Here is a 262,061-nt window from a genome sequence, read left to right on the forward strand (position 1 = left end):
TTCATCCCCCTTGGCCTGCAGCGTGTCAGGGAGATGGAGGCGAGGCAGCGAAGAAGAGGACAAGCTGTTCGCAGAGGGAGGAGGAGGAGTGGGAGGAGGGCTCTCAGCAGGAGGCCTTACCCACCTGGGGTCTTCCGAGAACAATTCTCTTACCTCAACCTGAGCCAGGAGCAGTGTGTGAGGTGTCTGCTTTACAAAGAATGTGCTCACAGAACTCTGCCACTCCTTGCAACCAGACCTGCAGCCCCACTCCAGGGCAAGGATTGCACTGCCAGAGGCTGCGAAGGTAACTGTGGCCCTGAGTTTCGTCACGTCAGGATCCTGCGAGGCTGGAGCAGGCGACATCTGTAACATCCCAATGCTGAGATGTACCGCACAGATGTTACCACTCGTTGAATGTGCGACCATGATGGTGATGCCCGGTATCCTGGCAGCAGGAATGATGGTTTAATTCTGTACCGGCCCACGCTTCCCTCAATCTTTGAGACACCAAGACAAGCCAGAGTGTGGCTACTGGGCAACAAGGGCAAGCAGGGCTGCCTACCTGGCTCATGACCCTGCTTCACAACCCAACCACACCTGGCCAGCATGGATACAACGAAAGCCATGCTGCCACATGAAACATTATAGAGCAGACCATCGGAGTGCTGAAGCAATGGTTCCTCTGGAGGAGCCCTACAGTATTCACTGGAGCATGTATCCCGAAGAGGAGGAAGCTGAAGAGGAGGAATGGAAGAGGAGGAGGAAGAAGAGGATGAAGAGGTAGAGAAGGAAGCAGAGAGGAGGAAGTGGAAGAGAAGGAGGAAGTGCAGACAAACCCTTTCTGGCCGGGATATCTGGGATTGAATCATCCGACTGTGGTACCAGTGACCACAAGCCCAATTCCTCTTTCAACATTAGTCCCACACCTTCCCTTCCCTCTGTTACTGACCATCACAGTGTCATCTTGGCCACAAGGTTGAAATAAAATCCACCCCAAAGCTACCCTTGCCCCCTGCCCTGGCAGCAGCCCAATCTTATCTCTCACCACATGCAGCTCCCGTGTTTAACTTATCCTCTTTACACGGAGTGTCGGTATCTGAACTGGGAGTGTTAAATCGAGTGATAAATCGAGTGACAGTGTTTCTTCTTCCTCACTCTCCTCTCTCTGTTCTTGTTGAAGCACTCGTTGGATAGGATGATTTCTTGGGTGTCTGAAACGAGAAACCCTCTGGGTTGTGGTGACAGAAATGGGGGGGTTGGGGGTCCCTCTGGGTTGTGGTGACAGAGATGGGGGGTTGGGGGTGGGGGGTAAAGCAGCAGGTGCATGCTTGTAAATCAGAAGAGATTGAGCAATGAGGAGGAAGTGGGATGTGAGAAGGAGGATAATGTATGAGGATACCGGCATTTTGTATCCAGCCCCACCGCTGACCATGGGCTCAACCGTGCCCCTGCCAAGAATGACCTGCACCATCTCCTCCATGGGGGTCATGCATTGGAGCCTGTCCCCTGTGGTTAAGTTCTGTTGGTGCCAGTTATGTGACATGTTATCCTGCTAGAAGAAGAGAAGTGTGTTAGTGAGTGTGGTGCAATGTGTTTGGGTGATGTCTGTCATGGCTGAATAGCTGACAGTGTGTTCAGGCTGTGAGATGTGGGTGTGAGGCTTGCAGCAGTGGTAAGTGTGTGCGGGTGAGGAGAAGCTATGGATGTGAGGTGTGAATCATGTTGGGTAGAGATTATTGGTCGGTGAGTGATGGGGGTGTGATGCATTGAGCAGTGGCTGAGGCAAGTGGTGCAGTTTGTGAGATATGGCATTTAGTAGATGAATTCACAGACCTTGACCGCTCGTATGAGGTCATTAAACTTATTCCTGCACTGAGTCCAGATCCTCGGGGCTACACTGCTGGCATTGACCACAGTGGTTATCTGCTCCCACTGCAGTCTGATCTGCTGCCCTGTGGAAAGAGGACCTCTTTCCTGGCCTTGACCTCCAGGATCAAAGTCTCCAGTGCTCCATTGGAGAAACTAGGAGTATGCACTCTATCCTATTGTCCATCGTTACAACTTTTTTGTCCACAAACTTCCCAATCACTTCAATCACCTGTTGCTTTAAAAGGTGCAGACTGCCTTTAAGTAGTGCAGGCTGCCTTTAATTGGAGCTGGTTTCACACAAACTTGCCAATGAGTTTACATTTTAAGACTAGAATCATGACTACAATCATCTTAATGAAGAGTTAGCACAATTTTTTGTGAATCCTAGATGATTTTCAGGCGGCACAGTTTAAACATCTTTAGTAAAAACACTAGCCATTACTGGGCTATAACAGATTTCGAGCCCAGAGTCTGTTTGGTTACAATTAAGGAACAATAGAGGAGCTATTACACTGTGGGGTGTACATTACAGGACATCAGATCGTGGGAAGGAGATCGAGGAGAAAATTTGCAGGCAAATTACAGAAAGGTGCTAGAGCTATAGACTAATGATAATGGGAACTTCAATTATCCTAATATAGACTGGGAAAATAACTGTGTTACGGGAAAGAGGGGGAGGAATTCCTGAGAACTTTCTTGAGCCCAATGAGGAAGGAAACAGAGCTGGATCTAGTCCTGGAGAATGAAATGGGGCAAGTGGAGCATTTTTCAGCGGGGGAGCATTTGGGGAACAGCGATCACAATATCATTAGGTTTAGATTAGTTATGGAAAAGGAAAAGATGCAAACAAGCATAAAAATACTAACTGGAGGAAGGCTAGTTTCAGTGAGTTGTCCCCGGTGGATTAGAAGCAAAAGTTGGGAGGCAAAGCAGTAGTTGAACAATGGGAGGCTGCGTGGTGGTCCCGGGGTGTGTTTGGGTGGTCCCGGGGTGTGTGTGGGTGGTCCCGGGGCGTGTGTGGGTGGTCCCAGGGTGTGTGTGTGTGGGTGGTCCCAGGGTGTGTGTGGGTGGTCCCGGGGTGTGTGTGGGTGGTCCCGGGGTGTGTGTGGGTGGTCCCGGGGTGGTGTGTGTGGGTGGTCCCGGGGTCTGTGTGGATGGTCCCAGGGTGTGTGTGGGTGGTCCCGGGGTGTGTGTGGGTGGTCCCAGGGTGTGTGTGGGTGGTCCCGGGGTGGTGTGTGTGAGTGGTCCCGGGGTCTGTGTGGGTGGTCCCGGGGTGTGTGTGGGTGGTCCCAGGGTGTGTGTGGGTGGTCCCGGGGTGTGTGTGGGTGGTCCCGGGGGTGTGAGTGGTCCTGGGGGGCTGTGGGTGGTCCCGGGGGTGTGAGTGGTCCTGGGGGGCTGCGGGTGGTCCCGGGGTCTGTGTGGGTGGTCCCGGGGTGTGTGTGGATGGTCTCGAGGGCTGTGGGTGGTCCCGGGGGTGTGAGTGGTCCTGGGGGGCTGTGGGTGGTCCCGGGGTGGTGTGTGAGTGGTCCTGGGGGGCTGTGGGTGGTCCCGGGGTGTGTGCGGGTGGTCCCGGGGTGTGCGTGGGTGGTACCGAGGGCTGTGGGTGGTCCCGGGGGTGTGAGTGGTCCTGGGGGTGTGAGTGGTCCTGGGGGGCTGTGAGTGGTCTCAGAGGCTGTGGGTGGTCCTGGGGGTGTGAGTGGTCCTGGGGGGCTGTGAGTGGTCTCAGAGGCTGTGGGTGGTCCCGGGGGTGTGAGTGGTCCTGGGAGGCTATGGGTGGTCCTGGAGGTGTGAGTGGTCCTGGGGGGCTGTGGGTGGTCTCAGAGGCTGTAGGTAGTCCTGGCCACTGCATGGCTGCACAGTTTAAAGAGAACATTGATGTGCACACACAGCAAACTTGTGCACACACACGCACACACATACATGACATACACGTACAAACTCAGGCACACACATACAGACATGTACACACATGCACTTACAGACATACATGTATACACACACACATGTACATACACCTAGACATACACACACAAGCACCTGCAAACAGTCATGTACACACTGCTTTGCTTTACACTTATTATTAGTTTAGTTCTAGAACTTCGATGAAACCCTCCACACAACTTAATCAGGATTTCGTTTTAATAATGAGATTCCACAATAATATAACTCATATACTAAATAAGTACAAATTATTCATTATATAAGAGATGCTACAAAGGAATACTTATTGCAATACTTATACAATATTATAGCTATACAATAGGTTTCTTCACCTGACCAGCTGTGACGGATCAATAAGCACCAAATCTGGGAGGCAGTGGAAGATGGTGCATGTTGGCTGCAGCGGTCAGAGTCCTTTCCCTGGGGCCATACTCTCTGAGCTGCTGACCAGCTCTGTATTTAAGGGCATGGCAGCACAGTCTGTGTGGCTCTTCTTACATCTGTGAACCAGAGAATTAGGTTTGTCAGAGCATTTGTGTGTCAGCCGTGGCTCAGTGGGCAGCACACTCGTCCTTGGAGTCAGGAAGCTGTGGGTTCAAGTCGCACAAAAAATTAAGTTGACATTCCAGTGCAGTGCTGAGGGAGCGCTGCACTGTGGGAGGTGCTGTCTTTCGGATGAGACGTTAAACTGCAGCTCTGTCTGCCCTCTCCGATAGGTGGACGTAAAAGATCCCATGGCACTATTTTGAAGAAAAGCAGGGGAGTTATCCCCGGTTCCTGGCCAATATTTATCCTTCAATCAACATCACTAAAACAGATTATCTGGTTATTATTGTTATAAACGTATACTTGTATTTACTCTGTACAGCCACCAGAGGGCTCATTTCCCGGAGTCCCAAGGGATCCCATAATCCCTTGGGAGCACAGGTGTTTAAGAAGGCTTCACGGGTTGGAGAGGCACTCTGGAGATCTGCAATAATAGACTAAGGTCACACTTTACTTTGAGCTTACAGTGTTCAGTCTGACTCTTTCTCCATACACTACAACTGGTGATGAGATACAGACAGCGAACCCAAAGATTCAGAGAAAAGTGGGCACCCTAGAGAAATTTTCGGACAGAGATGATTGGGAAACGTTTGTGGAGCGACTCGACCAATACTTCATGGCCAAGGAGCTAGATGGAGAAGAGCTACCAAACGTAGAGCGATCATCCTCACCGTCTGTGGGGCACCATCTTATGGCCTCATGAAGAATCTGCTCACTCCAGCGAAACCCACGGAGACAACGTACGACGATTTGTGCACACTGGTCCGAAGGAAAGCGTTCTGATGGTGAGGTACCGGTTCTAACCTACAAAAGGTCTGAAGGCCAGGAAGTGGCGAGTTATGTCGCAGAGCTGAGACACCTTGCAGGACATTGTGAATTTGAAGGACATTTGGAGCACATGCTCAGAGACTTTTTCGTACTTGGTATTGGACATGAAACCATACTTCGCAAGCTTTTGACTGTAGAGACCCTAACCTTGAGTGAGGCCATAGCGATAGCCCAGGCGTTCATTGCCACCAGTGACAATACTAAGCAAATCTCACAGCACACAAGTGCTGCTACAAGTACTGTGAACAAAGTGATGTTGTTTTCGAATCGTAATGTACAGGGCAAGTCAAACATACTTGCAGCTACACGTTCGCACATGTCTCAGAGTCCACCATCAAGTGTGATGAATGCAAGGCCATTAACAATTTGTTGGCGCTGCGGGAGTGATCATTGTTTCCATTCATGCCGATTCAAAGGATATGTTTGTAAGGGCTGTGGAACAATGGGATACCTCCAACGAGTGTGCAGGTGAGCTGCAAAGCCTGTTAAACCTGCAAACCACCACGTTGCAGAGGACAAATCCACAGAGGATCACGACGAACCAGAGCCTCAGATCGAGGAGGCAGAGGTACATGGGGTGCACACATTCACCATGAATTGTCCTCCGTTAATGCTGAATATTGAACAAAATGGACTCCCGGTGTCAATGGAGCTGGACACGGGCGCGAGCCAGTCCATCATGGGCAAAAAGACTTTCGAAAGGTTGTGGTGCAATAAGGCCTCAAGGCCAGTCTTGCACGAGACTAAGAACTTACACTAAAGAACTGATTCCTGTAATCGGCAGTGCTACCGTAAAGGTCTCCTACGAGGGAGCGGTGCACAAGCTACCACTCTGGGTGGTACCGGGCGATGGTCCCATGCTGCTCGGCAGGAACTGGCTGGGAAAGATACGCTGGAACTGGGATGACGTATAAGTGCTCTCGCCCGCTGATGACACTTCGTGTGCCCAGGTCTTAAACAAATTTCCTTCGCTGTTCGAACCAGGCATCGGGAAATTCCAAGGAGCAAAAGTGCAGATCCACCTAATTTCGGGGGCGCGACCCATCCATCACAAGGCGAGAGCAGTACCGAACATGACGAGAGAAAGGGTAGAGATTGAGCTAGACCGGCTGCAAAGAGAGGGCATCATTTCCCCGATCGAGTTCAACGAGTGGGCTAGTCCTATGTCCCAGTCCTCAAGGGAGACGGCACCATCAGAATCTGTGGCGATTACAAAGTAACTATCAATCGTTTCTCCCTGCAGGACCAATACCCACTACCAAAGGCCGATGACCTCTTTGCAACGCTGGCGGGAGGAAAGACGTTCACAAAGCTAGATCTGACTTCAGCCTACATGACGCAGGAACAGGAGGAATCATCGAAGGCCCTCACCTGCATCAACACACACAAAGGTCTTTTTGTTTATAACAGATGCCCGTTTGGAATCCGATCAGAGGCAGCAAAATTCCAGAGAAACATGGAAAGTTTACTGAAGTCGGTCCCGCACACCGTGGTCTTCCAGGGCGACATCTTGGTCACAGGTCGGAACACAGTCGAGCATCTGCAGAACCTGGAGGAGGTTCTTAGTCGACTCAACTGCGTGGGGCTCAGGTTAAAACACTCGAAGTGGAGTTCCTGGGAAGGAGGATTGCGGCGGACGGCATCAGGCCCACCAATGCGAAAACGGAGGCAATCGAGAACGCACCGAGGCCACAGAACGTGACGGAGCTGCGGTCATTTCTGGGACTCTTGAACTACTTTGGTAACTTCATACTGGGTCTCAGCACCCTGCTAGAACCATTACATGTCTTACTACGAAAAGGGGGTGAATGGGTTTGGGGCAAAAGCCAAGAAAATGCCTTTGTAAAAACGAGAAAATTGTTATGCTCAAACAAATTGCTTGTGTTGTATGATCCATGTAAACGTTTGGTACTAGCATGTGATGCATCGTCATATGGCGTCGGGTGTGTATTGCAACAAGCTAATGATTTCGGGAAACTGCAACAGGTTGCTTATGCATCCAGGAGTCTGTCTAAGGCCGAGAGAGCCTACAGCATGATTGAATAAGAAGCGTTAGCATGTGTCTATGGGGTAAAGAAAATGCATAAATACCTGTTTGGGCTAAAAATCGAAATGGAAACTGACCATAAGTCACTTATATCCCTGCTTTCCGAGTATGCATCGACAACAATCAGGAAAATTTTTCCCATAAACGGGCCCGCGTAGTCTACATGAATGCGTGACCATGGCTTGGTGGGCCAGGGCCACAGGCTGAGGGGGGCCACCCTAGGGGCATTTCCCAGCTGAGCACACGTCGTGCACCTGCGAACACAGTGTTCCAGGTCTGAGTCAATTCCCGGCCACCATACATGTGACCGGGCAATGGCCTTCATTAGCACGATGCCTGGGTGCTCGCTGTGGAGTTCCCTGATGAAAGCTTCCCTTCCCTTCTGGGGCATAACTACCCGGCTGCGCCATAGTAGGCAGTCGGCTTGGATGGAGAGCTCATCCATCCGTCTGTGACCTCCCCAGGGCATGCTCCGTGTGCGGGCGTCCAATCCCCAGTTAGGACACATTTCTTTATCAGTGACAGGAGGGGGTCTCTGTTGGTCCAGGTTTTGATCTGGTGGGCTGTGATAGGGGAACCTGCGGTGTCAAAAGCCTCAATGGCCATGACCATCTCAGCGCTTTGCTCCGACGCCCCCTCAGTGGTGGCCAGTGGAAGCCTGCTGAGCGCGTTAGCGCAATTTTCGGTGCCTGGCCAATGCCGTATGGTGTAACCATACGCAGCCAGCGTGAGAGCCCATCGCTGTATGCGAGCTGATGCATTGGCATTGACAGCTTTGCTGTCGGACAACAGGGATGTTAACGGCTTGTGGTCTGTTTCTAACTCGAACCTTCTGCCAAAAAGGTACTGGTGCATCTGTTTCACCCCGTAGACACATGCGAGTGCTTCCTTTTCAACCATCCCAGACCCCTATTCTGCCTGGGAGAGTGACCTGGAGGCATAAGCCACAGGTTGAAGTTGGCCCTCATCATTACTCTGCTGCAACATGCACCCAACCCCATAGAACAATGCATCACATGTGCGAACCAGTTTCTTACAGGGGTCGTACAGGGTCAACAGCTTATTAGAACAAAGCAGGTTCCGTGCCCGATTGAAAGCCCGTTCCTGACAGTCCCCCCAAAACCATTCGCAACCCTTACGCAGGAGCACGTGTAGCGGCTCCAGCAATGTACTTAAATTCGGCAGAAAGTTCCCGAAGTAGTTTAAGACTTCCAGGAATGACCGCAACTCCAATGTGTTGCCAGGCCTGGGCGCGCGACGGATCGCCTCCGTTTTGGATTCGGTGGGCCGGATTCCATTTGCAGAAACCCTCCTGCCCAAAAACTCGACCTCAGGGGCCAAAAACACACGGTCACAAGCCTACTCGGTCCAGTCGGTGTAGCACCTCCTCCAGGTTGTGGAGGTGTTCCTCGGTGTCTCAACCCGTGATTAGGATGTCATCTTGGAATACGATTGTGCCAGGAATGGATTTAAGCAAGCTTTCCATGTTCCTCTGGAAGATAGCGGCCGCTGAACAAATTCCAAACGGACACCTGTTGTAAACCTGCGTAGTGATGGTGGTTAATAGCTTGGATTCTTCGGCTAGTACCTCGGTCATGTAGGCTGAAGTGAGGTCCAACTTGGTGAACAGCTTGCCACCTGCCAGCGTGGCAAAACGGTCCTCCGCTCTCGGAAGCAGGTATTGGTCCTGTAGTGACACTCGGTTGATGGTGGCCTTGTAGTCGCCACAAATCCTGACCGAGCCATCCGCTTTAAGGACAGGAACGATGGGGCTTGCCCAGTCACTGAATTCAACAGGCGAAATTATGCCCTCTCTTAGCAGCCTGTCCAACTCACTCTCAATTTTCTCACGCATCACACACGGCACGGCTCTGGCTTTGTGGTGCACTGGTCTAGCGTCCGGGGTGATGTGTATCAATACTTTGGTGCCCTTGAAAGTCCTGACCCCAGGTTGAAATAGTGATTCGAATTTCTGTAGGACCTATGAGCATGAACTTCGCTCCACAGATGAAATGGCGTGCACATCCCCCCATTTCCAGTTCATCTAGCCAGCTCCTCCCCAAAAGTGCGGGACCATTCTCCGGGACAATCCAGAGTGGCAGCCGGTTCTCTGATCCATTATGTGTGACCACCAAATTTGCACTGCTGACCACTGGGATGATCTCTTTGGTGTACGTTCGTAATTGCGTCTCAATGCGTTCTAGTTTGGATCTGCTAGCTTTGAGTAGCCATAGTCTTTTGAATTGTTGGACACTCATAAGTGACTGGCTAGCTCCTGTGTCCAGCTCCATGTGGATGCCATTTAATAGAACTTTCATCATCAGAGGCGGCATTTTAATGTATGAGCTGTGGATGTCCGCCACGTGAACCCGCTGGACTTCAGCGTCCATGACTGTGCCCCAAGCATCCAACTGCCTTGCAGACTCTTCGTCTGGTTCCTCTGCCTTGTAAACTAACCTCGTTTTCTGCACATTCTGGCCAAATGTCCCTCGAAATGGCAGGTTCTGCAAATAAATTGTTGAACCCTGCAGGTTTTTGCATTGTGTCTACCCCCGCATCTCCAGCATGAGCTGAGATTGTTGTGGACAAAGGGACTGTTACCAGGCATTCCTCTCTGATTGTCTCTCTGATTACTCCTGATCACTGTCTCTTGTGATGGTGTGAATTGCCGATCCTCCTGCCATTGTCTCTGTTGCTGTCCCACCCTGGAATCTGTTGCTGCCTGGGCGGTGTTGAATTACCCTTGCCTGCCTGCAGGGTTTTACAACATTAACTCCCTGGTTCATTGCTACATTGAAACCAGGGCTCCTCCTCCCCTGCCAAGAAGGTCTGAGCTATCAAAGCTGCCCTTTCCAAAGTCAACTCCTTGGTCTCAATAAGCTTCCTGAAAATCCTGGCATGACCAATTCCTTCAATGAAGAAATCCCTTAACATCTCCCCCCTGCAGGCATCTGTGAACTTACAGAGGCTGGCCAAACGCCGAAGGTCCGCAACGAAGTCCGGTATGCTTTGTCCCTCCCGACGTCTGTGTGAATAGAATCTGTGTCGGGCCATGTGTACGCTGCTCGCCGATTTGAGGTGCTCACCGATCAGTTTACTGAGCTCCTCAAAGGTTTTGTCCGCTGGCTTCTCAGGTGCGAGCAGGTCTTTCATCAGCGCGTACGTTTTAGGCCCACAGCTGGTCAGTAGATGCGCCCTTCGCTTGTTTGCTGCTGACTCTCCCAGCCAGTCCTTCGTGACAAAGCTCTGCTGGAGCCTCTCAACTAAATCGTCCCAGTCCTCACCAACACAGTACCTTTCATCTGTGCTACTGGTGGCCATTCTCGTGAGTCGTTGATTCCCGTTTTCCGTCACCAAATGTAGTGTCTCTGCACTGTATTATAAAGTCACATGAGGCATATACTGCAGACAAGGTCACTCATGACCTGTACCTTTATTCCCAGGATCAACGAGTCTGAGCCTGCGTGGGACCTCCCTTTAAGTACCTGGCTGACCAGGTGAGGTGTGTCTCCCACAAGTTCACCCCCTGTGGTCAAGGTGTGTATTTCACAGTTGTATACAGTGTACAGTGCTGTTACATATTGGTTACAGTTATGTGAAGGTTACAAACATGACAGGAACAGTTTCTCTCCATCTACTCTATCAAAACCCTCATAATTCTGAACAATTCTATTAAATCTCCCCTCAACCTTCTCTGCTCTCAGGAGAACAATCCCAGCTTCTCCGGTCTCTCCACGTAACTGAAGTCCCTCATCCCTGGAACCACTCCAGTAAATCTCCTCTGCACCCTCTCCAAGGCCTTAACTTCCAACCTAAAGGGTGGTGCTCAGTCCTGGCCCACAATATTCTAGCTGGGGGCCTAACCAGTGCTTTATAAAGGTTTACCATAACTTCCCTGCTTTTGTCCTCTCTGCTCTATTTAGAAAGCCAATGGTCTCATATGCCTTTGTAACAGCCAACTTGTCCTGTCACCTTCAAAGCTTTGTGCATATGGACCCCCATGTTTCCCTGTTCCTGCAGCCCCTTTAAATGTTTCTGGCTCATCAACATTACCCTCTCAACAACAACAACAACAACCTAATAAAAAGGTGCGTCACAGAAATATTATAAGACAAAAAAATTTGACACCGAGTCACATAAGGAGAAATTAGGGCAGATGACCAAAAGCTTGGTCAAAGAGGTAGGTTTTAAGGAGCGTCTTAAAGGAGGAAAGAGAGGTAGAGGGGCAGAGAGGTTTAGGCAGGGAGTTCCAGAGCTTGGGGCCCAGGCAACAGAAGGCACAGCCACCGATGGTTGAGCGATTATAATCAGGGACGCTCAAGGGGGCAGAATTGGAGGAGTGCAGACATCTTGGGGGGTTGTGAGGCTGGAGGAGATTATAGAGATAGGGAGGGGCGAGGCCATGGAGGGATTTGAAAATAAGGATGAGAATTTTGAAATCGAGACATTGCTTAACGCAGGAACCAATGTAGGTCAGTGAGCACAGGGGTGATGAGTGAGTGGGTCTTGGTGCGAGTTAGGACACGGGCAGCTAAGTTTTGGATCACCTCTAGTTTACATAGGATAGAATGTGGGAGGTGTCATGTATGTATGCTTGGGGTTACTAGCCACCAGGCGGCACCATTGTCGGAGGTCATTGGGCTGTACGCACATGTGTGTGGCCCAGGTATAAAAGGGAAGCCATCATGTAATGTAATCACCTTGGGGCCTAATAAAGCCGAGCCAGGTTTGTACCTGTGTTAGTTTACAGTATTCAGTCTATCGAGTTATTACATACATAATATTTGGTGACGAGGTAACTTAAGAACCTTCGCATGCAAAAATGAGCACAATTGGAATTCTGGAGAGATTCGTGGAGGGAGAGGACTGGGCAGATTTAGGGTTAGGGTTAGGGTCTGGACCAGTACTTCGGGGCCAACAAAATGGAGGAACCCACTGACGCAGTTAGACGCAGGGCGGTCTTCCTCACGGTTTGTGATCCGAAAATCTATGGACTCATAAAGAATCTTCTTTCGCCTGCAATTCCAACGGACAAGGACTATGAGGAATTGTATGCTCTGGTACGTGACCATCTCAAACCAGAAGAAGGCTCCATCATCATCTCACGTTATCGATTCTACAAGCATGTTCGTTCTGAGGGCCAGGACGTGTTGAAGTTCGTTGCCGACCTAAGACGTCTAGCTGGACAGTGTAAGTTCGAAAACGCGTTGGGAGACATGCTGTGGGACTGCTTTTCAATTAACCATGAGGTGATCGATAAACTACCCATTCAGTCAGATTGTTTACTGTGGGGTAATCGTGTTGTTATGCTTAAGAAAGGCAGAGAGAAATTTGTATATGATCGACATAGCACTCAGCCCGGTATTGTCATGATGAAAGCCATTGCCAGGTCTCATGTATGGTGGTCTGGCATTGACTCTGATCTGGAATCATGTGTGCATCAGTGCAACACTTGCATGCAGCTAAGTAAAGCACCAGCGGAATCACCGCTGAGTCTGTGGTCGTGGCCATCTAAACCATGGTCCAGGATCCACATCAACTTTAGAGGTCCCTTCCTGGGAAAGATGTTTTTAGTTGTGGTGGATGCATATTCCAAGTAGATAGAGTGTACAATCATGTCATCCAGTACATCCACAGCTACCATTGAGAGCCTTCGTGTCATGTTTGCCACTCATGGTCTGCCCGATATCGTTGTAAGCATCGTGCATATAGGTACCGACGATATAGATAAAAAACGGGATGAGGTCCTACAAGACGAATTTAGGGAGCTACCAGTGCCACGTGCTAGTCAGAGTAGGAATCGCAGGATAGCGCAGATGAATACGTGGCTTGAGGAATGGTGCAGAAGGATGCGATTCAAATTCCTGGGACATTGGAACCGGTTCTGGGGGAGGTGGGGCCAGTACAAACCGGACGGTCTGCACCTGGGCAGGACCGGAATCAATGTCCTCGGGGGAGTGTTTGCTAGTGCTATTGGGGAGGAGTTAAACTAATATGGCAGGGGTATGGGAACCTATGCAGGGAGACAGAGGGAAGTAGAATTGGGGTAGAAGCAAAAAATAGAAAGGAGAATAGTAAAAGTGGAGGGCAGAGAAACCCAAGGCAAAAAGCAAAAAGTGCCACATTACAGCAAAATTCTAAAGGGGCAAAGTGTGTTAAAAAGACAAGCCTGAAGGCTCTGTGCCTCAATGCGAGGAGTATTCATAGCAAGGTGGACGAATTAACTGTGCAGACAGCAGTTAACGGATATGATGTAATTGGCTTCACGGAGCCATGGCTCCAGGCTGACCAAGGCTGGGAACTCAACATCCAGGGGTATTCAACATTCAGGAAGGAGAGACAGAAAGGAAAAGGAGATGGGGTGGCGTTGTTGGTTAAAGAGGAAATTAACGCAATAGTAAGGAAGTGTTGTGTATCTGTAAAGCATACCCATGTTCGGCCACCAGGGAGCACATCCCCTGAAGTCCGAAAGGATCCCAGCATCCCTTGGGAGCACTGTATATAAGCCGGCCCCTAAGGCCTGTTCCTCACTCTGGAGTGTCTTAATAAAGACTGAGATCACTGTGACTTTAACCTCCCTGTGCGCAGTCTCATCTGTATTAGGAACACAATAACTGGTGACGAGTATACGAATCCAAGGCAAAGATGCAGCAAATTGTGGGCATCCTGGAGAAGTTCTCGGAGGGTGAGGACTGGGAAGTCTATGTCAAATGGCTACACCAGTACTTTATAGCCAACGGGCTGGATGGAGAAGGAAGCGCTGCAAAAAGGAGAGCAGTCCTCCTCACGGTCTGCGGGGCACCGACCTACAGCCTCATGAAGAATCTTCTGGCTCCAGTGAAACCCACAGATAAGTCATATGAGGAGCTGTGTACACTGGTTCAGGAGCATCTTAACCCGAGGGAGAGCGTGCTGATGGCGAGGTATCGGTTCTACACGTCCAGCGATCTGAAGATCAGGAAGTGGCGAGCTATGTCGCCGAGCTAAGGCGACTTGCAGGACAATGTGAGTTTGATGGCTACCTGGAGCAAATGCTCAAAGACTTTTTTGTACTGGGCATTAGCCACGAGACCATCCTATGAAAACTTTTGACTGTAGAGACACCGACCCTCAGTAAGGCCATTGCGATAGCACAGGCGTTTATGTCCACCAGTGATAACACCAAACAAATCTCTCAGCACACAAGTGCTAGCAATGTTGATAAATTAACTGGACGTGTGATTGCAAGCAGAAATGTACAGGGCAGAAACCATGAGTCTGCAACTGCCAGCAGGCCTCAGGCGACCCAGATGACTCAGAGTCCGCAACAAACGATGAATGCAAGGCAATTCACACCTTGTTGGTGTTGTGGAGGCTTCCATTCAGCTTATTCATGCTGCTTCAAAGGGTATGTTTGCAAGAGCTGTGGAACAATGGGGCACCTCCAATGAGCTTGCAGATGAGCTGTAAGCTCTGCAAAACCTGCTAACCACCACGTGGCAGAGGAAGATTGGTCCATGGTGGATCAAAGCAATTTTGAGCCTCAGAGAGAGGAGGCAGATGCTGAAGTACACGAAACATCCACCTATAATGCTAAACGTAAAATTGAATGGCTTACCGCAGCCATGGAACTGGACACTCGCGCTAGCCAATCCATCATGAGTAAAAAGATGTTTGAGAGACTGTGGTGCAACAAGGCACTCAGAACAGCCCTGAGTCCCATCCACATGAAACTGAGAACGTACACCAAAGAGCTTATCACTGTCCTGGGCAGCGCCATGGTCAAGGTCACCTACGAGGGCACGGTGCATGAACTGTCACTCTGGATTGTCTCGGGCGATGGCCCCACACTGCTTGGAAGGAGCTGGCTGGGAAAAATCCGCTGGAACTGGGATGACATCCGAGCGCTATCACATGTCGATGAGGCCTCATGTACCCAGGTTCTTAACAAATTTCCTTCCCTTTTTGAGCCAGGCATTGGAAACTTTTCCGGGGCGAAGGTGCGGATCCAATTGGTCCCAGAGGCACGACCCATTCACCACAAGGCGCGAGCGGTACCTCACATGATATGGGAGAGAGTGAAAATCGAGCTGGACAGGCTGTAATGCGAGGGCATCATCTCCCCAGTGGAATTCAGCGAGTGGGCCAGCCCTCAAAAGTGATGGCATGGTCAGGATTTGCTGTTATTATAAAGTAACTATTAATTGTTTCTCGCTACAGGACCAATACCCGCTTCCTAAGGCAGATGACCTATTTGTGACGCTGGCAAGAGGCAAGACGTTCACCAAGCTCGACCTGACTTCGGCCTACATGACGCAGGAGCTGGAGGAGTCTTCGAAGGGCCTCTCCTGCATCAACAAGCACAAGGGACTGTTCATCTACAACAGATGCCCGTTCGGAATTCGGTCGGCTGCAGCGATCTTCCAGACAAACGTGGAGAGCCTACTCAAGTCGGTACCATGCATGGTGGTTTTTCAGGACGACATAATGGTCAAGGATCGGGACACTGTCGAGCACCTACAAAACCTGGAGGAGGTCCTCCAGCGATTGGATCGTGTAGGGCTGCGGCTGAAGAGGTCGAAATGCGTCTTCATGGCAACAGAAGTGGAATTTTTGGGGAGAAAGATCATGGCGGACGGCATTCGGCCCACAGATGCCAAGACAGAGGCTATCAGGAACGCGCCCAGGCCACAGAACGTCACGGAGCTGCGGTCGTTCCTGGGACTCCTCAACTATTTTGGTAACTTCCTACCGGGGTTAAGCACCCTCTTAGAGCCCCCTACATGTGTTATTGCATAAAGGTGAGAACTGGGTATGGGAAAAAACCAAGTAATTGCTTTTGAGAAAGCCAGAAACATTTTATGCTCCAACAAGCTGCTTGTGGTGAAGAAGGAAAATGGTATGTTGGCCTTCATAGCTAGGGGATTTGAGTATAGGAGCTTGGAGGTCTTACTGCAGTTGTACAGGGCCTTAGTGAGGCATTACCTGGAATATTGTGTTCAGTTTTGGTCTCCTAATCTGAGGAAGGACATTCTTGCTATTGAGGGAGTGCAGCAAAGGTTCAACAGACTGATTCCCGGGATGGCTGGACTGACATATGAGGAGAGACTGGATCGACTGGGCCTGTATTTACTGGAGTTTAGAAGGATGAGATGGGGTCTCATAGAAAGATATATAATTCTGACGGGACGGGACAGGTTAGATGCAGGAAGAATGTTCCCAATTTTGGCAAAGTCCAGAACCAGGGGACATAGTCTTAGGATAAGGGGTAAGCCATTTAGGACTGAGATGAGGAGAAACTTCTTCACTCAGAGAGTTGTTAATCTGTGGAATTCCCTACTGCAGAGAGTTGTTGATGCCAGTTCATTGGATATATTCAAGAGGGAGTTAGATATGGCCTTTACGGCTAAAGGGATCAAGGGGTATGGAGAGAAAGCAGGAAAGGGGTACTGAGGTGAATGCTCAGCCATGATCTTATTGAATGGTGATGCAGGCTCGAAGGGCCGAATGGCCTACTCCTGCACCTATTTTCTATGTTTCTAAGCGACAACGGACCCTGCTTCACTAGTCTGGAGTTTCAAGAGTTCATGAAACTGAATGATATCAAACATGTGAGTTCAGCACCATTCAATCCCGCATCTAATGGTCAAGCAGAGCGTGCTGTTCAAACCATCAAGCAGAGTATGAAACATGTAACTCATGGTTCACTACAGACATGTTTGTCATGCATATTGCTTAGTTACAGGACAAGACCCCACACGCTTACCAGGTCTCCCCTGCTCAACTATTGATGAAGAGAGGTCTCAAGACCAAGCTCTCTCTTGTGCACCCTGATTGAACGATTATGTTGAATACAGACGTCAAAGTCAGCAGTGATATCATGATCGTGCTGCCGTGTCACGCGACATTTCTGTTAACGATCCTGTATATGTACTAAATTATGGTCAAGGTCCCAAGTGGATTGCCGGTACTGTTACGGCCAAGGAGGGTAACAGAGTGTTTATCGTCAAGCTCAAGAAAGGGAAAACATGCAGAAAACATGTTGATCAGATAAAGCTGCGGCACACAGATGAACCGGATCAGTCTGAGGAAGACACAATCAGTGACCAACCAACCTACCCTCAGTCATCAGAGGACTCCGCTGTCATCAATGGATCTGGACTTTCAATCCCTGACATGGTCATTGCCACTCCCATCAGATTGGCTACCCAGCCCCCAGTCATAACAGACTCAGAACGCTCACCCAAGGCTGGAGTTGAACTGAGACGATCAACTCGGGAGCGGAAAGCCCCGGACCGTCTCAATTTGTAGAAAGACCCAGCATACATGTATATAAAATAAAGCAAGTCCACCTAATGATCGCAATTTACTCGAAATATACTTTACTTTTATGACACATTTTCATATTAAATTTGATCTTCTAACAGCACACAGGCACACACACATAAACATGTCCACACACATGCACACACAGACACATGGACACAGACACATGCGCATACAGGTACACACAGACACACGTGCACACACGTCACACGGACAGAGACACATGCACACACAGGTACACACAGACACACGTGCACACGCAGACACACGGACACAGACATATGCACACACAGGTACACACAGACACATGCACACACAGGTACACACAGACACACGGACAGAGACACATGCATACACAGGTACATACAGACACACGTGCACATACAGACACACGGACAGAGACACATGCACACACAGACATATGGACACAGACACATGCACACACAGGTACACCCAGACACAGACGCACACACAGATACGTACCTGCTTCTTGATTTCACGCTTTCTAAACTTGCCAATAGAGGAATCTGTCATCTCGTGCCCCACCTTCCAGTGCAGCAGCTGTAGTGTTAACAACTTGATGAGTTTATAATATTGCCTGAGATCCCGGCTGGATTAGTATGCTTTTGCCGTGGCCTAAATTGCTTTGTGCTGACCAGCAGGGCCGGGTTAATCCAAGGCAGCTGCTTTATAAGGGGCATGGACCCTGGGGGGAGGAGACTGTAGTTTGTTATCGCTCAGGGTAGTCACTCGTCTCCGCTGGGAAGCGTTAGCCTCAGAGAGAACCATCTAGGGAGGAAAGAAAGGAAAAGGTTCATTTCGTCCCAGCCCCACAATAACCTGCAACCATGAACGGCACAGAAGGAGAGAATTTCTATGTCCCCATGTCCAACAAGACAGGAATAGTGAAGAACCCATTCGAGTACTCCCAGCACTACCTGGCTGAACCCTGGATGTTCGGGCTTCTGGGAGCCTACATGTTCTTTCTCATCCTAACTTGCTTCCCCGTCAATTTCCTCACCCTGTTCGTCACCATCCAGCACAAGAAACTCCGGCAACCCCTCAACTACATCCTCCTCAACTTGGCCATCGCCAACCTCTTCATGGTCCTGGGTGGGTTCACTACCACCATCATCACCTCCATGAATGGCTACTTCATCTTCGGACCGTTTGGCTGCAACTTAGAAGGCTTCTTTGCTACACTTGGCGGTAAGTTCCAGGTTAAGGCTCACTTATTGGTTGGTGTCCAGCGAAGAGCGGTGAGGGTGGATGAGGCCGTTTCAGTGCCGGCCAAAGCTTGACACTGAGAAGTGGCTGCAGAAATATTTCACGCCACATCCCACGATAAATAGAAACATGATTGAGTTGAATTTGCTACGGTGGTAAAAGCGTGAATCCAGAATTCGAGCGCAGCATGGTCGGGACATACAAAATTCCCCCATTTGCTGTGGCGTTACCAGGGCAGAGATTTGCGCTGGGCAGCATGGCATCGGACACCAGTTATACTCGCCGGACACCCACTTCTGTTGAAGCCAATGGCTGGGAGTATCGGGCAAGGTATAACTGGCATCCAATACAACACTGTCCCCTGGGTATAACTGGAGCAGTGCTCACAGACTCGCTGTTTTAAACATTCTGTCCTCATCTCCATCTAATACTCTGGCTTGATATTATTTATGGTACAGTAGAGAAACTGGTGGTAAGGTTGGCAATGAGAGCTGCTGGAACAGCATTTAAAGCGGAAGTCTGGGGTCTGCACAAATGTTTAAAAAGCTGAGATCAGAAACAAGTACAAAGATGTTGGAGCAAGGGATCTTGCGCCTGCGACCACCACAGCAATGGGTGCAGAGGAAACGAGAATGGCCATCAACAATGGAATATTAAGAGCTGCAGGACAAGTATTGGGTCTCAGAAACACCAGCGAGAGACATACAGGGAAACGGAGGGAGTCGTGGTGTTCAGAGCACGCTTCAGGTGAAACACATCCCAGTAAAGAACAGGTTAACCTGAGGAATGAAGCTAAAAGCCACCAGAGATAAGATTCAGGCGATTACGCCAAAGGGAATGTAACACATCTGATAACCAAGTGAGTCTCACAAACTTAGAATGTTACAGTGAAAGCCCAAATTGTTTGGATAATTGAGGGCGAACAGACAATGAGCATATGCTGGACAGAATGTCTTGAAGATCTTTACAATGACGAGTCAGATCGGGCGAAACCGCCCTGTACAAATAACACTGGATTTTTTGCAGGATACAGTAAAGATATTTATTGATAGTTTTTAAAAAAGCAAGGCTCCTGGTGTGGATAATAAAACTGCAGAATGTTTCTGGCGGATGAGGGACATCCTGTGAAAGTGATGCAAAGGCTGTTTAACAACAACATTTGTGCCAGAAGACTGGGGAAAGGTGACATTGATACCAATCTTTGAAAAAAGAGACAAGAGCGAATGTAACAATTACAGGGCAATCGGTTCACTGTGAACATAAGAAATAGGAGCAGGAGTAGGCCCCTCGAGCCTGCTCCCCATTCAATAAGATATGTTCTTATCGAGTTGACTTATGTTCTTATCGAGTTGAGAAGGAATTTCTTCTCCCAGAGGGTTGTGAATCTGTGGAATTCTCTGCCCAGGGAAGCAGTTGAGGCTAGCTCATTGAATGTATTCAAGTCACAGATAGATAGTATTTTAACCAATAAGGAAATTAAGGGTTACGGGGAGCGGGCGGGTAAGTGGAGCTGAGTCCACGGCCAGATCAGCCATGATCTTGTTGAATGGCGGAGCAGGCTCGAGGGGCTAGATGGCCTACTCCTGTTCCTAATTCTTATGTTCTTATGTTCTTATGGCTGATCTTCAACCCCAACTCCCCTTGCCCGCCCCATCCCCATATCCCTCGATTCCCTGGAGCGAGAGAAGTAGTTACTGAGATGCTGCACAGGAGAATGTATAGATACACAGGGTGGCACTGCCTGAAGAACAAGCTGGTTTTACACCCGGATGAAAAACAATAGATCAACTCTTTGTGATAAGACAAATATCAGAGAAATTTATAGAACACAAATTCATAGATTTTTACGGGATATGAGTGGACTTGAGGATGTATGGTATTGTGAAAGATCTGAGACTGATAGAAACATCTGTAACAAGTCCCTGAGCTGTTAGAATAGGCCGGGAATTGACGGAATGGTTTTGATCAACAGTTAAGGTCAGATAAGGATGCACACTATCACGTGATTTATTTAATCAAGTGCTGGAAACAGTAATGATTCTTGCAGTAAAAGATGATGTTGGAAGAGTCTTCTTACATGGCGAGATTTTAAACAATGTCAGATATGCTGATGGCATTGAACTTAGAGTAAGATCTAAAACAGATGTGCAGAGACTAACTGATAAGGTGTTCATGGAGAGTAGAACAGATTAACACAAAGAAGCACCAGGAATGTGCACACATTAAAGTTGGAGGGGATGCAGTTGAATGAGTGGAAATATTTGTGTACATTGGTGGGTTAGTGGCAGAAAATGAGAGTTGTAAAGAAGACAAAAAAGGATCAAACTTTCTTCTGCTGCCTTTGGAAGATTAAGTAAATAAGTAAATACAAAAATAAACAATCAGAATAATGTATTTACTAATTACTTCAAAATCAAGCTAAATCCATCTACTAAATATATTCTAGATCTCAACTGATTCTCTTATTTCTAGAAATAAATACAAGTTGTTATTGTATCACTGCCAACTAATAAATAAAGAATAGAAATGATACCACAGACAGTGTGTCAGGACTGCAGTATGTGGAAATTTATGGACAGCAAAGCTGTTCCACATCTGCGGGAAATATCTCTGCCTCAGAGTTGTGAAGCTGGAGTATAAGTTAGACACACTCTGACACAGAAGGTAGGCATAGAATTTTCTGTATAGTTGTCCCCAGAGAATAATCACATATCAGAAGAAAGCACAGGTGCAGGAATCAGAATATTTGGCTGTCAGTCAGCAGGATAGGGGAGGGAGAGAATCAAGTCCCGCAGACACTGGTCCTATCCAATAGGTGCTGCCTGTGCAACGTTAAATTAGGAAGAAGGGGAGCGGGAGCAGTGGTAATAATATCGGCCTGAAGATAAAATAAATAGATGAAAATAAAGTCAGACCAAGGGAAGGAATAAGGGTGATAAACGCTCAGGGAACACATAAATGTATCGACCATACCTGGTATAAATTGTACCTGATGTAAATTGCATCTGGTGTAAATCGTACCTGGTGTAAATCGCACCTGATGTAAATCACACCTGGTATAAATTACACCTGGTGTAAATCGTACCTGGTGTAAATTGTATCTGGTGTAAATCACACCTGGTGTAAATTGTACCTGGTGTAAATCGTACCTGGCGTAAATCACACCTGGTGTAAATTGTACATGGTGTAAATCACACCTGGTGTAAATTACACCTGGTGTAAATCGTACCTGGTGTAAATTGTATCAGGTGTAAATCACACCTGGTGTAAATTGTACCTGGTGTAAATCGTACCTGGTGTAAATCACACCTGATGTAAATCACACCTGGTGTAAATTACACCTGGTGTAAATCGTACCTGGTGTAAATTGTATCTGGTGTAAATCACACCTGGTGTAAATTGTACCTGGTGTAAATCGTACCTGGTGTAAATCACCCCTGGTGTAAATCACCCCTGGTGTAAATTGTACATGGTGTAAATCACACCTGGTGTAAATCGTATCTGGTGTAAATCACACCTGGTGTAAATTACACCTGGTGTAAATCGTACCTGGTGTAAATTGTATCTGATGTAAATCACACCTGGTGTAAATTGTACCTGGTGTAAATCACACCTGGTGTAAATTGTACCGGGTGTAAATTGTACCTGGTGTAAATCATAACTGGTGTAAATCACACCTGGTGTAAATCGCACCTGGTGTAAATCGCACCTGGTGTAAATCACACCCAGTGTAAATCATACCTGGTGCATTAGGGATGGTTTTCTGGACCAATATCTCGAGGAACCAACTAGGGAGCTGGCCATCCTCGACTGGGTGATGTGTAATGAGAAGGGGCTAATTAGCAATCTTGTTGTACGAGACCCCTTGGGGAAGAGTGACCATAATATGGTAGAATTCTTTATTAAGATAAGAATGACACAGTTAATTCAGAGACTAGGGTCCTGAACTTAAGGAAAGGTAACTTTGATGGTATGAGACGTGAATTGGCTAGGATAGACTGGCGAATGATACTTAAAGGGTTGACAGTGGATAGGCAATGGCAAACATTTAAAGATCACATGGATGAACTTCAACAATTTTACATCCCTGTCTGGAGTAAAAAATAAAATGGGGAAGGTGGTTCAACCGTGGCTAACAAGGGAAATTAAGGATAGTGTTAAATCCAAGGAAGAGGCACATAAATTGGCCAGAAAAAGCAGCAAACCTGAGGACTGGGAGAAATTTAGAATTCAGCAGTGGAGGACAAAGGGTTTAATTAGGAGGGGGAAAATAGACTATGAGAGGAAGCTTGCCAGGAACATAAAAACTGACTGCAAAAGCTTCTATAGATATGTGAAGAGAAAAAGATTAGTGAAGACAAACGCAGGTCCCTTGCAGTCAGATTCAGGTGAATTTATAATGGCGAACAAGGAAATGGCAGACCAATTGAACAAATACTTCGGTTCTGTCTTCACGAAGGAAGACACAAATAACCTTCCGGGAGTACTAGGGGACCGAGGGTCTCGTGAGAAGGAGGAACTGAAGGATATCCTTATTAGGCGGGAAATTGTGTTAGGAAAATTGATGGGATTGAAGGCTGCTAAATCCCCAGGGCCTGATAGTGTGCATCCCAGAGTACTTAAGGAAGTGACCCTAGAAATAGTGGATGCATTGGTGATCATTTTCCAACAGTCTATCTGTAGTGTCCTTACACTACTATAGATTTACACTGGACACATTCTGCAGATAAGGTCACTCTGTGACCTGTACCTTTATTCACAGGACCAAGAAGCGATGACCCTGCGTGGGACCTCCCTTTAAATACCTGGATGACCAGGTGAGGGGTGTCTCCCACAAGTTCACCCCCTGTGGTCAAGCTGTACATTTGTTATGTGTATACAGTTACATGAAGGTTACAGTTACATGAAGGTTACAAACATGACACTATTGACTCTAGATCAGTTCCTATGGACTGGAGGGTAGCTAATGTAACACTACTTTTTAAAAAAGGAGGGAGAGAGAAAGCGGGTAATTATAGACCGGTTAGTCTGACATCGGTAGTGGGGAAAATGTTGGAATCAATTATTAAAGATGAAATAGCAGCACATTTGGAAAGCAGTGACAGGATCGGTCCAAGTCAGCATGGATTTATGAAAGGGAAATCATGCTTGACAAATCATCTGGAATTTTTTGAGGATGTAACTAGTAGAGTGGACAAGGGAGAACCAGTGGATGTGGTGTATTTGGACTTTCAAAAGGCGTTTGACAAGGTCCCACACAAGAGATTGGTGTGCAAAATTAGATCACATGGTATTGGGGGTAATGTACTGATGTGGATAGAGAATTGGTTGACAGACAGGAAGCAGAGAGTCGGGATAAACCGGTCCTTTTTAGAATGACAGGCAGTGACGAGTGGGGTGCCGCAGGGCTCAGTGCCGGGAGCCCGTCTATTTACAATATACATTAATGATTTGGATGAAGGGATTGAGTGTAATATCTCCAAGTTTGCAGAGGACACTAAACTGGGTGGCGGTGTGAGCTGTGAGGAGGATGCTAAGAGGCTACAGGGTGACTTGGACAGAGGCAGTATAATGTGGATAAATGTGAGATTATCCACTTTGGGGCAAAAACACGAAGGCAGAATATTATCTGATTGGTGACAGATTAGGAAAAGGGGAGGTGCAATGAGACCTGGGTGTCATGGTACATCAGTCATTGAAAGTTGGCATGCAGGTAAAGCAGACGGTGAAGAAGGCAAATGGTATGTTGGCCTTCATAGCTAGGGGATTTGAGTATAGGAGCAGGGAGGTCTTACTGCAGTTATAAGGGCCTTGGTGAGGCCACACCTGGAATATTGTGTTCAGTTTTGGTCTCCTAATCTGAGGAAGGACGTTCTTGCTATTGAGGGAGTGCAGCGAAGGTTCACCAGAATGATTCCCGGGATGGCTGGACTGACATATGAGGATAGACTGGATCGACTGGGCCTTTATTCACTGGAGTTTAGAAGGATGAGAGGGGATCTCATAGAAAGATATAAAATTCTGACGGGACTGGACAGGTTAGATGCAGGAAGAATGTTCCCGATGTTGGGGAAGACCAGAACCAGGGGGCACAGTCTAAGGATAAGGGGTAAGCCATTTAGGACTGAGATGAGGAGAAACTTCTTCACTCAGAGAGTTGTTAACCTGTGGAATTCCCTACGGCAGAGAGTTGTTGATGCCAGTTTGTTGGATATATTGAAGGGGGAGTTAGATATGGCCCTTACGGCTAAAGGGATCAAAGGGTATGGAGAGAAAGCAGGAAAGGGGTTCTGAGGTGAATGATCAGCCATGATCTTATTGAATGGTGATGCAGGCTCGAAGGGCCGAATGGCCTACTCCTGCACCTATTTTCTATGTTTCTATGTTTCCATGTTTCACGAACGAAGACACAAATAACCTTGGGTATGAGGGGACCGAGGGTCTAGTGAGATGGAGGAACTGAACGATATCCTTAATAGGCGGGAAATTGTGTTCGGGAGATTGATGGAATTGAAGGCCGATAAATCCCCGGGGCCTGATAGTGTGCATCCCAGAGTACTTAAGGAAGTGGCCCGAGAAATAGTGGATGCATTGGTGATTATTTTCCAACAGTCTATTGACTCTGGATCAATTCCTATGGACTGGAGGGTAGCTAATGTAACACTACTTTTTAATAAAGGAGGGAGAGAGAAAACAGGTAATTATAGACCGGTTAGCCTGACATCAGTAGTGGGGAAAATGTTGGAATCAATCATTAAGGATGAAATAGCAACGCATTTGGAAAGCAGTGAAAGGATCGGACCAAGTCAGCATGGATTTATGAAAGGGAAATAATGCTTGACAAATTTTCTGGAATTTTTTGAGGATGTAACCAGTAGAGTGGATAAGGGAGAACCAGTGGATGTGGTGTATTTGGACTTTCAAAGGGCTTTTGACAAGGTCCCACACAAGAGATTGGTGTGCAAAATTAAAGCACATGGTATTGGGGGTAATGTACTGACGTGGATAGAGAACTGGTTGGCAGACAGGAAGCAGAGAGTCGGATAAACGGGTCCTTTTCAGAATGGCAGGCAGTGACTAGTTGGGTTCCACAGGGCACAGTGCTGGGACCTCAGCTCTTTACAATATACATTAATGATTTGGATGAAGGAATTGAGTGTAATATCTCCAAGTTTGCAGATGACACTAAACTGGGTGGCGGTGTGAGCTGTGAGGAGGATGTGAAGAGGCTGCAAGGTGACTTGGACAGGTTAGGTATGTGGGCAAATGCATGGCAGATGCAGTATAATATGGATAAATGTGAGGTCATCCACTTTGGGGCAAAAAGACGAAGGCAGAATATTATCTGAATGGCGGCAGCTTAGGAAAAGGGGAGGTGCAATGAGACCTGGGTGTCATGGTTCATCAGTTATTGAAAGTTGGCATGCAGGTAAAGCAGACGGTGAAGAAGGCAAATGGTAAGTTGGCCTTCATAGCTAAGGGATTTAGCAGGGAGGTCTTACTGCAGTTGTACAGGGCCTTAGTGAGGCCTCACCTGGAATATTGTGGTGAGTTTTGGTCTCCTAATCTGAGGAATGACGTTCTTGCTATTGAGGGAGTGAAGCAAAGGTTCACCAGACTGATACCCGGGATGGTTGGACTGACATATGAGGAGAGACTGGTTCAACGGACCTTAATTCACTGGATGATGAGAGGGAGTTAGACATGGCCCTTAAGGCTAAAGGGATCAAGGGGTATGGAGAGAAAGCAGGAAAGGGGTACTGAAGGAATGATCAGCCATGATCTTATTGAATGGTGTTGCAGGCTCGAACTGCCGAATGGCCTACTCCTGCACCTAGTTTCTATGTTTCTAAGTTTCTATACTTGGTGTAATTCGTACAACGTGTAAATCGTACCTGGTGTAAATCGTACCTGGTGTAAATCGCACCTGGTGTAAATCATACCTGGTGTAAATCGCACCTGGTGTAAATAGTTCCTGGTCTAAATCGTACCTAGTCTAAATCACACCTGGTGTAAATCGTACCTGGTGTAAATCACACCTGGTGTAAATCGCATCTGGTGTAAATCACACCTGGTGTGAATCGTACCTGGTGTAAATCACACCTGGTGTAAATCGTACCTGGCGTAAATCGTACCTGGTGTAAATCACACCTGGTGTGAATTGTACCTGGTGTAAATCACACCTGCTATAAATCGTACCTGGTGCAAATCATATCTGGTGTAAATCATACCTGGTGTAAATTGCACCTGGTGTAAATAGTTCCTGGTGTAAATCATACCTGGTGTAAGTCACACCTGGTGTAAATCGTACCTGGTGTAAATGACACCTGGTGTAAATCGTACCTGGTGTAAAACACACCTGGTGTAAATCGTATCTGGTGAAAATCGTACCTGGTGTAAATCGTACCTGGTGTAAATCATATCTGGTGTAAATCGCACCTGGTGTAAATCGTATCTGGTGTAATTTGTACCTGGTGTAAATCGTACCTGGTGTAAATCGTACCTGGTGTAAATCACACCTGGTGTAAATCGTATCTGGTGTAATTTGTACCTGGTGTAAATCGTACCTGGTGTAAATAGCACCTGTTGTAAATCGTACCTGGTGTAAATCACACCTGGTTTAAATCGCACCTGGTGTAAATCGTACTTGGTTTAAATCACACCTGATGTAAATCGTACCTGGTGTAAATCACACCTGGTGTAAATCAGAACGGGTGTAGATCGTACCTGGTGTAAATCGTACCTGGTGTAAATCGTACTTGGTGTAAATCACACCTGGTGTAAATTGTACCTGGTGTAAATCATACCTGGTGTAAATCACACCTGGTGTAAATTGTACATGATGTAAATCACACCTGGTGTAAATTGTACCTGGTGTAAATCACACCTGGTGTAAATTGTACATGATGTAAATCACACCTGGTGTAAATTGTACCTGGTGTAAATCACACCTGGTGTAAATTGTACATGATGTAAATCACACCTGGTGTAAATTGTACCTGGTGTAAATCACACCTGGTGTACATTACACCTGGTGTAAATCGTACCTGGTGTAAATTGTATCTGGTGTAAATCAGACCTGGTGTAAATAGTACCTGGTGTAAATCGTACCTGGTGTAAATCACACCTGGTGTAAATCGTACCTGGTGTAAATCACACCTGGTGTAAATTGTACATGGTGTAAATCACACCTGGTGTAAATTGTACATGGTGTAAATCGTACCGGGTGTAAATTGTACATGCTGTAAATCATAACTGGTGTAAATCACACCTGGTGTAAATCGCACCTGGTGTAAATCGTATCTGGTGTAAATCTCACCTGGTGTAAATTGTACCTGGTGTAAATTGTACCTGGTGTAAATTGTACCTGGTGTAAATCACACCTGGTGTAAATCATACCTGGTGTAAATTACACCCAGTGTAAATCGTACCTGGTGTATTAGGGATGGTTTTCTGGACCAATATCTCGAGGAACCAACTAGGGAGCTGGCCATCCTCGACTGGGTGATGTGTAATGAGAAGGGGCTAATTAGCAATCTTGTAGTACAAGACCCATTGGGGAAGAGTGACCATAATATGGTAGAATTATTTATTAAGATGAGAATGACACAGTTAATTCAGAGACTAGGGTCCTGAACTTAAGGAAAGGTAACTTTGATGGTATGAGAAGTGAATTGGCTAGGATAGACTGGCGAATGATACTTAAAGGGTTGACGGTGGATAGGCAATGGCAAACATTTAAAGATCACATGGATGAACTTCAACAATTTTACATCCCTGTCTGGAGTAAAAAATAAAATGGGGAAGGTGGTTCAACCGTGGCTAACAAGGGAAATTAAGGATCGTGTTAAATCCAAGGAAGAGGCACATAAATTGGCCAGAAAAAGCAGCAAACCTGAGGACTGGGAGAAATTTAGAATTCAGCAGAGGAGGACAAAGGGTTTAATTAGGAGGGGGAAAATAGACTATGAGAGGAAGCTTGCCAGGAACATAAAAACTGACTGCAAAAGCTTCTATAGATATGTGAAGAGAAAAAGATTAGTGAAGACAAACGCAGGTCCCTTGCAGTCAGATTCAGGTGAATTTATAATGGTGAACAAGGAAATGGCATCCAATTGAACAAATACTTCGGTTCTGTCTTCACGAAGGAAGACACAAATAACCTTCCGGGAGTACTAGGGGACCGAGGGTCTCGTGAGAAGGAGGAACTGAAGGATATCCTTATTAGGCGGGAAATTGTGTTAGGAAAATTGATGGGATTGAAGGCTGCTAAATCCCCAGGGCCTGATAGTGTGCATCCCAGAGTACTTAAGGAAGTGACCCTAGAAATAGTGGATGCATTGGTGATCATTTTCCAACAGTCTATCTGTAGTGTCCTTACAACACTATAGATTTACACTAGACACATTCTGCAGATAAGGTCACTCTGTGACCTGAACCTTTATTCACAGAACCGAGAAGCGATGACCCTGCGTGGGACCTCCCTTTAAATACCTGGATGACCAGGTGAGGGGTGTCTCCCACAAGTTCACCCCCTGTGGTCAAGCTGTACATTTCTTATGTGTATACAGTGACATGAAGGTTACAGTTACATGAAGGTTACAAACATGACACTATCGACTCTGGATCAGTTCCTTCATAGCTAGGGGATTTGAGTATAGGAGCAGGGAGGTCTTATTGCAGTTATAAGGGCCTTGGTAAGGCCACACCTGGAATATTGTGTTCAGTTTTGGTCTGCTAATCTGAGGAAGGACGTTCTTGCTATTGAGGGAGTGCAGCGAAGGTTCACCAGAATGATTCCCGGGATGGCTGGACTGACATATGAGGATAGACTGGATCGACTGGGCCTTTATTCACTGGAGTTTAGAAGGATGAGAGGGGATCTCATAGAAAGATATAAAATTCTGACGGGACTGGACAGGTTAGATGCAGGAAGAATGTTCCCGATTTTGGGGAAGACCAGAACCAGGGGGCACAGTCTAAGGATAAGGGGTAAGCCATTTAGGACTGAGATGAGGAGAAACTTCTTCACTCAGAGAGTTGTTAACCTGTGGAATTCCCTACGGCAGAGAGTTGTTGATGCCAATTTGTTGGATATATTGAAGGGGGAGTTAGATATGGCCCTTATGGCTAAAGGGATCAAAGGGTATGGAGAGAAAGCAGGAAAGGGGTTCTGAGGTGAATGATCAGCCATGATCTTATTGAATGGTGATGCAGGTTCGAAGGGTCGAATGGCCGACTCCTGCACCTATTTTCTATGTTTCTATGTTTCTATGTTTCACGAACGAAGACACAAATAACCTTGGGTATGAGGGGACCGAGGGTCTAGTGAGATGGAGGAACTGAACGATATCCTTAATAGGCGGGAAATTGTGTTCGGGAGATTGATGGGATTAAAGGCCGATAAATCCCTGGGGCCTGATAGTGTGCATCCCAGAGTACTTAAGGAAGTGGCCCGAGAAATAGTGGATGCATTGGTGATTATTTTCCAACAGTCTATTGACTCTGGATCAATTCCTATGGACTGGAGGGTAGCTAATGTAACACCACTTTTTAATAAAGGAGGGAGAGAGAAAACAGGTAATTATAGACCGGTTAGCCTGACATCAGTAGTGGGGAAAATGTTGGAATCAATCATTAAGGATGAAATAGCAGCGCATTTGGAAAGCAGTGAAAGGATCGGACCAATTCAGCATGGATTTATCAAAGGGAAATCATGCTTGACAAATTTTCTGGAATTTTTTGAGGATGTAACCAGTAGAGTGGATAAGGGAGAACCAGTGGATGTGGTGTATTTGGACTTTCAAAGGGCTTTTGACAAGGTCCCACACAAGAGATTAGTGTGCAAAATTAAAGCACATGGTATTGGGGGTAATGTACTGACGTGGATAGAGAACTGGTTGGCAGACAGGAAGCAGAGAGTCGGATAAACGGGTCCTTTTCAGAATGGCAGGCAGTGACTAGTCGGATTCCACAGGGCACAGTGCTGGGACCTCAGCTCTTTACAATATACATTAATGATTTGGATGAAGGAATTGAGTGTAATATCTCCAAGTTTGCAGATGACACTAAACTGGGTGGCGGTGTGAGCTGTGAGGAGGATGTGAAGAGGCTGCAGGGTGACTTGGACAGGTTAGGTATGTGGGCAAATGCATGGCAGATGCAGTATAATGTGGATAAATGTGAGGTCATCCACTTTGGGGCAAAAAGACGAAGGCAGAATATTATCTGAATGGCGGCAGCTTAGGAAAAGGGGAGGTGCAATGAGACCTGGGTGTCATGGTTCATCAGTCATTGAAAGTTGGCATGCAGGCACAGCAGGCGGTGAAGAAGGCAAATGGTAAGTTGGCCTTCATAGCTAAGGGATTTAGCAAGGAGGTCGTACTGCAGTTGCACAGGGCTTGAGTGAGGCCTCACCTGGAATATTGTGGTGAGTTTTGGTCTCCTAATCTGAGGAATGACGTTCTTGCTATTGAGGGAGTGAAGCAAAGGTTCACCAGACTGATACCCGGGATGGTTGGACTGACATATGAGGAGAGACTGGTTCAACGGACCTTAATTCACTGGAGTTTTGAAGGATGAGAGGGAGTTAGACATGGCCCTTAAGGCTAAAGGGATCAAGGGGTATGGAGAGAAAGCAGGAAAGGGGTACTGAAGGAATGATCAGCCATCATCTTATTGAATGGTGGTGCAGGCTCGAACTGCCAAATGGCCTACTCCTGCACCTATTTTCTATGTTTCTAAGTTTCTATACTTGGTGTAATTCGTACAACGTGTAAATCGTACCTGGTGTAAATCGTACCTGGTGTAAATCGCACCTGGTGTAAATCATACCTGGTGTAAATCGCACCTGGTGTAAATCACACCTGGTGTAAATCGCATCTGGCGTAAATCACACCTGGTGTGAATCGTACCTGGCGTAAATCGTACGTGGTGTAAATCACACCTGGTGTAAATCGTACCTGGCGTAAATCGTACGTGGTGTAAATCACACCTGGTATAAATCGTACCTGGTGCTAATCGTACCTGGTGTAAATCACACCTGGTATAAATCGTACCTGGTGTGAATCGTACCTGGTGTAAATCACTCGTGTTGTAAATCATACGTGGTGTAAATCGTATCTGATATAAATCGCACCTGGTGTAAATCGTACCTGGTGTAAATCATACCTGGTGTAAATCGTACCTGGTGTAAATCACTCGTGTTGTAAATCATACATGGTGTAAATCGTATCTGATATAAATCGCACCTGGTGTAAATCGTACCTGGTGTAAATGACACCTGGTGTAAATCGTATCTGGTGTAAATCGTATCTGGTGTAAATCGTACCTGGTGTAAATCGCACCTGGTGTAAATCATTTCTGGTCTAAATCTAATCTGGTGTAAATCGCACCTGGTGTAAATCGTATCTGGTGTAAATTGTACCTGGTGTTAATCGTACCTGGTGTAAATCGCACCTGTTGTAAATCGTACCTGGTGTAAATCACACCTGGTTTAAATCGCACCTGGTGTAAATTGTACATGGTGCAAATCACTACTGGTGTAAATCGTACCTGGTGTAAATCACACCTGGTGTAAATCGCATCTGGTGTAAATCACACCTGGTGTGAATCGTACCTGGCGTAAATCGTACGTGGTGTAAATCACACCTGGTGTAAATCGTACCTGGTGTAAATCACACCTGGTATAAATCGTACCTGGTGCATATCGTACATGGTGTAAATCACACCTGGTGTGAATCGTGTCTGGTGTAAATCGTACCTGGTGTAAATCGTACGTGGTGTAAATCGTATCTGGTGTAAATCGTACCTGGTGCATATCGTACATGGTGTAAATCACACCTGGTGTAAATCATACCTGTTGTAAATCCGACCTGGTGTAAATCGTACCTGCTGTAAATCACACCTGGTGTAAATCATACCTGGTGTAAATCGTACCTGGTGTAAATGGTACCTGGTGTAAATTGTACCTGGTGTAAATGGTACCTGGTGTAAATCGAATCTGGTGTAAATCGAACCTGGTGTAAATCCCACCTGGTGTAAATTATACCTGGTGTAAATCACACCTGGTGTAAATTGTACCTGGTGTAAATCGTATCTGGTGTAAATCGTATCTGGTGTAACTCACACCTGGTGTAAATCGTACCTGGTGTAAATCACACCTGCTGTAAATCACATCTGGTGTAAATTCCAGCTAGTGTAAAACGTACGGATGTAAATCGCACCTGGTGTAAATCGTACCTGGAGTAAACGTATCTGGTGTAAATCACACCTGGTGTAAATTGTACCTGGTGTAAATCATATCTGGTGTAAATCGTATCTAGTGTAACTCACACCTGGTGTAAATCGTACCTGGCGTAAATCGTACGTGGTGTAAATCACACCTGGTGTGAATTGCACCTGGTGTAAATCACACCTGGTGTAAATTGAACCTGGTGTAAATCCCACCTGGTGTAAATCACGCTTGGTGTAAATCACACCAGTTGTAAATCCCACCTGGTGTAAATCACACCTGGTCTAAATCGCACCTGGTGTAAATCGTATCTGGTGTCAATCACACTTGGTGCAAATCACACCTGGTGAAAATCACACCTGGTGTAAATCGCACCTGGTGTAAATCACTCCTGTTGTAAATCCTGCCTGCTGTAAATCACACCTGGTGTAAATCGTACCTGGTGTAAATCACACCTGTTGTAAATCATACCTGTTGTAAATCCTACCTGGTATAAATCACACCTGGTGTAAATCGCTCCTGGTGTAAGTCGTACCTGGTGTTATCGTATCTGGTGTAAATCACACCTGGTGTAAATCGTACCTGGTGTAAATCACACCTGGTGTAAATCGTACCTGGCGTAAATCGTACGTGGTGTAAATCACACCTGGTGTGAATTGTACCTGGTGTAAATCACACCTGGTGTAAATCGTACCTGGCGTAAATCGTACGTGGTGTAAATCACACCTGGTGTGAATCGTACCTGGTGTAAATCACACCTGGTATAAATCGTACCTGGTGCATATCGTACATGGTGTAAATCACACCTGGTGTAAATCGTACCTGGTGTAAATCACACCTGGTGTGAATCGTGTCTGGTGTAAATCGTACCTGGTGTAAATCGTACGTGGTGTAAATCGTATCTGGTGTAAATCGTACCTGGTGCATATCGTACATGGTGTAAATCACACCTGGTGTAAATCATACCTGTTGTAAATCCGACCTGGTGTAAATCGTACCTGGTGTAAATCACACCTGGTGTAAATCATACCTGGTGTAAATCGTACCTGGTGTAAATGGTACCTGGTGTAAATTGTACCTGGTGTAAATGGTACCTGGTGTAAATCGAATCTGGTGTAAATCGAACCTGGTGTAAATCCCACCTGGTGTAAATTACACCTGGTGTAAATCACACCTGGTGTAAATTGTACCTGGTGTAAATCGTATCTGGTGTAAATCGTATCTGGTGTAACTCACACCTGGTGTAAATCGTACCTGGTGTAAATCACACCTGCTGTAAATCACATCTGGTGTAAATTCCAGCTAGTGTAACTCACACCTGGTGTAAATCGTACCTGGCGTAAATCGTACGTGGTGTAAATCACACCTGGTGTGAATTGCACCTGGTGTAAATCACACCTGGTGTAAATTGAACCTGGTGTAAATCCCACCTGGTGTAAATCACGCTTGGTGTAAATCACACCAGTTGTAAATCCCACCTGGTGTAAATCACACCTGGTCTAAATCGCACCTGGTGTAAATCGTATCTGGTGTCAATCACACTTGGTGCAAATCACACCTGGTGTAAATCACACCTGGTGTAAATCGCACCTGGTGTAAATCACTCCTGTTGTAAATCCTGCCTGCTGTAAATCACACCTGGTGTAAATCGTACCTGGTGTAAATCACACCTGTTGTAAATCATACCTGTTGTAAATCCTACCTGATATAAATCACACCTGGTGTAAATCGCTCCTGGTGTAAGTCGTACCTGGTGTTAATCGTATCTGGTGTAAATCACACCTGGTGTAAATCGTACCTGGTGTAAATCACACCTGGTGTAAATCGTACCTGGCGTAAATCGTACGTGGTGTAAATCACACCTGGTGTGAATTGTACCTGGTGTAAATCACACCTGGTGTAAATCGTACCTGGCGTAAATCGTACGTGGTGTAAATCACACCTGGTGTGAATCGTACCTGGTGTAAATCACACCTGGTATAAATCGTACCTGGTGCATATCGTACATGGTGTAAATCACACCTGGTGTAAATCGTACCTGGTGCATATCGTACATGGTGTAAATCACACCTGGTGTAAATCGTACCTGGTGTAAATCACACCTGGTGTGAATCGTGTCTGGTGTAAATCGTACCTGGTGTAAATCACACCTGGTGTAAATCATACCTGTTGTAAATCCGACCTGGTGTAAATCGTACCTGGTGTAAATCACACCTGGTGTGAATCGTGTCTGGTGTAAATCGTACCTGGTGTAAATCGTACGTGGTGTAAATCGTATCTGGTGTAAATCGTACCTGGTGCATATCGTACATGGTGTAAATCGTACCTGGTGTAAATGGTACCTGGTGTAAATTGTACCTGGTGTAAATGGTACCTGGTGTAAATCGAATCTGGTGTAAATCGAACCTGGTGTAAATCCCACCTGGTGTAAATTACACCTGGTGTAAATCACACCTGGTGTAAATCGTACCTGGTGCATATCGTACATGGTGTAAATCACACCTGGTGTAAATCGTACCTGGTGTAAATCACACCTGGTGTGAATCGTGTCTGGTGTAAATCGTACCTGGTGTAAATCGTACGTGGTGTAAATCGTATCTGGTGTAAATCGTACCTGGTGCATATCGTACATGGTGTAAATCACACCTGGTGTAAATCATACCTGTTGTAAATCCGACCTGGTGTAAATCGTACCTGGTGTAAATCACACCTGGTGTAAATCATACCTGGTGTAAATCGTACCTGGTGTAAATGGTACCTGGTGTAAATTGTACCTGGTGTAAATGGTACCTGGTGTAAATCGAATCTGGTGTAAATCGAACCTGGTGTAAATCCCACCTGGTGTAAATTACACCTGGTGTAAATCACACCTGGTGTAAATTGTACCTGGTGTAAATCGTATCTGGTGTAAATCGTATCTGGTGTAACTCACACCTGGTGTAAATCGTACCTGGTGTAAATCACACCTGCTGTAAATCACATCTGGTGTAAATTCCAGCTAGTGTAACTCACACCTGGTGTAAATCGTACCTGGCGTAAATCGTACGTGGTGTAAATCACACCTGGTGTGAATTGCACCTGGTGTAAATCACACCTGGTGTAAATTGAACCTGGTGTAAATCCCACCTGGTGTAAATCACGCTTGGTGTAAATCACACCAGTTGTAAATCCCACCTGGTGTAAATCACACCTGGTCTAAATCGCACCTGGTGTAAATCGTATCTGGTGTCAATCACACTTGGTGCAAATCACACCTGGTGTAAATCACACCTGGTGTAAATCGCACCTGGTGTAAATCACTCCTGTTGTAAATCCTGCCTGCTGTAAATCACACCTGGTGTAAATCGTACCTGGTGTAAATCACACCTGTTGTAAATCATACCTGTTGTAAATCCTACCTGATATAAATCACACCTGGTGTAAATCGCTCCTGGTGTAAGTCGTACCTGGTGTTAATCGTATCTGGTGTAAATCACACCTGGTGTAAATCGTACCTGGTGTAAATCACACCTGGTGTAAATCGTACCTGGCGTAAATCGTACGTGGTGTAAATCACACCTGGTGTGAATTGTACCTGGTGTAAATCACACCTGGTGTAAATCGTACCTGGCGTAAATCGTACGTGGTGTAAATCACACCTGGTGTGAATCGTACCTGGTGTAAATCACACCTGGTATAAATCGTACCTGGTGCATATCGTACATGGTGTAAATCACACCTGGTGTAAATCGTACCTGGTGCATATCGTACATGGTGTAAATCACACCTGGTGTAAATCGTACCTGGTGTAAATCACACCTGGTGTGAATCGTGTATGGTGTAAATCGTACCTGGTGTAAATCGTACGTGGTGTAAATCGTATCTGGTGTAAATTGTACCTGGTGCATATCGTACATGGTGTAAATCACACCTGGTGTAAATCATACCTGTTGTAAATCCTACCTGGTGTAAATCACACCTGGTGTAAATCGTATCTGGTGTAAATCGTACCTGGTGTAAATCGTACCTGGTGTAAATCACACCTGGTTTAAATCGTACCTGGTGTAAATCGTACCTGGTGTAAATTGTACCTGGTGTAAATGGTACCTGGTGTAAATCGTATCTGGTGTAAATCGAACCTGGTGTAAATCCCACCTGGTGTAAATTACACCTGGTGTAAATCACACCTGGTGTAAATTGTACCTGGTGTAAATCATATCTGGTGTAAATCGTATCTGGTGTAACTCACACCTTGGGTAAATCGTACCTGGTGTAAATCACACCTGCTGTAAATCACATCTGGTGTAAATTCCAGCTGGTGTAAAACGTACCTGGTGTAAATCGCACCTGGTGTAAATCGTACCTGGTGTAAACGTATCTGGTGTAAATCACACCTGGTGAAAATCGTACCTGGAGTAAATCGTATCTGGCGTAAATCACACCTGGTGTAAATCCCACCTCGTGTAAATCGTACCTGGAGTAAATCGTATCTGGTGTAAATCACAGCTGGTGTAAATCACACCTGGTGTAAATTGTACTTGGTGCAAATAGTAGCTGGTGTAAATCACGCTTGGTGTAAATCACACCTGGTGTGAATCGTGTCTGGTGTAAATCGTACCTGGTGTAAATCGTACGTGGTGTAAATCGTATCTGGTGTAAATCGTACCTGGTGCATATCGTACATGGTGTAAATCACACCTGGTGTAAATCATACCTGTTGTAAATCCGACCTGGTGTAAATCGTACCTGGTGTAAATCACACCTGGTGTAAATCATACCTGGTGTAAATCGTACCTGGTGTAAATGGTACCTGGTGTAAATTGTACCTGGTGTAAATGGTACCTGGTGTAAATCGAATCTGGTGTAAATCGAACCTGGTGTAAATCCCACCTGGTGTAAATTACACCTGGTGTAAATCACACCTGGTGTAAATTGTACCTGGTGTAAATCGTATCTGGTGTAAATCGTATCTGGTGTAACTCACACCTGGTGTAAATCGTACCTGGTGTAAATCACACCTGCTGTAAATCACATCTGGTGTAAATTCCAGCTAGTGTAAATTGTACCTGGTGTAAATCATATCTGGTGTAAATCGTATCTAGTGTAACTCATACCTGGTGTAAATCGTACCTGGCGTAAATCGTACGTGGTGTAAATCACACCTGGTGTGAATTGCACCTGGTGTAAATCACACCTGGTGTAAATTGAACCTGGTGTAAATCCCACCTGGTGTAAATCACGCTTGGTGTAAATCACACCAGTTGTAAATCCCACCTGGTGTAAATCACACCTGGTCTAAATCGCACCTGGTGTAAATCGTATCTGGTGTCAATCACACTTGGTGCAAATCACACCTGGTGTAAATCACACCTGGTGTAAATCGCACCTGGTGTAAATCACTCCTGTTGTAAATCCTGCTTGCTGTAAATCACACCTGGTGTAAATCGTACCTGGTGTAAATCACACCTGTTGTAAATCATACCTGTTGTAAATCCTACCTGATATAAATCACACCTGGTGTAAATCGCTCCTGGTGTAAGTCGTACCTGGTGTTAATCGTATCTGGTGTAAATCACACCTGGTGTAAATCGTACCTGGTGTAAATCACACCTGGTGTAAATCGTACCTGGCGTAAATCGTACGTGGTGTAAATCACACCTGGTGTGAATTGTACCTGGTGTAAATCACACATGGTGTAAATCGTACCTGGCGTAAATCGTACGTGGTGTAAATCACACCTGGTGTGAATCGTACCTGGTGTAAATCACACCTGGTATAAATCGTACCTGGTGCATATCGTACATGGTGTAAATCACACCTGGTGTAAATCGTACCTGGTGCATATCGTACATGGTGTAAATCACACCTGGTGTAAATCGTACCTGGTGTAAATCACACCTGGTGTGAATCGTGTCTGGTGTAAATCGTACCTGGTGTAAATCGTACGTGGTGTAAATCGTATCTGGTGTAAATTGTACCTGGTGCATATCGTACATGGTGTAAATCACACCTGGTGTAAATCATACCTGTTGTAAATCCTACCTGGTGTAAATCACACCTGGTGTAAATCGTATCTGGTGTAAATCGTACCTGGTGTAAATCGTACCTGGTGTAAATCACACCTGGTTTAAATCGTACCTGGTGTAAATCGTACCTGGTGTAAATTGTACCTGGTGTAAATGGTACCTGGTGTAAATCGTATCTGATGTAAATCGAACCTGGTGTAAATCCCACCTGGTGTAAATTACACCTGGTGTAAATCACACCTGGTGTAAATTGCACCTGGTGTAAATCATATCTGGTGTAAATCGTATCTGGTGTAACTCACACCTTGTGTAAATCGTACCTGGTGTAAATCACACCTGCTGTAAATCACATCTGGTGTAAATTCCAGCTGGTGTAAAACGTACCTGGTGTAAATCGCACCTGGTGTAAATCGTACCTGGTGTAAACGTATCTGGTCTAAATCACACCTGGTGAAAATCATACCTGGAGTAAATCGTATCTGGCGTAAATCACACCTGGTGTAAATCCCACCTCGTGTAAATCGTACCTGGAGTAAATCGTATCTGGTGTAAATCACAGCTGGTGTAAATCACACCTGGTGTAAATTGTACGTGGTGCAAATAGTAGCTGGTGTAAATCACGCTTGGTGTAAATCACACCAGTTGTAAATCCCACCTGGTGTAAATCACACCTTGTGTAAATCATACCTGGTGTTAATCGTATCTGGTGTAAATCACACCTGGTCTAAATCGCACCTGGTGTAAATCGTATCTGGTGTCAATCACACTTGGTGCAAATCACACCTGGTGTAAATCACACCTGGTGTAAATCGCACCTGGTGTAAATCACTCCTGTTGTAAATCCTACCTGCTGTAAATCACACCTGGTGTAAATCATACCTGGTGTAAATCACACCTGTTGTAAATCATATCTGTTGTAAATCCTACCTGGTATAAATCACACCTGGTGTAAATCGCTCCTGGTGTAAATCGTATCTGGTGTTAATCGTATCTGGTGTAAATCACACCTGGTGTAAATCGTACCTGGTGTAAATCACACCTGGTGTAAATCGTACCTGGTGTAAATCGTACCTGGTGTAAATTGTACCTGGTGTAAATCACACCTGGTGTAAATTGTACCTGGTGTAAATTGTACCTGGTGTAAATCGCACCTGGTGTAAATCACATCTGGTGTAAATCGTACCTGGTGTAAATCATACCTGGTGTAAATTGTACCTGCTGTAAATCGTATCTGGTGTAAATCGAACCTGGTGTAAATCCCACATGGTGTAAATTACACCTGGTGTAAATCACACCTGGTGTAAATTGTACCTGGTGTAAATCGTATCTGGTGTAAATCGTATCTGGTGTAACTCACACCTGGTGTAAATCGTACCTGGTGTAAATCACACCTGCTGTAAATCACATCTGGTGTAAATTCCAGCTAGTGTAAATTGTACCTGGTGTAAATCATATCTGGTGTAAATCGTATCTAGTGTAACTCACACCTGGTGTAAATCGTACCTGGCGTAAATCGTACGTGGTGTAAATCACACCTGGTGTGAATTGCACCTGGTGTAAATCACACCTGGTGTAAATTGAACCTGGTGTAAATCCCACCTGGTGTAAATCACGCTTGGTGTAAATCACACCAGTTGTAAATCCCACCTGGTGTAAATCACACCTGGTCTAAATCGCACCTGGTGTAAATCGTATCTGGTGTCAATCACACTTGGTGTAAATCCCACATGGTGTAAATTACACCTGGTGTAAATCACACCTGGTGTAAATTGTACCTGCTGTAAATCGTATCTGGTGTAAATCGTATCTGGTGTAACTCACACCTGGTGTAAATCGTACCTGGTGTAATTCACACCTGCTGTAAATCATACCTGTTGTAAATCGCACCTGGTGTAAATCACACCTGGTGTAAATCATACCTGGTGTAAATCACACCTGGTGTAAATTGTATCAGGTGTAAATCGTACCTGGTGTAAATCGTACCTGGTGTAAATTGTACCTGATGTAAATCGTACTTGGTGTAAATCCTATCTGGTATAAATCGTACCTGGTGTAAATCGTACCTGGTGTAAATCGTACCTGCTGTAAAGCGCACCTGGTGTAAATCGTACCTGGTGTAAATCACACCTGGTTTAAATCATACCTTGTGTAAATCGTACCTTGGTGTAACTCACACCTGGTGTAAATCGTATCTGGTGCAAATCACAACTGGTATAAATCTTACCTGGTGTAAATCATACCTGGTTTAAATCGTACCTGGTGTAAATCGTACCTGGTGTAAATCACACCTGGTGTAAATCGCACCTGTTGTAAATCGTATCTGGTGTAAATCAGACCTGGCATAAATTTTACCTGGTGTAAATCACACCTGGTGTAAATCGCACCAGTTGTAAATCGTATCTGGTGTAAATCACAACTGGTGTAAATCGCACCTGGGATAAATCTTACCTGGTGTAAATCATACCTGGTTTTAATCGTACCTGGTGTAAATCGTAACTGGTGTAACTCACACCTGGTGTAAATCGTGTCTGGTGCAAATCACAACTGGTATAAATCTTACCTGGTGTAAATCATACCTGGTTTAAATCGTACCTGGTGTAAATCGTACCTGGTGTAAATCACAACTGGTGTAAATCATATCTGGTGTAAATCAGAACTGGTATAAATCTTACCTGGTATAAATCACATCTGGTGTAAATAGCACCTGTTGTAAATCGTATCTGTTGTAAATCACAACTGGTATAAATCGTACCTGGTGTAAATCGCACCTGGTGTAAATCATATCTGGTGTAAATCACAACTGGTGTAAATCGTATCTGGTGTAAATCACACCTCGTGTCAATCCCACCTGCTGTAAATCATAGAAACATCTAAACATAGAAAATAGGTGCAGGAGTAGGCCATTCGGCCCTTCGAGCCTGCACCGCCATTCAATGAGTTCATGGCTGAACATGCAACTTCAGTATCCATTCCTGCTTTCTCGCCATACCCCTTGATCCCCCTAGTAGTAAGGACTACATCGAACTCCTTTTTGAATATATTTAGTGAATTGGCCTCAACAACTTTCTGTGGACGAGAATTCCACAGGTTCAACACTCTCTGGGTGAAGAAGTTTCTCCTCATCTCGGTCCTAAATGGCTTACCCCTTATCCTTAGACTGTGACCCCTGGTTCTGGACTTGCCCAACATTGGGAACATTCTTCCTGCATCTAACCTGTCTCAACCCGTCAGAATTTTAAAAGTTTCTATGAAATCCCCTCTCACTCTTCTGAACTCCAGTGAATACAAGCCGAGTTGATCCAGTCTTTCTTGATATGTCAGTCCCGCCACCCCGGGAATCAGTCTGGTGAACCTTCGCTGCACTCCCTCAATAGCAAGAATGTCCTTCCTCAAGTTAGGAGACCAAAACTGTACACAATATTCCAGGTGTGGCCTCACCAAGGCCCTGTACAACTGTAGCAACACCTCCCTGCCCTTGAACACAAATCCCCTCGCTATGAAGGCCAACATGCCATTTGCTTTCTTAACCGCCTGCTGTACCTGCATGCCAACCTTCAATGACTGATGTACCATGACACCCAGGTCTCGTTGCACCTCCCCTTTTCCTAATCTGTCACCATTCAGATAATAGTCTGTCTCTCTTTTTTTACCACCAAAGTGGATAACCTCACATTTATCCACATTATACTTCATCTGCCATGCATTTGCCCACTCACCTAACCTATCCAAGTCACTCGGCAGCCTCATAGCATCCTACTCGCAGCTCACACTGCCACCCAACTTAGTGTCATCCGCAAATTTGGAGATACTACATTTAATCCCCTAGTCCAAATCATTAATGTACAGTGTAAACAGCTGGGGCCCCAGCACAGAACCTTGCAGTACCCGACTAGTCACTGCCTGCCATTCTGAAAAGTACGGATTTACTCCGACTCTTTGCTTCCTGTCTGGCAACCAGTTCTCAATCCATGTCAGCACACTACCCCCAATCCCATGTGCTTTAACTTTGCACATTAATCTCTTGTGTGGGACCTTGTCGAAAGCCTTCTGAAAGTCCAAATATACCACATCAACTGGTTCTCCCTTATCCACTCTACTGGAAACATCCTCAAAAAATTCCAGAAGATTTGTCAAGCATGATTTCCCTTTCACAAATCCATGCTGACTTGGACCTATCATGTCACCTCTTTCCAAATGCGCTGCTATGACATCCTTAATAATTGATTCCATCATTTTACCCACGACTGATGTCAGGCTGACTGGTCTATAATTCCCTGTTTTCTCTCTCCCTCCTTTTTTAAAAAGTGGGGTTACATTGGCTCCCCTCCACTCGATAGGAACTGATCCAGAGTCTATGGAATGTTGGAAAATGACTGTCAATGCATCCGCTATTTCCAAGGCCACCTCCTTAAGTACTCTGGGATGCAGTCCATCAGGCCCTGGGGATTTATCGGCCTTCAATCCCATCAATTTCCCCAACACAATTTCCCGACTAATAAGGATTTCCCTCAGTTCCTCCTTCTTACTGGACCCTCTGACCCCTTTTATATCTGGAAGGTTGTTTGTGTCCTCCTTAGTGAATACCGAACCAAAGTACTTGTTCAATTGGTGTGCCATTTCTTTGTTCCCTGTTATGACTTCCCCTGATTCTGACTGCAGGGGACCTACGTTTGTCTTTACTAACCTTTTTCTCTTGACATATCGATAGAAACTTTTGCAGTTCGTCTTCATGTTCCCTGCAAGCTTCCTCTCGTACTCTATTTTCCCTGCCCTAATCAAACCATTTGTCCTCCTCTGCTGAGTTCTAAATTTCTCCCAGTCCCCAGGTTCACTGCTATTTCTGGCCAATTTGTATGCCACTTCCTTGGCTTTAATACTATCCCTGATTTCCCTTGATAGCCACGGTTGAGCCACCTTCCCTTTTTTATTTTTATGCCAGACAGGGATGTACAATTGTTGTAGTTCATCCATGTGGTCTCTAAATGTCTGCCATTGCCCATCCACAGTCAACCCCTTAAGTATCATTTGCTAATCTATCCTAGCCAATTCACGCCTCATACCTTCAAAGTTACCCTTCTTTAAATTCTGGACCATGGTCTCTGAATTAACTGTTTCATTCTCCATCCTAATGTAGAATTCCACCATATTGTGGTTACTCTTCCCCAAACGGCCTCGCACAACGAGATTTCTAATTAATCCTCTCTCATTACACAACACCCAGTCTAAGATGGCCTCCACCCTAGTTGGTTCCTCGACATATTGGTCTAGAAAACCATTCCTTATGCACTCCAGGACATCCTCCTCCACCGTATTGCTTCCAGTTTGGTTAGCCCAATCTATATGCATATTAAAGTCACCCATGATAACTGCTGCACCTTTATTGAATGCACCCCTAATTTCCTGTTTAATGCCATCCCCAACATCACTACTACTGTTTGGAGGTCTGTACACAACTCCCACTAACGTTTTTTGCCCTTTGGTGTTCTGGAGCTCTACCCATATAGATTCCACATCATCCAAGCTAATGTCCTTCCTAACTATTGCATTAATCTCCTCTTTAACCCGCAATGCTACCCCACCTCCTTTTCCTTTTAATCTATCCTTCCTGAATGTTGAATATTCATGGATGTTGAGTTCCCAGCCCTGATTATCCTGGAGCCACGTCTCCGTAATCCCAATCACATCATATTTGTTAACATCTATTTGCACAGTTAATTCATCCACCTTATTATGGATACTCCTTGCATTAAGACACAAAGCCTTCAGGCTTGTTTTTTTTAACACCCTTTATCCTTTTAGAATTATGATGCAGAGTGGCCCTTTTTGTTTCTTGCCTTTGTTTACACGGCCTTCCACTATTGCTTTTTACCTTTCTGCCATCTGTTTCTGACTCCATATTACTTCGCCCTATCTCGCTGCATAGGTTTCCATCCCCCTGCCATATTAGTTTAAACACTCCCGAACTGCATTAGCAAATTTTACCCCGAGGACATCAGTTCCAATCCTGCCCAAGTGCAGACCGTCCCTTTTGTACAGGTCCCACTTCCCCCAGAACTGGTTCCAATGTCCCAGGAATTTGAATCACTCCCTCTTGCACCACTGCTCACGCCACGTATTTATTCTACTCGTCCCTGGTATAAATCGTACCTGGTGTAAATCACACCTGGTGTAAATCGCATCTGGTGTAAATCGCACTTTGTGTAAATCATACCTTGTGTAAATCGTACCTGATGTAAATCGTACATGGTGTAAATCACACCTGCTGTAAATCGAATCTGGTATAAATTACATCTTGTGTAAATCGCACCTGGTGTAAATCGTACCTGGTGCAAATCACATCTGGTGAAAATCGTACCTGGTGTAAATCATATCTGGTGTAAATCGCACATGGTGTAAATCGTATCTGGTGTAAATCGTACCTGGTGTAAATCGTAACTGGTGTAAATCACACCTGGTGTAAATCGTACCTGGTGTAAATCGTACCTGGTGTAAATCGTACCTGGTGTAAATCTTATCTGGTGTAAATCGTAAATGGTGTAAACCGTACCGGTGTAAATCGTACCTGGTGTTAATCGTATCTGGTGTATATCGTAACTGGTGTAAATCGTACCTGGTGTAAATCACACCTGGTGTAAATCGTACCAGGTGTAAATCGTACCTGGTGTAAATCACATCTGGTGTAAATCGTACCTGCTGTAAATCGTACCTGGTGTATATCACACCTGGTGTAAATCGTATCTGGTGTAAATCGTACCTGGTGTAAATCGTATCTGGTGTAAATCACACCTGGTGTAAATCGTACCTGGTGTAAATCACAACTGGTGTAAATCACACCTGGTGTAAATCCCACCAGTTGTAAATTGTACCTGGTGGAAATCAGACCTGGTGTAAATCATACCTGGTGTAAATCACACCTGGTTTAAATCGCACCTGGTGTAAATCGTCACTGGTGTAAATTGCATTTGGTGTAAATCGTACCTGATGTAAATCGTAAATGGTGCAAATCGTACCTTTTGTAAATCGTATCTGGTGTAAATCGTACCTGGTGTAAATCACACCTGGTGTAAATCATACCTTGTGTAAATCGTACCTGGTGTAAATTGTATCTGCTGTAAATCACAACTGGTGTAAATCACACCTGGTGTAAATCGTATCTGGTGTAAATCCCATCTGGTGTAAATCGTACCTGGTGTAAATCACACCTGGTGTAAATCGCACCTGGTGTAAATCACACCTGGTGTAAATCACACATGGGGTAAATCGTATCTGTTGTAAATCCCACCTGGTGTAAATCTTACCTTGTGTAAATCATACCTGGTGTAAATTGTATCTGCTGTAAATCACACCTGGTGTAAATCACACCTGGTGTAAATCGTATCTGGTGTAAATCCCATCTGGTGTAAATCGTACCTGGTGTAAATCACACCTGGTGTAAATCGCACCTGGTGTAAATCATACCTGGTGTAAATCACACATGGGGTAAATCGTATCTGTTGTAAATCCCACCTGGTGTAAATCGTACCTGGTGTAAATGCCACCTGGTGTAAATCACACCTGATGTAAATCGTACCTGGTGTAAATCGCACCTGATGTAAATCACACCTCGTGTAAATCCCAGCTGGTGTAAATTGTACCTGGTGGAAATAGTACCTGGTGTAAATCGTACTTGGTGTAAATCGTATCTGGTGTGAATCACACCTGGTGTAAATCGTACCTGGTGTAAATCGTACCTGGTGTAAATCGCACCTGGTGTAAATCACCCATGGGGTAAATCGTATCTGTTGTAAATTCCACCTTGTGTAAATCATACCTTGTGTAAATCGTACATGGTGTAAATTGTATCTGCTGTAAATCACACCTGGTGTAAATCACACCTGGTGTAAATCGTAGCTGGTGTAAATCACACCTGATGTAAATCGTACCTGGTGTAAATCGTACCTGGTGTAAATCTCACCTGGTTTAAATCATACCTGGTGTAAATCACACCTGGCTGGTGTAAATCACACCTGATGTAAATTGTAAATGGTGCAAATCGTACCTTTTGTAAATCGTACCTGGTGTAAATAGCACCTGATGTAAATCACACCTCGTGTAAATCCCAGCTGGTGTAAATTGTACCTGGTGTAAATAGTATCTGGTGTAATTCGTATCTAGTGTAAATCGTACCTGGTGTAAATTTCACCTGTTGTAAATCCTACCTGGTGTAAATCGTACCTGGTGTAAATCACACCTGGTGAAAATCGTACTTGGTGTAAATCGTATCTGATGTAAATCACACCTGGTATAAATCCCACCAGGTGTAAATTGTATCTGGTGTAAATCCCACCTGGTGTAAATCACACCTGGTGTAAATCGCACCTGGTGTAAATCACACCTGGTGTAAATCACACATGGGGTAAATCGTATCTGTTGTAAATCCCACCTGGTGTAAATCGTACTTTGTGTAAATCGTACCTGGTGTAAATCACACCTGGTGTAAATCTCACCTGGTGCAAATCGCACCTGATGTAAATCGCACCCGGTGTAAATTGCACCTGGTGTAAATCGTATCTGGTGTGAATCTCACCTGGTGGAAATCACACCTGGTGTAAATCACAACTGCTGTAAATCGTATCTGGTGTAAATCACACCTGGTGTAAATCACACCTGCTGTAAATCGTATCTGGTGTAAATCACACCTGGTGTAAATTGCACCTGGTGTAAATCGTACCTGGTGTGAATCTCACCTGGTGTAAATCATACCTTTTGTAACTCGTACCTGGTGTAAATCGCACCTGATGTAAATCACACCTCGTGTAAATCCCAGCTGGTGCAAATTGTACCTGGTGTAAATAGTCTGGTGTAAAACGTATCTGGTGTAAATCGTATCTGATGTAAATCACACATGGTGTGAATCACACCTGGTGTAAATCACACCTGTTGTAAATCCCACCTGGTGTAAATCGTACCTTGTGTAAATCTTACCTGGTGTAAATTGTATCTGCTGTAAATCACACCTGGTGTAAATCACATCTGGTGTAAATCCCACCAGGTGTAAATCGTATCTGGTGTAAATCCCACCCGGTGTAAATCGTACCTGGTGTAAATCACACCTGGTGTAAATCACACATGGGGTAAATCGTATTTGTTGTAAATCCCACCTGGTGTAAATCGTACTTTGTGTAAATCGCACCTGGTGTAAATCTCACTTGGTGTAAATCATACCTGGTGTAAATCACACCTGGTGTAAATCGTACCTTTTGTAAATCGTACCTGGTGTAAATCGAACCTGATGTAAATCACACCTCGTGTAAATCCCAGCTGGTGTAAATTGTACCTGGTGTAAGTAGTATCTGGTGCAAATCGTATCTGGTGTAAATCATACCTGGTGCAAATTCCACCTGTTGTAAATCGTACCTGGTGTAAATCGTACCTGGTGTAAATCACACCTGGTGTAAATCGTACCTGGTGTAAATCACACCTGGTGTAAATCACACCTGGTGTAAATCGTAATTGGTGTAAATCGTATCTGATGTAAATCACACCTGGTGTAAATCCCACCAGGTGCAAATCGTATGTGGTGTAAATCGCAGCTGGTGTAAATTGTATCTGGTGTGAATCACACCTGGTGTAAAGCACAACTGTTGTAAATCTTACCTGGGAGAAATCGTACGTAGTGCAAATCACACCTGGAGTAAATCGTACCAGATGCAAATCGAACCTGGTGTAAATTATACCTGGTGTAAATCACACCTGGTGTAAATCGTACCTGGTGTAAATCACACCTGCTGTAAATCGTACCTGGTGTAAATCGCACCTGGTGTAAATCACTTGGTGTAAAACGCACCTGGTGTAAATCGTACCTGGTGTAAAACCTACCTGGTGTAAATCACAGCTGCTGTAAATCATACCTGGTGTCAATCCCATCTGGTGTAAATCACACCTGGTGTAAATCATACCTGGTGTAAATCGTACCTGGTGTAAATCGTACCTGGTGTAAATCACACCTGGTGTAAATCGTACCTGGTATAAATCGTATCTGGTGTAATCGCACCTAGTGTAAATCGTTGCTGGTGTAAATTGCACCTGGTGTAAATCGTATCTGGTGTAAATCACAACTGGTATAAATCTTATCTGGTGTAAATCGCACCTGCTGTAAAAAGTACCAGGTGTAAATCATACCAGTGTAAATCGTACCTGGTGTAAATCACGCCTGGCATAAATCGTTTCTGGTGTAACTCGTATATGGTGTAAATCACGCCTGGTGTAAATGACACCTGGTGTAAATCGTATCTGGTGTAAATCGTACCTGGTGTAAATCACGCCTGGCATAAATCGTTTCTGGTGTAACTCGTATATGGTGTAAATCACGCCTGGTGTAAATGACACCTGGTGTAAATCGTATCTGGTGTAAATCGTACCTGGTGTAAATCACACCTGGTATAAATCGTACCTGGTGTAAATCGTACCTGGTGGAAATCGTACCTGGTGTAAATCGGACCAGATGTAAATAACACCTGGTGTAAATCACACCATGTGTAAATCCCACCTGGTGTAAATCGTACCTGGTGTAAATCACACTCGGTGTAAATCCCACTAGTTGTAAGTCGCACCTGGTGTAAATCACACCTGGTGTAAATCGTACCTGGTGTAAATCACACCTGGTGTAAATCGCACCTGGTGTAAATCGTATCTGCTATTAATCGTATCTGGTGTAAATCGTATCAGGTGTAAATCGTACCTGGTGTAAATCATATCTGGTGTAAATCGTACCCTGTGTAAATTGTACCGGTGTAAATCGTACCTGGTGTAAATCGTATCTGGTGTAAATCGTAACTGGTGTAAAGCGTCACAGGTGTAAATCTTACCTGGTGTAAATCACACCTGGTGTAAATCGCATCTGCTGTAAAAAGTACCTGGTGGAAATCACACCTGGTGTAAATCGCACCTGGTGTAAATCGTATCTGCTATTAATCGTATCAGGTGTAAATCGTACCTTGTGTAAATCATATCTGGTGTAAATCGTACCCTGTGTAAATTGTATCGGTGTAAATCATACCTGGTGTAAATCGTACCTGGTGTAAATCGCATCTGGTGTAAATCGCATCTGGTGTAAAGCGTCACAGGTGTAAATCTTACCTGGTGTAAATCACACCTGTTGCAAATCGTAAATGGTGCAAATCACACCTGGTGTAAATCACACCTGGTGTAAATCATACGTGGTGTAAATCACACCTGGTGCAAATCGTACATGGTGCAAATCACATCTGGTGTAAATCACACCTGGTGTAAATCATACGTGGTGTAAATCACATCTGGTGCAAATCGTACATGGTGCAAATCACACCTGGTGTAAATCACACCTGGTGTAAATCGTACCAGGTGTAAATCACACCTGGTGTAAATTGTACCTGGTGTAAATCGCACCTGGTGTAAATCACACCTGGTGTATATCACACCTGATGTAAATCGTACATGGTGTAAATCACACCTGGTGTAAAACGTACGTGGTGTAAATCGTACGTGGTGTAAATCGTACCTGGTGTAAATCGCACCTGGTGTAATCACACCTGGTGTAAATCATACCTGGTGGAAATCACACCTGGTGTAAATCATACATGGTGCAAATCACACCTGGTGTAAATCACACCTGGTGTAAATCATACCGGGTGTAAATCAAACCTGGTGGAAATCGTACCTGGTGTAAATCGGACCAGGTGTAAATCACACCAATTGTAAATCGTACCTGGTGGAAATCGTACCTGCAGTAAATTGCACCTGGTGTAAATCGTACATGGTGTAAATCACACCTGGTGTAAATCGTACGTGGTGTAAATCGCACCTGGTGTAAATCACACCTGGTGTAAATCGTACCTGCTGTAAATTGTACCTGCCGTAAATCGTATCTGGTGTAAATCACACCAGGTGTAAATCGTACCCGGTGTAAATCGCACCTGGTGTAAATCACACCTGGTGTAAAACGCACCTGGTGTAAATGGCATTTGGTGTAAATCGTACCTGATGTAAATCGTAAATGGTGCAAATCGTACCTTTTGTAAATCGTACCTGGTGTAAATCGCACCTGATGTAAATCACACCTCGTGTAAATCTCAGCTGGTGTAAATTGTACCTGGTGTAAATCGTATCAGGTGCAAATCGTATCTGGTGTAAATCCCGCCTGGTGTATATAGTAACTGGTGTAAATCGCACCTGGTGTAAATCACACCTGGTGTACATCACACCTGGTGTAAATCGTACCTGGTGTAAATCACACCTGGTGTAAATCGTACCTGGTGTAAATCACACCTGGTGTAAATCGCACCTGGTGTAAATCATACCTGGTGTAAATCGTACCTTGTGCAAATCGTACCTCGTGTAAATCCAACATAGGGTGAATCGTTTCTGGTGTAAATCGCACCTGGTGTAAATCGTACATGGTGTAAATCGCACCTGGTGCAAATCGTATCTGGTGTAAATCATACCTGGTGTAAATCGTACCTGGTGCAAATTGTACCTGGTGTCAATCCCACCTGGTGTAAATCGTACTTGGTGTAAATCACACCTGTTGTAAATCGTACCTGGTGTAAATCGTACCTGCTGTAAATCGTATCTGGTGTCAATCCAACCTGGTGTAAATCGTATCTGGTGTAAATCGTACCTGGTGTAAATCGTACGTGGTGTAAATCACACCGGGTGTAAATCGTACGTGGTGTAAATCGCACCTGGTGCAAATCACACCTGGTGAAAATCACTTGGTGTAAATCGCACCTGGTGTAAATCGTACATGGTGTAAATCGTATCAGGTGTAAATCGTATCAGATGTAAATCGTACCTGGTGTAAATAGTACCTGCTGTAAATCGTATCTGGTGTAAATCACACCTGGTGTAAATCGCACCTGGTGTAAATGGCATTTGGTGTAAATCGTACCTGATGTAAATAGTAAATGGTGCAAATCGTACCTTTTGTAAATCGTACCTGGTGTAAATTGCACCTGATGTAAATCACACCTCGTGTAAATCCCAGCTGGTGTAAATTGTACCTGGTGTAAATCGTATCTGGTGTAAATCGTACCTGGTGTAAATCCTACCTGGTGTAAATCGTACCTGGTGTAATTCGTTTCTGTTGTAAATCACACCTGGTGTAAATCGTATCTGGTGTAAATCACACCTGGTATAAATCGTACCTGGAGTAAATCGCAACTGGTGTAAATCACACCTGGTGTAAATCATACCCGGTGTAAATCGCAACTGGTGTAAATCACACCTTGTGTAAATCGCATCTGGTGTAAAAAGTATCTGGTGTAAATCACACATGGTGTAAATCCCACCAGTTGTAAATCGCACCTGGTGTAAATCACACATGGTGTAAATCGTACCTGGTGTAAATCGTACCTGCTGTAAATCGTATCTGGTGTCAATCCAACCTGGTGTAAATCGTATCTGGTGTAAATCGTACCTGGTGTAAATCGTACGTGGTGTAAATCACACCGGGTGTAAATCGTACGTGGTGTAAATCGCACCTGGTGCAAATCACACTTGGTGAAAATCACTTGGTGTAAATCGCACCTGGTGTAAATCGTACATGGTGTAAATCGTATCAGGTGTAAATCGTATCAGGTGTAAATCGTACCTGGTGTAAATTGTACCTGCTGTAAATCGTATCTGGTGTAAATCACACCTGGTGTAAATCATACCAGGTGTAAATCACACCTGGTGTAAATCGCACCTGGTGTAAATGGCATTTGGTGTAAACCGTACCTGATGTAAATAGTAAATGGTGCAAATCGTACCTTTTGTAAATCGTACCTGGTGTAAATCACACATGGTGTAAATCCCACCAGTTGTAAATCGCACCTGGTGTAAATCACACATGGTGTAAATCCCACCAGTTGTAAATTGCACATTGTGTAAATCGTATCTGCTGTAAATCGTATCTGATGTAAATCGTATCATTTGTAAATCGTACCTGGTGTAAATCATATCTGGTGTAAATCGTACCTGGTGTAAATCTTATCTGGTGTAAATCGTACGTGGTGTAAATCGCATCTGGTGTAAATCGCATCTGGTGTAAAGCGTCACTGGTGTAAATCGTACCTGGTGTAAATCACACCTGCTGTAAATCGTACCTGGTGTAAATCATAACTGGTGCAAATCGTACATGGTGCAAATCACACCTGGTGCAAATCAAACCTGGTGTAAATCCCACCAGGTGTAAATCATATCTGGTGTAAATCCCACCTGGTGTAAATCGTACCTGGTGTAAATCACACCTAGTGTAAATCGCACCTGGTGTAAATCACACCTGGTGTAAATCTTAACTTGTGCAAATCATACCTCGTGTAAATCCAACATGGAGTGAATCGTATCTGGTGTAAATCGCACCTGGTGTAAATCGGACCTGATGTAAATCACACAGTGGTGTAAATCACACCAGGTGTAAATCGTACCTGCAGTAAATTGCACCTGGTGTAAATCGTACCTGGTATAAATAACACCTTATGTAAATCGTACGTGGTGTAAATCACACCTGGTGTAAATCGTACGTGGTGTAAATCGCACCTGGTTTAAATCACACCTGGTGTAAATCGCACCTGGTGCAAATCACACCTGGTGTAAATCACTTGGTGTAAATCGCACCTGGTGTAAATCGTACCTGGTGTAAATCAATTGGTGTAAATCACACCTGGTGTAAATCGTACTTGCTGTAAATTGTACCTGCTGTAAATCGTATCTGGTGTAAATCACACCTGGTGTAAATCGTACCCGGTGTAAATCGCACCTGGTGTAAATCACACCTGGTGTAAATCGCACCTGGTGTAAATGGCATTTGGTGTAAATCGTACCTGATGTAAATTGTAAATGGTGCAAATCGTACCTTTTGTAAATCATACCTGGTGTAAATCGCACCTGATGTAAATCACACCTCGTGTAAATCCCACCTGGTGTAAATTGTACCTGTTGTAAATCGTTTCTGTTGTAAATCACACTGGTGAAAATCACACCTGGTGTAAATCGTACCTGGTGTAAATCACACCTGGTGTAAATCATACATGGAGTAAATCGCAACTGGTGTAAATCACACCTGGTGTAAATCACACCTGGTGTAAATCGTACCTGGAGTAAATCGCAACTGGTGTAAATCACACCTGGTGTAAATCACACCTGGTGTAAATCGTACCTGGAGTAAATCGCAACTGGTGTAAATCACACCTGGTGTAAATCGTACCTGGTGTAAATCACACCTGGTGTAAAATGTACATGGTGTAAATCACACATGGTGTAAATCCCACCAGTTGTAAATTGCACCTGGTGTAAATCACACATGGTGTAAATCCCACCAGTTGTAAATTGCACATGGTGTAAATCGTATCTGCTGTAAATCGTACCTGGTGTAAATCTTATCTGGTGTAAATCATACGTGGTGTAAATCGCATCTGGTGTAAATCGCATCTGGTGTAAATCGTATCAGGTGTAAATCGTACCTGGTGTAAATCATATCTGGTGTAAATTGCATCTGGTGTAAACCGCATCTGGTGTAAAGCGTCACTGGTGTAAATCGTACCTGGTGTAAATCACACCTGCTGTAAATCGTACCTGGTGTAAATCACACCTGGTGCAAATCGTACATGGTGAAAATCAAACCTGGTGTAAATCAAACCTGGTGTAAATCCCACCAGGTGTAAATCATATCTGGTGTAAATCCCACCTGGTGTAAATCGTACCTGGTGTAAATCACACCTGGTGTAAATCACACCTGGTGTAAATCGTACCTTGTGCAAATTGTACCTCGTGTAAATCCAACATGGGGTGAATCGTATCTTGTGTAAATCGCACCTGGTGTAAATTGTACCTTGTGCAAATTGTACCTCGTGTAAATCCAACATGGGGTGAATCGTATCTTGTGTAAATCGCACCTGGTGTAAATCGGACCTGGTGTAAATCGTACATGGTGTAAATCACATCTGGTGTAAATCGTACCTGGTGTAAATCGTATCTGGTGTGAATCACACCTGGTGTAAAGCACACCTGTTGTAAATCTTACCTGGTATAAATTGTACGTAGTGTAAATTGCACCTGCTGTAAATCGTACCTGGTGTAAATCGTACCTTGTGCAAATTGTACCTCGTGTAAATCCAACATGGGGTGAATCGTATCTTGTGTAAATCGCACCTGGTGTAAATCGGACCTGGTGTAAATCGTACATGGTGTAAATCACATCTGGTGTAAATCGTACCTGGTGTAAATCGTATCTGGTGTGAATCACACCTGGTGTAAATAGTACGTGGTGTAAATCACACCGGGTGTAAATCGTACGTGGTGTAAATCGCACCTGGTGCAAATCACACCTGGTGAAAATCACTTGGTGTAAATCGCACCTGGTGTAAATCGTATCTGGTGTAAATCGTATCAGGTGCAAATTATACCTGGTGTAAATCGTAACTGGTGTAAATCTTATCTGGTGTAAATCGTACCTGGTGTAAAGCACACCTGTTGTAAATCTTACCTGGTATAAATTGTACGTAGTGTAAATTGCACCTGGTGTAAATCACACCTGGTGTAAATCGTACCTTGTGCAAATTGTACCTCGTGTAAATCCAACATGGGGTGAATCGTATCTTGTGTAAATCGCACCTGGTGTAAATCGGACCTGGTGTAAATCGTACATGGTGTAAATCACATCTGGTGTAAATCGTACCTGGTGTAAATCGTATCTGGTGTGAATCACACCTGGTGTAAAGCACACCTGTTGTAAATCTTACCTGGTATAAATTGTACGTAGTGTAAATTGCACCTGCTGTAAATCGTACCTGGTGTAAATCGCACCTGGTGCAAATCATATCTGGTGTAAATCATACCTGGTGTAAATCGTACCTGGTGCAAATCATACCTGGTGTCAATCCCACCTGGTGTAAATCGTACTTGGTGTAAATCACACCTGGTGTAAATCGTACCTGGTGTAAATCGTACCTGCTGTAAATCGTATCTGGTGTCAATCCAACCTGATGTAAATCGTATCTGGTGTCAATCATATCTGGTGTAAATCACACCTGGTGGAAATCACACCTGGTGTAAATCGGACCAGGTGTAAATAGTACGTGGTGTAAATCACACCGGGTGTAAATCGTACGTGGTGTAAATCGCACCTGGTGCAAATCACACCTGGTGAAAATCACTTGGTGTAAATCGCACCTGGTGTAAATCGTACATGGTGTAAATCGTATCTGGTGTAAATCGTATCAGGTGCAAATTATACCTGGTGTAAATCGTAACTGGTGTAAATCTTATCTGGTGTAAATCGTACCTGGTGTAAATCACAACTGCTGTAAATCGTACCTGTTGTAAATGACACCAGGTGAAAATCTTACATGGTGCAAATCGCACCTGGTGTAAATCGTACCTGGTATGAATCATACCTGGTGTAAACCGTACCAGGTGTAAATCACACCTGGTGTAAATCGGACCTGCTGGAAATCTTACCTGGTGTAAATCGTACCTGGTGTAATTCGTACCTGGTGTAAATCGTACGTGGTGTAAATCGCAACTGGTGTAAATCGTACGTGGCGTAAACCGTACCTGGTGTAAATCATACATGGTGTAAATCGTACCTGGTGTAAATCGCACCTGGTGTAAAACATACCTGGTGTAAATCGTACGTGGTGTAAATCGTACGTGGTGTAAATCGTACGTGGTGTAAATCGCACCTGATGTAAATCGTATCTGAGTTAAATCGTACCTGGTGTAAATCGTACGTGGCGTAAACCGTACCTGGTGTAAATCATACATGGTGTAAATCGTACCTGGTGTAAATTGCACCTGGTGTAAAACATACCTGGTGCAATTCGTACGTGGTGTAAATCGTACGTGGTGTAAATCGCACCTGATGTAAATCGTATCTGAGTTAAATCGTACCTGGTGTAAATCGTACCAGATGTAAATCGCACCTGGTGTAACTCGCACCAGGTGTAAATCGTACCTGGTGTAAATCGCACCTGGTGTAAATCGCACCTGGTGTAAATCGTACCTGGTGTAAATCACACCTGGTGTAAATTGTACCTGGTGCAAATCGTACCTGGTGTAAATCGTATCTGGTGTAAATCGTATCTGGTGTAAATCGTATCAGGTGCAAATCATACCTGGTGTAAATCGTATCTTGTGTAAATCGTACCTGGTGTAAATCTTATCTGGTGTAAATCGTACCTGGTGTAAATCACAGCTGCTGTAAATCGGACCTGTTGTACATGACACCTGGTGAAAATCGTACATGGTGTAAATCGCACCTGGTGTAAATCGTACCTGGTGTGAATCATACCTGGTGGAAATCGTACCAGGTGTAAATCACACCTGGTATAAATCATACCTGCTGGAAATCGTACCTGGTGTAAATCACACCTGGTGTAAATCGTACCTGCTGGAAATCATACCTGGTGTAAATCACACCTGGTGTAAATCGTACCTGCTGGAAATCGTACCTGATGGAAATCGTACCTGGTGAAAATTGCACCTGGTGTAAATCGTACCTGGTGTAAATCGTACCTCGTGGAAATTGCACCGGGTGTAAATCGTACCTGATGTAAATTGTACCTGGTGTAAATCACACCTGGTGTAAATCGTACCTGGTGCAAATCGCACCTGGTGTAAATCACACATGGTGTAAATCGTACCTGGTGTAAATCGTACATAGTGTAAATCATACCTGCTGTAAATCACACCTGTTGCAAATCGTACTTGGTGTAAATCGCACCTGGTGTAAATCGGACCTGCTGTAAATCGCATCTGGTGTAAACCGCACTCGGTGTAAATCGTAACTGGTGTAAATCACACCTGATGTAAATCGCACCTTCTGTAAATCGCTCCTGGTGTAAATCGCACCTGGTGTAAATCGTACCTGGTGTAAATCGTATCTGGTGTTAATCGCACCTGGTGTAAATCGTATCTGGTGTAAATCGTACCTAGTGTAAATCGCATCTGGTGTAAATCGCACTCGGTGTAAATCGTAACTGGTGTAAATCATACCTGGTGTAAATCGCACCTTCTGTAAATCGGTCTTGGTGTAAATCGTATCTGGTGTAAATCGTATCTGGTGTCAATCGTATCAGGTGCAAATCGTACCTGGTGTAAATCGTATCTGGTGTAAATCGTACCAGGTGTAAATCTTATCTGGTGTAAATCGTACCTGGTGTAAATCGTACAGGTTTAAATCGTACCTGGTGTAAATCGTATCTGGTGTAAATCGTAACTGGTGTAAATCATACCTGGTGGAAAGCGTACCTGATGTAAATCGTACATGGTGTAAATCACACCTGGTGTAAATCGCACTTGGTGTAAATCGCACCTGGTGTAAATTCTACCTGGTGCAAATCGTACATGGTGTAAATCACACCTGGTGTAAATCGCACTTGGTGTAAATCACACCTGGTGTAAATCATACCAGGTGTAAATCGTACCTGGTGTAAATCGCACCTGGTGTAAATCGTATCTGGTATAAATCGTATCAGGTGCAAATCGTATCTGGTGTAAATCGTATCTGGTGTAAATCATACCTGGTTTAAATCGTACCTTATGTAAATCGTTCCTGGTGTAAATCGTACCTTATGTAAATCGTATCTGGTGTAAAACATAACTGGTGTAAATCGTATCTGGTGTAAATCGTAACTGGTGCAAATCGGTCCTGGTGCAAATCGTACCTGGGGTAAATTGTACCTGGTGTAAATTGTACCAGGTTTAAATCGTATCTGGTGTAAATCGTAACTGGTGTAAATCGTACCTGGTGTAAATCGCATCTGGTGTAAATCGTACCTGGTGTAAATCGTACCAGGTGTAAATCCTATCTGGTGTAAATCGTACCTTGTGTAAATCACGCCTGGTGTAAATCGTATATCTGGTGTAAATCGTACCTGGTGTAAATCGTATCTGGTGAAAATCACACTTGGTGTAAATCGTACCTGGTGTAAATCACACCTGGTGTAAATCACACCTAATGTAAATCGTATGTGGTCTGAATTGTATCTGGTGTAAAGCGCAAATGGTGTGAATCGTACCAGGTGTAAATCACACCTGCTGTAAATCGTACCTGGTGTAAATCACACCTGGTGGAAATCGTACCGGGTGTAAATCGTACCAGGTGTAAATCACAACTGGTGTAAATCGTACCTGCTGGAAATTCGTACATGGTGTAAATCGTACCTGGTGAAAATCGCACCTGGTGTAAATCACACCTGTTGTAAATCGTCCCCGGTGTAAATTGCATTTGGTGTAAATCGTAATACCTGGTGTAAATCGTAAATGGTGCAAATCGTATCTTTTGTAAATCGCACTCGGTGTAAATCGTAACTGGTGTCAATCACACCTGGTATAAATCGCACATTCTGTAAATCGCTCCTGGTGTAAATCGCACCTGGTGTAAATCGTACCTGGTGTAAATCGTATCTGGTGTAAATCGCACCTGGTGTAAATCGTATCTGGTGTAAATCGTATCTGATGTAAATCATATCAGGTGTAAATCGTACCTGGTGTAAATCGTACCGGTGTAAATCGTATCTGGTGTAAATCGTAACTGATGTAAATCATACCTGGTGTAAATTGCACTTGGTGTAAATCGCACCTGGTGCAAATCGTATCTGGTGTAAATCATATCTGGTGTAAATCGTACCTGGTGCAAATCATACCTGGTGTCAATCCCACCTGGTGTAAATCGTACTTGGTGCAAATCACACCTGGTGTAAATCGTACCTGGTGTAAATTGTACCTGCTGTAAATCGTATCTGGTGTCAATCCAACCTAGTGTAAATCGTATCTGGTGTCAATCATATCTGGTGTAAATCACACCTGGTGGAAATCACACCTGGTGTAAATCGGACCAGGTGTAAATAGTACGTGGTGTAAATCACACCGGGTGTAAATCGTACGTGGTGTAAATCGCACCTGGTGCAAATAACACCTGGTGAAAATCACTTGGTGTAAATAGCACCTGGTGTAAATCGTACATGGTGCAAATCGTATCTGGTGTAAATCGTATCAGGTGCAAATTATACCTGGTGTAAATCGTAACTGGTGTAAATCTTATCTGGTGTAAATCGTACCTGGTATGAATCATACCTGGTGTAAACCGTACCAGGTGTAAATCGTACGTGGTGTAAATCGCACCTGATGTAAATCGTATCTGAGTTAAATCGCACCTGGTGTAAATCGTACCAGGTGTAAATCGGACCTGCTGGAAATCTTACCTGGTGTAAATCGTACGTGGCGTAAACCGTACCTGGTGTAAATCATAGATGGTGTAAATCGTACCTGGTGTAAATCGCACCTGGTGTAAAACATACCTGGTGCAATTCGTACGTGGTGTAAATCGTATGTGGTGTAAATCGCACCTGATGTAAATCGTACCTGGTGTAAATCGCACCTGGTGTAAAACATACCTGGTGCAATTCGTACGTGGTGTAAATCGTACGTGGTGTAAATCGCACCTGATGTAAATCGTATCTGAGTTAAATCGCACCTGGTGTAAATCGTACCAGGTGTAAATCGCACCTGGTGTAAATCGCACCTGGTGTAAATCACACCTGGTGTAAATCGTACCTGGTGTAAATCACACCTGGTGTAAATCACACCTGGTGTAAATTGCATTTGGTGTAAATCGTACTACCTGGCGTAAATCGTAAATGGTGCAAATCATATCTTTTGTAAATCATACCTGGTGTAAATCGTAGATGATGTAAATAGTATCTGGTGTAAATCACACTTGGTGTAAATCACACTTGGTGTAAATCACACCTGGTGTAAATCACACCTGATGTAAATCGTATGTGGTCTGAATCGTATTTGATGTAAAGCGCAAATGGTGTAAATCGTACCTGGTGTAAACCACACCTGCTGTAAATCGTACCTGGTGTAAATCATACCTGGTGTAAATCACACCTGCTGTCAATTGTACCTGGTGTAAATCATACCTGGTGTAAATCATACCAGGTGTAAATCACAGCTGGTGGGAATCATACCTGGTGTAAATCGTACCTGGTGTAAATCACACCTGGCGAAAATCGTACCTGCTGAAAATCGTACCTGGTGTAAATCGTACCTGGTGTAAATCATACCTGGTGTAAATCATACCTGGTGGTAATCGTACCTGGTGGAAATTGTACCTTGTGTAAATCGTATCTGGTGTAAATCGTATCCGATGTAAATCGCACCTGGTGTAAATTGTACCTGGTGCAAATCGTACCTGGTGTAAATCGTATCTTGTGTAAATTGTACTTGGTGTAAATCGTATCTGGTGTAAATCGTAACTGGTGTAAATCGTACCTGCTATAAATCGCATCTGGTGTAAACCGCACTCGGTGTAAATCGTAACTGGTGTAAATCACACCTGGTGTAAATCGCACCTTCTGTAAATCACTCCTGGTGTAAATCGCACCTGGTGTAAATCGGACCTGGTGTAAATCGTATCTGGTGTAAATTGCACCTGGTGTAAATCGTATCTGGTGTAAATCGTATCTGGTGTAAATCGTATCAGGTGCAAATCGTACCTGGTGTAAATCGTATCTGGTGTAAATCGTACCAGGTGTAAATCTTATCTGGTGTAAATCGTACCTGGTGTAAATCGTACCGGTGTAAATCGTACCTGGTGTAAATCGTATCTGGTGTAAATCGTAACTGGTGTAAATCATACCTGGTGGAAAGCGTACCTGATGTAAATCGTACATGGTGTAAATCACACCTGGTGTAAATCGCACTTGGTGTAAATCGCACCTGGTGTAAATTGTACCTGGTGTAAATCACACCTGGTGTAAATCATACCAGGTGTAAATCGTACCAGGTGTAAATCGCACCTGGTGTAAATCGTATCTGGTATAAATCGTATCAGGTGCAAATCGTACCTGATGTAAATCGTATCTGGTGTAAATCATACCTGGTGTAAATCGTACCTTATGTAAATCGTACCTGGTGTAAATCGTACCTTATGTAAATCGTATCTGGTGTAAAACATACCTGGTGTAAATCGTATCTGGTGTAAATCGTAACTGGTGCAAATCGGACCTGGTGCAAATCGTACCTGGGGTAAATTGTACCTGGTGTAAATCGTACCAGGTTTAAATCATATCTGGTGTAAATCATAACTGGTGTAAATCGTACCTGGTGTAAATCGCATCTGGTGTAAATCGTACCTGGTGTAAATCATACCAGGTGTAAATCCTATCTGGTGTAAATCGTACCTTTTGTAAATCACGCCTGGTGTAAATCGTATCTGGTGTAAATCGTACCAGGAGTAAATCGTACCTGGTGTAAATCATACCTGGTGTAAATCGTACCAGGTGTAAATCACACCTGGTGTAAATCGTACCTGCTGGAAATCACACCTGGTGTAAATCGTACCTGCTGGAAATCGTACATGGTGTAAATCGTACCTGGTGTAAATCGTACCTGGTGTAAATCGTACCTGGTGTAAATCACACCTGGTGTAAATCGTACCTGCTGGAAATCGTACATGGTGTAAATCATACCTGGTGAAAATCGCACCTGGTGTAAATCACACCTGTTGTAAATCGTCCCCGGTGTAAATTGCATTTGGTGTAAATCGTACTACCTGGTGTAAATCGTAAATGGTGCAAATCGTATCTTTTGTAAATCATACCTGGTGTAAATCGTAAATGATGTAAATAGTATCTGGTGTAAATCGTATCTGGTGTAAATCGTACCTGGAGTAAATCGTACCTGGTGTAAATCGTACCTGGTGTAAATCACATCTGGCGTAAATCGTACCTGGTGCAAATCGTATCTGCTCTAAATCACACCTGGTGTAAATCACACATGGTGTAAATTATACCTGGTGTAAAGCGTACCTGGTGTAAATCGCACCTGGTGTAAATCGTACCTGGTGTAAATCGTACCTGGTGTAAATCGTACCTGGTGTAAATCACATCTGGTGTAAATCGTACCTGGTGCAAATCGTATCTGCTCTAAATCACACCTGGTGTAAATCACACATGGTGTAAATTATACCTGGTGTAAAGCGTACCTGGTGTAAATCGCACCTGGTGTAAATCACACCTGGTGTAAATCGCACCTTCTGTCAATCGTTGCTGGTGTAAATCGTACCTGGTGTAAATCGTACCTGGTGTAAATCGTATCTGGTGTAAATCGCACCTGGTGCAAATCGTATCTGGTGTAATTCGTACCTGGAGTAAATCATATCTGGTGCAAATAGTACCTGGTGTAAATCGTACCTGGTGCAAATCGCATCTGTTGTAAATCGTACCTGGTGTAAATCGCATCTGGTGTAAATCGCACTCGGTGTAAATCGTCACTGGTGTCAATCACAGCTGGTGTGAATCGCACCTGGTGTAAATCGTATCTGGTGTAAATCGTACCTGCTGTAAATCGCATCTGGTGTAAATCGCACTCGGTGTAAATCGTAACTGGTGTAATTCACACCTGGTGTAAATCGCACCATTTGTAAATTGCTCCTGCTGTAAATCGCACCTGGTGTAAATCATACTTGGTGTCAATCGTATCTGGTGTAAATCGCACCTGGTGTAAATCGTATCTGGTGTAAATCGTATCTGATGTAAATCATATCAGGTGTAAATCGTACCTGGTGTAAATCGTATCTGGTGTAAATCGTACCTGCTGTAAATCTTATCTGGTGTAAATCGTACCTAGCGTAAATCGTACCGGTGTAAATCTTACCTGGTGTAAATCGTATCTGGTGTAAATCGTAACTGATGTAAATCATACCTGGTGTAAATTGCACTTGGTGTAAATCGCACCTGGTGTAAATTGTACTTGGTGTAAATCTCACCTGGTGTAAATCATACCAGGTGTAAATCGTACCTGGTGTAAATCGCACCTGGTGTAAATCGTATCTGGTATAAATCGTATCAGGTGCAAATCGTACCTGGTGTAAATCGTATCTGGTGTAAATCGTATCTGGTGTAAATCGGAACTGGTGCAAATCGGACCTGGTGCAAATCGTACCTGGGGTAAATTGTACCTGGTGTAAATCGTACCAGGTTTAAATCGTATCTGGTGTAAATCGTAACTGGTGTAAATCGTACCTGGTGTAAATCGCATCTGGTGTAAATCACACCTTGTGTAAATCACACCTGATGTAAATCGTATGTGGTCTGAATCGTATCTGGTGTAAAGCGCAAATGGTTTGAATCGTACCAGGTGTAAATCACACCTGCTGGAAATCATACCTGGTGTAAATCATACCTGGTGTTAATCGCACCAGGTGTAAATCGTACCGAGTGTAAATCGTACCTGGTGTAAATCACACCTGGTGTAAATTGTACCTGCTGGAAATCGTACATGGTGTGAATCGTACCTGGTGAAAATCGCACCTGGTGTAAATCACACCTGTTGTAAATCGTCCCCGGTGTAAATTGCATTTGGTGTAAATCGTACTACCTGGTGTAAATAGTAAATGGTGCAAATCGTATCTTTTGTAAATCGTACCTGGTGTAAATCGTAGATGATGTAAATAGTTTCTGGTGTAAATCGTATCTGGTGTAAATCGTACCTGGTGTAAATCGTACCTGGTGTAAATCGTACCTGGTGTAAATCACATCTGGTGTAAATCGTACCTTGTGCAAATCGTATCTGCTCCAAATCACACCTGGTGTAAATCACACATGGTGTAAATTATACCTGGTGTAAAGCGTATCTGGTGTAAATCGCACCTGGTGTAAATCGTAACTGGTGTAAATCGCACCTGGTGTAAATCGTACCTGGTGTAAATCGCACCTGGTGTAAATCGCACCTGGTGTAAAGCGTACCTGGTGTAAATCACACCTGGTGTAAATCGCACCTTCTGTCAATCGTTCCTGATGTAAATCGCACCTGGTGTAAATCGTACCTGGTGTAAATCGTATCTGGTGTAAATCGCACCTGGTGTAAATCGTATCTGGTGCAAATAGTACCTGGTGTAAATCACACCTGGTGTAAATCGCACCTTCTGTCAATCGTTGCTGGTGTAAATCGCACCTGGTGTAAATCGTACCTGGTGCAAATAGTACCTGGTGTAAATCGTACCTGGTGCAAATCGCATCTGGTGTAAATCGTACCTGGTGTAAATCGCATCTGGTGTAAATCGCACTCGGTGTAAATCGTAACTGGTGTCAATCACAGCTGGTGTAAATCGTACCTTCTGTAAATCGCTCCTGGTGTAAATCGCACCTGGTGTAAATCGTACCTGTTCTAAATCGTATCTGCTCCAAATCACACCTGGTGTAAATCACACATGGTGTAAATTATACCTGGTGTAAAGCGTATCTGGTGTAAATCGCACCTGGTGTAAATCGTACCTGGTGTAAATCGCACCTGGTGTAAATCGCTCCTGCTGTAAATCGCACCTGGTGTAAATCATACGAGGTGTCAATCGTATCTGGTGTAAATCGCACCTGGTGTAAATCGTATCTGGTGTAAATCGTATCTGATGTAAATCATATCAGGTGTAAATCGTACCTGGTGTAAATCGTATCTGGTGTAAATCGTACTTGCTGTAAATCTTATCTGGTGTAAATCGTACCTAGCGTAAATCGTACCGGTGTAAATCGTACCTGGTGTAAATCGTATCTGGTGTAAATCGTAACTGATGTAAATCATACCTGGTGTAAATTGCACTTGGTGTAAATCGCACCTGGTGTAAATTGTACCTGGTGTAAATCTCACCTGGTGTAAATCATACCAGGAGTAAATCGTACCTGGTGTAAATCGCACCTGGTGTAAATCGTATCTGGTATAAATCGTATCAGGTGTAAATCGTACCTGGTGTAAATCGTATCTGGTGTAAATCGTATCTGGTGTAAATCGGAACTGGTGCAAATCGGACCTGGTGCAAATCGTACCTGGGGTAAATTGTACCTGGTGTAAATTGTACCAGGTTTAAATCGTATCTGGTGTAAATCGTAACTGGTGTAAATCGTACCTGGTGTAAATCGCATCTGGTGTAAATCACACCTTGTGTAAATCACACCTGATGTAAATCGTATGTGGTCTGAATCGTATCTGGTGTAAAGCGCAAATGGTGTGAATCGTACCAGGTGTAAATCACACCTGCTGTAAATCATATCTGGTGTAAATCATACCTGGTGTTAATCATACCAGGTGTAAATCACACCTGGTGGAAATCGTACCGGGTGTAAATCGTACCTGGTGTAAATCACACCTGGTGTAAATCGTACCTGCTGGAAATCGTACATGGTGTAAATCGTACCTGGTGAAAATCGCACCTGGTGTAAATCACACCTGTTGTAAATCGTCCCCGGTGTAAATTGCATTTGGTGTAAATCGTAGTACCTGGTGTAAATAGTAAATGGTGCAAATCGTATCTTTTGTAAATCGTACCTGGTGTAAATCGTAGATGATGTAAATAGTTTCTGGTGTAAATCGTACCTGGTGTAAATCGTACCTGGTGTAAATCGTACCTGGTGTAAATCGTACCTGGTGTAAATCGTACCTGGTGTAAATCGTACCCTGTGCAAATCGTATCTGCTCCAAATCACACCTGGTGTAAATCACACATGGTGTAAATTATACCTGGTGTAAAGCGTACCTGGTGTAAATCGCACCTGGTGTAAATCGCACCTGGTGTAAATCGCACCTGGTGTAAATCGCACCTGGTGTAAAGCATACCTGGTGTAAATCACACCTGGTGTAAATCGCACCTTCTGTCAATCGTTCCTGCTGTAAATCGTACCGGTGTAAATCGTACCTGGTGTAAATCGTACCTGGTGTAAATCGTACCGGTGTAAATCGTACCTGGTGTAAATCGTATCTGGTGTAAATCGTACCGGTGTAAATCGTACCTGGTGTAAATCGTACCTGGTGTAAATCGTACCGGTGTAAATCGTACCTGGTGTAAATCGTACCTGGTGTAAATCGTACCGGTGTAAATCGTACCTGGTGTAAATCGTATCTGGTGTAAATCGTACCTGGTGTAAATCGCATCTGGTGTAAATCGCACTCGGTGTAAATCGTAACTGGTGTCAATCACAGCTGGTGTAAATCGCACCTGCTGTAAATCGCACCTGGTGTAAATCGTATCTGGTGTAAATCGTACCTGCTGTAAATCGCATCTGGTGTAAATCATACTTGGTGTCAATCGTATCTGATGTAAATCGCACCTGGTGTAAATCGTATCTGGTGTAAATCGTATCTGATGTAAATCATATCAGGTGTAAATCGTACCTGGTGTAAATCGTAACTGATGTAAATCATACCTGGTGTAAATTGAACTTGGTGTAAATCGTATCTGGTGTAAATCGTACCTGCTGTAAATCTTATCTGGTGTAAATCGTAACTGGTGTAAATCGTAACTGATGTAAATCATACCTGGTGTAAATTGAACTTGGTGTAAATCGCACCTGGTGTAAATTGTACCTGGTTTAAATCGTATCTGGTGTAAATCATACCAGGAGTAAATCGCACCTGGTGTAAATCGCACCTGGTGTAAATCGTATCTGGTGTAAATCGTATCTGGTGTAAATCGTACCTGGTGTAAATCGTACATGGTGTAAATCGTACCTGGTGTAAATCGTACCTGATGTAAATCGTACCGGTGTAAGACGTACCTGGTGTAAATCGTATATGGTGTAAATCGGAACTGGTGCAAATCGGACCTGGTGCAAATCGTACCTGGGGTAAATTGTACCTGGTGTAAATCGTACCAGGTTTAAATCGTATCTGATGTAAATCATAACTGGTGTAAATCGTACCTGGTGTAAATCGCATCTGGTGTAAATCGTACCAGGTGCAAATCGTATCTGGTGTAAATCGTACCTTGTGTAAATCACGCCTGGTGTAAATCGTATCTGGTGTAAATCGTACCAGGAGTAAATAGTATCTGGTATAAATCACACTTGGTGTAAATCGTACCTGGTGTAAATCACACCTGGTGTAAATCACACCTGATGTAAATCGTATGTGGTCTGAATCGTATCTGGTGTAAATCACACCTGCTGTAAATCGTACCTGGTGGAAATCGTGCCTGGTGCAAATCATACCTGGTGTAAATCACACCTGCTGTAAATCGTACCCGCTGGAAATCGTACCAGGTGTAAATCGCACCTGGTGTAAATCACACCTGGTGTAAATCGTCCCTGGTGTAAATTGCATTTGGTGTAAATCGTACTACCTGGCGTAAATCGTAAATGGTGCAAATCGTATCTTTTGTAAATCGTACCTGGTGTAAATCGTAGATTATGTGAATAGTATATGGTGTAAATCACACCTGGTGTAAATTGTATCTGGTGGAAATCCCACCTGGTGTAAATCGTACCAGGTGTAAATCACACCTGGTGTAAATTGCACCTGGGGTTAATCGTATCTGTTGTAAATCCCACCTGGTGTAAATCCCACCTGGTGTAAATCGTACCTTGTGTAAATCGTACCTGGTGTAAATCACACCTGGTGAAAATCGTATCTGGTGTAAATCGTACCTGGTGTAAATCGTACCGGTGTAAATCGTACCTGGTGTAAATCGTATCTGGTGTAAATCGTACCTGGTGTAAATCGCATCTGGTGTAAATCGCACTCGGTGTAAATCGTAACTGGTGTCAATCACAGCTGGTGTAAATCGCACCTGCTGTAAATCGCACCTGGTGTAAATCGTATCTGGTGTAAATCGTACCTGGTGTAAATCGTATCTGGTGTAAATCGTACCTGCTGTAAATCGCATCTGGTGTAAATCATACTTGGTGTCAATCGTATCTGATGTAAATCGCACCTGGTGTAAATCATATCAGGTGTAAATCGTACCTGGTGTAAATCGTAACTGATGTAAATCATACCTGGTGTAAATTGAACTTGGTGTAAATCGTATCTGGTGTAAATCGTACCTGCTGTAAATCTTATCTGGTGTAAATCGTAACTGGTGTAAATCGTAACTGATGTAAATCATACCTGGTGTAAATTGAACTTGGTGTAAATCGCACCTGGTGTAAATTGTACCTGGTTTAAATCGTATCTGGTGTAAATCATACCAGGAGTAAATCGCACCTGGTGTAAATCGCACCTGGTGTAAATCGTATCTGGTGTAAATCGTATCTGGTGTAAATCGTACCTGGTGTAAATCGTACATGGTGTAAATCGTACCTGGTGTAAATCGTACCTGATGTAAATCGTACCGGTGTAAGACGTACCTGGTGTAAATCGTATATGGTGTAAATCGGAACTGGTGCAAATCGGACCTGGTGCAAATCGTACCTGGGGTAAATTGTACCTGGTGTAAATCGTACCAGGTTTAAATCGTATCTGATGTAAATCATAACTGGTGTAAATCGTACCTGGTGTAAATCGCATCTGGTGTAAATCGTACCAGGTGCAAATCGTATCTGGTGTAAATCGTACCTTGTGTAAATCACGCCTGGTGTAAATCGTATCTGGTGTAAATCGTACCAGGAGTAAATAGTATCTGGTATAAATCACACTTGGTGTAAATCGTACCTGGTGTAAATCACACCTGGTGTAAATCACACCTGATGTAAATCGTATGTGGTCTGAATCGTATCTGGTGTAAATCACACCTGCTGTAAATCGTACCTGGTGGAAATCGTGCCTGGTGCAAATCATACCTGGTGTAAATCACACCTGCTGTAAATCGTACCCGCTGGAAATCGTACCAGGTGTAAATCGCACCTGGTGTAAATCACACCTGGTGTAAATCGTCCCTGGTGTAAATTGCATTTGGTGTAAATCGTACTACCTGGCGTAAATCGTAAATGGTGCAAATCGTATCTTTTGTAAATCGTACCTGGTGTAAATCGTAGATTATGTGAATAGTATATGGTGTAAATCACACCTGGTGTAAATTGTATCTGGTGGAAATCCCACCTGGTGTAAATCGTACCAGGTGTAAATCACACCTGGTGTAAATTTCACCTGGGGTTAATCGTATCTGTTGTAAATCCCACCTGGTGTAAATCCCACCTGGTGTAAATCGTACCTTGTGTAAATCGTACCTGGTGTAAATCACACCTGGTGAAAATCGTATCTGGTGTAAATCGTACCTGGTGTAAATCGTACCGGTGTAAATCGTACCTGGTGTAAATCGTATCTGGTGTAAATCGTACCTGGTGTAAATCGCATCTGGTGTAAATCGCACTCGGTGTAAATCGTAACTGGTGTCAATCACAGCTGGTGTAAATCGCACCTGCTGTAAATCGCACCTGGTGTAAATCGTATCTGGTGTAAATCGTACCTGCTGTAAATCGCATCTGGTGTAAATCATACTTGGTGTCAATCGTATCTGATGTAAATCGCACCTGGTGTAAATCGTATCTGGTGTAAATCGTATCTGATGTAAATCATATCAGGTGTAAATCGTACCTGGTGTAAATCGTAACTGATGTAAATCATACCTGGTGTAAATTGAACTTGGTGTAAATCGTATCTGGTGTAAATCGTACCTGCTGTAAATCTTATCTGGTGTAAATCGTAACTGGTGTAAATCGTAACTGATGTAAATCATACCTGGTGTAAATTGAACTTGGTGTAAATCGCACCTGGTGTAAATTGTACCTGGTTTAAATCGTATCTGGTGTAAATCATACCAGGAGTAAATCGCACCTGGTGTAAATCGCACCTGGTGTAAATCGTATCTGGTGTAAATCGTATCTGGTGTAAATCGTACCTGGTGTAAATCGTACATGGTGTAAATCGTACCTGGTGTAAATCGTACCTGATGTAAATCGTACCGGTGTAAGACGTACCTGGTGTAAATCGTATATGGTGTAAATCGGAACTGGTGCAAATCGGACCTGGTGCAAATCGTACCTGGGGTAAATTGTACCTGGTGTAAATCATACCAGGTTTAAATCGTATCTGATGTAAATCATAACTGGTGTAAATCGTACCTGGTGTAAATCGCATCTGGTGTAAATCGTACCAGGTGCAAATCGTATCTGGTGTAAATCGTACCTTGTGTAAATCACGCCTGGTGTAAATCGTATCTGGTGTAAATCGTACCAGGAGTAAATAGTATCTGGTATAAATCACACTTGGTGTAAATCGTACCTGGTGTAAATCACACCTGGTGTAAATCACACCTGATGTAAATCGTATGTGGTCTGAATCGTATCTGGTGTAAATCACACCTGCTGTAAATCGTACCTGGTGGAAATTGTGCCTGGTGCAAATCATACCTGGTGTAAATCACACCTGCTGTAAATCGTACCCGCTGGAAATCGTACCAGGTGTAAATCGCACCTGGTGTAAATCACACCTGGTGTAAATCGTCCCTGGTGTAAATTGCATTTGGTGTAAATCGTACTACCTGGCGTAAATCGTAAATGGTGCAAATCGTATCTTTTGTAAATCGTACCTGGTGTAAATCGTAGATTATGTGAATAGTATATGGTGTAAATCACACCTGGTGTAAATTGTATCTGGTGGAAATCCCACCTGGTGTAAATCGTACCAGGTGTAAATCACACCTGGTGTAAATTGCACCTGGGGTTAATCGTATCTGTTGTAAATCCCACCTGGTGTAAATCCCACCTGGTGTAAATCGTACCTTGTGTAAATCGTACCTGGTGTAAATCACACCTGGTGAAAATCGTACCTGGTGTTAAATCGTATCGGCTGTATATCACACCTGGTGTAAATAGCACCTGGTGTAAATCACACCTGGTCTAAATCATATCTGTTGTAAATCGTACCTGGTGTAAATCACAACTGGTGTAAATAGTACCTGGTGTAAATCACACCTGGTGTAAATCACACCTGGTGTAAATCATACCTGGTGTAAATCGTATCTGGTGTCAATCGCACCTGGTGTAAATCGTATCTGGTGTAAATCGTACCTGGTGTAAATCGTACCTGGTGTAAATCGTACCTGGTGTAAATCACATCTGGTGTAAATCGTACCTTGTGCAAATCGTATCTGCTCCAAATCACACCTGGTGTAAATCACACATGGTGTAAATTATACCTGGTGTAAAGCGTACCTGGTGTAAATCGTACCTGGTGTAAATCGCACCTGGTGTAAATCGTACCTGGTGTAAATCGCACCTGGTGTAAATCGTACCTGGTGTAAATCGCATCTGTTGTAAAGCGTACCTGGTGTAAATCACACCTGGTGTAAATCGCACCTTCTGTCAATCGTTCCTGGTGTAAATCGCACCTGGTGTAAATCGCACCTTCTGTCAATCGTTCCTGGTGTAAATCGCACCTGGTGTAAATCGTACCTGGTGTAAATCGCACCTGGTGTAAATCGTATCTGGTGTAAATCGCACCTGGTGTAAATCGTACCGGTGTAAATCGTAACTGGTGTCAATCACAGCTGGTGTAAATCGCACCTTCTGCAAATCGCTCCTGGTGTAAATCGCAACTGGTGTCAATCACAGCTGGTGTAAATCGCACCTTCTGTAAATCGCTCCTGGTGTAAATCGCACCTGGTGTAAATCGTACCTGTTCTAAATCGTATCTGTTGTAAATCGCACCTGGTGTAAATCGTATCTGGTGTAAATCGTAACTGGTGTAAATCACACCTGGTGTAAATTGCACCTTTTGTAAATCGCTCCTGCTGTAAATCGCACCTGGTGTAAATCATACTTGGTGTCAATCGTATCTGATGTAAATCGCACCTGGTGTAAATCGTATCTGGTGTAAATCGTACCTGCTGTAAATCTTATCTGGTGTAAATCGTACCTAGCGTAAATCGTAACTGATGTAAATCATACCTGGTGTAAATTGAACTTGGTGCAAATCGCACCTGGTGTAAATTGTACCTGGTGTAAATCTCACCTGGTGTAAATCATACCAGGAGTAAATCGCACCTGGTGTAAATCGCACCTGGTGTAAATCGTATCTGGTATAAATCGTATCTGGTGTAAATCGTACCTGGTGTAAATCGTACCTGATGTAAATCGTACCGGTGTAAGACGTACCTGGTGTAAATCGTATCTGGTGTAAATCGGAACTGGTGAAAATCGGACCTGGTGCAAATCATACCTGGGGTAAATTGTACCTGGTGTAAATCGTACCAGGTTTAAATCGTATCTGGTGTAAATCGTAACTGGTGTAAATCGTACCTGGTGTAAATCGCATCTGGTGTAAATCGTACCAGGTGCAAATCGTATCTGGTGTAAATCGTACCTTGTGTAAATCACGCCTGGTCTAAATCGTATCTGGTGTAAATCGTACCAGGAGTAAATAGTATCTGGTGTAAATCACACTTGGTGTAAATCGTACCTGGTGTAAATCACACCTGGTGTAAATCACACCTGATGTAAATCGTATGTGGTCTGAATCGTATCTGGTGTAAATCACACCTGCTGTAAATCGTACCTGGTGGAAATCGTACCTGGTGCAAATCATACCTGGTGTAAATCACACCTGCTGTAAATCGTACCTGCTGGAAATCATACCTGGTGTAAATCGCACCTGGTGTAAATCACACCTGGTGTAAATCGTCCCTGGTGTAAATTGCATTTGGTGTAAATCGTACTACCTGGCGTAAATCGTAAATGGTGCAAATCGTATCTTTTGTAAATCGTACCTGGTGTAAATCGTAGATTATGTAAATTGTATCTGGTGGAAATCCCACCTGGTGTAAATCGTACCTGGTGTAAATCACACCTGGTGTAAATCACACCTGGTGTAAATTGCACCTGGGGTTAATCGTATCTGTTGTAAATCCCACCTGGTGTAAATCCCACCTGGTGTAAATCGTACCTTGTGTAAATCGTACCTGGTGTAAATCACACCTGGTGAAAATCGTACGTGGTGTTAAATCGTATCTGCTGTTAATCACACCTGGTGTAAATAGCACCTGGTGTAAATCACACCTGGTCTAAATCATATCTGTTGTAAATCGTACCTGGTGTAAATCACAACTGGTGTAAATAGTACCTGGTGTAAATCACACCTGGTGTAAATCATACCTGGTGTAAATCGTTTCTGCTGTAAATCACACCTGGTGTAAATTGTATCTGGTGTAAATCCCACCTGGTGTAAATCACACCTGGTGTAAATTGCACCTGGGGTAAATCGTATCTGTTGTAAATCCCACCTGGTGGAAATCATCCCTTGTGTAAATCGTACCTGGTATAAATCGTACCTGGTGTAAATCACACCTGGTGTAAATCGTACCTGGTGTAAATCACACCTGGTGTAAATAGTACCTGGTGTAAATCACACCTGGTGTAAATCACACCTGGTGTAAATCGAACCTGGAGTAAATCGTACCTGGTGTAAAATGTACCGGTGTAAATCACAGCTGGTGTAAATCATATCTGGTGTAAATCGTACCTGGTGTAAATCACATCTGGTGTAAATAGTACCTGGTGTAAATCACACCTGGTGTAAATCGTATCTGGTGTAAATCGTACCTGATGTAAATCACACCTGGTGTAAATCACACCTGGTGTAAATCATACCTGGTGTAAAACGTATCAGTTGTAAATCACACCTGGACTAAATCCCACGAGGTGTAAATCGTACCTGGTGTCAATCCCACCTGGTGTAAATTGTACCTGGTGTAAATCGTACCTGGTGTAAATCACACCTGATGTAAATCGTACCTGGTGTAAATCGTGCCTGGTGTAAATAGTATCTGGTGTAAATCGTACCTGGTGTAAATCACACCTGGTGTAAATCGTACCTAGTGTAAATCGCAACTGGTGTAAATCGTACTGGTGTAAATCAGATCTGGTGTAAATAGTACCTCATGTAAATTGCACCTGGTGTAAATCGTACCTGGTGCAAATCATACCTGGTGTAAATGACACATGGTTTAAATCATACCTGGTGTAATTCGTACCTGCTGTAAATCATACCTGGTGTAAATCACAGCTGCTGTATGTCGCACCTGGTGTAAATCACACCTGGTTTATATCACTTGGTGTAAATCGCACCTGGTGTAAATCGTATCTGGTGTAAATCGTATCTGGTGTAAATCGTATCAGGTGTAAGTCGTACCTGGTGTAAATCATACCTGGTTAAAGCGTACCTGGTGTAAATCACACCTGGTGTAAATCGTACCTTCTGTAAATCGCACCTGGTGGAAATTGCACCTGGTGTAAATTGTACCTGGTGTAAATCACACCTGGTGTAAATCACACTTGTTGTAAGTCATACCTGGTGTAAATCACACCTGGTGTAAATTGTAACTGGTGTAAATCGCACCTGGTGTAAATCGTACCTGCTGTTAATCGCACCTGGTGTAAATCACATCTGGTGTAAATCGTACCTGGTGTAAATCGTATCTAGTGTAACTCACACTTGGTGTAAATCGCATGTGGTGTAAATCACACCTGCTGTAAATCACACCAATTGCAAATCGTAACTTGTGTAAATCACACCTGCTGTAAATCACACCTATTGCAAATCGTACCTGGTGTAAATCGCACCTGGTGTAAATCGTACGTGGCGTAAATCACACTTGTTGTAAATCGCACCTGTTGTAAATTGTATCTGTTGTAAATCGTACCTGGAGTAAATCGTACATGGTTTAAATTATACCTGATGTAAATCGCACCTGATTCAAATCGTATCTGAGGTAAATCGTACCTGGTGTAAATCGTACCTGATGTAAATCACACCTGCTGGAAATCCTACCTGGTGTAAATCGCACCTGGTGTAAATCACACATGGTGTAAATTGTATCTGGTGTAAATCGTATCTGGTATAAATCACACCTGGTGCAAATCGTAACTGGTGTAATTCATACCAGCTGTAAATCACACCTGTTGCAAATCATACTTGGTGTAAATCGCACCTGGTGTAAATCGAACCTGGTGTAACTCGTACCTGGTGTAAAGCATACCTGGTGTAAATCACACCTGGTGTAAATCGCACCTTCTGTAAATCGCACCTGGTGTAAAACACACCTGGTGTAAATCCCACCAGTTGTAAATCACACCTGGTGCAAATCGTACCTGGTGTAAATCGTATCTGGTGTAAACCGTACCTGGTGTAAATCGTATGTGGTGTAAATCGCACCTGGTGTAAATCGCACCTGATGTAAATCGTATCTGAGGTAAATCGTACCTGGTGTAAATCGTACCTGATGTAAATCGCACCTGATGGAAATCGTACCTGGTGTTAATCGCACCCGGTGTAAATCACACATGGTGTAAATCGTATCTGGTGTAAATCGTATCTGGTATAAATCAGACCTGGTGCAAATCGTAACTGGTGTAATTCATACAAGCTCTAAATCACACCTGTTGCAATTCATACTTGGTGTAAATCGCACCTGGTGTAAATCGGACCTGGTGTAAATCGAACCTGGTGTAACTCGTACCTGGTGTAAAGCGTACCTGGTGTAAATCACACCTGGTGTAAATCGCACCTTCTGTAAATTGCACCTGGTGTAAAACACACCTGGTGTAAATCCCACCAGTTGTAAATCACACCTGGTGCAAATCGTACCTGGTGTAAATCGTATCTGGTGTAAATCGCACCTGGTGTAAATCGTATTTGGTGTAAATCGTATCAGGTGTAAATCGTACCTGGTGTAAATCGTATCAGGTGTAAATCGTACCTGGTGTAAATCATATGTGGTGTAAATCGCACCTGGTGTAAATCGTATCTGGTGTAAATCGTATCAGGTGTCAATCGAACCTGGTGTAAATCGCACCTGATGTAAATCGTATCTGAGGTAAATCGTACCTGGTGTAACTCGTATCTGGTGTAAATCGTATCAGGTGTAAATCGTACCTGGTGTAAATCGTATCAGGTGTCAATCGTACCTGGTGTAAATCGCACCTGATGTAAATCATATCTGAGGTAAATCGCACCTGGTGTAAATCGTACCTGGTGTAAATCACACTTTGTGTAAATCGTACCCGGTGTAAATCACACCTTGTGTAAATCGTAATGGTGTAAATCACACCTGGTGTAAATAGTACCAGGTGTAAATCGTAAGTGGTGTAAATGGTACCTGGTATAAATGGTACCTGTTGCAAATCTAACCAGATGTAAATTACACCTGGTGTAAATCGCACCTGGTTTAAATCATATCTGGTGTAAATCGTATCAGGTGTAAATCACACTTGGTGTAAATCGTATCTGGTGTAAATCACATCTTGTGTAAATCGTATCTGGTGCAAATCACATCTGGTGTAAATCGCACCTGGTGTAAATCGTACCTGCTGTAAATCGTATCTAGTGTAACTCACATTTGGTGTAAATCGTATGTGGTGTAAATCACAGCTGCTGTAAATCACACCTATTGCAAATCGTAAATGGTGTAAATCGCACCTGGTGTAAATCGCACCTGGTGTAAATTGTACCTGGTTAAAATCACACTTGGTGTAAATAGCACCTGTTGTAAATCGTATCTGAGGTAAATCGTACCTGGTGCAAATCGCACCTGGTGTAAATCGTACCTGGTGTAAATCACACCTGGTGTAAATCACACCTGTTGTAAATCGTACCTGGTGTAAATCGCACCTGGTGTAAATTGTACCTGGTGCAAATCGTACCTGGTGTTAATCGTACCTGGTGCAAATCGCACCTGGTGTAAATCGTACCTGGTGTTAATCACACCTGGTGTAAATCACACATGGTGTAAATCGTATCTGGTGTAAATTGTATCTGGTATAAGTCACACCTGGTGCAAATCGTACCTGGTGTAAATCATACCAGCTGTAAATCACACCTGTTGCAAATCATACTTGGTGTAAATCGCACCTGGTGTAAATCGGACCTGGTGTAAATCGCACCTGGTGTAACTCGAACCTGGTGTAAAGCGTACCTGGTGTAAATCACACCAGGTGTAAATCTCACCTTCTGTAAATCACACCTGGTGTAAATCACACCAGGTGTAAATCTCACCTTCTGTAAATCACACCTGGTGTAAATCACACCTGGTGTAAATCCCACCAGTTGTAAATCGCACCTGGTGCAAATCGTACCTGGTGTAAATCGCACCTGGTGTAAATCGTATCTGGTGTCAATCGTATCAGGTGTAAATCGCACCTGGTGTAAATCGTATTTGGTGTAAATCGTATCAGGTGTAAATCGTACCTGGTGTAAATCGTATCAGGTGTAAATCGTACCTGGTGTAAATCATATGTGGTGTAAATCGCACCTGGTGTAAATCGTATCTGGTGTAAATCGTATCAGGTGTAAATCGAACCTGGTGTAAATCGCACCTGGTGTAAATTGTACCTGGTGTAAATCATACCTGGTGTAAATTGTACCTGGTGTAAATCGTTTCTGGTGTAAATCGTACCTGGTGTAAATCACACCTTGTGTAAATCGTACCTGGTGTAAATCATACCTGGTGTAAATTGTACCTGGTGTAAATCATACCTGGTGTAAATTGTACCTGGTGTAAATCGTTTCTGGTGTAAATCGTACCTGGTGTAAATCACACCTTGTGTAAATCGTACCCGGTGTAAATCACACCTGGTGTAAATTGTACCAGATGTAAATCGTAACTGGTGTAAATGGTACCTGGTATAAATGGTACCTGGTGCAAATCTTACCAGGTGTAAATGGTGTAAATCACACTTGGTGTAAATCGTATCTGGTGTCAATCGTACCTTGTGTAAATCACACTAGGTGTAAATAGCACCTATTGTAAATCGTATCTGTTGTAAATCGTACCTGGAGTAAATCATACCTGGTTTAAATCACACCTGCTGTAAATCACAACTATTGCAAATCGTACCTGGTGTAAATCGCACCTTGTGTAAATCGTACCTGGCGTAAATCACACTTGTTGTAAATCGCACCTGTTGTAAATTGTACCTGGTGTAAATCGCATCTGGTGTAAATCGTACCTGGTGTAAATTGTACCTGGTGTAAATTGCATCTGGTGTAAATCGTACCTGGTGTAAATCGTACCTGGTGTTAATCGCAACTGGTGTAAATCACACAAGGTGTAAATCGCATCTGGTGCAAATCGTACCTGGTGTAAATCATACAAGCTGTAAATCACACCTGTTGCAAATCATACCTGGTGTAAATCGCACCTGGTGCAAATCGTACCTGGTGTAAATCGTATCTGGTGTAAATCGCACCTGGTGTAAATCGTATCTGGTGTAAATCGTATCAGGTGTAAATCGTATCTGGTGTAAATCGCACCTGGTGCAAATCGTACCTGGTGTAAATCATATCTGGTGTAAATCTTATCTGGTGTAAATCGTATCAGGTGTAAATCGTACCTGGTGTAAATCGTATCTGGTGTAAATCGTATCTGGCGTAAATCGTACCTGGTGTAAATCACACCTTGTGTAAATCATACCTGGTGTAAATCACACCTGGTGTAAATTGTACCAGGTGTAAATCGTAACTGGTGTAAATTACACCTGGTGTAAATCGCACCTGGTGTAAATCGCACCTGGTTTAAATCATATCTGGTGTAAATCGTATCCGGTGTAAATCACACTTGGTGTAAATCGTATCTGGTGTAAATCGTACCTGGTGTAAATCACACTTGGTGTAAATAGCACCTGTTGTAAATCGTATCTGTTGTAAATCGTACCTGGTGTAAATCGTACCTGGTGTAAATCGCACCTGGTGTAAATCGTACCTGGTGGAAATTGCACCTGGTGTAATTTGTACCTGGTGTAAATTGTACCTGGTGTAAATCACACCTGGTGTAAATCGCACCTGTTGTAAATTGTACCTGGTGTAAATCGCACCTGGTGTAAATCGTACCTGGTGGAAATCGCACCTGGTGTAAATTGTACCTGGTGTAAATCGCACCTGGTGTAAATCGTACCTGGTGTTAATCGCACCTGGTGTAAATCACACCTGGTGTAAATCGTATCTTGTACAAATCGTACCTGGTGTAAATCATACCAGCTGTAAATCACACCTGTTGCAAATCATACCTGGTGTAAATCGCACCTTCTGTAAATCGCACCTGGTGCAAATCGTACCTGGTGTAAATCGCACCTGGTGTAAATCGTATCTGGTGTAAATCATATCAGGTGCAAATCGCACCTGCTGTAAATCGTATCTGAGGTAAATCGTACCTGGTGTAAATCACACCTGGTGTAAATCGTAACTGGTGTAAATCACACTTATTGTAAATCACACCTGTTGTAAATTGTATCTGTTGTAAATTGTACCTGGAGTAAATCCTACATGGTTTAAATCATACCTGATGTAAATCGCACCTGATGTAAATCGTATCTGAGGTAAATCGTACCTGGTGTAAATCGTACCTGGTGTAAATCGCACCTGATGTAAATCGTACCTGGTGTTAATCGCACCTGGTGTAAATCACACATGGTGTAAATCGTATCTGGTGTAAATCGTATCTGGTATAAATCACATCTGGTGCAAATCGTACCTGGTGTAATTCATACCAGCTGTAAATCACACCTGTTGCCAACCATACTTGGTGTAAATCGCACCTGGTGTAAATCAGACCTGGTGTAAATCGCAGCTGGTGTAACTCGTACCTGGTGTAAAGCGTACCTGGTGTAAATCACACCTGGTGTAAATCGCACCTTCTGTAAATCGCACCTGGTGTAAATCACTCCTGGTGTAAATCCCACCAGTTTTAAATTACACCTGGTGCAAATCGTACCTGGTGTAAATTGTATCTGGTGTAAATCGCACCTGGTGTAAATCGTATCTGGTGTAAATCGTATCAGGTGTAAATCGTATCTGGTGTAAATCATATCAGGTGTAAATCACACCTGATGTAAATCATATCTGAGGTAAATCGTACCTGGTGTAAATCATACCTGGTGTAAAGCGTACCTGGTGTAAAGCGTACCTGGTGTAAATCGCAACTTCTGTAAATCGCACCTGGTGGAAATTGCACCTGGTGTAAATTGTACCTGGTGTAAATCGTACCTGGTGTAAATCGCACCTGGTGTAAATCGTAACTGGTGTAAATCGCACCTGGTGTAAATCGTACCTGGTGTTAATCGCACCTGGTGCAAATCACACATAGTGTAAATCGTATCTAGTGTAAATCGTATCTGGTATAAATCACACCTGATATAAATCACAACTGGTGTAAATCACACCTGGTGCAAATGGGACTTGGTGTAAATCGCACCTGGTGCAAATTGGACCTGGTGTAAATCGCACCTGGTGTAAATCGTACCTGGTGTAAATTGTATCTGGTGTAAATCGTATCTGGTGTAAATCACACCAGGTGTAAATCGCACCTTCTGTAAATTGTACCTGGTGTAAATCGCACCTGGTGTAAATCGTACCTGGTGGAAATCGCACCTGGTGTAAATTGTACCTGGTGTAAATCGTATCTAGTGTAAACTCACACTTGGTGTAAATCGCATGTGGTGTAAATCGTACCTGGTGTAAATCATACCAGCTGTAAATCACACCTGTTTCAAATCATACCTGGTGTAAATCGCACCTTCTGTAAATCGCACCTGGTGCAAATCGTACCTGGTGTAAATTGTATCTGGTGTAAATCGTATCTGGTGTAAATCGTATCTGGTGTAAATCGCACCTGATGTAAATCGTATCTGAGGTAAATCGTACCTGGTGTAAATCATACCTGGTGTAAAGCGTACCTGGTGTAAATCACATCTTCTGTAAATCGCACCGGTGGAAATTGCACCTGGTGTAAATTGTACCTGGTGTAAATCACACCTGGTGTAAATCACACCTGTTGTAAATCGTACCTGGTGTAAATCACACCTGGTTTAAATCGTAACTGGTGTAAATCGTACCTGGTGTAAATCACACCTGCTGTAAATCAAACCAATTGCAAATCGTAACTGGTGTAAATCACACCTGCTGTAAATCACACCTATTGCAAATCGTAACTGGTGTAAATCATACCTGATGTAAATCACACCTATTGGAAATCGTATCTGGTGTAAATCGCACCTGGTGTAAATCGTACCTGTTGTAAATCGTATCTAGTGTAACTCACACTTGGTGTAAATCGCATGTGGTGTAAATCGTATCTGGTGTAAATCACACCTGCTGTAAATCACACCAATTGCAAATCGTAACTGGTTTAAATCACACCTGCTGTAAATCACACCTATTGCAAATCGTACCTGGTGTAAATCGCACCTGGTGTAAATCGTACCTGGCGTAAATCACACTTGTTGTAAATCGCACCTGTTGTAAATCGTATCTGTTGTAAATTGTACCTGGAGTAAATTGTACATGGTTTAAATTATACCTGATGTAAATCGCACCTGGTATAAATCGTACCTGGTGTAAATCGTATCTAGTGTAACTCACACTTGGTGTAAATCACACCAATTGCAAATCGTAACTGGTGTAAATCACACCTGCTGTAAATCACACCTATTGCAAATCGGACCTGGTGTAAATCGCACCTGGTGTAAATCGTATCTAGTGTAAATCGCACCTGGTGTAAATCGTACCTGGTGTAAATCGTATCTAGTGTAACTCACACTTGGTGTAAATCGCATGTGGTGTAAATCGTATATGGTGTAAATCACACCTGCTGTAAATCACACCAATTGTAAATCGTAACTGGTGTAAATCACACCTGCTGTAAATCACACCTATTGCAAATCGTACCTGGTGTAAATCGCACCTGGTGTAAATCGTACCTGACATAAATCACACTTGTTGTAAATCGCACCTGTTGTAAATCGTATCTGTTGTAAATCGTACCTGGAGTAAATCCTACATGGTTTAAATCATACCTGATGTAAATCGCACCTGATGTAAATCGTATCTGAGGTAAATCGTACCTGGTGTAAATCGCACCTGATGTAAATCGTACCTGGTGTTAATCGCACCTGGTGTAAATCACACATGGTGTAAATCGTATCTGGTGTAAATCGTATCTGGTGTAAATCACACCTGGTGCAAATCGTATCTGGTGTAATTCATACCAGCTGTAAATCACACCTGTTGGAAATCATACTTGGTGTAAATCGCACCTGGTGTAAATCGGACCTGGTGTAAATCGCACCTGGTGTAACTCGTACCTGGTGTAAAGCGTACCTGGTGTAAATCACACCTGGTGTAAATCGCACCTTCTGTAAATCGCACCTGGTGTAAAACACACCTGGTGTAAATCCCACCAGTTGTAAATTACACCTGGTGCAAATCGTACCTGGTGTAAATCGTATCTGGTGTAAATCGCACCTGGTGTAAATCGTATCTGGTGTAAACTGTACCTGGTGTAAATCGCACCTGGTGTAAATCGCACCTGGTGGAAATTGCACCTGTTGTAAATCATACCTGGTGTAAATCACACCTGGTGTAAATCGTAACTGGTGTAAATCGCACCTGGTGTAAATCGTACCTGGTGTTAATCGCACCTGGTGTAAATCACATCTGGTGTAAATCGTATCTGGTGTAAATCGCACCTGGTGTAAATCGTACCTGGTGTAAGTCGTACCTGGTGTAAGTCGTATCTAGTGTAACTCACACTTGGTGTAAATCGCATGTGGTGTAAATCGTATATGGTGTAAATCACACCTGCTGTAAATCACACCAATTGCAAATCGTAACTGATGTAAATCACACCTGATGTAAATCACACCTATTGCAAATCATAACTGGTGTAAATCGCACCTGGTGTAAAGCGTACCTGGTGTAAATCGTATCTAGTGTAACTCACTTGGTGTAAATCGCATGTGGTGTAAATCGTATATGGTGTAAATCACACCTGCTGTAAATCACACCAATTGCAAATCGTAACTGGTGTAAATCACACCTGCTGTAAATCACACCTATTGCAAATCGTAACTGGTGTAAATCGCACCTGGTGTAAATCGTACCTGGTGTAAATCGTATCTGGTGTAAATCGCACCTGGTGTAAAGCGTACCTGGTGTAAATCGTATCTAGTGTAACTCACACTTGGTGTAAATCGCATGTGGTGTAAATCGTATATGGTGTAAATCACACCTGCTGTAAATCACACCAATTGCAAATCGTACCTGGTGTAAATCGCACCTGGTGTAAATCGTACCTGGCGTAAATCACACTTGTTGTAAATCGCACCTGTTGCAAATCGTATCTGTTGTAAATCGTATCTGAGGTAAATCGTACCTGGTGTAAATCGTACCTGGTGTAAATCGCACCTGATGTAAATCGTACCTGGTGTTAATCGCACCTGGTGCAAATCACACATGGTGTAAATCGTATCTGGTGTAAATCGTATCTGGTATAAATCACACCTGGTGCAAATCGTACCTGGTGTAATTCATACCAGCTGTAAATCACACCTGTTGCAAATCATACTTGGTGTAAATTGCACCTGGTGTAAATCGGACCTGGTGTAAATTGCAACTGGTGTAACTCGTACCGGGTGTAAAGCGTACCTGGTGTAAATCACACCTGGTGTAAATCACACCTGGTGCAAATCGTACCTGGTGTAAATCGTATCTGGTGTAAATCGCACCTGGTGTAAATCGTATCTGGTGTAAATCGTATCAGGTGTAAATCGTACCTGGTGTAAATCGTATCTGGTGTAAATCATACCTGGTGTAAATCGTATCAGGTGTAAATCGTATCTGGTGTAAATCGTATCTGGTGTAAATCGTATCAGGTGTAAATCGTACTTGGTGTAAAGCGTACCTGGTTTAAAGCGTACCTGGTGTAAATCGCACCTTCTATAAGTCGCACCTGGTGGAAATTGCAACTGGTGTAAATTGTACCTGGTGTAAATCACACCTGGTGTAAATTACACCTGTTGCAAATCATACTTGGTGTAAATTGCACCTGGTGTAAATCGGACCTGGTGTAAATTGCAACTGGTGTAACTCGTACCTGGTGCAAATCGTACCTGGTGCAAATCGTACCTGGTGTAAATCGTATCTGGTGTAAATCGCACCTGGTGTAAATCGTATCTGGTGTAAATCGTATCAGGTGTAAATCGTACCTGGTGTAAATCGTATCTGGTGTAAATCATACCTGGTGTAAATCGTATCAGGTGTAAATCGTATCTGGTGTAAATCGTATCTGGTGTAAATCGTATCTGGTGTAAATCATACCTGGTGTAAAGCGTACCTGGTTTAAAGCGTACCTGGTGTAAATCGCACCTGGTGGAAATTGCAACTGGTGTAAATCATACCTGGTGTAAATCGCACCTGTGTAAATCGTAACTGGTGTAAATCGCACCTGGTGTAAATCGTACCTGGTGTAAATCGTACCTGGCGTAAATCACACTTGTTGTAAATCGCACCTGTTGCAAATCGTATCTGTTGTAAATCGTATCTGAGGTAAATCGTACCTGGTGTAAATCGTACCTGGTGTAAATCGCACCTGATGTAAATCGTACCTGGTGTTAATCGCACCTGGTGCAAATCACACATGGTGTAAATCGTATCTGGTGTAAATCGTATCTGGTATAAATCACACCTGGTGCAAATCGTACCTGGTGTAATTCATACCAGCTGTAAATCACACCTGTTGCAAATCATACTTGGTGTAAATTGCACCTGGTGTAAATCGGACCTGGTGTAAATTGCAACTGGTGTAACTCGTACCTGGTGTAAAGCGTACCTGGTGTAAATCACACCTGGTGTAAATCACACCTGGTGCAAATCGTACCTGGTGTAAATCGTATCTGGTGTAAATCGCACCTGGTGTAAATCGTATCTGGTGTAAATCGTATCAGGTGTAAATCGTACCTGGTGTAAATCGTATCTGGTGTAAATCATATCTGGTGTAAATCGTATCTGGTGTAAATCGTACCTGGTGTAAAGCGTACCTGGTTTAAAGCATACCTGGTGTAAATCGCACCTTCTATAAGTCGCAACTGGTGGAAATTGCAACTGGTGTAAATTGTACCTGGTGTAAATCACACCTGGTGTAAATTACACCTGTTGCAAATCATACTTGGTGTAAATTGCACCTGGTGTAAATCGGACCTGGTGTAAATTGCAACTGGTGTAACTCGTACCTGGTGCAAATCGTACCTGGTGCAAATCGTACCTGGTGTAAATCGTATCTGGTGTAAATCGCACCTGGTGTAAATCGTATCTGGTGTAAATCGTATCAGGTGTAAATCGTACCTGGTGTAAATCGTATCTGGTGTAAATCATACCTGGTGTAAATCGTATCAGGTGTAAATCGTATCTGGTGTAAATCGTATCTGGTGTAAATCGTATCTGGTGTAAATCATACCTGGTGTAAAGCGTACCTGGTTTAAAGCGTACCTGGTGTAAATCGCACCTGGTGGAAATTGCAACTGGTGTAAATCATACCTGGTGTAAATCGCACCTGTGTAAATCGTAACTGGTGTAAATCGCACCTGGTGTAAATCGTACCTGGTATTAATCGCACCTGGTGTAAATCACACATGGTGTAAATCGTATCGAGTGTAAATCGTATCTGGTATAAATCACACCTGATGTAAATTGTACCTGGTGTAAATCGCACCTGGTGTAAATCCTACCTGGTGTTAATCGCACCTGGTGCAAATCACACAAGGTGTAAATCGTAACTGGTGTAAATCACACCTGGTGTAAATCGTAAATCGCACCTGGTGTAAATCGTAACTGGTGTAAATCGCACCTGATGTAAATCACATCTGGTGAAAATCGTATCTGGTGTAAATCGCACCTGGTGTAAATCGCACCTGGTGTAAATCGCACCTGGTGTAAATCGTACCTGGTGTAAATCGTATCTAGTGTAACTCACACCTGGTGTAAATCGGACCTGGTGTAAATCGCACCTGGTGAAAATCGTATCTGGTGTAAATCGCACCTGGTGTAAATCGTACCTGGTGTAAATCGTATCTAGTGTAACTCACACTTGGTGTAAATCGCATGTGGTGTAAATCGTATATGGTGTAAATCACACCTGCTGTAAATCACACCAATTGCCAATCGTAACTGGTGTAAAACACACCTGCTGTAAATCACACCTATTGCAAATCGGACCTGGTGTAAATCGCACCTGGTGTAAATCATACCTGGCGTAAATCACACTTGTTGTAAATCGCACTGTTGTAAATCGTATCTGTTGTAAATCGTACCTGGAGTAAATCGTACATGGTTTAAATCATACCTGATGTAAATTGACCTGATGTAAATCGTATCTGAGGTAAATCGTACCTGGTGTAAATCGCACCTGGTGTAAATCACACATGGTGTAAATCGTATCTGGTGTAAATCGTATCTGGTATAAATCACACCTGGTGCAAATCGTACCTGGTGTAATTCATACCAGCTGTAAATCACACCTGTTGCAAATCATACTTGGTGTAAATCGTACCTGGTGTAAAGCGTACCTGGTTTAAAGCGTACCTGGTGTAAATCGCACCTTCTATAAGTCGCAACTGGTGGAAATTGCAACTGGTGTAAATTGTACCTGGTGTAAATCACACCTGGTGTAAATTACACCTGTTGCAAATCATACTTGGTGTAAATTGCACCTGGTGTAAATCGGACCTGGTGTAAATTGCAACTGGTGTAACTCGTACCTGGTGCAAATCGTACCTGGTGCAAATCGTACCTGGTGTAAATCGTATCTGGTGTAAATCGCACCTGGTGTAAATCGTACCTGGTGTAAATCGTATCAGGTGTAAATCGTATCTGGTGTAAATCGTATCTGGTGTAAATCGTATCTGGTGTAAATCATACCTGGTGTAAAGCGTACCTGGTTTAAAGCGTACCTGGTGTAAATCGCACCTGGTGGAAATTGCAACTGGTGTAAATCATACCTGGTGTAAATCGCACCTGTGTAAATCGTAACTGGTGTAAATCGCACCTGGTGTAAATCGTACCTGGTATTAATCGCACCTGGTGTAAATCACACATGGTGTAAATCGTATCGAGTGTAAATCGTATCTGGTATAAATCACACCTGATGTAAATTGTACCTGGTGTAAATCGCACCTGGTGTAAATCCTACCTGGTGTTAATCGCACCTGGTGCAAATCACACAAGGTGTAAATCGTAACTGGTGTAAATCACACCTGGTGTAAATCGTAAATCGCACCTGGTGTAAATCGTAACTGGTGTAAATCGCACCTGGTGTAAATCACATCTGGTGAAAATCGTATCTGGTGTAAATCGCACCTGGTGTAAATCGCACCTGGTGTAAATCGTACCTGGTGTAAATCGTATCTAGTGTAACTCACACCTGGTGTAAATCGGACCTGGTGTAAATCGTATATGGTGTAAATCACACCTGCTGTAAATCACACCAATTGCAAATCGGACCTGGTGTAAATCGCACCTGGTGAAAATCGTATCTGGTGTAAATCGCACCTGGTGTAAATCGTACCTGGTGTAAATCGTATCTAGTGTAACTCACACTTGGTGTAAATCGCATGTGGTGTAAATCGTATATGGTGTAAATCACACCTGCTGTAAATCACACCAATTGCAAATCGTAACTGGTGTAAATCACACCTGCTGTAAATCACACCTATTGCAAATCGGACCTGGTGTAAATCGCACCTGGTGTAAGTCATACCTGGCGTAAATCACACTTGTTGTAAATCACACTGTTGTAAATCGTATCTGTTGTAAATCGTACCTGGAGTAAATCGTACATGGTTTAAATCATACCTGATGTAAATCGACCTGATGTAAATCGTATCTGAGGTAAATCGTACCTGGTGTAAATCGCACCTGGTGTAAATCACACATGGTGTAAATCGTATCTGGTGTAAATCGTATCTGGTATAAATCACACCTGGTGCAAATCGTACCTGGTGTAATTCATACCAGCTGTAAATCACACCTGTTGCAAATCATACTTGGTGTAAATCGCACCTCGTGTAAAGCGTACCTGGTGTAAATCACACCTGGTGTAAATCGCACCTTCTGTAAATCGCACCTGGTGTAAAGCGTACCTGGTGTAAATCACACCTGGTGTAAATCACACCTGGTGCAAATCGTACCTGGTGTAAATCGTATCTGGTGTAAATCGCACCTGGTGTAAATCGTATCTGGTGTAAATCGTATCAGGTGTAAATCGTAGCTGGTCTAAATCGTATCTGGTGTAAATCGTATCTAGTGTAAATCGTATCAGGTGTAAATCGCACCTGATGTAAATCGTATCTGAGGTAAATCGTACCTGGTGTAAATCATACCTGGTGTAAATCGCACCTTCTGTAAATCGCACCTGGTGGAAATTGCACCAGGTGTAAATTGTACCTGGTGTAAATCACACCTGGTGTAAATCGCACCTGTTGTAAATCGTACCTGTGTAAATCGCACCTGGTGTAAATCGTAACTGGTGTAAGTCACACCTGGTGTAAATCGTACCTGGTGTTAATCGCACCTGGTGTAAATCACACATGGTGTAAATCGTATCTAGTGTAAATCGTATCTGGTATAAATCACACTTGATATAAATCACAACTGGTGTAAATCACACCTGGTGCAAATCGTACGTGGTGTAAATCGCACCTGGTGTAAATTGGACCTGGTGTAAATCGCACCTGGTGTAAATCGTACCTGGTGTAAAGCGTACCTGGTGTAAATCACACCTGGTGTAAATCGCACCTTCTGTAAATTGCACCTGAAGTAAATCGCACCTGGTGCCAATCGTACCTGGTGTAAATCGTATCAGGTGTAAATCGTACCTGGTGTAAATCGTATCAGGTGTAAATGGTACATGGTATACATCGTATCTGGTGTAAATCGTATCTGGTGTAAATAGTATCATGTGTAAATTGTACCTGGTGTAAATCGTAACTGGTGTAAATCGTATCAGGTGTAAATCGTACCTGGTGTAAATTGTATCTGGTGTAAATTGTACCTGGTGTAAATCGTATCTGGTGTAAATCGTAACTGGTGTAAATCGTACCTGGTGTAAATCGCATCTGGTGTAAATCGCACTCGATGTAAATCGTAACTGGTGTAAATCGTACCTGGTGTAAAGCACACCTGGTGTAAATCGTACCTGTTGTAAATCGTATCTGGTGCAAATCGTAACTGGTGTAAATCGCACCTGGTATAAATCATACCTGGTGTAAATCTTATCTGGTGTAAATCGTATCTGGTGTAAATCGTAACTGGTGTAAATCGTACCTGGTGTAAATCGCACTCGGTGTAAATCGTAACTGGTGTAAATCGTACCTGGTGAAAAGCACACCTGGTGTAAATCGTAACGGGTGTAAATCACAGCTGGTTTAAATCGTACCTGGTGTAAATCACAGCTGGTTTAAATCGTACCTGGTGTAAATCGTATCTGGTGTAAATCGTATCTGGTGTAAATCATACCTGGTGTAAATCGTACCTGGTGTAAATCGTACCTAGTGTAAATTGTACCTGGTGTGAATCGCACCTGATGTAAATTGTATCTGGTGCAAATCGTACTGGGTGTAAATCGTACCTGGTGTAAATCGTAACTGATGTAAATTGTATCTGGTGTAAATCGTACTGGGTGTAAATTGTACCTGGTGTAAATCGCACCTGATGTAAATTGTATCTGGTGTAAATCGTACTGGGTGTAAATCGTAACTGGTGTAAATCGTACCTGGTGTAAATCGCACCTGCTGTAAATCGTACCTGGTGTAAATCGCACCAGGTGTAAATCGTACCTGGAGTAAATCGTACTGGTGGAAATTGTACCGGGTGTAAATCACACCTGGTATAAATCGCACCTGTTGTAAATCGTACCTGGTGTAAATCGCACCTGGTGCAAATCGTACTTGGTGTAAATCGCACCTGGTGTAAATCACACATGGTGTAAATCGTATCTTTGTAAATCGTATCTGGTATAAATTACACCTGCTGTAAATCACACCTAGTGTAAATCGCACCTGGTGTAAATCGGACCTGGTGTAAATCGCACCTGATGTAAATCGCACCTGGTGTAAATCGTACCTGGTGTAAATTGTACCTGGTGTAAATCGCACCTGATGTAAATTGTATCTGGTGTAATTCGTACCTGGTGTAAATCGCACTCGGTGTAAATCGTAACTGGTGTAAATCGTACCTGGTGTAAATCGTACCTGGTGTAAATCGCACCTGGTGTAAATCATAGCTGGTGTAAATCGTACCTGGTGTAAATCGTACCTGGTGTAAATCGCACCTGATGTAAATTGTACCTGGTGTAAATCGCACCTGATGTAAATTGTACCTGGTGTAAATCGTATCTGGTGTAAATCGTAACTGGTGTAAATCGTACCTGGTGTAAATCGCATCTGGTGTAAATCGCACTCGATGTAAATCGTAACTGGTGTAAATCGTACCTGTTGTAAATCGTATCTGGTGCAAATCGTAACTTGTGTAAATCGCACCTGGTATAAATCATACCTGGTGTAAATCTTATCTGGTGTAAATCGTATCTGGTGTAAATCGTAACTGGTGTAAATCGTACCTGGTGTAAATCGCACTCGGTGTAAATCGTAACTGGTGTAAATCGTACCTGGTGAAAAGCACACCTGGTGTAAATCGTAACGGGTGTAAATCACAGCTGGTTTAAATAGTACCTGGTGTAAATCGCACCTGGTGTAAATCGTATCTGGTGTAAATCGTATCTGGTGTAAATCATACCTGGTGTAAATCGTACCTGGTGTAAATCGTACCTGGTGTAAATTGTACCTGGTGTAAATCGCACCTGATGTAAATTGTATCTGGTGTAAATCGTACTGGGTGTAAATCGTACTGGGTGTAAATCGTACCTGGTGTAAATCGTAACTGATGTAAATTGTATCTGGTGTAAATCGTACTGGGTGTAAATTGTACCTGGTGTAAATCGCACCTGATGTAAATTGTACCTGGTGTAAATCGTACCTGGTGTAAATCGTACCTGGTGTAAATCGCACCTGCTGTAAATCGTACCTGGTGTAAATCGCACCAGGTGTAAATCGTACCTGGAATAAATCGTACTGGTGGAAATTGTACCGGGTGTAAATCACACCTGGTATAAATCGCACCTGTTGTAAATCGTACCTGGTGTAAATCGCACCTGGTGTAAATCACACATGGTGTAAATCGTATCTTTGTAAATCGTATCTGGTATAAATTACACCTGCTGTAAATCGCACCTGGTGTAAATCGGACCTGGTGTAAATCGCACCTGATGTAAATCGCACCTGGTGTAAATCGTACCTGGTGTAAATTGTACCTGGTGTAAATCGCACCTGATGTAAATTGTATCTGGTGTAAATCGTACCTGGTGTAAATCGCACTCGGTGTAAATCGTAACTGGTGTAAATCGTACCTGGTGTAAATTGTACCTGGTGTAAATCGCACCTGATGTAAATTGTATCTGGTGTAAATCGTACCTGGTGTAAATCGCACTCGGTGTAAATCGTAACTGGTGTAAATCGTACCTGGTGTAAATCATACCTGGTGTAAATAGTAACGGGTGTAAATCACAGCTGGTTTAAATCGTACCTGGTGTAAATCGCACCTGGTGTAAATCGTACCTGGTGTAAATCATACCTGGTGTAAATCGTACCTGGTGTAAATCGTACCTGGTGTAAATCGTATCTGGTGTAAATCATACCTGGTGTAAATCGCACCTGATGTAAATTGTACCTGGTGTAAATCGCACCTGGTGTAAATCGTACCTGGTGTAAATCGTACCTGGTGTAAATTGTACCTGGTGTAAATCGTACCTGGTGTAAATCGTATCTGGTGTAAATCATACCTGGTGTAAATCGTACCTGGTGTAAATCGTACCTGGTGTAAATCGTATCTGGTGTAAATCATACCTGGTGTAAATCGCACCTGATGTAAATTGTACCTGGTGTAAATCGTACCTGGTGTAAATCGTACCTGGTGTAAATCGTATCGGTTTAAATCATACCTGGTGTAAATCGTACCTGGTGTAAATCGTACCTGGTGTAAATCGTATCTGGTGTAAATCATACCTGGTGTAAATCGTACCTGGTGTAAATCGCACCAGGTGTAAATCGTACCTGGAGTAAATCGTACCTGGTGTAAATCGTACCTGGTGTAAATCATACCTGGTGTAAATCGTACCTGGTGTAAATCGTACCTGGTGTAAATCGCACCTGATGTAAATCGTACCTGGTGTATATCATACCTGGTGTAAATCGTACCTGGTGTAAATCACACCTGGTGTAAATCATACCTGGTGTAAATCATACCTGGTGTAAATCGTACCTGGTGTAAATCGTATCTGGTGTAAATCGTACCTGGTGTAAATCGCACCTGATGTAAATTGTACCTGGTGTAAATCGTACCTGGTGTAAATCGTACCTGGTGTAAATCGTATCGGTTTAAATCATACCTGGTGTAAATCGTACCTGGTGTAAATCGTACCTGGTGTAAATCGTATCTGGTGTAAATCATACCTGGTGTAAATCGTACCTGGTGTAAATCGCACCAGGTGTAAATCGTACCTGGAGTAAATCGTACCTGGTGTAAATCGTACCTGGTGTAAATCATACCTGGTGTAAATCGTACCTGGTGTAAATCGTACCTGGTGTAAATCGCACCTGATGTAAATCGTACCTGGTGTATATCATACCTGGTGTAAATCGTACCTGGTGTAAATCACACCTGGTGTAAATCATACCTGGTGTAAATCGTACCTGGTGTAAATCGTACCTGGTGCAAATTGTACCTGGTGTAAATCGCACCTGATGTAAATTGTACCTGGTGTAAATCGTACCTGGTGTAAATCGCACCAGGTGTAAATCGTACCTGGTGTAAATCGTACCTGGTGTAAATCGCACCTGCTGTAAATCGTACCTGGTGTAAATCGCACCAGGTGTAAATCGTACCTGGAGTAAATCGTACTGGTGTAAATTGTACCGGGTGTAAATCACACCTGGTATAAATCGCACCTGTTGTAAATTGCACCTGGTGTAAATCACACATGGTGTAAATCGTATCTTTGTAAATCGTATCTGGTATAAATTACACCTGCTGTAAATCACACCTAGTGTAAATCGTACCTGGTGTAAATAACACCTGGGATAAATCACAACGGGTGTAAATCACACCTGGTGCAAATCGTACCTGGTGTAAATCATACCTGCTGTAAATCACACCTGTTGCAAATCGTACTTGGTGTAAATCGCACCTGGTGTAAATCGGACCTGGTGCAAATCGCACCTGATGTAAATCGTACCTGGTGTAAATCGTATCTGGTGTAAATCGTACCTTTTGTAAATCACACCTGGTGTAAATCGCACTTTCTGTCAATCGCACCTGGTGTAAATCGTACCAGGTGTAAATCGTATCTGGTGTAAATCGTATCTGGTTTAAATCTTATCTGGTGTAAATCGTATCTGGTGTAAATCGTATCAGGTGTAAATCATACCTGGTGTAAATCGTATCTGGTGTAAAACGCACCTGGTGTAAATCGTATCTGGTGTAAATCGTATCAGGTGTCAATCGTACCTGGTGTAAATCGCACCTGATGTAAATCGTATCTGAGGTAAATCGTACCTGGTGTAAATCGTATCTGGTGTAAATCGTATCAGGTGTAAATCGTACCTGGTGTAAATCGTATCTGGTGTAAATCGCACCTGGTGTAAATCGTATCTGGTGTAAATCGTATCTGGTGTAAATCGTATCTGGTGTAAATCGTATCAGGTGTAAATCATACCTGGTGTAAATCGTATCTGGTGTAAACCGTACCTGGTGTAAATCTTATCTGGTGTAAATCGTACCTGGTATAAATCGTACTGGTGTAAATCGTACCTGGTGTAAATCGTATCTGGTGTAAATCGTAACTGGTGTAAATTGTACCTGGTGTAAATCGCATCTGGTGTAAATCGCACTCGGTGTAAATCGCACCTGTTGTAAATCGTATCTGGTTTAACTCATACCTGCTGTAAATCGTACCTGGTGTAAATCACACCTGGTGTAAATCATACCAGGTGTAAATCGCACCTGGTGTAAATCGTACCTGGTGTAAATCGTACCTGATGTAAATCGTATCAGGTGTAAATCGTATCTGGTGTAAATCGTATCTTGTGTAAATCGTACCGGTGTAAAACGTACCTGGTGTAAATCGTATCTGGTGTAAATCGTAATTGGTGCAAATCGGACCTGGTGCAAATCGTACCTGGGGTAAATTGTACCTGGTGTAAATCGTACCTTGTGTAAATTGTAACTGGTGTGAATCGTACCTGGTGTAAATTATACGAGGTGTAAATCGTATCTGGTGTAAATCATACCTGGTGTAAATCACACATGGTGGAAATCGTACCTGGTGTAAATCGTACCTGGTGTCAATCACATCTGGTGTAAATCGTACCTGCTGGAAATCGTACCTGGTGTAAATGGCACCTTCTGTAAATCGCACCTGCTGTGAATCGCACCTGGTGTAAATCGCACCTGGTGTAAATCGTACCTGGTGTGAATCGTATCTGGTGTAAATCGCACCTGGTGTAAATCGTACCTGGTGTGAATTGTATCTGGTGTAAATCGCAACTGGTGTAAATCGTACCTGGTGTGAATCAACCTGGTGTAAAGCACACCTGTTGTAAATCTTACCTGGTATAAATCGTACGTAGTGTTAATCGCATCTGGTGTAAATCGTACCTGGTGTAAATCACACCTGGTGTAAATCGGACCAGGTGTAAATCGCACCTGGTGTAAAATGTATCAATTGTAAATCACACCTGGAGTAAATCCCACCAGGTGTAAATCGTACCTGGTGTCAATCCCACCTGGTGTAAATCGTACCTGGTGCAAATCGTACCTGGTTTCAATCCCACCTAGAGTAAATCGTACCTGGTGTAAATCACACCTGGTGTAAAGCGTACCTGGTGTAAATCACACCTGGTATAAACCACTTGGTGTAAATCGCACCTGCTGTAAATCGTACCTGGGGTAAATCATAGCTCGTGTAAATCGTACCTGGTGTAAATCGTATCTGGTGTAAATCGTATCTGGTGTAAATCGTACCTGGTGTAAATCATATCTGGTCTGAATCGTACCTGGTGTAAAATGTACCGGTGTAAATCGTACCTGGTGTAAATCGTATCTGGTGTAAATCATACCTGGTGTAAATCGTACCTGGTGTAAATCGTACCTGGTGGAAATCGTACCTGGTTTAAATCACACCTAGTGTAAATTGTACCTGGTGTAAATCGTACCTAGTGTAAATCGTACATGGTGTAAATCGTACCAGGTGTAAATCGAAACTGGTGTAAATCGTACCTGGTATAAATGGTACCTGGTGTAAATCTTACCAGGTGTAAATCACACCTGGTGTAAATCGCACCTGGTGTGAATCGCACCTGGTGTAATTCATATTTGGTGTAAATCGTGTCCGGTGTAAATCACACTTGGTGTAAATCGTATCTGGTGTAAATCATATCTGGTGTAAATCGTATCTAGTGTAAATCACACTTTGTGTAAATCGTATGTGGAGTAAATCCTATCTGGTGTAAATCATACCTGGTGTAAATCACACCTGGTGTAAATCGTACCTGGAGTAATTCAAACCTGGTGTAAATAGTACCAGTTGTAGTTCACACCTGGTGTAAATCGAACCTCGTGTAAATCACACCTTGTGTAAAACGTACCTGGTGTAAACCACACCTGGTGTAAATCGTATCTGGTATAAATCGTACCTGGTGTAAATCACAGCTGGTGTAAATCGTACCTGGTGTAAATCACACCTGGTGTTAATCGTACCTGGTGTAAATTACACCTGGTGTAAATCGTACCTGGTGTAAATCCTCCCTGGTGTAAATCGCACATAGTGTAAATCGTACCTGGTGTAAATAGGACCTGGTGCAGCTCACACCTGTTGCAAATCGTACCTGGTGTAAATCACACCTGGTGTAATTCGTACCTGGTGTAAATCACACCTGGTGTAATTCATACTTGGTGTAAATCGTATCTGGTGTAAATCATATCTGGTGTAAATCGTATCTGGTGTAAATCGCACCTGGTGTAAATCGTATCTAGTTTAAATCACACTTGGTGTAAATCGTATGTGGTGTAAATCGTATATGGTGTAAACCACACCTGCTGTAAATCACACCTGGTGTAAATCGTACCTGGTGTAAATCAAACCTGGTGTAAATCACAACTGGTGTAAATCACACCTGGTGCAAATCGTACCTGGTGTAAATCACACCTGCTGAAAATCACACCTATTTCAAATCGTACCTGGTGTAAATCGCACCTGATGTAAATCGTACCTGGTGTAAATCGCACCAGGTGTAAATCGCATCTGGTGTAAATCACACTTGGTTTAAATCGCACCTGGTGTAAATCATATCTGTTGTAAATCATACCTGGAGTAAATCGTACCTGGTTTAAATTGTACCTGATGTAAATCACATCTGGTGTAAAGCGTATCTGAGGTAAATCATACCTGGTGCAAATCGTACCTGCTGCAAATCGTACCTGGTGTAAATCGTACCTGGTGTAAAGCGTACCTGGTGTAAATCATACCTGGTGTAAATCATACCCGGTGTAAATCACACCTGGTGTAAATTGTACCTAGTGTAAATTGTACCTGGTGTAAATCATACCTGGTGTAAATCACACCTGGTGTAAATTGTACATGGTTTAAATCGTACCTGGTGTAAATCACACCTGGTGTAAATTGTACCTGGTGTAAATCGTACCTGGTGTAAATCATACATGGTGTAAATCGTACCTGGTGTAAATCACATCTGGTTTAAATCACACCTGCTGCAAATCGTATCTGGTGTAAATCACACCTGGTTTAAATCAAAAGTGGAGTAAATCGTATCTGGTGTAAATTGCACCTATAGTATTTCAAACCTGGTGTAAATAGTACCTGTTGTAGTTCACACCTGGTGTAAATCATACATCGTGTAAATCACACCTTGTGTAAAACGTACCTGGTGTAAACCACACCTGGTGTAAATCGTATCTGGTGTAAATCGTACCTGGTGTAAATCACACCTGGTGTAAAGCGTACCTGGTGTAAATCACACCTGGTCTAAACAAGACCTGGTGTAAATCGTACCTGGTGTAAATCGTACCTGCTGTAAATCGCACCAGGTGTAAATCGCATCTGGTGTAAATCACACTTGGTGTAAATCGCACCTGGTGTAAATCATATCTGTTGTAAATCATACCTGGAGTAAATCGTACCTGGTTTAAATCGTACCTGATGTAAATCGCACCTGGTGTAAATCGTATCTGAGGTAAATCATACCTGGTGCAAATCGTACCTGCTACAAATCGTACCTGGTGTAAAGCGTACCTGGTGTAAATCATACCTGGTGTAAATCATACCCGGTGTAAATCACACCTGGTGTAAATTGTACCTGGTGTAAATTGTACCTGGTGTAAATCGTACCTGGTGTAAATCACACCTGGTGTAAATTGTACATGGTGTAAATCGTACCTGGTGTAAATCACACCTGGTGTAAATCGTACCTGGTGTAAGTCGTACCTGGTGTAAATCACACCTGGTTTAAATCACACCTGGTGCAAATCGTATCTGGTGTAAATCACACCTGGTTTAAATCACACCTGGAGTAGATCGTATCTGGTGTAAATTGCACCTGGAGTAATTCAAACCTGGTGTAAATCGTACATCGTGTAAATCACACCTTGTGTAAAACGTACCTGGTGTAAACCACACCTGGTGTAAATCGTATCTGGTATAAATCGTACCTGGTGTAAATCACACCTAGTGTAAACAAGACCTGGTGTAAATCGTACCTGGTGTAAATCGTACCTGCTGTAAATCGCACCTGGTGTAAATCACACCTCGTGTAAATCGCACCTGGTGTAAATCACACCTCGTGTAAATCGTACCTGGTGTAAATCACACCTCGTGTAATTTGTACCTGGTGTAAATCACAGCTGCTGTAAATCGCACCTGGTGTAAATCACACCTGGTGTAAACCATTTGGTGTAAATCGCACCTGCTGTAAATCGTACCTGGGGTAAATCGTACCTGGTGTAAATTGAACTTGGTGTAAATCCTATCAGGTGTAAATCATAGCTTGTGTAAATCGTACCTGGTGTAAATCGTACCTGGTGTAAAATGTACCGGTGTAAATCGTACCTGGTGTAAATCGTATCTGGTGTAAATCACACCTGGTGTAAATCGTACTTGGTGGAAATCGTACCTGGTGTAAATCATACCCGGTGTAAATCACACCTGTTGTAAATTGTACCTGGTGTAAATCGTACCTTGTGTAAATCGTACCTGGTGTAAATCACACCTAGTATAAATTGTACCTGGTGTAAATCGTACCTAGTGCAAATCGTACATGGTGTAAATCGTACCAGGTGTAAATCGAAACTAGTGTAAATCATACCTGGTATAAATGGTACCTGGTGTAAATCTTACCAGGTGTAAATCACACCTGGTGTAAATCGCACCGGGTGTAAATCGCACCTGGTGTAATTCATATTTGGTGTAAATCGTATCCGGTGTAAATCACACTTGGTGTAAATCGTATCTGGTGTAAATCATATCTGGTGTAAATCGTATCTGGTGTAAATCGCACCTGGTGTAAATCGTACCTGGTGTAAATCATATCTAGTGTAAATCACACTTGGTATCAATCGTATGTGGTGTAAATCAAATATGGTGTAAATCACACCTGCTGTAAATCACACCTGGTGTAAATTGTACCTGGTGTAAATCAAACCTGGTGTAAATCACAATTGGTTCAAATCGTACCTGGTGTAAATCACACCTGCTGAAAATCACACCTATTGCAAATCGTACCTGGTGTAAATCGCAACTGATGTAAATCGAACCTGGTGTTAATCGCACCTGGTGTAAATCGCACCTTGTGCAAATCACACTTGGTGTAAATCGCACCTGGTGTAAATCATATCTGTTGTAAATCATACCTGGAGTAAATCGTACCTGGTTTAAATCGTACCTGATGTAAATCGCACCTGGTGTAAATCATACCTGGTGTAAATCATACCCGGTGGAAATCACACCTGATGTAAATCACACCTGGTGTAAATTGTACCTGGTGTAAATCGTACCTGGTGTAAATCACACCTGGTGTAAATTGTACATGGTGTAAATCGTACCTGGTGTAAATCACACCTGGTGTAAATTGTACCTGGTGTAAATCGTACCTGGTGTAAATTGTACATGGTATAAATCACACCTGGTGTAAATCGTACATGGTGTAAATCGTACCTGGTGTAAATAACACCTGGTTTAAATCTCACCTGGTACAAATCGTACCTGGTGTAAATCACACTTGTTGTAAATCGTACCTGGTGTAAATCGTACCTGGAGTAAATCGTACCTGGAGTAAATCGTGTCTGGTGTAAATCACACCTGGTGTAAATCGCACCTGTTGTAAATCATACCTGGTGTAAATCGTACCTGGTGTAAATAGTACCTGTTGTAGTTCACACCTGGTGTAAATCGTACCTCGTATAAATCACACCTTGTGTAAAACGTACCTGGTGTAAACCACACCTGGTGTAAATCGTATCTGGTGTAAATCGTACCTGATGTAAATCGCACCTGGTGTAAATCGTATCTGAGGTAAATCATACCTGGTGCAAATCATACCTGCTGCAAATCGCACCTGGTGTAAATCATACCTGGTGTAAAGCGTACCTGGTTTAAATCATACCTGGTGTAAATCATACCCGGTGAAAATCACACCTGGTGTAAATTGTACCTGGTGTAAATTGTACCTGGTGTAAATCGTAGCTGGTGTAAATCACACCTGGTGTAAATTGTACCTGGTGTAAATCGTACCTGGTGTAAATCACACCTGGTATAAATCGTATCTGGTGTAAATCGTACCTGGTGTAAATCACACCTGGTGTAAAGCGTACCTGGTGTAAATCACACCTGGTGTAAACAAGACCTGGTGTAAATCGTACCTGGTGTAAATCGTACCTGCTGTAAATCGTACCTAGTGTAAATCACAGCTGCTGTAAATCGCACCTGGTGTAAATCACACCTGGTGTAAACCACTTGGTGTAAATCGCACCTGCTGTAAATCGTACCTGTGGTAAATCGTACCTGGTGTAAATTGAACTTGGTGTAAATCCTATCAGGTGCAAATCATAGCTCGTGTAAATCGTACCTGGTGTAAATCGTATCTGGTGTAAATCGTATCTGGTGTAAATCGTACCTGGTGTAAATCATATCTGGTCTAAATCGTACCTGGTGTAAAATGTACCGGTGTAAATCGTACCTGGTGTAAATCGTATCTGGTGTAAATCATACCTGGTGTAAATCGTACCTGGTGGAAATCGTACCTGGTGTAAATCATACCCGGTATAAATCACACCTGGTGTAAATTGTACCTGGTGTAAATCTACCTGGTGTAAATCGTACCTGGTGTAAATCACACCTAGTGTAAATTGTACCTGGTGTAAATCGTACCTAGTGTAAATCGTACATGATGTAAATCGTACCAGGTGTAAATCGAAACTGGTGTAAATCGTACCTGGTATAAATGGTACCTGGTGTAAATCTTACCAGGTGTAAATCACACCTGGTGTAAATCGCACCGGGTGTAAATCGCACCTGGTGTAATTCATATTTGGTGTAAATCGTATCCGGTGTAAATCACACTTGGTGTAAATCGTATCTGGTGTAAATCATATCTGGTGTAAATCGTATCAGGTGTAAATCGCACCTGGTGTAAATCGTACCTGGTGTAAATCGTATCTAGTGTAAATCACACTTGGTATCAATCGTATGTGGTGTAAATCGTATATGGTGTAAATCACACCTGCTGTAAATCACACCTGGTGTAAATTGTACCTGGTGTAAATCAAACCTGCCGAAAATCACACCTATTGCAAATCGTACCTGGTGTAAATCACACCTGCTGAAAATCACACCTATTGCAAATCGTACCTGGTGTAAATCGCAACTGATGTAAATCGTACCTGGTGTAAATCGCACCTTGTGTAAATCACACTTGGTGTAAATCGCACCTGGTGAAAATCACACTTGGTATAAATCGCACCAGGTGTAAATCGCACCTTGTGTAAATCACACTTGGTGTAAATCGCACCTGGTGTAAATCATATCTGTTGTAAATCATACCTGGAGTAAATCGTACCTGGTTTAAATCGTACCTGATGTGAATCGCACCTGGTGTAAATCATATCTGTTGTAAATCATACCTGGAGTAAATCGTACCTGGTTTAAATTGTACCTGGTGTAAATCACACCTGGTGTAAATCGTACCTGGTGCAAATCGCACCTGGTGTAAATCGTACCTGGTGTAAAGCGTACCAGGTGTAAATCATACCTGGTGTAAATCATACCCGGTGGAAATCACACCTGGTGTAAATCACACCTGGTGTAAATTGTACCTGGTGTAAATCGTACCTGGTGTAAATCACACCTGGTGTAAATTGTACATGGTGTAAATCGTACCTGGTGTAAATCACACTTGGTGTAAATCGTATCTGGTGTAAATCATATCTGGTGTAAATCGTATCTGGTGTAAATCGCACCTGGTGTAAATCGTACCTGGTGTAAATCATATCTAGTGTAAATCACACTTGGTATCAATCGTATGTGGTGTAAATCAAATATGGTGTAAATCACACCTGCTGTAAATCACACCTGGTGTAAATTGTACCTGGTGTAAATCAAACCTGGTGTAAATCACAATTGGTTCAAATCGTACCTGGTGTAAATCACACCTGCTGAAAATCACACCTATTGCAAATCGTACCTGGTGTAAATCGCAACTGATGTAAATCGAACCTGGTGTTAATCGCACCTGGTGTAAATCGCACCTTGTGCAAATCACACTTGGTGTAAATCGCACCTGGTGTAAATCATATCTGTTGTAAATCATACCTGGAGTAAATCGTACCTGGTTTAAATCGTACCTGATGTAAATCGCACCTGGTGTAAATCATACCTGGTGTAAATCATACCCGGTGGAAATCACACCTGATGTAAATCACACCTGGTGTAAATTGTACCTGGTGTAAATCGTACCTGGTGTAAATCACACCTGGTGTAAATTGTACATGGTGTAAATCGTACCTGGTGTAAATCACACCTGGTGTAAATTGTACCTGGTGTAAATCGTACCTGGTGTAAATTGTACATGGTATAAATCACACCTGGTGTAAATCGTACATGGTGTAAATCGTACCTGGTGTAAATAACACCTGGTTTAAATCTCACCTGGTACAAATCGTACCTGGTGTAAATCACACTTGTTGTAAATCGTACCTGGTGTAAATCGTACCTGGAGTAAATCGTACCTGGAGTAAATCGTGTCTGGTGTAAATCACACCTGGTGTAAATCGCACCTGTTGTAAATCATACCTGGTGTAAATCGTACCTGGTGTAAATAGTACCTGTTGTAGTTCACACCTGGTGTAAATCGTACCTCGTATAAATCACACCTTGTGTAAAACGTACCTGGTGTAAACCACACCTGGTGTAAATCGTATCTGGTGTAAATCGTACCTGATGTAAATCGCACCTGGTGTAAATCGTATCTGAGGTAAATCATACCTGGTGCAAATCATACCTGCTGCAAATCGCACCTGGTGTAAATCATACCTGGTGTAAAGCGTACCTGGTTTAAATCATACCTGGTGTAAATCATACCCGGTGAAAATCACACCTGGTGTAAATTGTACCTGGTGTAAATTGTACCTGGTGTAAATCGTAGCTGGTGTAAATCACACCTGGTGTAAATTGTACATGGTGTAAATCGTACCTGGTGTAAATCACACCTGGTGTAAATTGTACCTGGTGTAAATCGTACCTGGTGTAAATCACACCTGGTATAAATCGTATCTGGTGTAAATCGTACCTGGTGTAAATCACACCTGGTGTAAAGCGTACCTGGTGTAAATCACACCTGGTGTAAACAAGACCTGGTGTAAATCGTACCTGGTGTAAATCGTACCTGCTGTAAATCGTACCTGGTGTAAATCACAGCTGCTGTAAATCGCACCTGGTGTAAATCACACCTGGTGTAAACCACTTGGTGTAAATCGCACCTGCTGTAAATCGTACCTGTGGTAAATCGTACCTGGTGTAAATTGAACTTGGTGTAAATCCTATCAGGTGCAAATCATAGCTCGTGTAAATCGTACCTGGTGTAAATCGTATCTGGTGTAAATCGTATCTGGTGTAAATCGTACCTGGTGTAAATCATATCTGGTCTAAATCGTACCTGGTGTAAAATGTACCGGTGTAAATCGTACCTGGTGTAAATCGTATCTGGTGTAAATCATACCTGGTGTAAATCGTACCTGGTGGAAATCGTACCTGGTGTAAATCATACCCGGTATAAATCACACCTGGTGTAAATTGTACCTGGTGTAAATCTACCTGGTGTAAATCGTACCTGGTGTAAATCACACCTAGTGTAAATTGTACCTGGTGTAAATCGTACCTAGTGTAAATCGTACATGGTGTAAATCGTACCAGGTGTAAATCGAAACTGGTGTAAATCGTACCTGGTATAAATGGTACCTGGTGTAAATCTTACCAGGTGTAAATCACACCTGGTGTAAATCGCACCGGGTGTAAATCGCACCTGGTGTAATTCATATTTGGTGTAAATCGTATCCGGTGTAAATCACACTTGGTGTAAATCGTATCTGGTGTAAATCATATCTGGTGTAAATCGTATCAGGTGTAAATCGCACCTGGTGTAAATCGTACCTGGTGTAAATCGTATCTAGTGTAAATCACACTTGGTATCAATCGTATGTGGTGTAAATCGTATATGGTGTAAATCACACCTGCTGTAAATCACACCTGGTGTAAATTGTACCTGGTGTAAATCAAACCTGCTGAAAATCACACCTATTGCAAATCGTACCTGGTGTAAATCACACCTGCTGAAAATCACACCTATTGCAAATCGTACCTGGTGTAAATCGCAACTGATGTAAATCGTACCTGGTGTAAATCGCACCTTGTGTAAATCACACTTGGTGTAAATCGCACCTGGTGAAAATCACACTTGGTGTAAATCGCACCAGGTGTAAATCGCACCTTGTGTAAATCACACTTGGTGTAAATCGCACCTGGTGTAAATCATATCTGTTGTAAATCATACCTGGAGTAAATCGTACCTGGTTTAAATCGTACCTGATGTGAATCGCACCTGGTGTAAATCATATCTGTTGTAAATCATACCTGGAGTAAATCGTACCTGGTTTAAATTGTACCTGGTGTAAATCACACCTGGTGTAAATTGTACCTGGTGCAAATCGCACCTGGTGTAAATCGTACCTGGTGTAAAGCGTACCAGGTGTAAATCATACCTGGTGTAAATCATACCCGGTGGAAATCACACCTGGTGTAAATCACACCTGGTGTAAATTGTACCTGGTGTAAATCGTACCTGGTGTAAATCACACCTGGTGTAAATTGTACATGGTGTAAATCGTACCTGGTGTAAATCACACATGGTATAAATTGTACCTGGTGTAAATCGTACCTGGTGTAAATTGTACATGGTGTAAATCACACCTGGTGTAAATCGTACATGGTGTAAATCGTACCTGATGTAAATAACACCTGGTTTAAATCACACCTGATACAAATCATATCTGGTGTAAATCATACCTGGTTTAAATCACACCTGGTGTAAATCGTATCTGGTGTAAATCACACCTGGTGTAATTCACACCTGGTGTAAATCTTATCTGGCCTAAATCGTACCTGGTGTAAATCGGATCTGGTGTAAATTGTACCTAGTGTAAATCGTACCTGGTGTAAATCACACTTGGTGTAAATCGTACCTGGTGTAAATCGTACCTGGAGTAAATCGTACCTGGAGTAAATCGTATCTGGTGTAAATTACACCAGGTGTAAATCACACCTGTTGTAAATCGTACCTGGTGTAAATCGTACCTGGAGTAAATCGTATCTGGTGTAAATCACACCTGGTGTAAATCGCACCTGGTGTAAATTGCACCTGGAGTAATTCAAACCTGGTGTAAATAGTACCTGTTGTAGTTCACACCTGGTGTAAATCGTACCTCGTGTAAATCACACCTTGTGTAAAACGTACCTGGTGTAAACCACACCTGGTGTAAATCATATCTGGTGTAAATCGTACCTGGTGTAAATCACAGCTGGTGTAAATCGTACCTGGTGTAAATCACAGCTGGTGTAAATCGTACCTGGTGTAAATCACACCTGGTGTAAATCGTACCTGGTGTAAATCACACCTGGTGTAAATCGCACATAGTGTAAATCGTACCTGGTGTAAATAGGACCTGGTGCAATTCACACCTGTTGCAAATCGTACCTGGTGTAAATCACACCTGGTGTAATTCGTACCTGGTGTAATTCACACCTGGTGTAATTCATACTTGGTGTAAATCGTATCTGGTGTAAATCATATCTGGTGTAAATCGTATCTGGTGTAAATCGCACCTGATGTAAATCGTACCTGGTGTAAATCGTATCTGGTGTAAATTGTACCTGGTGTAAATCACACCTGGTGTAAATCGCACCATCTGTCAATCGCACCTGGACGCAACCGAGACTCCAGGATGGTATGTTGCCTCCCTGGTGCAAGGGTCACTGATGTCTCGGAGCGGGTGCAGGACATTCTGAAATGGGAGGGAGAGCAGCCAGTTGTCGTGGTGCACATTGGTACCAACGACATAGGTAAAAAAAAGGGATGAGGTCCTACGAAAAGAATTTAAGGAGCTAGGAGCTAAATTAAAAAGTAGGACCTCAAAAGTAGTAATCTCTGGATTGCTACCAGTGCCACGTGCTAGTCAGAGTAGGAATCGCAGGATAGCGCAGATGAATACATGGCTTGAGCAGTGGTGCAGTAGGGAGGGATTCAAGTTCTTGGGGCATTGGAACCGGTTCTGGGGGAGGTGGGACCAGTACAAACCAGACGGTCTGCACCTGGGCAGGTCCGGAACCAATGTCCTAGGGGGAGTGTTTGCTAGTGCTGTTGGGGAGGAGTTAAACTAATATTGCAGGGGGATGGGAACCTATACAGGGAGACAGAGGGAGACAAAAATGAGGCAAAAGCAAAAGACAGAAAGGAGATGAGGAAAAGTGGAGGGCAGAGAAACCCAAGGCAAAGAACAAATAGGGCCACTGTACAGCAAAATTCTAGAAGGACAAAGGGTGTTAAAAAAGCAAGCCTGAAGGCTTTGTGTCTTAATGCAAGGAGTATCCGCAATAAGGTGGATGAATTAACTGTGCAAATAGATGTTAACAAAAATGATGTGATTGGGATTACGGAGACGTGGCTCCAGGATGATCAGGGCTGGGAACTCAACATCCAGGGGTATTCAACATTCAGGAAGGATAGAATAAAAGGAAAAGGAGGTGGGGTAGCATTGCTGGTTAAAGAGGAGATTAATGCAATAGTTAGGAAAGACATTAGCTTGGATAATGTGGAATCTATATGGGTAGAGCTGCAGAACACTAAAGGGCAAAAATCGTTAGTGGGAGTTGTGTACAGACCTCCAAACAGTAGTAGTGATGTTGGGGAGGGCATCAAACAGGAAATTAGGAGTGCATGCAATAAAGGTGCAGCAGTTATAATGGGTGACTTTAATATGCACATAGATTGGGCTAGCCAAACTGGAAGCAATACGGTGGATGGAGGATTTCCTGGAATGCATAAGGGATGGTTTTCTAGACCAATATGTCGAGGAACCAACTAGGGGGGAAGCCATCTTAGACTGGGTGTTGTGTAATGAGAGAGGATTAATTAGCAATCTCATTGTGGGAGGCCCCTTGGGGAAGAGTGACCATAATATGGTGGAATTCTGTATTAGGATGGAGAATGAAACAGTTAATTCAGAGACCATGGTCCAGAACTTAAAGAAGGGTAACTTTGAAGGTATGAGGCATGAATTGGCTAAGATAGATTGGCTAATGATACTTAAGGGGTTGACTGTGGATGGGCAATGGCAGACATTTAGAGACCGCATGGATGAATTACAACAATTGTACATTCCTGTCTGGCGTAAAAATAAAAAAGGGAAGGTGGCTCAACCGTGGCTATCTAGGGAAATCAGGGATAGTATTAAAGCCAAGGAAATGGCATACAAATTGGCCAGAAATAGCAGCGAACCTGGGGACTGGGAGAAATTTAGAACTCAGCAGAGGAGGACAAAGGGTTTGATTAGGGCAGGGAAAATGGAGTACGAGAAGAAGCTTGCAGGGAACATTAAGGCGGATTGCAAAAGTTTCTATAGGTATGTAAAGAGAAAAAGGTTAGTAAAGGCAAACGTAGGTCCCCTGCAGTCAGAATCAGGGGAAGTCATAACGGGGAACAAAGAAATGGCAGACCAATTGAACAAGTACTTTGGTTCAGTATTCACTAAGGAGGACACAAACAACCTTCCGGATATAAAAGTGGTCAGAGGGTCTATTAAGGAGGAGGAACTGAGGGAAATCTTTATTAGTCGGGAAATTGTGTTGGGGAAATTGATGGGATTGAAGGCCGATAAATCCCCAGGGCCTGATGGACTGCATCCCAGAGTACTTAAGGAGGTGGCCTTGGAAATAGCGGATGCATTGACAGTCATTTTCCAACATTCCATTGACTCTGGATCAGTTCCTATCGAGTGGAGGGTAGCCAATGTAACCCCACTTTTTAAAAAGGAGGGAGAGAGAAAGCAGGGAATTATAGACCGGTCAGCCTGACCTCAGTAGTGGGTAAAATGATGGAATCAATTATTAAGGATGTCATAGCAGCGCATTTGGAAAATGGTGACATGATAGGTCCAAGTCAGCATGGATTTGTGAAAGGGAGATCATGCTTGACAAATCTTCTGGAATTTTTTGAGGATGTTTCCAATAAAGTGGACAAAGGAGTACCAGTTGATGTGGTATATTTGGACTTTCAGAAGGCTTTCGATAAGGTCCCACACAGGACATTAATGTGCAAAGTTAAAGCACATGGGATTAGGGGTAGTGTGCTGACGTGGATTGAGAACTGGTTGTCAGACAGGAAGCAAAGAGTAGGAGTAAATGGGTACTTTTCAGAATGGCAGGCAGTGACTAGTGGGGTACCGCAGGGTTCTGTGCTGGGGCCCCAGCTGTTTACATTGTACATTAATGATTTAGACGAGGGGATTAAATGTAGTATCTCCAAATTTGCGGATGACACTAAGTTGGGTAGCAGTGTGAGCTGCGAGGAGGATGCTATGAGGCTACAGAGTGACTTGGATAGGTTAGGTGAGTGGGCAAATGCGTGGCAGATGAAGTATAATGTGGATAAATGTGAGGTTATCCACTTTGGTGGTAAAAACAGAGAGACAGACTATTATCTGAATGGTGACAGATTAGGAAAAGGGAAGGTGCAACGAGACCTGGGTGTCATGGTACATCAGTCATTGAAGGTTGGCATGCAGGTACAGCAGGCGGTTAAGAAAGCAAATGGCATGTTGGCCTTCATAGCAAGGGGCAGGGAGGTGTTGCTACAGTTGTACAGGGCCTTGGTGAGGCCACACCTGGAGTATTGTGTACAGTTTTGGTCTCCTAACTTGAGGAAGGACATTCTTGCTATTGAGGGAGTGCAGCGAAGATTCACCAGACTGATTCCCGGGATGGTGGGACTGACCTATCAAGAAAGACTGGATCAACTGGGCTTGTATTCACTGGAGTTCAGAAGAGTGAGAGGGGACCTCATAGAAACGTTTAAAATTCTGACGGGTTTGGACAGGTTGGATGCAGGAAGAATGTTCCCAATGTTGGGGAAGTCCAGAACCAGGGGTCACAGTCTAAGGATAAGGGGTAAGCCATTTAGGACCGAGATAAGGAGAAACTTCTTCACCCAGAGAGTGGTGAACCTGTGGAATTCTCTACCACAGGAAGTAGTTGAGGCCAATTCACTAAATATATTCAAAAGGGAGTTAGATGAAGTCCTTACTACTCGGGGAATCAAGGGATATGGCGTGAAAGCAGGAAGTGGGTACTGAAGTTTCATGTTCAGCCATGAACTCATTGAATGGCGGTGCAGGCTAGAAGGGCTGAATGGCCTGCTCCTGCCCCTATTTTCTATGTTTCTATGTTTCTAAATCGTACCTGGTGTAAATCGTATCTGGTGTAAATCGTACCGGTGTAAATCGTACCTGGTGTAAATCGTATCTCATGTAAATCGTATCAGGTGTAAATCGTACCTGGTGTAAATCGTATCTGGTGTAAATCGTATCTGATGTAAATCGTATCAGGTGTAAATCGTACCTGGTGTTAATCGTATCTGGTGTAAATCGCATCTGGTGTAAATCGCACTCGGTGTAAATCGCACCTGGTGTAAATCGTATCTGGTGCAACTCACACCTGCTGTAAATCGTACCTGGTGTAAATCACACCTGGTGTAAATCATACCAGATGTAAATCGCACCTGGTGTAAATCGTACCTGGTATAAATCGTACCTGATGTAAATCGTATCAGGTGTAAATCGTATCTGGTGTAAATCGTATCTGGTGTAAATCATACCAGGTGTAAATCACACCTGGTGTAAATCGTATCTGGTGTAAATCGTATCTGGTGTTAATTGTACCTGGTGTAAATCGTACGAGGTGTAAATCGTATCTGGTGTCAATCGTACCTTGTGTAAATCACGCCTGGTGTAAATCGTATCTGGTGTAAATCGTACCAGGAGTAAATCGTATCTGGTGTAAATCACACTTGGTGTAAATCACACCTGGTGTAAATCACACCTGATGTAAATCGTATGTGGTCTGAATCGTATCTGGTGTAAAGCGCAAATGGTGTAAATCGTATCTGGTGTAAACCACACCTGCTGTAAATCGTACATGGTGCAAATTACATCTGGTGTAAATCGTACCTGGTGTAAATCACACCTGGTGTAAATCGTACATGGTGCAAATTACACCTGGTGTAAATCGTACCTGGTGTAAATCGTACCTGGTGTAAATCACACATGGTGGAAATCATACCTGGTGTAAATCTTACCTGGTGTAAATCACATCTGGTGTAAATCGTACCTGCTGGAAATCGTACCTGGTGTAAATCGTACCTGGTGTAAATCGCACCTGGTGTAAAACACACCTGGTGTAATTCGTACGTGGTGTAAATCGTACGTGGTGTAAGTCTCACCTGGTGTAAATGGCACCTCCTGTAAATCGCACCTGCTGTGAATCGCACCTGGTGTAAATCGCACCTGGTGTAAATCGTACCTGGTGTGAATCGTATCTGGTGTAAATCGTACCTGGTGTAAATCACACCTGGTGTAAATCGGACCAGGTGTAAATCGCACCTGGTGTAAAATTATCAATTGTAAATCACACCTGGAGTAAATCCCACCAGGTGTAAATCGTACCTGGTGTCAATACCAGCTGGTGTAAATTGTACCTAGTGCAAATCGTACCTGGTGTAAATCACACCTGGTGTAATTCGTACCTGGTGTAAATCACACCTGGTGTAATTCATACTTGGTGTAAATCGTATCTGGTGTAAATCGTATCTGGTGTAAATCATATCTGGTGTAAATCATATCTGGTGTAAATCGCACCTGGTGTAATTCATACTTAGTGTAAATCGTTTCTGGTGTAAATCGTAATTGGTGCAAATCGGACCTGTTGCAAATCGTACCTGGGGTAAATTGTACCTGGTGTAAATCGTACCAGGTGTAAATCGTATCTGGTGTAAATCGTAACTGGTGTAAATCGTACCTGGTGTAAATCGTACGAGGTGTAAGTCGTATCTGGTGTCAATCGTACCTTGTGTAAATCACACTTGGTGTAAATCACACCTGGTGTAAATCACACCTGATGTAAATCGTATGTGGTCTGAATCGTATCTGGTGTAAAGCGCAAATGGTGTAAATCGTACCTGGTGTAAATCACACCTGCTGTAAATCGTACCTGGTGCAAATTACATCTGGTGTAAATCGTACCTGGTGCAAATTACACCTGGTGTAAATCGTACCTGGTGGAAATCGTACCTGGTGTAAATCACACATGGTGGAAATCGTACCTGGTGTAAATCTTACCTGGTGTAAATCACATCTGGTGTAAATCGTACCTGCTGGAAATCGTACCTGGTGTAAATCGCACCTGGTGTAAAACACACCTGGTGTAATTCGTACGTGGTGTAAATCGTACGTGGTGTAAGTCTCACCTGGTGTAAATGGCACCTTCTGTAAATCGCACCTGCTGTGAATCGCACCTGGTGTAAATCGCACCTGGTGTAAATCGTACCTGGTGTGAATCGTATCTGGTGTGAATCAACCTGGTGTAAAGCACACCTGTTGTAAATCTTACCTGGTATAAATCGTACGTAGTGTTAATCGCATCTGGTGTAAATCGTACCTGGTGTAAATCACACCTGGTGTAAAGCACACCTGTTGTAAATCTTACCTGGTATAAATCGTACGTAGTGTTAATCACATCTGGTGTAAATCGTACCTGGTGTAAATCACACCTGGTGTAAATCGGACCAGGTGTAAATCGCACCTGATGTAAAACGTATCAATTGTAAATCACACCTGGAGTAAATCCCACCAGGTGTAAATCGTACTTGGTGTCAATCCCAACTGGTGTAAATCATACCAAGTGCAAATCGTACCTGGTGTAAATCACACCTGGTGTAATTCGTACCTGGTGTAAATCACACCTGGTGTAATTCATACTTGGTGTAAATCGTATCTGGTGTAAATCATATCTGGTGTAAATCGTATCTGGTGTAAATCGCACCTGGTGTAATTCATACTTGGTGTAAATCGTATCTGGTGTAAATCGCACCTGGTGTAAATCACAGCTGGTGTAAATCGTACCTGGTTATAAATCACACCGGGTGTAAATCGTACCTGGTGTAAATCACACCTGGTGTAAATCGTAACTGGTGTAAATCCTACCTGGTGTAAATCGCACATAGTGTAAATCGTACCTGGTGTAAATAGGACCTGGTGTAAATCGTACCTGGTGTAAATCCTACCTGGTTTAAATCAAACCTGGTGCAAATCGTATCTGGTGTAAATCACACCTGGTTTAAATCACACCTGGTGCAAATCGTATCTGGTGTAAATCGCACCTGATGTAAATCACACCTGGTGTAAATCGCACCGTCTGTCAATCGCACCTGGTGTAAATCGTATCTGGTGTAAATTGCACCTGGTGTTAATCGTACCTGGTGTAAATCGTACCGGTGTAAATCGTACCTGGTGTAAATCGTATCTGGTGTAAATCGTAACTGGTGTAAATTGTACCTGGTGTAAATCGCATCTGGTGTAAATCGAACTCGGTGTAAATCGCACCTGGTGTAAATCGTATCTGGTGTAACTCACACCTGCTGTAAATCGTACCTGGTGTAAATCACACCTGGTGTAAATCATACCAGGTGTAAATCGCACCTGGTGTAAATCGTACCTGGTATAAATCGTACCTGATGTAAATCGTATCAGGTGTAAATCGTATCTGGTGTAAATCGTATCTGGTGTAAATCATACCAGGTGTAAATCGCACCTGGTGTAAATCGTATCTGGTGTAAATCGTATCTGGTGTTAATTGTACCTGGTGTAAATCGCAACTGGTGTAAATCGTATCTGGTATAAATCGTATCAGGAGTAAATCATACCTTGTGTAAATCGTATCTGGTGTAAATCATACCTGGTGTAAATCGTACCTGATGTAAATCGTACCGGTGTAAAACGTACCTGGTGTAAATCGTATCTGGTGTAAATCGTAATTGGTGCAAATCGGACCTGGTGCAAATCGTACCTGGGGTAAATTGTACCTGGTGTAAATCGTACCAGGTGTAAATCGCATCAGGTGTAAATCGTAACTGGTGTAAATCGTACCTGGTGTAAATCGTACGAGGTGTAAATCGTATCTGGTGTAAATCGTACCTTGTGTAAATCACGCCTGGTGTAAATCGTATCTGGTGTAAATCGTAATAGGAGTAAATCGTATCTGGTGTAAATCACACTTGGTGTAAATCACACCTGGTGTAAATCACACCTGATGTAAATCATATGTGGTCTGAATCGTATCTGGTGTAAAGCGCAAATGGTGTAAATCGTACCTGGTGTAAACCACACCTGGTGTAAATCGTACATACTGCAAATTACATCTGGTGTAAATCGTACCTGGTGTAAATCACACCTGGTGTAAATCGTACATGGTGCAAATTACACCTGGTGTAAATCGTACCTGGTGTAAATTGTACCTGGTGTAAATCACACATGGTGAAAATCGTACCTGGTGTAAATCTTACCTGGTGTAAATCACATCTGGTGTAAATCGTACCTGCTGGAAATCGTACCTGGTGTAAATCGTACCTGGTGTAAATCGCACCTGGTGTAAAACATAGCCTGGTGTAATTCGTACGTGGTGTAAATCGTGCGTGGTGTAAGTCTCACCTGGTGTAAATGGCACCTTCTGTAAATCGCACCTGCTGTGAATCGCACCTGGTGTAAATCGCACCTGGTGTAAATCGTACCTGGTGTGAATCGTATCTGGTGTGAATCAACCTGGTGTAAAGCACACCTGTTGTAAATCTTACCTGGTATAAATCGTACGTAGTGTTAATCGCATCTGGTGTAAATCGTACCTGGTGTAAATCACACCTGGTGTAAAGCACACCTGTTGTAAATCTTACCTGGTATAAATCGTACGTAGTGTTAATCACATCTGGTGTAAATCGTACCTGGTGTAAATCACACCTGGTGTAAATCGGACCAGGTGTAAATCGCACCTGATGTAAAACGTATCAATTGTAAATCACACCTGGAGTAAATCCCACCAGGTGTAAATCGTACTTGGTGTCAATCCCAACTGGTGTAAATCATACCAAGTGCAAATCGTACCTGGTGTAAATCACACCTGGTGTAATTCGTACCTGGTGTAAATCACACCTGGTGTAATTCATACTTGGTGTAAATCGTATCTGGTGTAAATCATATCTGGTGTAAATCGGACCAGGTGTAAATTGCACCTGGTGTAAAACGTATCAATTGTAAATCACACCTGGAGTAAATCCCACCAGGTGTAAATCGTACCTGGTGTCAATCCCACCTGGTGTAAATCGTACCGAGTGCAAATCGTACCTGGTTTCAATCCCACCTGGTGTAAAGCGTACCTGGTGTAAATCACACCTGGTGTTAACAAGACCTGGTTTAAATCGTACCTGGTGTAAATCGTACCTGCTGTAATGGTACCTGGTGTAAATCTTACCAGGTGTAAATCACACCTGGTGTAAATCGCACCGGGTATAAATCGCACCTGGTGTAATTCATATTTGGTGTAAATCGTATCCGGTGTAAATCACACTTGGTGTAAATCGTATCTGGGGTGAATCATATCTGGTGTAAATCGTATCTGGCGTAAATCGCACCTGGTGTAAATCGTACCTGGTGTAAATCATATCTAGTGTAAATCACACTTGGTATAAATCGTATGTGGTGTAAATCGTATATGGTGTAAATCACACCTGCTGTAAATCACACCTGGTGTAAATCGTACCTGGTGTAAATCAAACCTGGTGTAAATCACAACTGGTGCAAATCGTACCTGGTGTAAATCACACTTGCTGAAAATCACACCTATTGCAAATCGTACCTGGTGTAAATCGCAACTGATGTAAATCGTACCTGGTGTAAATCGCACCTGGTGTAAATCGTACCTTGTGCAAATCACACTTGGTGTAAATCGCATCTGGTGTAAATCATATCTGTTGTAAATCATACCTGGAGTAAATCGTACCTGGAGTAAATCGTACCTGGTTTAAATCGTACCTGATGTAAATCGCACCTGATGTAAATCGTATCTGAGGTAAATCATACCTGGTGCAAATCGTACTTGCTGCAAATCGCACCTGGTGTAAATCATACCTGGTGTAAAGCGTACCTTGTGTAAATCATACCTGGTGTAAATCATACCCGGTGTAAATCACACCTGGTGTAAATTGTACCTGGTGTAAATCGTACCTGGTGTAAATCGTATCTGGTGTAACTCACACCTGCTGTAAATCGTACCTGGTGTAAATCACACCTGGTGTAAATCATACCTTGTGTAAATCGTATCTGGTGTAAATCATACCTGGTGTAAATCGTACCTGATGTAAATCGTACCGGTGTAAAACGTACCTGGTGTAAATCGTATCTGGTGTAAATCGTAATTGGTGCAAATCGGACCTGGTGCAAATCGTACCTGGGGTAAATTGTACCTGGTGTAAATCGTACCAGGTGTAAATCGCATCTGGTGTAAATCGTAACTGGTGTAAATCGTACCTGGTGTAAATCGTACGAGGTGTAAATCGTATCTGGTGTAAATCGTACCTTGTGTAAATCACGCCTGGTGTAAATCGTATCTGGTGTAAATCGTAATAGGAGTAAATCGTATCTGGTGTAAATCACACTTGTTGTAAATCACACCTGGTGTAAATCACACCTGATGTAAATCGTATGTGGTCTGAATCGTATCTGGTGTAAAGCGCAAATGGTGTAAGTCGTACCTGGTGTAAACCACACCTGCTGTAAATCGTACATACTGCAAATTACATCTGGTGTAAATCATACCTGGTGTAAATCACACCTGGTGTAAATCGTACACGGATGCAAATTACACCTGGTGTAAATCGTACCTGGTGAAAATCGTACCTGGTGTAAATCACACATGGTGGAAATCGTACCTGCTGTAAATCTTACCTGGTGTAAATCACATCTGGTGTAAATCGTACCTGCTGGAAATCGTACCTGGTGTAAATCGTACCTGGTGTAAATCGCACCTGGTGTAAAACATAGCCTGGTGTAATTCGTACGTGGTGTAAATCGTACGTGGTGTAAGTCTCACCTGGTGTAAATGGCACCTTCTGTAAATCGCACCTGCTGTGAATCGCACCTGGTGTAAATTGCACCTGGTGTAAATCGTACCTGGTGTGAATCGTATCTGGTGTGAATCGTACCTGGTGTAAATCACACCTAGTGTAAATCGGACCAGGTGTAAATTGCACCTGGTGTAAAACGTATCAACTGTAAATCACGCCTGGAGTAAATCCCACCAGGTGTAAATCGTACCTGGTGTCAATCCCACCTGGTGTAAATCGTACCGAGTGCAAATCGTACCTGGTTTCAATCCCACCTGGTGTAAAGCGTACCTGGTGTAAATCACACCTGGTGTTAACAAGACCTGGTTTAAATCGTACCTGGTGTAAATCGTACCTGCTGTAAATGGTACCTGGTGTAAATCTTACCAGGTGTAAATCACACCTGGTGTAAATCGCACCGGTTATAAATCGCACCTGGTGTAATTCATATTTGGTGTAAATCGTATCCGGTGTAAATCACACTTGGTGTAAATCGTATCTGGGGTGAATCATATCTGGTGTAAATCGTATCTGGTGTAAATCGCACCTGGTGTAAATCGTACCTGGTGTAAATCATATCTAGTGTAAATCACACTTGGTATAAATCGTATGTGGTGTAAATCGTATATGGTGTAAATCACACCTGCTGTAAATCACACCTGGTGTAAATCGTACCTGGTGTAAATCAAACCTGGTGTAAATCACAACTGGTGCAAATCGTACCTGGTGTAAATCACACCTGCTGAAAATCACACCTATTGCAAATCGTACCTGGTGTAAATCGCAACTGATGTAAATCGTACCTGGTGTAAATCGCACCTGGTGTAAATCGCACCTTGTGCAAATCACACTTGGTGTAAATCGCATCTGGTGTAAATCATATCTGTTGTAAATCATACCTGGAGTAAATCGTACCTGGAGTAAATCGTACCTGGTTTAAATCGTACCTGATGTAAATCGCACCTGATGTAAATCGTATCTGAGGTAAATCATACCTGGTGCAAATCGTACTTGCTGCAAATCGCACCTGGTGTAAATCATACCTGGTGTAAAGCGTACCTTGTGTAAATCATACCTGGTGTAAATCATACCCGGTGTAAATCACACCTGGTGTAAATTGTACCTGGTGTAAATCGTACCTGGTGTAAATCGTATCTGGTGTAACTCACACCTGCTGTAAATCGTACCTGGTGTAAATCACACCTGGTGTAAATCATACCTTGTGTAAATCGTATCTGGTGTAAATCATACCTGGTGTAAATCGTACCTGATGTAAATCGTACCGGTGTAAAACGTACCTGGTGTAAATCGTATCTGGTGTAAATCGTAATTGGTGCAAATCGGACCTGGTGCAAATCGTACCTGGGGTAAATTGTACCTGGTGTAAATCGTACCAGGTGTAAATCGCATCTGGTGTAAATCGTAACTGGTGTAAATCGTACCTGGTGTAAATCGTACGAGGTGTAAATCGTATCTGGTGTAAATCGTACCTTGTGTAAATCACGCCTGGTGTAAATCGTATCTGGTGTAAATCGTAATAGGAGTAAATCGTATCTGGTGTAAATCACACTTGTTGTAAATCACACCTGGTGTAAATCACACCTGATGTAAATCGTATGTGGTCTGAATCGTATCTGGTGTAAAGCGCAAATGGTGTAAGTCGTACCTGGTGTAAACCACACCTGCTGTAAATCGTACATACTGCAAATTACATCTGGTGTAAATCATACCTGGTGTAAATCACACCTGGTGTAAATCGTACACGGATGCAAATTACACCTGGTGTAAATCGTACCTGGTGAAAATCGTACCTGGTGTAAATCACACATGGTGGAAATCGTACCTGCTGTAAATCTTACCTGGTGTAAATCACATCTGGTGTAAATCGTACCTGCTGGAAATCGTACCTGGTGTAAATCGTACCTGGTGTAAATCGCACCTGGTGTAAAACATAGCCTGGTGTAATTCGTACGTGGTGTAAATCGTACGTGGTGTAAGTCTCACCTGGTGTAAATGGCACCTTCTGTAAATCGCACCTGCTGTGAATCGCACCTGGTGTAAATTGCACCTGGTGTAAATCGTACCTGGTGTGAATCGTATCTGGTGTGAATCGTACCTGGTGTAAATCACACCTAGTGTAAATCGGACCAGGTGTAAATTGCACCTGGTGTAAAACGTATCAACTGTAAATCACGCCTGGAGTAAATCCCACCAGGTGTAAATCGTACCTGGTGTCAATCCCACCTGGTGTAAATCGTACCGAGTGCAAATCGTACCTGGTTTCAATCCCACCTGGTGTAAAGCGTACCTGGTGTAAATCACACCTGGTGTTAACAAGACCTGGTTTAAATCGTACCTGGTGTAAATCGTACCTGCTGTAAATGGTACCTGGTGTAAATCTTACCAGGTGTAAATCACACCTGGTGTAAATCGCACCGGTTATAAATCGCACCTGGTGTAATTCATATTTGGTGTAAATCGTATCCGGTGTAAATCACACTTGGTGTAAATCGTATCTGGGGTGAATCATATCTGGTGTAAATCGTATCTGGTGTAAATCGCACCTGGTGTAAATCGTACCTGGTGTAAATCATATCTAGTGTAAATCACACTTGGTATAAATCGTATGTGGTGTAAATCGTATATGGTGTAAATCACACCTGCTGTAAATCACACCTGGTGTAAATCGTACCTGGTGTAAATCAAACCTGGTGTAAATCACAACTGGTGCAAATCGTACCTGGTGTAAATCACACCTGCTGAAAATCACACCTATTGCAAATCGTACCTGGTGTAAATCGCAACTGATGTAAATCGTACCTGGTGTAAATCGCACCTGGTGTAAATCGCACCTTGTGCAAATCACACTTGGTGTAAATCGCATCTGGTGTAAATCATATCTGTTGTAAATCATACCTGGAGTAAATCGTACCTGGAGTAAATCGTACCTGGTTTAAATCGTACCTGATGTAAATCGCACCTGATGTAAATCGTATCTGAGGTAAATCATACCTGGTGCAAATCGTACTTGCTGCAAATCGCACCTGGTGTAAATCATACCTGGTGTAAAGCGTACCTTGTGTAAATCATACCTGGTGTAAATCATACCCGGTGGAAATCACACCTGGTGTAAATTGTACCTGGTGTAAATCGTACCTGGTGTAAATCACACCTGGTGTAAATTATACATGGTGTAAATCGTACCTGGTGTAAATCACACCTGGTGTAAATTGTACCTGGTGTAAATCGTACCTGGTGTAAATCGTACCTGATGTAAATCGTATCAGGTGTAAATCGTATCTGGTGTAAATCGTATCTGGTGTAAATCATACCAGGTGTAAATCGCACCTGGTGTAAATCGTATCTGGTGTAAATCGTATCTGGTGTTAATTGTACCTGGTGTAAATCGCAACTGGTGTAAATCGTATCTGGTATAAATCGTATCAGGAGTAAATCATACCTTGTGTAAATCGTATCTGGTGTAAATCATACCTGGTGTAAATCGTACCTGATGTAAATCGTACCGGTGTAAAACGTACCTGGTGTAAATCGTATCTGGTGTAAATCGTAATTGGTGCAAATCGGACCTGGTGCAAATCGTACCTGGGGTAAATTGTACCTGGTGTAAATCGTACCAGGTGTAAATCGCATCAGGTGTAAATCGTAACTGGTGTAAATCGTACCTGGTGTAAATCGTACGAGGTGTAAATCGTATCTGGTGTAAATCGTACCTTGTGTAAATCACGCCTGGTGTAAATCGTATCTGGTGTAAATCGTAATAGGAGTAAATCGTATCTGGTGTAAATCACACTTGGTGTAAATCACACCTGGTGTAAATCACACCTGATGTAAATCATATGTGGTCTGAATCGTATCTGGTGTAAAGCGCAAATGGTGTAAATCGTACCTGGTGTAAACCACACCTGGTGTAAATCGTACATACTGCAAATTACATCTGGTGTAAATCGTACCTGGTGTAAATCACACCTGGTGTAAATCGTACATGGTGCAAATTACACCTGGTGTAAATCGTACCTGGTGTAAATTGTACCTGGTGTAAATCACACATGGTGAAAATCGTACCTGGTGTAAATCTTACCTGGTGTAAATCACATCTGGTGTAAATCGTACCTGCTGGAAATCGTACCTGGTGTAAATCGTACCTGGTGTAAATCGCACCTGGTGTAAAACATAGCCTGGTGTAATTCGTACGTGGTGTAAATCGTGCGTGGTGTAAGTCTCACCTGGTGTAAATGGCACCTTCTGTAAATCGCACCTGCTGTGAATCGCACCTGGTGTAAATCGCACCTGGTGTAAATCGTACCTGGTGTGAATCGTATCTGGTGTGAATCAACCTGGTGTAAAGCACACCTGTTGTAAATCTTACCTGGTATAAATCGTACGTAGTGTTAATCGCATCTGGTGTAAATCGTACCTGGTGTAAATCACACCTGGTGTAAAGCACACCTGTTGTAAATCTTACCTGGTATAAATCGTACGTAGTGTTAATCACATCTGGTGTAAATCGTACCTGGTGTAAATCACACCTGGTGTAAATCGGACCAGGTGTAAATCGCACCTGATGTAAAACGTATCAATTGTAAATCACACCTGGAGTAAATCCCACCAGGTGTAAATCGTACTTGGTGTCAATCCCAACTGGTGTAAATCATACCAAGTGCAAATCGTACCTGGTGTAAATCACACCTGGTGTAATTCGTACCTGGTGTAAATCACACCTGGTGTAATTCATACTTGGTGTAAATCGTATCTGGTGTAAATCATATCTGGTGTAAATCGGACCAGGTGTAAATTGCACCTGGTGTAAAACGTATCAATTGTAAATCACACCTGGAGTAAATCCCACCAGGTGTAAATCGTACCTGGTGTCAATCCCACCTGGTGTAAATCGTACCGAGTGCAAATCGTACCTGGTTTCAATCCCACCTGGTGTAAAGCGTACCTGGTGTAAATCACACCTGGTGTTAACAAGACCTGGTTTAAATCGTACCTGGTGTAAATCGTACCTGCTGTAATGGTACCTGGTGTAAATCTTACCAGGTGTAAATCACACCTGGTGTAAATCGCACCGGGTATAAATCGCACCTGGTGTAATTCATATTTGGTGTAAATCGTATCCGGTGTAAATCACACTTGGTGTAAATCGTATCTGGGGTGAATCATATCTGGTGTAAATCGTATCTGGCGTAAATCGCACCTGGTGTAAATCGTACCTGGTGTAAATCATATCTAGTGTAAATCACACTTGGTATAAATCGTATGTGGTGTAAATCGTATATGGTGTAAATCACACCTGCTGTAAATCACACCTGGTGTAAATCGTACCTGGTGTAAATCAAACCTGGTGTAAATCACAACTGGTGCAAATCGTACCTGGTGTAAATCACACTTGCTGAAAATCACACCTATTGCAAATCGTACCTGGTGTAAATCGCAACTGATGTAAATCGTACCTGGTGTAAATCGCACCTGGTGTAAATCGTACCTTGTGCAAATCACACTTGGTGTAAATCGCATCTGGTGTAAATCATATCTGTTGTAAATCATACCTGGAGTAAATCGTACCTGGAGTAAATCGTACCTGGTTTAAATCGTACCTGATGTAAATCGCACCTGATGTAAATCGTATCTGAGGTAAATCATACCTGGTGCAAATCGTACTTGCTGCAAATCGCACCTGGTGTAAATCATACCTGGTGTAAAGCGTACCTTGTGTAAATCATACCTGGTGTAAATCATACCCGGTGTAAATCACACCTGGTGTAAATTGTACCTGGTGTAAATCGTACCTGGTGTAAATCGTATCTGGTGTAACTCACACCTGCTGTAAATCGTACCTGGTGTAAATCACACCTGGTGTAAATCATACCTTGTGTAAATCGTATCTGGTGTAAATCATACCTGGTGTAAATCGTACCTGATGTAAATCGTACCGGTGTAAAACGTACCTGGTGTAAATCGTATCTGGTGTAAATCGTAATTGGTGCAAATCGGACCTGGTGCAAATCGTACCTGGGGTAAATTGTACCTGGTGTAAATCGTACCAGGTGTAAATCGCATCTGGTGTAAATCGTAACTGGTGTAAATCGTACCTGGTGTAAATCGTACGAGGTGTAAATCGTATCTGGTGTAAATCGTACCTTGTGTAAATCACGCCTGGTGTAAATCGTATCTGGTGTAAATCGTAATAGGAGTAAATCGTATCTGGTGTAAATCACACTTGTTGTAAATCACACCTGGTGTAAATCACACCTGATGTAAATCGTATGTGGTCTGAATCGTATCTGGTGTAAAGCGCAAATGGTGTAAGTCGTACCTGGTGTAAACCACACCTGCTGTAAATCGTACATACTGCAAATTACATCTGGTGTAAATCATACCTGGTGTAAATCACACCTGGTGTAAATCGTACACGGATGCAAATTACACCTGGTGTAAATCGTACCTGGTGAAAATCGTACCTGGTGTAAATCACACATGGTGGAAATCGTACCTGCTGTAAATCTTACCTGGTGTAAATCACATCTGGTGTAAATCATACCTGCTGGAAATCGTACCTGGTGTAAATCGTACCTGGTGTAAATCGCACCTGGTGTAAAACATAGCCTGGTGTAATTCGTACGTGGTGTAAATCGTACGTGGTGTAAGTCTCACCTGGTGTAAATGGCACCTTCTGTAAATCGCACCTGCTGTGAATCGCACCTGGTGTAAATCGCACCTGGTGTAAATCGTACCTGGTGTGAATCGTATCTGGTGTGAATCGTACCTGGTGTAAATCACACCTAGTGTAAATCGGACCAGGTGTAAATTGCACCTGGTGTAAAACGTATCAACTGTAAATCACGCCTGGAGTAAATCCCACCAGGTGTAAATCGTACCTGGTGTCAATCCCACCTGGTGTAAATCGTACCGAGTGCAAATCGTACCTGGTTTCAATCCCACCTGGTGTAAAGCGTACCTGGTGTAAATCACACCTGGTGTTAACAAGACCTGGTTTAAATCGTACCTGGTGTAAATCGTACCTGCTGTAAATGGTACCTGGTGTAAATCTTACCAGGTGTAAATCACACCTGGTGTAAATCGCACCGGTTATAAATCGCACCTGGTGTAATTCATATTTGGTGTAAATCGTATCCGGTGTAAATCACACTTGGTGTAAATCGTATCTGGGGTGAATCATATCTGGTGTAAATCGTATCTGGTGTAAATCGCACCTGGTGTAAATCGTACCTGGTGTAAATCATATCTAGTGTAAATCACACTTGGTATAAATCGTATGTGGTGTAAATCGTATATGGTGTAAATCACACCTGCTGTAAATCACACCTGGTGTAAATCGTACCTGGTGTAAATCAAACCTGGTGTAAATCACAACTGGTGCAAATCGTACCTGGTGTAAATCACACCTGCTGAAAATCACACCTATTGCAAATCGTACCTGGTGTAAATCGCAACTGATGTAAATCGTACCTGGTGTAAATCGCACCTGGTGTAAATCGCACCTTGTGCAAATCACACTTGGTGTAAATCGCATCTGGTGTAAATCATATCTGTTGTAAATCATACCTGGAGTAAATCGTACCTGGAGTAAATCGTACCTGGTTTAAATCGTACCTGATGTAAATCGCACCTGATGTAAATCGTATCTGAGGTAAATCATACCTGGTGCAAATCGTACTTGCTGCAAATCGCACCTGGTGTAAATCATACCTGGTGTAAAGCGTACCTTGTGTAAATCATACCTGGTGTAAATCATACCCGGTGGAAATCACACCTGGTGTAAATTGTACCTGGTGTAAATCGTACCTGGTGTAAATCACACCTGGTGTAAATTATACATGGTGTAAATCGTACCTGGTGTAAATCACACCTGGTGTAAATTGTACCTGGTGTAAATCGTACCTGGTGTAAATCGTACATGGTGTAAATCACACCTGGTATAAGTCGTACATGGTGTAAATCGTACCAGGTGTAAATCACACCTGGTTTAAATCACACCTGGTGCAAATCGTATCTGGTGTAAATCGTACCTGGTGTAAATCACACCTAGTGTAAATCGGACCAGGTGTAAATTGCACCTGGTGTAAAACGTATCAACTGTAAATCACGCCTGGAGTAAATCCCACCAGGTGTAAATCGTACCTGGTGTCAATCCCACCTGGTGTAAATCGTACCGAGTGCAAATCGTACCTGGTTTCAATCCCACCTGGTGTAAAGCGTACCTGGTGTAAATCACACCTGGTGTTAACAAGACCTGGTTTAAATCGTACCTGGTGTAAATCGTACCTGCTGTAAATGGTACCTGGTGTAAATCTTACCAGGTGTAAATCACACCTGGTGTAAATCGCACCGGTTATAAATCGCACCTGGTGTAATTCATATTTGGTGTAAATCGTATCCGGTGTAAATCACACTTGGTGTAAATCGTATCTGGGGTGAATCATATCTGGTGTAAATCGTATCTGGTGTAAATCGCACCTGGTGTAAATCGTACCTGGTGTAAATCATATCTAGTGTAAATCACACTTGGTATAAATCGTATGTGGTGTAAATCGTATATGGTGTAAATCACACCTGCTGTAAATCACACCTGGTGTAAATCGTACCTGGTGTAAATCAAACCTGGTGTAAATCACAACTGGTGCAAATCGTACCTGGTGTAAATCACACCTGCTGAAAATCACACCTATTGCAAATCGTACCTGGTGTAAATCGCAACTGATGTAAATCGTACCTGGTGTAAATCGCACCTGGTGTAAATCGCACCTTGTGCAAATCACACTTGGTGTAAATCGCATCTGGTGTAAATCATATCTGTTGTAAATCATACCTGGAGTAAATCGTACCTGGAGTAAATCGTACCTGGTTTAAATCGTACCTGATGTAAATCGCACCTGATGTAAATCGTATCTGAGGTAAATCATACCTGGTGCAAATCGTACTTGCTGCAAATCGCACCTGGTGTAAATCATACCTGGTGTAAAGCGTACCTTGTGTAAATCATACCTGGTGTAAATCATACCCGGTGGAAATCACACCTGGTGTAAATTGTACCTGGTGTAAATCGTACCTGGTGTAAATCACACCTGGTGTAAATTATACATGGTGTAAATCGTACCTGGTGTAAATCACACCTGGTGTAAATTGTACCTGGTGTAAATCGTACCTGGTGTAAATCGTACATGGTGTAAATCACACCTGGTATAAGTCGTACATGGTGTAAATCGTACCAGGTGTAAATCACACCTGGTTTAAATCACACCTGGTGCAAATCGTATCTGGTGTAAATCACACCTGGTTTAAATCACACCTGGTGTAAATCGGATCTGGAGTAAATCATATCTGGTGTAAATCGTATCTGGTGTAAATTGCACCTGGTGTAATTCATACTTGGTGTAAATCGTATCTGGTGTAAATCGTACCTGGTGTAAATCACAGCTGGTGTAAATCGTACCTGGTGTAAATCACACCTGGTGTAAATCGTACCTGGTGTAAATCACACCTGGTGTAAATCGTACCTGGTGTAAATCCTACCTGGTGTAAATCGCACATAGTGTAAATCGTACCTGGTGTAAATAGGACCTGGTGCAATTCACACCTGTTGCAAATCGAACCTGGTGTAAATCACACCTGGTGTAATTCGTACCTGGTGTAAATCACACCTGGTGTAATTCATACTTGGTGTAAATCGTACCTGGTGTAAATCATATCTGGTGTAAATCGTATCTGGTGTAAATCGCACCTGGTGTAAATCGTACCTGGTGTAAATCGTATCTAGTGTAAATCACACTTGGTGTAAATCGTATGTGGTGTAAATCGTATATGGTGTAAACCACACCTGCTGTAAATCACACCTGGTGTAAATCGTACCTGGTGTAAATCAAACCTGGTGTAAATCACAACTGGTGTAAATCACACCTGGTGCAAATTGTACCTGGTGTAAATCACACCTGCTGAAAATCACACCTATTGCAAATCGTACCTGGTGTAAATCGCACCTGATGTAAATCGTACCTGGTGTAAATCGCACCAGGTGTAAATCGCATCTGGTGTAAATCACACTTGGTGTAAATCGCACCTGGTGTAAATCATATCTGTTGTAAATCATACCTGGAGTAAATCGCACCTGGTGTAAATCATATCTGAGGTAAATCATACCTGGTGCAAATCGTACCTGCTGCAAATCGCACCTGGTGTAAATCGTACCTGGTGTAAAGCGTACCTCGTGTAAATCATACCTGGTGTAAATCATAACCGGTGTAAATCACACCTGGTGTAAATTGTACCTGGTGTAAATCGTACCTGGTGTAAATCACACCTGGTGTAAATTGTACATGGTGTAAATCGTACCTGGTGTAAATCACACCTGGTGTAAATTGTACCTGGTGTAAATCGTACCTGTTGTAAATCGTACATGGTGTAAAGCACACCTGGTATAAGTCGTACATGGTGTAAATCGTACCAGGTGTAAATCACACCTGGTTTAAATCACACCTGGTGTAAATCGTATCTGGTGTAAATCACACCTGGTGTAATTCGCACCTGGTGTAAATCGTATCTGGTGTTAATCACAACTGGTGTAAATCATAACTAGCCTAAATCGTACCTGGTGTAAATCGGATCTGGTGTAAATGTAAATCGTACCTAGTGTAAATCGTACATGGTGTAAATCACACTTGTTGTAAATCGTACCTGGTGTAAATCGTACCTGTAGTAAATCGTACCTGGAGTAAATCGTATCTGGTGTAAATCACACCTCGTGTAAATCACACCTGTTGTAAATCGTACCTGGTGTAAATCGTACCTGGAGTAAATCGTATCTCGTGTAAATCACACCTGGTGTAAATTGCACCTGGTGTAATTCACACCTGGTGTAAATAGTACCTGTTGAAGTTCACACCTGATGTAAATCGGATCTGGTGTAAATCGTACCTAGTGTAAATCGTAACTGATGTAAATCACACTTGTTGTAAATCATACCTGGTGTAAATCGTACCTGGAGTAAATCATACCTGGAGTAAATCGGATCTGGTGTAAACCACACCTGGTGTAAATCGTATCTGGTGTAAATCGTACCTGGTGTAATCACAGCTGGTGAAAATCGTACCTGGTGTAAATCACACCTGGTGCAAATCGTATCTGGTGTAAATCACACCTGGTTTAAATCACACCTGGTGTAAATCGGATCTGGTGTAAATCATATCTGGTGTAAATCGTATCTGGTGTAAATTGCACCTGGTGTAATTCATACTTGGTGTAAATCGTATCTGGTGTAAATCGTACCTGGTGTAAATCACAGCTGGTGTAAATCGTACCTGGTGTAAATCACACCTGGTGTAAATCGTACCTGGTGTAAATCACACCTGGTGTAAATCGTACCTGGTGTAAATCCTACCTGGTGTAAATCGCACATAGTGTAAATCGTACCTGGTGTAAATAGGACCTGGTGCAATTCACACCTGTTGCAAATCGAACCTGGTGTAAATCACACCTGGTGTAATTCGTACCTGGTGTAAATCACACCTGGTGTAATTCATACTTGGTGTAAATCGTACCTGGTGTAAATCATATCTGGTGTAAATCGTATCTGGTGTAAATCGCACCTGGTGTAAATCGTACCTGGTGTAAATCGTATCTAGTGTAAATCACACTTGGTGTAAATCGTATGTGGTGTAAATCGTATATGGTGTAAATCACACCTGGTGTAAATCGCACCTGGTGTAAATTGCACCTGGAGTAATTCAAACCTGGTGCAAATAGTACCTGTTGTAGTTCACACCTGGTGTAAATCGTACCTCGTGTAAATCACACCTTGTGTAAAACGTACCTGGTGTAAACAACACCTGGTGTAAATCGTATCTTGTGTAAATCGTACCTGGTGTAAATCACAGCTGGTGTAAATCGTACCTGGTGTAAATCACACCTGGTGTAAATCGTACCTGGTGTAAATCACAGCTGGTGTAAATCGTACCTGGTGTAAATCCTACCTGGTGTAAATCGCACATAGTGTAAATCGTACCTGGTGTAAATAGGACCTGGTGTAAATCACACCTGCTGAAAATCACACCTATTGCAAATCGTACCTGGTGTAAATCGCACCTGATGTAAATCGTACCTGGTGTAAATCACACCTCGTGTAAATCACACCTGTTGTAAATCGTACCTGGTGTAAATCGTACCTGGAGTAAATCGTATCTCGTGTAAATCACACCTGGTGTAAATTGCACCTGGTGTAATTCACACCTGGTGTAAATAGTACCTGTTGAAGTTCACACCTGATGTAAATCGGATCTGGTGTAAATCGTACCTAGTGTAAATCGTAACTGATGTAAATCACACTTGTTGTAAATCATACCTGGTGTAAATCGTACCTGGAGTAAATCATACCTGGAGTAAATCGGACCTGGTGTAAACCACACCTGGTGTAAATCGTATCTGGTGTAAATCGTACCTGGTGTAATCACAGCTGGTGAAAATCGTACCTGGTGTAAATCACACCTGGTGCAAATCGTATCTGGTGTAAATCACACCTGGTTTAAATCACACCTGGAGTAAATCGTATCTGGTGTAAATCACACCTGGTGTAAATCGCACCTGGTGTAAATTGCACCTGGAGTAATTCAAACCTGGTGCAAATAGTACCTGTTGTAGTTCACACCTGGTGTAAATCGTACCTCGTGTAAATCACACCTTGTGTAAAACGTACCTGGTGTAAACAACACCTGGTGTAAATCGTATCTTGTGTAAATCGTACCTGGTGTAAATCACAGCTGGTGTAAATCGTACCTGGTGTAAATCACACCTGGTGTAAATCGTACCTGGTGTAAATCACAGCTGGTGTAAATCGTACCTGGTGTAAATCCTACCTGGTGTAAATCGCACATAGTGTAAATCGTACCTGGTGTAAATAGGACCTGGTGCAATTCACACCTGTTGCAAATCGTACCTGGTGTAAATCACACCTGGTGTAATTCGTACCTGGTGTAAATCACACCTGGTGTAATTCATACTTGGTGTAAATCGTATCTGGTGTAAATCATATCTGGTGTAAATCGTATCTGGTGTAAATCGTACCTGGTGTAATTCACACCTGGTGTAAATCGTACCTGGTGTAAATCACACCTGGTGTAAATCGTACCTGGTGTAAATCCTACCTGGTGTAAATCGCACATAGTGTAAATCGTACCTGGTGTAAATAGGACCTGGTGCAATTCACACCTGTTGCAAATCGAACCTGGTGTAAATCACACCTGGTGTAATTCATACTTGGTGTAAATCGTATCTGGTGTAAATCATATCTGGTGTAAATCGTATCTGGTGTAAATCGCACCTAGTGTAAATCGTACCTGGTGTAAATCGTATCTAGTGTAAATCACACTTGGTGTAAATCGTATGTGGTGTAAATCGTATCTGGTGTAAACCACACCTGTTGTAAATCACACCTGGTGTAAATCGTACCTGGTGTAAATCAAACCTGGTGTAAATCACACCTGGTGTAAATTGTACCTGGTGTAAATCGTACCTGGTGTAAATCACACCTGGTGTAAATTGTACATGGTGTAAATCGCACCTGGTGTAAATCATATCTGAGGTAAATCATACCTGGTGCAAATCGTATCTGGTGTAAATCACACCTGGTTTAAATCACACCTGGTGTAAATCGCATCTGGTGTAAATCATATCTGGTGTAAATCGTATCTGGTGTAAATTGCACCTGGTGTAATTCATACTTGGTGTAAATCGTATCTGGTGTAAATCGTACCTGGTGTAAATCACACCTGGTGTAAATCGTACCTGGTGTAAATCACACCTGGTGTAAATCGTAGCTGGTGTAAATCCTACCTGGTGTAAATCGCACATAGTGTAAATCGTACCTGGTGTAAATAGGACCTGGTGCAATTCACACCTGTTGCAAATCGAACCTGGTCTAAATCACACCTGGTGTAATTCGTACCTGGTGTAAATCACACCTGGTGTAATTCATACTTGGTGTAAATCGTATCTGGTGTAAATCATATCTGGTGTAAATCGTATCTGGTGTAAATCATATCTGGTGTAAATCGTATATGGTGTAAACCACACCTGCTGTAAATCACACCTGGTGTAAATCGTACCTGGTGTAAATCAAACCTGGTGTAAATCACAACTGGTGTAAATCACACCTGGTGCAAATCGTACCTGGTGTAAATCACACCTGCTGAAAATCACACCTATTGCAAATCGTACCTGGTGTAAATCGCATCTGGTGTAAATCGCATCTGGTGTAAATCACACTTGGTGTAAATCGCACCTGGTGTAAATCATATCTGTTGTAAATCATACCTGGAGTAAATCGTACCTGGTTTAAATCGTACCTGATGTAAATCGCACCTGGTGTAAATCGTACCTCGTGTAAATCATACCTGGTGTAAATCATACCCGGTGTAAATCACACCTGGTGTAAATTGTACCTGGTGTAAATCGTACCTGGTGTAAATCGTACATGGTGTAAATCACACCTGGTATAAGTCGTACATGGTGTAAATCGTACCAGGTGTAAATCATAACTGGTTTAAATCACACGTGGTGTAAATCGTATCTGGTGTAAATCACACCTGGTGTAATTCGCACCTGGTGTAAATCGTATCTGGTGTTAATCACAACTGGTGTAAATCGTATTTGGCCTAAATCGTACCTGGTGTAAATCGGATCTGGTGTAAATCGTACCTAGTGTAAATCATACATGGTGTAAATCACACTTGTTGTAAATCGTACCTGGTGTAAATCGTACCTTGTTTAAATCGTACCTGGTGTAAATCGTACCTGGTGTAAATCACACCTGCTGTAAGTTGTACCTGGTGTAAATCGTACCTTGTGTAAAGCACACCTGGTGTAAATTGTACATGGTGTAAATCGTACCTGGTGTAAATCACACCTGGTGTAAATTGTACCTGGTGTAAATCGTACCTGGTGTAAATCGTACATGGTGTAAATCACACCTGGTATAAGTCGTACATGGTGTAAATCGTACCAGATGTAAATCACACCTGGTTTAAGTCGCACCTGGTGCAAATCGTATCTGGTGTAAATCACACCTGGTTTAAATCACACCTGGTGTAAATCGTATCTGGTGTAAATCACACCTGGTGTAATTCGCACCTGGTGTAAATCGTATCTGGTGTTAATCACAACTGGTGTAAATCGTATCTGGATTAAATCGTACCTGGTGTAAATCGGACATGGTTTAAATCACAACTGGTGTAAATCGTATCTGGATTAAATCGTACCTGGTGTAAATCGGACATGGTGTAAATCACACTTGTTGTAAATCGTACCTGGTGTAAATCGTACCTGTAGTAATTCGTACCTGGAGTAAATCGTATCTGGTGTAAATCACACCTGCTGTAAATCGCACCTGGTGTAAATCTCAACTGGTATAAATCACATCTGCTGTAAATTGTACCTGGTGTAAATCCCACTGGTGCAAATCATACCAGGTGTAAATCGTACCTGGTGTAAATCACACCTGGTGTAAATTGTACCTGGTGTAAATCGTACCTGGTCTAAATCGTACATGGTGTAAATCACACCTGGTATAAGTCGTACATGGTGTAAATCGAACCAGGTGTAAATCACACCTGGTTTAAATCACACCTGGTGTAAATCGTATCTGGTGTAAATCACATCTGGTGTAATTCGCACCTGGTGTAAATCGTATCTGGTGTTAATCACAACTGGTGTAAATCGTATCTGGCCTAAATCGTACCTGGTGTAAATCGGATCTGGTGTAAATCGTACCTAGTGTAAATCGTACATGGTGTAAATCACACCTGGTTTAAATCACACCTGGTGTAAATCGTACCTGGTGTTAATCACAACTGGTGAAAATCGTATCTGGTGTAAATCGTACCTGGTGTAATCACAGCTGGTGCAAATCGTACCTGGTGTAAATCACACCTGGTGTAAATCATACCTGGTGTTAATCGTACCTGGTGTAAATCATACCCGGTGTAAATCACACCTGGTGTAAATCACACCTGGTGTAAATTGCACCTGGTGTAAATCGCACCTGGTGTAAATCGTACCTCGTGTAAATCATACCTGGTGTAAATTGTACCTGGTGTAAATCATACCTAGTGTAAATCACACCTGTTGTAAATCGTACCTTGTGTAAATCATACCCAGTGTAAATCGTAGCTGTTTAAATCGTACCTAGTGTAAATCGTAACTGGTGCAAATCACACCTGTTGTAAATCGTACCTGGTGTAAATCGTACCTTGTGTAAATCACACCTTGTGTAAATCGTACCTGGTGTAAATCACACCTGGTTTAAATCGTACCTTGTGTAAATCACAACTGGTGTAAATCGTACCTGGTGTAAATCACACCTGGTGTAAATCGTACATGGTGTAAATCGTACCTGGTGTAAATCATATCTGGTGTAAATCATAACACCTGGTGTAAATCGTAACTCGTGTAAATTGGACCTGGTGTAAATCGCACCTGCTGTAAATCGTACCTTGTTTAAATCACAACTGGTATAAATCACATCTGCTGTAAATTGTACCTGGTGTAAATCCCACTGGTGCAAATCATACCAGGTGTAAATCATACCTGGTGTAAATTGCACCTAGTGTAAATCGCACCTGGTGTAATTCGTACCTGGTGTAAATCGCACCTGGTGTAAATCGCATCTGGTGTAAATCATATCTGGTGTAAATCACACCTAGTGTAAATCATACCTCGTGTAAATCACACCTGTTGTAAATTGTACCTTGTGCAAATCGTACCTGGAGTAAATCGCATCTGGTGTAAATCATATCTGGCGTTAATCACAACTGGTGTAAGTCGTATCTGGCCTAAATCGTACCTGGCGTGAATTGGATCTGGTGTAAATCACACCTGGTGTAAATCGTAACTGGTGTAAATCACAAATCGTACCTGGAGTAAATTGTATCTGGTGTAAATCACACCTGGTGTAAATTGTACCTGTTGTAATTCACACCTGGTGTAAATCGTACCTGGTATGAATCACACCTGGTGTAAATCGTAACTGGTGCAACTCATACCTGGTGTAAATTATACCTGGTGTAAATCGCACCTGGTGTAAATCATACCTGGTGTAAATCGTAGCAGGTGTAAATCGCACCTGGTGTAAATCACAGGTGGTGTAAATCGTATCTGGTTTAATTTGCAGCTGATGTAAATTGTACCTGGGGTCAATCTCATCTGGTGTAAATTGTACCTGGTGTAAATTGTACCTGGGGTAAATCGTACCTGGTGTAAATCGCTCCTGGTGTAAATCGTCTCTGGTGTAAATCACACCTGGTGTAAATCGTACCTGGTGTAAATCACACCTGGTGTAAATCGTACCTGGTGTAAATCGTTCCTGGTGTAAATCGTACCTGGTGTAAATCACACCTGGTGTAAATCGTTCCTGGTGTAAATCGTACCTGGTGTAAATCGTACCTGGTGTAATTCGTACCAGGTGTAAATCGTACCTGGCGTAAATCGTAACTGGCGTAAATCATACCTGACGTAAATTGTACCTGGTGTAAATCACACCTGGTGTAAATCTTACCTGGTGTAAATCGTACCGGTTGTAAATCGTACCTGGTGTAAATTGCACCTGATGTAAATCGTACCTTGTGTAAATCGTACCCAGTGTAAATCGTATCTGTTTAAATCGTACCTAGTGTAAATCGTACCTGCTGTAAATCGCAACTGGTGTAAATCGTACCTGGTGTAAATCGTACATTGTGTAAATCACACCTGGTGTAAATCGTACCTGGTGTAAACCACACCTGGTGTAAATCGTACCTGGTGTAAATCACACCTGGTGTAAATCGTACATGGTGTAAATCGTACCTGGTGCAAATCATATCTGGTGTAAATCATAGCACTTTGTGTAAATCGTTACAGGTGTAAATCGTAGCTGGTGTAAATCACACCTGTTGTAAATCATACCTCGTTTAAATCACAACTGCTATAAATCGCACCTGGTGTAATTCGTTCCTACTGTAAATCACACCTTGTGAAAATCAGACCTGGTGTAAATCACACCTGGTGGAAATCACAATTGGTATAAATCACACCTGCTGTAAATTGTACCTGGTGTAAATCTCACTGGTGCAAATCATACCAGGTGTAAATCGTACCTGGTGTAAATAGTACCTGGTGTAAATCGTACCTTGTGTAATTCGTACCTAGTGTAAATCAAACCTGGTGTAAATCGCACATGATGTTAATCGCACCTGGAGTAAATCGTACCTCGTGTAAATCGTAACTCGTGTCAATCGGAACTGGTGTAAATCGTAGATGGTAAATCGCACCTGATGTAAATCACACCTGGTGTAAATCGCATCTGGTGTAAATCGCACCTGGTGTAAATCGGACCTGGTGTAAATCGTACCTGGTGTAAAACGCACCTGGTGTAAATCGTACCTGGTGTAAATCACACCTGGTGTAAATCGTACCGGATGTAAATCGGACCTGATGTAAATCGTACCTGGTGTAAATTGTACATGGTGTAAATCATTCCTGGTGTAAATTGCACCTGCTGTAAATCACACCTGGTGTAAATCATACCTGGAGTAAATCGTACCTGGTGCAAATCGTACCTGGTGTAAATCGCACCTGATGTAAAATGTAACCTGGTGTAAATCGTACCTGGTGTAAATCGCCCCTCGTGTAAATCACACCTGGTGTAAATCGTACCTGGTGTAAATCGCATCTGGTGTAAATCGTACATGGTGCAAATTGTACCTGATGTAAATCGTACCTGGTATAAATCGCACCTGGTGTAAATCACACCTGGTGTAAATCATACCTGGCGTAAATCATACCTGGTGTAAATCTTACCTCGTGTAAATCGCACCTGGTGTAAATAGTACATCATGTAAATCGCACCTGGAGTAAATCGTATCTGGTGTAAATCGTACCTTGTGTAAATCACACCTGGTGTAAATCGTACCTGGTGTAAATCACACCTGGTGTAAATCATACCTGGTGTAAATCACACCTGGTGTAAATCGTACCTTGTGTAAATCACACCTGGTGTAAATCGTACCTGGTGTAAATCACACCTGGTGTAAATCGTGCATGGTGTAAATCGTACCTGGTGTAAATCATACCTGGTGTAAATCATAACACCTGGTGTAAATCGTAACTCGTGTAAATCGGACCTGGTGTAAATCGCACCTGCTGTAAATCGCACCTTGTGTAAATCGTTACAGGTGTAAATCGTAGCTGGTGTAAATCACACCTGTTGTAAATCGTACCTTGTTTAAATCACAACTGCTGTAAATCGCACCTGGTGTAATTCGTTCCTACTGTAAATCACACCTTGTGGAAATCGGACCTGGTGTAAATCACACCTGGTGTAAATCACAACTGGTATAAATCACACCTGCTGTAAATTGTACCTGGTGTAAATCTCACTGGTGCAAATCATACCAGGTGTAAATCGTACCTGGTGTAAATTGCACCTGGTGTAAATCGTATCTGGTGTAAATCGTATCTGGTGTAAATCTTACCTGGTGTAAATCGCATCTGGTGTAAATCGCACCTGGTGTAAATCGCATCTGGTGTAAATCGCACCTGGTGTAAATCGTACCTGGTGTAAAACGCACCTGGTGTAAATCGTATCTGGTGTAAATCGTACCTGGTGTAAATCTTACCTGGTGTAAATCATACCTGGCGTAAATCATACCTGGTGTAAATCTTACCTGGTGTAAATCGTACCTGGTGTAAATAGTACCTCATGTAAATCGCACCTGGAGTAAATCGTATCTGGTGTAAATTTCACCTGGTGTCAATCGTACCTGGTGTAAATGGCACCTGGTGTAAGTCGTACCTGGTGTAAATCACACTTGGTGTAAATCGCACCTGGTGTAAATCGTACATGGTGCAAATTGTACCTGATGTAAATCGTACCTGGTATAAATCGCACCTGGTGTAAATCACACCTGGTGTAAATCGTATCTGGTACAAATCGTACCTGATGTAAATCGTACCTGGTGTAAATCGCACCTGGTGTAAATCGTACCTGTTGTAAATCACACCTGTTGTAAATCATACCTGGTGTAAATCGTACCTTGTGTAAATCACACCTGGTGTAAATCGTACCTGGTGTAAATCACACCTGGTGTAAATCGTACCCGGTGTAAATCACACCTGGTGTAAATCGTACCTGGTGTAAATCACACCTGGTGTAAATCGTACATGGTGTAAATCGTACCTGGTGTAAATCATATCTGGTGTAAATCATAACACCTGGTGTAAATCGTAACTCGTGTAAATCGGACCTGGTGTAAATCGCACCTGCTGTAAATCGCACCTTGTGTAAATCGTTACAGGTGTAAATCGTAGCTGGTGTAAATCACACCTGTTGTAAATCGTACCTCGTTTAAATCACAACTGCTGTAAATCGCACCTGGTGTAATTCGTTCCTACTGTAAATCACACCTTGTGGAAATCGGACCTGGTGTAAATCACACCTGGTGTAAATCACAACTGGTATAAATCACACCTGCTGTAAATTGTACCTGGTGTAAATCGTACCTGGTGTAAATCTTACCTGGTGTAAATCGCACCTGGTGTAAATCAAACCTGGTGTAAATAGTCCCTGGTGTAAATCGTACCTGGTGTAATTCGTACCTGGTGTAAATCAAACCTGGTGTAAATCGCACCTGATGTAAATCGCACCTGGAGTAAATCGTACCTGGTGTAAATCGTACTTCGTGTCAATCGGAACTGGTGTAAATCGTACCTGGTGTCAATCAAACCTGGTGTAAATCGCACCTGATGTAAATCACACCTGGTGTAAATCGCATCTGGTGTAAATTGCACCTGGTATAAATCGTATCTGGTGTAAATCGTACCTGGTGTAAATCTTACCTGGTGTAAATCGCACCTGGTGTAAATCAAACCTGGTGTAAATAGTCCCTGGTGTAAATCGTACCTGGTGTAATTCGTACCTGGTGTAAATCAATCCTGGTGTAAATCGCACCTGATGTAAATCGCACCTGGAGTAAATCATACCTGGTGTAAATCGTACCTCGTGTCAATCGGAACTGGTGTAAATCGTACCTGGTGTCAATCAAACCTGGTGTAAATCGCACCTGATGTAAATCACACCTGGTGTGAATCGCATCTGGTGTAAATCGCACCTGGTGTAAATCGGACCTGGTGTAAATCGTACCTGGTGTAAAACGCACCGGATGTAAATCGTACCTGATGTAAATCGTACCTGGTGTAAATTGTACATGGTGTAAATCATTCCTGGTGTAAATTGCACCTGCTGTAAATCACACCTGGTGTAAATCGTACCTGGGGTAAATCACACCTGGTGTAAATCATACCTGGAGTAAATCGTACCTGGTGCAAATCGTACCTGGTGTAAATCGCACCTGATGTAAATCGTACCTGGCGTAATTCGTACCTGGTGTCAATCAAACCTGGTGTAAATCGCACCTGATGTAAATCACACCTGGTGTAAATCGCATCTGGTGTAAATCGCACCTGGTGTAAATCGGACCTGGTGTAAATTGTACCTGGTGTAAAACGCACCTGGTGTAAATCGTACCTGGTGTAAATCACACCTGGTGAAAATCGTACCGGATGTAAATCGTACCTGATGTAAATCGTACCTGATGTAAATTGTACATGGTGTAAATCATTCCTGGTGTAAATTGCACCTGCTGTAAATCACACCTGGTGTAAATAGTACCTGGTGTAAATCACACCTTGTGTAAATCGTACCTGTGGTAAATCGTACCTGGTGTAAATCGCCCCTCGTGTAAATCACACCTGGTGTAAATCGTACCTGGTGTAAATCGCATCTGGTGTAAATAGTACCCCATGTAAATTGCACCTGGTGTAAATCGTATCTGGTGTAAATCGTACCTGGTGTAAATCTTACCTGGTGTAAATCATACCTGGCGTAAATCATACCTGGTGTAAATCTTACCTGGTGTAAATCGTACCTGGTGTAAATAGTACCTCATGTAAATCGCACCTGGAGTAAATCGTATCTGGTGTAAATTTCACCTGGTGTCAATCGCACCTGGTGTAAATGGCACCTGGTGTAAATCGTACCTGGTGTAATTCACACTTGGTGTAAACGTACCTGGTGTAAATCGCACCTGGTGTAAATCATACATGGTGCAAATCGTACCTGATGTAAATCGTACCTGGTGTAAATCGCACCTGGTGTAAATCACACCTGGTGTAAATCGTATCTGGTGCAAATCGTACCTGGTGTAAATCGTACCTGGTGTAAATCCCACCTGGTGTAACTCGTATCTGGTGTAAATCGTACGTGGTGTAAATCATACCTGGTGTAAATCGTACCTGGTGTAAATCGCACCTTGTGTAAATCGTACCTGTGGTAAATCGTACCTGGTGTAAATTGTACCTGGTGTAAATCACACCTGGTGTAAATCGCACCTGTTGTAAATCATACCTGGTGTAAATTGCACCTGGTGTAAATCGTACCTGGTGTAAATCACACCTGGTGCAAATCGCACCTGTTGTAAAACATACCTGGTGTAATTCGCACCCGGTGTAAATTGCACCTTGTGTAAATCGTACCTGGCTTAAATCTCACCTGATGTAAATCATAGCTGGTATAAATCGAACCTGTTGTAAATCTCACCTGGTGTAAATCTCACCTGGTATAAATCTGACCTGGTGTAAATTGCACCTGGTGTAAATCCCACCTGGTGTAAATCGCACCTGGTGTAAATCATATCTGATGTATAATGTACCTTGTGTAAATCGCAACTGGTGTAAATCGTACCTGATGTAAATCTCACTTGGTGTAAATGTCACCTGTTGTAAATCGTACCTGGTGTAAATCGCACCTGGTGTAAATCGAAACTGGTGTAAATCATATCTGGTGAAAATCATACCTGGTTTAAATCGTACCTGGTATAAATCGCATCTTGTGTAAATCGTACCTGTGGTAAATCGTACCTGGTGTAAATTGTACCTGGTGTAAATCGTACCTGGTGTAAATCTCACCTGGTGCAAATCGCACCTGTTGTAAAACGTACTTGGTGTAATTTGCACCCGGTGTAAATTGCACCTTGTGATAATCGTACCTGGCTTAAATCTCATCTGATGTAAATCATAGCTGGTATAAATCGAACCTGTTGTAAATCTCACCTGGTGTAAATCTCACCTGGTGTAAATCATATCTGATGTATAACGTACCTTGTGTAAATCGTACCTGGTGTAAATCGTACCTGGTGTAAATCATATCTGGTGTAAATCGGCTGGTGTAATTCGCACCTGGTGTAAATTGTACCTGGTGTAAATCGTACCTGGCGTAAATCACCTGGTGTAAATCATACCTAGTGTAAATCGCCTGGTGTAATTCACACCTGGTGTAATTCGTAACTGGTGTAAATCTACTGGTGTAAATCGGACCTGGTGTAAATCGGACCTGGTGTAAATCACACCTGGTGCAAATCGCACCTGTTTTAAAACGTACCTGGTGTAATTCGCACCCGGTGTGAATTGCACCTTGTCTAAATCGTACCTGGCTTAAATCTCACCTGATGTAAATCATACCTGGTATAAATCGAACCTGTTGTAAATTTCACCTGGTGTAAATCTCACCTGGTATAAATCTCACCTGATGTAAATCCCACCTGGTGTAAATCGCACATGGTGTAAATCATACCTGATGTATAATGTACCTTGTGTAAATCGCACCTGGTGTAAATTGTACCTGATGTAAATCTCACCTGGTGTAAATGTCACCTGTTACAAATCATACCAAGTGTAAATCGCACCTGGTCTAATCGAAACTGGTGTAAATCGTACCTGGTGTAAATCATACCTGGTGTAAATCGCCTTGTGTAATTCGCACCTGGTTTAAATCGTACCTGGTGTAAATCGTACCTGGTGTAAATCGCCTGGTGTAAATCATACCTGGTGTAAATTGCCTGGTGTAATTCACACCTGGTGTAATTCGTAACTGGTGTAAATCTGCTGGTGTAAATCGCACCTGGTGTAAATCGGACCTGGTGTAAATCGTACCTGGTGTAAATCACACCTGGTGCAAATCGCACCAGTTGTAAAACGTACCTGGTGTAATTCGCACCCGGTGTAAATTGCACCTTGTCTAAATCGTACCTGGCTTAAATCTCACCTGATGTAAATCATACCTGGTATAAATCGAACCTGTTGTAAATTTCACCTGGTGTAAATCTCACCTGGTATAAATCTCACCTGGTGTAAATCCCACCTGGTGTAAATCGCACCTGGTGTAAATCATACCTGATGTATAATGTACCTTGTGTAAATCGCACCTGGTGTAAATCACACCTGGTGTAAATCGTATCTGGTGCAAATCGTACCTGGTGTAAATCGTACCTGGTGTAAATCCCACCTGGTGTAACTCGTATCTGGTGTAAATCGTATGTAGTGTAAATCATACCTGGTGTAAATCGTACCTGGTGTAAATCGCACCTTGTGTAAATCGTACCTGGTGTAAATTGTACCTGGTGTAAATCACACCTGGTGCAAATCGCACCTGTTGTAAATCATACCTGGTGTAAATTGCACCTGGTGTAAATCGTACCTGGTGTAAATCACACCTGGTGCAAATCGCACCTGTTGTAAAACGTACCTGGTGTAATTCGCACCCGGTGTAAATTGCACCTTGTGTAAATCGTACCTGGCTTAAATCTCACCTGATGTAAATCATAGCTGGTATAAATCGAACCTGTTGTAAATCTCACCTGGTGTAAATCTCACCTGGTATAAATCTGACCTGGTGTAAATTGCACCTGGTGTAAATCCCACCTGGTGTAAATCGCACCTGGTGTAAATCATATCTGATGTATAATGTACCTTGTGTAAATCGCAACTGGTGTAAATCGTACCTGATGTAAATCTCACTTGGTGTAAATGTCACCTGTTGTAAATCGTACCTGGTGTAAATCGTACCTGGAGTAAATCACACCTGGTGTTAATCTTATCTCGTGTAAATCACACCTGGTGTAAATCGTACCTGGTGTAAATCGCACCTGGTGTTAATCTTACCTCGTGTAAATCACACCTGGTGTAAATTGTACCTGGTGTAAATCGCACCTGGTGTAAATCATACCTGGTGTAAATCGTACCTTCCTGGTGTAAATCACACCTGGTGCCAATCGTACCTGCTGTAAATCACACCTCGTGTAAATCGTACCTGGTGTAAATCACACCTGGTGTAAATCATACCTGGAGTAAATTGTACCTCGTGCAAATTGTACCTGGTGTAAATCACACCTGGTGTAAATCATACCTGTTGTAAATCGCACCTATTGTAAAACGTACCTAGTGTAATTCGCACCCGGTGTAAATTGCACCTTGTGTAAATCATACCTGGCTTAAATCTCACCTGATGTAAATCATACCTAGTATAAATCGAACCTGTGTAAATCTCACCTGGTGTAAATCTCACCTGGTATAAATCTCACCTGGTGTAAATTGCACCTGGTGTAAATCATACCTGATGTATCACGTACCTTGTGTAAATTGCACCTGGTGTAAATCGCTCCTGATGTAAATCTCACCTGGTGTAAATGTCACCTGTTGTAAATCGTACCTGGTGTAAATCGCACCTGGTGTAAATCGTACCTGGTGTAAATCGCCTTGTGTAAATCATACCTGGTGTAAATCGCCTGTTGTAATTCGCACCTGGTGTAATTCGTAACTGGTGTAAATCTACTGGTGTAAATCATACCTGGTGTAAATCGGACCTGGTGAAAATCGCACCTGGTGTAAATCGCATCTGGTGTAATTCGTAACTGGTGTAAATCATACCTGGTGTAAATCGCACCTGGTGTAATTCGTAACTGGTGTAAATCGAACCTGGTGTAAATTGTACCTGGTGTAAATCACACCTGGTGTAAATCGCATCTGGCGTTAATCGTACCTGGTGTAAATCGTACCTGGAGTAAATCACAGCTGGTATAAATCTTATCTGGTGTAAATCGTACCTAGTGCAATTCGCAGCTGTTGTAAATCGTACCCGGTGTAATTCGCCCGTCGTGTAAATCGTACCTGGTGTAAATCGTACCTGGTGCAAATCACACCTGGTGTAAATCGTATCTGGTGTAAATTGCACCTGGTGTAAATTGTACCTGGTGTAAATCGTATCTGGTGTAAATCATAGCTTGTGTAAATCACACCTGGTGTAAATTGCATCTGGTGTAAATCGCACCCGGTGTAAATCGTACCTGGTGTAAATCGTACCTGGTATAAATCGCACCTGGTGTAAATCGTACCTGGTGTAAATCGTACCTGGTGTAAATTCTACCTGGTGTAAATCGTACCTTCCTGGTGTAAATCACACCTGGTGGAAATCGTATCTGTTGTAAATCGCACCTGGTGTAAATCGTACCTGGTGTAATTCGCACCTGGTGTAAATCATCCCTGGTGTAAATCATCCCTGGTGTAAATCGCACCTGCTGTAAATCGTACCTGGTGTAAATTGCCCCTCGTGTAAATCACACCTGGTGTAAATCATCCCTGGTGTAAATCATCCCTGGTGTAAATCGCACCTGCTGTAAATCGTATCTGGTGTAAATCGTACCTGCTGTAATTCGCAGCTGTTGTAAATCGTACCTGGTGTAAATCGCCCCTCGTGTAAATCGTACCTGGTACAAATCACACCTGGTGTAAATCATATCTGGTGTAAATTGCACCTGGTGTAAATTGTACCTGGTGTAAATCGTATCTGGTGTAAATCATAGCTTGTGTAAATCACACCTGGTGTAAATCGCATCTGGTGTAAATCGCACCCGGTGTAAATCGTACCTGGTGTAAATCGCACCTAGTATAAATCGCACCTGATGTGAATCGTACCTGGTGTAAATCGTACCTGGTGTAAATTCTACCTGGTGTAAATCACACCTGGTGTAAATCGTACCTAGTGTAAATCGTACCTGGTGTAAATCGCACCTGGTGTAAATCGTACCTGGTGTAAATCCTACCTGGTGTAAATCACACCTGGTGTAAATCGTACCTGGAGTAAATCACACCTGGTGTTAATCTTACCTCGTGTAAATCACACCTGGTGTAAATCATACCTGGAGTAAATCACACCTGGTGTTAATCTTACCTCGTGTAAATCGCACCTAGTATAAATCGCACCTGATGTAAATCGTACCTGATGTAAATCGTACCTGGTGTAAATTCTACCAGGTGTAAATCACACCTGGTGTAAATCGTACCTGGTGTAAATCGTACCTGGTGTAAATTGCACCTGGTGTAAATCGTACCTGGTGTAAATCCTACCTGGTGTAAATCACACCTGGTGTAAATCGTACCTGGAGTAAATCACACCTGGTGTTAATCTTACCTCGTGTAAATCACACCTGGTGTAAATCGTACCTGATGTAAATCTCACCTGGTGTAAATGTCACCTGTTGTAAATCGTACCTGGTGTAAATCGCACCTGGTGTAAATCGTACTTGGTGTAAATAGCCTGGTGTAAATCATACCTGGTGTAAATCGCCTGGTGTAATTCGCACCTGGTGTAATTCGTAACTGGTGTAAATCTACTGGTGTAAATCGTACCTGGTGTAAATCGGACCTGGTGAAAATCGCACCTGGTGTAAATCGCACCTGGTGTAATTCGTAACTGGTGTAAATCGCACCTGGTGTAAATCATACCTGGTGTAAATCGCACCTGGTGCAAATCGCATCTGGCATTAATCGTACCTGGTGTAAATCGTACCTGAAGTAAATCGAACTTGGTGTAAATCGCACCTGGTTTAAATCACACCTGGTGTAAATCGCATATGGTGTAAATCGTATCTGGTATGAATCGTACCTGGTGTAATTCGCAGCTGTTGTAAATCGTATCTGGTGTAAATTGCACCTGGTGTAAATTGTACCTGGTGTAAATCGTAACTGGTGTAAATCATAGCTTGTGTAAATCACATCTGGTGTAAATTGCATCTGGTGTAAATCGCACCCGGTGTAAATCGTACCTGGTGTAAATCGTACCTGGTATAAATCGCACCTGGTGTAAATCGGACCTGGTGTAAATCGTACCTGGTGTAAATTCTACCTGGTGTAAATCACACCTGATGTAAATCGTACCTGGTGTAAATCGTACCTGGTGTAAATCCTACCTGGTGTAAATCACACCTGGTGTAAATCGTACCTGGAGTAAATCACACCTGGTGTCAATCTTATCTCGTGTAAATCACACCTGGTGTAAATCGTACCTGGTGTAAATCACACCTGGTGTTAATCTTACCTCATGTAAATCATACCTGGTGTAAATTGTACCTGGTGTAAATCGCACCTGGTGTAAATCATACCTGGTGTAAATCGTACCTTCCTGGTGTAAATCACACCTGGTGCCAATCGTATCTGTTGTAAATCGCACCTGTTGTAAAACGTACCTGGTGTAATTCGCACCCGGTGTAAATTGCACCTTGTGTAAATCGTACCTGGCTTAAATCTCACCTGATGTAAATCATACCTGGTATAAATCGAACCTGTTGTAAATCTCACCTGGTGTAAATCTCACCTGGTATAAATCTCACCTGGGGTAAATTGCACCTGGTGTAAATCATACCTGATGTATCACGTAACTTGTGTAAATCGCACCTGGTGTAAATCGTACCTGATGTAAATCTCACCTGGTGTAAATGTCACCTGTTGTAAATCGTACCTGGTGTAAATCGCACCTGGTGTAAATCGTACCTGGTGTAAATCGCCTTGTGTAAATCATACCTGGTGTAAATCGCCTGGTGTAATTCGCACCTGGTGTAATTCGTAACTGGTGTAAATCTACTGGTGTAAATCGTACCTGGTGTAAATCGGACCTGGTGAAAATCGCACCTGGTGTAAATCGCATCTGGTGTAATTCGTAACTGGTGTAAATCATACCTGGTGTAAATCGCACCTGGTGTAATTCGTAACTGGTGTAAATCGAACCTGGTGTAAATCGTACCTGGTGCAAATCACACCTGGTGTAAATCGCATCTGGCATTAATCGTACCTGGTGTAAATCGTACCTGGAGTAAATCACAGCTGGTGTAAATCGTATCAGGTGTAAATCGTACCTGGTGTAATTCGCAGCTGTTGTAAATCGTACCCGGTGTAAATCGCCCCTCGTGTAAATCGTACCTGGTGTAAATCGTACCTGGTGCAAATCACACCTGGTGTAAATCGTATCTGGTGTAAATTGCACCTGGTGTAAATTGTACCTGGTGTAAATCGTATCTGGTGTAAATCATAGCTTGTGTAAATCACACCTGGTGTAAATTGCATCTGGTGTAAATCACACCCGGTGTAAATCGTACCTGGTGTAAATCGCACCTGGTATAAATCGCACCTGGTGTAAATCGTACCTGGTGTAAATCGTACCTGGTGTAAATTCTACCTGGTGTAAATCACACCTCGTGTTAATCTTACCTCGTGTAAATCACACCTGGTGTAAATCGTACCTGGTGTAAATCACACCTGGTGTAAATCATACCTGGTGTAAATCGTACCTTCCTGGTGTAAATCACACCTGGTGGAAATCGTATCGGTTGTAAATCGCACCTGGTGTAAATCGTACCTGGTGTAATTCGCACCTGGTGTAAATCATCCCTGTTGTAAATCATCCCTGGTGTAAATCGCACCTGCTGTAAATCGTACATGGTGTAAATCGCCCCTCGTGTAAATCACACCTGGTGTAAATCATACCTGGTGTAAATCGCCCCTCGTGTAAATCGTACCTGGTGTAATTAACACTTGGTGTAAATCGTACCTGGTGTAAATCGCATCTGGTGTAAATAGTACCTCGTTTAAATTGCACCTGGTGTAAATCGTACCTGGTGTAAATCGTTCCTGGTGTTAATCACAGCTGGTGTAAATCGGAACTTGTGTAAATCGTACCTGGTGTAAAACGTTCCTGGTGTAAATCGTACCTGGTGTAAATCGTTCGTGGTGTAAATCGTACCTGGTGTAAATCGTTCCTGGTGTAAATTGTACCTGGTGTACATCGTACCTGGTGTAAATCGTACCTGGTGTATATCGTTCCTGGTGTAAATCACACCTGGTGTAAATCATAGCTGGAGTAAATCGTACCTGGTGCAAATCGTACGTGGTGTAAATCGCATCTGATGTAAATCGTACCTGGTGTAAATCGTACCTGGTGTAAATCGCCCCTCGTGTAAATCGTACATGGTGTAAATCTTACCTGGTGTAAATCACACCTGGTGTAAATCGTACCTGGTGTAAATCGTTCCTGGTGTAAATCTCACTTGGTGTAAATCGTACCTGGAGTAAATCGTATATGGTGTAAATCATAACTGGTGTAAATCGTACCTACTGTAAATCGCACCTGATGTAAATCGCACCTGGAGTAAATCGTATCTGGTGTAAATTTCACCTGGTGTCAATCGAACCTGCTGTAAATGGCACCTGGTGTAAATCGTACCTGGTGTAAATTGTACCTGGTGTAAATCACACCTTGTGTAAATCGCACCTGTTGTAGATCGTACATGGTGTAAATTGCAGCTGGTGTAAATCGTACCTAGTGTAAATCACACCTGGTGTAATTCGCACCTGGTGTAAATCATCCCTGGTGTAAATCATCCCTGGTGTAAATCGCACCTGCTGTAAATCGTACATGGTGTAAATCGCCCCCCGTGTAAATCACACCTGGTGTAAATCATACCTGGTGTAATTCGCCCCTCGTGTAAATCGTACCTGGTGTAATTAACACTTGGTGTAAATCGTACCTGGTGTAAATTGCACCTGGTGTAAATCGTACCTGGTGTAAATCGTTCCTGGTGTTAATCACAGCTGGTGTAAATCGGAACTTGTGTAAATCGTACCTGGTGTAAAACGTACCTGGTGTAAATCGTACCTGGTGTAAATCGTTCGTGGTGTAAATCGTACCTGGTGTAAATCGTTCCTGGTGTAAATTGTACCTGGTGTACATCGTACCTGGTGTAAATCGTACCTGGTGTATATCGTTCCTGGTGTAAATCACACCTGGTGTAAATCATAGCTGGAGTAAATCGTACCTGGTGCAAATCGTACGTGGTGTAAATCGCACCTGATGTAAATCGTACCTGGTGTAAATCGTACCTGGTGTAAATCGCCCCTCGTGTAAATCGTACATGGTGTAAATCTTACCTGGTGTAAATCACACCTGGCGTAAATCGTACCTGGTGTAAATCGTTCCTGGTGTAAATCTCACTTGGTGTAAATCGTACCTGGAGTAAATCGTATATGGTGTAAATCATACCTGGTGTAAATCGTACCTACTGTAAATCGCACCTGATGTAAATCGCACCTGGAGTAAATCGTATCTGGTGTAAATTTCACCTGGTGTCAATCGAACCTGCTGTAAATGGCACCTGGTGTAAATCGTAGCTGGTGTAAATTGTACCTGGTGTAAATCACACCTTGTGTAAATCGCACCTGTTGTAGATCGAACCTGGTGTAAATTGCAGCTGGTGTAAATCGTACCTGGTGTAAATCACACCTGGTGCAAATCGCACCTGTTGTAAAACGTACCTAGTGTAATTCGCACCCGCTGTAAATTGCACCTTGTGTAAATCGTACCTGGCTTATATCTCACCTGATGTAAATCATACCTGGTATAAATCGAACCTGTTGTAAATCTCACCTGGTGTAAATCTCACCTGATATAAATCTCACCTGGTGTAAATTGCACCTGGTGTAAATCCCACCTGGTGTAAATCCCACCTGGTGTAAATCGCACCTGGTGTAAATCATACCTGATGTATAACGTACCTTGTGTAAATCGCACCTGGTGTAAATCGTACCAGGGGTAAATCGTACCTGGTGTAAATCGCACCTGGTGTAATTCGAAGCTTGTGTAAATCGTACCTGGTGTAAATCGCCACTCGTGTAAATCGTACCTGGTGTAAATCGTAACTGGTGTAAATCGTACCTGGTGCAAATCGTTCGTGGTGTAAATCGCACCTGGTGTAAATCGTTCCTGGTGTAAATCGTACCTGGTGTACATCGTACCTGGTGTAAATCGTACCTGGTGTATATCGTTCCTGGTGTAAATCACAACTGGTGTAAATAGTTCCTGGTGTAAATCGTACCTGGTGTATATCGTTCCTGGCGTAATTCGTACCTGGTGTAAATCATTCCTGGTGTAAATCGTACCTGGTGTAAATTGTACCTGGCGTAAATCGTACCTGGTGTAAATCGTACCTGGTGTAAATCGTACCTGGTGTAAATCATTCCTGGTTTAAAGCGTACCTGGTGTAAATCGTACCTGGCGTAAATCGTACCTGGTGTAAATCGGACCTGGTGTAAATCGTACTGGTTGTAAATCGCACCTGGTGTAAAACTTACCTGGTGTAAATCATACCTGGTGTAAATTGTACGTGGTGTAAATCGTATCTGGTGTAATTCGCAGCTGGTGGAAATCGTACCGGATGTAAATCATACCGGATGTAAATCGCACCTGGTGTAAATTGTACCTGGTGTAAATCATACCTGGTGTAAATTGTACCTGCTGTAAATTGTACCTGGTGTAAATAGTACCTGGTGTCAATCATGCCTGGTGTAAATAGTATCTGGTGTAAATCGTACTTGGTGTAATTCGCACCTGGTGTAAATCGTACCAGATGTAAATCGTACCTGGTGTAAATCATAGCTGGTGTAAGTCGTACCGGTTGTAAATCTTACCTGGTGTAAATCTTACCTGGTGTAAATCGTACCTGGTGTAAATTGTACCTGGTGTAAATCGTACCTGGTGTAATTCGCACCTTGTGAAAATCGTACCGGATGTAAATCGTATCGAATGTAAATCGCACCTGGTGTAAATCGTACCTGGTGTAAATCGCAACTGGTGTAAATCGTACCTGGTGTAAATTGCACCTGGTGTAAATCGTACCTGGTGTAAATCACACCTGGTGCAAATCGCACCTGTTGTAAAACGTACCTGGGGTAATTTGCACCCGGTGTAAATTGCACCTTGTGTAAATCGTACCTGGATTAAATCTCACCTGATGTAAATCATACCTGGGATAAATCGAACCTGTTTTAAATCTCACCTGGTGTAAATCTCACCTGGTATAAATCTCACCTGGTGTAAATTGCACCTGGTGTAAATCCCACCTGGTGTAAATCGCACCTGATGTAAATCATACCTGATGTATAACGTACCTTGTGTAAATCGCACCTGGTGTAAATCGTACCTGATGTAAATCTCACCTGGTGTAAATGTCACCTGTTGTAAATCGTACCTGGTGTAAATCGCATCTGGTGTAAATCGTACCTGGTGTAAATCGCCTGGTGTAAATCATACCTGGTGTAAATCGCCTGGTGTAATTCGCACCTGGTGTAATTCGTAACTGGTGTAAATCTACTGGTGTAAATCGTACGTGGTGTAAATCGGACCTGGTGAAAATCGCACCTGGTGCAAATCGCATCTGGTGTAATTCGTAACTGGTGTAAATCATAACTGGTGTAAATCGCACCTGGTGTAATTCGTAACTGGTGTAAATTGCACCTGGTGTAAATCGTACATGGTGTAAATCACACCTGGTGTAAATCGCATCTGGCGTTAATCGTACCTGGTGTAAATCGTACCTGGAGTACATCGTACCTGCTGTAAATCGCATCTGGTTTAAATCACACCTGGTGTAAATCGCATCTGGTGTTAATCGTACCTGGTGTAAATCGTACCTGGAGTAAATCGTACCTGGTGTAAATTATACCTGGTGTAATTCGCACCTGGTGTAAATCGTATCTGGTGTAAATCGTACCAGGGGTAATTCGTACATGGTGTAAATCGCACCTGGTGTAATTCGAAGTTTGTGTAAATCGTACCTGGTGTAAATCGCCCCTCGTGTAAATCGTACCTGGTGTAAATCGTAACTGGTGTAAATCGTACCTGGTGTAAATCGTTCGTGGTGTAAATCGTACCTGGTGTACATCGTACCTGGTGTAAATCGTACCTGGTGTATATCGTTCCTGGTGTAAATCACACCTGGTGTAAATAGTTCCTGTTGTAAATCGTACCTGGTGTAAATCATACCTGGCGTAAATCGTACCTGGTGTAATTCGTACCTGGTGTAAATCATTCCTGGTGTAAATCGTACCTGGCGTAAATCGTACCTGGTGTAAATCGTACCCGGTGTAAATCGAACCTGGTGTAAATCATTCCTGGTGTAAAGCGTACCTGGTGTAAATCGGACCTGGTGTAAATCGTACTGGTTGTAAATCGCACCTGGTGTAAAACTTACCTGGTGTAAATTGTACCTGGTGTAAATTGTACGTGGTGTAAATCGTACCTGGTGTAATTCGCAGCTGGTGTAAATCGTACCGGATGTAAATCATACCGGATGTAAATCGCACCTGGTGTAAATTGTACCTGGTGTAAATCATACCTGGTGTAAATTGTACCTGCTGTAAATTGTACCTGGTGTAAATAGTACCTGGTGTAAATCGTGCCTGGTGTAAATAGTATCTGGTGTAAATCGTACTTGGTGTAATTCGCACCTGGTGTAAATCGTACCGGATGTAAATCGTAGCTGGTGTAAATCATAGCTGGTGTAAGTCGTACCGGTTGTAATTCGCACCTGGTGTAAATCTTACCTGGTGTAAATCGTACGTGGTGTAAATTGTACCTGGAGTAAATCGTACGGGATGTAAATCGTACCGAATGTAAATCGCACCTGGTGTAAATGTCACCTGTTGTAAATCGTACCTGGTGTAAATCGCATCTGGTGTAAATCGTACCTGGTGTAAATCGCCTGGTGTAAATCATACCTGGTGTAAATCGCCTGGTGTAATTCGCACCTGGTGTAATTCGTAACTGGTGTAAATTTACTGGTGTAAATCGTACGTGGTGTAAATCGGACCTGGTGAAAATCGCACCTGGTGCAAATCGCATCTGGTGTAATTCGTAACTGGTGTAAATCATAACTGGTGTAAATCGCACCTGGTGTAATTCGTAACTGGTGTAAATTTACTGGTGTAAATCGTACGTGGTGTAAATCGGACCTGGTGAAAATCGCACCTGGTGTAATTCGCACCTGGTGTAATTCGTAACTGGTGTAAATCATAACTGGTGTAAATCGCACCTGGTGTAATTCGTAACTGGTGTAAATTGCACCTGGTGTAAATCGTACATGGTGTAAATCACACCTGGTGTAAATCGCATCTGGCGTTAATCGTACCTGGTGTAAATCGTACCTGGAGTACATCGTACCTGGTGTAAATCGCATCTGGTTTAAATCACACCTGGTGTAAATCGCATCTGGTGTTAATCGTACCTGGTGTAAATCGTACCTGGAGTAAATCGTACCTGGTGTAAATCATACCTGGTGTAATTCGCACCTGGTGTAAATCGTATCTGGTGTAAATCGTACCAGGGGTAATTCGTACATGGTGTAAATCGCACCTGGTGTAATTCGAAGTTTGTGTAAATCGTACCTGGTGTAAATCGCCCCTCGTGTAAATCGTACCTGGTGTAAATCGTAACTGGTGTAAATCGTACCTGGTGTAAATCGTTCGTGGTGTAAATCGTACCTGGTGTACATCGTACCTGGTGTAAATCGTACCTGGTGTATATCGTTCCTGGTGTAAATCACACCTGGTGTAAATAGTTCCTGTTGTAAATCGTACCTGGTGTAAATCATACCTGGCGTAAATCGTACCTGGTGTAATTCGTACCTGGTGTAAATCATTCCTGGTGTAAATCGTACCTGGCGTAAATCGTACCTGGTGTAAATCGTACCCGGTGTAAATCGAACCTGGTGTAAATCATTCCTGGTGTAAAGCGTACCTGGTGTAAATCGGACCTGGTGTAAATCGTACTGGTTGTAAATCGCACCTGGTGTAAAACTTACCTGGTGTAAATCGTACCTGGTGTAAATTGTACGTGGTGTAAATCGTACCTGGTGTAATTCGCAGCTGGTGTAAATCGTACCGGATGTAAATCATACCGGATGTAAATCGCACCTGGTGTAAATTGTACCTGGTGTAATTCATACCTGGTGTAAATTGTACCTGCTGTAAATTGTACCTGGTGTAAATAGTACCTGGTGTAAATCGTGCCTGGTGTAAATAGTATCTGGTGTAAATCGTACTTGGTGTAATTCGCACCTGGTGTAAATCGTACCGGATGTAAATCGTAGCTGGTGTAAATCATAGCTGGTGTAAGTCGTACCGGTTGTAATTCGCACCTGGTGTAAATCTTACCTGGTGTAAATCGTACGTGGTGTAAATTGTACCTGGAGTAAATCGTACGGGATGTAAATCGTACCGAATGTAAATCGCACCTGGTGTAAATCGTACCTGGTGTAAATCGCATCTGGTGTAAATATTACCTCATGTAAATTGCACCTGGTGTAAATTGTATCTGGTGTAAATCGTACCTGGTGCAAATCATACCTAATGTAAATCGCACCTGATGTAAATCGCACCTGGAGTAAATCGTATCTGGTGTAAATTTCACCTGGTGTCATTCATACCTGGTGTAAATGGCACCTGGTGTAAATCATACCTGGTGTAAATCATACCTGGTGTAAACGTACCTGATGTAAATTGCACCTGGTGTAAATCGTACATGGTGCAAATCGTACCTGGTGTAAATCGTACCTGGTGTAAATCCCACCTGGTGTAAATCGTATCTGGTGTAAATTGTTTCTGGTGTAAATCATACCTGGTGTAAATCGTACCTGGTGTAAATCGCACCTTGTGTAAATCGTACCTGTTGTAAATCGTACCTGGTGTAAATTGTACCTGGTGTAAATCACACCTGATGTAAATCGCACCTGTTGTAAATCATACCTGGTGTAAATTGCACCTGGTGTAAATCGTACCTGGTGTAAATGGCACCTGGTGTAAATCGTACCTGGTGTAAATCACACCAGGTGTAAATCTCACCTGGTGTAAATTGCACCTGGTGTAAATCCCTCCTGGTGTAAATCGCACCTGGTGTAATTCGAAGCTTGTGTAAATCGTACCTGGTGTAAATCGCCCCTCGTGTAAATCGTACCTGGTGTAAATCGTACCTGGTGTAAATCGTTCGTGGTATAAATCGCACCTGGTGTAAATCGTTCCTGGTGTAAATCGTACCTGGTGTACATCGTACCTGGTGTAAATCGTACCTGGTGTATATCGTTCCTGGTGTAAATCACACCTGGTGTAAATAGTTCCTGGTGTAAATCGTACCTGGTGTAAATCATACCTGGCGTAAATCGTACTGGTGTAATTCGTACCTGGTGTAAATCATTCCTGGTGTAAATCGTACCTGGTGTAAATCGTACCTGGTGTAAATCGGACCTGGTGTAAATCGTACTGGTTGTAAATCGCACCTGGTGTAAAACTTACCTGGTGTAAATCGTACCTGGTGTAAATTGTACGTGGTGTAAATCGTACCTGGTGTAATTCGCAGCTGGTGTAAATCGTACCGGATGTAAATCATACCGGATGTAAATCGCACCTGGTGTAAATTGTACCTGGTGTAAATCATACCTGGTGTAAATTGTACCTGCTGTAAATTGTACCTGGTGTAAATAGTACCTGGTGTAAATCGTGCCTGGTGTAAATAGTATCTGGTGTAAATCGTACTTGGTGTAATTCGCACCTGGTGTAAATTGTACCGGATATAAATCGTATCGAATGTAAATCGCACCTGGTGTAAATCGTACCTGGTGTAAATCGCAACTGGTGTAAATCGTACCTGGTGTAAATTGCACCTGGTGTAAATCGTACCTGGTGTAAATCACACCTGGTGCAAATCGCACCTGTTGTAAAACGTACCTGGGGTAATTTGCACCCGGTGTAAATTGCACCTTGTGTAAATCGTACCTGGATTAAATCTCACCTGATGTAAATCATACCTGGGATAAATCGAACCTGTTTTAAATCTCACCTGGTGTAAATCTCACCTGGTATAAATCTCACCTGGTGTAAATTGCACCTGGTGTAAATCCCACCTGGTGTAAATCGCACCTGATGTAAATCATACCTGATGTATAACGTACCTTGTGTAAATCGCACCTGGTGTAAATCGTACCTGATGTAAATCTCACCTGGTGTAAATGTCACCTGTTGTAAATTGTACCTGGTGTAAATCGCATCTGGTGTAAATCGTACCTGGTGTAAATCGCCTGGTGTAAATCATACCTGGTGTAAATCGCCTGGTGTAATTCGCACCTGCTGTAATTCGTAACTGGTGTAAATCTACTGGTGTAAATCGTACGTGGTGTAAATCGGACCTGGTGAAAATCGCACCTGGTGCAAATCGCATCTGGTGTAATTCGTAACTGGTGTAAATCATAACTGGTGTAAATCGCACCTGGTGTAATTCGTAACTGGTGTAAATTGCACCTGGTGTAAATCGTACATGGTATAAATCACACCTGGTGTAAATCGCATCTGGCGTTAATCGTACCTGGTGTAAATCGTACCTGGAGTACATCGTACCTGGTGTAAATCGCATCTGGTTTAAATCACACCTGGTGTAAATCGCATCTGGTGTTAATCGTACCTGGTGTAAATCGTACCTGGAGTAAATCGTACCTGGTGTAAATCATACCTGGTGTAATTCGCACCTGGTGTAAATCGTATCTGGTGTAAATCGTACCAGGGGTAATTCGTACATGGTGTAAATCGCACCTGGTGTAATTCGAAGTTTGTGTAAATCGTACCTGGTGTAAATCGCCCCTCGTGTAAATCGTACCTGGTGTAAATCGTAACTGGTGTAAATCGTACCTGGTGTAAATCGTTCGTGGTGTAAATCGTACCTGGTGTACATCGTACCTGGTGTAAATCGTACCTGGTGTATATCGTTCCTGGTGTAAATCACACCTGGTGTAAATAGTTCCTGTTGTAAATCGTACCTGGTGTAAATCATACCTGGCGTAAATCGTACCTGGTGTAATTCGTACCTGGTGTAAATCATTCCTGGTGTAAATCGTACCTGGCGTAAATCGTACCTGGTGTAAATCGTACCCGGTGTAAATCGAACCTGGTGTAAATCATTCCTGGTGTAAAGCGTACCTGGTGTAAATCGGACCTGGTGTAAATCGTACTGGTTGTAAATCGCACCTGGTGTAAAACTTACCTGGTGTAAATCGTACCTGGTGTAAATTGTACGTGGTGTAAATCGTACCTGGTGTAATTCGCAGCTGGTGTAAATCGTACCGGATGTAAATCATACCGGATGTAAATCGCACCTGGTGTAAATTGTACCTGGTGTAAATCATACCTGGTGTAAATTGTACCTGCTGTAAATTGTACCTGGTGTAAATAGTACCTGGTGTAAATCGTGCCTGGTGTAAATAGTATCTGGTGTAAATCGTACTTGGTGTAATTCGCACCTGGTGTAAATCGTACCGGATGTAAATCGTAGCTGGTGTAAATCATAGCTGGTGTAAGTCGTACCGGTTGTAATTCGCACCTGGTGTAAATCTTACCTGGTGTAAATCGTACGTGGTGTAAATTGTACCTGGAGTAAATCGTACGGGATGTAAATCGTACCGAATGTAAATCGCACCTGGTGTAAATCGTACCTGGTGTAAATCGCATCTGGTGTAAATATTACCTCATGTAAATTGCACCTGGTGTAAATTGTATCTGGTGTAAATCGTACCTGGTGCAAATCATACCTAATGTAAATCGCACCTGATGTAAATCGCACCTGGAGTAAATCGTATCTGGTGTAAATTTCACCTGGTGTCATTCATACCTGGTGTAAATGGCACCTGGTGTAAATCATACCTGGTGTAAATCATACCTGGTGTAAACGTACCTGATGTAAATTGCACCTGGTGTAAATCGTACATGGTGCAAATCGTACCTGGTGTAAATCGTACCTGGTGTAAATCCCACCTGGTGTAAATCGTATCTGGTGTAAATTGTTTCTGGTGTAAATCATACCTGGTGTAAATCGTACCTGGTGTAAATCGCACCTTGTGTAAATCGTACCTGTTGTAAATCGTACCTGGTGTAAATTGTACCTGGTGTAAATCACACCTGATGTAAATCGCACCTGTTGTAAATCATACCTGGTGTAAATTGCACCTGGTGTAAATCGTACCTGGTGTAAATGGCACCTGGTGTAAATCGTACCTGGTGTAAATCACACCAGGTGTAAATCTCACCTGGTGTAAATTGCACCTGGTGTAAATCCCTCCTGGTGTAAATCGCACCTGGTGTAATTCGAAGCTTGTGTAAATCGTACCTGGTGTAAATCGCCCCTCGTGTAAATCGTACCTGGTGTAAATCGTACCTGGTGTAAATCGTTCGTGGTATAAATCGCACCTGGTGTAAATCGTTCCTGGTGTAAATCGTACCTGGTGTACATCGAACCTGGTGTAAATCGTACCTGGTGTATATCGTTCCTGGTGTAAATCACACCTGGTGTAAATAGTTCCTGGTGTAAATCGTACCTGGTGTAAATCATACCTGGCGTAAATCGTACTGGTGTAATTCGTACCTGGTGTAAATCATTCCTGGTGTAAATCGTACCTGGTGTAAATCGTACCTGGTGTAAATCGGACCTGGTGTAAATCGTACTGGTTGTAAATCGCACCTGGTGTAAAACTTACCTGGTGTAAATCGTACCTGGTGTAAATTGTACGTGGTGTAAATCGTACCTGGTGTAATTCGCAGCTGGTGTAAATCGTACCGGATGTAAATCATACCGGATGTAAATCGCACCTGGTGTAAATTGTACCTGGTGTAAATCATACCTGGTGTAAATTGTACCTGCTGTAAATTGTACCTGGTGTAAATAGTACCTGGTGTAAATCGTGCCTGGTGTAAATAGTATCTGGTGTAAATCGTACTTGGTGTAATTCGCACCTGGTGTAAATCGTACCGGATGTAAATCGTACCTGGTGTAAATCACACCTGGTGTAAATCGTACCAAGTGTAATTCGCACCTGGTGTAAATCACACCTGGTATAAATCGTACCTGGTGTAAATCGTACCTGGTGTAAATCGCACCTTCTGTAAATCAAACCTAGTGTAAATCGTACCTGGTGTAAATCATACCTGGTGTAAATCGTACCTGGTGTAAATCGCACCTGCTGTGAATCAAACCTGGTGTAAATCGTGCCTGGTGTAAATCACACCTGGTGTAAATCGTACCTGCTGTAAATCACAACTGGTGTAATTCGTACCTGGTGTAAATCGTACCTGGTGTAAATCGCACCTGGTGTAAATCGCACGTGGTGTAAATCGTAATTGGTGTAATTCGCACCTGGTGTAAATCGTACCTGGTGGAAATCGCACCTTGTGTAAATCGTACCTTGTGTAAATCACACCTGGTGTAAATTGCATCTGGTGTAAATCGCACCCGTTGTAAATCATACCTGGTGTAAATCGCACCTGGTGTAAATCGTACCTGGTGTAAATCGTACCTTGTGTAAATCGTACCTAGTTTAAATCACACCTGGTGTAAATTGCACCTGGTGTAAATCACACCTGGTGTAAATCGCACCTGGTGTAAATCACACCTGGTGTAAATCACAGCTGGTGTAAATCATTCCTGGTGTAAATCACACCTGGTGTAAATCTTACCTGGTGTAAATCACACCTGGTATAAATCGTACCTGTTGTAAATAAAACCTGGTGTAAATCACACCTGGTGTAAATCGTACCCGGTGTAAATCACACCTGGTATAAATCGCACCTGATGTAAATAGTACCTCATATAAATTGCACCTGGTGTAAATCGTACCTGGTGTAAATCGTACCTGTTGTCAATCTTACCTGGTGTAAATCACACCTGATGTAAATCGTATCTGTTGTAAATCGCACCGGTGTAAATCGTACTTGGTGTAAATTGTACCTGGTGTAAATCGTACCTGGTGTAAATCGCACCTGGTGTAATTCGCACCTGGTGTAAATCGTACCTGGCGTAAATCGCACCCAGTGTAAATCACACCTAGTGTAAATCGTACCAAGTGTAATTCGCACCAGGTGTAAATCAAATCTAATGTAAATCGTACCTGGTGTAAATCGTACCTGGTGTAAATCGTACCTGGTGTAAATCGCACCTGCTGTGAATCAAACCTGGTGTAAATCGTGCCTGGTGTAAATCACACCTGGTGTAAATCGTACCTTGTGTAAATCACACCTAGTGTAAATCGTACCAAGTGTAATTCGCACCTGGTGTAAATCGAATCTGGTGTAAATCGTACCTGGTGTAAATCGCACCTGCTGTGAATCAAACCTGGTGTAAATCGTGCCTGGAGTAAATCACACCTGGTGTAAATCGCATCTGGTGTAAATCAAACCCGTTGTAAATCGTACCTGGTGTAAATCGTACCTGGTGTAAATCGCACCTGATGAAAATCGTACCTGGTGTAAATCGCACCTGGTGTGAATCGTTCCTGATGTAAATCGCACCTGGTGAAAATCGTACCTGGTGTAAATCGCACCCGGTGTAAATCGTATCTGGTGTAAATTGTACATGGTGTAAATCTTACCTGGCGTAAATCACACCTGGTGTAAATCGTACCTGGTATAAATCGCATCTGTTGCAAATAGTACCTCGTGTAAATTGCACCAGGTGTAAATCGTATCTGTTGTAAATCGCACCTGGTGTAAATCGTACCTCATGTAAATCGTACCTGGTGTAAATCGCACCTGCTGTAAATCAAACCGAGTGTAAATCGTACCTGGTAGAAATGGTACCTGGTGTCAATCGTACCTGGTGTAAATCAAAACTGGTGTAAATCGTGCCTGGTGTAAATCACACCTGGTGTAAATCATACCTGCTGTAAATCACACCTGGTGTAAATCGTACCTGGTGTAAATCGCACCTGGTGTAAATCGTACCGGGTGTAATTCGCACCTGGTGTAAATCGTACCTGGTGTAAATCGTACCTGGTGTAAATCATACCTGGTGTAATTCGCACCTGGTGTAAATCGTACCTGGTGTAAATCGTACCTTGTGTATATCACACCTGGTGTAAATCGCATCTGGTGTAAATCACACCCGGTGTAAATCGTACCTGGTGTAAATCGCACCTGGTGTAAATCGTACCTGGTGCAAATCCTACCTGGTGTAAATCACACCTGGTGTAAATCGTACCTGGAGTAAATCACACCTGGTGTTAATCTTACCTCGTGTAAATCACACCTGGTGTAAATCGTACCTGATGTAAATCTCACCTGGTGTAAATGCCACCTGTTGTAAATCGTACCTGGTGTAAATCGCACCTGGTGTAAATCGTACCTGGTGTAAATCGCCTTGTGTAAATCGTACCTGGTGTAAATCGCACCTGGTGTAAATCGCACCTGGTGTATATCGTATCTGTTTTAAATCGCACCTGCTTTAAATCGTACCTGGGGTAAATCGTACCTGGTGTAAATCGCACCTGGTGTAATTCGCACCTGGTGTAAATCGTACCTGGCGGAAATCGTACCTGGGGTAAATCTCACCTGGTGTAAATCAGACCTGCTGTAAATCAAACCTGGTGTAAATCGTGCCTGGTACAAAATACACGTGGTGTAAATCGTACCTGGTGTAAATCGTACCTGGTGTAAATCGTGCCTGGTGTAAATCGCACGTGGTGTAAATCGTACCTGGTGTAAATCATACCTGGTGTAAATCACACCTGGTGTAAATTGCATCTGCCGTTAATCATACCTGGTGTAAATCGTACCTGGAGTAAATCATACCTGGTGTAAATCGCACCTGGTGTAAATCACATTTGGTGTAAATCGCATCTGGCATTAATCGTACCTGGTGTAATTCGTACCTGGAGTAAATCGTACCTGTTGTAAATCGTACCTGGTGTAAATCACACCTGGTGTATATCATACCTGGCGTAACTCACACCTGGTATAAGTCTCACCTGGAGTAAATCGCCCCTCATGTAAATCGTACTTGGGGTAAATCGTACCTGGTGTAAATCGCATCTGGTGTAAATCGTACCTGGGGTAAATCGCACCTGGTGTAAATCACACCTGCTGTAAATCAAACCTGGTGTAATTCGTGCCTGGTACAAAATACAGCTGGTGTAAATCGTACTTGGTGTAAATCGTGCCTGGTGTAAATCGCACGTGGTGTAAATCGTACCTGGTGTAAATCGTACCTGCTTTAAAACACACCTGGTGTAAATCGTACCTGGTGTAAATCACACCTAGTGTAAATCACACCTGGTGTAAATCACACCTGGTGTAAATCGTAACTGGCGTAAATCACACCTGATGTAAATCGTACCTGGTCTAAATCACACCTGGTGTAAATCATACATGGTGTAAATCACCCCTGGTGGAAATCGTACTTGGTGTACATCGCACCTGGTGTAAATCGTACCTGGTGTAAATACTAGCTGGTGCAAATCACACCTGGTGTAACTCGTACCTGGTGTAAATCACACCTGATGTAAATCGCATCTGGTGTAAATTGTACCTGGTTTAAATCGCACCTGGTGTAAATCGTACCTGGTGTAAATCTTACCTGGTGTAAATCGTACCTGGAGTAAATCGTACCTGGTGTAAATCGTACCTGGTGTAATTGCATCTGGTGTAAATAGTACCTCGTGTAAATTGCTACTGGTGTAAATCGTACCTGGTGTAAATCGGCCCTCGTGTAAATCGTACCTGGTGTAAATAGTACCTAGTGTAATTGCATATGGTGTAAATAGTACCTCGTGTAAATTTCACCTGGTGTAAATCGTACCTGGTGTAAATCGCCCCTCGTGTAAATCGTACCTGGTGTAAATCGTACCTGGTGTAATTCGTACCTAGTGTAAATCGCACCTGGTGTAAATCATACCTGGTGCAAATCACACCTGGTAGTAAATCGCATCTGCCGTTAATCATACCTGGTGTAAATCGTACCTGGAGTAAATCGTACCTGGTGTACATCGCACCTGGTGTAAATCGTACCTGGTGTAAATACTAGCTGGTGCAAATCACACCTGGTGTAACTCGTACCTGGTGTAAATCACACCTGGTGTAAATCGCATCTGGTGTAAATTGTACCTGGTTTAAATCGCACCTGGTGTAAATCGTACCTGGTGTAAATCTTACCTGGTGTAAATCGTACCTGGAGTAAATCGTACCTGGTGTAAATCGTACCTGGTGTAATTGCATCTGGTGTAAATAGTACCTCGTGTAAATTGCTACTGGTGTAAATCGTACCTGGTGTAAATCGGCCCTCGTGTAAATCGTACCTGCTGTAAATCAAACCTGGTGTAAATCGTGCCTGGTACAAAATACAGCTGGTGTAAATCGTACCTGGTGTAAATCATGCCTGGTGTAAATCGCACGTGGTGTAAATCGTACCTGGTGTAAATCGTACCTGCTTTAAATCACACCTGGTGTAAATCGTACCTGGTGTAAATCGTACCTGGTGTAAATCACACCTAGTGTAAATCACACCTGGTGTAAATCACACCTGGTGTAATCGTACCTGGTGTAAATCACACCTGGTGTAAATCGCACCTGGTGTAAATCACACCTGGTGTAAATCGTACCTGGTGTAAATCGTATCTGGCGTAAATCACACCTGGTGTAAATCGTACCTGGTCTAAATCACACCTGGTGTAAATCATACATGGTGTAAATCACACCTGGTGGAAATCATACCTGGTGTACATCGCACCTGGTGTAAATCGTACCTGGTGTAAATACTAGCTGGTGCAAATCACACCTGGTGTAACTCGTACCTGGTGTAAATCACACCTGGTGTAAATCGCATCTGGTGTAAATTGTACCTGGTTTAAATCGCACCTGGTGTAAATCGTACCTGGTGTAAATCACACCTGGTGTAAATCGTACCTGGTGTAAATCGTACCTGATGTAAATCGTACCTGGAGTAAATCGTACCTGTTGTAAATCGTACCTGGTGTAAATCACACCTGGTGTATAGCATACCTGGTGTAACTCACACCTGGTATAAGTCTCACCTGGAGTAAATCGCCCCTCGTGTAAATCGTACCTGGTGTAAATCGTACCTGGTGTAAATCACACCGAGTGTAAATCACACCTGGTGTAAATTGCACCTGGTGTAAATCACACCTGCTGTAAATCAAACCTGGTGTAAATCGCATCTGGTGTAAATCACACCTGATGTAAATCACACCTGGTGTAAATCGTACCTGGCGTAAATCACACCTGGTGTAAATCAAACCTGGTGTAAATCACACCTGGTGTAAATCGTACCTGGTCTAAATCACACCTGGTGTAACTCATACATGGTGTAAATCACACCTGGTGGAAATCGTACCTGGTGTACATCGCACCTGGTATAAATCGTACCTGGTGTAAACACTACCTGGTGCAAATCACACCTGGTGTAAATCGTACCTGGTGTAAATCACACCTGGTGTAAATCGCATCTGGTGTAAATTGTACCTGGTTTAAATCGCACCTGGTGTAAATCGTACCTGGTGTAAATCTTACCTGGTGTAAATCGTACCTGGATTAAATCGTACCTGGTGTAAATCGTACCTGGTGTAATTGCATCTGGTGTAAATAGTACCTCGTGTAAATTGCACCTGGTGTAAATCGTACCTGGTGTAAATCGTACCTGGTGTAAATCATCCCTGGTGTTAATCACACCTGGTGTAAATCGCACCTGGTGTAAATCACACCTGGTGTAAATCGTATCTGGTGTAAATCGTACCTGGTGTAAATCACACCTGGTGTAATTCGTACCTTGTGTAAATCGCACCTGGTGTAAATCACACCTGGTGTAAATCACATCTGCTGTTAATCGTACCTGGTGTAAATTGTACCTGGAGTAAATCGTACCTGTTGTAAATCGTACCTGGTGTAAATCACACCTGGTGTATATCGTACCTGGTGTAACTCACACCTTGTATAAGTCTCACCTGGTGTAAATTGCCCCTCGTGTAAATCGTACCTGGTGTAAATCATACCTGGTGTAAATCGCATCTGGTGTAAATAGTACCTGGTGTAAATTGCACCTGGTGTAAGTCGTATCTGGTGTAAAACTTAACTTGTGTAAATCACACCTGGTGTAAATCGTACCTGGTATATATCGCATCTGGTGTCGATAGCTCCTCCTGTAAATTGCACCAGGTGTAAATCGTACCTGGTGTAAATCGTACCTGGTGTAAATCACACCTGGTGTAAATCGCACTTGGTGTAAATCGAATCTGTTGTAAATCGCACCTGCTGTAAATCGTCCCTGGGGTAAAACGTACTTGGTGTAAATCGCACCTGGTGTAATTCGCACCTGGTGTAAATCGTACTTGGCGTAAATCGTACCTGGGGTAAATCGCACCTGGTGTAAATCATACCTGGTGTAAATCGTACTTGGTGTAAATCGTACCTGGGGTAGATCAAAACTGGTGTAAATCATACCTGGTGTAAATCGTGCCTGGTGTAAATCACACCTGGTGTAAATCGTACCTGGTGTAAATCGTGCCTGATGTAAATCGTACCTGGTGTAATTCACACCTGGTGTAAATCGTACCTGGTGTAAATCGCACCTGGTGTAAATCATACCTTGTGTAAATCACACCTGGTGTAAATCGCATCTGGTGTAAATCGCACCCGGTGTAAATCGTACCTGGTGTAAATTGTACTGGTTTTAATCGCACCTGGTGTAAATCGTACCTGGTGTAAATCGTACCTGGTGTAATTCGCACCTGCTCTAAATCGTACCTGGTGTAAATCGCACCTGGTGTAAATAGTACCTTGTGTAAATCACACCTGGTGTAAATCGAATCTGTTGTAAATCGCACCTGCTGTAAATCGTCCCTGGGGTAAAACGTACTTGGTGTAAATCGCACCTGGTGTAAATCGTACCTGGTATCAATCGTACCTGGTATAAATCGTACCTGGTGTAAATCGCACCTGATGTAAATCACACCTGGTGTAAATCACACCTGGCGTAAATCGTACCGGATGTAAATCGTACCTGGTGTAAATCGTACCTGGTGTAAATCGCCCCTCGTGTAAATCGTACCTGGTGTAAATCGCCCCTCGTGTAAATCGCACCAGGTGTAAATCGTATCTGGTGTAAATCGCACCTGGTGTAAATCGTCCCTGGTGTAAATCGTAACTGGTGTAAATCGCAACTGGTGTAATTCTTACCTGATGTAAATCGTACCTGGTGTAATTCGCACCTGGTGTAAATCGTACCTGGTGTAAATCTTACCTGGTGTAAATCGCACCTGATGTAAATCGTACCTGGTGTAAATCGTACCTGGAGTAAATCGTACCTGGTGTAAATCGTACCTGATGTAAATCGCATCTGGTGTAAATAGTACCTCATGTAAATTGCACCTGGTGTAAAACGTATCTGGTGTAAAACTTACCTTGTGTAAATCACACCTGGTGTAAATCGTACCTGGTATATATCGCATCTGGTGTCGATAGCTCCTCCTGTAAATTGCACCAGGTGTAAATCGTACCTGGTGTAAATCGTACCTGGTGTAAATCACACCTGGTGTAAATCGCACCTGGTGTAAATCGAATCTGTTGTAAATCGCACCTGCTGTAAATCGTCCCTGGGGTAAAACGTACTTGGTGTAAATCGCACCTGGTGTAATTCGCACCTGGTGTAAATCGTACTTGGCGTAAATCGTACCTGGGGTAAATCGCAACTGGTGTAAATCGTACCTGGTGTAAATCGGACTTGGCGTAAATCGTACCTGGGGTAGATCAAACCTGGTGTAAATCATACCTGGTGTAAATCGTGCCTGGTGTAAATCACACCTGGTGTAAATCGTACCTGGTGTAAATCGTACCTGATGTAAATCGTACCTGGTGTAATTCGCACCTGGTGTAAATCGTACCTGGTGTAAATCGCACCTGGTGTAAATCGTACCTTGTGTAAATCACACCTGGTGTAAATCGCATCTGGTGTAAATCACACCTGGCGTAAATCGTACCGGATGTAAATCGTACCTGGTGTAAATCGTACCTGGTGTAAATCGCCCCTCGTGTAAATCGTACCTGGTGTAAATCGCCCCTCGTGTAAATCGCACCAGGTGTAAATCGTATCTGGTGTAAATCGCACCTGGTGTAAATCGTCCCTGGTGTAAATCGTAACTGGTGTAAATCGCAACTGGTGTAATTCTTACCTGATGTAAATCGTACCTGGTGTAATTCGCACCTGGTGTAAATCGTACCTGGTGTAAATCTTACCTGGTGTAAATCGCACCTGATGTAAATCGTACCTGGTGTAAATCGTACCTGGAGTAAATCGTACCTGGTGTAAATCGTACCTGATGTAAATCGCATCTGGTGTAAATAGTACCTCATGTAAATTGCACCTGGTGTAAAACGTATCTGGTGTAAAACTTACCTTGTGTAAATCACACCTGGTGTAAATCGTACCTGGTATATATCGCATCTGGTGTCGATAGCTCCTCCTGTAAATTGCACCAGGTGTAAATCGTACCTGGTGTAAATCGTACCTGGTGTAAATCACACCTGGTGTAAATCGCACCTGGTGTAAATCGAATCTGTTGTAAATCGCACCTGCTGTAAATCGTCCCTGGGGTAAAACGTACTTGGTGTAAATCGCACCTGGTGTAATTCGCACCTGGTGTAAATCGTACTTGGCGTAAATCGTACCTGGGGTAAATCGCAACTGGTGTAAATCGTACCTGGTGTAAATCGGACTTGGCGTAAATCGTACCTGGGGTAGATCAAACCTGGTGTAAATCATACCTGGTGTAAATCGTGCCTGGTGTAAATCACACCTGGTGTAAATCGTACCTGGTGTAAATCGTACCTGATGTAAATCGTACCTGGTGTAATTCGCACCTGGTGTAAATCGTACCTGGTGTAAATCGCACCTGGTGTAAATCGTACCTTGTGTAAATCACACCTGGTGTAAATCGCATCTGGTGTAAATCGCACCCGGTGTAAATCGTACCTGGTGTAAATTGAACTGGTTTTAATCGCACCTGGTGTAAATCGTACGTGGTGTAATTCGTACATGGTGTAATTCGCACCTGCTGTAAATCGTACCTGGTGTAAATCGCACCTGGTGTAAATAGTACCTTGTGTAAATCACACCTGGTGTAAATCACATCTGGTGTAAATCGCACCTGGTGTAAATCGTACCTGGTGTAAATCACACCTGGTGTAAATCGCACCTGATATAAATCACACCTGGTGTAAATCACACCTGGCGTAAATCGTACCGGATGTAAATCGTACCTGGTGTAAATCGTACCTGGTGTAAATCGCCCCTCGTGTAAATCGTACCTGGTGTAAATCGCCCCTCGTGTAAATCGCACCAGGTGTAAATCTTATCTGGTGTAAATCATACCAGGTGTAAATCATACCAGGTGTAAATCTTACCTGGTGTAAATCACATCTGGTGTAAATCGTATATGGTGTAAATCGTACCTGCTGTAAATCGCATCTGGTGTAAATAGTACCTCGTGTAAATTGCACCTGGTGTAAAACGCATCTGGTGTAAATAGTACCTGGTGTAAATCTTACCTGATGTAAATCGCACCTGATGTAAATCGTACCTGGTGTAAATCGTACCTGGAGTAAATCGTACCTGGTGTAAATCGTACCTGATGTAAATCGCATCTGGTGTAAATAGTACCTCGTGTAAATTGCACCTGGTGTAAAACGTACCTGGTGTAAATCGCCCCTCGTGTAAATCGTACCTGGTGTAAATCCCACCTGGTGCAAATCGTATCTGGTGTAAATCGTATCTGGTGTAAATCGTACCTGGTGTAAATCGTACCTGGTGTAAATCGCACCTGGTGTAATTCGTACCGAGTGTAAATCGCACCTTGTTTAAATCGTACCTGGTGTAAATCACACCTGGTGTAAATCGCATCTGCCGTTAATCGTACCTGGTGTAAATCGTACCTGGAGTAAATCGTACCTGTTGTAAATTGTACCTGGTGTAATTCACACCTGGTGTATATCGTACCTAGTGTAACTCACACCTGGTATTAGTCTCACCTGGTGTAAATCGCCCCTCGTGTAAATCGTACCTGGTGTAAATCGTACCTGGTGTAAATCGCATCTGGTGTAAATAGTACCTGGTGTAAATTGCACCTGGTGCAAATCGTATCAGGTGTAAAACTTACCTTGTGTAAATCACACCTGGTGTAAATCGTACCTGGTATATATTGCATCTGGTGTCGATAGTACCTCCTGTAAATTGCACCAGGTGTAAATCGTACCTGGTGTAAATCGTACCTGGTGTAAATCACACCTGGTGTAAATCGCACCTGGTGTAAATCGAATCTGTTGTAAATCGCACCTGCTGTAAATCATCCGTGGGGTAAAATGTACTTGGTGTAATTCGCACCTGGTGTAAATCGTACCTGGTGTAAATCGTACCTGGGGTAAATCAAACCTAGTGTAAATCATACCTGGTGTAAATCGTACCGGGTGTAAATCGCCCCCCGTGTAAATCGCACCAGGTGTAAATCGTATCTGGTGTAAATCATACCAGGTGTAAATCATACCAGGTGTAAATCTTACCTGGTGTAAATCACATCTGGTGTAAATCGTACCTGGTGTAAATCGTACCTGCAGTAAATCGCATCTGGTGTAAATAGTACCTGGTGTAAATTGCACCTCGTGTAAATCGTACCTGGTGTAAATCGCCCCTCGTGTAAATCGCACCAGGTGTAAATCGTATCTGGTGTAAATCGCACCTGGTGTAAATCGTCCCTGGTGTAAATCGTACCTGGTGTAAATCGCACCTGGTGTAAATCGTACGTGGTGTAAATCGTACCTGGTGTAATTCGCACCTGGTGTAAATCGTACCTGGTGTAAATCGCACCTGGTGTAAATAGTACCTTGTGTAAATCACACCTGGTGTAAATCACATCTGGTGTAAATCGCACCTGGTGTAAATCGTACCTGGTGTAAATCGCCCCTCGTGTAAATCGTACCTGGTGTAAATCGCCCCTCGTGTAAATCGCACCAGGTGTAAATCTTATCTGGTGTAAATCATACCAGGTGTAAATCATACCAGGTGTAAATCTTACCTGGTGTAAATCGCACCTGATGTAAATCGTACCTGGTGTAAATCGTACCTGGAGTAAATCGTACCTGGTGTAAATCGTACCTGATGTAAATCGCATCTGGTGTAAATAGTACCTCGTGTAAATTGCACCTGGTGTAAAACGTACCTGGTGTAAATCGCCCCTCGTGTAAATCGTACCTGGTGTAAATCCCACCTGGTGCAAATCGTATCTGGTGTAAATCACACCTGGTGTAAATCGTACCTGGTATATATCGCATCTGGTGTCGATAGCTCCTCCTGTAAATTGCACCAGGTGTAAATCGTACCTGGTGTAAATCGTACCTGGTGTAAATCACACCTGGTGTAAATCGCACCTGGTGTAAATCGAATCTGTTGTAAATCGCACCTGCTGTAAATCGTCCCTGGGGTAAAACGTACTTGGTGTAAATCGCACCTGGTGTAATTCGCACCTGGTGTAAATCGTACTTGGCGTAAATCGTACCTGGGGTAAATCGCACCTGGTGTAAATCGTACCTGGTGTAAATCGGACTTGGCGTAAATCGTACCTGGGGTAGATCAAACCTGGTGTAAATCATACCTGGTGTAAATCGTGCCTGGTGTAAATCACACCTGGTGTAAATCGTACCTGGTGTAAATCGTACCTGATGTAAATCGTACCTGGTGTAATTCGCACCTGGTGTAAATCGTACCTGGTGTAAATCGCACCTGGTGTAAATCGTACCTTGTGTAAATCACACCTGGTGTAAATCGCATCTGGTGTAAATCGCACCCGGTGTAAATCGTACCTGGTGTAAATTGAACTGGTTTTAATCGCACCTGGTGTAAATCGTACGTGGTGTAATTCGTACATGGTGTAATTCGCACCTGCTGTAAATCGTACCTGGTGTAAATCGCACCTGGTGTAAATAGTACCTTGTGTAAATCACACCTGGTGTAAATCACATCTGGTGTAAATCGCACCTGGTGTAAATCGTACCTGGTGTAAATCACACCTGGTGTAAATCGCACCTGATATAAATCACACCTGGTGTAAATCACACCTGGCGTAAATCGTACCGGATGTAAATCGTACCTGGTGTAAATCGTACCTGGTGTAAATCGCCCCTCGTGTAAATCGTACCTGGTGTAAATCGCCCCTCGTGTAAATCGCACCAGGTGTAAATCTTATCTGGTGTAAATCATACCAGGTGTAAATCATACCAGGTGTAAATCTTACCTGGTGTAAATCACATCTGGTGTAAATCGTATATGGTGTAAATCGTACCTGCTGTAAATCGCATCTGGTGTAAATAGTACCTCGTGTAAATTGCACCTGGTGTAAAACGCATCTGGTGTAAATAGTACCTGGTGTAAATCTTACCTGATGTAAATCGCACCTGATGTAAATCGTACCTGGTGTAAATCGTACCTGGAGTAAATCGTACCTGGTGTAAATCGTACCTGATGTAAATCGCATCTGGTGTAAATAGTACCTCGTGTAAATTGCACCTGGTGTAAAACGTACCTGGTGTAAATCGCCCCTCGTGTAAATCGTACCTGGTGTAAATCCCACCTGGTGCAAATCGTATCTGGTGTAAATCGTATCTGGTGTAAATCGTACCTGGTGTAAATCGTACCTGGTGTAAATCGCACCTGGTGTAATTCGTACCGAGTGTAAATCGCACCTTGTTTAAATCGTACCTGGTGTAAATCACACCTGGTGTAAATCGCATCTGCCGTTAATCGTACCTGGTGTAAATCGTACCTGGAGTAAATCGTACCTGTTGTAAATTGTACCTGGTGTAATTCACACCTGGTGTATATCGTACCTAGTGTAACTCACACCTGGTATTAGTCTCACCTGGTGTAAATCGCCCCTCGTGTAAATCGTACCTGGTGTAAATCGTACCTGGTGTAAATCGCATCTGGTGTAAATAGTACCTGGTGTAAATTGCACCTGGTGCAAATCGTATCAGGTGTAAAACTTACCTTGTGTAAATCACATCTGGTGTAAATCGTACCTGGTATATATTGCATCTGGTGTCGATAGTACCTCCTGTAAATTGCACCAGGTGTAAATCGTACCTGGTGTAAATCGTACCTGGTGTAAATCACACCTGGTGTAAATCGCACCTGGTGTAAATCGAATCTGTTGTAAATCGCACCTGCTGTAAATCATCCGTGGGGTAAAATGTACTTGGTGTAATTCGCACCTGGTGTAAATCGTACTTGGCGTAAATCGTACCTGGGGTAAGTCGCACCTGGTGTAAATCGTACCTGGGGTAAATCAAACCTAGTGTAAATCATACCTGGTGTAAATCGTACCGGGTGTAAATCGCCCCCGTGTAAATCGCACCAGGTGTAAATCGTATCTGGTGTAAATCATACCAGGTGTAAATCATACCAGGTGTAAATCTTACCTGGTGTAAATCACATCTGGTGTAAATCGTACCTGGTGTAAATCGTACCTGCAGTAAATCGCATCTGGTGTAAATAGTACCTGGTGTAAATTGCACCTCGTGTAAATCGTACCTGGTGTAAATCGCCCCTCGTGTAAATCGCACCAGGTGTAAATCGTATCTGGTGTAAATCGCACCTGGTGTAAATCGTCCCTGGTGTAAATCGTACCTGGTGTAAATCGCACCTGGTGTAAATCGTACGTGGTGTAAATCGTACCTGGTGTAATTCGCACCTGGTGTAAATCGTACCTGGTGTAAATCGCACCTGGTGTAAATAGTACCTTGTGTAAATCACACCTGGTGTAAATCACATCTGGTGTAAATCGCACCTGGTGTAAATCGTACCTGGTGTAAATCGCCCCTCGTGTAAATCGTACCTGGTGTAAATCGCCCCTCGTGTAAATCGCACCAGGTGTAAATCTTATCTGGTGTAAACCATACCAGGTGTAAATCATACCAGGTGTAAATCTTACCTGGTGTAAATCGCACCTGATGTAAATCGTACCTGGTGTAAATCGTACCTGGAGTAAATCGTACCTGGTGTAAATCGTACCTGATGTAAATCGCATCTGGTGTAAATAGTACCTCGTGTAAATTGCACCTGGTGTAAAACGTACCTGGTGTAAATCGCCCCTCGTGTAAATCGTACCTGGTGTAAATCCCACCTGGTGCAAATCGTATCTGGTGTAAATCGTACCTGGTGTAAATCGTATCTGGTGTAAATCGTACCTGGTGTAAATCGTACCTGGTGTAAATCACACCTGGTGTAATACGTACCGAGTGTAAATCGCACCTTGTTTAAATCGTACCTGGTGTAAATCACACCTGGTGTAAATCGCATCTGCCGTTAATCGTACCTGGTGTAAATCGTACCTGGAGTAAATCGTACCTGTTGTAAATCGTACCTGGTGTAATTCACACCTGGTGTATATCGTACCTAGTGTAACTCAGACCTGGTATTAGTCTCACCTGGTGTAAATCGCCCCTCGTGTAAATCGCATCTGGTGTAAATAGTACCTGGTGTAAATTGCACCTCGTGTAAATCGTACCTGGTGTAAATCGCCGCTCGTGTAAATCGCACCAGGTGTAAATCGTATCTGGTGTAAATCGAACCTGGTGTAAATCGCACCTGGTGTAATTCTTACCTGATGTAAATCGTACCTGGTGTAATTCGCACCTGGTGTAAATCGTACCTGGTGTAAATCGCACCTGGTGTAAATCGTACCTTGTGCAAATCACACCTGGTGTAAATCGCATCTGGTGTAAATCATACCAGGTGTAAATCATACCAGGTGTAAATCTTACCTGGTGTAAATCACATCTGGTGTAAATCGCCCCTCGTGTAAATCGTACCTTGTGTAAATCACACCTGGTGTAAATCGCATCTGGTGTAAATCATACCAGGTGTAAATCATACCAGGTGTAAATCTTACCTGGTGTAAATCACATCTGGTGTAAATCGCCCCTCGTGTAAATCGTACCTGGTGTAAATCCCACCTGGTGCAAATCGTATCTGGTGTAAATCGTACCTGGTGTAAATCGTACCTGGTGTAAATCGCACCTGGTGTAAATCGTATCTGGTGTAAATCGTACCTGGTGTAAATCGTACCTGGTGTAAATCACACCTGGTGTAATTCGTACCGAGTGTAAATCGCACCTTGTTTAAATCGTACCTGGTGTAAATCACACCTGGTGTAAATCGCATCTGCCGTTAATCGTACCTGGTGTAAATCGTACCTGGAGTAAATCGTACCTGTTGTAAATCGTACCTGGTGTAATTCACACCTGGTGTATATCGTACCTAGTGTAACTCACACCTGGTATTAGTCTCACCTGGTGTAAATTGCACCTGGTGTAAATCGTATCAGGTGTAAAACTTACCTTGTGTAAATCTCACCTGGTGTAAATCGTACCTGGTATATATTGCATCTGGTGTCGATAGTACCTCCTGTAAATTGCACCAGGTGTAAATCGTACCTGGTGTAAATCGTACCTGGTGTAAATCACACCTGGTGTAAATCGCACCTGGTGTAAATCGAATCTGTTGTAAATCGCACCTGCTGTAAATCATCCCTGGGGTAAAACGTACTTGGTGTAATTCGCACCTGGTGTTAATCGTACTTGGCGTAAATCGCACCTGGGGTAAATCGCACCTGGTGTAAATCGTACCTGGGGTAAATCAAACCTAGTGTAAATCATACCTGGTGTAAATCGTACCTGGTGTAAATCGCCCCTCATGTAAATCGCACCAGGTATAAATCGTATCTGGTGTAAATCATACCAGGTGTAAATCATACCAGGTGTAAATCTTACCTGGTGTAAATCACATCTGGTGTAAATCGTACCTGGTGTAAATCGTACCTGCTGTAAATCGCATCTGGTGTAAATAGTACCTGGTGTAAATTGCACCTCGTGTAAATCGTACCTGGTGTAAATCGCCCCTCGTGTAAATCGCACCAGGTGTAAATCGTATCTGGTGTAAATCGAACCTGGTGTAAATCGCACCTGGTGTAATTCTTACCTGATGTAAATCGTACCTGGTGTAATTCGCACCTGGTGTAAATCGTACCTGGTGTAAATCGCACCTGGTGTAAATCGTACCTTGTGCAAATCACACCTGGTGTAAATCGCATCTGGTGTAAATCGCACCCGGTGTAAATCGTACCTGCTGTAAATTGTACCGGTTTTAATCGCACCCGGTGTAAATCGTACCTGGTGTAAATCGTACCTGGTGTAAATCGTACCTGGTGTAATTCGCACCTGGTGTAAATCGTTCCTGGTGTAAATCGCACCTGGTGTAAATAGTCCCTTGTGTAAATCACACCTGGTGTAAATCGCATCTGGTGTAAATCGCACCTGGTGTAAATCGTACCTGGTGTCAATCACACCTGGTGTAAATTGTACCTGGTGTAAATCACACCTGGTGTAAATCACACCTGATGTAAATCACACCTGGTGTCAATCACACCTGGCGTAAATCGTACCGGATGTAAATCGTACCTGGTGTAAATCGTACCTGGTGTAAATCGCCCCTCGTGTAAATCGTACCTGGTGTAAATCGACCCTCGTGTAAATCGCACCAGGTGTAAATCGTATCTGGTGTAAATCATACCAGGTGTAAATCATACCAGGTGTAAATCTTACCTGGTGTAAATCACATCTGGTGTAAATCGTACCTGGTGTAAATCGTACCTGCTGTAAATCGCATCTGGTGTAAATAGTACCTGGTGTAAATTGCACCTCATGTAAATCGTACCTGGTGTAAATCGCCCCTCGTGTAAATCGCACCAGGTGTAAATCGTACCTGATGTATATCGTACCTGGTGTAAATTGCACCTGGTGTAAATCGTACCTGGTGTAAATCATATCAGGTATAATTCGTACCTGGTGTAAATCACACCTGGTGTAAATCGTACCTGGTGCAGATCACACCTTGTGTAAATCCTACATGGTGTAATCGTACCTGGTGTAAATCGCACCTGGTATAAATTGTACCTGGTGCAAATCGAACCTGGTGTAAATCGTATCTGGTGCAAATCGTATCTGGTGCAAATCATACAAGCTGTAAATCACACCTGGCTTAAATCTCACCATATGTATATCGTACCTGGTGTAAATTGCACCTGGTGTAAATCGTACCTGGTGTAAATCGCACCTGGTGTAATTCGCACCTGGTGTAAATCGGACCTGATGTAAATCATACCTGGTGTAAGTCGTACCTGGTGTAAATCACACCTGGTGTAAATCATACCTGGTGTGAATCGCACCTGGTGTAAATCGTACCTGATGTATATCGTACCTGGTGTAAATTGCACCTGGTGTAAATCGTACCTGGTGTAAATCATATCAGGTATAATTCGTACCTGGTGTAAATCACACCTGGTGTAAATCGTACCTGGTGTAGATCACACCCTGTGTAAATCCTACATGGTGTAATCGTACCTGGTGTAAATCGTACCTGGTGCAAATCGAACCTGGTGTAAATCGTATCTGGTGCAAATCGTATCTGGTGCAAATCATACAAGCTGTAAATCACACCTGGCTTAAATCTCACCATATGTATATCATACCTGGTGTAAATTGCACCTGGTGTAAATCGTACCTGGTGTAAATCGCACCTGGTGTAATTCGCACCTGGTGTAAATCGTACCTGATGTAAATCATACCTGGTGTAAGTCGTACCTGGTGTAAATCACACCTGGTGTAAATCGTACCTGGTGTGAATCGCACCTGGTGTAAATCGTACCTGATGTATATCGTACCTGGTGTAAATTGCACCTGGTGTAAATCGCATCTGCCGTTAATCGTACCTGGTGTAATTCGTACCTGGAGTAAATCGTACCTGTTGTAAATCGTACCTGGTGTAATTCACACCTGGTGTATATCGTGCCTAGTGTAACTCACACCTGGTATTAGTCTCACCTGGTGTAAATCGCCCCTCGTGTAAATCGCATCTGGTGTAAATAGTACCTGGTGTAAATTGCACCTGGTGTAAATCGTATCAGGTGTAAAACTTACCTTGTGTAAATCACACCTGGTGTAAATCGTACCTGGTATATATTGCATCTGGTGTCAATAGTACCTCCTGTAAATTGCACCAGGTGTAAATCGTACCTGGTGCAAATCGTACCTGGTGTAAATCACACCTGGTGTAAATCGCACCTGGTGTAAATCGAATCTGTTGTAAATCGCACCTGCTGTAAATCATCCCTGGGGTAAAACGTACTTGGTGTAATTCGCACCTGGTGTTAATCGTACTTGGCGTAAATCGTACCTGGGGTAAATCGCACCTGGTGTAAATCGTACCTGGGGTAAATCAAACCTAGTGTAAATCATACCTGGTGTAAATCGTACCTGGTGTAAATCGCCCCTCATGTAAATCGCACCAGGTGTAAATCGTATCTGGTGTAAATCATACCAGGTGTAAATCATACCAGGTGTAAATCTTACCTGCTGTAAATCGCATCTGGTGTAAATAGTACCTGGTGTAAATTGCACCTCGTGTAAATCGTACCTGGTGTAAATCGCCCCTCGTGTAAATCGCACTAGGTGTAAATCGTATCTGGTGTAAATCGCACCTGGTGTAAATCGTCCCTGGTGTAAATCGTACCTGATGTAAATCGCACCTGGTGTAATTCTTACCTGATGTAAATCGTACCTGGTGTAATTCGCACCTGGTGTAAATCGTACCTGGTGTAAATCGCACCTGGTGTAAATCGTACCTTGTGCAAATCACACCTGGTGTAAATCGCATCTGGTGTAAATCGCACCCGGTGTAAATCGTACCTGCTGTAAATTGTACCGGTTTTAATCGCACCCGGTGTAAATCGTACCTGGTGTAAATCGTACCTGGTGTAAATCGTACCTGGTGTAATTCGCACCTGGTGTAAATCGTTCCTGGTGTAAATCGCACCTGGTGTAAATAGTCGCTTGTGTAAATCACACCTGGTGTAAATCGCATCTGGTGTAAATCGCACCTGGTGTAAATCGTACCTGGTGTCAATCGCACCTGGTGTAAATCGTAACTGGCGTAAATCGTACTTGGTGTAAATCACACCTGGTGTAAATCGCACCTGGTGTAAATCACACCTGGCGTAAATCGTACCGGATGTAAATCGTACCTGGTGTAAATCGTACCTGGTGTAAATCGCCCCTCGTGTAAATCGTACCTGGTGTAAATCGCCCCTCGTGTAAATCGCACCAGGTGTAAATCGTATCTGGTGTAAATCATACCATGAGTAAATCATACCAGGTGTAAATCTTACCTGCTGTAAATCGCATCTGGTGTAAATAGTACCTGGTGTAAATTGCACCTCATGTAAATCGCACCAGGTGTAAATCGTCTCTGGTGTAAATCATACCTGGTGTAAATCGCACCTGGTGTAATTCTTACCTGGTGTAAATCATACCTGGTGTAAATCGTACCTGGTGTAAATCGCACCTGGTATAAATCACACGTGGTGTAAATCGCACCTGGTGTAAATCGCACCTGGTATAAATCACACGTGGTGTAAATCGCATCTGCCGTTAATCGTACCTGGTGTAAATCGCACCTGGTGTAAATCGTACCGGGTGTAAATCACACCTGGTGTAAATCGCACCTGGCATAATTCGTATCTGGTGTAAATAGTACCTGATGTAAATAGTACCTGGTGTAAATCACACCTGGTGAAAATCGCACCCGTTCTAAATCGCACCCGGTGTAAATCGGACCTGGTGTAAATAGTACCTGGTGTAAATCATACCTGATGTAAATATTACCTGGTGTAAATCGTACCTGGTGTAAATCGCACCTGGTGTAATTCGCACCTGGTGTAAATCGTACCTGATGTAAATCATACCTGGTGTAAGTCGTACCTGGTGTAAATCACACCTAGTGTAAATCGTACCTGGTGTGAATCGCACCTGGTGTAAATCGTACCTGATGTATATCGTACCTGGTGTAAATTGCACCTGGTGTAAATCGTACCTGGTGTAAATCATATCAGGTATAATTCGTACCTGGTGTAAATCACACCTGGTGTAAATCGTATCTGGTGTAGATCACACCCTGTGTAAATCCTACATGGTGTAATCGTACCTGGTGTAAATCGCACCTGGTATAAATCGTACCTGGTGCAAATCGAACCTGGTGTAAATCGTATCTGGTGCAAACCGTATCTGGTGCAAATCATACAAGCTGTAAATCACACCTGGCTTAAATCTCACCATATGTAAATCGTTCCTGGTGTAAATCACACCTGATGTAAATCATACCTGGTATAAATCGAATCTGTTGTAAATTTCACCTGGTGTAAATCGTACCTGGTGTAAATCGTATCAGGTGTAAATCGTACCTGGTGTAAATCAAACCTGTTGTAAATCTCACCTGGAGTAAATCTCACCTAGTGTAAATCGCACCTGGTGTAAATCGTACCTGGTGTAAATCTCACCTGTTGTAAATCGTACCTGGTGCAAATCGCACCTGGTGTAAATCGCACATGGTGTAAATCGCCTGGTGTAAATTGCACCTGGTGTAATTCGTAACTGGTGTAAATCGCATCTGGCGTTAATCGTACCTGGTGTAAATCACACCTGGTGTAAATCGTACCTGGTGTAAATCGCACCTGGTGTAAATCGTACCTGGTGTAAATCACATCTGGTGCAAATCATACCTGGTGTAAATCGTATCTGGTGTAAATCACACCTGGTGTAAATCGTACCTGGTGTAAATCTCACCTGTTGTAAATCGTACCCGGTGCAAATCGCACCTGGTGTAAATCGCACATGGTGTAAATCGCCTGGTGTAAATTGCACCTGGTGTAATTCGTAACTGGTGTAAATCGCATCTGGCGTTAATCGTACCTGGTGTAAATCACACCTGGTGTAAATCGTACCTGGTGTAAATCGCACCTGGTGTAAATCGTACCTGGTGTAAATCACATCTGGTGCAAATCATACCTGGTGTAAATCGAATCTGTTGTAAATTTCACCTGGTGTAAATCGTACCTGGTGTAAATCGTATCAGGTGTAAATCGTACCTGGTGTAAATCAAACCTGTTGTAAATCTCACCTGGAGTAAATCTCACCTAGTGTAAATCGCACCTGGTGTAAATCGTACCTGGTGTAAATCTCACCTGTTGTAAATCGTACCTGGTGCAAATCGCACCTGGTGTAAATCGCACATGGTGTAAATCGCCTGGTGTAAATTGCACCTGGTGTAATTCGTAACTGGTGTAAATCGCATCTGGCGTTAATCGTACCTGGTGTAAATCACACCTGGTGTAAATCGTACCTGGTGTAAATCGCACCTGGTGTAAATCGTACCTGGTGTAAATCACATCTGGTGCAAATCATACCTGGTGTAAATCGTATCTGGTGTAAATCACACCTGGTGTAAATCGTACCTGGTGTAAATCACACCTGGTGTAAATCGTACCTGGTGTAAATCACACCTGGTGTAAATCGTACCTCGTGTAAATCTCACCTGGTGTAAATCACACCTGGTGTAAATCATACCTGGTGTAAATCGCACCTGGTGTAAATCACACCTGGTGTAAATCATACCTGGTGTAAATCGCACCTGGTGTAAATCGTACCTGGTGTAATTCGCACCCGGTGTAAATTGCACCTTGTGTAAACCGTACCTGGCTTAAACCTCACCTGATGTAAATCATACCTGTTATTAATCGAACCTGTTGTAAATCTCACCTGGTGTAAATCCCACCTGGTGTAAATCTCACCTGATGTAAATTGCACCTGGTGTAAATTGCACCTGGTGTAAATCCCACCTGGTGTAAATCGCACCTGGTGTAAATCGTACCTGATGTATATCATACCTTGTTTAAATCGCACCTGGTGTAAATTGTACCTGATGTAAATCGCCCCTCATGTAAATCGTACCCGGTGTAAATCGCCCCTCGTGTAAATCATACCAGGTGTAAATCATACCAGGTGTAAATCTTACCTGGTGTAAATCGCCCCTCGTGTAAATCGTACCTGGTGTAAATCGCACCTGGTGTAATTCTTACCTGGTGTAAATCACACCTGGTGTAAATCGTACCTGGTGTAAATCGCACCTGGTATAAATCACACGTGGTGTAAATCGTACCTGGTGTAAATCGCACCTGGTATAAATCACACGTGGTGTAAATCGCATCTGCCGTTAATCGTACCTGGTGTAAATCGCACCTGGTGTAAATCGTACCGGGTGGAAATCACACCTGGTGTAAATCGCACCTGGTGTAATTCGTATCTGGTGTAAATAGTACCTGATGTAAATAGTACCTGGTGTAAATCACACCTGGTGAAAATCGCACCCGTTCTAAATCGCACCCGGTGTAAATCGTACCTGGTGTAAATAGTATCTGGTGTAAATCATATCTGATGTAAATATTACCTGGTGTAAATTGTACCTGGTGTAAATCGTACCTGATGTAAATCGTACCTGGTGTAATTCGCACCTGGTGTAAATTGCACCTGGTGTAAATCGTACCTGGTGTAAATCGCACCTGGTGTATATCGTACCTGGTGTAAATTGCACCTGGTGTAAATCGTACCGGGTGTAAATCGTACCTGGTGTAAATCGTATCAGGTATAATTCGTACCTGGTGTAAATCACACCTGGTGTAAATCGTACCTGGTGTAGATCACACCCTGTGTAAATCCTACATAGTGTAATCGTACCTGGTGTAAATCGCACCTGGTATAACTCGTTCCTGGTGCAAATCGAACCTGGTGTAAATCGTATCTGGTGCAAATTGTATCTGGTGCAAATCGTACCTGGTGTAAATCACACCTGGCTTAAATCTCACCATATGTAAATCGTTCCTGGTGTAAATCACACCTGATGTAAATCATACCTGCTATAAATCGAATCTGTTGTAAATCTCACCTGGTGTAAATCGTACCTGGTGTAAATCGTATCAGGTGTAAATCGTACCTGGTGTAAATCGAATCTGTTGTAAATCTCACCTGGTGTAAATCGTACCTGGTGTAAATCGTATCAGGTGTAAATCGTACCTGGTGTAAATTGCACCTGGTGTAAATCCTACCTGGTGTAAATCGCACCTGGTGTAAATCGTACCTAATGTATATCGTACCTGGTGTAAATCCCACCTGATGTAAATCGCACCTGGTGTAAATGGTACCTGGTGTAAATCGCACCTGATGTAAATCAAACCTGTTGTAAATCTCACCTGGGGTAAATCTCACCTGGTGTAAATCGCACCTGGTGTAAATCGTACCTGGTGTAAATCTCACCTGTTGTAAATCGTACCTGGTGTAAATCGCACCTGGTGTAAATCGGACCTGGTGTAAATTGCACCTGGTGTAAATCGCATCTGGCGTTAATCGTACCTGGTGTAAATCACATCTGGTGTAAATCACACCTGGTGTAAATCGTACCTGGTGTAAATCACACCTGGTGTAAATCGTACCTGGTGTAAATCGCACCTGGTGTAAATCGTACATGGTGTAAATCGTACCTGGTGTAAATCACACCTGGTGTAAATCATACCTGGTGTAAATCGCACCTGGTGTAAATCGTACCTGGTGTCATTTGCACCCGGTGTAAATTGCACCTTGTGTAAATCGTACCTGGCTTACACCTCACATGATGTAAATCATACCTGGTATTAATCGAACCTGTTGTAAATCTCACCTGGTGTAAATCCCACCTGATGTAAATCTCACCTGATGTAAATTGCACCTGGTGCAAATTGCACCTGGTGTAAATCCCACCTGGTGTAAATCGCACCTGGTGTAAATCGTACCTGATGTATATCGTACCTTGTTTAAATCGCATCTGGTGTAAATTGTACCTGATGTAAATCTCACCTGGTGTAAATCGCACCTGGTGTAAATCGTACCTGATGTATATCGTACCTGGTAGTAAATCGCACCTGGTGTAAATCGTACCTTGTGTAAATCTCACCTGGTGTAAATCGTACCTGGTGTAAATCACACCTGGTGTAAATTGTACCTGGTGCAAATTGTACCTGGTGCAAATTGTACCTGGTGTAAATCGTACCTTGTGTAAATCTCACCTGGTGTAAATCGTACCTGGTGCAAATTGTACCTGGTGTAAATCGTACCTGGTGTAAATCTCACCTGGTGTAAATTGTACCTGGTGTAAATCGTACTTGGTTTAAATCTCACCTGGTGTAAATCGTACCTGTTGTAAATCGCACCTGGTGTAAATCGTACCTGGTGTAAATCTCACTTGGTGTAAATTATAGCTGGTGTAAATCACACCTGCTGTAAATCGCACCTGTTGTAAATCGTACTTGGTATAAATCTCACCTGGTGTAAATCGCACCTGGTGTAAATCGCACCTGGTGTAAATCTCACCTGCTGTAAATCACACCTGGTGTAAATCGCACCTGGTGTAAATCTCACCTGGTGTAAATCTCACCTGGTGTAAATCGCACCTGGTGTAAATCTCACCTGGTGTAAATATCACCTGCTGTAAATCACACCTGGTGTAAATTTCACCTGGTGTAAATCTCACCTGGTGTAAATTGCACCTGGTGTAAATCTCACCTGGTGTAAATCTCACCTGCTGTAAATCACACCAGGTGTAAATCGCACCTGGTGTAAATCTCACCTGGTGTAAATCGCACCTGGTGTAAATCGTACCTGGTGTAAATCTCACCTGTTGTAAATCGTACCTGGTGTAAATCGCACCTGGTGTAAATTGCACATGGTGTAAATCGCCTGGTGTAAATTGCACCTGGTGTAATTCGTAACTGGTGTAAATCGCATCTGGCGTTAATCGTACCTGGTGTAAATCACACCTGGTGTAAATCGTACCTGGTGTAAATCTCACCTGTTGTAAATCGTACCTGGTGTAAATCGCACCTGGTGTAAATCGCACATGGTGTAATTCGCCTGGTGTAAATTGCACCTGGTGTAAATCGCATCTAGCGTTAATCGTACCTGGTGTAAATCACATCTGGTGTAAATCATACCTGGTGTAAATCGTACCTGGTGTAAATCACACCTGGTGTAAATCGTACCTGGTGTAAATCACACCTGGTGTAAATCGTACCTGGTGTAAATCGCACATGGTGTAAATCGTACCTGGTGTAAATCGCATCTGGTGTAAATCGTACCTTGTGTAAATCTCACCTGGTGTAAATCACACCTGGTGTAAATCATACCTGGTGTAAATCGTACCTTGTGTAAATCTCACCTGGTGTAAATCACACCTGGTGTAAATCATACCTGGTGTAAATCGTACCTGGTGTAAATCACACCTGGTGTAAATCATACCTGGTGTAAATCGCACCTGGTGTAAATCGTACCTGGTGTAATTCGCACCCGGTGTAAATTGCACCTTGTGTAAATCGGACCTGGCTTAAACCTCACCTGATGTAAATCATACCTGGTATTAATCGAACCTGTTGTAAATCTCACCTGGTGTAAATCCCACCTGGTGTAAATCTCACTTGATGTAAATTGCACCTGGTGTAAATTGCACCTGGTGTAAATCCCACCTGGTGTAAATCCCACCTGGTGTAAATCGTACCTGATGTATATCATACCTTGTTTAAATCGCACCTGGTGTAAATTGTACCTGATGTAAATCTCACCTGGTGTAAATCGCACCTGGTATAAATCGTACCTGATGTATATCGTACCTGGTAGTAAATCGCACCTGGTGTAAATCGTACCTTGTGTAAATCTCACCTGGTGTAAATCGTACCTGGTGTAAATCGTACCTGGTGCAAATTGTACCTGGTGCAAATTGTACCTGGTGTAAATCGTACCTTGTGTAAATCTCACCTGGTGTAAATCGTACCTGGTGCAAATTGTACCTGGTGTAAATCGTACCTGGTGTAAATCTCACCTGGTGTAAATTGTACCTGGTGTAAATCGTACTTGGCTTAAATCTCACCTGGTGTAAATCGTACCTGTTGTAAATCGCACCTGGTGTAAATCATACCTTGTGTAAATCTCACTTGGTGTAAATTATAGCTGGTGTAAATCACACCTGCTGTAAATCGCACCTGTTGTAAATCGTACTTGGTTTAAATCTCACCTGGTGTAAATCGTACCTGGTGTAAATCTCATCTGGTGTAAATCTCACCTGCTGTAAATCACACCTGGTGTAAATCCCACCTGGTGTAAATCTCACCTGGTGTAAATCTCACCTGCTGTAAATCACACTTGGTGTAAATTGCACCTGGTGTAAATCTCACCTGGTGTAAATCTCACCTGCTGTAAATCGTACCTGGTGTAAATCGTACCTGGTGTAAATCACACCTGGTGTAAATCGTACCTGGTGTAATTCGCACCCGGTGTAAATTGCACCTTGTGTAAATCGTACCTGGCTTAAACCTCACCTGATGTAAATCATACCTGGTATTAATCGAACCTGTTGTAAATCTCACCTGGTGTAAATCCCACCTGGTGTAAATCCCACCTGGTGTAAATCGCACCTGGTGTAAATTGTACCTGATGTAAATCTCACCTGGTGTAAATCGCACCTGGTGTAAATCGTACCTGATGTATATCGTACCTGGTAGTAAATCGCACCTGGTGTAAATCGTACCTTGTGTAAATCTCACCTGGTGTAAATCGTACCTGGTGTAAATCGTACCTGGTGCAAATTGTACCTGGTGCAAATTGTACCTGGTGTAAATCGTACCTTGTGTAAATCTCACCTGGTGTAAATCGTACCTGGTGCAAATTGTACCTGGTGTAAATCGTACCTGGTGTAAATCTCACCTGGTGTAAATTGTACCTGGTGTAAATCGTACTTGGTTTAAATCTCACCTGGTGTAAATCGTACCTGTTGTAAATCGCACCTGGTGTAAATCGTACCTTGTGTAAATCTCACTTGGTGTAAATTATAGCTGGTGTAAATCACACCTGCTGTAAATCGCACCTGTTGTAAATCGTACTTGGTTTAAATCGCACCTGGTGTAAATCGTACCTGGTGTAAATCTCACCTGGTGTAAATCTCACCTGCTGTAAATCACACCTGGTGTAAATCGCACCTGGTGTAAATCTCACCTGGTGTAAATCTCACCTGGTGTAAATCGCACCTGGTGTAAATCTCACCTGGTGTAAATCTCACCTGCTGTAAATCACACCTGGTGTAAATCTCACCTGGTGTAAATCTCACCTGGTGTAAATCGCACCTGGTGTAAATTGCACCTGGTGTAAATCTCACCTGGTGTAAATCTCACCTGCTGTAAATCACACCTGGTGTAAATTGCATCTGGTGTAAATCTCACCTGGTGTAAATCTCACCTGCTGTAAATCACACCTGGTGTAAATTGCACCTGGTGTAAATCTCACCTGGTGTAAATCTCACCTGCTGTAAATCACACCTGGTGTAAATCGCACGTAGTGTAAATCACACCTGGTGTAAATCGCACCTGGTATAAATCACACGTGGTGTAAATCGCACCTGGTGTAAATCGCACCTGGTGTAAATCACACGTGGTGTAAATCACACGTGGTGTAAATCGCACCTGGTGTAAATCGCACGTAGTGTAAATCACACCTGGTGTAAATCGCACGTAGTGTAAATCACACCTGGTGTAAATCGCACGTAGTGTAAATCACACCTGGTGTAAATCGCACGTAGTGTAAATCCCACCTGGTGTAAATCCCACCTGGTGTAAATCGTACCTGATGTATATCATACCTTGTTTAAATCGCACCTGGTGTAAATTGTACCTGATGTAAATCTCACCTGGTGTAAATCGCACCTGGTATAAATCGTACCTGATGTATATCGTACCTGGTAGTAAATCGCACCAGGTGTAAATCGTACCTTGTGTAAATCTCACCTGGTGTAAATCGTACCTGGTGTAAATCGTACCTGGTGCAAATTGTACCTGGTGCAAATTGTACCTGGTGTAAATCGTACCTTGTGTAAATCTCACCTGGTGTAAATCGTACCTGGTGCAAATTGTACCTGGTGTAAATCGTACCTGGTGTAAATCTCACCTGGTGTAAATTGTACCTGGTGTAAATCGTACTTGGTTTAAATCTCACCTGGTGTAAATCGTACCTGTTGTAAATCGCACCTGGTGTAAATCATACCTTGTGTAAATCTCACTTGGTGTAAATTATAGCTGGTGTAAATCACACCTGCTGTAAATCGCACCTGTTGTAAATCGTACTTGGTTTAAATCTCACCTGGTGTAAATCGCACCTGGTGTAAATCGTTCCTGGTGTAAATCTCATCTGGTGTAAATCTCACCTGCTGTAAATCACACCTGGTGTAAATCCCACCTGGTGTAAATCTCACCTGGTGTAAATCTCACCTGCTGTAAATCACACTTGGTGTAAATTGCACCTGCTGTAAATCTCACCTGGTGTAAATCTCACCTGCTGTAAATCGTACCTGGTAGTAAATCGCACCTGGTGTAAATCATACCTGGTGTAAATCGTACCTGGTGTAAATCTCACCTGGTGTAAATCACACCTGATGTAAATCATACCTGGTGTAAATCGTACCTGGTGTAAATCTCACCTGGTGTAAATCGTACCTTGTGTAAATCTCACCTGGTGTAAATCACACCTGATGTAAATCATACCTGGTGTAAATCGTACCTGGTGTAAATCACACCTGGTGTAAATCGTACCTTGTGTAAATCTCACCTGGTGTAAATCACACCTGATGTAAATCATACCTGGTGTAAATCGTACCTGGTAGTAAATCGCACCTGGTGTAAATCGTACCTGGTGTAAATCTCACCTGGTGTAAATCACACCTGATGTAAATCATACCTGGTGTAAATCATACCTGGTGTAAATCGCACCTGGTGTAAATCGTACCTGGTGTAAATCTCACCTGGTGTAAATCACACCTGATGTAAATCATACCTGGTGTAAATCGTACCTGGTGTAAATCGTACCTTGTGTAAATCTCACCTGGTGTAAATCACACCTGATGTAAATCATACCTGGTGTAAATCGTACCTGGTGTAAATCACACCTGGTGTAAATCATACCTAGTGTAAATCGTACCTGGTGTAAATCACACCTGGTGTAAATCATACCTGGTGTAAATCGCACCTGGTGTAAATCGTACCTGGTGTAATTCGCACCCGGTGTAAATTGCACCTTGTGTAAATCGTACCTGGCTTAAACCTCACCTGATGTAAATCATACCTGGTATGAATCGAACCTGTTGTAAATCTCACCTGGTGTAAATCCCACCTGGTGTAAATCCCACCTGGTGTAAATCGCACCTGGTGTAAATTGTACCTGATGTAAATCTCACCTGGTGTAAATCGCACCTGGTGTAAATCGTACCTTGTGTAAATCTCACCTGGTGTAAATCGTACCTGGTGTAAATCGTATCTGGTGCAAATTGTACCTGGTGCAAATTGTACCTGGTGTAAATCGTACCTTGTGTAAATCTCACCTGGTGTAAATCGTACCTGGTGCAAATTGTACCTGGTGTAAATCGTACCTGGTGTAAATCTCACCTGGTGTAAATTGTACCTGGTGTAAATCGTACTTGGTTTAAATCTCACCAGGTGTAAATCGTACCTGTTGTAAATCGCACCTGGTGTAAATCGTACCTTGTGTAAATCTCACTTGGTGTAAATTATAGCTGGTGTAAATCACACCTGCTGTAAATCGCACCTGTTGTAAATCGTACTTGGTTTAAATCGCACCTGGTGTAAATCGTACCTGGTGTAAATCTCACCTGGTGTAAATCTCACCTGCTGTAAATCACACCTGGTGTAAATCGCACCTGGTGTAAATCTCACCTGGTGTAAATCTCACCTGGTGTAAATCGCACCTGGTGTAAATCTCACCTGGTGTAAATCTCACCTGCTGTAAATCACACCTGGTGTAAATCTCACCTGGTGTAAATCTCACCTGGTGTAAATCGCACCTGGTGTAAATCACACCTGGTGTAAATTGCACCTGGTGTAAATCTCACCTGGTGTAAATCTCACCTGCTGTAAATCACACCTGGTGTAAATTGCATCTGGTGTAAATCTCACCTGGTGTAAATCTCACCTGCTGTAAATCACACCTGGTGTAAATCGCACCTGGTGTAAATCTCACCTGGTGTAAATCTCACCTGCTGTAAATCACACCTGGTGTAAATCGCACGTAGTGTAAATCACACCTGGTGTAAATCGCACCTGGTATAAATCACACGTGGTGTAAATCGCACCTGGTGTAAATCGCACCTGGTGTAAATCACACGTGGTGTAAATCGCACCTGGTGTAAATCGCACGTAGTGTAAATCACACCTGGTGTAAATCGCACGTAGTGTAAATCACACCTGGTGTAAATCGCACGTAGTGTAAATCACACCTGGTGTAAATCACACCTGGTGTAAATCGCACCTGGTATAAATCACATGTGGTGTAAATCGCACCTGGTGTAAATCGCACGTAGTGTAAATCACACCTGGTGTAAATCGCACGTAGTGTAAATCACACCTGGTGTAAATCGCACCTGGTGTAAATCGCACCTGGTGTAAATCACACCTGGTGTAAATCGCACCTGGTATAAATCACACGTGGTGTAAATCGCACCTGGTGTAAATCGCACGTAGTGTAAATCACACCTGGTGTAAATCACACGTGGTGTAAATCACACGTGGTGTAAATCGCACCTGGTGTAAATCGCACCTGGTGTAAATCACACGTGGTGTAAATCGCACCTGGTGTAAATCACACCTGGTGTAAATCGCACCTGGTGTAAATCACACCTGGTGTAAATCGTACCTGGTGTAAATCACACCTGGTGTATATAGTATCTTGTGTAAATTGTAAATCGGGGGGGGTAATTGGTGGTTGAAAATTGTGGGCGGTGTAAATCGGGGGGGGGTGGTGCAAATCCCAGAGGTACAAATATCGGGGATGTTCAGTCGGGGGGGGGGAATGGGCGGGGGAATGTTTCTAAAGCCTAGCGTGCAGAATGGTGTATTACTCGCTTTTAACTCGTTTTACACAATGCACATGGTGAGCATGTGATCGTGGGTGTGGTTACTCAGGTGAGGACGCATCAGGGAGATTTTGAATTGTGTAGTTTTGCTCTGCTAACACTGGTCGGAGCTGGACAGGGCAAGGCACACGGAGTTTTGTTCTGTTGACATCTTGCTAATGTGATGATAACATGTCAACATATTGTGGTTAATCTAAATGAATAAATAACACATTACTCCGTTAAGTCATCTTGTAACTGATTTAATTCTTTTTAACGAGACATTATCTATTCTATGTTCATTGCATTTTTCATGGGTTGTAACTTCGTTTTTTCAAATCCCTTTCTGACAGTCTTTTGTATTCAGATACTGTCTGCCTCTAACATACTCTGGGGTGTCCACTCGCAAAACATTGCAGAATTTTCAGCACAAGTTGCAATCAGCACAACTTGAGCTTTGGGCAGCTTTTGCACGAGTTTAAAAAACATTGTGGTAGAAGCTGACCCCGCAAAACTCACCCAAAGGGTGAATTAATCCCCATGGTGACGTTCCACTAATTACGCTCATTTGAGGAGGATCTAAAACATTGTACTGGTTTTATTAGGCACAAGGGCACTTATAGGCGGGTTTTAAAAGCTTACGAAGAAACTCACTATTTTACATCAATATAATTAGAAACATAGAACACAGCACAGGAGGCGGCCATTTCGGCCCATCGTGTCCGCGCCGGCCAACAAAGAACCACACGGCCCTCGGTCAGCAGTCCTGAAGGTTACATATAAACCCATGAACAATGAACAATGGCGGACAGGTAAAGAGCATCCGGCCCAACCAGTCCGCCCCACACAACTGCGATACCCCATGTATCGCAACATTTTACACTCCACCTCAACCGGAGCCATGTGATCTCCTGGGAGAGGGAAAAAATTAAATAAAACCCCAGGCCTATTGGGGAAAAAAATCTGTGAAAATTCCTCTCCGACCGATCCAGGCAATCGAAACTAGTTCAGAGGATCACCCGTATTCGATTCCCTGCAGTACCGGGACAATTCCTCCAAAAGAGTGTGGCACTACCGCCCGGCAGCCAAATAACAACGTACACCGTCAATCTGGGCAGCAGAGGACAGCAGCTCGCAACCTCGGCGGTAAAGGCGCTTGCTGCCCAAGTGCCGCCAAGGATGGAATCAGGCCCAGGGAGGGTGGAAGACCTGTCAAGAAAAATCATAGCAAAAAAAACCCACCACAACACCTTCAGGGGACCCCATCCAGGTTAGTCGCTGTAAAAAATGTTTTTAAATATGTTCACTAGCCTTTTTTTTCCGTTCTTCGTACTTCCCGTCAGGATTAGAACAGCCTCCACGTAGCGGTCCTTCCCCTTGCTGCTGCTGACTCCCGCCTGCACCAATCTGGCAGCTTGACAGGCGGGCGGGCAGGAGGCCACTTGCATGACTAGGCCGCCAGCAGCCAGCAGCAGGCAGTTCCCGGCGGTGATCCCCTCCCGCCTGCTCCAACCCAAGTGGAAAATGGCAAAGAGAGGAGACCGGAGGCAAAACTCGGTGGCAGCGGGCGGTAAGGCCACCAATATCGGGGCCCTGGTCTATCCTTGTCCTTATCCATAACCAACTTGAATCTGACTGAATTATGGTCACTGGCACCCAAGTACTCTCCCACTGATACCCCTTCAACCTGCCCAGCTTCATTCCCCAAAACTAAATCCAGAACTGCCCCCTCCCATGTTGGGCTTGTTACATACTGACTAAAAAGTTCTCTTGAATGCATTTTAAGAATTCCGCACCCTCTATACCCTTCAAACTATGCTTGTCCCAATCAATATTAGGATAGTTGAAATCCCCTACTATTACTGCCATATGGTTTTTGGACTTCTCAGAAATGTGCCTACATATTTGCTCCTCTATCTCCCTCCCACTGTTTGAGGGTCTATAATACACACCCAGCAGTATGATCGCCCCTTTTTTATTTTTCAGTTCGACCCATGTGGCCTCATTTGATGATCCCTCTAACATATCATTCCTCCGCACTGCTGTAATAGTTTCTTTAATCAGTACCGCGACCTCCCCCGCCTTTTTTACCCCCCTCTCTGTCTTGTCTAAAAATCCTGTAACAGGAATATTTAGCTGCCAAACCTGCCCCTCATTCAGCCATGTTTCTGTAATTAGCAAATGGTTCCGTATAGTTTCTTTTTTAAGTTATTTTCAGTTATTGAAAATTGGGTTACTCACAGGTGGGGTCTAGGCCCTCGGATTAAAATGTTTATTTTGGAGATAAATCCATTTTCAGCTGTATTAATCAAACTGTACCAGGTCCCCAGTCTTCAAAATATCAACAAATATTTGTTGCTAAATTTGTTAAAATAGGGTAATGATCACAAGACATGCACTCTGGAAATTGCACAATTCTTTCAAGTTTGTTTTAGGATTATGGTTGTATAGGAACTGTATATTATATAGGCAGCTCTGTATATATTTTTAATAAGAACATGAAACCCTCGATAAATCATCATGTTTCTTTGCTCAGCAGGCACAGCAGCATTTTCTGCGTTTTGAGGAAAACATCAAAAAATAAATTAAATTAAGCAAGAATGAAAACACAGCCAGCTGGGTCTGGATCGTATTGAAGAATTCTTGCGATAAGCTGAAACACAATTGGAGTCAGTTTTTTGGGTGTAACTTGGGTGCAAAAGTAGGAGGGTGAATGTGAATTGAAATAATAACGTTTTTAAAAAAGATAAACACGATGCCCTTGGTCCCGAGACTACTGGTTTAAATCCTCCAGCTCAGAGTTCAATTAAATGCTCAACAACAGACTGTTGAAGAACTCGTGGGTAGAATTTGGTGATAAATTTTCCTTAATTCTTGACCTTTTTGTATCAGTTCCTAAACTAGAATACCCAATGAATAAAATATTGGGTTTGATGGTTTTCCTGCGATCCTTACAATGTTGGTACAGTAGGGTTTGTTTTAATCGTATCTACACCTGCAGTGTTTGACTGACCAGGGAGCAGATTTGATTATCTCATTGGAAAGAGTTTCAACTCCAATTACATGTTCGGTGTGACTGCTGCCAACAAACAGAAGCTACCGGAAGCTGCCAGAAGCTGTGCAAAGGCATTCTGCACAACAATAGAAATTCAATATAATGTGAGAGAAACAGCAATTCAAAATGTTAACTTTCTCTCTGGGCTCAGTTGGGCAGCGGCGATCTCTTTTCCCCAAGCCCTCTCGACTGTTGGTGATATTGAACATGAGACCATCATCAGCCATGTCGATTATTACTGACATTGCAAGCTGGCTGGATGCTGATTTGTTGACAGACTCCAGGAGTGTTTGCTTCTCAAGCACACCAGCTCCACGTGAGGAACCCGGAGCCTAGCCAGACCCCACCATCAAACCGTCACATCGCCGACCAGAAACCCCACAGAAATCACTGGAAACCGCCAGTGTCTTTACTTTGAATAATTACAAAGATTGCATTAATCTATCAAAATGAATGCTGACTACAAAATCCAGCAAGAACAACCAAGAGACCATTGGAACTGCGCATGCGCAACGACATTGTGTTGACCACTGTCGTGTCCTTACATATTACATTGATGATGTCATTGGGTTTGTTGGAGGTGATGATGTCATTGGGTTTGTTGGAGGTGATGATGTCATTGGGTTTGTTGGAGGTGATGATGTCATTGGATTTGTTGCAGGCGATGATGTCATTGGGTTTGTTGGAGGTGATGATGTCATTGGGTTTGTTGGAGATGATGATGTCATATTGGGTTTGTTGGAGGCGATGCTGTTACTGATTGGGTGCTTTCTGTGCCAGGACTGACAGATTTTTCTCTATTTCTCTCCCACAGGTGAAATCAGTCTTTGGAGCCTTGTGATTCTGGCTATTGAAAGATATGTGGTTGTCTGCAAACCCATGAGCAACTTCCGATTTGGCAGCCAACATGCCTTGATGGGCGTTAGCACCACATGGATCATGGCCATGGCTTGTGCCTTCCCCCCGCTGGTCGGATGGTCCAGGTAGTTACACTTGCAATTCACTACACCCATCCCAGCACACCCTCCATACCCCTGGGCCCATCTCACAATACACTACACCCATCCCAGCACACCCTCCATACCCCTGGGCCCATCTCACAATACACTACACCCATCCCAGCACACTCTCCATACCCCTGGGCCCATCTCACAATACACTACACCCATCCCAGCACACCCTCCATACCCCTGGGCCCATCTCACAATACACTACACCCATCCCAGCACACCCTCCATACCCCTGGGCCCATCTCACAATACACTACACCCATCCCAGCACACCCTCCATACCCCTGGGCCCATCTCACAATACACTACACCCATCCCAGCACACCCTCCATACCCCTGGGCCCATCTCACAATAAACTACACTCATCCTCCTCGTGCTAGTGTTTGCTAGCATATACGAGCACGAGGGGAGGGTTTAAACTAATATGGCAGGGGGATGGGAATCTATGCAGGGAGGCAGAGGGAAGTAAAAATGGGGTAAAAGCAAAAGGTAGGAAGGAGAAAAGTAAGAGTGGAGGGCAGAGAAATCAAGGGGAAAAATCAAAAAGGGCCACAATACATAATTCTAAAAGGACAAAGTGTGCTAAAAAACCAAGCGTGAAGGCTATGTGTCTCAATGCGAGGAGCATTCGTAATAAGGTAGATTAATTAACTGCGCAGATAGCTGTTAATGGATATGATGTAATTGGGATTACGGAGACATGGCTCCAGGGTAACCAAGGCTGGGAACTCAACATCCAAGGCTATTCAATATTCAGGAAGGACAGACAGGAAGAAAAAGGAAGTAGGGTAGCGTTACTGGTTCAAGAGGAGATTAACGCAATAGTAAGGAAGGACATTAGCGTGGATGATGTGGAATCTATATGGGTAGAGCTGCGAAACATCAAAGGGCAGAAAACGCTAGTGGGAGTTGTGTACAGACCACCAAACAGTAGTAGTGAGGTTAGGGATGGCATCAAACAGGAAATTAGGGATGCGTGCAATAAAGGTACAGCAGTTATCATGGATGACTTTAATCTACATATTGATTGGTCTAACCAAACTTGTAGCAATACGGTGGAGGAGGATTTCCTGGAGTGTATAAGGAATATTTTTCTCGACCAATATGTCGAGGAACCAACTAGAGAGCAGACCATCCTAGATTGAGTCTTGGTTAATTAGCAATGTTGTTGTGTGAGGCCCCTTGGGGAAGAGTGACCATAATATGGTAGAATTCTCCATTAAGATGGAGAGTGACACAGTTAGTTCAGATTCTAGGGTCCTGAACTTAAAGAAAGATAACTTCGATGGTATGAGACGTGAATTGTCTAGGATAGACTGGCGAATGATACTTAAAGGGTTGACGGTGGATAGGCGATGGCAGACATTTAAAGATCACATGGATGAACTACAATTGTACTTCCCTGTCTGGCGTAAAAATAAAATGGCAATAGCTCAACCGTGGCTAATAAGGGAAATTAGGGATAGTGTTAAATCCAAGGAAGAGGCATATAAATTGGCCAGAAAAAGCAGCAAACCTGAGGACGGAGAAAATTAGAATTCAGCAGAGGATGACAAAGGGTTTAATTAGGAGGGGGAAAATAGAGTACGAGAGTAAGCTTGCAGGGAACATAAAAACTGACTGCAAAAACTTCTATAGATATGTGAAGAGAAAAAGATTAGTGAAGACTAATGTAGGTCCCTTGCAGTCAGAATCAGGGGAATTCATAATGGGGAACAAGGAAATGGCAGACCAATTGAACAAATACTTTGGTTCTGTCTTCACTACGGAAGACACAAATAACCTCCCGAAAATACTAGGGGACCGAGGGTCTAGCAAGAAGGAGGAACTGAGGGAAATCCTTATTAGTCAGAAAATTGTGTTAGGGAAATTGATGGGATTGAAGGCTGATAAATCCCCAGGGCCTGATAGTCTGCATCCCAGAGTACTTAAGGAAGTGGCCCTAGAAATTGGTGGTCATTTTCCAACATTCCATGGACTCTGGATCAGTTCCTATGGATTGGAGGGTAGCTAATGTAACCCCACTTTTTAAAAAAGGAGGGAGAGAGAAAACAGAGCATTATAGACCAGTTAGCCTGACATCGGTAGTGGGGAAAATGGTGGAATCAATTATTAAAGATGTAATAGCAGGGCATTTGGAAAGCAGTGACAGGATCGGTCCAAGTCAGCATAGTTTTATGAAAGGGAGATAATGCTTGACAAATCTTCAAGAATTTTTTGAGGATGTAACTAGTAGAGTGGACAAGGGAGAACCAGTGGATGTGGTGTATTTGGACTTTCAAAAGGCTTTTAACAAGGTCCCACACAAGAGATTAGTGTGCAAAATTAAGGCACATGGGATTGGGGGTAATGTACTGATGTGGATAGAGAACTGGTTGGCAGACAGGAAGCAAAGAGTGGGAATAAACGGATCCTTTTCAGAATGGCAGGCAGTGACTAGTGGGATACCGCAAGGTTCAGTGCTGGGACTCCAGCTATTTACAATATATATTAATCATTTATATGAAGGAATTGAATGTAATATCTCCAAGTTTGCAGATGACACTAAGCTGGGTGGCGGTGTGAGCTGTGAGGAGGATGCGAAGAGGCTGCAGGGTGACTTGGACAGGTTAGGTGAGTGGGCAAATGCATGGCAGATGCAGTATAAGTGTGAGGTTATCCACTTTGGTGGCAAAAACAGGAAGGCAGATTATTATCTGAATGGTGACAGATTAGTAAAAGGGGAGGTGCAACAAGACCTGGGTGTCATGGGTTCATCAGTCATTGAAAGTAGGCATGCAGGTACAGCAGGCAGTTAAGAAAGCAAATGGCATGTTGGCCTTTATAGCGAGAGGATTTGAATATAGGAGCAGGGAGGTCTTGCTGCAGTTGTACAGGGCCTTGGTGAGACCACACCTTGAGTATTGTGTGCAGTTTTGATCTCCTAATCTGAGGAAGGACATTCTTGCTATTGAGGGAGTGCAGTGAAGGTTCACCAGACTGATTCCCGGCATGGCAGGACTGACATATGAAGAAAGACTGGATCAACTAGGCTTATATTCACTGGAGTTCAGAAGAATGAGGAGAGATTGGATCGACGGGGCCTTTAGGGAATCTCATAGAAGCATATAAAATTCTGACAGGATTGGACAGGTTAGATGCAGGAAGAATGTTCCCGATGTTGGGGAAGTCCAGAGCCAGGGGTCACAGTCTAAGGATAAGGGGTAAGCCATTTAGGACCGAGATGAGGAGAAACTTTTTCACCCAGAGAATTGTGAACCTGTGGAATTCTCTACCACAGAAAGTTGTTGAGTTCAATTCATTAGATGTATTCAAAAGGGTGTTAGATGTGGCCTTTACGGCTAAAGGGATTAGGGGGTATGGAAAGAAGGCAGGAGTGTGATACTGAAGTTGCATGATCAGCCATGATCATATTGAATGGCGGTGCAGGCTCGAAGGGCCGAATGGCCTACTCCTGCACCTATTTTCTATGTTTCTATGTTTCTATCCCAGTACACCCTCCATAACCCTGGGCCCATCTCACAGCAATACTTTCCTTTCAGATAAGTTAGATCTCGACATGTCCACACTCTCAAAGGGATCAGATCTCACTTAATTCCCAGCTCCTGAATTGTTAGCTTGTGCACTATTGCCATTACCAACAAAAGTAGATGAAATGCTATTTAACAGGGGACTTAAAGCAGAACCCAACAGATTTGTTTAAACACATGTCATTCAGACATTCAGTGTGAGAGTGTCAGTTGCGAGTCAGTGGTAGCACTCTGATCTCTCGGTCAGATGGTCATAGGTTCAAGCCCCACTCCAGAGTCTAAAGCACAAAATCCAGAATGACAATCAATACAATCAGCATCATCATCATAGCAGTTCCTCGGAATCGAGGAAGACTTGCTTCCACTCCTGAAGTGAGTTCTTTGATGGCTGAATAATCCAATACAAGAACCACAGTCCCTGTCACAGGTGGGACAGATAGTCGTTGAGGGAAAGGGTGGGTGGGACTGGTTTGCCGCACGCTCTTTCCGCTGCCTGCGCTTGTTTTCTGCATGCTCTCGGCGACGAGACTCGAGGTGTTCAGCACCCTCCCAGATGCTCTTCCTCCACTTAGGGCGGTCTTTGGCCAGGGACTCCCAGGTGTCGGTGGAGATGTTGCATTTTATCAGGGAGTCTTTGAGGGTGTCTTTGTCACATTTCTGCTGCCCACTTTTGGCTCGTTTGCTGTGAAGGAGTTCCGAGTAGAGCGCTTGCTTTGGGAGTCTCGTGTCTGGCACGCGGACAATGTGGGCAGGCCACATAGTTCGCATGCCAGACATGAGACTCCCAAAGCAAGCGCTCTACTTGGAACTCCTTCACGGCAATCAATACAATACTGCAGGAGTGTTGTTCTGTTGGAGATGCTGTCTTTTGGATAAGGCATTAAACTGAGGGGCCGTTTGCTCTCTCAGAGAAAGATTCCATGGCATTGATCGGAGAAGAGCAATGGAGTTCTCCCTGGTGTCTTGACCAATATTTATCCCTTCACCAACCTCGCTAAAACAATTTACGGGAGCTTGCTGTGCGCAAATTGGCTGCCACATTTCCTACATTACAACAGTGACTAAAGTTCAAAGGTACTTCATTGGTGTGAAGCATTTTGGGATGTCCCGAGGTCGTGAAAGGCACTATATAAATGCAAATTTGTTTTCATTCTTGTAACCTGAAGTGTTCCTTAACTTTGCAGGTATATCCCTGAGGGACTGCAATGCTCATGTGGGGTCGACTACTACACCCTGAAACCTGAAATCAATAACGAGTCCTTCGTCATCTACATGTTTGTCGTCCACTTCACAATTCCTCTGACCATTATATTCTTTTGCTACGGACGCCTGGTCTGCACAGTCAAAGAGGTGACTTCAAAGCCTTTTCGCAGTTAGTTCTGTCTGATGATGTACATGTTTATAGTCAAGTACTTTCTGAGACCAGAAATTGTTCTAGCAGCTAGGGATAGAACCGATTTCCCTTAGCAGAGGGGTCAATAACCACGGGGCATAGGTTTACAGTAGTTGGTAGAAGTATTAGAGGGGTTGTGAGGGTCTGGAACTCACTGCCTGAAACAGAGAGTCGGAATAAACAGGTCTTTTTCGGGGTGGCAGGCAGTGACTAGTGGGGTACCACAGGGATCAGTGCTTGGGCCCCAGCTATTCACAATATATATAAATAATTTGGATGAGGGAACCAAATGTACTATTTTCAAGTTTGCTGACGACACAAACCTCAGTGGGATTGTGAGTTGTGAGGAGGATGCAAAGACGCTGCAAGAAAATTTAGATAGGTTCAGTGAGTGGGCAAACACACGGCAGATGCAGTATGTAAAGTCCTGTCCCCTCAGTACAGATTCACACGAGGCATGTAGTGAAGTCAAGGTCACTCTGGACCTGCACCTTTATTTCACAGCTCTGGAATGCTGCACTTGCCTGAGACCTGCCCTTATATACCTGTCTCTTGCAAGTGCACCCCTGGTGGTAAGGTATGCTGGTGGTTACAGGTCTTATCTTATTACAGTCATGTATAGCATGTTAGGATACAGTTATATATAATAATGTAAGATACATGACATAATATAATGTGGATAAATTTGAAGTTATCCACTTTGGTAGGAAAAACATAAGGACAAAATATTATTTAAATGGTGATGGCTTGGGAAGTTTCGATGTACAGAGGGACCTGGGTGTCCTTGTGCACCAGTCATTGAAAGCAAACATGCAGGTGCAGCAAGCAGTTAGGATGGCAAATGGTATGTTGGCCTTCATTGCAAGAGGATTTGAGTACAGGAGCAAGGATGTCTTACTACAGTTATACAGGGCCTTGGTGAGACCGCACCTGGAGTATTGTGTGCAGTTTTGGTCTCCTTACCTAAGAAAGGATATACTTGCCAGAGAGGAAGTTTCACCAGACTGATTCCTGGGATGGCAGGACTGTCGTATGAGGAGAGATTGGGTCGACTGGGCCTGTATTCACTAGAGTTTAGAAGAATGAGAGGGGATCTCATTGAAACATATAAAATTCTGACGGGGTTGGACAGACTGGATGCAGGGAAGATGTTTCCCCGGGCTGGGAAGTCTAGAACAAGGGGTCACAGTCTCAGGATACGGGCTAGGAAATTTAGGACCGAGATGAGGAGAAATGTTTTCACTCAGAGGGTAGTGAACTTTTGGAATTCTCTACCACAGAAGGCTGTGGAGGCCAAGTCACTGAATATATTTAAGAGGGAGATAGATAGATTTCTAGAAACAAAAGACATCAAGGGGTATGGGGAAAAAGCAGGAATATGGGGCCCAAGTTTCGGGACGCGCCTAAAACGGCGCAGTCCCGACCTGGACGCCCGTTTTTCACGCCTAAAAAAAACTTCCAGGTTCTCCGGCTCCCTGCAGGTCTTCTGCAGCCGGGCGCAGCGCAGCACGAGCTGTTGGGGGCGGAGCCAGGTCCCTGCGCCGAAAACAGTGCCGGGACCTCTGCACATGCGCGCTGCAGTGGGCGCACATGTGCAGTAGCTCCAGGCGCCCAAAATTGTGTGGGAGGGGCCCGAAGCACGCAGCCCCTAGACCTGGCCGAATGGCCTCACTGGGGCCCTGGACCTCCGCGACTCTCTCACCCACCCCCCCCCCCCCGGACGTCCGCGACCGCCCCCCCCCCCCCCGAGACCCGACTCCACCTACCTGTAAATCTAGCCCGAGGTCTTGGGCCCGGCCGTTCAGCCTCCTTCTCTCCCTTCCCCCCCTCTCTCTCCTTCCCCCCCTCTCCTTCCCTCCCTCTCTCCTTCCCTCCCTCCCCCTCTCTCCTTCCCTCCCTCCCCTCTCTCCTCTCTCCTTCCCCTCCCTCCCTACATCCTCTCTTCTTCCCCTCCCTCCCTACATCCTCTCTCCTTCCCCTCCCTCCCTACATCCTCTCTCCTTCCCCTCCCTCCCTACATCCTCTCTCCTTCTCCCCCCCCCCCACGCAGTCGGTAAGTAGAAAAATTTTTATTTATTCATTTTTTAAAACATTTTTGTTTTTTATAAATTTTTTTGATTGATTTATTGGTTGATTTATTGATGTATTTATCATTTATTATTGATGATGGCTCTTTATTTGTCAAACTGAAGTGTTTAATGTTTGTAAACTTCCCTTTAAACGCCCCCCCCATTCCCTATGCCTGATTTGTAACCTACGCCTGATTTTCTAAAGTGTAGACAAGGTTTTTTCGAACGTACAAAAATCTTCACTTACTCCATTCTAAGTTAGTATGGAGTAAGTTTTCACTGCCGAAACTTTGAAAACAGGCGTAAGTGGCTGGACACGCCCCCTTTTGAAAAAAAAAATTCTGTTCCAAAGTGAAACTGTTCTAACTGACTAGAACTAAATGCCGAGAATTTGAATTTCTAAGATACTCCGTTCTACACCAGTTGCTCCAAAAAATCAGGAGCAACTGAGGCCGAAACTTGGGCCCATGGTGTTGAGATAGAGGATCGGCCATGAATGGCGGTGTAGACTCAAAGGGCCGAATGGCCTACTCCTGCTCCTATTTTCTATATTTCTATCTTTCTAATGTTAATATATTACCCCCAACCCTGTGAACTTTTATCTTGTGCAGTAACCTTTTATGTGGCACCTTATCGAATGCCTTCTGGAAATCCAAATACATCACATCCATTGATTCCCCCTTATCCACCCTGCTCGTTACATCCTCAAAGAACTCCAGCAAATTTGTCAAACATGATTTCCCTTTCATAAATCCATGCTTGAATTATGCTTTTCCAAATATCCCGCGACTGCTTCCTTAATAATGGACTCCAGCATTTTCCCAACCACAGATGTTAGGCTAGCTGGTTTATAGTTTCCTGCTTTTTGTCTGCCTCCTTTTTTAAATAGCTGCATTACATTTGCGGTTTTCCAATTGCTGGGACCGCCCCAGAATATGGATCAGTGAATGGGTAAAGTGGTGGAGCTCTGCACTGAGTGAGATCAGAGTGCCCGTCCGTCTTGTGCAGACTATGCTCATTCTCCCAGGCTCATCCTGTCTGCTTCTCATCCATAGGCCGCAGCCCAGCAGCAGGAGTCAGAATCCACCCAGAGGGCCGAAAGGGAAGTGACCCGCATGGTGGTCATCATGGTGATCGCCTTCCTCATCTGTTGGCTGCCATATGCTGGAGTGGCTGTCTTCATCTTCACCAACCAAGGCAGCGAGTTCGGGCCAATATTCATGACCATCCCATCTTTCTTTTCCAAAAGCTCCGCTCTGTATAACCCTCTAATTTACATCCTGATGAACAAACAGGTAGGAGGCCAGTGTGTGTCTTCCTCTCTCTCAGTCTCTGTCTCATACTCTCTCTCTCTCTTTGTCTCTCCCTCACATTCCCTCTCTGTCTTCCACTCTCTCTATCTGTCTCTCACACTCTCTGTTAAGTATGGAAGAACTCCACAAGACTGAGTACTGTGAGCTAAAACTGATGTGACCTTAGTCTCTTTAATACAACTCCAGAGTTCCTTAACAGCATGGCAGACAACCTTTTATACTCCCTTGCACGAGGTGTGCAGGTGACCCTTGGGCCTCCAACAGTTGTGCCCTCTGGTGGCAAGTCTTACACAGTTACAATGTTTACGTACATAACATCACTCCCCGCCCCCCCCCACCCCCCAAAGTCTTTGAAACAAATGATTTACAAGTTGAGACGATCCGGGGCCCTACGCTCCCTGGTTGATCGTCTGAGTTCAAACTCTGGCATGGGTGAGTTGGTCGGACCATTGCTGCACTGCGGCGCGGCTGGTCTGACAGGACTGTTGGGAATGGTGGGTTCAGCCTCTTGATTGACAGCAAAGTCAATTGCTGGTTGGGTGTGTGTTGGTGGATCGATGATGGTGATGTCCTCTTCAGGTTGTTCCTGGTTGTCGGTGAACTACAGTTTGGTCTGATCCAAATGCTTTCTGCACGTTTGTCAATTCAATAGTTTGACTATAAACACTCTATTCCTTTCCTTGGCCAAGACAGTGCCAGCGACCTATTGAGGACCATGACCGTAATCAAGGGCAAACACAGGGTCGTTAACATCAATGTCACATGATAAAGCCGCACAATCGTGGTACATATTTTGCCGGTGACGCCGGGTTTCCACATGATCATTTAGACCGGGTGGACTAGGGAGAGCCTGGTTTTGAGTGCGCTCTTTCATTAACAGTACTGCCGGGGGAACCCCAGTGAGTGAGTGGGGTCGCATCCGATAGCTGAGCAGAACCCGAGATAACTGGGTCTACAAGGAGCCTTCCATCACACGTTTCAAGCTCTGCTTGATAGTTTGGACTACCCGTTCCGCTTGACCGTTAGATGCGGGCTTAAATGGGGCAGACCTGACATGCTTAATGCCATTGCAGGTCATAAACTCGTTGAATTCCGAGCTGGTGAAACACGGTCCATTGTCACTGACAAGGACGTCGGGTAAGCCATGGGTGGCGAACATAGCTCGGAGGCTTTCAATGGTGGCAGTGGATGTGCTGGATGACATGATTACATGTTCAATCCATTTAGAGTAAGCGTCCACTACAACTAAAAACATCTTTTCGAGAAAGGGGCCAGCAAAATCTACGTGGATCCTGGACCACAGTTTGGAGGGCCATGACCACAGACTCAATGGAGCCTCCCTTGGTGCATTGCTCAATTGTGAGCACGTGTTGCACTGGTGTACGCATGACTCTAAGTCCGAGTCAATACCAGGCCACCAAACATGCGACCTGGCTATAGCCTTCATCATGATTATGCCTGGGTGGGTATTGTGTAGGTCACGTATAAACATTCCCCAGCCTTTTTTTGGCAAAACCACGCGATTACCCGATAAGAGACAATCCGACTGAATGGACATTTCACCTTTGCGTCGGTGAAATGGCTTAATTTCATAGAAACATAGACATAGAAACATAGAAAATAGGTGCAGGAGTAGGCCATTCGGCCCTTCTAGCCTGCACCGCCATTCAATGAGTTCATGGCTGAACATTCAACTTCAGTACCCCATTCCTGCTTTTTCGCCATAACCCTTGATCCCCCTAGTAGTAAGGACCTCATCTAACTCCTTTTTGAATATATTTAGTGAATTGGCCTCAACAACTTTCTGTGGTAGAGAATTCCACAGGTTCACCACTCTCTGGGTGAAGAAGTTCCTCCGCATCTCGGTCCTAAATGGCTTACCCCTTATCCTTAGACTGTGACCTCTGGTTCTGGACTTCCCCAACATTGGGAACATTCTTCCTGCATCTAACCTGTCTAACCCCGTCAGAATTTTAAATGTTTCTATGAGGTCCCCTCTCATTCTTCTGAACTCCAGTGAATACAAGCCCAGTTGATCCAGTCTTTCTTGATCCAGTCATCTTGCATTTCCCTGGGAACGGCCAACCAGCTCCCATTGAGGATGCAAATTTTTACAAGTGATAGTACAGGATCCTGGCTGGTCCAAGTCCTGATCTGACGAGCAGTGACGGGTGACCCCCTCGCTCTCAAAAGCATCCATGACCAGAAGCAAGTCTGCGGGCTGCGCCATTTCCACCCCGGTAGTGGGCAATGGTCGCCAACTGAGGGCATCAGCACAGTTCTCCGTGCCTGGTCTATGGTGGATAACATAGTCATCGGCGGACAATGTTAGTGCCCATCTTTGGATACGGGACGAAGCATTGGTGTTTGTACCTTTGCTTTCTGAAAACAGCGAAATGAGTAGTTTGTGGTCGGTTTCAAGCTCAAACCGAAGTCCAAATAGGTATTGGTGCATTTTCTTAACACCATATACATATGCTAACGCCTCTTTCTCAACCATACTGTAGGCTTTTAGACAGACTTTTAGACGCATATGCAACCGGTTGAAGTTTGCCCGATACATTGGTTTGCTGTAACACACAGCCGACCCCGTACGAAGATGAATCACAAGCTAGCACTAATTGTTTACACGGGTCATACAGTGCAAGTAACTTATTCGAGAAAAGTAGGTTTCTGGCCTTCTCAAAGGCTGTCCCTTGAGATTTACCCAAACCCAGTCGTCACCCTTACGTAGCAACATGTGCAACGGTTCCAGCAAAGTGCTCAACCCGGGTAGAAAGTTACCAAAATAGTTGAGGAGTCCCAGGAACGAACTCAGCTCTGTCACATTCTGTGGTCTGGGTGTATTCTTGATGGCTTCTGTCTTCGAGTCCATGGGTCTGATGCCGTCTGTCGCAGTCTTTCTCCCCCAAAATTCGACCTCTGGTGCCAGGAAAACACACTTGGAGTGTTTCAGCCTGAGTCCCACTCTGTCTAGTCGACTTAGAACCTCATCCAGGTTGTGCAAGTGTTCAGTGGTATCACGACCGGTGATCAGGATGTCGTCTTGAAACACAACGGTGCGCGGAACCGATTTCAGCAGACTCTCCATGTTCCTCTGGACGATGGCAGCAGCCAAGCGAATCGCAAAAGGGCACAGTCCTTTGTGCATGTTGATGCACGTCAATCTTTTTGAAGATTCAGCTAGCTCCTGTGTCATGTAGGCGGAGGTTAGGTCCAACATGGTGAACGACTTCCTTCCCGCTAACGTTGCAAACAGGTCATCCGCCTTGGGTAGCGGATACTGGTCTTTTAACGAGACTCGGTTGATCGTTATCTTGTAGTCTCCGCAGATTCTGACCGTGCCATCGCTTTTCAACACCGGAACAATCAGATTGGCCCACTCGTTGAACTCAACTGGCGATATAATTCCCTCTAGTTGAAGTCTGTCCAGTTCGATCTCGACTTTCTCCCTCATATATGGAACTGCTTGAGCCTTGTGATGAACGGGCCTTGCATCGGGGACTGGGTGGATCTGCACCTTGGCGTTGCTTGGTTCAAATAACGACAGAAACTTGCTCAGCACTTGGGCGCATGAGGCATCATCCACTGAAGACAGCGCTTTGATGTTGTCCCAGTTCCATCGAATCTTTCCCAGCCAGCTTCTGCCGAATAGCGTTGGGCCATCGCCTGGTACAATCTGCAGTGATAAATCATGCACAGCTCCATCGTACGATACCTTAACTGCCGCACTGCCAATGACTGGTATGAGCTCTTTGGTGTAAGTGTGCAGCTTTGTCTGACTCGGGCTCAGTTTGGGCCTTTGTGCCTTGTTGCCCCACAGTTTCTCAAAAGCCTTCTGGCTCATGATTGACTGACTCGATGCCATGTCCAACTCTATTGATACCGGAATACCGTTCAATTTGACTTTTAGCATGTTAGGTGGTGAAGGTGTGTACCCCATACACTTCTTCCTCGGGTTGAGTTGCCTCTCGTTTGTTCTGCATGATCTGCACCAGACCGATCATCCTCTGCTGACTCTGCCACGTGGTGAGTCGCAGCACTCTTGCACATTCGCTGGAGGTGCCCCATTGTTTCACAGCCTTTGCACAAGTAGTGCTTGAATCGACATTGATGGGCTTGATGATTACCCCCGCAGCGCCAACATGGTGCTAATGGATTTGCATTCACGCCCGATGGCGGACTCTGAGTCATCCTAGGTCTTGCAGCTGCAGACATGTAGGCCCTGACATATGCAGTTCGGCCTGCTAGCGATGTTATTTTATGCACAGTACTTGCCAGTGAGCTTCGATGCTGGGAAGATATCTGTCTGGTATTATTGCTCATGGATATGAATGCTTGGGCTATAGTGATGACCTTGCTCAGGTCTAAGGATTCGGCGGACAGCAGCTTGCAAAGAATGACCTTGTGCCCGATGCTAAGCACAAAAAATTCCCGCAGCATTTCCCCCAAAAATCCAGCAAATTCGCAAGTTCCCGCAAGGCGTCTCAGGTCGGCGACATAACTCGCCACGTCCTGGCCCTCGGAGCATTGGTGCATGTAGCAGCGATACCTGGCCATTAAGACTCTCCTTCGGCTTGAGGTGGTTCCGAACCAGCGTACACATTTCTGTATATGTCTTCTCCGCTGGTTTCTCAGGTGCTAGCAGATTCTTGATGAGGCCGTATATTGTGGACCCACACACAGTGAGGAGAATCGCCCTGCGCTTGATCGTTTTATCGTCCCCATCCAGCTCATTGGCCACGAAGTATTGGTCGAGACGCTCAACGAAGGCTTCCCAATCATCACCCTCTACAAATCTCTCTAAAATACCAACGGCAGCCATGACTGCGTGAAAGTTCGTAATCTGTTACTCGTCGCCAATTGTTAATTATGGAAGCACTCCACAAGACTGAGTACTGTGAGCTAAAACTGATGTGACCTTAGTCTCTTTAATACAACTCCAGAGTGCCTAAACAGCATGGCAGATAACTTTTTATACTCCCTTGCACGAGGTGTGCAGGTGACCCTTGGGCCTCCAACAGTTGCGCCCTCTGGTGGCAAGTCTTACACAGTTACTCTCAGTCTCCCTCTCTTTCAGTCCCTCCCTCACACTCTCTCTGTCTCCCTTTCGGTCTCTCAGTCTCTCACACTCTCAGTCCCTCCCTCACACTCTGTCTCCCTCTCTGCCTGTGTCTCACACTCTCTGTCTCCCTCTCTTTCAGTCCCTCCCTCACACTCTCTCGGTCTCCCTCTCAGTCTGTCTGTCTGTCTCTCACACTCTCAGTCCCTCCCTCACACTCTCTGTCTCTATGTCTGTCTCTCTCTCTCTCTCTCTCTCGCGTGCGATTTCCCAACCTTGGCGTGTCCATGACGGGAGATGCTGTGGCAGGTCTCAGCCTCCAACTTGTTCTGTGAAATGACTTTCCCCTGATTGGGCTTGTTAAGCCCTGCCCAGTGTGTTTCCCTGCCAGGTCTCATTATGTCACCATCAACCGGTTTCCTTAAAGGGACCATGCGCACATTTATTTTGACGTTTGTGCTGTCAGTGTTCTTCCTTGTTGAGGTGCTGCAAACACTGCACAGAGGGCGTGGCTGCACCCAGGCTCTCCCATGATTCCTTCCATATGCTTATGGAGGGAGTCACAGCACACAGGAAGGTTCTCTTCCCTTTCAATGGGTGGAAGAGACCTTCCCAGGAGATCAACGCAGCCTGTTGCACATTACACAGGAGGGCACAAGCAGGGATGTGGTCAGGAGGACCAGGCTGCAGTGGATCATGAAATGTTACTGCAACGCCACACTCAACCTTATCCTGCTGTGCCACTCATCACATCCCCATCACTCTGCCTTCCCCACCCTACTCCTGCACATCCTTACTCACACCAACCTACCTTGTACCTCCACCCATCCCTCCCGGTCTCACTAACCACCCCTTACACTCACCCTCACCCAAGTCCAAGCCAATCTCTGAGCTGTGACCATTGTAAATGGCTCTCCACTCTGAGCTGTGTGGGCCTGACTGTCACACTCGGGTCTTTAGCCATACACCTCTACAAGATCCTGCAAATCCCCTGGGAGGACAGACGCACCAACGTTAATGTCCTTAATCAGGCCAACATCCCCAGCATCGAAGCACTGACCACACTTGATCAGCTCCACTGGGCATGCCTGACACAGGACTCCCAAAGCAAGTGCTCTACTCGGAACTCCTACACAGCAAGCGAGCCCCAGGTGGGCAGAAGAAACGTTTCAAGGACACCCTCAAAGCCTCCCTGATAAAGTTCAACATCCCCACTGACACCTGGGAGTCCCTGGCCAAAGACCGCCATAAGTGGAGGAAGTGCATCCAGGAGGGCGCTGAGCACCTCGAGTCTCATCGCCGAGAGCATGCAGAAAACAAGCGCAGGCAGCGGAAGGAGCGTGCGGCAAACCAGACTCCCCACCCACCCACCCCTTCCCTCAATGACTATCTGTCTCACCTGTGACAGAGACTGTAATTCCTGTATTGGACTGTTCAGCCACCTAAGGGCTCACTTTTAGATTGGAAGCAAGTCTCCCTTGATTGCGAGGGACTGCCTCTGATGATTCCCGAGCCGACAGTGACTCTCTGCCTTCACTTTTCTCTTCTAGTTCCGTAACTGCATGATCACCACCCTGTGCTGCGGCAAGAACCCATTCGAAGAGGACGAGAGCGTATCGGCCAGTGCCAGCAAGACCGAGGCTTCCTCCGTCTCCTCCAGCCAGGTGGCCCCTGCATAAAACCCCAGCTCGGCAGAGATACCCACGCCCCAGGCCAGCACAGCGCCTGCAAGCTGCATCTTCCAGACAAACTGATTGCATTGAGGTTTGAAGGCCCAAGATTTCCAAACCAAAACAAGTCCAAGCAATATAAAATAGTGGAACTTTTCAACTGTGTGGCGAATATTTGAACAGTGTGAAGCATTCCATCGTGAGCTTTGTGATAAAACCATAAGAGTTCGACAGTAAGACTCCCAAACTGCCATGTTCTGAGAATATTGTACATTACACAGACACGTTGGCAGCCCAGGTCTCTAGGACTTCCTGTTGTTTTTAACGTACGAATGCTGTTTAAAACCCCCTCCGATTGTCTGCACTGCAATGCAGCTTCCCTGCCCAGGTCTGATCTAGCAACTATAGAACCAATACAAGTTAATAAAGAGCAGATTGCATATAGTCTGTTTCCTGGTCTTGATTGCACTCAATGTCAATGTGAAGCTGCCCCAAGGAACTGCCTTTCCTCTTTGGAGCGATTCTGTCCCCCAACTCTCTATAAAGCCCGTCTCCAACACTTGCTGCGCTCACTCCGTTATCTGAGAGGGTGAGGGCCCTCCCCTAACCCCTCCCTCACCCGTCACAATCTCGGGGCTCTCATCACTCCCCTCTCAGTGCAAATCTTTGCATTCTCTCCATGTTACTGTCAGTACCCCTCTGCGTCTTTTCTCTTGTTTCTCCGGAGCTAAGTGCCCCCTCTCCTCCCCACATCACCACTGGTGTTAAATCTCAGTCTTCTGTTCCCTCATTTAATACCCAAACCTACCCGAGTTAGCCCCACCCTCCAACACTCCTGCCTCAGCCCCGGCCTGCTTTTTTCAAGTAACTAAAATGGATTCGATGGAAAAACATAATTAAACAGCTAACCTTTTATCAACCTTTCTTTATGAATGTGGCTGCATTGACAACAATGCAATTTCAAATTGTTCAATGTTTCCTCTGTTTCGCGTGTCACGGTATCTGATCCCACTGTAGGGCCCTCCCCCTCCTCTCCCTGGCCCGCCCCCTGCCCATGGCCCCTCCCCCCTCCACATGGCCTCTCCCCCTCCCATGGGCCCCTCCCCCTACCCACCCCATCCCCCACTCCCCTCCCCTTCCCCAAATCTCCCACACCCACTCCCCTCCCCTCGCCCAACCTCTCCACTCTACATCTCTCCCTCACCCGTTCCTCTCCCCTCGCCCATCCCCTCCCCTCCCCCCTTCTCCTCCCCCTCCCCCTGCTGGGGGATACTCTCCAACCCCTCCCCCTCCCTCTCCCCTCTCCCCCTGCCGTGGGACACTCCCCTCCCCCACCCCCGCTCCTGAGTCGGGGCTCGCTGTCCCCCAAACCCATGCCCCCCAGCGTTCAGCGCTCCAGCACTTTGATCGGGTTCTTACCCCAGCCCCCAGCCGCCGGTGGGCACAGGCGGTGCAGGGCGGGTGTAAGCCTGGCCGGTGGTGCGGGGGGAGCAGGCCTGCGGCCACCCCTGGGCTATCGGCTGCCACTGCTGCCGACACGGCCGAGACTTTCCCCGGGGTTGGATTCCTTTCCGCATTTTCTCCAACTTTGAAGTGGTGAGTCGCTCCGACCTGTCACGGAACAGTACAGCACAGGCGGAGGTCGTTGGGCCCAACCAGTCTGCACCGGCTCTGTCGAAGAGCAATCCGTCAGGCCCACTCCCCCTTGCCCCATTTCCCTGCAATGTTTTTTCCTTCAAGTATTTGTTAAATTTCCTTTTGAAAACAATTATAGACTCTGTATCCATCACCCTATCAGGATTTGTATTCCAAATTCTGACCACTCGTTGCATTAAAATGTTTCCCCTCATGCCAGCTCAGGTTCCTTTGCCAATCATATTAACAGTAAACAATATATTTACTGTTCTCCTTTGGTTTTAATTACTTAGCACCTCCTGCCCGCTCTGCAGTGAATTTCCACCCTTACCAAATTTCCGTTGCCACTCTATTCACCAGGTTCTCCCAACTGTGTGTGCACAGCTTGGCTAATGTACGAGTGAGTGGCTTTCTAACAGCGCTGCCAGTGTCAAAACCTCCCGATGGTGCAACCACCCTTTAAAATAATAAGAACATAAGAAATAGGAGCAGGATTAGGCCATACGGCCCCTCGAGCCTGCTCCGCCATTCAATAAGATCATGGCTGATCTGATCATGGACTCAGCTGCACTTCCCTGCCCACTCCCCATAACCCTTTATTCCCTTATCGATTAAGAAACTGTCTATCCCTGTCTTAAATTTATTCAATGTCCCAGCTTCCAAAGCTCTCTGAGGCAGCGAATTCCACAGATTTACAACCCTCTGAGAGAAGAAATTTCTCCTCATCTCAGTTTTAAAAGGGCGGCCCCTTATTCTAAGATCGTGCCCCCTAGTTCTAGTCTCCCCAATCAGTGGAAACATCATCTCTGCATCCACCTTGTCAAGCCCCCTCATAATCTTATATGTTTCGATAAGATCACCTCTCATTCTTCTGAATTCCAATGAATAGAGGCCCAACCTACTCAACCTTTCCTCATAAATCAACCCCCTCATCCCCGGAATCAACCGAGTAAACCTTCTCTGAACTGCCTCCAAAGCAAGTATATCCTTTCGTAAATATGGAAACCAAAACTGCACGCAGTACTCCAGGTGTGGCCTCACCAATACCCTGTATAGCTGTAGCAAGACTTCCCTGCTTTTATACTCCATCCTTTGCAATAAAGGCCAAGATACCGAGATACCAAACTAATACATCATTACCAGTAGTTTTCTTGTTTAACTTCACCCGTTTGCATCCTGTAATGTAGTTACTTCATGGGTTATTTGCTTAAGAATTATTAGCAACACATTGCTATTAAGAACTAGTCGGTTTATTTGCAAAAAGTTTAACAATCACACTACACATTGCCAGTTCATCCACCAGGCTTGCAACCACCTGCCCCATCGTGGATCCCCCAAACCCAACTGGCTGGGGTTTTATTGAGTCTTGTGAACATCACGTGACTGGCTAAACCACTCACAACTCAACAGCTCGACAACTATTTTGTTGTATACTTTAATCAAATGCCCACTGATTAAAGCGGGGGGGGGCGGGGGGCACACTCCAAAAACTTTTTAAGTGGCCCCTTGTGTTCTTTTTTTTTTTGAGGGCACCAAAACACAAATTATACAAGTGCCCCCTGGCTAAAAGGGGGGGGGGGCGGGCATTAAAACCGACAAACTTAAACAAATTAAACTTTAGACGTGGTTCAAATTAAAATTTGCTTGCCGGGGGCGATGATGCACTCCAATCCCTCCGGCGCCCACCTCTCGCAGAAGGCCGCGAGCGTACTGGTGGACACCGCATGCTCCATCTCCAGGGACACCCTGGCTCGGATATAACCGCGAAAGAGAGGCAGGCAGTCAGGCTGAATGACCCCCTCGACCGCCCGCTGCCTGGACCGGGTGATGGCCCCCCTTGGCCATGCCCAGGAGCAGTCCTACAAGGGGGCCTTCCGACCTACCCGCTCCCCTCCCCTCAGGGTGCCAGCAGTTCTATAAACCTGTGAGCATCCTCGTAGCTGCTCACATATATCCCACATTCGAAAGTGGCCCTCTGGCCCTTTTAACCCCAATACAAGCGACTGACCATTAACATTAGGCACAAACTTGCGCCTACAATCACTAACAATGAACAATAGGAAGGGGACGAGATGAATCCACTATGTTTCAACACAAATAAATGGTGACAAATGATGCATTTTGGCAGAAATGAAGTCACGATTGCTCTCGGCGTTAATCTTCCTGCTTGTCCACCACTGCTGTAGCACATTCAGTAGCACTGCCAAAAACAACGTCAATGCACGCGGGACGGTTACAATGTCACCACACCCTGACCGCTGGCTACTCTCACTTGGAACGCAAGTGCCGCACGCGTCTGACCGAAACCGTGAAACCCGCAACAGAGAAAGTGGGCCATCCGACACAAAGACCAGAGTGCAACTTATGGTTCATGCAGCGGCCATGGGTGGATGCACCAGAGGACGGGACACCGCGAGAATTCAGCCACTCTCAATATGAGGATTGCTGGGATACAGACACAGACAACAACAACAACCTGTATTTATATAGCATCTTTAACATAGTAAAACATTCCAAGGCGCTTCACAGCAGTGTTATAAGACAAACCAAATACATTTGACACCGAGCCACACAAGAAGAAATTACGGCAGGTGACCAAAAGCTTGGTCAAAGAGGAAGGTTTTAAGGAGTGACTTAGAAACATAGAAACATAGAAATTTACAGCGCAGAAGGAGGAAGGAGGCCATTTCGGCCCATCGTGTCCGCGCCGGCCGACAAAGAGCCACACGGCCCTCGGTCAGCAGCTCTGAAGGTTACATATAAACCTATGAACAATGACGGAAAGAGCACCCAGCCCAACCAGTCCGCCCCACACAACTGCGACACCCCTTATACTGAAACATTTTACACTCCACCCCAACCGGAGCCATGTGATCTCCTGGGAGAGGCAAAAACCAGATAAAAACCCAGGCCAATTTAGGGAGAAAAAAATCTGGGAAAATTCCTCTCCGACCCATTCAGGCGATCAAAACTAGTCCAGGAGATCACCCTGGCTGTATTCGATTCCCTGCAGTACTTACCATTATATCTGCGCCGACCAACAAAAGGTCAGCCAGTAAAGGAGTAAAGAGAGCTGGAGAGGTTTAGGGAGAGAATCCCAGAGCTTGGGGCCCAGGCAGCTGAAGGCATGGCCACTGATGATGGAGCGATTATAATCAGAGATGCTCAAGAGGGCAGAATTTGAGGAGCGCAGACATCTCAGGGGGTTGTGGGGCTGAAAGAGATTACAGAGAGAGGGAGGGTCGAGGCCATGGAGGGATTTGTAACCAAGGATGAGAATTTTGAAATCAAGGCGTTGTTTAACTGGGAGCCAATGTAGGTCAGAAAGCACAGGGGTGATGGGTGAGCGGGACTTGGTGCGAGTTAGGACATAAAACCTAGAACTCATCCAACACGCATTGCAAATGGTGTCCAACTACACGCGCCTCATCGGGCACATAACTATCTGGGGTCGGGACTTTCATCGCCTGGGGGCACTAACAATGGGGCACACCGCTGACTTGGCAACATCTCTGCAAACTCCCGGGCAATTTCCCGGGAGGCAATAGTGCCCCCCCCACAATCCCCCGGGCACAAAGTGTCTTCCCCTTCCCCCCTCCCAGAGGTGCTAACAGGACTATAAAAAGGGGCAATCTTACCCCCTTTGTATCTGACACTATTACAATTATCTGAAATACAAAGGGGAGAAGGGAAGACTGCTGATGGGCAAACCAACCCTGCACCGCCCCAGGGGCCCTCAGGTCCCCGGTTGAGAACTCACATATCCCAGCACTAGCCAATCACAGGAGGGCTGACGAAGATTAACACAGCAGGAAGTAAATCGTGAGTTTTCACGGTTCAAGTGGCAAGATCACGAGTTCGGTGAAATGTGAATTAAAAGTCACATGTCTTGCAATTAATTGGCGAGAGTTGGCGATACAGAGTGTGAAGAGGGAGGTCCTGGGACTGCTTTATCCAGTGTGTAGATGGCGTGGATAGCACTGCCCAACACAGTCCAGGAAACCAGGAAAAATATATTCGACTAAAAAACAACAGCAAACTAAACACTAATGAGACACTATGGATGAATAAAGACATGAGAAAAATTGAGGGTAAGGAAAGAGGCACACACTAAGCACAGGGATAGCAGAGGAGGGCATGATGATAGAGAACATAAGAACATAAAAAATAGGAACAGGAGTAGACCATATGGCCCCTCGAGCCTGCTCCGCCATTTAATAAAATCATGGCTGATCTGATCATGGACTCAGCTCCACTTCCCTGCCCGCTCCCCATAACCCTTTATCACCTTATCATTTAAGAAATTGTCTTTCTCTGTCTTAAATTTATTCAATGTCCCAGCTTCCACTGCTCTCTGAGGCAGCGAATTCCACAGATTTACAACCCTCTGAGGGAAGAAATTCCTCCTCATCTCAGTTTTAAATGGGTGGCCCCTTATTCTAAGATCTTGCCCTCTAGTTCTAGTCTCCCCCATCAGTGGAAACATCCTCTCTGCATCCACCTTGTCAAGCCCCCTCATAATCTTATACGTTTCGATAAGATCACCTCCCATTCTTCTGAATTCCAATGAGTAGAGGCCCAACCTACTCAACCTTTCCTCATAAGTCAACCCCCTCATCCCCGGAATCAACCTGGTGAAGAGATTAGGAGAGAAGTAAAAAAAATCAATCAGGAAGGCAGAGAGAAACTAGAGAATTAATTTATCAAGGAACATAAAACAAAATAGTAAAATATTCTACAAGCAAATCAATAATCAAAGGAAAGTGGGGCTGGGAATAGGGTCACTCAGGGACTGACAGGATAATACCACAGGCAGTGATAGAGATGGCAGAAATATTAAATTCTTACTTTGCGTCAGGTTTTACAGGGAGATAGAACAGGTGGACATGACGTTGGAAGATGAGATTAGAAATGATATAATCGCATTTAAAATAAAAATAGGAGATATATTCAATAAACTAATCAAACTCAAAAATGTTAAAAACCCTGGTCCAGACGGATTGCATCCGCACATTTTAAAAGAATCTGGGGAAGACATAGCAGAGGCATTATTATAGATATTTAATAATTTGTTAGAAAAAGGTGTAGTGCCAGAGGACAGACAGATTAGCTAACGTAATACCTATATTTAAGAAGGGGATAGAATATGTCCAGGTAATTATAGACTAGTCAGCTTAACATCGGTTGTAGGAAAAAGAATGGAATCCCTACTAACGGAGAAAATAGAAGAACATCTAGAAACCAAAAATATAATAACAACTAGTCAGCATGGATTTCAAAATGGGAAAGTCTTGCTTGACCAACCTCATTGAATTTATTGAAGTGGTAACAGAGAGAGTAGACAATGGTAATGCAATAGATGTAATTTATCTAGATTATCAAAAGGCCTTCGATAAAGGTACCCCATAATAGACTGATGAACAAGGTCAGAGAATGCAGAGTCAGGGTTCAAGTAGCAGAATGAATTTCTAGCTGGATTCAAGACAGAAAGCAGAGAGTAGGGGTAAAGGGTAGCTATTCCAGTGGCAGAAGGTGGGTAGTGGTGTTCCACAAGGATCAGTGCTGGGACCACTGTTGTTCACAATTTATATTAATGATTTAGACTTTGGAATCAAAAACCCAATTTCTCAATTTGCAGATGACACCAATTGAGGGAATAGTCAATACTGAGGAGGATTGCAACAAATTACAGGAGGACATTAATAAACTTGCAGAGGGCATATAATTGGCAAATGAAGTTCAACACAGATACATTTTGGTAAGAAAAATAAGGAGGTCACATATTACTTGGAAAATAAGGGCTCAATTTTGGCCAGGAGTTGCTCCGTTTTTTTTGGAGTAACTTCATTTTTCTGGCGTATCTTAAAAATCCCTATTTTTCACATTCAATTTGCGCCAGTGTAAGTGAATTAGTTACAATTTTTTTAGTCTAGTTTAGTTTTTCTCAAAAGGGGGTGTTACCAGCCACTTCTGCCAGTTTTGGCCATTTAGGCCATTTTGGCCAGCTAATAGTTACTCCAAATCTACTTAGGCCAGCGTATGTGGCCACTTCAGAAAACCCTTGCAGAGAGTTAAGAAATCGACGCAGGTAGGTACATCGGAGGCTGCAGGAAGCAAGCTCACCGGACAGGCTGCAACAGGCTGCAGCAAGCAAACGGCAAAACACAAACAGCTACGATTCCCATTAAAAATGGTCGATTGCCAAATTTCGGCGCTACTGCGCATGCGCGGACACCGTGACGCGACTCCAATGCGCATGTGCAGACCTCCCGGCATTGTTTTCAGCGCAGGACGATGGCTCTGCCCCCGACTCGACTGGCCACGCTGCGCGACGACCGAGGAGAGGCCGGACAGCGGCCAAATTTTTTCGCCGCAGTTATCAACAGTGAAAAGCGGCACATCTCCGGTAAGTGCGACGAAAAAAGGGGTGGGCCAAAATTGAGCCCTAAGAATGTAAATGGGGTAGAGGAACAAGGGTTCTGAGAATACAAATACACAATTCACTAAAAGTAGCGATGCAAGTTATTAAGACCATAAAAAAAGCAAACCAAGTACTAGGGTTTATTTCTAGAGGGATAGAATTGAACAGTAGGGAAGTTATGCTAAACTTGTATCTAACCTCGGTTAGACCACACTTAGAATACGGCGTGCAGTTCTGGTCACCATATTATAAAAAGGATATAGAGGCACTGGAGAGGGTGCAGAGAAGATTTACAAGGATGATACCAGAAATGTGAGGGTGTACATATCAGGAAAGGATGAACAGGCTGGGTCTCTTTTCTCTTGGAAAAAGAAAGTTGAAAAATGACAATAAATTATGAAAGGTGTTGATAGAGTGGATACAGAGAGAATGTTTCCAGTTGTGGGGAAGAGCATAACTAGAGGCCATCAATATAAGATCATCACCAAGAAATCCAATGGGGAATTCAGAAGAAACTTCTTTACCCAGAGAGTGGTGAGAATGTGGAACTCACTGTCACAGGGAGTGGTTGAAATGAATAGTATTGATGCAGTTAGATAAGCAAAAGAGGGTTATGCTGATAGGGTGAGATGAGGAAAGATGGGAGGAGGCTCGAGTGCAGCATAAACGACGGTTGGGCCAAATAGCTTGTTTCTGTGCTGTATATCCAATGTAATCCTATGCTTTATCCAGTGTGTAGAGGGTGGGACTGGGACTGTGTGACTGCGAAATTCACCCCCGTAGCACTGGTAATTTGGGCCGTCTTCTTTTAGGCATGGCACGTACTGTTCGCCATCTTGGTGAGGGTGTTAGCGTGGGCGGTACGTGTGTGTGCCATCTTGGTGAGGGTGTTGGCGTGGGTGGTACATGTGTGCGCCATCTTGGTGAGGGTGTTGGCGTGGGCAGTACGTGTGTGCGCCATCTTGGTGAGGGCGTTGGCGTGGGTGGTACATGTGTGCGCCATCTTGGTGAGGATGTTGGCGTGGGCGGTACGTGTGTGCGCCATCTTGGTGAGGGTGTTAGCGTGGGCGGTACGTGTGTGCGCCATCTTGGTGAGGGTGTTGGCGTGGGCGGTACGTGTGTGCGCCATCTTGGTGAGGGTGTTGGCGTGGGTGGTACGTGTGTGCGCCATCTTGGTGAGGGTGTTAGCGTGGGCGGTACGTGTGTGCGCCATCTTGGTGAGGGTGTTAGCGTGGGCAGTATGCCATCTTGCTGAGAGCATAAAAAAATAAGAAATAGGAGCAGGAGTCGGCTATTTGGCCCCTCGAGCCTGCTCCGCTATTTAATAAGATCATGGCTGATCTGATCATGGACTCAGATCCACTTCCCTACCCGCTCCCCATAACCTTTACTCCCTTATCGCTCAAAAATCTGTCTATCTCCGCCTTAAATATATTCAATGACCCAGTCTCACCAGCTCTTTGGGGCAGAGAATTCCACAGATTTACAACCCTCTGAGAGAAGAAATTCTTCCTCATCACAGTTTTAAATGGGTGGCGCCGTATTCTGAGACTATGCCCTCTAGTTTTAGTTTCCCCTATGAGAGGAAATATCCTCTCTGCATCCACCTTATCCAACCCTCTCATTGGGCTCAATTTTCCCGGGTCATTTGCACCGTTTTTTCTGGCGTAATTACTTAACTCAAAGTTTCCCTCTGGAAGCTGCGCTGGTGTAACTGCTTTACGATATTTCTAGGTTAGGTTTTTGTGATGTTCCCTCGGGTCTGCGCCAGTTTTCAGCATTTTTCGCAGTTTGCCCAAAAATGATTAACCCTAGGTCGGCGTATCTGGCCACTCCCGAAAAACCTTCTGGTGAGTTAACAGAAAGCAGTGCACATTGAGAAATTGGCGCTGAAAGAGCCCATTGTTTTTGGAGGGAGTCTCTAATACTTGAAATACCCATAATAAAGTTTAACTTCTTTTACCTTTCAACGGAGTACATGGAAGCTTCTTGGATTTTTTACTCGCAAGCCACCATCGAACGTCTTCAAGCCGGGCTGGAGTGAGGTCGTAGCATCGGCCGTCAGAATCGGCCCCGCACCTGGAATAGGGGCTCGGCTGGAAAACAAGCCCGGGGGGGGGGCGGAGGGAGATGGCGATCGGAAGGCTGCTGCACTGAGCCCGGGGAGGGAGATGGTGATTGAAAGGCTGCTGCACTGAGCCCGGGGAGGGAGATGGTGATTGAAAGGCTGCTGCACTGAGCCCGGGGAGGGAGATGGTGATTGAAAGGCTGCTGCACTGAGCCCGGGGAGGGAGGTGGTGATTGAAAGGCTGCTGCACTGGGCCCGGGGAGGGAGGTGGTGATTGAAAGGCTGCTGCACTGAGCCCGAGGAGGGAGGTGGTGATTGAAAGGCTGCTGCACTGAGCCCGGGGAGGGAGGTGGTGATTGAAAGGCTGCTGCACTGAGCCCGAGGAGGGAGGTGGTGATTGAAAGGCTGCTGCACTGAGCCCGGGGAGGGAGGTGGTGATTGAAAGGCTGCTGCACTGAGCCCGGGGAGGGAGATGGTGATTGAAAGGCTGCTGCACTGAGCCCGGGGAGGGAGATGGTGATTGAAAGGCTGCTGCACTGAGCCCGGGGAGGGAGGTGGTGATTGAAAGGCTGCTGCACTGGGCCCGGGGAGGGAGGTGGTGATTGAAAGGCTGCTGCACTGAGCCCGGGGAGGGAGGTGGCGATCGGAAGGCTGCTGCACTGGGCCCGGGGAGGGAGGTGGCGATTGAAAGGCTGCTGCACTGAGCCCGGGGAGGGAGGTGGTGATTGAAAGGCTGCTGCACTGGGCCCGGGGAGGGACGTGGTGATTGAAAGGCTGCTGCACTGAGCCCGGGGAGGGAGGTGGTGATTGAAAGGCTGCTGCACTGGACCCGGGGAGGGAGGTGGTGATTGAAAGGCTGCTGCACTGGGCCCGGGGAGGGACGTGGTGATTGAAAGGCTGCTGCACTGGGCCCGGGGAGGGAGGTGGTGATTGAAAGGCTGCTGCACTGAGCCCGGGGAGGGAGGTGGTGATTGAAAGGCTTCTGCACTGAGCCCGGGGAGGGAGGTGGTGATTGAAAGGCTTCTGCACTGAGCCCGGGGAGGGAGGTGGTGATTGAAAGGCTTCTGCACTGAGCCCGGGGAGGGAGGTGGTGATTGAAAGGCTTCTGCACTGGGCCCGGGGAGGGAGGTGGCGATTGAAAGGCTGCTGCACTGAGCACAAGACTACAATGAGTTTGGGGGAGAAGAGAGAAGTCACAAGACTGCAATTAGTTGTGGGTGTGGGGGGGGGGGGGGGGAGAGGGAGGGGAAGTCACAAGACCTGGGTGTGGTCCATTCATACAGACCTTGGGGAGAGAGAACAAAGAACCTGTCCTGCCTGCCTTCCTGCCATTTTGAGCTTCTTGTAAAGGTAAAATTTAACTATGGGGACAATACTGACAATGCCATACCTTGTGCAAGCCTTCTGCATGATGGTGCTACGTAGGAGACAACTGATTCGACGTCATCGCATAAGGAACATCAAAGCCCGTAGGATGCTGGGCAGGAGACCTTACCCACCGGGTATATCGAGACAGGCATTCATACCTGCACCTGAGTGATACAAATTGTGTCAGAAGGCTGCATTTCCGCAAAGAAGTTGTCCATGAGATCTGTGAGTGGGTGAAAGCAGACCTGTAACCTGGAAGCGTCAGGAGGATTGCTTTGTCAGTTGAAGTGAAGGTTACAGCTACACTTTCATTCTACGCCTCCAGCTCGTTTCAAGCTACAACTGGGGATATGTGCGCAATCTCTCAACATGCAACACATGTCTGCATTCGGCAGGTGACAGCTGCACTGTATGTGTGGAAGAATGACGACATTAAGTTCCCCATGACCGCCCAAGCAATCCATGACAGAGCTGTGGGCTTCTCCAGAAATGTTGGCTTCCCAAAGGTACAGGGCTGCATTGATTGTACCCACATCACCTGGCCAGGACCTTTGAAGGATCCGAGATGTACAGGAATAGAAAAGGCTTCCACTCCATTAATGTACAGTTCGTCTGTGATGACATTCATCGCATCATGGCAGTTGATGCAAGATATCCTGGGAGCACTTGTGATGCGTTCATCCTACGTGACAGCGTTATATCGGCCATGTTTCAGCAGCAGCCAGAAGGGCAGAGCTGGCTACTGGGAAACATAGAAACATAGAAACATAGAAAATAGGTGCAGGAGTAGGCCATTCGGCCCTTCGAGCCTGCACCACCATTCAATAAGATTATGGCTGATCATTCCCTCAATACCCCTTTCCTGCTTTTTCCACATACTCCTTGATCCCTTTAGCCGTAAGGGCCATATCTAACTCCCTCTTGAATATATGCAATGAACTGGCATCAACAACTCTCTGCGGCAGGGAATTCCACAGGTTAACAACTCTCTGAGCGAAGAAGTTTCTCCTCATCTCAGTCCTAAATGGCCTACCCCTTATCCTAAGACTATGTCCCCTGGTTGTGGACTTCCCCAACATTGGGAATATTCTTCCTGCATCTAACCTGTCCCGTCCCGTCAGAATTTATGTTTCTATGAGACCCCCTCTCATCCTTCTAAACTCCAGTGTATAAAGGCCCAGTCGATCCAGTCTCTCCTCATATGTCAGTCCAGCCATCCCGGGAATCAGTCTGGTGAACCTTTGCTGCACTCCCTCAATAGCAAGAACGTCCTTCCTCAGATTAGGAGACCAAAACTGTACACAATACTCCAGGTGAGGCCTCACGAAGGCCCTATACAACTGTAGTAACACCTCCCTGCTCCTATACTCAAATCCCCTAGCTATGAAGGCCAACATGCCATTTGCCTTCTTCACCGTCTGCTGTACCTGCATGCCAACTTGCAATGATTGATGAACCATGACACCGAGGTCTCATTACACCTCCCCTTTTCCTAATCTGCCGCCATTCAGATAATATTCTGCCTTCGTGTTATTGCCTCACATTTATCCACATTATACTGCATCTGCCATGCATTTGCCCACTCACCTAACCTGTCCAAATCACCCTGCAGCCTCTTAGCGTCCCCCTCACAGCTCACACCGCCACCCAGTTTAGTGTCAGCTGCAAACTTGGAGATATTACATTCAATTCCTTCATCCAAATCATTGATGTATATTGTAAAGAGCTGGGATCCCAGCACTGAGCCCTGCGGCACTCCACTAGTCACTGCCTGCCATTCCGAAAAGGACCCGTTTATCCCGACTCTCTGCTTCCTGTCTGCCAACCAGTTCTCTATCCACGCCAGTACATTACCCCCAATACCTTGTGCTTTGATTTTGCACACCAATATCTTGTGTGGGACCTTGTCAAAGGCCTTTTGAAAGTCCAAATACACCACATCCACTGATTCTCCCTTGTCCACTCGACTAGTTACATCCTCAAAAAATTCCAGAAGATTTGTCAAGCATCATTTCCCCTTCATAAATCCATGCTGACTTGGACCGATCCTGTCACTGCTTTCCAAATGCACTGCTATTTCATTCTTAATAATTGATTCCAACATTTTTCCCACTACTGATGTCAGGCTAACCGGTCTATAATTACCTGTTTTCTCTCTCCCTCCTTTTTAAAAAAGTGGTGTTACATTAGCTACCCTCCAGTCCATAGGAACTGATCCAGAGTCGATAGACTGTTGGAAAATGATCACCAATGCAGCCACTATTTCTACTGCCTTATGTACTCTGGGATGCAGACAATCAGGCCCCGGCGATTTATCGGCCTTCAATTTCATCAATTTCCCCAACACAATTTCCCGCCTAATAAGGATATCCTTCAGTTTCTCCTTCTCTCTCGACCCTCGGTCCCCGAGTACATCCGGAAGATTATTTGTGTCTTCCTTCGTGAAGACAGAACCAAAGTATTTGTTCAATTGGTCTGCCATTTCTTTGTTCCCCATTATAAATTCACCTGAGTCCGACTGCAAGGGACCTATGTTTGTCTTCACTAATCTTTTTCTCTTCACATATCTATAGAAGCTTTTGCAGTCAGTTTTTATGTTCCCGGCAAGCTTCCTTTTGTACTCTATTTTCCCCCTCCTAATCAAATCCTTTGTCCTCCTCTGCTGAATTCTAAATTTCTCCCAGTCCTCAGGTTTGTTGTTTTTTTTGGCCAATTTATATGCCTCTTCCTTGGTTTTAACACGATCCTTAATTTCCCTTGTGAGCCACGGTTGAGCCACCTTCCCTGTTTTATTTTACTCCAGACAGGGATGTATAATTGCTGAAGTTCATCCATGTGATCTTTAAATGTTTGCCATTGCCTATCCACCATCAACCCTTTAAGTATCCTTTGCGAGTCTATTCTAGTCAATTCATGCCTCATGCCATCGAAGTTAGCTTTCCTTAAGTTCAGGACCCAAGTTTCTGAATTAACTGTGTCACTCTCCATCTTAATAAAGAATTCTACCATATTATGGTCACTCTTCCCCAAGGGACCTCGCACAACAAGATTGCTAATTAGTCCCTTCTCATTACACATCACCCAGTCTAGGATGGCCAGCTCTCTAGTTGGTTCCTCAACATATTGGTCAAGAAAACCATCCCTAATACACTCCAGGAAATCCTCCTCCACCACATTGCTACCAGTTTGGGTTAGCCCAATCTATATGTAAATTAAAGTCGCCCATGATAACTGCTGTACCTTTCTTGCACACATCCCTTATTTCTTGTTTGATGCTGTCCCCAACCTCACTACTACTATTTGGTGGTCTGTACACAACTCCCACCAGCGTTTTCTGCCTTTTGGTATTCCGCAGCTCCACCCATACCAATTCCACATCATCCAAGCCAATGTCCTTCCTTACTATTGCATTCATTTCCTCTTTAACCAGCAACATCACCCCGCCTCCTTTTCCTTTCTGTCTATCCTTCCTAAATGTTGAATACCCCTGGATGTTGAGTTCCCAGCCTTGGTCACCCTGGAGCCATGTCTCTGTGATGCCAATTATATCATATCCATTAACTGCTATCTGTGCAGTTAATTCGTCCACCTTATTCCAAATACTACTCGCATTGAGGCACAAACCCTTCAGGCTTGTCTTTTTAACACACTTTTCCCCTTTAGAATTTTGCTATAAGGTGGCCCTTTTTATTTTTTGCCTTGGGTTTCTCTGCCCTCCACTTTTACTTTTCTCCATTCTATCTTTTGCCTCTGTCTCCCTTTTATTTCCCTCTGTCTCCCTGCATAGGTTCCCATCCCCCTACCATATTAGTTTAACCCCTCCCCAACAGCACTAGCAAACACTCCCCCTAGGACATTGGTTCCGGTCCTGCCCAGGTGCAGACCGTCCGGTTTGTACTGGTCCCACCTCCCCCAGAACCGGTTCCAATGTCCCAGGAATTTGAATCCCTCCCTGTTGCACCATTCCTCAAGCCACGTATTCAACTGAGCTATCCTGCGATTCCTACTCTGATTAGCACGTGGCACTGATAGCAATCCTGAGATTGCTACTTTTGAGGTCCTACTTTTTAATTTGGCTCCAAGCTCCCTAAATTCGTCTCGTAGGACCTCATCCTATAACGTTGATACCTATATGCACCACGAAAACTGGCTATTCACCCTCCCTTTTCCTGAGGCGATCTCAGGAGGACAACGGCACCAGTATCGATACCCTGCCCCCGATCGGCTCCACCTCTCAGGCACCCGATGGCACCAACCACCATGAGTCTGAAAGAGCAAACGGTGCTAAGGTGCAGCCCCCAGACCCTATCATGACCAAGGCCACACCCAGGAACGAAGGGTCACCCGCAACGGTTCTCCCAAATGGGACAGGGACCAGCCAGGATCCCAAACCAAATAACGCCTAGGCAAGCGAGTCAGCAGTTCCCTGTGCACTGTTAGATGACTGCTCCTCAGGGAGCAGCAGTGATCCGGGGCGCAAGGAGAGGACAGGGAGGTCACAGGCATCTGTGACGCTAGGAGCAATGGCAAAAGCCCCAAGAGCAGGCAACTTGAGCCAACCGGTTCCCACGCCAGCATTGGGCACCGCTCCACCACCAGACTACCTGGACACCATCCAGCAGTTCTGGCACTAGTTTGTCCTCACGCACCGGTGCTGACCCCAGCACTGACCCCAAGTATATTCCAAGTATGTACCTCACCATTCAAATGTACTTGCCTCTCTATGTACCACGAATGTAATACTGTAAATGCAATTTTTTTTGGACTTGAATGTAATGAGCACAATCTGTATGTGGGTGGGTGGAGTGGGGAGAGAATGGAGTGGTCAGAAACCACCAGCACTTCTACTGCCAATGAAACACCACCTACTCACCCAAGATGGAAACAACCCTCCAAGGGTCAACCAGATAGAGCTAAACCCAGAGCACAGTCAATGCAAAGGCGATTTGCACTAAGGACTTGGGGGCGAGTGATGTCATGTATCCCACATGGTTACTGCTTGTACTATTACAAGGTGTGCCACCAGAGGGCACTGCAGTGGGAGACTTGTAGGTTACCTGTACAGGTGTGCCAGGCCTAGTATAAAAGGCAGGCCACCATGTGTGATCCTCACTCTGGAGTTACATTAAATGGACTAAGGTCACTCCAGTTCAAGTACAACACATTGTCTCGTGGAGTCATTGTCAGAGCATCTAAAGACATAACATTACCACCTAAGGACTTCAGGGAGCACTTCTCCTACCTGAGCCTAAGCCAGGAGCAGTGTGTTCACCGAGGAGGTGGTCACAGAACTCTGCCACCTCATGGAACTAGGCCTGCAGCCTCAGAGCAGGGTGATGACTGCGCTGCCAGTGACTCTCAAGGTGACCATGGCCCTGATTGTTTTCACCAGTGGTTTCTTCCAGGCTGGAACAAGCAACATAGCAAACATCTCGCAATTTGCCGTCCATCGCTGAATCCGGGAGGTCGCAGAGGCTCTGTACACGAGGAGATAGGGCTTCATTGTCTTCTCTCTAAACAGAGAGAAACAGGAGGAGCGCGCGTGTGGCTTTGCCAGGATATTGGGCTTCCACATGGTGCAGGGTGCAATGGGCTGCACACACATGGCATCTCAATGGTAAGATGTACCGTAACCGCACAGGGCACTCATTTAATGTGCGGTTGGTGTGAAACCACACCTAGCACATCTTGCTGGTGATTGCCCGCTATCCTGGCAGCAGTCGCGATGTGTTCATCCTGCGCCAGACCGCTGTGCCAGCAATCTTCCAGCCACTATGTTGAACCCGAGGCTGGCTACGTGACAACAAGGGCTATCCACTCTGTACCGGGATGGTGACTCCCCTCCACAATCCAACCACTTGTGGCCAGCACTCGTATAATGAGAGCCATGCTGTCACCAGGAACGTCATTGAGCAGACCATCAGGGTGCTGAAGCAACAGTTCCACTGCCTTGGACACGCTGGAGGGGGGAGGGGGGGGGTGTCGGCTGCATCCTCCACCACTTGGCCATCATAAGGGCGTAGCCCTTGCCACAACGGGTTCTGCGACCACCTCAGGAGAAGGAGGAGGAGGAAGGGAGGTGGCAGCCTGCCCATCCATGTTCCAGACGGGATATCTGTGAGCGCATCATCAGACTCTGGTTCCCCTGACTGAAACCCAGAGCCCCGTTGCTCAACATTTCTCACCTTACCATCCCTCTGTCACAGAACATCACAGCGTGCTCTTGGCCACAAAACCAACATTCCAAACCATATTTATAAATCAATCAATGCAGTCTTACACAACAAAGTTACTCTTGTGCATTCCCTTAGTGTCTATCTTCCATGCCTTTGCCTGTCCTAGTGCTTCTACACAATGCTCATCATAGGTGGTCCCTCGGAGTCGAGGAAGACTTGCTTCCACTCTAAAAATGAGTCCTTCGGTGGCTGATCAGTCCAATACGGGAACCACAGTCCCTGTCACAGATGGGACAGACAGTCATTGAGGGAAGGGGTGGGTGGGACTGGTTTGCCGCACGATCTTTCCGCTGCCTGCGCTTGGTTTCTGCATGCTCTCGGCGATTAGACTCGAGGTGCTCAGCGCCCTCCCGGATGTACTTCCTCCACTTAGGGCGGTCTTTGGCCAGGGACTCCGTGGGGATGTTGCACTTTATCAGGGAGGCTTTGAGGGTGTCCTTGTAACATTTCCGCTGCCCACCTTTAGCTCATTTGCCGTGAAGGAGCTCCGAGTAGAGCGCTTGCTTTGGGAGTCTCATGTCGGGCAAGTGCTATCCCTGTGGCTGCTGACCTTCAGTGGGGGAGACAGCAGATGGCCTTGCAGGACGCCCTCGAGCCGCTCTGGGCCCAGAAGGCCCGGCTGCAGACTGCATCACCTCGGCAGGGCGGCAGCAGTCCGGGCTGGCTGGCAGACAACAGCGAGGGCAGAAGGGCAGGGGTTGGAGCAGGAATGCTGTCATCCTGAGAGAGGACAGCAGGTTGGTTCTCCACGGAGCCACTGCCACTCCCCCGGGCGGCACCTCAGCAATCCTACTGATTCTGAGGACAGATTGCTAGAGTGCTGTGACACCCTGCAAGCCGCTTTGAACATCGGTGAACCCAGCCACGATAGCAGCAGGCTGAGCCTGCAGGAGAGCAGACTGAGCTTCCACTCCAGCCCTGTGACATTGTAAGGCTTCAGCCAGTGCTGCAATGGAAGCTGAGACACCGGCCATCGGACGCTGCATTGTGATTGGGTCCACAAGTGCTCCAATAGAGTTCCCTGCTGCAAATCACGGGCTCCACGCTCTGCGGAAATCTCTGTGCAAAGTTGGTGCCAGACTCCTCCATGCTCCTTAACATTGACAGCAGACTCCCCGGCAGGCCTGCCAATGTACCGAGCGTTTCTGTGTGCAGGCCCATCACCTTTCTTCTGTAGGCCTCCCCATCAAGGTCCTCAGCTGAGCCCTCTGCAGCAGAACCCGTGAGTGACCTCGCCCTCCGGAGAGCTGCCCCCCCCCGTGCTACCCTTTCCCCCTGCCCTGGCTGTAGCCCACTCACGCCCAGCGACTCACCACGTGCCGATCCCGCGTCTATACTTCCCTCTAAACTCCCCACAGCACCAGTGTCTGAGCTGGTGGCTGAGTGTCAGATCGAGGGACGGTGTGTCTTCTCCATCACTCTTCTCTTGTTCCTCATGCTCTGGCTGGACAGGTTGGAGTTCTTGGATACCTGAAAGGAGAAAGGCACAAGGGTCGAGTTGTGGTGAGGGGAGGGGGAAAGCAGGAGGTGTACACTGACACCATCAGCAGCTTGTAAGTGAGAAGAGATAGTGGGATGAGGCGGAAATGGGATGTGAGAAGGAGGATTGCGTATGAGCATACCATCATCATCGATGGCTTCCGCCTCGCCGATCGCCACGGCCCCTCAAATAATGTCCAGCTGGGTCAGGATATGCAGGTCTGCCCTATCCCCTGCTGGTTAGCTGCTGCAACCTGTGGTTGGGAACCACTCACCCTGCCAGAGAAAGGTCAGAGTGTGGTGCAATGTGTTTGGGTGATGTGGCTGTCATGGTCGAATAGCTGGCAGTGTGTGCAAGCTGTGAGATGTGGGTTTGAGGCTTACAGCAGCGGTAAGTGTGTGAGGGTGAGGTGAAGGTATGGATGTGAGGTGTGCCTCCTGATTGCTAGAGATTGTTGGCCGGTGAGTGATGGGGGTGTGGTGCATTGAGCAGTGGCTGAGGCTAGTGGTGCAGTTGGTAGGAGACGGCTTTTGAAGAGGCATTTACTGACCTTGACCATCCGTGTGAGGTTATTGAACTTCTTTTGACACCGAATCCAGGTCCTTGGGGCAAGACTGCTTGCAGTGACCACTTTGGCTACCTTCTGACTGTAGGTGGGTTTAGCCGGGAGCGAAGGTTCCAGGAGGAACAAGTTTCACCTTTACAGCACAAGGTACTTCACTGTGACATCTCAGAACCAGTTACCCAGAGCAACCAGTTCATCCACACCAAGCAGTAAGGACAAGGCCCTACACATTCTGAAACAACAGAAGTATAGAGGGCTAGAACCTCCACTTTTGTGGTTATCGCCCAAAAATGGGCGTTATTTCCGGCGTGGGCGGTAAAAAAGGGTTTTCAGATCGCCGGCTTCTCGCCCGTTCTCAAAACACCTAGTTTACATTTTTGAAAATAGCCGTTACTGCGAGCGATATCAAATGGGCAGTGGCGTTAAATCTTTTTGACCTTCTGCCATAAAGTGTGGTCGTCCTTAGCATCGCCATGGCAACGTCGATTCCCGCGATTCTGGAGGTTAAGGGTCACGATGACATGCGCAGAAGAGGAGACAGAGAGAGAGGGAGCTCAGAGGGACTGAAGGCGTGGCTGGGTGTGGTGTGGCTGCTTTGGGAGGAAGGAGGGAGACTTTAGAGCTTCACAGCAAGTAGGCAAACAAAAAGTAGCTGTTAGCAGTCACATATCTGCCTGAATTTGGCCTATAATGGAGAGAGAGGAGGAGGCATCACAGCATGCTGTGGAGACTGACGCTGGAGAGAGCAGTGAGGTGGGAGAAGAGCACATTGGAGGCCGCAAAAGAGGCAGGAGGTTCTCGGACGAGGCAAATGCCTCCCTCCTGCAGGAGGTCGAGTTACACTGGGGTGATTTGACACAGGGAGGGCGTGGGAAGCTCACCCAAGGGCTTACCAGAGGATATGGACTGAGATAGAAACATAGAAACATAGAAATTTATAGCGCAGAAGGAGGCCATTCCGGGTCATCGTGTCTGCGCCGGCTGACAAAGAGCCACACAGCCCTCGGTCAGCAGCCCTGAAGGTTACATATAAACCTATGAACAATGGTGGAAAGGCAAAGAGCACCCAGCCCAACCAGTCCGCTCCACACAACTGCGACACCCCTTACACTGAAACATTCTACATTCCACCCCAACCGGAATCATGCGATCGCCTGGGAGAGGCAAAAACCAGGCCAATTTAGGGAGAAAAATTCTGGGAAAATTCCTCTCCAACCCATCCAGGTGGATCGAAACTAGTCCAGATCACCCTGGCCATATTCTATTCCCTGCAATACTTACCATTATAGCTGCGCTGTGCAACAAAAGGTCATTCAGTCTAATCCCAATTATCAGCTCTACGTCTGTAACCCTGCAGGTTATGGCACTTTAAGTGCCCATCCAACCATCTCTTAAAAGTGGTGAGGGTTTCTGCATCCACCAGTCTTCCAGGCAGCGAGATCCAGATCCACACAACCCTCTGCATAAAGAAAAGGCCCAGCGGGAGGTTGAGAGGTGGGAGTTCGTGGTCGAGGGGCCTACAAAAGGCTCAGCGGGAGGTTGAGAGGCGGGAGTTCGTGGTCGAGGGGCCTACAAAAGGCCCAGCGGGAGGTTGAGAGGTGAGAGTTCGTGGTCGAGGGGCCTACAAAAGGCCCAGCGGGAGGTTGAGAGGTGGGAGTTCGTGGTCGAGGGGCCTACAAAAGGCTCAGCGGGAGGTTGAGAGGTGGGAGTTCGTGGTCGAGGGGCCTACAAAAGGCCCAGCGGGAGGTTGAGAGGTGGGAGTTCGTGGTCGAGGGGCCTACAAAAGGCCCAGCGGGAGGTTGAGAGGTGGGAGTTCGTGGTCGAGGGGCCTACAAAAGGCTCAGCGGGAGGTTGAGAGGTGGGAGTTCGTGGTCGAGGGTCCGACCAGTGCAGCTGCAGCAGGGAGGCAAAAAAGAAGTGGAAAGAAATTGAAAGGTGACGTCACTGCCAAGGGGGTAAGTGATTGGCTGGTGATTGGTAAGCAGCTTTTCTTTTTCTTTTCTCTATCAGTGAGTAACATTTAGCATTATTATTGCCAATTTAAGTGTATCTAAGGGTTAAATCATGGCAGGAGATCTCAGACACATGTTAGGCTCCTCCTGTACTTGTGGGAAGTCAGGGACACTTCCGGTGTCCCTGACTGCCTACGTGTGCGGGAAGTGTATCCGCCTCCAGCTCCTGACAGACTGCATTGCGGAACTGGAGCTGCGGGTGGATGAACTCTGGAACATCCAGGATGCTGAGAATGACGTGAATAGCACGTTTAGCGAGTTGGTCTTACCGCAGGAAAAGGGTACACAGCCAGATAGTAAATGGGTGACCAACAGGAAGAGCAGTGCAAGGAAGGTAGAGCAGGGGTCCCCTGCGGCCATCCCCCTGCAAAACAGATACACCACTTTGGGTACTGTTGAGGGGGATGACTCATCAGGGGGGAGCAGCAGCAGCCAAGTTCATGGCGCCATGGCTGGCTCTGCTCACAGGAGGGCAGGAAAAAGAGCGGGAGAGCGATAGTGATAGGGGATTCAATTGTAAGGGGAATAGATAGGCGTTTCTGCGGCAGCAACCGAGACTCCAGGATGGTATGTTGCCTCCCTGGTGCAAGGGTCAAGGATGTCTCGGAGCGGGTGCACGATATTCTGAAAAGGGAGGGTGAACAACCAGTTGTCGTGGTGCATATAGGTACCAACGATATATGTAAAAAACGGGATGAGGTCCTACGAGACGAATTTAGGCAGATAGGAGCTAAATTAAAAAGTAGGACCTCAAAAGCAGTAATCTCAGGATTGCTACCACTGCCACGTGATAGTCAGAGTAGGAATCGCAGGATAGCTCAGATGAATACGTGGCTTGAGGAATGGTGCAGAAGGGAGGGATTCAAATTCCTGGGACATTGGAACCGGTTCTGGGGGAGGTGGGACCAGTACATACTGGACGGTCTGCACCTGGGCAGGACCGGAACCAATGTCCTGGGGGCGGGGGGAGTGTTTGCTAGTGCTGTTGGGGAGGAGTTAAACTAATATGGCAGGGGGATGGGAACCTGTGCAGGGAGACAGAGGGAAATAAAATGAGGCAGAAGCAAAGATAGAAAGGAGAATAGTAAAAGTGGAGGGCAGAGAAATCCAAGGCCAAAAACAAAAAGGGCCACATTACAGAAAAATTCTAAAGGAGCAAAGTGTGTTAAAAAGACAGGCCTGAAGGCTCTGTGCCTCAATACGAGGAGTATTCGGAATAAAGTGGACGAATTAACTGCGCAGACATAAGTTAACGGATATGATATAATTGGCATCACGGAGACATGGCTCCAGGGTGACCAAGGCTGGGAACTCAACATCCAGGGGTATTCAACATTTAAGAAGGATAGGCAGAGAGGAAAAGGAGGCGGGGTGGCGTTGCTGGTTAGAGGAAATTAATGCAATAGTAAGGAGGGACATTAGCCTGGATGATGTGGAATCGGTATGGGTGGAGCTGCAGAATTCCAAAGTGCAGAAAACGCTAGTGGGAGTTGTATACAGACAACCAAACAGTAGTAGTGAGGTTGGGGACAGCATCAAACAAGAAATTAGGGATGCATGCAATAAAGGTACAGCAGTTATCATGGGCGACTTTAATCTACATATAGATTGGGCTTACCAAACTGGTAGCAATGCGGTGGAGGAGGATTTCCTGGAGTGTATTACGGATGGTTTTCTAGACCAATATGTCGAGGAACCAACTAGAGAGTTGGCCATCCTAGACTGGGTGATGTGTAATGAGAAGGGACTAATTAGCAATCTTGTTGGGCGAGGCCCCTTGAGGAAGAGTGACCATAATATGGTAGCATTCTGTATTAAGATGGAGAGTGACACAGTTAATTCGAAAACTAGGGTCCTGAACTTAAGGAAAGGTAACTTCGACAGTATACGGTGTGATTTGACGAGAACAGACTGGCAAAGGATACTTAAAGGGCTGACGGTGGATAAGCAATGGCAAACATTTAAAGATCACATGGATGAACTTCAGCAATTGTACATCCCTGTCTGGAGTAAAAATAAAACGGGGAAGGTGACTCAACCATGGCTAACAAGGGAAATTAAGGATAATGTTCAAGCCAAGGAAGAGGCTTATAAATTGGCCAGAAAAAGCAACAAACCTGAGGACTGGGAGAAATTTAGAATTCAACAGAGGAGGACTAAGGGTTTAATTAAGAGGGGGAAAATAGAGTACAAGAGGAAGCTTGCTGGGAACATAAAAACTGACTGCAAAAGCTTCTATAAATATGTGAAGAGAAAAAGATTAGTGAAGACAAACGTAGGTCCCTTGCAGTCGGATTCAGGTGAATTTATAATGGGGAACAAAGAAATGGCAGACCAATTGAACAAATTTGAGTCTTCACAAAGGAAGACACAAATAACCTTTCGAATGAACTAGGGGACAGTGGGTCTCGTGATAAGGAGGAACTGAAGGATATCCTTATTCAGCGGGAAATTGTGTTGGGGAAATTGATGGAATTGAAGGCCGATAAATCCCCGGGGCCTGATAGTCTGCATCCCAGAGTACTTAAGGAAGTGGCCTTAGAAATAGTGGATGCATTGGTGATCATTTTCCAACAGTCTATCGACTCTGGATCAGTTCCTATGGACTGGCTGGGTAGCTAATGTAACACCACTTTTTTAAAAAAGAGGGAGAGAGAAAACGGGTAATTATAGACCGATTAGCCTGACATCAGTAGTGGGGAAAATGTTGGAATCAATCATTAAGGATGAAATAGCAGCGTATTTGGAAAGCAGTGACAGGATCGGACTAAGTCAGCATGGATTTATGAAAGGGAAATCATGCTTGACAAATCTTCTGGAATTTTTTGAGGATGTAACTAGCAGAGTGGACAAGGGAGAACCAGTGGATTTGGACTTTCAAAAGGCTTTTGACAAAGTACCGCACAAGAGATTGGTGTGCAAAATCAAAGCGTATAGTATTGGGGGTAATGTACTGACTTGGATAGAGAACTGGTTGGCAGACAGGAAGCAGAGAGTCGGATAAACGGGTCCTTTTCAGAATGGCAGGCAGTGACTAGTGGGGTGCCGCAGGGCACAGTGCTGGGACCCCAGCTCTTTACAGTATACGTTAACGATTTAGATGAAGGAATTGAATGTAATCTCTCCAAGCTTGCAGATGACACTAAACTGGGTGGCGGTGTGAGCTGTGAGGAGGACGCTAAGAGGCTGCAAGGTGACTTGGACAGGTTAGGTGAGTGGGCAAATGCATGGCAGATGCAGTATAATGTGGATAAATGTGAGGTTATCCATTTTGGGGGCAAAAATACTAAGGCAGAATATTACCTGAATGGCGGCAGATTAGGAAAAGGGGAGGTGCAACGAGATCTGGGTGTCATGGTTCATCAGTCATTGAAAGTTGGCATACAGGTACAGCAGGCGGTGAAGAAGACAAATGGTGTGTGGCTTTCATAGCTAGGGGATTTGAGTATAGGAGCAGGGAGGTCTTACTACAGTTGTACAGGGCCTTGATGAGGTCTCACCTGGAATATTGTGTTCAGTTTTGGTCTCCTAATCTGAGGAAGGACGTTCTTGCTATTGAGGGAGTGCAGCGAAGGTTCACCAGACTGATTCCAGGGATCACTGGACTGTCATATGAGGAGAGACTGGATCAACTGGGCCTTTATTCACCGGAGTTTAGAAGGATGAGAGGGGATCTCATAGAAACGTATAATATTCTGATGGGACTGGACAGGTTAGATGCGGGAAGAAAGTTCCCGATGTTGGGGAAGTCCAGAACCAGGGGACATAGTCTTAGGATAAGGGGTAGGACATTTAGGACTGAGATGAGGAGAAACTTCTTCACTCTGAGAGTTGTTAACCTGTGGAATTCCCTGCTGCAGAGAGTTGTTGATGCCAGTTCATTGAATATATTCAAGAGGGAGTTAGATATGGCCCTTACGGCTAAGGGGATCAATGGGTATGGAGAGAAAGCAGGAAAGGGGTACTGAGGGAATGATCAGCATGATCTTATTGAATGGCGGTGCAGGCTTGAAGGGCTGAATGGCCTACTCCTGCACCTATTTTCTATGTTTCTATGAAACCCCCTCTCAAATCCCCACTAAATCTTCTTGCAACCACCTTAAAACTATGCGCCCTCGTAATAGACCCCTTCACCAATGGAAATAGACCCTTACTATGCACTATGTCCAGGCCCCTCAATATTATGTACACCTCAATGAGGTCTCCTCTCAACCTCCTCTGTTCCAATGAGAACAAACCCAGCCTATCCAACCTGGCCTCATAACTAAGATTCTCCATTCCAGGCAGCATCCTAGTAAATCTCCTCTGCACCCTCTCTAGTGCAATCACGTCCTTCCTATAATATGACGACCAGAACTGGACGCAATACTCCAGCTGTGGCCTAACCAAAGATTTGTACAATTGAAGCATAACCTCCCTGCTCTTTTATTCTATGCCTCGGCCAATAAAGGCAAGCATTCCGTATGCCTTCTTAACCACCTTATCCACCTGGCCTGCTGCTTTCAGGGAATCTGTGGACCAATGGTGGAGCTTTGGAGGCGTGGCCTATTCAGTTGGAGCTGTGCTGCTGCGAGAGAAGGAACTCCCTGCTTTGCTCCTGCCTGGAAGGCCTAGAGTGAGCCCTGTGAAACATCCCAGGAAGAGGAGGAGAGGGCTGGCTTACTACAATTCAACGTCCAGAGGGATAGGAGGAGAGCAGAAAAATGTATAACTTATTACTACTATAGAGAGTTGGAGAGAGGGGGAAAAGAACAACAACCTGAGAAAACACCATCCAGTGTGGAAGGAGGGAGAGCCATTTCTACAATCTTCGACAGGTGGGTGTGTTTTGGTGCATTCCCCGAAAGACTTTGTTGTATCAGTGGGGGGAGGAAAGAAGACCATCTCGAGGGCCGGAACATCGCGGGGGGTGTGTGTGTGTGGAAGTGTGTGTGGGGGTCTTGCTTACAGCTAGGCCCCACACACCACTGAAGCACCCCTCCCCCATTGCCTAGCCTGGGACAGCTGGAGCTACCTGGCTGAAATATTACTCATCACCCTATTTAACATCGTTGGGAGTGTGTGCCTGGGTGGCTCCAGCTACCCCAGGTGAAGACATCTTCTCCCCCCCACCCGAAGACCATCTACAAAGACTGTGTTTTTTTGCCATCTGGGGAGTGCACCCCAAGAAACACCCACCCATCGCTGTGAGGGGAGACATGCCCTCGCAGCTTCCCTCTTTCCCACCCCCCCCACACTCTTTCTCTCTCTCTCTGTCTCTCCCCTCTCTCTCTGAGAGCCCTTTCCTCCTAATTGTAAAAACAATTAAGACAACTGAGCAGAGGGAGCAAGGCCCCACCCCAATTGTCAATGAGGGGAGAGGTGTGCCTCTTTTAGAGCTCCCTCTGTTCAAACACCAACGAGGCCATTTAAGACCATTAAGGCCTGTGACTTTGGGGTGGGTGTGGCCCTTAAAGGGACCCCGTGATGGCGACCCCATCCACGCCGGTGGCAGGGCCAGCAAAGACATATGCGCAGGCGGCGTCCACATCCACGGCGCCTCCTGCGCTTCCTGCTGCCCTGCCACCGTTCAGACTAATAACAAAGAAACACGGGGTCAAGAGCTACACTCACCCCACAATGAGCATTGAGGAGTGCGTGCGGGCAATGGCTGGGGTATTCGGCCCCTCGGCCATTGTTGCAGCCTCCAAGATGTCTGGGAAGGCTGTGTTCTTCCTGGGGTCGGAGCGGGCGGTGTCCCTGGCCCTTGAAAAGGGGCTCACGGTGGGCGGGACGTTCCTGCCGGTGGACCCTCCCGAGGCCACCGCGCAGAGGGTCACCCTTTCTAACGTCCCGCCCTTTGTTCCCGCTGGGCTCCTCCTCCCTCACCTACACCAACTGGGGGAGGTAAGGTCGGGGATCAACCCCATACCGCTCGGCCTCAGGGAGAACAGCCTGCGCCATGTCTTCTCCTTCCGCCGCCAGCTCTTTGTCCGGCTGGCGCGGGAGGAGACGACAGAGGGCAATTTTAATGTGGTGCACGAGGGGACTGCCTACCGCGTCTTCTGGACGTCGGACGGCGTGCGGTGCCATGCCTGTAGGGAGGTGGGGCACGTTTGCAAGAACTGCCCCGCCTCCAAGGCCGCCAAACCACCGAGTAGCGTCCGCGTGCCGGGAGCTGTGGGTGCGCGGGCATCGTCGGGGGCCTATGTTTTCACGGCCTCCGGCGGGGGGGAGGGAGAGCGTCCGATCGGAATGAAGGCGCGGAAGAAGGCGAAACATCTCGAGGCGGGACCCCTCAGTGTGCCAGACAATTTGTTTACCGCGCTCAGCCCAACCCCATCACCGGCGAGCGCGGGGTGCCCTGAGCCCGTGCCCGAGCCCTTGACCAATACCTCAGAGGAGTTTGGGCGCGGGCAAGATAAGAAAAAGGGGGGAGTGGAGCGGGAGGCCTCGGCAGATATGGAGGTCTCCCTGCCTCCGCGCCTCCCCAGGAACAAAAGGAGGTGCCACTCCAATGAGGCGGAGGGGGAACAACATCCCTCCACGGAGGAGTCGGTGCCCGCCGCGTGTCCCGCGTCCCCCACCAGCGCCCCCAAACTGCGCCCTAGGCAGGAGGAATCTGTACCTGGGGAGGGTGAGACAGTCGAGGCTGCCCGGCCTCTGCCTCCCGGGGATGGCATGGAAGATTTGCCTGTCGTGGGGGGCGTGGGGCCAGTGGAGGAATGCGTTGCAGCCGGGTCGAGCGTCCCGGGGACTGAGGCAGGCGGGGCCGAAAAGACCGAACCTGAGCCCGCCCAGCTATTAACCAACTTCCCCGGGAGTCGCTCGGCCCGGAGGAAACGGAAATATGAACAATTTTAACGATTCTGTACACGCTGGGCCGGCGGGTGGCGGCGGGGAGGGGGAAGAACAACAACACTCGCCCCCTACTTTGGAGCTGGGGTACTTGGAGGACCTGGAACATTACTTTGGGAGGTCTCTCCGCGTTCCCCGGCTCCTGGGGCGGAGGAGGAACCCCTTCCGCTGTCGCTTCCTGACCCAGCACCACTTTTAAAAGAGCCCAGTGGGGACCCCTCTGCCGACGATCCTGGGGGTGGGATCGGGGCAGAGCCAGGGTCGGATGGAGCGGTCGGGCCGTTTGCCGTACCTCGTGCGGTCGACGGACCGGCTGCTGGCGGCGATCTCCCGGAGGGGGATGGGGACTCGGTGGGGGACGAGGGAGAAGATCTCGAGTCCATTGCCAGTGAGGCGGTGGATCTCCTCATGCCCGCGGCTGAGTCCCCCTTCATTCCTGCAAAGGAACTCCAGGACTTTTTGGTCCAGAGCCAGGGTCGCCACAACCGAGCCCATCTGGCCCTGGAAAGATGGTCCGAGCCGGGGCTGCTCGTCGCGTCCGTCCGCGCCGCCGCTAAAACCATGGCCGCGGGCGGGCCCTTATCAAAGGCGCAAGGCCTTGAGCTGCGCCGGCTCAAAACATTCCTCGCTGGGCTGCTGAAGGAGTGGAGGTCAACAAACGACTCCACTCCCCCCCACAATAGGTTAGGTAGAGGTTGCACTATGCTTTTGTCATGAAGATAACCATAGCCAGCCTCAACATCAACGGCGGCAGAGAGGCACACCGTAGATTTAACAATTTTTCGCTCCTGCGGGAGGGGAAATATGCGGTGTGCTTCCTGCAAGAAACCCACACCGTTCCGGGAGACGAAGCCACGTGGCTCCTGGAATGGAAAGGAGAGGTCCGCATGAGCCACCTCACCGCCACTTCTTGTGGGGTGGCCATCTTGTTGGCCCCGCATTTTCAGCCGGAGATCTTGGGGGTCGAGGAGCCCGTGCCAGGCCGCTTGCTGCACGTAACGGTTCGCCTGGGGGACGTGCCGCTCCATCTCGTGAACGTGTACACCCCTCAGTCCGGCCCGCAGCAAACGCGCTTCTTCGAAGAAGTAACCGCTCTTCTTGGCTCCGTCGACGTCAGCGACTGCATTGTCCTCGGGGGGTATTTTAACTGCACCCTCGAGGCGAGGGACCGCTCCGGTGCCCCGCAGAGCATGACGGCGATGGAGAAGTTGAGGGACCTGGTCGGGTCCTTCGACTTGGTGGACGTCTGGCGAAATCTCCATCCCAACTCCAGCGCCTTTACTTGGGTGAGGCCTGGAGTAGGATGGTCCAGAGTCGACCGCCTTTACGTGTCTCGGGCGTACGTTTCCTGCGTCCCGGCAGCCTCCATGCGGCCAGTGCCGTGTTCGGACCACCACCTGGTGTGGGCGGAGCTCGCTTCGCTCCGCGCGAGGACGGGGTCCGCGTACTGGCATTTTAACAACCAACTGCTGGAGGACGTGCGGTTCCAGGACTCGTTCCGTCGATTCTGGTCCGACTGGAGAAGGAAGCAGGGGGGCTTCCCCTCCTTGAGGCTATGGTGGGACGTGGGCAAGGCTCACGTCCGCGTCTTCTGTCAAGAGTACGCGAGGGGGTCGACCAAGAGGCGGGCGGCCAGGGTCGGGCGCCTAGAAAAAGAGGTGCTCGACCTGGAGGCCCGTCTCGGTCAAGTCGTCGAGGACCCGGCCCTGCAGATGGTGTATGAAGCGAAGAAGGCCGCGCTGAAGGACCTGCAGCTTGTCGGGTCCCGAGGCGCGTTCGTGAGGTCGCGGATCCGGTTCCTGCGGGATCTGGACCGCGGCTCCCTCTTCTTCTACTCGCTGGAAAAAAGACAGAGTGTCCGTAAGCAGCTCTTGACGCTGTTGGCCAACGACGGCTCTCTCGTCTCGGATCCGGAGGGCGTCAACAACAGGGCCCGTGAATATTACGGGGCTCTGTTCTCTCCGGAGCCGTCCAGCGAGGAAGCGCGTCGAGTTTTGTGGGAGGACGTGCCGAAGGTCGGCCCGGAGGGCGGCGAAAATCTGGAAGCTCCGCTAAGCCTGGCGGAGCTGACTGGCGCCCTCGCCCGGCTCTCGAGGGGAAAAGCCCCGGGACTGGACGGGCTGACCGTGGAGTTCCGCAGGGCATTCTGGGACGTCCTGGGGGGCAACGACTCGCGGGTCCTGGGGGAATGTCTGGCGACCGGGGAGATGCCCCTCTCTCGGCGCAGGGCAGTCATCGTCCTGCTGCCTAAGAAGTGCGATCTCCGCCTCGTTAAAAACTGGCGCCCGGTCTCCCTCCTCAGCACGGACTGCAAAATCTTCGCCAGGGCGATGTCTGCTCGCCTTGGCGCCGTGCTGGACCACATGATCCACCCCGACCAGTCCGACACGGTCCCGGACCGGACAATCCACGATAACATCTATCTGGTCCGGGACCTCATCCATCATTCCCAGGAGGCTGGTCTGTCGGTCGCCTTCCTATCTCTCGACCAAGAGAAGGGTGGATCACGACTATCTGTTCGGAACTCTGCGCGCTTTCGGGTTCGGTACGCATTTCGTCACCCGGATCCGACTTTTGTACGCCGCCGCGGAGTGTCTGATAAAGGTTAACAGGTACTTGACGGCGCCCCTTCGCTTTGGGAGAGGGGTGCGCCAGGGATGCCCCATGTCCGGCCAGTTATTTGCCATCTGCGTGGAGCCTTTCCTGCACCTCCTGCGAATGAGGTTGACGGGACTGGCTCTGCAAGGGCCGGGCGTGGAGGTCATCCTCTTGGCTTACGCCGATGACGTGCTCCTCGCGGTAGAGGATCCCGCTGACCTGCGGAGGATACGTGAGTGCCAGGAGATTTACTCGGCCGCATCCTCTGCCAGGATCAACTGGGAGAAATGTTCTGGACTCCTGGTGGGTCAGTGGCGGGTGGATTCCCTGCCGGAGGAGCTCAGGCCTTTTGCCTGGAGCACGACCCATCTCCTCTATCTGGGAGTCTACCTTAGCCCCGACGAGGAAGCCTGGCCGGCGAACTGGCAAGAGCTGGAGGCCAAGGTCGCCGCTCGCCTAGGGCGCTGGACAGGACTGCTCCGAGTGCTGTCCTACAGGGGTGGAGCGCTAGTCATAAACCAGCTGGTGGCCGCCATGTTGTGGTACCGGCTGGTCACTTTGACCCCTCCCCCTGCGTTTGTCACCAAGATACAGAAGAAGCTGGTGGACTTCTTCTGGAACAACAGGAAGCACTGGGTCTCTGCCGCGGTCTTGAGTCTCCCGCTTGGGGAGGGCGGTCAGTCATTGGTGTGCGTCAGCACCCAGCTCGCGATTTTCCGTCTTCAGACCCTGCAGAGATACCTTTACGTCGAGCCCCCTCCTAGGTGGCGTGCTCTGGCGATGTATTTCTTCCGCCAGCAGCACGGCCTCAACTACGACACGCAGCTCCTGTTTGTGAGTGTGGGGGGCGTCAGGACCGCCTTCCAGGAGCTGCCTGTCTTTTACAAGGAACTCACGAGGGTCTGGAACAAAGTCTCCACCAAGCGCAGCTCTCCAACGGCTGGAGTGGCGGCTATCCTGCAGGAGCCGCTGCTCGGGAATCCGTACCTCCACGACCGAGGTTTTAGGTGGCGGTCGGACGAGAGGGCTGTGGCTGGTGAGGTGACCAGGGTCAGGGACCTGCTCGATGGCGGAGGAGCGGGCTGGATGGCGCCAGACACGCTGGCGCGGCGCCTAAATTCTGCCAACGTCTGCTGCGCGGCCGATGCCATCGAGTCGCTAAAAACAGCTCTGGGCCCTGACTCCGTTAGGTGCATCGAGGAGGCTCAAGCACGTGGGGAGATCCCGTCCGAACTGACCCCCGTCCGGACGGAATACCTCATCGGCGCCAAACCCCGGAACCTCGCTCGGGAGCTGGCGCCTCACAACTTGAGCCACCTCGGTGAAATCCCCTCTATGCCTTTCAGTTCTGCGCGGAGGGGTTTCCTGTATGGGCTGCTCCTGCACACTCTCAACTTTGCCATCCTCGCCTGCCGTCCGGACACGCCATGGCGTACCATCTTGCCGTCCGGAGGAGGCGGGGGTCCCCGATGGAGGGCACTCTACGTGGGAGTCCTCCCACTATTTATCGGGGACTTGGCCTGGAGGGTGGTGCACGGAGCAGTCCCGTGCAATAAATTTTTAAGCCTGTTCACGGGCACCCAGGCCGCCTGCAATTTCTGCGGTCTGGAAGAGTCCGTGTTCCATGTTTTTACCGAATGCACGAGGTTGCAGCCCCTGTTTTATTATTTAAAGGGGCTGCTCCTGAAATTCTGGCTGCACTTCAGTCCCACACTCCTGATGTTTGGGCACCCTGTGCGGAGGGGAGTGGGTAGGTCCGAGGGCCTCCTCATAGGACTGCTCCTGGGCACGGCCAAGGGTGCCATCAGCCGGTCCAGGCAGCGGGCGGTCGAGGGGGTCGTTCAACCTGACTGCCTGCCTCTCTTCCGCGCGTACATCCGCGCCAGGGTGTCCTTGGAGATGGAGCATGCGGTGTCCACCGGTACGCTCGCGGCCTTCCGCGAGAGGTGGGCGCCGGAGGGACTGGAGTGCATCATCACGCCCGGCAACCAAATTTTAATTTGTTTTAATGTTTTAAAGTTTAATTTGTTTTAATTGCCGGTGTTTTTAGTGTCCCCCTCCCCTTTTATAGGGGGCACTTGGAGGAAAAAAAATATGATTTTAGTGCCCAAAAAAAAACTTTAAAAAAAACAAAAAAATAACAACAAAAAAACACAAAAAAAAGGGCCTTGGAAATGTTTGGTGCGCCCCCCAGATCGGGGGGGACACGATTTAATGATTTAATGTTTTAATTTTCTCCCAAAAAGAGTTCTGTGGACCAATGGTGGAGTTTTGGAGGCGTGGCCTATTCAGTTGGAGCTGTGCTGTTGTGAGAGAAGGAGCTCCCTGCTTTGCTCCTGCCTGGAAGGCCTAGAGTGAACCGTGAGACCAGCCCAGGAAGAGGGGGAGGGGGCTGGCTTACTACAATTCAAAGTCCGGAGGGAGAGGAGGAGAGCAGACAAATTAACACTTATTATTACTACAGAGAGTTGGAGAGAGGGGGAAAAGAACAACCTGAGAAAACACCATCCAGTGTGGAATGAGAGAGAGCCATTTCTACAATCTTCGACAGGTGGGTGTGTTTTGGTGCATTCCCCGAAAGACTTTGTTGTATCGGTGGGGGGAGGAAAGAAGACCATTCGAGGGCCAGAACATCGCGGCGGGTGTGTGTGTGTGGATGTATGTGTGGGGGTCTTGCTTACAGCTAGGCCCCACACACCACTGAAGCACCCCTCCCCCATTGCCTAGCCTGGGATAGCTGGAGCTACCTGGCTGAAGTAGTTCTAATCACCCTATTTAACATCGTTGGGAGTGTGTGCCTAAGTGGCTCCAGCTACCCCAGATGAAGACTTCTTCTCCCCCCACCCAAAGACCATCGACAAGGACTGTGTCTTGATTTTTTCCATCATCTGGGGAGTGCACCCCAGAAAAACGCCCACCCATCGCTGTGAGGGGAGACCTGCCCTCGCAGCTTCCCTCTTTCCCACCCCCCCACACTCTTTCGCTCTCTCTCTTTCTCTCCCCTCTCTCTCTGAGAGCCCTTTCCTCATAATTTGGAAATAAGACAATTAAGACAACTGAGCAGAGGGAGCAAGGCCCCTCCCCATTCGTTAACTAGGGGAGAGGTGTGCCCCATTAAGAGCTCCCTCTGCTCAAAACACCAACGAGGCCAATTAAAGACCATTAAGGCCTGTGACTTTGGGGTGGGTGTGGCCCTTAAAGGGACCCCGTGATGGCGACCCCATCCACGCTGGTGGCAGGGCCAGCAAAGACATATGCGCAGGCGGCGTCCACATCCACGGCACCTCCTGCGCCTCCTGCTGCCCTGCCACCATTCAGACTAATAACAAAGAAACACGGGGTCAAGAGCTACACTCACCCCACAATGAGCATTGAGGAGTGCGTGCAGGCGATGGCTGGGGTAGTCGGCCCCTCGGCCATTGTCGCGGCCTCCAAGATGTCTGGGAAGGCTGTATTCTTCCTGGGGACGGAGCGGGCGGTGTCCCTGGCCCTTGAAAAGGGGCTCACGGTGGGCGGGACGTTCCTGCCGGTGGACCCTCTCGAGGCCACTGCGCAGAGGGTCGTCCTTTCAAACGTCCCGCCCTTTGTTCCCGCTGAGCTCCTCCTCCCTCGCCTACACCAACTGGGGGAGGTAAGGTCAGGGATCAGCCCCATACCGCTCGGCCTCAGGGAGAACAGCCTGCGCATGTGTTCTCCTTCCGCCGCCAGCTCTTTGTCCGGCTGGCGCGGGAGGAGACGACAGAGGGTAGTTTTAATGTGGTGCACGAGGGGACTGCCTACCGCGTCTTCTGGACGTCGGACGGCGTGCGGTGCCATGCCTGTAGGGAGGTGGGGTATGTTCGCAGAACTGCCCCGCCTCCAAGGCCGCCAAACCACCGAGGGCGGCCAAGGCTGGTGCTGCCGCCACCGCTCCCTCTAGTAGCGTCCATGTGCCGGGAGCTGTGGGTGCGCGGGCATCGTCGGGGGCCTTTGTTTTCATGGCCTCCAGCAGGGGGGAGGGAGAGCGTCCGATCGGAAGGAAGGCGCGGAAGAAGGCGAAACATCTCGAGGCGGGTCCCCTCAGTGCGCCAGACAGTTTGATCACCGTGCTCAGCCCAACCCTGTCATCGGCGAGCGCGGGGTACCCTGAGCCAGTGCCCGAGCACTTGACCAATATCACAGAGGGGTTCGGGCGAGGGCAAGATAAGAAAAAGGGGGGAGTGGAGCGGGAGGCCTCGGCAGACATGGAGGTCTCCCTGCCTCCGCGCCCCCCCAGGAACAAAAGGAGGCGCCACTCCAATGAGGCGGAGGGGGAACAACATCCCTCCGTGGAGGAGTCGGTGCCTGCCGCGTGCCTCGCGTCCCCTACCAGTGCCCCCAAACTGCGCCGTAGGCTGGAGGAATCTATCCCCGGGGAGGGTGAGGCAGTCGAGGCTGCCCGGCCTCTGACTCCCGGGGATGGCGTGGAAGATCTGCCTGTCATGGGGGGCGCGGGGCCAGCGGAGGAATGCGTTGCCGCCGGGTCAAGCGTCCCGGGGACTGAGGCGGGCGGGGCGGAAAAGACCGAACCTGAGCCCGCCCAGCTATTAACCAACTTCCCCCGAGAGTCGCTCGGCCCAGAAGAAACGGAAAATATGAACAATTTTAACGATTCTGTACACGCTGGGCCGGGGGGTGGCAGCGGGGAGGGGAAAGAATAACAACCCTCACCACCTACTTTGGAGCTGGGGTACTTGGAGGGCCTGGAACATTACTTTGGCCAGGTCTCTCCGTGTTCCCCGGTTCCTAGGGCGGAGGAGGAACCCCTTCCGCTGTCGCTTCCTGACCCAGCACCACATTTAAAAGAGTCCAGTGGGGACTCCTCTGCCGACGATCCTGGGGATGGAATCGGGGCAGAGCCAGGGCCGGGCCGTTTGCCGTACCTCGTGCGGTCGACGGGCCGGCTGCTGGCGGTGACCTCCCGGAGGGGGACGGGGACTCGGTGGGGGACGAGGGAGAAGATCTCGAGTCCATCGCCAGTGAGGCGGTGGATCTCCTCGTGCCCGCGGCTGAGTCCCCCTCATTCCTGCAAAGGAACTCCGGGACTTTTTGGTCCAGAGCCAGGGTCGCCGCAACCGAGCCCATCTGGCCCTGGAAAGATGGTCCGAGCCGGGGCTGCTCGTCGCGTCCGTCCGCACCGCCGCTAAAACCATGGCCGCGGGTGGGCCCTTATCAAAGGCGCAAGGCCTTGAGCTGCGCCGGCTCAAAAGGTTCCTCGCTGGGCTGCTGAAGGAGTGGAGGTCAACAAACGACTCCACTCCCCGCCCCCCCCCACAATAGGTTAGGTAGAGGTTGCACTATGCTTTTGTCATGAAGATAACCATAGCCAGCCTCAACATCAACGGCGGCAGAGAGGCACACCGTAGATTTAACAATTTTTCGCTCCTGTGCCCCGCAGAGCATGACGGCGATGGAGAAGTTGAGGGACCTGGTCGGGTCCTTCGACTTGGTGGACGTCTGGCGAAATCTCCATCCCGACTCCAGCGCCTTTACTTGGGTGAGGCCTGGAGTAGGATGGTCTAGAGTCGACCGCCTTTACGTGTCTCGGGCGTACGTTTCCTGCGTCCTGGCAGCCTCCATGCGGCCGGTGCCGTGTTCGGACCACCACCTGGTGTGGGCGGAGCTCGCTTCGCTCCGCGCAAGGACGGGGTCCGCGTACTGGCATTTTAACAACTAGCTGCTGGAGGACGTGCGGTTCCAGGACTTGTTCCGTCATTTCTGGGCCGACTGGAGAAGGAAGCAGGGGGGCTTCCCCTCCTTGAGACTATGGTGGGACGTGGGCAAGGAAAGAAGACCATTCGAGGGCCGGAACATCGCGGCGGGTGTGTGTGTGTGGAAGTGTGCATGGGGGTCTTGCTTACAGCTAGGCCCCACACACCACTGAAGCACCCCTCCCCCCCTCCCCCATTGCCTAGCCTGGGATATCTGGAGCTACCTGGCTGAAGTAATACTAATCACCCTATTTAACATCGTTGGGAGTGTGTGCCTAGGTGGAGACATCTTCTCCCCCCACCCGAAGACCATCAACAAGTACTGTGTCTTGATTTTTTTCCATCATCTGGGGAGTGCACCCCAAGAAACACCCACCCATCGCTGTGAGGGGAGACCTGCCCTCGCAGCTTCCCTCTTTCCCACCCCCCCACACTCTTTCTCTCTCTCTCTGTCTCTCCCCCCTCTCTCTGAGAGCCCTTTCCTCATAATTTGGAAATAAGACAATTAAGACAACTGAGCAGAGGGAGCAAGGCCCCTCCCCATTCGTTAACTAGGGGAGAGGTGTGCCCCATTAAGAGCTCCCTCTGCTCAAAACACCAACGAGGCCAATTAAAGACCATTAAGGCCTGTGACTTTGGGGTGGGTGTAGCCCTTAAAGGGACCCCGTGATGGCGACCCCATCCACGCCGGTGGCAGGGCCAGCTAAGACGTACGCGCAGGTGGCGTCCACATCCACGGCACCTCCTGCGCCTCCTGCTGCCCTGCCACCATTCAGACTCATAACAAAAAAACACGGGGTTAAGAGCTACACTCACCCCACAATGTGCATCGAGGAGTGCATGCGGGCGATGGCTGGGGTAGTCGGCCCCTCGGCCATTGTCGCAGCCTCCAAGATGTCTGGGAAGGCTGTATTAAACATAGAAACATAGAAACATAGAAAATAGGTGCAGGAGTAGGCCATTCGGCCCTTCTAGCCTGCACCGCCATTCAATGAGTTCATGGCTGAACATTCAACTTCAGTACCCCATTCCCGCTTTCTCGCCATACCCCTTGATCCCCCTAGCAGTAAGGACCTCATCTAACTCCTTTTTGAATATATTTAGTGAATTGGCCTCAACAACTTTCTGTGGTAGAGAATTCCACAGGTTCACCACTCTCTGGGTGAAGAAGTTCCTCCGCATCTCGGTCCTAAATGGCTTACCCCTTATCCTTAGACTGTGACCCCTGGTTCTGGACTTCCCCAACATTGGGAACATTCTTCCTGCATCTAACCTGTCTAACCCCGTCAGAATTTTATATGTTTCTATGAGGTCCCCTCTCATTCTTCTGAACTCCAGTGAATACAAGCCCAGTTGATCCAGTCTTTCTTGATAGGTCAGTCCCGCCATCCCGGGAATCAGTCTGGTGAACCTTCGCTGCACTCCCTCAATAGCAAGAATGTCCTTCCTCAGGTTAGGAGACCAAAACTGTACACAATACTCCAGGTGTGGCCTCACCAATGCCCTGTACAACTGTAGCAACACCTCCCTGCCCCTGTACTCAAATCCCCTTGCTATGAAGGCCAACATGCCATTTGCTTTCTTAACCGCCTGCTGCACCTGCATGCCAACCTTCAATGACTGATGTACCATGACACCCAGGTCTCTTTGCACCTCCCCTTTTCCTAATCTGTCACCATTCAGATAATAGTCTGTCTCTCTGTTTTTACCACCAAAGTGGATAACCTCACATTTATCCACATTATACTTCATCTGCCATGCATTTGCCCACTCACCTAACCTATCCAAGTCGCTCTGCAGCCTCACAGCATCCTCCTCGCAGCTCACACTGCCACCCAACTTAGTGGGGTCGGAGCGGGAGGTGTCCCTGGCCCTCGAAAGGGGCTCATGGTGGGCGGGACGTTCCTGCCGGTGGATCCTCTCAAGGCCACCGCGCAGAGGGTCATCATTTCTAATGTCCCGCCCTTTGTTCCCGCTGAGCTCCTCCTCCCTCACCTACACCAACTGGGGGAGGTAAGGTCAGGGATCCACCCCATACCGCTCAGCCTCAGGGAGAACAGCCTGCGCCACGTCTTCTCCTTCCGCCGCCAGCTTTTTGTCCGGCTGGCGCAGGAGGAGACGACGGAGGTAAGTTTTAATGTGGTGCACTTCTGGACATCGGGCAGCGTGTCGTGCCATGCCTGCAGGTAGGTGGGGCACGTTCGCAAGAACTGCCCTGCCTCCAAGGCCGCCAAACCACCGAAGGCGGACAAGGCTGGCGCCGCCGCCACCCCTCCCCCTAGTTGCGTCCGCGTGCCGGGAGCTGTAGGTGCACGGGCATCGTCGGGGGCCTTTGTTTTCACGGTTTTCAAGATGGCCACCTCACTACCACTTCTTGTGGGGTGGCCATCTTGTTGGCCCCGCATTTTCAGCCGGAGATCTTGGGGGTCGAGGAGCCCGTGCCAGGCCGCTTGCTGTACATCACGGTTCGCCTGGGGGACGTGCCGCTCCATCTCGTGAACATGTACGCCCCTCAGCCCGGCCCACAGCAAACGCGCCTCTTCGAAGAAGTGTCCGCTCTTCTTGGCTCCGTCGACGTCGGCGACTGCATTGTCCTCGGGGGGTATTTTAACTGCACCCTCGAGGCGAGGGACCGCTCCGGTGCCCCGCAGAGCATGACGGCGATGGAGAAGTTGAGGGACCTGGTCGGGTCCTTCGACTTGGTGGACGTCTGGCGAAATCTCCATCCCGACTCCAGCGCCTTTACTTGGGTGAGGCCTGGAGTAGGATGATCCAGAGTCGACCGCCTTTACGTGTCTCGGGCGTACGTTTCCTGTGTCCTGGCGGCCTCCATGCGGCCGGTGCCGTATTCGGACCACCACCTGGTGTGGGCGGAGCTCGCTTCGCTCCGCGCGAGGACGGGGTCCGCGTACTGGCATTTTAACAACCAGCTGCTGGAGGACGTGCGGTTCCAGGACTCGTTCCATCATTTCTGGGCCGACTGGAGAAGGAAGCAGGGGGGCTTACCCTCCTTGAGACTATGGTGGGACGTGGGCAAGGAAAGAAGACCATTCGAGGGCCGGAACATCGCGGTGGGTGTCTGTGTGTGGAAGTGTGCGTGGGGGTCTTGCTTACAGCTAGGCCCCACACACCACTGAAGCACCCCTCCCCCATTGCCTAGCCTGGGATAACTGGAGCTACCTGGCTGAAGTAGTATTAATCACTCTATTTAACATCGTTGGGAGTGTGTGCCTAGGTGGCTCCAGCTACCCCAGGTGAAGACATCTTCTCCTCCCACCCGAAGACCATCGACAAGGACTGTGTCTTGATTTTTTTCCATCATCTGGGGAGTGCACCCCAAGAAACACCCACCCATCGCTGTGAGGGGAGACCTGCCCTCGCAGCTTCCCTCTTTCCCACCCCCCCACACTCTTTCACTCTCTCTCTCTCTGTCTCTCCCCTCTCTCTCTGAGAGCCCTTTCCTCATAATTTGGAAATAAGACAATTAAGACAACTGAGCAGAGGGAGCAAGGCCCCTCCCCATTCGTTAACTAGGGGAGAGGTGTGCCCCATTAAGAGCTCCCTCTGCTCAAAACACCAACGAGGCCAATTAAAGACCATTAAGGCCTGTGACTTTGGGGTGGGTGTAGCCCTTAAAGGGACCCCGTGATGGTGACCCCATCCACGCCGGTGGCAGGGCCAGCTAAGATGTACGCGCAGGTGGCGTCCACATCCACGGCGCCTCCTGCGCCTCCTGCTGCCCTGCCACCATTCAGACTCATAACAAAAAAACACGGGGTCAAGAGCTACACTCACCCCACAATGTGCATCGAGGAGTGCGTGCAGGCGATGGCTGGGGTAGTCGGCCCCTCGGCCATTGTCGCGGCCTCCAAGATGTCTGAGAAGGCTGTATTCTTCCTGGGGTCGGAGCGGGAGGTGTCCCTGGCCCTCGAAAGGGGCTCACGGTGGGCGGGACGTTCCTGCCAGTGGACCCTCTCGAGGCCACCGCGCAGAGGGTCATCATATCTAACGTCCCGCCCTTTGTTCCCGCTGAGCTCCTCCTCCCTCACCTACACCAACTGGGGGAGATAAGGTCGGGGATAAACCCCATACCACTCGGCCTCAGGGAGAACAGCCTGCGCCACGTCTTCTCCTTCCGCCGCCAGCTTTTTGTCCGGCTGGCGCAGGAGGAGACGACGGAGGTAAGTTTTAATGTGGTGCACTTCTGGACATCGGGCGGCGTGCGGTGCCATGCCTGCAGGTAGGTGGGGCACGTTCACAAGAACTGCCCTGCCTCCAAGGCCGCCAAACCACCGAAGGCGGACAAGGCTGGCGCCGCCGCCACCCCTCCCCCTAGTTGCGTCTGCATGCCGGGAGCTGTAGGTGCACAGGCATCGTCGGGGGCCTTTGTTTTCACGGTTTTCAAGATGGCCACCTCACTACCACTTCTTGTGGGGTGGCCATCTTGTTGGGCCCGCATTTTCAGCCGGAGATCTTGGGGGTCGAGGAGCCCGTGCCAGGCCGTTTCCTGTACGTCATGGTTCGCCTGGGGGACGTGCCGCACCATCTCGTGAACGTGTACGCCCCTCAGCCCGGCCCGCAGCAAACGCGCCTCTTCGAAGAGGTGTCCGCTCTTCTTGGCTCCGTCAACGTCGGCGACTGCATTGTCCTCGGGGGGGATTTTAACTGCACCCTCGAGGCGAGGGACCGCTTCGGTGCCCCGCAGAGCATGACGGCGATGGAGAAGTTGAGGGACCTGGTCGGGTCCTTCGACTTGGTGGACGTCTGGCGAAATCTCCACCCCGACTCCAGTGCCTTTACTTGGGTGAGGCCTGGAGTAGGATGGTCCAGAGTCGACCGCCTTTACGTGTCTCGGGCGTACGTTTCCTGTGTCCTGGCAGCCTCCATGCGGCCGGTGCCGTATTCGGACCACCACCTGGTGTGGGCGGAGCTCGCTTCGCTCCCGCGAGGACGGGGTCCGCGTACTGGCACTTTAACAACCGGCTGCTGGAGGACGTGCGGTTCCAGGACTCGTTCCATCGTTTCTGGGCCGACTGGAGAAGGAAGCAGGGGGGCTTCCCCTCCTTGAGGCTATGGTGAGACATGGGCAAGGCTCACATCCGTGTCTTCTGTCAAGAGTACGCAAGGGGGTCGACCAAGAGGCGGGCGGCCAGGGTAGGGCACCTAGAAAAAGAGGTGCTCGACCTGGAGGCCCGTCTCGGTCAAGTCGTCGAGGACCCGGCCCTGCGGATGGTGTACGAAGCGAAGAAGGCCGCGCTGAAGGACCTGCAGCTTGTCGGGTCACGAGGCCCGTTCGTAAGGTCGCGGATCTGGTTCCTGCGGGATCTGGACCGCGGCTCCCTCTTCTTCTACTCGCTGGAAAAAAGACAGAGTGTCCGTAAGCAGCTCTTGACGCTGCTGGCCGACGACGGCTCTCTCGTCTCGGATCCGGAGGGCGTCAACAACAGGGCCCGTGAATATTACGGGGCTCTGTTCTCTCCGGAGCCGTCCAGCGAGGAAGCGCATCGAGTTTTGTGGGAGGACGTGCCGAAGGTCGGCCCGGAGGGCGCCGAAAATCTGGAAGCTCCGCTAAGCCTGGCGGAGCTGACCGGCGCCCTCGACCGGCTCTCGAGGGGAAAAGCCCTGGGGCTGGACGGGCTGACCGTGGAGTTCCACAGGGCATTCTGGGACGTCCTGGGGGGGCGACTACGTGCGGGTCCTGGGGGAAAGTCTGGCGATCGGGGAGATGCCCCTCTCTTGGTGCAGGGCAGTCATCATCCTGCTGCCTAAGAAGGGCGATCTCCGCCTCCTTAAGAACTGGCGCCCGGTCTCCCTCCTCAGCACGGACTACAAAATCTTCGCCAGGGCGATGTCTGCTCGCTTTGGCACCGTGCTGGACCACATGATCCACCCCGACCAGTCCTACACGGTCCCGGGCCGGAAAATCCACGATAACATCCATCTGGTCCGGGACCTCATCCATCATTCCTAGGAGGCTGATCTGTCGGTCGCCTTCCTATCTCACGACCAAGAGAAGGCGTTCGACAGGGTGGATCACGATTATCTGTTCGGAACTCTGCGCGCTTTCGGGTTCGGGACGCATTTCGTCGCCCGGATCCGACTTTTGTACGCCGCCGTGGAGTGTCTGATAAAGGTTAACGGGTCCTTGATGGCGCCCCTTCGCTTTGGGAGAGGGGTGCGCCAGGGATGCCCCATGTCCGGTCAGTTATATGCCATCTGCGTGGAGCCTTTCCTGCGCCTCCTGCGGACGAGGTTGACGGGACTGGCTCTGCAAGGGCCGGGCGTGGAGGTCGTCCTCTCGGCTTATGCCGATGATGTGCTCCTCGCGGTAGAGGATCCCACTGACCTGCGGAGGATGCGTGAGTGCCAGGAGATTTACTCGGCCGCATCCTCTGCCAGGATCAACTGGGAGAAATGTTCCGGACTCCTGGTGGGTCAGTGGCGGGTGGACTCCCTGCTGGAGGAGCTCAGGCCTTTTGCCTGGAGCACGACCCATCACCTCTATCTGGGAGTCTACCTTAGCCCCGACGAGGAAGCCTGGCCGGCGAATTGGCAAGAGCTGGAGGCCAAGGTTGCCGCTTGCCTAGGGCGCTGGACAGGACTGCTCCGAGTGCTGTCCTACAGGGGTCGAGCGCTAGTCATAAACCAGATGGTGGCCGCCATGTTGTGGTACCGGCTGGTCACTTTGACCCCTCCCCCTGCGTTTGTCACCAAGATACAGAAGAAGCTGGTGGACTTCTTCTGGAACAACAGGAAGCACTGGGTCTCTGCCGCAGTCTTGAGTCTCCCGCTTAGGGAGGGCGGTCAGTCGTTGGTGTGCGTCAGCACCCAGTTCGCGACTTTCCGTCTTCAGACCCTGCAGAGATACCTTTACGTCGAGCCCCCTCCTAGGTGGCGTGCTCTGGCGACGTATTTCTTCCGCCAGCAGCACGGCCTCAACTACGACACGCAGCTCCTGTTTGTGAGTGTGGGGGGCGTCAGGACCGCCTTCCAGGAGCTGCCTGTCTTTCACAAGGAACTCACCAGGGTCTGGAATAAAGTCTCCACCAAGCACAGCTCTCCACCGGCTGGAGTGGCGGCCGTCCTGCAGGAGCCGCTGCTCGGGAATCCGTACCTCCACGACCGAGGTTTTAGGTGGCAGTCGGACGAGAGGGCTGTGGCTGGTGAGGTGATCAGGGTCAGGGACCTGCTCGATGGCGGAGGAGTGGGCTGGATGGCGCCAGACACGCTGGCGCGGCGCCTAAATTCCACCAACGTCCGCCACGCGGCCGATGCCATCGAGTCGCTAAAAACAGCTCTGGGTCCTGACTCCGTTAGGTGCATCAAGGAGGCTCAAGCACGTGGGGAGATCCCGTCCCAACTAACCCCCGTCCGGACGGAATTCCTCATCGGTGCCAAACCCCGGAACCTCCCTCGGGAGCCGGTGCCTCACAACTTGAGCCGCCTCGGTGAAATCCCCTCCGTGCCTTTCAGTTCCGCGCGGAGGGATTTCCTGTACGGGCTGCTCCTGCACATTCTCAACTTTGCCATCCTCGCCTGCCGTCCGGACACGCCACGGCGTACCATCTTGCCGTCCGGAGGAGGCGGGGGTCCCCGATGGAGGGCACTCTACGTGGGAGTCCTCCCAGTATTTATCGGGGACTTCGCTTGGAGGATGGTGCACGGAGCAGTGCCGTGCAATAAATTTTTAAGCCGTTTCACGGGCTCCCAGGCCGCCTGCCATTTCTGCGGTCTGGAAGAGTCCATGTTCCATGTTTTAACGAATGCACGAGGTTGCAGCCCCTGTTCTGTTATTTAAAGGAGCTGCTCCTGAAATTCTGGCTGCACTTCAGTCCCACACTCCTGATCTTTGGGCACCCTGTGCGGAGGGGAACGGGTAGGTCCGAGGGCCTCCTCGTAGGACTGCTCCTGGGCACGGCCAAGGGTGCCATCAGCCGGTCCAGGCAGCGGGCGGTTGAGGGGGTCGTTCAACCTGACTGCCTGCCTCTCTTCCGCGTGTACATCCGCGCCAGGGTGTCCTTGGAGATGGAGCACGCGGTGTCCACCGGTACGCTCGCGGCCTTCCGCGAGAGGTGGGCGCCGGAGGGACTGGAGTGAATCATCACGCCCGGCAACCAAATTTTTATTTGATTTTATGTTTTAAACTTTAATTTGTTTTAATTGCCGGTGATTTTAGTGTCCCCCTCCCCTTTTATAGGGGGCACTTGGAGGAAAAAAATAAGATTTTAGTGCCCAAAAAAAAAACTTTAAAATAAAAACACAAAAAAAAGGGCCTTGGAAATGTTTGGTGCACCCCCCAGATCGGGGGGGGGGGGGGACACGATTTAATGATTTAATGTTTTAATTTTCTCCCAAAAAAAGAGTTCTGTGGACAAGTACTCCAAGGTCCCTTTGTTCATCTACACTATTAAGTGGCCTACCGCTTAATGTTTATACCCTTTCCTTATTAGCCCTTCCAAAGTGCATCACCTCACACTTCTCTGAATTAAATTCCATTTGCCACTGCTCTGCCCACCTGACCAGTAGATTTATATCCTCCTGCAGCCCATGACTTTCCTCTTCATTATCAACCACACAGCCAATTTTAGTGTCATCTGCAAACTTCTTAATCATACTCCCTATATTCAAATCTAAATCATTGATATATACCAGAAAAAGCAAGGGACCCAGTACTGAGCCCTGCGGAACCCCACTGGAAACATCCTTCCAGTCACAAAAACATCCATCAATTATTACCTTTTGCTTCCTACCTCCAAGCCAATTTTGGATCCAACTTGCCACTTTGCCCTGGATCCCATGGGCTTTAACCTTCATGACCAGTCTACCATCCGGGACCTTATCAACAGCTTTGCTAAAGTCTATATATACTACATCGTACGCACTAACCTCATCGACCCTCTTGGTTTCCTTCTCAAAAAATTCAATCAGTTTAGTCAAACACGATCTTCCCTTAACAAATCCATGCTGACTGTCCCTAATTAATCCTTGCCTTTCCAAATGCAGATTTATCCTGTCTTTCAGGATTTTTCCCAATAATTTTCCCACCACTGAGGTTAGGCTGACAGGCCTGTAATTACTCGGCCTATCTCTTTTTCCCTTCTTAAACAAGGGTACCACATTAGCAGTTCTCCAATCCTCTGGCACCATACCCAGATCCAAAGAGGACTGGAAAATGATGGTCAATGTCTCTGCTATTTACTCTTTTACTTCGCTCAACAGCCTGGGATGCATTTCATCCGGGCCTGGGGACTTATCTACTTTCAAAGCTGCTAAACCCCTTAATACTTCCTCTCTCATTATATTTATTTAATCCAGAATATCACACTCCTCCTCAATAGCAGTATCTGCATTGCCCCATTCCTTTCCTCCACGATGCTGAGAATGACGTGAGTATCACGTGTAGTGAGTTGGTCTTACCACAGGAGAAGGGTCCACAGCCAGATAGGGAATGGAAGACCAGCAGGAACAGCAGTGCAAGAAAGATAGTGCAGGGGTCCCCTGTGGTCATCCCCCTGCAAAACAGATACACTGCTTTGAGTACTGTTGGGGAGGATGACTCATCAGGGGAGGGCAGCAGCAGCCAAGTTCATGGCACCGTAGGTGGCTCTGCTGCAAAGGAGGGCAGGAAAAAGATTGGGAGCGCGATAGTGATAGGGGATTCAATGGTGAGGGGAATAGATAGGCGTTTCTGCGGACGCAACCGAGACTCCAGGATGGTATGTTGCCTCCCTGGTGCAAGGGTCAAGGATGTCTCGGAGTGGGTGCAGGACATTCTGAAATGGGAGGGAGAACAGCCAGTTGTCGTGGTGCACATTGGTACCAACGACATAGGTAAAAAAAGGGATGAGGTCCTACAAAAAGAATTTAACGAGCTAGGAGCTAAATTAAAAAGTAGGACCTCAAAAGTAGTAATCTCAGGATTGCTACCAGTGCCACGTGTTAGTCAGAGTAGGAATCGCAGGATAGCGCAGATGAATACATGGCTTGAGCAGTGGTGCAGCAGGGAGGGATTCAAATTCTTGGGGCATTGGAACCGGTTCTGGGGGAGGTGGGACCAGTACAAACCGGATGGTCTGCACCTGGGCAGGACCGGAACCAATGTCCGAGGGGGAGTGTTTGCTAGTGCTGTTGGGGAGGAGTTAAACTTATAGTGCAGGGGGATGGGAACCTATGCAGGGAGACAGAGGGAGACAAAAATGAGGCAAAAGCAAAAGACAGAAAGGAGATGAGGAAAAGTGGAGGGCAGAGAAACCCAAGGCAAAGAACAAAAAGGGCCACTGTACAGCAAAATTCTAAAAGGAAAAAGGGTGTTAAAAAAGCAAGCCTGAAGGCTTTGTGTCTTAATGCAAGGAATATCCGCAATAAGGTGGATGAATTAACTGTGCAAATAGATGTTAACAAATATGATGTGATTGGGATTACGGAGACGTGGCTCCAGGATGATCAGGGCTGGGAACTCAACATCCAGGGGTATTCAACATTCAGGAAGGATAGAATAAAAGGAAAAGGAGGTGGGGTAGCATTGCTGGTTAAAGAGGAGATTAATGTAATAGTTAGGAAAGACATTAGCTTGGATGATGTGGAATCTATATGGGTAGAGCTGCAGAACACTAAAGTGCAAAAATCGTTAGTGGGAGTTGTGTACAGACCTCCAAACAGTAGTAGTGATGTTGGGGAGGGCATCAAACAGGAAATTAGGAGTGCATGCAATAAAGGTGCAGCAGTTATAATGGGTGACTTTAATATGCACATAGATTGGGCTAGCCAAACTGGAAGCAATACGGTGGAGGAGGATTTCCTGGAGTGCATAAGGGATGGTTTTCTAGACCAATATGTCGAGGAACCAACTAGGGGGGAGGCCATCTTAGACTGGGTGTTGTGCAATGAGAGAGGATTAATTAGCAATCTCATTGTGCGAGGCCCCTTGGGGAAGAGTGATCATAATATGGTGGAATTCTGCATTAGGATGGAGAATGAAACAGTTAATTCAGAGACCATGGTCCAGAACTTAAAGAAGGGTAACTTTGAAGGTATGAGGCATGAATTGGCTAAGATAGATTGGCTAATGATACTTTAGGGGTTCACTGTGGATGGGCAATGGCAGACATTTAGAGACCGCATGGATGAATTACAACAATTGTACATTCCTGTCTGGCGTAAAAATAAAAAAGGGAAGGTGGCTCAACCGTGGCTATCTAGAGAAATCAGGGATAGTATTAAAGCCAAGGAAATGGCATACAAATTGGCCAGAAATAGCAGTGAACCTGGGGACTGGGAGAAATTTAGAACTCAGCAGAGGAGGACAAAGGGTTTGATTAGGGCAGGGAAAATGGAGTACGAGAAGAAGCTTGCAGGGAACATTAAGGCGGATTGCAAAGGTTTCTATAGGTATGTAAAGAGAAAAAGGTTAGTAAAGACAAACGTAGGTCCCCTGCAGTCAGAATCAGGGGAAGTCATAACGGGGAACAAAGAAATGGCAGACCAATTGAACAAGTACTTTGGTTCGGTATTCACTAAGGAGGACACAAACAACCTTCCGGATATAAAAGGGGTCAGAGGGTCTAGTAAGGAGGAGGAACTGAGGGAAATCTTTATTAGTCGGGAAATTGTGTTGGGGAAATTGATGGGATTGAAGGCCGATAAATCCCCAGGGCCTGATGGACTGCATCCCAGAGTACTTAAGGAGGTGGCCTTGGAAATAGCGGATGCATTGACAGTCATTTTCCAACGTTCCATTGACTCTGGATCAGTTCCTATCGAGTGGAGGGTAGCCAATGTAACCCCACTTTTTAAAAAAGGAGGGAGAGAGAAAGCAGGGAATTATAGACCGGTCAGCCTGACCTCAGTAGTGGGTAAAATGATGGAATCAATTATTAAGGATGTCATAGCAGCGCATTTGGAAAATGGTGACATGATAGGTCCAAGTCAGCATGGATTAGTGAAAGGGAGATCATGCTTGACAAATCTTCAGGAATTTTTTGAGGATGTTTCCAATAAAGTGGACAAAGGAGTACCAGTTGATGTGGTATATTTGGACTTTCAGAAGGCTTTCGACAAGGTCCCACACAGGAGATTAATGTGCAAAGTTAAAGCACATGGGATTGGGGGTAGTGTGCTGACGTGGATTGAGAACTGGTTGTCAGACAGGAAGCAAAGAGTAGGAGTAAATGGGTACTTTTCGGAATGGCAGGCAGTGACTAGTGGGGTACCGCAGGGTTCTGTGCTGGGGCCCCAGCTGTTTACATTGTAAATTAATGATTTAGACGAGGGGATTAAATGTAGTATCTCCAGATTTGCGGATGACACAAGTTGGGTGGCAGTGTGAGCTGCGAGGAGGATGCTATGAGGCTGCAGAGTGACTTGGATAGGTTAGGTGAGTGGGCAAATGCGTGGCAGATGAAGTATAATGTGGATAAATGTGAGGTTATCCACTTTGGTGGTAAAAACAGAGAGACAGACTATTATCTGAATGGTGACAGATTAGGAAAAGGGAAGGTGCAACGAGACCTGGGTGTCATGGTACATCAGTCATTGAAGGTTGGCATGCAGGTACAGCAGGCGGTTAAGAAAGCAAATGGCATGTTGGCCTTCATAGCGAGGGGATTTGAGTACAGGGGCAGGGAGGTGTTGCTACAGTTGTACAGGGCCTTGGTGAGGCCACACCTGGAGTATTGTGTACAGTTTTGGTCTCCTAACTTGAGGAAGGACATTCTTGCTATTGAGGGAGTGCAGCGAAGATTCACCAGACTGATTCCCGGGATGGTGGGACTGACCTATCAAGAAAGACTGGATCAACTGGGCTTGTATTCACTGGAGTTCAGAAGAGTGAGAGGGGACCTCATAGAAACGTTTAAAATTCTGACGGGTTTGGACAGGTTGGATGCAGGAAGAATGTTCCCAATGTTGGGGAAGTCCAGAACCAGGGGTCACAGTCTAAGGATAAGGGGTAAGCCATTTAGGACCGAGATAAGGAGAAACTTCTTCACCCAGAGAGTGGTGAACCTGTGGAATTCTCTACCACAGAAAGTAGTTGAGGCCAATTCACTAAATATATTCAAAAGGGAGTTAGATGAAGTCCTTACTACTCGGGGGATCAAGGGGTATGGCGTGAAAGCAGGAAGGGGGTACTGAAGTTTCATGTTCAGCCATGAACTCATTGAATGACGGTGCAGGCTAGAAGGGCTGAATGGCCTGCTCCTGCACCTATTTTCTATGTTTCTAAGTTTCTATGAAAACAGATGCAAAGTATTTGTTGAGAACCCTACCAACATCTTCTGCCTCCACACAAAGATTACCCTCATGGTCTCTAATAGGCCCTACCCTTTCTTTAGTTACCCTCTTACTCTTAATATATTTATTAAGACATCTTAGGGCTTTCCTTAATTTTACTGGCCAAGAATTTCTCATGCTCTCTCTTAGCATTCCTAATATACTTTTTAATTTTGCCTCTTAACTTTCTATATTCCTCTAAAGATTCTATAGTACTTAGCCGTTGATATGTGACATAAGCGTCCCTTTTTTTCTTATTCCGCCCCTGTAATTCCCGAAACATCCAGGGGGCTCTCGAATTACTTTTCCCAACCTTTTTCTTTAAGGGCACATGTTTGGCCTGAGCCTTCTGGATCTCCTCCTTGAATGCCTCTCACTGTTCTGACACTGATTTACCTACAAGTAGCTGTTTCCAGTCCACTGTGGCCAAATCACTCCTTAACTTAGCAAAATTAGCTTTTCCGCAATTCAGAACTTTTATTCCAGGCCTATTCTTGTCCTTATCCATAACCAACTTGAATTTGACTGAATTATGGTCACTGGCACCCAAGTGCTCTCCCACTGATACCCCTTCAACCTGAGATAGCTGAGGTGATCTCGTCGGTGACTAACGAGGTGCTTGAGGGCAACCAGTGCCGCAAATGATGGAACGACCTTGTGGGATCCACAAGAGTAAGTATTACATTGATTTACATGTACTTATGTATTTATATCATTTGATTTGACTATCATAAGTGACTATCAGCAGATGTGAGGTCTTGCACTTTTACCAGGAATGTTTTACTCAAAGCCTGCGGTCATGGTGTATGTCTGTCTTTAGGTAAAGAATGATAATAATCATAATAATCATGATTACATCTGTCGGTTATATATTGTATCAGTCTCTGTGACAGTACCTGGCAATGATATCACGTAATGATCTCATGCCATGTCGTCCTGTCACTTTTTACTGAAGAAGCTATCGACGATGAGGTCCGTGCAGAGGCGAACGGGTGGGGGGGCCACCAGTCCCCAGCGACATCACTGAGATGGAGGAGCGGGTGCTCACACTCGTGGGGAAGCACCCCCAGACAGCCACGGAAGCATCTGCAGACCCTGAAGTGATGCCACGTGAGTAAAGCTTACACCATTGCGTGATGTAAAGTCAATAGATACCGCACCCACTCATATCCGAACAATTATATATCATAGACAATATCTAAAGGTGTCATAGAAATAATTCTGGCCTAATGAAAATCATTGTAATGAACAATGTGTTGATGGTGATGAAATGTGATGTCTGCGATGATTTTGAGAGCAGTGGTGCTTTTGTCTTACATGTGCTGTGTGTAGTGCTGGACTCATCTTGTCACCCTAGCACCCTCTTCTCCTCTAATAACCTCATTTGTGTCTCAGCCAGCAGCACGGCCCCAGGCAAAACCACAGAGGCCAGAAGGTGGGGACGCGGGGCAGGAGCCGGCGGACGATCCTACTACATCTGGTGCTGAGGAGCTCCAATTGTCACCCGTCAATCCGCTGGGTCTGTTCTCGATGGATGAGAGTGTGGACTTTGAAGAACCTGCATCACCACGTTCCAGAAACCATTCCACCCCAAGGACATCTCGTGGTCCTCCGCTCATTCCTGCCTCCACTCTGGAGGTACCGGCCCCAAGCATCTCTCCACAGAGCACCCCATTTGTCCCCAGGTTGGCGCCGACCCCACAGAGGCCTCATGGACGCGGCAGGTCTGTTCCACGAGCACATGACAGCGGAGAGATGGTACAGTTGTCCAAGAGACTGTGGACATTGGTGACCAGCTCATCGAAGCATTGGGGGGCATATCCCGACACCAGGTCACCATGACCGAGTACATTCCGCGCATGGCAGAGTCCCTAGATGCGATAGCCAGGAACACTGCTGCCACAGGCCTTCCAGTGGTCCCCGAGAGCGGCACTCCACCCCTAGGTTCCACACCACCACTGCGAACAATAGATGAGAGCAAGATCCTGCTTCTGCATCAGAGAATGTTGCCCCCTCGGCACCCCCCCGCTCCCGTACCCGTGCAACCAACGCATCTGCCTTCAACCATCCCAATGAGGCACCGCCTGAGGAGCTCCTCGGCCAGGCACCGTGGAGCGAGGAGAGGAAGGGGTAGAGATGGGGAGAAGGAGAGGGGGGAAGGAAAGTGAGGTGCATGTGCGCAGGTGATGGCTGTGTTATATCTCCATCTGGGTGTATGCAATTTGTTGTAATGTATGGGTCTGGGGACTACACTCCTGCTTTGCCTTTGTATTCTGTGTTGCTGGACATGTTGAACATGTGATTTATGTCAATGGTGGAAAAAGTGAGGTGTAGGGGGGAGGGGGTTGGGTGTTATTGACTGTGATACTTATGATTTCAGACTAATATTGGTATTAAACTTTTGTTATTGAACATAACCTTGTTGTGCATTGTCTCAGATAGCTGGACCATTACACACTGGTGATTTCTTATCATGAAAGGATTAAATACAACTTAACATCAATCAACGTAAACTTTAACTGGCACCAAGGTGATGGGCACCATTGATATCTGAGCTGCACACACAGCAGTGTGTCAGCATTGTCACTCACATCAGCGCTCTTTCAGGCAAATCTTTCAGATATCAGCTCCTCACGTAAGAGTGGGATTTAACAAGTGCCAGCCACAATGCTGCCGTTCGTTCCAATTAGTTCCACATTTTGTGGACGGTTTTTTGAGCGAGTGATATTGTGGCCGAAATGTACACGAGGTGGTGAAATTGCTGATAGGCGATCTCCATGGTCGCTAGTTTGGATAAATATGCGCTTTATGACAAAAAACAGTGGGCAGGCGTTCATATTGAATCTCGGCGTTAATTCTGTGCGGAATGTAACTCTGGCCGATAATATGGGTGTTGAGTTCACCCATTCTGCTGATTCCGCCAAAAAAAGTGGGCGGGCAGTAATACTTTTTCCCGGCGTTAAGCCCATTGGGAAAATAACGCTCGCCGATAAGCCTCCTAAAAAAGCCCGTCAGTTTCCATTTTGTGCCAAAATGGGCATTGTATGTCATTTCAGCAGTAAAATGGGCCTTAAGTGGGCGTTAAGCATGCAAAAAAAGTGGGGGTTCTAGCCCTGAGACTTTAATCTATTCAATAAACCGCCAATCTAAAGCAGTAAACCAACAAGAAATCTCATCTTAAATTAATCTCTACAATTAATATCAATCTCAGACACGGATCTCAGATACTGTAAATTGATAATCAGTTCATGCTGAATTAATGTAATGCAACTGCACTTCCTTTACTCCCTCCATTGTTCATTTTGTTACTAATTATTTGCATACTCAGTGTTTAAGTTTGGGTTTCACTAATTGTGATTGCAAAGTGAATAAACAGTAACTAACAGTTCTGATGAAAGGTCGTCAACCTGAAGCATCGGCCTAGAAATTGGACAAGGCCTAAAAACCTGCCCCCAGCACTATTTGCCTGTGCCCGTTCTAAGTGGTGCAGGCAGCAGGCAAAATTTGTGCTGCCTGCCCATTAACATGGTTGCAGCGCTGATTTCAGCACTAAATGTGTTGCTGATTGGCTTAGTGCTCAATGGGCAAGGCGGGGGGGAGATATCAGGTATTATCTATTGGTCAATAACGTTTGGCCGAGGCTCTCTCCAGCACTTAAAGGGGAGGTGCTTTGTTGCGGAAACACCTCAATGTTAGGTGAAAGCAAGTAATGGCACAACACCGGGGAGAAAGGGCAAAATGTTTGGCAGATGCGGCACTGGAGGCCCAATGACGACGGAACGTCCTCTACCCGCGTGGTCGATCCTCACCTCGCCCCTCTCGTGGTCGATCCTCACTCACCGCCCCTCTCGTGGTCGATCCTCACTCACCGCCCCTCTCGTGATCGATCCTCACCTCGCCCCTCTCGTGGTCGATCCTCACTCACCGCCCCTCTCGTGATCGATCCTCACCTCGCCCCTCTCGTGGTCGATCCTCACTCACCGCCCCTCTCGTGGTCGATCCTCACCTCGCCCCTCTCGTGGTCGATCCTCACTCACCGCCCCTCTCGTGGTCGATCCTCACCTCGCCCCTCTCGTGGTCGATCCTCACCTCGCCCCTCTCGTGGTCGATCCTCACCTCGCCCCTCTCGTGGTCGATCCTCACCTCGCCCCTCTCGTGGTCGATCCTCACTCACCGCCCCTCTCGTGGTCGATCCTCACCTCGCCCCTCTCGTGGTCGATCCCACCTCGCCCCTCTCGTGGTCGATCCTCACTCACCGCCCCTCTCGTGGTCGATCCTCACTCACCGCCCCTCTCGTGGTCGATGCTCACCTCGCCCCTCTCGTGGTCGATCCTCACTCACCGCCCCTCTCGTGGTCTATCCTCACCTCGCCCCTCTCGTGGTCGATCCTCACCTCGCCCCTCTCGTGGTCGATCCTCACCTCGCCCCTCTCGTGGTCGATCCTCACCTCGCCCCTCTCGTGGTCGATCCTCACTCACCGCCCCTCTCGTGGTCGATCCCACCTCGCCCCTCTCGTGGTCGATCCCACCTC

The 262,061-nt window shown here is 45.4% G+C and overlaps 1 protein-coding gene across 1 annotated transcript; it reads left to right on the forward strand.

Moving 5' to 3' along the window:
• The first annotated feature begins 18,366 nt into the window (after positions 1-18,366).
• LOC139277403 (rhodopsin) lies at positions 18,367-207,321 on the forward strand. Its single transcript, XM_070895832.1, has 5 exons — positions 18,367-18,727; positions 192,079-192,247; positions 196,990-197,155; positions 200,323-200,562; positions 207,193-207,321. Exons 1-5 carry the CDS (start codon positions 18,367-18,369, stop codon positions 207,319-207,321), a joined length of 1,065 nt encoding a protein of 354 aa, XP_070751933.1.
• The last annotated feature ends 54,740 nt before the right edge of the window (positions 207,322-262,061 follow it).

Source organism: Pristiophorus japonicus, chromosome 12 (genome assembly GCF_044704955.1).
Source record: "Pristiophorus japonicus isolate sPriJap1 chromosome 12, sPriJap1.hap1, whole genome shotgun sequence".
NCBI classification, from domain to species: domain Eukaryota; kingdom Metazoa; phylum Chordata; class Chondrichthyes; family Pristiophoridae; genus Pristiophorus; species Pristiophorus japonicus.

Coding starts and splice junctions, on each gene's coding strand:
- LOC139277403 (XM_070895832.1), top strand. CDS start 18,367: ATGAACGGCACAGAAGGAGAGAATTTCTATGTCCCCATGTCCAACAAG. Junction 18,728..192,078: donor CTTCTTTGCTACACTTGGCG/GTAAGTTCCAGG, acceptor TCTCTCCCACAG/GTGAAATCAGTCTTTGGAGC. Junction 200,563..207,192: donor ACATCCTGATGAACAAACAG/GTAGGAGGCCAG, acceptor TTTCTCTTCTAG/TTCCGTAACTGCATGATCAC.